General features: G+C 41.0%; 1 protein-coding gene across 1 annotated transcript; it reads left to right on the forward strand.

The window, feature by feature from the left end:
• The first annotated feature begins 99285 nt into the window (after nucleotides 1-99285).
• On the forward strand, nucleotides 99286-207349 carry fut8 (fucosyltransferase 8). Its single transcript, XM_003214611.4, has 10 exons — nucleotides 99286-99716; nucleotides 136485-136877; nucleotides 146661-146776; nucleotides 146888-147053; nucleotides 157269-157383; nucleotides 182780-183017; nucleotides 199881-200127; nucleotides 202375-202551; nucleotides 204445-204595; nucleotides 206325-207349. Exons 2-10 carry the CDS (start codon nucleotides 136675-136677, stop codon nucleotides 206640-206642), a joined length of 1731 nt encoding a protein of 576 aa, XP_003214659.1. The 5' UTR covers nucleotides 99286-99716; nucleotides 136485-136674; the 3' UTR covers nucleotides 206643-207349.
• Nucleotides 207350-288358: the final 81009 nt, after the last annotated feature.

Here is a 288358-nt window from a genome sequence, read left to right on the forward strand (position 1 = left end):
CCTGTATTAATGCCTGAACTGGGTTTAATTTTATCATTGTGATTATTGGGTAGGAACAATGAGGTCTTCCGATGTGCTTGAAGTGCTATTCTCCATCACTTCATCAGCTGTGCTATCTAGGTTGGCTGGTAGTTGCAGTCTAGGAAGCCCTAGAAAGCCACACAATTCCTGTTCCTTTTAGAGATTGGTTTGTAAGCATATAAGCTGAAGGTGTTATATGAATATCCCCTTGGGTTGGCCCTTACAAGATTTTGTAAAATAAAATTTCAAAACCAGACAGAATTATATATCTGGCAGCTACATTTTCCACTCACAACCTGTTTTCTAGTTAACAGGTTTGAAGAACAAGAGCAATCTGGCATTAAACATTTCTCTGAGTAAGCCCGAGTTGTTTGTCATTCAATTAAATTTTGTCTACTCTAGTCTGCTTTATTCTACTAAACAAGAAACTGATGCATTAGCCTAGAAAGGTACATTTTTTACATGTGCATGGTCTGGTTACTCAAAATGATCAGCTTGGCGGGGTGTGTGTGTGTGTGTGTGTAAGCAGATTTGTATATACTTGGTTGCCAGTATTTGATATGTCATGTGGATACTTCTACTTGCCAACATGGCTGTAGTGATATTCCTTTATTCTGTCTGCTATTTCACCAGTTGTGAGGACCCTTCCCTTGATTCATTTGTGTTTCTAACCTTATAACCACTCTAATGAAATACTTGTATTGCTCCAAGATGAGTCAGTGTGGGTATAATGGCTTGCACATTGGACTACAGCTCCATAGATCAGGAATCTCCGTTCAGCTATGGAAATTCACTGGGCGACCTTGGGCAAGTCACTTTCCTTCTAAACAAATTTTGCCAAGAAAACCCTGTGATTGGGTTGTCTTAAGTCAATTTTTTGAAGACACACAATAACAACAACAAAATCTTCCAAGAGGCATGTGTGTATATTACAAATGGTTTGTTGATGTGTGTGTTGAAGCATATGGTGACAAGGTTCAAGGGTTTAGTTATTGTTGTCATTTAACTATACATATAAATCAGTGGTTCCCAACCTGTGGATCCCCAGATGTTTTGGCCTTCAACTCCCAGAAATCCTAACAGCTGGTAAATTGGTTGGGATTTCTGGGAATTGTAGGCTAAAACACCTGGGGACGCACAGGTTGAGAACCACTAATATAAATCAATCATACATCACACTACTCTGCTCCTAATAAAAATTAAGCTGACTAAAAAGGACTACTAACACTGTTTTCTCACTATCAAACTTTTTTTTTTTACTCAAAATGACCTTAAGTAACTCAGCTAAACCCTAACTCACTGACTTAACTAAGTCACCTTTTCAAATCACATTCAAACTCACAACCAATCTCTGGTCACCTCTAACATTCCATGCTCTCATTCTTTCCAAATAGCCCATTTGACAGTTGTAGGCTGCCTTCAAGTTGTGTTGTCGAAGGCTTTCATAGCTGGAATCACTGGGTTGCTGTGAGTTTTTCGGGATGTATGGCCATGTTCCAGTAGCATTCTCTACTGATGTTTTACCTGCACCTGTGGAAAGCATCCTCAGAGGTTTGTTCAGATGTCTCTTGGAAATGAGGCAAGTGGAGTGTATATACAGTGTTCCCTCACTTATTGTGTGCCCCAGTCCCATTATATACAATAGCACAGTAAAATGGTGTTCCTTATATAAAATGGCAAACAATTCAAATTAGTGCTAGAGAGAGCCTGAGGATCTGTGAAATGGTGGGAGACTACAGCAGGGTATGCTTATATATCAGCGTTGTGCTCAGCAAAATGGCAAAATCAAAGATTGCTTCTTCAAATATTTTAATCCCTGGTTTTATTGAATGTGTGGATGCAGAACCTGTAGAAATGGAAGGCTGAGTTAAAGTTGATAATAATCATGTTTGTTTATTATATTGTTGTCATTATAATTTGCTAGCCACCTTGAGTGTGAGTCTCGGAAGAAGTGTAAAATTAATTGTAAAATAATATTGTAATCCAAAAAGTAGCTTTCCCAACTTTGGTAATGAATATTAGTCAGATGACAGAAGCTCAAATTATTGAGGCCCAGTTGGCAAGACAGTGTTACAGCTGGCCTTAGCTAGGGATGCTAAGAAAAAGAATAAATTCTATACAAGTGAGAAAATTGGCCAGACAAGACAATATTAAATAATAGATTAAACACCTTATTACTCTGACTTTCCAGTGCTTGTTTGTTTTGCAATATGAATGATGGTAGGAGAACGTCTATGTTTGGCACTGTTTGACACTCAGAAGGAACAGGGCAATGAATTTTCTACTAGTCCCCAGGAGGAGCAAGTATCACTTCCTCCCAGTGCCAAAACAAGAACTGTGCAAGCATGTGAACTTCTGCTGCTGTTGTAAAACACAATGTAGGTGCAGAAGGGGGAAAGAAGAGAGAGAGGGAAAGAAAGGGAGGGTCATGTTAACCAAGTACCAGAATGAGCAACCTATTCTCCGCCCCTGTGGCTTGACATAATGGGAATTGGCACAAGTGTTGACAGCTAATGTGATACCTTGGGAAAATTTCCATCACTTGATAGCTGGTTTTCTTTTTTTGAGTGAGTGCAAATACACCAGGCATACCAGAGAGCAGAGTGCTTAGAAATACAATACGTATTTACCTGATGAAAGCCTTTGGCTCAAAGGTTATTCTGCTACACCACTGTGGAATTATGAACCTTTGATCAATTCTTTCTTTATAGTCTGGGTGGGGGAAGGCAGTTTGTTGCTGAACCACAAGCAGAAGTGTGTTTAGTACCACATTCCACATCTAAGTTGCATCAGAACTGCCAAGAGATTTGAGAATTCCGTCTTGTTGTATACCAGATCTTCATGGGTTGGAGGGGGAAAGACTTGCCACCTCTTCACACGGGGCATCTTTGCTCTGTTTTGCCACTTTGCTTCATAGAAAGGAGGGTCCCCTGGTGGCACAGTGCGTTAAAGCGCTGAGCTGCTGAACTTGCGGCCCAAAAGGTGCCAGGTTCAAATCCCGGGAGCGGAATGAGCGCCCCCTGTTAGCCCCAGCTCCTGCCAACCTAGCAGTTCGAAAACATGCAAATGTGAGTAGATCAATAGGTACCGCTCCAGCGGGAAGGTAATGGCACTCCATGCAGTCATGCCGGCCACATGACCTTGGAGGTGTCTATGGACAATGCCGGCTCTTCAGCTTAGAAATGGAGATGAGCACCAACCCCCAGAGTCGGTCACGACTGGACTTATCGTCAGGGAAAAACCTTTACCTTTTTTTTATAGAAAGGACAAGGCCTGCTGTGTACCATCACACAAAGCACAGCAGGCCCTGCCCACTTCCCTCCCAAAGTCAGGGGGAAGCGCCAAAAGGCACTTCCTCCACAACTATGGGGATGAAAGTGTATTTTGTGTAGCTCCAATGGAGCTACCTGCACTTTCCCTTCCATTTCCCCATGTGTTGGCAGAAAGGGTAGCAGGGTTCTGCCACCTGACGGGGGAGGAAAAGGGTGCCAAAGCACCCACTCCCACCCCCTCCGTGTGATGAGGGGAGGAGGGAGGGCACACGGGGCACCACAAGCTGCCCCACATGCCTTCCTTTTCACGCAATGGCATGGTCCGAAAGGGCTGTGTGAAGAGGTCCTTGATGCTGTTCTTCCTTAGTGATGTGGCTCCCAGTTTTCACTTAATGTCAAATTCCACAAAGTATTTCCTTCAGCATGCCACTTTGTTGCTTGTAAGCAATGGGAGGAATCTCTCCTCATTGCCTCTGACTGCTTCTTACATAAGGCTTTGTTCTCAAGTTTCAGCAGCAGAGGACAAAATGTCCATGTGTTGCATCAGATACACTGAGCACATAGGTGTCTAGATCACAGCTTTAAAATATACACAAGCAGCGATCAAGGAAAGGTCAAGGGCCCTGCTTATCTGCATTTAAAAGGAAGCATTGCCACTATTCTTGCATTCTTTTATTCAACTGCAATGTACTTTCAGTTTTCTACTTAGCTATGGGAAAAAGGAGTAGAACTTGTTATGTGAGAAAAGCAAATACAGCTAACAGAAAGTAGCCATGACATGTGGTATTGAATCTTATAAATGCCCTGTGTGAATCTGTTCTGAATTTTGGCTTCAAATTTAAAGGAGATATACAAGGTGCTAGATCTATTTGAGGGGATAGAATGTAGCACTTTTGATGCCTCCTTTAAAGTTCAGACTAACACTTATATCAGATTCACAGCCCCACTTATAGCAGAGACCAGCTATCTATGATCAACACGGATTATTAATATGCTGACATACATTGTAAGCAAGCAGGAGATGGAGACTCGTAAAGTGGGGAAGGATGAAAAATCTCACAGCCAATAGTAGGCTTTATTGCTTGAAACCACCATTCTGCAGCATTTATACCATCGCTGAAATCGGCAACTTGCCGGGACTATCTCCCCTAGTGTCAAACATCTTTTGGGTGCATGACAGCGATGCCTCATTGCTCCATGGTCTTGAGGCCCTGTTTCCTGTGAGGGAGGTAACTCTGTCCTCGCTCAGTTCCACAGTGCTGATCCTGTGCCACACTGCCCCATAAATGCAGTTTTAGTAATTTAAAAACATGTTACAATTTAATTACTGGAAGAGGGGGACAATCCTACCCCTTGACATCAGTTCTGTTCTGGTATGCCAGGACAAAAGTGGCTGGGGATCATTTAGTACTCTGGCACAATCGGGATCTATTGATGGGGTTTTCCTATCAGTAACATGGAACAGGTTTGTTGTGGGGAGGTGGCAGACTGGCAATGGGTTGTGCACATTGTGTGCAATAGAAACTGTCACCATTTCGTGTTGGTGACACACTTTTCAGACATTCATCATTTTGCAATACAGTCATTCAGTTTTACTAGTGAACTGGAGGTTAAACCAGCCCCTTATATGGACACTTACATATAGTGTAATAACAAAAGGTATGGGAACACAAGATAGCTCATGAAAACCTTTCATTTATATTATTAAAATATATGATTTTATTTCTTATTTCACAGACTCAGAAGTTTCTCATTAAATTCATGCAGCACACTTACGCACTGCAGCCAACACATTAATGTGTAGCGGCACACAGTTTGGAAAGCTCTGACCTAGGTGAAGGTCTTGCTTCTGTATCAGTTTAACACCTTCATGTCATAAAGGACATTTTCACACAGCCCTTTCAGGCTATGCTGTTGTGCCACTAAAGGGAAGGCGTGCCTCCCTTCTCCCCTCAAAACACAGTGGGGATGGGATAGGGTGTGTTGGTACCCTTTCCCTCCTCCCATCAGATGGCAGAAAGGGTGGAAAAGTGCATTGCACCGCCACCCTATCTCCAATCACATGGCAAAAAAGAGAGGAAAGTGCTAGTAGCTCCATTGGAGCTACCCAAAATACACTTTCCTCCCCATAGTCATGGAGGAAATGCCTTTTGGCGCTTCCACCCCACACTGGGAGGAATGTGGGCAGGGTCTGCTGTGAAGCCCCATCCAAGCTGCACGTAAAAGTGGCAAAACGAGGCAAAAATGCCCCATGTGAAGAGGTCCAAAGTCCAGTAATGATACAAAAGCAAGTGCCAACGTCTTCCCGAATTTGAAGTGATGTTAAGAAAATGACCTGTTTTAATCATTTTGAAGTCATCATCATCATCATCATCATCATCATCATCATTTAATTACTTATTAATCGCCCTCCATCCACGATGCTCTAGGCGATTTACAAGATAAAATTGTAAAGGATAAAAATACATACATACAAATATTGATAAAATTAACATAGATTAAAAGCTCTAGTAAAGAGCCAGGTCTTGAGTGCTAGGGTAAAAGGCCCTAACTCACGCATGGCTCTCATGTAGGGCGGCAAGGCATTCCATAAGGCAGGGGCAGAAATAGAAAAAGCTCTGCGTCTGGTCCTTTCCAAGTGCACTTCTCTAGGACCCGGTACATAAAGTAAGTCTCGTTGGGATGGTTGTTGCGACCTCCGATGATGGGAGAAGGAGAGACGGTCCCTAAGGTACGATGGGCCCTGGCCGTAAAGAGTTTTAAAGGTCAGAACTAGCATCTTATATAGACCACAGTAATCAGTGGGAAGCCAATGCAGATGCTGCAGCACTGGTGTTATGTGGCATTTCATGGGTGTTCTTGTGAGTAGCCTGGCTGCCGCATTCTGAACAATACGGAGCTTTCGGGTCGTGGACACCGGAAGGCCAACATACAGGGTGTTGCAATAGTCCAGCCTAGACGTGACCGTGGCATGGATGACTTTTGCCAGCGCCTCATCAGATAGATAGGGTGCCAGTTGCCTCGCTTGTCGTAGGTGGAAAAAGGCCTGTTTGCTGGGAGCAGCGACTTGAGCTTCCATTGTCAGCTGCGCATCTAAAACGACACCCAGGCTCTTAACAATAGGCGAAGGAGATAGGGCAGCACCATTGAAGGTGGGTAGCAAGTGGGTCAGACCAGTCGAGCGGCCATGCCAGAGAATCTCAGTCTTCGCCGGGTTCACCTTCAGTCTACTAGCACGTAGCCAGTTCGACAGAGCCTCCAGACATAAGGTGAAATTGTCTGGTATTGACGTTGCTCCAGGCTCCAAGCGCAGAAGGAGTTGGGTGTCGTCCGCATATTGATAGCAGTCTAGGCCGAAACTCCGAACCAAACTAGCAAGGGGTCTAACGTAGATGTTGAAGAGAAGAGGGGAGAGAATTGCACCTTGGGGTACCCCACATAGGAGGGGTGATCTGTCGGAGACTTGATCCATATACTCCACGCATTGGCTCCGGTTTCGCAGAAATGAGTTGAACCAATTGAGGGCCTGACCGCGAACTCCGGACATGGCGAGACGGTGAATCATTAGATCGTAGTCAACGGTATCAAACGCTGTGGTAAGGTCAAGAAGTACCAGAAGCGCTGATCCGCCGCTATCAGACTGGCGACGAAGTTCATCTGTAATGGCAACCAGGACTGTCTCCGTCCCATGGCCAGGGCGGAAGCCTGACTGGAAAGGGTCCAGGCCGGCTGTATCATCCAGAAATTGTTGCTATTGTCCCAGTACAGCCCGCTCTATCATCTTACCCAAGAATGGGAGGTTGGAGACAGGACAATAGTTGGCAAGGGTCATGGGATCCAAGCTAGGCTTCTTTAGCAAGGGATGAACCCTTGCCTCTTTTAGGTTGTCCGGGAAGACCCCCTGTTCAAGAGAGCCATTGATTATATTACTCAATGGATTGAGACCTTCCAGGCAGCTCTTCACTAGCCAGGAGGGACACGGATCAAGGGAGCAGGTGGTTGGTTTTGCAACAGCTAGGATTCCAGCAACGTCTTCCTTGTCAAGCGGAGTAAATCAGTCAAAGATAGGCCCACTAAGCGGCCACAAAGTCTCAAGCTCACTTAAGGTATCAACTGTAGGGGGCAGTTCCTGCCGAAGCACGGTGATTTTATCAGTGAAAAACTTCTGGAATGCCTCTGCTGTAAGAGCCGTGGTTGCTGGGTTTTGGACTAAGGGAGCCGGACTGGTCAAAGCACGAACTATTTTGAATACTTGAGCTGGGCGCGATCTAGCAGAGGCTATTAAGGAGGAATTGTAAGATTTTTTAGCATCCTTGATGTCTGATTCGTAGGACCTGCGAAAAGCCTTGAAAGCGGACAGTGACACCTCGTCGGGTTTCCGTCGCCACAGATGTTCCAGCCACTTTCGTGCTTGCTTCATCGTCCGTAGCTCATTAGTGTACCAGGGGGAACGATTCCGGTGAGGGCGAAGGAGACGTCTGGGGGCAATATCATCCAAGGCAGCCAACAAATTGACATTCCAGGTGTTGACTAGCTCATTGAGAGTGATGCACACAGTTCCCAGGCCCTTAAGGGCATTCAAGAACCTAGCAGGTTCCATGAGTCTCCTAGACCGAGCAAAGATTGGTGTGGCAGGATGGGGAGGAGGAGATGGAATCTCAATCCGGGCCTTCAGGACAGTGTGATCAGACCAGGGAACATCTATTACCACGGATAGAGATGTTCGTACTCCGATATTAAAAATCAGGTCCAGAGTGTGGCCGGCCTGATGAGTAGGGCGAATCTTGAGTAGTGAGAGCCCCAGAGCTTCAAAGGTTGGTACTTAATGAGGGCAGGAAACTTATCCTTGACTCGGGATTGGCTTGATTACATTGTTACATCCCCAAATCTGATTGGCTACATTGGCTTTTGACATCATTATATTTATGATCACATAAACAAGAAAAACCACATCTCATAGAAAGCATCAAGGAAGATGAGCAATAAGTGGTGGCTCAGGAATAATTTCTGGCTTTATTTCCACAAGCAAATGTTCACTTATGAAAATGTAACATGGTGTTTCTAACTCCTACAGAGCAGTTGTGATGTTGATCTCTCCAAGCTCAATAGTGATGTGAAATCAGTTTACTTTCAGGCCTTATTTCCATATCAAAATTGTTCACTTGTGAAAATTTTTAAGCTGGCTTCTTATATTTCCCCCAAATAAGACCCAAGGAAGCTTAAAAAATAAGTGAAAACCAGTAGCTAAAACAATATGTGGTACAAAGATTTAAAAGGCATTACACAACCAATTAAAACATTACTGTAATTGAAAACAACAGCAAACACATTAATCAGCTATTGTGTATATATTACATACATATTTACATATTTTTGGACTTCATCTTTCATGAGTCCTAGTTAGTGTCACTAATTACTGGAATGTTGAAAATGTAGTTTAAAGAAAAATCTGCAGAAAGCTTTAATGGAATGGGAGATTTTTCTAAGTTTAACAGATATTATGAATTAATTAAAAAAAACCTGTTTCTCATGGACCATAGCTGGAAAAGGCCACTGACAGGTCTGGAAGCGAAGTCCTATTAGAAAATGTTAAGGGAGCTGAGGATGTTCAGTCTGGAGAAGAGAAAACTGAGAGAGGATACAGCTATTTTCCCACTTTGCATAGCACTGATATATAAGAAGGAGCAAACATGTTTTTATTGTTCCAGAAGATAGGACCTACCCAGTGGATTGAAATTATGAAAAGGAAGATTAATATTAGAGAAAAGAATTCTTGTTGGGTTGTTCCACAGCGGATGTGGTGAATTACTCTTCTCTGAAGATTTTTAAACAGAGGTTAGATGGGCATTCCTTGGGATGCTTTAGCAGTAGATTCTCACATGGCAGTGGGTTGGACTACATGCCTTTTGAATATCTCCCAATGCTTTATCCTATTTAATGAAATTGACACAGCTTCGTATTAGGGTGATAGGCATCCCTATGAGATATTTTGGGCTTTTTTGGCCTATTGCTGTTTGGTTTTCTTTAACATTTCAACCATATACATAATGAATTGAAACTACTTCTCAAGCAACAATCTAGCACAACATTTTCTTATGCATGCTCTATCAAAATGAATGAGTCATGTACAGTACAGCTTTTGAGCAATTCCACTTGTTTTGATGGGATCATTCCAAATAACATTTATCTGAATTTTCCTCCACATTTTCCATCCTTGTGAAGTGAAACCTTCAAATAATGATTAAACAAACAGATAAAAATGCAACTGCAGTCAAAGGAAAGGCTTATGGAAATAATAACCAAATAAACAATAAACAAATAAAGGTATACAGTTGCAGAAAAGATTGAATAAAATACCATTCTAATTAAAAATACCATTTGTTTTTTTTTTCCAGATCTCGAGCACTTAGGCCATGACTAATTTTTCCCTCTTGTGTTCTATCTTTATTTATGTTCATCCGTGTGATGTTGCACTGGATTAAGAAGGTACATTAAGATGACGTACTCATGGCCCAACAGTACAGATTCAGCATCATAAATGTTCCAGTAAAGTTCTTCTGTATCACTGTATCAGAAAGTCTACCATTCTTCCTACTTGAATTAATAACATTGGCCACATTGCTGCCTACTTGCAAAGGTCAAGTGCCTTATTAAGTCAGAGAGAAAATTTCAGAAAATGCCAATTTCAGTCCTCTGCTAGCTTGTTCTGTTGAGAATGAATGTATCATTCCACCCTGTACTTGAATTTTGGCAGACAGTAATTTTGTAACTCCTCAAAACCTGCTTCATATAGTCCTTTTCGCTCAGGATGCTTTGCAGAAAGAAATGCTCAAGGTTTGGAAAATGACTGTTATAGTTCCAAATCCCCTTAAAACAGTTATTGTTATAGTGGCAAGTTTTTGAAAATAGATAATTTCTAAATGTTTGCCAACATACTTGCATTTAGTTACTGAATACTACTAGCTGCTAGTTTGTGGTTCAAAACATACTTTCCTCCCATTTATCTCTTATTGCTTCCGAACCCACATGCAGCAAGAGACAGCTACAACTAGTATCAGCACTTGATATTCCTCCTCGACCTCTACCATATACCATTGGAGGTACCCAAAACACATTTTCCTCCCCGTGGTGGTGGAGGAAGCGCCTTTTCCAGGAATGTGACACTCGGCAGTCCCCATCCAGGCCTGGCCAAAAGTGTCAAAATGAGGCTGTTTTAGCCGCATGTGAAGAGGTCCCTAATCTAGGTCCACTCTGTCATATCTCTCAATATATGACTTTGCAAGGTCAGAAGACATTAGGGGTTCCACAAATAAGAGTGTGAAGAGTTAGGCTGAAGCATTAAGGATGGTAAAGCACATAGGTGATGATCACATCTTTACTACTTACTCCCAGAAGTAAAACTTATTTGTTGCAGTTGCTCCCCATTTGTCAATTTCAGATGCATGAACCCTTCTGATCACACTTTTCTATTCTCCCCAAGGTATTCATTTATAACCTACTGAAGTGGTTGGGTCCATCTTGTGATACCTGGAGATCATGTTTATAACCTGAGAAATCATTCATTATATTTGTCCAATTGTCCAGGAATAGTAGGCGTTCTTGGGTGGCTGAAAAGGGTCTTCTTGGAGATTTCTTTGGCTTAGGCACACATTTTGGAGTTGTTGAAAAAGTAAGAGGTTGAATAGCTTCCTGTGAAAATGGGGGAAAAACTTTGACATTTGCTTTTATAATGATGTAAATAATCAAAGTAGGAGGTGTGCAATTTAATTATGAGAAATTTTATATTGACACATTTCTCTCTGAAAATCCAACCATTGCTTCTGTAAAATGGACAATATGAAGCACCAAGGAGAGATACCGAAGTTGCATGAAGAGCAATGTCAATTGAGCATCACTGTCATCAGGATAAAAGCAAATCCTTAGAAATATGCAAGCATTCCTGTGTCTCAGCTTCATAAATTTCAAGTTGCTGCTGTTATTATTTGAAGGGCTTCAAATACTGCGAGTCTCCATTCCACTGTCCAGTGCTGAGGTGTGGAAGACATCATAGCACAACAGGGTCACACATCTTCCACTTTAAAGTAATCACCTGGTATTTGAGTTCTTACTGCCATTAATTGCAAGAACAGGGTAATATTGGATAAAGTGATAAAACTATCATTTTATGCATGCCTTACTTGCAGAAATTCAAATTTGACCAATTTGCTAGAGGAACAAGTCAGCCTTGTTACCACCTACTCATCTGCCTGAAAGGTGTCAGGGGGATAAATCAGCTTGCCACTGTAAGAAAGAAGGCTGGAAACTAATTACTACTGGTTCCTGGAATATCTTGTGTGAGAGACCTGGCCAGACAATGACACATTACTCATCTTAACCAGTCACATCCCAGCCTTTGAAGTATGGATACAAGATATAAGTCAAAGTTTTCTTTTAGAGTGCAACTTTTTTGAGATCAGGTATCATCACACTGTAGCTTAGGTTTTGTAGGAGATTAGTTTAAAGTTTACATCTTGGGAAATTCAATATCATTATTAAATTAAATATGGTATGAGTAGCTAGAAACTATGAATGACGTCTTAAAAACAAGCAAATTTATCATAGTATATGCTTTTAGCCTACTCTTCTGATTTGTTGAGAAGCAGGAAAGTTAGTGGGACAGGGTAATCATTAATAAATTAAAATCTAATCCAATTATGTTTGTTTTGGAGGAGGAATGTTTTAAATGATTAAGTTAATTTTAAGTTGATGTTTAAATGTATGTTACCTTTCTACACTAAAAGCCTTGCCAATTAAAAAAATTTAATCTCTGAAAAAGCAAATACTGTAGTAGTTTTAAAAGTAAGAATATCCAAGAGACTGGTGTTGTAGTAAAGAATCAACATAGTATAGCATTTTAAACAGTAGTGTGGCTTGTGTGTGTGTGTGTGTGTATGTGTGTGTGTGTGTGTGTGTGTGTGTGTGTGTGTGTGTATGTGTATATATATATATATATATATATATATATATATATATATATATATATGTAAATAAATAAAGCAATTAATTAAAAGGATAGCTCTAAAGCAGTCGTTCTCAACCTGGAGTCCCCAGATATATTTGGACTACAATTCCCAGAAATCCCAGCCAGTTTACCAGCTGTTAGGATTTCTGGGAGTTGAAAGCCAAAAACATCTGGGGACCCCAGGTTGAGAATCACTGCTCTAAAGAAATGTTAATACTGAAATTCCAAGTCAGGTCTACTGTGGTTAAAAATACATTTATTAGCATGGAATCCAACGGGCAGCTACACTGAGGGAATATTACTTATCCTTTGATGGAAGGGGAGTCAATTACATTAGAATTCATGCTATTTGGATGGTGGGGTAAAGGAATGGAAATCTGCCACATTAGCTTTTTGCAGCCCCAGCCTCTTCATAGTTCCCAGCTGCTTCAACAAGAACATCACGTCCAGATCCAGGGAAAGAATGGCATCTGCTTTGTGAAGACTTCATCTGGACTACTGTGTGTAGTTTTGGGCACAGCAGTTCAAGAAGGATGGAAGAAAGGGGAAGTGCTATTAAAGGCATGGAAGGGGTTAAAGTGGGCGGGGGGGGGGGGCTCCCATTGCAGTGCTTCAGAGCCCGAAGGAGGAGGCCCAGAGAGTGTGAAAGAATTCTCATTGTCCCTGGTCTGTCTCCAACCATAAATAGTCTAGTTAACCAAGGTGGTAAGCCCCCTGGGTTGAAAGTCTTGTTGCTTAATTCCAGGTCGGTGAATGGTAAAACTAAAGAGCAGATGAACAAGGGATGTAACAACTTAATGTTCCCCATCATCATCATGAGTACAAGAAACAAGGTATTTTATAAATCCCATAATGAGTAATGGAAATAATTACTCTTAGAAAAGTGCAAGTTCTGGTTTATTGTACCTGCCTCTTGTTTTGAATATGTATGAAAGTGTTGCTCCTTTTTGTTTCCCAGTTTCAAATGTAATACACATATCCCCTGATTTTAATTTGTTGGTTGCTATCATTGCCTTTGGCAGAAGGGTAGTGAGAATGTAACTGAAAAGTAGTGGGGTAATAAAATACCAGGGATACAATCTGTGTGATTTTTGTGTACCAAAGTATTTTGAGGTGTAAGGACTGGTGCTCAATTCAGAAGTTGTAACTTTACCTTTGGATGTGTGGCCCACAAAGAAGTTGACGCTCTTCTCAGTGCAATTCCTCATACCTGTGCAACCAAATGTAAGTCTAACTGATGCTGCAATTCTATGCATGCTTAGTTAGATACTATCTCAAAGGTGTTAAGTGAATCAGGTAAGCAAGATACATCACTGCTGCTTGAAAGAACCCTGAGAGGTGACAACAAACTAGGGTCGTATTCAATCCTTGCTGTATTATGGCACAATGCTAAAGAGCTCATATGCAATCATGTCTGTTTACTTATGAACGAATGTTAAGTCATCTGGAAAATGGAGGAAAGCAACCTAGGCAATTGCAGGTAAAAGACATTTCTCATTTAGATGTATCCATAATGTTCTTTTCCAACAAATTACTTGTCAGGCTCCCTTCAACATAATTAAGCTGAGCTAGTCAGATGAAGTTACTGTTATTTTTCAAAGAGGCCTTATTGGTTGCCAACTCCTTCCCTTAATTTTTCAGAACAGTTAATCATCACCGCCTGCACCGTATTTCACAAGGAGTTTAATCCTGCTTATCAAAACCCCTGAATGGCAGAAACAACAAGAAGAACATATTGACTGTAGGTTTTGATAACTAGTAGTGGTTTATTAATCTGAGCAGTAGAAATGCTTAAATGATAATTATTTTTAAAGAAGGTATTTAGTTCCATATCATAATGGTTAGGAAGGCTGGATGTCATATGTAGGCTGTATATACTCATACATAAGTCAACTCCATGTATAAATCAAGGGTAGGTTTGGGGTTCAAAATTATAGATGTTTCATGGATAAATCGAAGAACATTCTGTAGCGGGGAAAGTGCTGACAACACTTCAGGGGCCCCTGGTGGCACAATGGGCTAAACTCCTGTGCCAGCAGGATTGCTGACTGACAGGTCGGCGGTTTGAATCCAGGAAGAGCAGGTGAGCTCCCTCTGTCAGCTCCAGCTCCCCATGTGGGGACATGAGAGAAGCCTCCCATAAGGATGGTAAAACATCAAACATCTGGGCGTCCTCCGGGCAACATCCTTGCAGATGGCCAATTCTCTCACATCAGAAGTGACTTATAGTTTCTCAAGTCACTCCTGACAAGAAAAACGGGGGAGGGGGGGGGAGTTGACTGTCCACTGCTGACATTTTCCCACTCTCTTTGAGTCTTTGTTCTTTATTGTATATGAAAATGAAAATCTTTAATAAAAATAATCAACCACAAAACCTCTGACTCGTTCAAAAATTCCAAACCTTTGAGCTTTTCTGAAGCCACATTAATGGTGATCTTTCTTGATAGGCTTTGCCTTCAAGGAGTTGTAGGGTTTGTTCCTTTAGACCACATAGATTTAGTAGGACAGATATGTTGAACTACACTATGAAGGAATTCACTGGAAATTGTTAAGTATATAATCTCTCCAACTGCACTGCTTTTTTCTTTTAATAAAGAAGATGCCCACATGATCCTTGGTGTTATTCTGATTTCTTACAGAAGAGGCTAAAACAAGGGTCTTTGTTCTCACAGTGATTTAATTTCCCAGCGCTCTTTTGGCTTCCTACTACTGCAGCCTTACAATGCATTTCCCTGTCTCTGCCAAGCCATGTAGGTGGGTTGACTGTAATTACCCGTGCTGGAATTTGGCCAGAATACTAGTTTGAACATTTCTGATTTCACAAAATGTACACGGAGAGACAGAGGGGGTGAGCGGAGGGAGAGCTAGAACAAGTCAAAGTTGTCAAGGGCCCACTGTCACAGTTTTAGGCCCACTTTCACAGTTTATTCAAAAGACTCAACATTAACTCACATTCAGCCACATATTGCTATACTTATTTATTGGGATGAAAGATGGGGGAACTACTTTCTATAATTTCAGATATAATTTTCATCTCTGAAGAGTATCATTTTCCATTTTAGATTTTCTGTTATCATACTTAAGAGGTAGAAAATAGAGAGCAGTGTATACTCATACAATTCAGTTCAATGCAGTTAAACTGCATTACATGAGTCTACACCGGCTATATAATGTAGTTTCAAACTGCATCATATGGTAGTGTAGATGGGGTCTGAGAGGAGAAAAATTAAAATATAAGGTAACGATGGTTAGTGTGAGTTATTGTTTTCGTGCGTTCTTGAGCAAGGTAGCAGTTGAAGAGCTATTAAAACTTGAATCTCAGTGCTGAATGACTTCATATGGAAAGAAGCTTCTGTGTGGTTCAGATGGAATGCTGATATGAAATTATGCGTAATATTCTAGTGAAAAAGAATAAGGGGAAGAATATCATCATCATAGGCTATCACTCACATCCTGGTATGATTGATTTCCAAGTGTAGGGTCTTGGCGATGGGTTCGTAGGTTACTGTGGAGACCTCTTCTGGATCTACTTTTTTTTTTTTTTGCAGTGAGGACACCGGTTTCCAGATGGAAGGCAGTCCCGACAAGGGTTGGCTTGACACATATCTTCCTTTCACCCTCCATTTTCACCTCTTCAAATCCCACAGCACTGTTGGTAACAGCTGACTTCCAGTTAGAATGCTCTAGGGACAGGGCTTCAGAGTTCTCTGTGTCTATCTCACAGCTTTTAAGGTTAGCTTTAAGGCCATCTTGAAATCTCTTTTGCTGTCCACCAACATTTCATTTTCCATTCCTGAGTTGAGAGTAGAGTAACTACTTTGGGAGACAGTGATCGGGCATTCGGACAACATGGCAAGTCCAGAGAAGTTGATGGTGTTCATTCCTTCAATAATGGTGGTCTTTGCTTCTTCCAGAATGCTGACATTTGTCCTCTTGTCTTTCCAAGAGACTGGCAGGATTTTTCAGAGACAGCACTGATGGAATCATTTCAGAAGTTGAGAATGACATTTGTAAATGGTCCACATTTTGCAGACAAATAACAGAGTTGGGAGGACACTAGCTAATAAACAAGCATTTTGGTATCCTATGAATGTCCTGATCCTCAAACACTCTCTGCTTCATTAAAAAAATGCTGCACTCACAGAGCTCAGATGGTGTTGTATTTTGATGTCTATGTTTATGGCAGTTGTGGTGATTGCCAAGGTAGTGGAAATAGTCAAAATGTTCTAACATTACACCATTAAGCTGAATTTCTGGCATTGCAGAGGGATTGGTTGGTGCTGCTGAAAGAGCACTTTGGTTTTCTCAGTGTTCAGTGAGAGGCCAAGCTTTTTGTATGCTTCTGCAAAGGTCTTTAGAGTGGCTTGTAGGGCTTCTTCTGAATGAGCACATAATATTGGAGTTCTATAACCAACATCGTTGTGACCTTGGTTTTGGCTTTCAGTCTGCAGAGGTTAAATAATTTACCATCTGTCCAATAGGTGATTTCCACACCAATGGTAAGCTTTAACCAGGGCCGGCCGGAGATAATTTTCGATGTTAAGCGGGGGTGCTGAAAAGCGCCCCCGCCACCAGCCCCGCCTCCCGCGCCCTTGCCCCGCCTCCCGCCCAGCGTGCCCTCGCCCCGCCTCCCACGCTGCGTGGGAGGCGGGGCCAGGGCGAATAGTGCGGGAGGCGGGGCCAGAGTTGGCCCTGCCCCCCGCCCAGCGTTCCCTGGCCCCGCCTCCCACGCTGCGTGGGAGGCGGGGCGAGGGCACGCTGGGCGGGGGGCGGGGCCAGAGTTGGCCCCGCCTCCCGCGCTACTCCCGCTCGCCCGTCTGGTCTTTTCTAGCTGGCCAGACTGCAGCGGAGGTCCCTCCAGGCCGCGATTGCGGCCTGGAGGGACCTCCGCTGCAGTCTGGCCAGCTAGAAAAGACCAGACGGGCGAGGGCGAACTGGGCGGGAGGCGGGGCACCGTCGGGGCGGTGCCCCGCCTTCCGCCCAGCCTGACGGCGCCCCCCCGGACCTGCGCCCGAGGCGGCGGCCTCACGTGGCCTCCATAGTGGGGCCGGCCCTGGCTTTAACATGAGATGGGATAACCATCTCTCAGGAGTGGTTTAGCTATGGATTCCTGCACTGGAAGGTTTGTATAGATGTCTCTTGCAGTGCCTTCCAATTCAATGATTCTGTGATTCTAATGTTGCAAATCTATACCAGCACACTAATGTAGGAAGGAATCAGTCAATATGAAAAGGCACACATGCAAGGATTGACGAGTTTTTAGCATAATACTCCTTTGCAGAATTTTTCTTCTTCTTTTAAAGCTGCACACTGTAGCAGCCTGAAGCAGAAGAACAGCACATTCCTCTGTAAATTTAATCTTGAAGGTTAGTTACACTAGTCCCACATAAGCACCCAGAAGTGATCTCCCAAGTAATGGGTGTAAAGGTCTGAAGCCTGAATAAACTTTGGTGCATGTTGTGTGGCTGTTTACATCTGATGTTGATCTTCCTTTTTGTTTGTATGTAGATCAAAGCTACTTAGGGTTACACAGTGAGTAACTCTTGTTGATTTTTCCTAGGGTGCAGGTACATTGTAGAATTTATGCAGTTTATCATCACTTAAACTGCCAGGGCTGAATACTATAGAATTTTGGGAGTTGCAGTTTGATGAGGCAACAACACTTTGTGACAGAGGAGGTTAAAGACTTTGTAAAACTACAGCTCCCAGGCTCCCATAGCATTTAGCCCTGGCAATTAAAGTGGTGTCAAACTGTTAATTCTACAGTGGAGGTGCATCTTTAGTTTGATTTTTTAATACCCCCATTAACTACAAAGTTAAAGCTCTGCCACCAACATTCAGGTGCCATCAGCTGGAAGGTGTGTCATACCTTTCTAAGTGCTGTCATACCTTTCGTTGCTACACAATACTTCCTTGCATGCAATGTCACTATGTGTTCTGTTCTCTCCATTCTGCTCACTCTCCCCTATTATTTTTGGTTTTCTCCTTTCACTTATCTCCCCCTTGACATTTTCCTTACTTCCACACTTGAATCAGCGGATGTTCTTTTTTTGAATGATTGCAGACTGTAAGGACTCTTAGTTCCTTTCATAAAGAGAGTGAGGCTATAATGTGGTCATGAAATTGGATCATTATAGCTGCAATGGAAACACAGCTGTCTTCTTCTCTGCCTTATGTTGGTAAATCTTCATTTGCAATCCCTTGTGTGTTGTGTGAATGCATTTAGCTGTAATTTTTTGATTATGGGAAGCTGCTGATTCCAAGCAGGTCTTGACATGCAAAGGTACCAGAACTAATTTCTGAAGCAGAGAATATGGCTTTGTATCAAATAACTGATGTGCTGGTAATACAATTCTAATTTTATTCCTCAATCTGCAATAAATGGTCATCAGTTTTCCTAATATATGATCTCAAAATGACTTGCTGATATTATGTGGTATGAAAAATATATGAGCATTTACAAAATCAGTTGAAGAATAATGAGAAATACAATAAAAATGAGAAATTGATTGCTTTATTTCAGAATCTTTATCATTAATGATGAATGTAAATGGGTAACTACAGAAAAATTACCCTCTTTAACCTGACACACATACAGATGAAACAATTCTTTATGACTTTACATAAAAAACCATAAATACAGAAAACATGAATGATTTTTTTTGGGACTGAGTTAACTATGAAGCAGCAGGAAACAATGAGAAAGTTCTCCTATGGGTGATCCGGATAGATAGAGAGATAAGGATATCTTCCATTTAGAGGTGAATTTTCCTGGTAGAAAACCAAACTGAACACCGTGGGGCTTAAAATATGAGATGTGCTCTACAGCAGCTTGCCTTTCATGCCAAACACAGACTGCTATTCTATTATTTTCTTAAGATATCTAACCACATATATTCCAGTGAATGTGTACCTCTGTACCCTCTCCAGCAGCTAAAAAAAAATCGATTAATTTTGTCCAATTTAGTTGGACACACATGCTACCTATGAATGACTGTACTTAAGTATGCATTTCTCTGCTGCTGCTGCTGAAATAGATTTAAATGTAGGAGGGGACAGGACCAAATTCTTTTCCAATGTTCAAACACAATCTGACCAAAAACTTTGTGCTCCAGAAATGGACTAAAGGGAGACATTTCTGGGCAACATTTTTGATATATGAATGTCAAATCCTTAGCATTTCTGCTGTGTACGTACAGTAGAGTCTCGGTTATCCGAGATAATGGGTCAGGCCCAATCTCGGATAACCAAACTCCTCGGATTGCCGGGAGGCCCTATTATCCCTCCCGGCAATCCAGTTTAAGGAAGCGCCCATGAGTGCTGCTACCTAGCAACACTCATGGGCACTTCCCAAGCAGCAAGTGGTCGCCGAGGGACAGGCCTCCGTCCCTCAGCAACCACTCGGCCCAGGGAAGCACCTGTGAGTGCTTTTGCCTAGCAACACTCACAGGCACATCAAAGAGGCAAGTGATTACTGAGGGACGTCTCCCCGGATCTCCCTCGGCCAGACCCTCGCTGGAAAAAAATGTTTCCTCCAGCAAGGGCCTGGCCGAGGAAAACCCGCGGCATGCTCCTCGTCTCTCGGAGGGACAGGCCCTTGCTGGAGCAAGGGTCTGTCCCTCCGAGAAAGGCCCTGTGCGCCCCGGATCTCCCTTGGCCAGGTCCCTCCCTCTCCCTCTCCTCTCAAGCTCCCTTCACTCGGGAGAAGGAGAGGGAGAGGGAGGAGCGCCCTGGCGGTGCCTCGGATGATTCAGAGGCTCGATTAACTGGGGCTCAGTTAACCGAGACTCTACTGTATTTTTGATTTTACTAACTCTTAACCTGTATATTCAGAAAAAGCTTGCCAAGTCTGTTGATATATGGGTTTCTTCCTTTTCCACATGAACCCAACTGATATGGCTATTGATTGATTCTTAGGAATCTAACTGGAAAGCTATATAATTTTTTTTCAAAAGAAAAATGGTTAACTACTCCCCTTAATAAAAAGCCGTATTTAATTTTTTTGCAAAGCTCTTTTTTCAGCCATACAGTCTTCAACTTGTTTTTCCCAGTTTGATATTTTTGACTAGTTGTTTTTAGTGGTATAGTTTGAAACAAATTACAGGTTTTGGTATGTGCCTTTATAATTGCTCATCTTCTTAGTGTTGTCATCTTTAAGTGCAACCATTTTTGATGTTTCTGTTTCAGAAATACAACTGATTTGTATGCTACCGTGCAATTGGTTTGTAAGTTCAGTACCCTAAAGGCACCAGGTCCCATATGATCTTGGAAACTAAGTAGGTATGTCTTCAGGCTGTTCAAAAAAGTAGCTCCCTTCCTGTTACCAAGCACATCAACTATGACAGCAATTGGCATGCAGAATGGAATTGTGTGACTTTCAGAGGCAATTGGCTTAAGTGGCCTGACACCCTGCTTCTACTTTTTTTCCTGTGTGTTTAACCGCAGTTAGGCACAAAGAAATGTACTGGGCAATTCCAATTCCAATTCCTATTTTTTTAATGGCAGGAAAGGCTTCATCTACTAAATTTGTACTTGTCATGTTGCTGTCAACAACAGAGGAACAGCAGTCATTGATGTAAGTTGGCAGCCCCTTATTATCTGGGAATGCAATATTGCATTGTTGCATAGCTAGGAAAATTACTCCTAAGAAGAATAAATGTTATGACATGGTAGTGCTGTCCATAATGGAACAATAGTAGTATGATAGAGGATTCTATCTGATCTTGGAAGTTAAGCAGGGTTGTCATAAGTCAACGGGCAGCTTGAAGAAACACACACAGATGGTCGTTCAAGGAATTTTTTGTTGTTGTTTTGGTCAACATTGCACTGGGATATTTTCTACTAAAATATATGGCACATTTTGACAATTTTTAATCAATTGATGTTTATATAGTGGGACACTGATACACATTAATTTAGACTTTTTGACTTGTGTTTCGATGAAATTCTTCTAGTTTGCTCTCTAAGGGTTGTATACTATTTATTGGATCAGGGGAAAAATAACAAGAGAGGTGATAATGGCCATCCCTGCCTGGCAGAGCCGGTCCAACAATGAGGTGAATTAAGCGGTTGCTTGGGGCGCAAAACATACGGGGGCGCAGCCGAGACTGCTTTTTCTGTTGATTTGTTGTAAAACATGATGTTTTTGTGCTTAATTTGTAAAATCTTAATGTAATTTGATGTTTAATAGGCTTTTCCTTAATCCCTCCTATTATCCAACATTTTCACTTATCCAACGCTTTTATTTTTCAGTGATTGGTTTGGGGGGGGGGCGCCAAAATTCTGTTCACCTACACTTGAAAAATACCTAGGGCCGGCTCTGCTGCCTGGTGACTCTATATAAATTAAATGTTTGTGAACCTAAACCATAAAGTCTGATGACAACTTAAGACCCTTCATACAATATCTTAAAAGATGACATAATTTTCCTCGATATTCGTTTTATTCAGCAATCCAAACATATATGGCCATTCCTAAATCAAACTCTTTAAGGACAGTCAGTGAAGCACCACTGATTCTAGATATTCACTTCTGTAAAAGATTAAGTGTCCTATACATTGCAGCTGTTAAATGCCTCCGAGACATAAATCCTGATTGGTCTGGATATGAAGTTATGAAAGAATTTAGCCTCCGTGCTAGTATTGCTAAATCTTTTTTTTTTTTTTTGGTCCTGGTTTAACAATGTTATTGACCTAAATGCTGACACTTTGTAGAATCTATCTCCATGTTTAGGAATGGCAAAGTTCCTGCCAATTTCCAAGGCCTGACACTCCCCACTGGCCCCATTTAAAATGTTATTAACTAATTCTGTCAAATGTGCTGTTATTTCTCTTTCAAGTGCTGTAAACCTATCAAATCCTGGAGCCTTGCCACTTTTACACTTTTTAAATATAATTGATATTATCTTTATGATTGGAGTGTTAAAAAAATTCCTATGATGATTTTGCATTTCATTTTTTTTACTATGAGGTTAGAAATCAATCCAAATTAGTACTCTTAGGGCCCTTCCAGACAGGTCCCATATCCCAGGATCTAATCCCAGGTTTTCTGTTTATCTCAGATAATCTGGCAGTGCAGACTCATATAATCCAGTTTAAAGCAGAAAACCTGGGATCAGATCCTGGGACATAGGGCCTGTCTGATATATATGTCAATGTAATACTCCCTGAATACCTTATTTATACCACTTAATCATGTCATTGAGAACCAGTATAGTGTAGTGGTTTGAGCACTGAGCTAAGTATTTGAAAAACAGCTTTTGAAGACATGCTCAGCTGTGGAAACCTACTTGGTGACAATTGTACAAGCTGGCTAGGGTTTCTGCGAGTTGGAGGCAGAAACATTTGGAGGACTGCAGGTTGTGCAGACTTGGTTATAAAAGATTTGATGGAAACAGACCCAGTGCAGTTGTCCACATTGCTGTGAAGCTCCTGGAAACTGGTATTTGCAAGAAACTTGGAAGTATCTCCTGACTTTGCCTGAAGTGAGGCAAAGTCAGTTTAAAGACAGAAAACCCCAGATATTCACTCACACTCCTTATGCAACATGGAGACAGTCAGAGGAGGATTCAAGTACAAACAAGTCCTAAGTCTGGGTTGATGTGAGCTTTCCGGGCTGTATGGCCATGTTCCAGAAGCATTCTCTCCTGATGTTTTGCCCAAACCTTTGGCAGGTACCCCAAGTCCTAAGCTGACAGAAGCCTATGCTACAACTTCTTCAGGTTAGTCTCAAAGGTATTATTAGATCCCTCTACATAGAGGAAACACAGCTAGTTATTGGCCTTAAGAAAAAGGGTTTTTTAATATTACAACTCTGAGAATCCTACAAGTGGAAATTTCTCAGAATTGTAATCCAAAATTGTAATTTGTCCAAGCTTTGCCTGTAATGGATACCAAGAGAAAGTGGACAACAAGTAAGAACGCAGTATCCAGAGAAAGAAGAAACTACAACAATCCTGGTTGCAGTTGGCATAATGGGTCAACTCAGGGGTCTCACTTTCGGAGATCCTTGAATTCAGACTCAGGGCCATGTCCTTGGTTCTCTAACATGCCTGCATTTTGTTTTATTGCTACTCCTTCCAATTCTTGCCCCTTCTCTTCTGAGATAGTGTCAAACTGATGCTAGTAAGATGGACTGCAAATGCATACCCATCACCTAACCATCAAATAATCATTTTCACGTGTCACTGAGCATTGCAAATAATAAGACATTCTATACAATTTTCATGTCACTTTTATATTTATTCTTATGTGAATGAGGAACAGATAATTTGCCCCATCTTTTGAGGACTGGCCATAAAGTAGCATATAATTTCTTATTTAAAACAACATTGTCATAAAAACCTTCCCCAGAAACCTACAAACAGCATGATTAAAAATAATACAGAGCACAGCGCAGCATGCAGTGATATAAACTAACAGAATCTGATTAAATCAAATCGCATTAAGTGCTTGGACAAGAATTTTGTTGCTATTTTTTCACCTGGAGTCTAAATGCTTCTAAAGTAGTTGCCTGGTGAATTAATGAGGAAAAGTGATGAGGTCTCAATGGCTTCCTTGTCTCATTCAAAATTTAGATGTAGTTGAAACACCAATTCAGGGGAAGTAAAATTTGAGCTCTTACCCAGCCTCTTCCTAGCCAACTACTTCAGCTTGGACACAACTTGACTGTCATGAAAGGATAGCACATTGTTGACTAATTTATTCTCCTCATTCAGCCAAATCTAGTTTTTAGTCCCAAGTACAACAGACCCATTGAATGTATAGGACTTGTTAAGTCAACACTTTTAGAAGTGCTATTGATTTCAGAGATCTATCTATTTATTTATTTATTACATGCATTTATACCCCGCCCTTCTCCCCGAGGGGACTCAGAGCGGCTTACATTCTGCCACGAGGGCCAGCAACAAATATACTATAAAAACAAAACAATTAAAACATGATAAAAACATGATAAAAACATGATAAAAAGTATTCCTTGGGAATAGCAACTAAATTTAGATCATGAGAATCATGGACATAGTGATATTTTTACTCACAGAGAAAGGAGCTGCTTCAGTGTGATTAACTTTCAATATTGTGCCTTTTGACTAGAGGGCAGATTGGTGGCGAAACTGAGTAGAGAAACTGAGGGTAGCATATACCCATGCCTATAGCTTTGAGATCAAGTGTGGTTTGGTGGTTTGAGCGCTGGACTATTATTCTGTTCTGTTCAACATCTTTACTAGATGAAGGGTTAGAAGGCATGATCATCAAGTTTGCAGACAACACCAAATTGGGAGGGATAGCTATTACTCCAGAAGAGAGGAGCAAAATTCAATACAATCTTAACAGATTAGAGAGATGGGCCGAAACTAACAAAATGAAGTTCAACAGGGACAAATGCAAGATACTCCACTTAGGCAGAAAAAAATGGAATGCAAAGATACAGAATGGGGGACACCTGGCTTGACAGCAGTACATGTGAAAAAGATCTTGTAGTCCTTGTGGAAAACAAGTTAAACAGGAGCCAGCAATGTCATGCGGCAGCAAAAAAAGCCAATGGGATTTTGGCCTGCATAAATAGGGGCATAAATAGGAGCATCCAGGGAAGTCATGCTACCCCTCTATTCTGCCTTGGTTGGACCATACCTGGAATATTGTGTCCAATTCTGGGCACCACAATTTAAGAGAGATGTTGACAAGCTGGAATGTGTCCAGAGGAGGGCGACTAAAATGATCAAGGGTCTGGAGAACAAGTCCACTGAGGAATGGCTTAAAAAGCTGGGCATGTTTAGCCTGCAGAAGAGAAGTTTGAGAGGAGACATGATGACAGCCATGTTTAAATATGTGAGGGGAATTCGTAGGGAGGAGGGAGCAAGCTTGTTTTCTGCTGCTCTGGAGACTAGGATGCGGAAGAATGGCTTTAAACTACAGGAAAGGAGATTCCACCTGAACATTAGGAAGAACTTCCTTACTGTGAGAGCTGTTCAGCAGTGGAACTCTTTGCCCCAGACTGTGGTGGAAGTTCCTTCTTTGGAGGCTTTTAAACAGAGGCTGGATGGCCATCTGTCGGAGGTGCTTTGAATGAGATTTTTCTGCTTCTTGGCAAGGGGTTGGACTGAATGGCCCACGAAGTCTCTTCCAACTCTATGATTCTATAATTCTGGGAATTAGAATTCAAATACCCACTTAGCCATGGAAATCCACTAGGCCTTGGGCATGTTGCAATCTTTCAGCCTCAGAGGAAGACAAGCTGCAAGAAAACTCATTAGACTTAGGATCCTTGTAAGTTGGAAACAACTTGAAGGCGCTCAACAGTCTATACAGACAAAACACAACGACACTTAAGAAAACAGTTAGAAATCACAATAGCTGTATACAGAGATTAGAGCAACATTGGCAGAGAACTTGAAGCAAATCTGACTGAGCATGGGCTAGAGCATATTTGAAAGCCTACTCCGTGGCAATGGAGGCAGCAGAAAAATCATTCCTTTCTGCCACCATTGCATCTGTATGGAACTGTCCAGCTGAGCTGTTTCAGGTGGTAAGAGGGCTATTATATACTTGTCCTCAAGAAGAAATCCCTGACTACTCAACAGCCTGCTGTGAAGAATTTGCACAACACTTTGCAGATAAAGTTACTTAGATCTGTTCCGACTTTGATGCTGTTATTGATACAGTTCCAATGGATGTATCTCTGCCTCCTGCTTGTCAAGAGTTGATGGATACCTTTCAATTTGTGCAGCCTGAGGATGTGGACAGGGTCCTTGGAGTGGTGAGAGCTACCACATGTATTCTAGATCCTTGCCCTTCCTGGCTGATCAAACAGGCCAGTGAGGCGGGAGGTTAAAGAACCCCAGGAAATACCATATATGGGCAGAGATGGCGACGGCTAGCGACCCGGGTGCATAAACTCACAGAAACATGTGATTTCTGGGAAATCATGTGTTTCTGAAGAAATGAAAGCTAAAGATAAACAAACAGCGCATGCGTACGCAGGCGCTATGAATGATTGTGAACACGGCACAGAAAGAGTGCGGCCGGACCGCTGGTCAGCGCTGATTGGGTCCAAGTCAAGCAGCGTCACAACTCTAAGCCAATGAATTTGCTTGTGGGCGGGCATAACCCGAACCCTGTAGTGTGTATAAATATTTACTCAGCCCGCCGCTGGGGGTTCTCCCTGGGAAAAGCACTTATTTTGTGCGAGGGGGAACCCTAGTGGCCACTAGCCAAATAAAACTGCTTTCTTGGAATTACTCCAGTTGTCCGTCTCCAATCCCTCCACTGCGCTCAACAAGGACCGTAGCACAAAGGTTCCGCTACATTTTCTGGTGACCCCGACGTGATTTCCTATAAGACGGGCCAGGAGGTTGGAGACGGATCCCGTTGGCGGGACGGCCCCAACTCAGCGGTGGGGACCGGAGGCAACTACCGTGAGACGAGAAGGGGCCCCTGAATATTGCAAGACCGGCTGCGGTGCTTGCCTCTGATGCCAACGCCGACTGACGGTGGGAGCTGCAACACCAGCGAGGTTCCATAGAAACCAGCCAGGAGGGAAAAGGATCCAGGGAAAGCCCAGGGGCGAAGGTTGGTCCGACGTCTACAGAAATCTGGCAAGTATAGTGGTTGCATGAGACATTAAGGGAACACCGGCGCCGGGAGGGACACAAAAAAAGTTCCCAGGGAGGTAGAAAGGGGCTCTGTCTTGTGTTTCCTGACGCATGCCGTTGGGCGTCCAGGTGCCCAGGCCAAGGCAGTCCCCTCTATTAGGCAGGATGGGAGGGAAAAATTCAAAGAGCTCCACTCCCTTACAATGCATCTTAGATAATTTTGGCTCTTTTGCTAGCAGAGCCGTAGCAGGCAATCCAAGGGACCTGAGAGATTATAGACTGAGGAATTTGTGTCAGGGAGAATGGCCAGAGTTTGGGTTAGGTTGGCAAGTAGAAGGAACGTGGGATCTGAAACTGATCCGAACAGTGGAAGAATATTGTGCTGTGAATCATCCGAACCAGTGGGTCTATATTGCTACTTGGGAACGGGTAGTTAGAGAAGATCCAGGTTGGGTTCGACAGTGCAGGAATGGCAAATGTATGGTGGTGAAGAAGGAAGGGAAAAAGAAGGAAGTTTTCCAATCCAACGAGGAGGACTACCCAGATTTACAGTTGAGTGTACAGGCTAGACAACAGGAATTATTGCCGCCACCCTTGCCACCGCCCCCACCCCAGGGAACAGCCCCCGGTGCACCTACACTAGGAACGAGACCCCCACCCTACTCTCCAGAGTCAACCGAAGCAGCCAAGAAACACTATCCTAGCCTAGAAAAATATCAGGAGGAAACAAAGGAAAAGAAGAGGTCACAACGGATGCCCAGTGATGCTTCTCCGGCACAAACTCGGAGACATGGAGCTCCGGTGTGGCCTGGTGATTCACCGACCGGACCGGCCCTCCAGATGCCCTTGAGAACGGTGCCTGTGATAAACAACAGGAATGAGATAGTTCAAGCATACCAGGTAGTGCCTTTCAGTAGTAGTGACATTTTGAATTGGAAAAATAATACTCCACCTTATAGTGAAGAACCCCAAGCTATGGCTAGGCTATTGGAAGGGATTATGGCAACCCATAATCCCACCTGGCAAGATTGCAGACAATTGTTGAATATGTTGTTCACATCAGAAGAGAGAAGAGCAGTGTTGAATAATGGAGTAGCCATAGCCCAGGTTGGGGCCCCACAAGATGGTGATGCAGCCGAGTGGGGAGCACAGAGGTTTCCTGTGGAAATAGATCCCCAATGGGACACCGCAGAAGAAGGACATTTGCAGAGACTGAAAGGATTCCAGCGTATATTGGTAGAAGCGGTAGAGAGGGGCCCGCCGCGACCCGTCAACATTATAAAAATTCAGGGAGTGGTACAGGAAAAATCTGAGTCACCAACAGCCTTTTTGGAAAGGCTGGAGGCAGCATATAGAAAGTATAGCCCGTATAATTTGGAGGATGAAAACGGTAGGAGGGCGATTCAACAGTCTTTTATCAGTCAAGCGGCTCCTGACATCCGGAGAAAGATTCAAAAGCAACCAGGATTTCTAGGAAAGACTATGAATGAATTGTTGGCACTCGCAGATCAAGTTTATATGGCAAGGGACCAGGTAGAAGAAGAGAAGAAGGACAGGAAGAAGAAGCAGGAATACCAAGCATTAGTCACCATGATGGAACAGAGTGCAAGTGGACAGAGAGGAAGAGGAGGATATGCCAGAGGGGGACAAGGAGGAAGAAGAGGGCCCCCTCGGAGGTTAGGTCGAGACCAATGTGCTAAATGTAAGAAGTTTGGACACTGGAAAGGTGAATGCCCAGAAGGAAGAGAAGGAAGTCAGGAAGGACTGAGAGAAAGAGGAAGGCCTGAGAGAGGAAGAAACCCAGGAAGGGGAAGAGGACGTGGAAACTACGTACCTTTTCCTGCGAGAGAGGTGATAGCTGCAGCAGCTGTGATGGAAGAAGAATGGGAAGATATGGATGGAGGAGAGGAATGAGGAAGCCAGGCTCTTGTTTTGTTGGACCCCGGGGAGCCGATGGTCACACTTGAAATCGGGGACCAACAATTGGACTTTTTAGTGGACACAGGTGCCGAAAAATCAGTAGTAAATACAAAAATTAGTCCACCAACTCGGGAAACTACGAAAGTAATAGGGGTGTCTGGGAAGACCCAGAAGTGCCCCTTCCTCAAGGAACGCACCTGCAATCTGGCCGGACATCAGGTCAAGCATAAGATGTTATATCTTCCAGACTGCCCAGTCCCTTTGTTGGGAAGGGACATTTTATCAAAATTACAAGCACAACTCCAGTTCATGAAGAATGGACAAATGGAACTATCATTTCCCATGGAAGAGGAATGGAGACTGTTTCAAGTTAGGATTTTTACTGAAGAAATACAATGGCCATGGCATGAGACTCCTTTAGTGTGGGCAGAAGATAATCCTCCAGGATTAGCTAAATATGTTCCACCGGTAGTGGTGGAAGTGAAAAGAGGAATGGGACCCATATGTAAGCCACAGTATCCCGTCAGTCGAGAGGCGGTGCAGGGGATCAGAAAGCATCTAGAGCGACTTCTGCAGCATGGGATATTGGTACCATGCAGTTCCCCGTGGAACACGCCCCTGCTCCCAGTCAAAAAACCTGGAGGACAAGGAGAATATCGCCCAGTTCAAGATTTGCGGGCTGTAAATCAAGTCACCGTTCCCCTAACCCCAGTAGTGCCTAATCCTGATGAGTCTAGTACCAGCATTTGCCAAATGGTTTACTGTATTGGATTTAAAGGATGCATTCTTTTGCATTCGATTGGCCCCTGTATCCCAACCGATCTTTGCTTTCCAATGGGAATCTCAGCAGTCAGGGCAAAGGACCCAGTATGTTTGGACACGCCTTCCTCAGGGGTTCCGGGACAGCCCGACCATTTTGGTCAAGCCCTGGCCAAAGACTTACAGGATTTTGTAATACCTAAGGAAGAGGGAATTTGGCTTCAGTATGTAGATGACCTGCTTGTCGCTTGCCGGACACTAGAGGGCAGTAGAGAGCATACTTTGAGGCTACTCAAGGAATTAGAAATGAAGGGTTACAAAGTATCAAGGAAAAAGGCCCAGTTGTGCTGTCCCACGGTGAAATATTTGGGGTTCCATCTGACCGAAGGAAAGAAGATGTTAGGAGCTGAAAGAAAGGAAGTTGTTTGCGCCATCCCCACTCCCAGTACCCGGCGACAGGTGCGGGAATTTTTGGGATCAGCAGGATATTGCAGACAGTGGATCCCCAACTACGCCGTGTTGGCTAAGCCACTGTACCAGGCTACGAGAGGTGGAAGAGAAGATCCGTTTGAGTGGACAGAAGAATGTCAACAGGCGTTTAAGGCATTAAAAGAAGCATTGATGTCATCTCCAGCATTAGGACTGCCCGATTTGGAAAAACCATTCACTCTGTTCGCTGCAGAGCGGGAAGGAACAGCAGTTGGAGTATTGACCCAACCACTAGGTTCATGGCAAAGGCCGATTGCCTACTTGTCAAAGCAATTGGACACAGTGGCTCGTGGATTGCCACCTTGCATGAGGGCTGTGGCAGCATCAGTAGATTTAATCAAAGAAGCGAATAAATTGACCCTAGGACAGCCACTGACAGTTAAGGTGCCCCATAGCGTTAAGGCACTGTTAGACACTAAGGGACCGCGCTGGCTCACAAGTGAGAGGTTAATGAAATACGAGGGATTGTTGTGTGACAACCCACTGGTGACCCTGGAAACTTGCTCCACTCTGAATCCGGCCACCTTGCTCCCGACTCCAGGAGACACCAAGATCCATCAGTGTGCCCAGGTGATGGATGAGGTATTCTCCAGTCGACCGGATTTGAAGGATGTGCCACTGACTAAGGTGGACGACACTCTGTTCACAGATGGAAGCTCCTTTATGGAAAATAATCAAAGACACTCAGGTTATGCGGTTGTCCGGTGGGGGGGAGAGACGCTGGAAGCAGGGTCACTGCCCCCGGGGACTTCTGCCCAGAAGGCCGAATTGATTGCCCTGACCCGAGCGTTGGAATTGTCAAGCGGAAAGCGGGTTAACATCTACACAGACTCAAAATATGCCTTCACTACCCTCCACGCACACGGAGCACTGTACAAGGAGCGCGGGCTCCTCACGTCTGGAGGAAAGTGCGTGAAACATGCTGGAGAGATTGTGGATCTCCTGGAGGCGGTTTGGAAGCCAAGGCAGGTGGCTGTGATGCATTGTAAAGGGCACCAACGTGGAGACGATCCCGTAGTGCAAGGAAATAGGCAGGCTGATCTGGCAGCCAAAGAGGCAGCTAGGCTGCCCTATATTGAACATCAGGTAATGGCCCTACAGGTAGAATTAACTGAACATAACATTACATATACACCAGAGGAAGAAGAATGGGCCTTAAAGGAGAAGGGTCAGTGGTCAGGAGAACTCATAGTGATGCCAGACGCCCGTGTCTACATCCCTAAGGACTTGGCATGGCACTTAGTCCAACACATGCACCAAAACACACATTTAGGAAAAATGGCATTGGCAAATCTGCTAGGACGACAGTTGTATATCGATGGATCACATAGCCTAACGGCAGCAGCAGCCCGAAGATGCTGGACATGTATAAAAAATAACCCCAGAGAAGGACCCCTCAAGCCACCAGGAGTCCAACATGTGGGCGGGGTACCCTTTGAAGCTTTAGTCACTGACTTTACAGAAATGCCCCCATACAAAGGATACAAATATTTACTGGTGTTCGTGGACACATACACAGGATGGGTGGAGGCTTACCCTACAAGGACTGAGAAGGCTGTGGAGGTTTCAAGAGCTCTAATGAAAGATGTTATTCCTAGATTTGGCATACCCTTAGAAATTGGATCAGATAATGGCCCCGCATATATTCAACAGGCCGTGCAAGGATTATGTAGAATTTTGGGCATAAAATGGAAGTTACATTGTGCATATAGACCCCAATCTTCTGGAAAAGTGGAAAGAATGAATAGGACATTAAAGGCTCAGCTTGGGAAACTTTGCCAAGAGACAGGATTGCCGTGGACGGTGGTTTTGCCCATGGCATTATTAGGAATCAGATGTACACCACACAAACGGACAGGACTCTCCCCTTTTGAAAGACTCTATGGACGACCCCCTTTGAGCTTGAAGGGAGCCTTAGAGACAGGAGCTGAGCAACACCTCATAGGAGAGAAACAGACATTGGCCCAGGTTCAGGCTTTGGGCAGACAACTGCAGCAGTTAGAAAAATACATTTCTGAATTGAACCCACCATTCCCTACCACACCTCTACATTGTTTTTCACCAGGTGACGAGGTTCTGGTCAAGGATTGGAAGATTGAGCCATTGGGACCCAAGTGGCGAGGACCCTATGTTGTGCTCCTGTCTACCCCCACTGCAGTGAAGGTGAAGGAGATTAAGCCGTGGATACATTACACCCGTGTAAAACTAGCACCTGAGGAGTGGCGGACGGAGCGAGTTCCTGGTGAGGACCTGAGACTCAGGATCATCCGGCAACTCCCTAAGGGGTCAACAAGGCCATGAAGCTGATCCCTTCGGGTGCAACGGAGCGTCGGTGGTCAAGTATGTCGCAGCATGGCCCAACAAAGGCGCTCTCCGGGAGATGGTGGCTAGACATTTTGAGAGGAAAAAGTGGGAGACAAGTTATGAGGAGGGGAGGAAAGCGCACTGTGTTTGGTATATTATTTGTGCTGAGTTTTATTCTCTCTTTTGGAAAAAGAGCACATGGGAATTGGATAAAAGAACATGCCAATTATATGTTTGAGCAGCACGGGAAAGAGGTAGCATTAATATATGAACACCCCCTCACCATAGGAGATTTTTCATTTCTTCCCGATTTAATTGATGAACCACAGATTGTGTTGGAGGGATTGTCCAAGGCTCAGGAGGGTCCACCTACCGTGTTTTCTAGCATACCGCAATAAATAAATAAAACTCGGTTTCGACGGTTTAGATACCATACCTCCACCAGGGGTTTGTGCTTCTGTTGTGGAGGATCGGGAATATGGAATTCTGAGTGGAGACACTGGGGAACTAGGCAGGCGTTTTTTTCCCGATTAGGCAATTACTCCCATTGTCGAGACCGGTTCTATCTACATGGACGATTTAATACATCTTATGTCTCACGATTAAATCTAACCGCAACCGAGTGGGCTAGCATGTATCCAGATTATCCTACATTTAGTGTGAATGATTCTATTGAGGGCCTAAAATCTTATATGAACATACTGCAACAATTAACCCAACTGAGCCTAGGTAAAAGCCTCTGTCCGTTATGGCAAATTAGGGATCCAAATCTATGGTTTTTCTTTGATAAATGGGCCACAAATTATCACCCCGGCAACTACCAGTGTGTCGGTGTGGGGTATTTGACATTCCCAGTTCAGGTCTTACACAAAAGGCATCAGCGCCTGAAACGGGACATTGTGCAAACAGGCCCTCTAGGACCAGAATGCTCGGATGAGGTCATTATTAACAAGGCCCTGTCAGGTTCAGAAGCCTCCCGTGTAGGAGGAGGCCTGATCACAGGCTTGTTGACCCTGGGTGCTTACCCAGGGATTGTAGCTCAAGCAAATCGTAGAAGTGTTCTGGGCCTGACTTGCCGCCTTGAAAAGTCCATAAATGCCACTGGTAAAATTTTCCGGGAAATCCAGTCTGAAGTAGAAGAAATCAGCCAGATGGCCCTACAGCATAAGCTGGTCCTTGACTACCTACTGGCGGCCAGGGGGGGGTTATGCGCCATGGTTAGAGGGCGTTGTGTAGTGAAATTTCATAACTTGAATAGTACTATTGAAGATGACATCGAGTCATTGCAAAAGCTAATTTACAATAATGTCCAGGAGGTAGAAGGTTGGTCTCCCTTCTCCTGGGTGACTAGCTGGTTACCCTCAGTAGAATGGTTGAAAGACATATTGCTGGTAGGGATTTTAGGATTGTTCATTGTTCTCATAGTTATGTGCTGCACTCCAATAATGATGCAAATGTGTACTAGGTGTGTCACACAATCTTTACCTGGAGAAAAGATAGCCATACTCCAAGCCAAGCGGGATTGGATGGAACCATAATGCTTTGCTTCAGCTTTTGTACATGCGCTTCGCAAAAAGAAAATGGGGGAGTGAGGCGGGAGGTTAAAGAACCCCAGGAAATACCATATATGGGCAGAGATGGCGACGGCTAGCGACCCGGGTGCATAAACTCACAGAAACATGTGATTTCTGGGAAATCATGTGTTTCTGAAGAAATGAAAGCTAAAGATAAACAAACAGCGCATGCGTACGCAGGCGCTCTGAATGATTATGAACACGGCACAGAAAGAGTGCGGCCGGACCGCTGGTCAGCGCTGATTGGGTCCAAGTCAAGCAGCGTCACAACTCTAAGCCAATGAATTTGCTTGTGGGCGGGCATAACCCGAACCCTGTAGTGTGTATAAATATTTACTCAGCCCGCCGCTGGGGGTTCTCCCTGGGAAAAGCACTTATTTTGTGCGAGGGGGAACCCTAGTGGCCACTAGCCAAATAAAACTGCTTTCTTGGAATTACTCCAGTTGTCCGTCTCCAATCCCTCCACTGCGCTCAACAAGGACCGTAGCACAAAGGTTCCGCTACACCAGAAGGGAACTCGCAGAGTGGGTGAACCACCGTTAATGCCTCCTTAGAACAAGGCAAAGTTCTGGCTTGCCTAAACAAGGCAGTTGTGAGACTTGTATTTAAAAAGCCATCCCAAAACCCCTCCATAATGGACAACTATTGTGAGTGTCCAACCTTCCCTTTTGGAGCATGTTGTGGCCTTTAAACTCCAAGGAATTCTGGATGAAATGGATAATCTAGATCCAATTCAATATTTTTTCAGGCCTATGGAACAAAGACAGCTTTGTTCGCCTTGGTGAATGACCAAAGAAGACAGTTAGACAGGGGGAGTGTGTCCCTGTTGGTTCGCCTGGACCTCTCGGTGGCTTTTGGTACCATCGACCTTCTGGGCCATCTTGCTGGGATGGGACTTGTTCTGTTTTGTCCCCCAGTATTTAACATGGACATGTAACCTGAGATCATTCAGAGGTTTGGAGTGCGGTGCCACCTACCATGCAGATAACACCTAACTCTACTACTCATAATAATAATAATAATAATAATAATAATAATAATAATAATAATAATAATAATGTTGGGTGTTTGTAACTTGGGAAATACACACACACACACACACACACACAGATAAATCTTATTAAAATCCTCTGTAATAGTAAGCTTTTAATGTGTTTATTATTGCACACAGTACAGGAAATTTGAATAATTAAGAGTAAAGTTCTCCTCAAATGCTTTATTTCCTTTTCTCTTGGATTTTCACTCATATATCTTTCTTTCCTTTCTCTTTCCTTTTCCTTCTTTCTTTCTTTCTTTCTTTCTTTCTTTCTTTCTTTCCTCTTTTTGCTTGTCCTTTCATTATTTTCCTTCCTTTTTCTTCCGTTCTTTCTGTTTTCTTCCCTCCATCATACCCTTTCCCCCTTCCTTTCTCTTCCTTGCCTTCTTTTTTTCTCTTCTTCCTTCCTTCTTCCTTCCTTCCCCCATTCATTTTCTCTTTCTTTCTTGCCTCCCTTCCTTTCCCTAATACACATGCAGAGCCGGCCCTAGGTATTTTTCAAATGTAGGCAAACAGAATTTTGGTGCCCCCCCCCAAACCAATCACTGAAAAATAAAGCGTTGGATAAGCGAAAATGTTGGATAATAAGGAGGCATTAAGGAAAAGCCTATTAAACATCAAATTACATTAAGATTTTACAAATTAAGCACCAAAAACATCATGTTTTACAACAAATCAACAGAAAAAGCAGTCTCGACTGCGCCCCCGTATGTTTTGCGCCTGAAGCGACCGCTTAATTTGCCTCATTGTTGGACCGGCTCTGCACACATGTCACCTAGAAGTAGCCAATCCACCTCATTCCCTTTCTTTCTCAGTCACATGACAGAGGGCCACTTCACCTAGCAACAGCCAATTCATTTTGTTCCTTTTCTTTCCCTCAGCTGTGGGCTAGGATGGAATTGGTCCCCCCCCCCCCAGTTCAACCCTATCAATTCTTTTAAATTGTATAATGAAGGGTATGTCTGCCAAATTTAGTCCCAGCCCATCAAGCCACGTAGGAGCACTGGTGTTATCAACCAACCAACCAACCAATCAAGAAATATACATGCAAGGCCCAGTCCTACAAGATTTTGAACTTAGAGTAGTGGTTCTCAACCTGGGGTCCCCGGATGGTTTTGGCCTTCAACTCCCAGAAATCCTAACAGCTGGTAAACTGGTTGGGATTTCTGGGAGTTGTAGGCCAAAAACATCCGGGGACCCCAGGTTGAGAACCACTGTCTTAGAGGGTAGTGTAATTCCTCTGGGGAGAAACTGAGAAAGGGTGGCATGGACAAATTAGCAATGCGCAGATTGGGGGGAGACACATTCCAGCAGTTGTGTTCAGCCAAACGTGCTTGTTAGTTTCTTCAAGCACTTGGGGAACTGATTGGTGAGATAATGTCACGACCCAGGCTACAGAGCACCAATAACCATACGCAGAGGCCAGATTCTATCTAATATCTTTATTAAGGAAATATATAAAGTTAGTAAAAGCAAATGTAGAAGTTAGTCCAGAAGTAGACCTTTCAGGGAAGGTCAAAATTAGTCCAAAAAAGCAATGTCCAATAAGAAATATTATGGTCCAAAGTTGTAATCCAATAACCGAAACACTCACTTTGCCAGGCAAAGTGAGGGGAATTGACAAGGTCCTTTAGTCCATAACTTGAGCGAGGCTAGGAAATAACTTGATACTTGAAACAAGGCTTGAACGTGGAACAAGGTAACTAGGAACAAGAACAAGGTCCGTGGAATAACTTGATAAAATCCGTGGAACAAGGCAAGGATTGGTCCTGGGAAACAAGGCAAAGTCCGTAGGTAAACAAAGGCTGGGAAGCAAGGCGAAAGCTGGAAAGCAGGGCAAGGCTTGAGCAGGAGCGAGGCTTGAGTCGGAGCGCGCTGTCCAGACACAACTCGCTCCGTAGGCTGACGAATTGACTCCGCGAAGTTACTACGCGGTTAAAACACCTATATAGAGTCTAACTTTCCCACCGAAGCCGTTCTCTGGGAAACAGAAACGAAAGCTAAACTCTGAGACCAGATGTTAAACTCCTTAAAGATTCTCACGAGAAGCAGTCTTAATTGGCTACATTCTTAGCTGCAATTCTTGCACTCCTGCGCGAAGCTGATTCCAAACTTCTCTGTTGTTTACAAAACTCCCGGCGTAAGAACACGGGAGAAGTAGGCTCTGGGCTTGTTTGACATACTTCTGGGAGACAACTTTCTTGCAGGTGCAAGGTTCCCAGATCTGCCTGGGAAAGATCTGGCTGAGAGGAATCCAGTTCAGACTGGGAAGGTAAAAAACCCAAGTTTTCATCTTCATCAGGAATTACAGTGTCCTGAGCAGGACTACAAGGCCCATGGGTCATCACACTATCCCCCTCCTCAAGGCCCCTCCCAAACTGGGGCCCTCTCCCCGAGGCGCGAGGTCGTGGCTTGGCGGGATAGGTCTGATGAAAGCGACGGGTTAGATCAGGAGCATGGACTGTGGAGGCGTCTTCCCAAGAGCGTTCCTCAGGGCCAAAACCCACCCAGTCAATGAGATATTGTAGGCGGCGGCGGTGAAAGCGAGAATCCAAAATGTCCTCAACCTCGAACTCCTCCTCCCCATTCATCAAAACAGGAGGGGGGGCCGGTTGGTCTGTATCAGGACGCACACCATCCGCCGGAAGGAGCAGGGAACGGTGAAACACTGGGTGAATGCGCAATGAACGCGGAAGTTGGAGTTTGAAAGTCACGGGGTTTAATTGTGCCACCACTGGATAAGGGCCAATGAAACGGGCATCTAACTTCCGGCAAGGGCGGTGGGAGGGCAGGAAGCGAGTGGACAGAAAAACCCGATCTCCTACCTTGATTTCGGGGCCCGGCTGGCGATGTTTGTCAGCGTGGCGTTTATAGTCCTCCTTGGCTTGGTCCAGTTGCTGGAGCAAAAGTTGTTGCACCGCTGTGAGTTCCTGCAGCCAATCCTCTGCTGCGGGAACTTCTGAAGTTTCAATGACAGGGGGGAAGAAACGTGGATGGAAGCCGTAGTTTGCAAAGAACGGCGTTTCTTTTGTAGAAGCTTGAACTCCATTGTTGTAGGCAAACTCAGACAGTGGTAACAGAGAAGCCCAATTGTCCTGTTGGTAGTTTACATAACAGCGAAGATACTGCTCCAAAGTGGCATTGGTGCGCTCCGTTTGCCCATCTGTTTGGGGATGATGAGCTGAAGATAAGCGAGAGTCTATGCCCAATAGTTTTTGTAGTGCCTTCCAAAAACGAGAGGTGAATTGAGATCCACGGTCTGTGACTAAACTCTTGGGCAATCCATGTAGTCTGAAAACATGTTGAAGAAATAGATCCGCAGTTTCTTTGGCCGTGGGGAGGCCTTCGCAGGGAATGAAATGGGCTAACTTGGTGAAAAGGTCCACCACCACTAAGATCGTGGTGAATCCACAGGAAGGTGGTAGGTCAGTGATGAAATCCGCGGAAATTATTTCCCATGGGCGAGATGGGGTAGGAAGGGGGTGTAAAAGCCCTGAGCTTCGTATCTTGGGATCGCTGGCATACTGGGCAGGTGTTGACATATTTTTTCCACATCCTTGCGGATCTTGGGCCACCAAAAAATCCCCTTAGGATCAAATGCATAGTTTTTAAATAGTCCGAAGTGTCCTGCTGGTTTGCAGTCATGACACAGACGAAGCGCTTTTTCCCTGCCCGGGTCCGGGTGGGATATAAACATGATTTTCTATAGCAAAAGCAGCCCATCTTTAAGCGAAAAGGGAAAATGCAGACCTTGGCGAAGTTGGTCCTGCGCCCAGGCATCTGCTTGCTGACTAGCCCTGATTTCTTGAGCACAGATGGGTCCCTGGAGTAGAGGAAGTTGAACCAATGGGAATGGATTTTGGTGTTCCCCACCGTGAGCGTGGCAAAAGTTCTCGGGTTGTAATAGTTGGGATTCAAAGGTCTCCTTGCGTCCTGCAGCGTATTCCGGTTTACGTGACAGGGCGTCTGCTTGCTTGGTCTGGGCTGGGGTCACATAATGAATCTGGAAGTTGAAAACGTTCGAAGAATAAAGCCCAACGTTGCTGCCTCTGATTTAGCTTGCGGGCAGTTCTTAGATGTTTCTAGATTACGATGATCAGTGTGGACTTCAATGGGGAAATTTGGCCCCTTCTAGCCAATGTCTCCAAGTTTCAAAGGCTGCCTTTATGGCCAGTAGTTCTTTTTCCCAAATGGTGTAATTTCTCTCTGGTGTGGTTAGTTGACGAGAGTAAAAGGCACAGGGATGGAGGTGATCTCCCACCGGTTGTAAGAGTACTGCCCCAATTGCCACATCAGAGGCGTCCGCTTGCACAATAAAAGGGGTTCCAGGATTTGGGTGCTGTAGAATTGGCTGGGACGTGAATAGTTTCTTTAGTTGCTGGAACCCTTTCTCTGCTTGATCAGTCCAGCGGAAGGGCTGTTTTCCACGGATGCAGCTAGTGATGGGGTCAGACCAGCGGGCAAAATCTGGAATGAACTTGCGGTAATAGTTCGCGAACCCCAAGAAACGCTGTACCTCTTTCTTGTTAGTTGGCGCCCGCCATTCCAATACTGCTGAGACCTTGGCTGGATCCATAGAAAGCCCTAGAGGCGAGATGCGGTAACCAAGGAAATCTACCTCTTGTAGATCAAAGGCGCATTTTTCCAGCTTGGCATAAAGTCCATGATCCCGCAATCGTTGTAACACCATTTTGACGTGGTTCTCATGTTCTGATTGTGATCTAGAAAACACCAAAAAATCGTCCAGGTAGATTATCAAGAACCTGTCTAGATAGTCCTGAAAAATGTCATTGACAAAATGCTGGAACGTTGCGGGAGCTCCGCATAATCCGAAATTCATAACTCGGGACTCGAATAATCCGAATTTGGTCTGGAAGGCGGTCTTCCACTCGTCCCCTTCCCTGATGCGAACTAAGTTGTAAGCCCCCCGAAGATCCAGCTTGGTGTAAACCTTGGCTCCTCGAAGCCGATCCAGTAGATCCGAGATTAAGGGCAGGGGATAGCTGCTCCGCTTGGTGATATTGTTCAATGCTCTGTAGTCCACCACCAAGCGTAGTTCCCCTGTTTTCTTCTTCACAAACATCACTGGGGAGGCGGCTGGGGATTGAGAGGGTCTAATGAATCCCTTACGAAGGTTTGTCTCTATAAATTCCCTGAGAGCTTCTTGCTCTGGTTCAGTCAGGGAGTATAGATGCCCTCGCGGGATCGGGGCCCCCTCCACCAGGTCAATGGCACAGTCATAAGGTCTATGTGGGGGTAATTTCTCGGCTTCTTTTTCATTGAATACATCCCAATACTCGGAGTACTTCTTGGGCAGGGTGATGATGGGCTCGGTGTCTGTGGCATGGCAGACCTTGGCTACAAGGCAATGGTTTTGGCAGTACTGTGAAGCAAACTGTAGTTCTCTGTTGGACCAGGAGATGTTAGGGTCGTGGAGAGTCAGCCATGGAATTCCCAAGATCACAGGGAAATGGGGAACCTCGGTAACAAAGAAGGAAATCTCTTCCATATGTTCCCTTATCCACATCCTGGTGGGTTCCGACCACTGGCTAACGGGGCCCGTCTTGAGGGGGCGGCCGTCTATGGCTTGCACCACACGGGCATTCTTGAAATCATGATATTGTAATCCCAGAGAGTCGGCATACTCTCTATCAATGAAATTGTTGGTAGCTCCAGAGTCTATCATGGCGTGGATCATGACGGGTCCCCTTTTTGCTGACCATAATGTGACCACGAGAAGGAACAGGACCCCGGTTGGCGGCTCTTGAATGGATTTTTTGACCGGGTTGGCGAGCCTCTCTACACCCGGTCGTTGGCTTCCCCCGCCGGCTGTGTGCCAGTCGGCTCAGACGCCTTCGTCTCCGTGGAGGACGCCGCCGCAAGACGGGCGGCAGGCTTCCCTTTGGCTGGGCACTCTCTGGCGAAGTGGCCCCCATTCCCGCAGTACCAACAGAGGTTTAAGCGTTGACGACGGGCCTTCTCGGCGGCATCTAATCTGGGACGCACATTGCCCAACTGCATCGGCACCTCCTCGCTCCCTCTGGGGTATGGGGATGGTGGTGGGGGTCTCCACACTGGACGTGGCTGAACGCTGGCGGGAGCGGGGGGTTTTGCCCCGGCTCTACCGCCCTGGCCTCGAACCCACTGTTTCCTGTTGGCAATCATGACTTCAGCCCGTAAACATTGATCAATGAGTGCCTCGAGGGTCTGGGGAGGATCCACCTTGGAGATTTCTTCCAGCATTTCAATGTTGAGGACCCTCCCGGAATTGTCCTCTGAGGGCTACATCGTTCCAGCCGGTGTTGTGGGCCAGCACTCGGAACTCGGCTATATACTGGGACATAGGTCTGTCTCCTTGGAAAAGGCGACGGAGTTTGTGACCGGCTGCCTCCAAATTGTCCTCGATTCCCCAAGTCTCCTTGAGGTGGTCCAAGAAGTGTTGCGCTGATCTTAGGTGTGGAGAGGCTTGGTCGAACAGTGCCGTCGCCCAGTTGGCCGCTGGCCCGTCTAGAAGACTGTAAACCCACGCCACTTTGATGTCTTCTTGGGGAAACTCGGCAGCACGGGCCTCTAGATAAGCTTGACATTGGCGACGGAAAACATGAACCTTAGAAGCTTCTCCAGTAAACTTGGTTGGCAACGCCATGGCCGGAAGACGAATTCCGCGTTCCTTCAAACCCTTTATTTCTCCATCCTGTGCATTGAGCTTATCACGGATTCGGTCCACCTCATCCTTGTCGATGGTGTAGGTAATCGGCTGGCCGCTCGGCCCAGGTACGACTCCGGTAGACATTCTGGCCGAGGTTAATTGGTGCTTAGGGGTGGCGGAGTCAAACTGTCACGACCCAGGCTACAGAGCACCAATAACCATACGCAGAGGCCAGATTCTATCTAATATCTTTATTAAGGAAATATATAAAGTTAGTAAAAGCAAATGTAGAAGTTAGTCCAGAAGTAGACCTTTCAGGGAAGGTCAAAATTAGTCCAAAAAAGCAATGTCCAATAAGAAATATTATGGTCCAAAGTTGTAATCCAATAACCGAAACACTCACTTTGCCAGGCAAAGTGAGGGGAATTGACAAGGTCCTTTAGTCCATAACTTGAGCGAGGCTAGGAAATAACTTGATACTTGAAACAAGGCTTGAACGTGGAACAAGGTAACTAGGAACAAGAACAAGGTCCGTGGAATAACTTGATAAAATCCGTGGAACAAGGCAAGGATTGGTCCTGGGAAACAAGGCAAAGTCCGTAGGTAAACAAAGGCTGGGAAGCAAGGCGAAAGCTGGAAAGCAGGGCAAGGCTTGAGCAGGAGCGAGGCTTGAGTCGGAGCGCGCTGTCCAGACACAACTCGCTCCGTAGGCTGACGAATTGACTCCGCGAAGTTACTACGCGGTTAAAACACCTATATAGAGTCTAACTTTCCCACCGAAGCCGTTCTCTGGGAAACAGAAACGAAAGCTAAACTCTGAGACCAGATGTTAAACTCCTTAAAGATTCTCACGAGAAGCAGTCTTAATTGGCTACATTCTTAGCTGCAATTCTTGCACTCCTGCGCGAAGCTGATTCCAAACTTCTCTGTTGTTTACAAAACTCCCGGCGTAAGAACACGGGAGAAGTAGGCTCTGGGCTTGTTTGACATACTTCTGGGAGACAACTTTCTTGCAGGTGCAAGGTTCCCAGATCTGCCTGGGAAAGATCTGGCTGAGAGGAATCCAGTTCAGACTGGGAAGGTAAAAAACCCAAGTTTTCATCTTCATCAGGAATTACAGTGTCCTGAGCAGGACTACAAGGCCCATGGGTCATCACACTATCCCCCTCCTCAAGGCCCCTCCCAAACTGGGGCCCTCTCCCCGAGGCGCGAGGTCGTGGCTTGGCGGGATAGGTCTGATGAAAGCGACGGGTTAGATCAGGAGCATGGACTGTGGAGGCGTCTTCCCAAGAGCGTTCCTCAGGGCCAAAACCCACCCAGTCAATGAGATATTGTAGGCGGCGGCGGTGAAAGCGAGAATCCAAAATGTCCTCAACCTCGAACTCCTCCTCCCCATTCATCAAAACAGGAGGGGGGGCCGGTTGGTCTGTATCAGGACGCACACCATCCGCCGGAAGGAGCAGGGAACGGTGAAACACTGGGTGAATGCGCAATGAACGCGGAAGTTGGAGTTTGAAAGTCACGGGGTTTAATTGTGCCACCACTGGATAAGGGCCAATGAAACGGGCATCTAACTTCCGGCAAGGGCGGTGGGAGGGCAGGAAGCGAGTGGACAGAAAAACCCGATCTCCTACCTTGATTTCGGGGCCCGGCTGGCGATGTTTGTCAGCGTGGCGTTTATAGTCCTCCTTGGCTTGGTCCAGTTGCTGGAGCAAAAGTTGTTGCACCGCTGTGAGTTCCTGCAGCCAATCCTCTGCTGCGGGAACTTCTGAAGTTTCAATGACAGGGGGGAAGAAACGTGGATGGAAGCCGTAGTTTGCAAAGAACGGCGTTTCTTTTGTAGAAGCTTGAACTCCATTGTTGTAGGCAAACTCAGACAGTGGTAACAGAGAAGCCCAATTGTCCTGTTGGTAGTTTACATAACAGCGAAGATACTGCTCCAAAGTGGCATTGGTGCGCTCCGTTTGCCCATCTGTTTGGGGATGATGAGCTGAAGATAAGCGAGAGTCTATGCCCAATAGTTTTTGTAGTGCCTTCCAAAAACGAGAGGTGAATTGAGATCCACGGTCTGTGACTAAACTCTTGGGCAATCCATGTAGTCTGAAAACATGTTGAAGAAATAGATCCGCAGTTTCTTTGGCCGTGGGGAGGCCTTCGCAGGGAATGAAATGGGCTAACTTGGTGAAAAGGTCCACCACCACTAAGATCGTGGTGAATCCACAGGAAGGTGGTAGGTCAGTGATGAAATCCGCGGAAATTATTTCCCATGGGCGAGATGGGGTAGGAAGGGGGTGTAAAAGCCCTGAGGGCTTCTCCCTTCGTATCTTGGATCGCTGGCATACTGGGCAGGTGTTGACATATTTTTCCACATCCTTGCGGATCTTGGGCCACCAAAAATCCCTTAGGATCAAATGCATAGTTTTAAATAGTCCGAAGTGTCCTGCTGGTTTGCAGTCATGACACAGACGAAGCGCTTTTTCCCTGCCCGGTCCGGGTGGGATATAAACATGATTTCTATAGCAAAGCAGCCCATCTTTAAGCGAAAAGGGAAAATGCAGACCTTGGCGAAGTTGGTCCTGCGCCCAGGCATCTGCTTGCTGACTAGCCCTGATTTCTTGAGCACAGATGGGTCCTGGAGTAGAGGAAGTTGAACCAATGGGAATGGATTTGGTGTTCCCCACCGTGAGCGTGGCAAAGTTCTCGGGTTGTAATAGTTGGGATTCAAAGGTCTCCTTGCGTCCTGCAGCGTATTCCGGTTTACGTGACAGGGCGTCTGCTTGCTTGGTCTGGGCTGGGGTCACATAATGAATCTGGAAGTTGAAACGTTCGAAGAATAAAGCCCAACGTTGCTGCCTCTGATTTAGCTTGCGGGCAGTTCTTAGATGTTCTAGATTACGATGATCAGTGTGGACTTCAATGGGGAATTTGGCCCCTTCTAGCCAATGTCTCCAAGTTTCAAAGGCTGCCTTTATGGCCAGTAGTTCTTTTTCCCAAATGGTGTAATTTCTCTCTGGTGTGGTTAGTTGACGAGAGTAAAAGGCACAGGGATGGAGGTGATCTCCCACCGGTTGTAAGAGTACTGCCCCAATTGCCACATCAGAGGCGTCCGCTTGCACAATAAAAGGGGTTCCAGGATTTGGGTGCTGTAGAATTGGCTGGGACGTGAATAGTTTCTTTAGTTGCTGGAACCCTTTCTCTGCTTGATCAGTCCAGCGGAAGGGCTGTTTTCCACGGATGCAGCTAGTGATGGGGTCAGACCAGCGGGCAAAATCTGGAATGAACTTGCGGTAATAGTTCGCGAACCCCAAGAAACGCTGTACCTCTTTCTTGTTAGTTGGCGCCCGCCATTCCAATACTGCTGAGACCTTGGCTGGATCCATAGAAAGCCCTAGAGGCGAGATGCGGTAACCAAGGAAATCTACCTCTTGTAGATCAAAGGCGCATTTTTCCAGCTTGGCATAAAGTCCATGATCCCGCAATCGTTGTAACACCATTTTGACGTGGTTCTCATGTTCTGATTGTGATCTAGAAAACACCAAAAAATCGTCCAGGTAGATTATCAAGAACCTGTCTAGATAGTCCTGAAAAATGTCATTGACAAAATGCTGGAACGTTGCGGGAGCTCCGCATAATCCGAAATTCATAACTCGGGACTCGAATAATCCGAATTTGGTCTGGAAGGCGGTCTTCCACTCGTCCCCTTCCCTGATGCGAACTAAGTTGTAAGCCCCCTGAAGATCCAGCTTGGTGTAAACCTTGGCTCCTCGAAGCCGATCCAGTAGATCCGAGATTAAGGGCAGGGGATAGCTGCTCCGCTTGGTGATATTGTTCAATGCTCTGTAGTCCACCACCAAGCGTAGTTCCCCTGTTTTCTTCTTCACAAACATCACTGGGGAGGCGGCTGGGGATTGAGAGGGTCTAATGAATCCCTTACGAAGGTTTGTCTCTATAAATTCCCTGAGAGCTTCTTGCTCTGGTTCAGTCAGGGAGTATAGATGCCCTCGCGGGATCGGGGCCCCCTCCACCAGGTCAATGGCACAGTCATAAGGTCTATGTGGGGGTAATTTCTCGGCTTCTTTTTCATTGAATACATCCCAATACTCGGAGTACTTCTTGGGCAGGGTGATGATGGGCTCGGTGTCTGTGGCATGGCAGACCTTGGCTACAAGGCAATGGTTTTGGCAGTACTGTGAAGCAAACTGTAGTTCTCTGTTGGACCAGGAGATGTTAGGGTCGTGGAGAGTCAGCCATGGAATTCCCAAGATCACAGGGAAATGGGGAACCTCGGTAACAAAGAAGGAAATCTCTTCCATATGTTCCCTTATCCACATCCTGGTGGGTTCCGACCACTGGCTAACGGGGCCCGTCTTGAGGGGGCGGCCGTCTATGGCTTGCACCACACGGGCATTCTTGAAATCATGATATTGTAATCCCAGAGAGTCGGCATACTCTCTATCAATGAAATTGTTGGTAGCTCCAGAGTCTATCATGGCGTGGATCATGACGGGTCCCCTTTTTGCTGACCATAATGTGACCACGAGAAGGAACAGGACCCCGGTTGGCGGCTCTTGAATGGATTTTTTGACCGGGTTGGCGAGCCTCTCTACACCCGGTCGTTGGCTTCCCCCGCCGGCTGTGTGCCAGTCGGCTCAGACGCCTTCGTCTCCGTGGAGGACGCCGCCGCAAGACGGGCGGCAGGCTTCCCTTTGGCTGGGCACTCTCTGGCGAAGTGGCCCCCATTCCCGCAGTACCAACAGAGGTTTAAGCGTTGACGACGGGCCTTCTCGGCGGCATCTAATCTGGGACGCACATTGCCCAACTGCATCGGCACCTCCTCGCTCCCTCTGGGGTATGGGGATGGTGGTGGGGGTCTCCACACTGGACGTGGCTGAACGCTGGCGGGAGCGGGGGGTTTTGCCCCGGCTCTACCGCCCTGGCCTCGAACCCACTGTTTCCTGTTGGCAATCATGACTTCAGCCCGTAAACATTGATCAATGAGTGCCTCGAGGGTCTGGGGAGGATCCACCTTGGAGATTTCTTCCAGCATTTCAATGTTGAGACCCTCCCGGAATTGTCCTCTGAGGGCTACATCGTTCCAGCCGGTGTTGTGGGCCAGCACTCGGAACTCGGCTATATACTGGGACATAGGTCTGTCTCCTTGGAAAAGGCGACGGAGTTTGTGACCGGCTGCCTCCAAATTGTCCTCGATTCCCCAAGTCTCCTTGAGGTGGTCCAAGAAGTGTTGCGCTGATCTTAGGTGTGGAGAGGCTTGGTCGAACAGTGCCGTCGCCCAGTTGGCCGCTGGCCCGTCTAGAAGACTGTAAACCCACGCCACTTTGATGTCTTCTTGGGGAAACTCGGCAGCACGGGCCTCTAGATAAGCTTGACATTGGCGACGGAAAACATGAACCTTAGAAGCTTCTCCAGTAAACTTGGTTGGCAACGCCATGGCCGGAAGACGAATTCCGCGTTCCTTCAAACCCTTTATTTCTCCATCCTGTGCATTGAGCTTATCACGGATTCGGTCCACCTCATCCTTGTCGATGGTGTAGGTAATCGGCTGGCCGCTCGGCCCAGGTACGACTCCGGTAGACATTCTGGCCGAGGTTAATTGGTGCTTAGGGGTGGCGGAGTCAAACTGTCACGACCCAGGCTACAGAGCACCAATAACCATACGCAGAGGCCAGATTCTATCTAATATCTTTATTAAGGAAATATATAAAGTTAGTAAAAGCAAATGTAGAAGTTAGTCCAGAAGTAGACCTTTCAGGGAAGGTCAAAATTAGTCCAAAAAAGCAATGTCCAATAAGAAATATTATGGTCCAAAGTTGTAATCCAATAACCGAAACACTCACTTTGCCAGGCAAAGTGAGGGGAATTGACAAGGTCCTTTAGTCCATAACTTGAGCGAGGCTAGGAAATAACTTGATACTTGAAACAAGGCTTGAACGTGGAACAAGGTAACTAGGAACAAGAACAAGGTCCGTGGAATAACTTGATAAAATCCGTGGAACAAGGCAAGGATTGGTCCTGGGAAACAAGGCAAAGTCCGTAGGTAAACAAAGGCTGGGAAGCAAGGCGAAAGCTGGAAAGCAGGGCAAGGCTTGAGCAGGAGCGAGGCTTGAGTCGGAGCGCGCTGTCCAGACACAACTCGCTCCGTAGGCTGACGAATTGACTCCGCGAAGTTACTACGCGGTTAAAACACCTATATAGAGTCTAACTTTCCCACCGAAGCCGTTCTCTGGGAAACAGAAACGAAAGCTAAACTCTGAGACCAGATGTTAAACTCCTTAAAGATTCTCACGAGAAGCAGTCTTAATTGGCTACATTCTTAGCTGCAATTCTTGCACTCCTGCGCGAAGCTGATTCCAAACTTCTCTGTTGTTTACAAAACTCCCGGCGTAAGAACACGGGAGAAGTAGGCTCTGGGCTTGTTTGACATACTTCTGGGAGACAACTTTCTTGCAGGTGCAAGGTTCCCAGATCTGCCTGGGAAAGATCTGGCTGAGAGGAATCCAGTTCAGACTGGGAAGGTAAAAAACCCAAGTTTTCATCTTCATCAGGAATTACAGTGTCCTGAGCAGGACTACAAGGCCCATGGGTCATCACACTATCCCCCTCCTCAAGGCCCCTCCCAAACTGGGGCCCTCTCCCCGAGGCGCGAGGTCGTGGCTTGGCGGGATAGGTCTGATGAAAGCGACGGGTTAGATCAGGAGCATGGACTGTGGAGGCGTCTTCCCAAGAGCGTTCCTCAGGGCCAAAACCCACCCAGTCAATGAGATATTGTAGGCGGCGGCGGTGAAAGCGAGAATCCAAAATGTCCTCAACCTCGAACTCCTCCTCCCCATTCATCAAAACAGGAGGGGGGGCCGGTTGGTCTGTATCAGGACGCACACCATCCGCCGGAAGGAGCAGGGAACGGTGAAACACTGGGTGAATGCGCAATGAACGCGGAAGTTGGAGTTTGAAAGTCACGGGGTTTAATTGTGCCACCACTGGATAAGGGCCAATGAAACGGGCATCTAACTTCCGGCAAGGGCGGTGGGAGGGCAGGAAGCGAGTGGACAGAAAAACCCGATCTCCTACCTTGATTTCGGGGCCCGGCTGGCGATGTTTGTCAGCGTGGCGTTTATAGTCCTCCTTGGCTTGGTCCAGTTGCTGGAGCAAAAGTTGTTGCACCGCTGTGAGTTCCTGCAGCCAATCCTCTGCTGCGGGAACTTCTGAAGTTTCAATGACAGGGGGGAAGAAACGTGGATGGAAGCCGTAGTTTGCAAAGAACGGCGTTTCTTTTGTAGAAGCTTGAACTCCATTGTTGTAGGCAAACTCAGACAGTGGTAACAGAGAAGCCCAATTGTCCTGTTGGTAGTTTACATAACAGCGAAGATACTGCTCCAAAGTGGCATTGGTGCGCTCCGTTTGCCCATCTGTTTGGGGATGATGAGCTGAAGATAAGCGAGAGTCTATGCCCAATAGTTTTTGTAGTGCCTTCCAAAAACGAGAGGTGAATTGAGATCCACGGTCTGTGACTAAACTCTTGGGCAATCCATGTAGTCTGAAAACATGTTGAAGAAATAGATCCGCAGTTTCTTTGGCCGTGGGGAGGCCTTCGCAGGGAATGAAATGGGCTAACTTGGTGAAAAGGTCCACCACCACTAAGATCGTGGTGAATCCACAGGAAGGTGGTAGGTCAGTGATGAAATCCGCGGAAATTATTTCCCATGGGCGAGATGGGGTAGGAAGGGGGTGTAAAAGCCCTGAGGGCTTCTCCCTTCGTATCTTGGATCGCTGGCATACTGGGCAGGTGTTGACATATTTTTCCACATCCTTGCGGATCTTGGGCCACCAAAAATCCCTTAGGATCAAATGCATAGTTTTAAATAGTCCGAAGTGTCCTGCTGGTTTGCAGTCATGACACAGACGAAGCGCTTTTTCCCTGCCCGGTCCGGGTGGGATATAAACATGATTTCTATAGCAAAGCAGCCCATCTTTAAGCGAAAAGGGAAAATGCAGACCTTGGCGAAGTTGGTCCTGCGCCCAGGCATCTGCTTGCTGACTAGCCCTGATTTCTTGAGCACAGATGGGTCCTGGAGTAGAGGAAGTTGAACCAATGGGAATGGATTTGGTGTTCCCCACCGTGAGCGTGGCAAAGTTCTCGGGTTGTAATAGTTGGGATTCAAAGGTCTCCTTGCGTCCTGCAGCGTATTCCGGTTTACGTGACAGGGCGTCTGCTTGCTTGGTCTGGGCTGGGGTCACATAATGAATCTGGAAGTTGAAACGTTCGAAGAATAAAGCCCAACGTTGCTGCCTCTGATTTAGCTTGCGGGCAGTTCTTAGATGTTCTAGATTACGATGATCAGTGTGGACTTCAATGGGGAATTTGGCCCCTTCTAGCCAATGTCTCCAAGTTTCAAAGGCTGCCTTTATGGCCAGTAGTTCTTTTTCCCAAATGGTGTAATTTCTCTCTGGTGTGGTTAGTTGACGAGAGTAAAAGGCACAGGGATGGAGGTGATCTCCCACCGGTTGTAAGAGTACTGCCCCAATTGCCACATCAGAGGCGTCCGCTTGCACAATAAAAGGGGTTCCAGGATTTGGGTGCTGTAGAATTGGCTGGGACGTGAATAGTTTCTTTAGTTGCTGGAACCCTTTCTCTGCTTGATCAGTCCAGCGGAAGGGCTGTTTTCCACGGATGCAGCTAGTGATGGGGTCAGACCAGCGGGCAAAATCTGGAATGAACTTGCGGTAATAGTTCGCGAACCCCAAGAAACGCTGTACCTCTTTCTTGTTAGTTGGCGCCCGCCATTCCAATACTGCTGAGACCTTGGCTGGATCCATAGAAAGCCCTAGAGGCGAGATGCGGTAACCAAGGAAATCTACCTCTTGTAGATCAAAGGCGCATTTTTCCAGCTTGGCATAAAGTCCATGATCCCGCAATCGTTGTAACACCATTTTGACGTGGTTCTCATGTTCTGATTGTGATCTAGAAAACACCAAAAAATCGTCCAGGTAGATTATCAAGAACCTGTCTAGATAGTCCTGAAAAATGTCATTGACAAAATGCTGGAACGTTGCGGGAGCTCCGCATAATCCGAAATTCATAACTCGGGACTCGAATAATCCGAATTTGGTCTGGAAGGCGGTCTTCCACTCGTCCCCTTCCCTGATGCGAACTAAGTTGTAAGCCCCCTGAAGATCCAGCTTGGTGTAAACCTTGGCTCCTCGAAGCCGATCCAGTAGATCCGAGATTAAGGGCAGGGGATAGCTGCTCCGCTTGGTGATATTGTTCAATGCTCTGTAGTCCACCACCAAGCGTAGTTCCCCTGTTTTCTTCTTCACAAACATCACTGGGGAGGCGGCTGGGGATTGAGAGGGTCTAATGAATCCCTTACGAAGGTTTGTCTCTATAAATTCCCTGAGAGCTTCTTGCTCTGGTTCAGTCAGGGAGTATAGATGCCCTCGCGGGATCGGGGCCCCCTCCACCAGGTCAATGGCACAGTCATAAGGTCTATGTGGGGGTAATTTCTCGGCTTCTTTTTCATTGAATACATCCCAATACTCGGAGTACTTCTTGGGCAGGGTGATGATGGGCTCGGTGTCTGTGGCATGGCAGACCTTGGCTACAAGGCAATGGTTTTGGCAGTACTGTGAAGCAAACTGTAGTTCTCTGTTGGACCAGGAGATGTTAGGGTCGTGGAGAGTCAGCCATGGAATTCCCAAGATCACAGGGAAATGGGGAACCTCGGTAACAAAGAAGGAAATCTCTTCCATATGTTCCCTTATCCACATCCTGGTGGGTTCCGACCACTGGCTAACGGGGCCCGTCTTGAGGGGGCGGCCGTCTATGGCTTGCACCACACGGGCATTCTTGAAATCATGATATTGTAATCCCAGAGAGTCGGCATACTCTCTATCAATGAAATTGTTGGTAGCTCCAGAGTCTATCATGGCGTGGATCATGACGGGTCCCCTTTTTGCTGACCATAATGTGACCACGAGAAGGAACAGGACCCCGGTTGGCGGCTCTTGAATGGATTTTTTGACCGGGTTGGCGAGCCTCTCTACACCCGGTCGTTGGCTTCCCCCGCCGGCTGTGTGCCAGTCGGCTCAGACGCCTTCGTCTCCGTGGAGGACGCCGCCGCAAGACGGGCGGCAGGCTTCCCTTTGGCTGGGCACTCTCTGGCGAAGTGGCCCCCATTCCCGCAGTACCAACAGAGGTTTAAGCGTTGACGACGGGCCTTCTCGGCGGCATCTAATCTGGGACGCACATTGCCCAACTGCATCGGCACCTCCTCGCTCCCTCTGGGGTATGGGGATGGTGGTGGGGGTCTCCACACTGGACGTGGCTGAACGCTGGCGGGAGCGGGGGGTTTTGCCCCGGCTCTACCGCCCTGGCCTCGAACCCACTGTTTCCTGTTGGCAATCATGACTTCAGCCCGTAAACATTGATCAATGAGTGCCTCGAGGGTCTGGGGAGGATCCACCTTGGAGATTTCTTCCAGCATTTCAATGTTGAGACCCTCCCGGAATTGTCCTCTGAGGGCTACATCGTTCCAGCCGGTGTTGTGGGCCAGCACTCGGAACTCGGCTATATACTGGGACATAGGTCTGTCTCCTTGGAAAAGGCGACGGAGTTTGTGACCGGCTGCCTCCAAATTGTCCTCGATTCCCCAAGTCTCCTTGAGGTGGTCCAAGAAGTGTTGCGCTGATCTTAGGTGTGGAGAGGCTTGGTCGAACAGTGCCGTCGCCCAGTTGGCCGCTGGCCCGTCTAGAAGACTGTAAACCCACGCCACTTTGATGTCTTCTTGGGGAAACTCGGCAGCACGGGCCTCTAGATAAGCTTGACATTGGCGACGGAAAACATGAACCTTAGAAGCTTCTCCAGTAAACTTGGTTGGCAACGCCATGGCCGGAAGACGAATTCCGCGTTCCTTCAAACCCTTTATTTCTCCATCCTGTGCATTGAGCTTATCACGGATTCGGTCCACCTCATCCTTGTCGATGGTGTAGGTAATCGGCTGGCCGCTCGGCCCAGGTACGACTCCGGTAGACATTCTGGCCGAGGTTAATTGGTGCTTAGGGGTGGCGGAGTCAAACTGTCACGACCCAGGCTACAGAGCACCAATAACCATACGCAGAGGCCAGATTCTATCTAATATCTTTATTAAGGAAATATATAAAGTTAGTAAAAGCAAATGTAGAAGTTAGTCCAGAAGTAGACCTTTCAGGGAAGGTCAAAATTAGTCCAAAAAAGCAATGTCCAATAAGAAATATTATGGTCCAAAGTTGTAATCCAATAACCGAAACACTCACTTTGCCAGGCAAAGTGAGGGGAATTGACAAGGTCCTTTAGTCCATAACTTGAGCGAGGCTAGGAAATAACTTGATACTTGAAACAAGGCTTGAACGTGGAACAAGGTAACTAGGAACAAGAACAAGGTCCGTGGAATAACTTGATAAAATCCGTGGAACAAGGCAAGGATTGGTCCTGGGAAACAAGGCAAAGTCCGTAGGTAAACAAAGGCTGGGAAGCAAGGCGAAAGCTGGAAAGCAGGGCAAGGCTTGAGCAGGAGCGAGGCTTGAGTCGGAGCGCGCTGTCCAGACACAACTCGCTCCGTAGGCTGACGAATTGACTCCGCGAAGTTACTACGCGGTTAAAACACCTATATAGAGTCTAACTTTCCCACCGAAGCCGTTCTCTGGGAAACAGAAACGAAAGCTAAACTCTGAGACCAGATGTTAAACTCCTTAAAGATTCTCACGAGAAGCAGTCTTAATTGGCTACATTCTTAGCTGCAATTCTTGCACTCCTGCGCGAAGCTGATTCCAAACTTCTCTGTTGTTTACAAAACTCCCGGCGTAAGAACACGGGAGAAGTAGGCTCTGGGCTTGTTTGACATACTTCTGGGAGACAACTTTCTTGCAGGTGCAAGGTTCCCAGATCTGCCTGGGAAAGATCTGGCTGAGAGGAATCCAGTTCAGACTGGGAAGGTAAAAAACCCAAGTTTTCATCTTCATCAGGAATTACAGTGTCCTGAGCAGGACTACAAGGCCCATGGGTCATCACAGATAAGAAGAGTGGCTATCTTGGCATGTTCCAGCTGAAAATAAAGACAGGTTCATAATGTCAGACTTATTTTTACAACCTTGTGTAATAATGTCCTGAGAAAATGCAGAAAGTGGTATTTCATACCATCCTACCAAAGTCAAGGCCCAGAAGATCTTACAACTATTTCCCCTCTTTCTTTGTAATTGATTTTAAACTTTTCTCAGCCTTTTTATTTTATCTGCAATATTTATTGATTCTTGCACTTTCTGTGTAGCTAGGCAGAATTTTTCAGTGAATGATCACAACAGACCAAATTGAAAATGAGATCATTTAGTTGGGCAATTTCCCTTCAATTTGGTAACACTAGAAAACAAGCACAACAGTGCAGTAGTAGTCTGCTTTTATCTCATTAAAACATATCCACTTTTGGCTAATGGCCACAATTAATTAACCTTTCAGTAAGAACCTTTTGTCTTAGATACATTTCAGGATTCTGCCAAAAGAGCAAAATGTGTTCTAGTGCGCTCTTGTTGACTGTTGGACGTAGAAACAAATAATGGGGAAAAGAAGAGAAAAAAAAACTAAATGATGAAATTAAAACAGAGCAAAAGCAATTTCTATTGGATTTGAACAAATGGTTGAAAACTCATTATCTTTTTTTTGCAAGCAAGAATATTTCAGATTTCAACTGATTTCAAAACAGCAAAATGAGTAATGAACTTAAAACACTCCTTCATTTGTGCAGTTACAGTAGCGACTCCAAGAATTATTAGAGTCTATGAAGAACAATTTAGTATTTCCATATTAAAGTACTTTCAATACAGAGAAGTCTAGCTGCCACACCAATTTTCCAAGCCTTTTGCTACACATTTGCTCATTTCTGTATTGAGTTCTCTAATCTTTGAGTTGTTTACTAAATCATTCAAAATCTATGACTGTAAAATACTTTTATTTGCACTAACAGAAATGGCATTCTTCTGCAGCAATTTAATATTGCCCAATGATGGAAAGTTTTCCCCCTCGTGGAGCAGAACTGATAAATTTATTTTTTCATATGAATGTAGTACTGATCAAACGTTGAAGGCAGTTGTTCTAGGCAACGAAATCCTCAATAATGTAGGTCTCTCTGCTGTCTTGCTTGATTCATTCTGACACAAATGACTGTATTGTCAACAATCTCCTCCTTTTTCTAGAGGTTCACCATTATATGTAAAGCAACAATCATTCAACTGAGCAAATCAGTTTTTTTCATCAACCCCACTTCCTTCTCCTTAATGTTTTTATCCTTGTGTTGTGTATTGCTCTTACAACACAATTTTACCAAATCTCAGGGCGCTGGCTGTAGTGTTAGAAAGCTATTATATTTCTTCAGGTCCATTGACAACTTTCAGTTCAAATGACATTGGCAGAAAAGAAAGTTTAATTTCTATATATGAATAGATTTCGCTTTAATGCCCGAGTCTCACTTTCCACTTATTATTGGTTAAGCCAAGACTCTCTGGCTCAACACAAAGATGCTTCTATGGGCGTCACATTTCTGCAATATGGGTTTTTTGACAAGGTAGATGCAAGGGGACAGAGACTGAGATGGTAGAGTCATGCATTGCCACTTCCAATACTGTAAGGAGTAGAGAACAAACAATATCAGTATGTGACCAAGATGGCCAACTTATTACTTTGGAAGAATATAGGCAATCCCTGAGTTACTAACATCCGAGTTACAAATGACTCATAGTAAGACATCAGGAAGTGAGAGAAATCTAAGAAGGGAAATTCACTCCTGAGTTATCATGGGGAAAGGGTGTCTTCAATGAAGCTTTATCACCAGTCCCACCAGCAAGCTAAATTTTTCAAAATCCAACTATCACAGGGACAGAAAGTGAGGGGTGTTAATCCTTTCCTAAGCTAGCCAAAGCTAAACAATATATAGTTTTGGCTAGAGTTACACTTAAAAATGTACCTGTTCCAACTTACGAGGGCTATCCATAAAGTAGGTTACATTTTGGATTTTAAAAAGGACAAAGTATAGGAGAAATCATTTACCATATGCAGCTGAAAGACACATCTCAATAATACAATCTCAGGTAATCCTCATTGAAATCTAGGCACGTCTCATATAGATAAATGAGTTTGAAAAGGTCTGCCCCAGTAAATTTGCCGCCTCTCTCCTCCGTTTCCAATAATGGGGGTGTGGCTGGCAGTGCTGCGTTTTGGCTACGCTGCAGGAAGGGAGAAGGGGGAAGGGCTGAGGACACAAGTGGAGAATTTACTGGAGCAGTACTTTTCAAACTCATTTATCTATATGAGATGTGCCTACATTTCAATGGGGATTACATGAGATTATAGTATTGGGATGTGTCTTTCAGCTGCATATGGTAAATGATTTCTCCTATACTTTGTCCTTTTTAAATTCCAAAACGTAACCTACTTTGTGGATAGCCCTCGTACAAATGTAACTTAATAACAAACCCACAGAACCTATCTTGTTCATAACTTTGGGACTTCCTGTAATAAATTAGGAGAGAGAGAGAGAGAAGCAGTTGTTTTTTCTTGAAACGACTAGGAAAAGCAAGATTATCCTCCCCCTCTTCCTCCAGTTTGCATCAAGTGAAGTAAGTTGAGGACAAAGAAAGAAAGTGTGAAGAGGAAAGAAACACTTTTAAAGCAACTGAAAAATGGGATGGCAGAGGATTAATCAGGATTATCCATGCCAAACATACAGTTGTCAGGGTTACAGCAATAGTACAGCCTCCATGCTGACTGTCAGCAGACTGATTCTTCAATTTACCAGTGAGCCTCTTCCTAAATTTTGAAGTGGCATGTGATTCATTCCTCTTCATCTTTAACAAGCTTCAGCAGTCAGATTAATGCAAGAAAACTGACAATATTCAGCAGAGGTTGGTATAGATTGCGGAAACAGCCAGTATTGGATTGTTGTCTATGTAGTCTTGCACCTGGGACTTTATTGGATCAAAGTGGGAAACTTACATTGAAGCAGGGCTGTCCCCTTTTCACATGATGCCATACACCAAAGCATACTTCTCTTGGGTCTCTTTTTAGAGGGATAAAGCAGAGTAGAAATAATAATAATAATAATAATAATAATAATAATAATAATAGAAAAAGGCCATCCTACTGGGATCTGCGCGCATCATCCGAAAATACATCACACAGTCCTAGACACTTGGGAAGTGTTCGACTTGTGATTTTGTGATACAAAATCCAGCATATCTATCTTGTTTGCTGTGTCATAATAAAATAATAATAATAATAATAATAATAATAATAATAATAATAATAATAATAATCCAATCTACTACTAATAAATGCTGCTGCCTCACCAAACTCCCAAAACAAGATGCCATATTGAGGAGGATGTCATAATGAAGATAGAGCAAGCTTGTTTTCTGCGGCTCTAGATGACTAGAATATGGATTGATTCAAACCTTGATGGTAAGAGCTGTTCAACAGTAGAAAGTGCTATTTGGTAGAATCTCCTCTGGAGGTTTTCAAGCAGAGGCTGAATAGCCATCTGTAGGGAGTGCCTTGATTTGGTATTCCTGCATAGCAGGGAGTTGGACTAGATGGCTCTTGTGGCCTCTTCCAGCTCTATGATTCTATGAGGCTATCATAGCATTGAACTATGGCAGTTAAAGTGGTGTTAGATTGCATTAATTTTATAGTGTACAGGATCCCCTTGAATATATAAGTAGGGTTGCCCAGGCCCTGGAATTTCAGGGCCCAAAGTGAAGACCTAGGAATATGCTATGTAGCTGCCATTTGGCTGTTGGTGTGTGGTGTGATTCAAATAATGAACACATTTTCCCCTCAACTGTTTTTCACATTTTCGCAAACACTGCATGTAAGGGCACATGGGAGATGTAATCCAACTAGAGTAAATTTTCAAGATGTGCTTTGAAAAGCAAATAGTCTACAGTAGTCACTTCAGAACAGCCTGCAGCCACATACAGCCAAGAACCACATAGATATATGTAATTTCAAGGCAATGTTCCCACCCTGAGATTTTCCCTTCTGGGAACCAGGCAAGAAACCTAGTGCCTGTAGATCTGGAAACCTTATAAATAAGCATTTTCAGCTGTCATTGATAAGTGTAGATAAGCTTTCCTTAAAGTAGTATAAACAATAAACATGGACTACATGCAGGAGTGTAGCTATGTGGTAGCCGAAATGAGGGCAATATTCCCCCACTAAAATTTCTGCCCCTTAATTAGAAATAGAGGCCAAGTGTTCAAAGAACAGGGACAGGCAAAGTGTCCAAAGCAATATAAACATAAGAAATATAAGAGTTCTAGGTGTGGATGATTTTTGGTGTTTCACTCTCTGCAATGGTAGAAATTTGGGGACTGAAGAAAAAATTCATTGAGGTGTTATCGACCGTGTTTTAGGGGATTGGGGCCCTTAAGGAGAGACCCGATCCGGTCCTGAGAGAACAGACCTTGGCGGAGCCAAAAGGAAAATACGAGCCGCAATACAACCTGAAGCCAAAATGAAGAAGGTCCGCCAAAGTTGAAGGAAAATCCGCCAAGGAGTCTTTATTGAGCAATTCAGCTGAAGAGGACTCTAGTAGTGATCATTCGACTTACTAGAAGTACCATACAATCAAAATAAAGCCATATTTATACAAAATTTCAGTCTGACAGCCCCTTGAATTTCCCGCCCTGCTTCCCCGCCCATCTGATCGTTGATAGGCTAGAAGGTTGAACGAGGCGGGCTTTCGTTTCCCGCCTCGCTCCGTTGGCCCAATAGGAAGCTGCCTTACGTCTCCACTCGGGCCAACCAGGAGAGAGAAGGCGGGAGTTAGCGAAACAATGAGGTGACGGGGACAGGAACCAGAGGATTAAGTCCTGCTACACTGATTTCTAAAGGGTGCTATTAATGGCAGCAATCAAGGATGTCCGGGTTTCTGTCACGTATACAGATTTTAGATATGCCTTGGGGTGTCAGAGATGGAAGCAAAGATGGGTGGTGATGAGCCATATTGACAGGCTCTGCAGGGCGCCTTCCTGAGGTGTCCTGGATATTTCTTTGGGTGAGCTATGACAATGTTTGCCTTGGGGCGAATCACCTTTAGGTCAACAACTCCGAATTTGGTGACTCAAGCCCTATATTGTCCATGCAATTTGAATTTCATTGGATTTAGCGGTGGCAGATTATCCTTTTGTTTTTGGGAAAGGAAGCCTGGGTCAAAGGAAATGGGATAGGTTCTGGGGTTCATGTTGAGTTCAAAATATTTCCTATTTGATTTCATGATTTGACAATTATATGAAATAAAATGAAAAATAAAATAAAGTTGGAATATAACCTAGACTGGGAAAAATACATATTTTCCGGGGATTCCAAAGAGTACAAATACATATAGGCAGATAGATAGATTTCATGGAAATAAGGGAGAATTCATAAAAGTGAGTTACATTTCATAAAGGGGAATCATGAATGATATAAACAATTGAAAATATTTGATAAGAACAAAGTTCATAACATCTGGAGAACCCAGCGTGGAAATTCATAAAAGTGGAGTTTTAGCAGCATGATTTTACAATTCATGAAGTTAGCCCAACAATTTGAAATTCATATAATAGTAATTCAGGAGGGTGTCCAAGTTCGTAGGATATAAAAATACACGGGTACATTGGGAGAAGAGTTCATCTGTGGTGGAAGAAATTCATAGAAATAGCAAGGGGAAGAGGTACATGTGAGTTGCAGTCTTTGGAAGTATAGGATTTCATAAGTTCAGGGGTAGGTTTGGGAAAAGTGTTCTTCTCATTCATAAAATTATGAAGGTGTGAATGAAACGTGGAGGGCGCCCGTCCAGGCACCCTCCTAGCAGCTGTAGAGAGGGTGAAGGTCCTTGGAGAACTATGTCTCCCCAGCAGGGAGAGCGATCCATCATCCACAGTTCACAGAAAGGACCGGTGATCTCTTAAAACCATCCCGCGGGTCGCGGGGAGAGGAAAGTCCGGGATAAGGCTGGAAAAGAGCAGTCTGGCTTGAAAAGAGCAGTCGGTTCCGTTTGACAGTCAGCTGATGAGGTGCCGAGAACTGGACCGATTTTGGTTCCGCTGGTGGTCCTTGGGTCAGGAGCCTTAGGAAGTGTTAGAACTAAAAGAAGAGCGTGCTAGGGGTAATTTTGATAGAGATATGAGCCAATTTGTATCATCCGCCATATTAACCTATGGCGGAGGAGTCTCAGCCAGAGTTTAAAGGGCGGACAGGGTTAGTGAGAGGGAGGGGGAGGATTGCATGTAAAAAGGAGTCAAGGAAAGATACAAAATAACCAGATAGAGAGTGTTACTGTTATAAAGTGAATGCTACTTTTATTGGGGGGATTTGTTACATAGTTCAGGGAAGGGGAGAGTAAAGAGAAAAAAAAGAGCTTTTAATAATAGTCTGCTGCGGTCCCGCTCTGTTCCTTTTGCGATGGATCTGCGGAACTCTCTGCTGCAGGTTCAAATTAATTTGAATGTTGGTGCCTCGGATATCAGAGGGATAGAATTTTTACGTGGGGCCATAACCTCATTGCCCTTCAGGTGGTGATCAGCATGGGATGGAGACTTCCTTTTGTCCCACCACTTTGAAATACACATTCATGCATGTGAGCACACACATATTCTTTCTCCCCAATCTCAATATGTAAGGACAACATGTTAATGCTTTGATCTCTTTGAGAATGGGGATTATGCTTGTGGTGGATAATGCAATCCTGGCTTCCAAAGCCTTTTCCTATTTGTCAAGCTGGAAGGGTCTGATTTACCTGAACAACATCATCATTATTGTTATTAGATAAAGGTAAAGGTTTTCACCTGACATTAAGTCTAGTCATGTCTGACTCTGGGGGTTGATGCTCATTTCCATTTCTAAGACGAAAAGCTGCCTCCAAGGTCATGTGGCCAGCATGACTACATGGATTGCTGTTACCTTCTCGCCAGAGCAGTACCTATTAATCTACTCACATTTACATGTTTTCGAACTGCTAGGTTGGCAGAAGCTGGGGCTAACAGCAACAGCTCACCCTGCTCCCTGGATTCGAACCACCATCCTTTCCGTTAGCAAGTTCAGCAGCTCAGCGGTTTAATCCATTGCACCACTGGAAGCTCCCTTATTATTAGTAGTAGTATTTATATCTCGCTTCTTCTCTCCCAAAGGAAACTCAAAGCAGCTAATACGAAAAATCATACAATATGTAAATTAAACCTAAAGCATATAAACATTAAAATAGAATTAAATACAGGACTTATTAAAATATGTTGTTAAAAATACGTAACGTTCTAATTGCTGTTGCTATTAGAACTATAACCTTACCCTCTTGCCACTTCTTTCAATGTAGTCATTTTTAAAAAATCTTCCAGCAAACCAACTGGTTACATCAGGACTCATATGTGAGGCTAAAGCCCTATGATCCTGCTGAAGATTAGCATTGCCCTTGGCTGCTGATATAATTTCCTTTCTTTTCCTTTCTGTTCCACCTTTGGCTTAGTATATTTTTAATAAACCCCACCAAACTGCAGAGCAGTAAATGTTGTCCTTCTCCTTCTGTCGATTACGGTACGTTGTCTTTTCACTAGTACATGCTGGAAGGAGCAATGCCTGAAAGGGGCCCATGAGAGCTTTGCAATCATTTCAGACACACCCAAGAAGTCTCTGCACTGAGTTGGTTTACTCTCTGATTGTACCACACCCCAGTTGCCTGGAAATGTCATTCTTGGAACAAGAAGCTGATTAGCTTCATATTCATGAGCTCTAATCAAAGCTGATGACTCACCCCGGGTAATAATATACAATATACATAAACCTTGTTCTCAAACATAGAGGAAAATTGGAGATAAAAATAAAAAGGTGGGAGCTTGTAATGGCTTAACATGGAAAGATTCAAATGTATTTTTTTGACTTAGCAAGATTAAAAAACAGAATGGAAGACATCAGTGAATTAAGTTACTTTCAGTATGAAGAGAATTTGCAAAATGTGCACGTGCTTATTACATTAGCTCATTTAGGACTGAATAGAAAGAGGTTAACTGGAATATTGACAAGACATTTGATCTAAGAAAAGCTGAATCATACACATAATATTGACAACAATCCAAGGTTTTCATTCATTACTGTTCTGCTACTTGGCATCTATAGCAATACCCGCCATGGACCAAATGAAGACCTTAGATAACATGGATTACTTATAAACCTATAATAAAAGAATGTTTGTGTGCCCATGACAGCCGTAACAATGGAACATTGTGCTAGATGGCTCAAAATGCCACAGTGTCTCTCTGGTTGTCACCCAAGCAGTAGTGTCCGGTTGGAAATCTAAAAGTGGCCATTCCAAACAGGAGGCTTCCTAGAAGCAAATAAAGAAGAAAAAGAAAAAAGGGGGAAAGGTGTGCGTGTGTGGGTGGGTGCGGATTGGCAATCACTCATTGGGATCTCTCAGAATGTTTTTGGCACCCATCTACACTGACCATTCAATGCATTTCGAATCTAGATTCAAACTGGGGCAGCCAGTCTGCAAACACCCACAAAAGCATGTTCTGGGGTTTGTGAAATCACCATCCGGATTCAAACTGGTTCCAGGATTTTCTATCTGCACAGCGAAACCACTTTCTTCAATAGCAGTTTAAAACTGAATTAGGTGGTTGTTGTAGATGTACCCTTGGTTGTCACCCAAGTTGTACTCATTTGTTTCAAGTTAAAATTCTGAATGGAAGACTACCTGGAAGCTAAAAGAAAGGGGCTTTTCATTATTCCATTGGGAAACATTTTTCAGGGCTAAAATACAAGGAAAGGCTTCTCAGGCACAACTGCTAAGATTCCTGAAGTAGGAAAGAAGGCATGAAAATAAGAAATAGATAAATTACCACAGCTTTAAAAACATGAGAAGGCTCTCTGAGGTACTGCTAGTAAGATTCTTGGATAATTTTTAAAAAACTTAGAAACGGGGAACAGGAAAAAGTGACCTAATGGACCCTTTGAGAATGTTGGTATGGACTTGGAAGAACTTCAGCTAGTAACTTTGAATAAGTTAACAGAATGAAAATAAATAGTAGGTTCCAGCAGCCCAGTCCTACTTCCAAAGCACACACAAAATGTAAGAGAAATGGGCCAAAAGCTAATTTCAACTCCAAAATAGTGCCAACACATTGAATCAATGTAAGAGTCTTATCACATAAGGCAGGTAAATGTCCATGGCATCAGGATAATAGCACTTTTGGTTGGAGCTTATCACATGACATTGTTTTTCTTGTGTTGTTCTCCCTCGAGAGAGAACACAGAAAATCTATTAATGTCTTCCTTTCCCACTTCTGTTGTGTTATTATATCCTAAGCAAAGGTTCTATTACACTTTTTTGCTGATTTTGGGTGGTGAATGAGTGTGCTTTGGATGGGGAAATGTCGGGGGAAGAAGGGGTGGACATTTCAATATGGTTTTCTTTTAACTGGCAAAGTAAGTGCAAGAAACTTTTAAACTTAAATCCATTGCTAGCCTTCCCTAAACTAGAGCTTGTCGAAGAAGCCAAAACTTTGCTCACTGACTCCCAGGCTGCCTCCTTTTCCATCTCCATTCTCGCTACGTTGCTATTTATTTATTTATTCACTGTGTCAGAAGTGAATTGAGAATACAGTTATAATGTATAAGAAAACCACAAACAAAGTTTAAAAACTTGGCATTATACTAGAAGCTGGCCACTGGAGTGCCTCTGGTGTCAGTGTAAGAAGGTCCTCCATTGTGCATGTAGCAGCACTCAGACTGCCTTGTAGTAGGTGGTCTGTGGTTTGCTCTTCTCCACACTCACATGTCGTGGGATCCACTTTGTGGCCCCATTTCTTCTGGTTGGCTCTGCATTTCATGGTGCCAGAGCAGTCTGTTCAGCGCCTTCCAAGTCACCCAGTCTTCTGTGTGCCCGGGGGGAGTCTCTCATCCAGTATCAGCCACTGATTGAGATTCTGGGTTTTAGCCTGCCACTTTTGGACTCTCACTTGCTGAACTGTTCCTGCGAGTATCTCTGTAGATCTTAGGAAGCTATTTCTTGATTTAAGGCATTGGTTTGCTGGCTGATATCCAAACAGAGAATGGGCCGGAGATATCAATGCCTTGGTCCTTTCATTACAGGCTGCTACTTCCCGATGGATGTCAGATGGTGCAATACTGGCTAAACAGTATAATTTCTCCAGTGGTGTGGGGCGTAGACATCCTGTGATAATGTGGCATGTCTCATTAAGAGCCACATCCACTGTTTTAACGTAATGGGATGTATAACACACTGGGTATGAATATTCAGCAGTAGAGTAGCAAAGCACAAGGGCTTTATAGCTACGTTGCTCTAATCCTGTGGTGTGCTAATGCCCTCTTTTTGTTGATTTTGGACTGTCAATAGGTGCTGTGTGGGTGTTACCTAGATACCCTTTGCCTACCAGTGATCAGGGAGAAGGAATAGCAGGTTCAATTTGATTTCACTTCAAAGTGTTTTTCTTTATATGGAAAAAGTCCTGCCCTCCATCCTGCCTCCTTTTCCAGCAGTGTGGCCCAGTTTCAGTCTCTCCGAGTCTTTCTTTCATTTTCTTTCACTTTCATCTACCAGTGATTAAAGAAGTCTATCCTGAATCAGAAAGTGCCCCCTCCCCTCCCTCAGACACACACAAGTAAAAAAGGTATTTTAAATCTGATGCTAGATGATATATCTCTTAGGCATATAAAACCCAGGGTGAATGTGAGAGCTCATTAATATTCCAATAATATTCCTCCCTATTTGTCCTGAAATGTGGGTCATGTATCAAATTCTTCTACTAAAATATCACTCGCTGTAGTAATGAGTAGGAACATTACAATCATTTTGCTAAGTAGGGTTTAGATGGGTGTATTAGATTGTGTCCTTTATTTAGTATTTATTTATTTATTAAAAATATCAGTATCTTGCCATATATCCCCTGTATCTCTCTCAGAGTGGTATATAATAAGTCCGTTAAAATGTTTGAAACCATTTCACCAGCAGAAAATAATAGAATGATACAGTTGGAAGAGACCACAAGGGCCATCCAGTTCAACCTCCCTTTTTAAAAATCATGTCAGAAGTGACTTGAGAACGTACTGCAAGTTGCTTCTGGTGTGAGGGAATTGGCCGTCTACAAAGACGCTGCCCAGGGGACGCCCGGATGTGTCACCATCTTGCTGGGAGACTTCTCTCATGTCCCCGCAAGCTTGAGCTGACAGACAGGAACTCACCCTGTCTCGCGGATTAGAACCGGCAACCTTCAGGTCAGCAGTCCAGCCAGCACAAGGATTTAAACCATTGCGCTTCTAGTCCAACCCCCTGCCATGCAGGAATACACAGATAAATCATTCTAAAGGATTTAAACTTTTTATTTTGTTTTAAATCAGTGACTCCACATCCTTATCTCTGGAGTAGCAGAAAATAGGCTTGCTCCTTCTTCAATATAATATCATTTCAAATATTTAAATATGACTATCATGTCTCCTTTCAACCATTTCTTCTCTAAGTTAAATATACCCAGCTCCCTAATCCACTCCATATTGGGCATGGTTTTCAGACCTTTTAGACACTTTCCAAAAAACATTGAATTATAAAATTATTCAAAATAATAGTTAATCCATACACGTTGAATAAAGTTATTAAACCCCATCCCCAAAGATTTTATGAGAAACCATATGTTAACTTTGTGCCCAAATGAAACCAGTCAGTGTCAGTCAGCCCTCTACAGGGAGGGCATTCCAGCACCTTCAGTTAGTTCTATTGAGAAAGAGGCGAACGGGCAGCTCTAACATGAAGAATCTTTATTTTCCATGCGATCTGTGGAGACATTGAATGAAATACTGACAACCTTGCAGATCAAGATTTTTAGAAACAAGTTTTACATACATGACAAGGTGTTTAATTTCATCTGTCATCACTCTGTTGCCTGGTAATGCGCTCATGTACAAGAGCTGCTTTTCAAATTCAAATTGAATAGTGTTCAGTGTATACTATTAACAGCATAACCTTTAAATATGTGGATGAGGGTTGTGGTGGATCTGAGCAATAACAGACATGTTGTCTTAACATTTTTGCAAGGTAAACTGATGGAATGTAGATAAAATGGTCAAACATGTAGATCTTCTGGAGTCAGGTGATTCAGACATGGAGGAATCAGATGTCCAGGAATATTCATCTCATGATGACAGTTGTCTCTCTGAGTCTGGGGAGCTGGAGGCTAATGTGGTGGCGGCAGGGAACAGGTCCTCAGCAGTAGGTGGCAGATACTGAGGACACTGAAGGCATGCCACCACAATGGTTTGAATGATGAAGAGATGGAGAGAGATTGTTTTAATCCCAGCCAGAGCCGGCCCTAGGTATTTTTTAAGTGTAGGCGAACAGAATTTTGGCGCCCCCCCCAAACCAATCACTGAAAAATAAAAGCGTTGGATAAGCGAAAATGTTGGATAATAAGGAAGTATAAAGGAAAAGCCTATAAAACATCAAATTACATTATGATTTTAAAAATTAAGCACCAAAACATCATGTTTTACAACAAATCAATAGAAAAAGCAGTTCAATACATGGTAATGTTATGTAGGGATTACTATATTTGCAAATTTAGCACTAAACATTGAACAGGGATATAGGGCAGTGTGGACTTAGATAACCCAGATAGCCCTCATTATTAAAAAAAAAAACCTCTAAAATCAGGACAATAAATAAAGAACAACACTCTGAAAACAGAAGAAATCCAGACAGTAAACAATCAGGGACAGCTAACTCCTCCCAAAAAAAGATTCTCCCAGGCAAGAAGAAGCCAGGCCTTGAAGCCACAGGGCCATTAAATGCTAATCAAGGTGATTAATTACAACATTCACACCTGCTTCAAAAAAAAGTTCTTTCTCCCACCCTGGACCTTCTACAGATATATAAACCCCACATACCTACCGTGTTTCCCCGAAAATAAGACCTCCCCAAAGAATAAGACCTAGCAGGGGTTTGGGGGGATTGCCAAATATAAGGCCTCCCCTGAAAGTAAGACCTAGCAACTAAGGCTGCAGCAGAGTTCCATTGGGAAGCATGGCTGCAGGGCTAAAGCAGCACTCCTCATACACACCGGAGGGAGGGAGGGAGGGAGGGAGGGAGGGAGGGAGGGAGGGAGGGAGAGAAAGTGCTTGCTGGCCTTGCCTTGCCTGTCCCCCAGCCTCCGTGGCTGCTGCTGCGCTGCCGTTTCTTCCTCCGGAGACAAGGCCATGCTTCCTGGCCATGCTCGCTTCGCCCCCAAGGCTTCTGATTGGCTCCTGGAGCCAGGGCAAGGGAAGGAGGGAGGGAAGGAAGAGGGCTTTCCACTCGTCCTGCTCTTTCAGTTTCTTAAAGGTACAGGACGCATTGCGATTCTCCTCTCATCCTTATTCCTATCCTATGCCCTGAAACATTATTTTATACTATTATTCTATTGCCATATTATTATCATCATATTCTGTTACTATTATTATATCCCATTATTATATTATCCTATTAATATATTTTATATCATTATATTATATTTTTCTATTATTATTATTATTATTATTATATCATTATATTATTATTCTATTATTATTCTATTATATTTTCATATTATTATATTATTATTCTGTTATTATTATATTCCATTTTATATTATCCTATTAATATATTTTATATCATTATATTCTATACTATTATTCAATTATATTATCATATTATTATTTTATCATTATTAGCATATTCTTTTATTAATATATTCCATTTTATATTATCCTATTAATATATTTTATATCATTCTATTCCATTCTATTATTCTATTATATTATCCTATTATTATTATATTATTATGCTATTCTGTTATTATATCCCATTATTATATTATCCTATTAATACCATATTATTATCATATTCTATTATTATTATATCCTATTATTATATTATCTAATTAATATATTGTATATCATTATATTATTATTATATTATCATATTATTATTATAGTATATTATATTATTCATCATTCATGACTACATTGAAACTAGAATAGAGAGAAATCAGCGTGGAAACCTTGTGAAACCTAAACTGCAAGAGGTACCATAGATTGTTGCACATGTAAATAATGGTAGTAACAAGAAATTCTTGATAGGATTCACAGTTTGTCTGGTTATGCTGGTTTGTGATGACAACTACTTTACAGTATATAATAAATGTTCATTTTGTTGTTCAACAATAAATGTGAGCTCTTCTTCATGGAAAAATAAGACATCCCCTGAAAATAAGACCTAGTGCATCTTTGGGAGCAAAAATTAATATAAGACCCTGTCTTATTTTCGGGGAAACAGGGTAGCTTCCAAGTTCCTACAGACCTTAGAATCTCTGAAGGCCCCAAAGGTGGGCTTGCGTGGTGCAAAGGTGGGTCTGCGCTGGCCGGAAGGCCCAGCGCGGCCGCTGGAAGGCCCGAAAGAGAAGGAGGTGGAGAGTGGTGCCCTCCTCCCAGGACGATGGTGCCCCCGGGACGATGGCGCCACAGGCAAATGCCTATTTCGCCTTATGGTTGGACCGCCTCTGATCCCAGCTGCTAATAAATACAAGGTGCTGATGAATTAAGCACCTGGTGTTTTGGTGAAACATATCCATAAATCTCGCAGCAACTCCCCAGTATCTCTGTTGCTCACAGCTGTCTTATCTGGGTACTCTTAAGCATTCATATTTTCTTAACCTTGGACTGGCCTGATTTATTGTCTGCCAATCAGCTACTAGATTGGCAGACAACTACCTGCTTGTTTCATGATTATTAGTAGTCCCAATGGGATATACATATACTCACTATTCAACATTTTATTCCATGCCTTTACTCTAGTTGGGGCTACCAACAGACCCTAGGCTTTGGACTTCCAAAAAGCATTTGACTAAATCTTCCACCAGACTTTCGTGAGCAAATCTAGCAGTCATGAACTAAGAGGAAAGTCCTATTATTGGTTAAAAATTTGTTTAAAGAATAGGAAGTAGGAAAGTATGAGTTGTTTATCAAAATGGGGAGATATGGACAGTGGGATCCCTCACACATTTATATTGGCACAATACAATTCAGTTTTTCATAAATGACTTGGATTTAAGAATGAAAAGTGAGATGGCCAAGTTTGCTGGTGGCACTGAATTACTGAGCTTTAAAAAAAGATATGTGAAGAGCCCCAAAAAAATCTCCATACTGGGAAATTGACATTAAATTAGCAAATATATAATTCAATTTAATGTTATTATTGTTTTCATGTTGATGTATTTTATTTTATGTATTATGTATATTATATATGGCATATTTGTGTGCTATTTTGTAAGCTGCCCGAATCCCTATGGGAGATGGTGGCTGGGTATAAATAAAGTTTATTATTATTATATTATTATTATTATTATTATTATTATTATTATTATTATTATTATTAATAATAATAATAATGTAAATTGACACTTATTGGGACAAATTCCCAATTTCACATACAGATTAATAGTGAATTTCAGTGACTGACCAAGAAAAGGATCTTGGGACTAATGTAGATAGTGTGATTAAAATATGTGCTCTTGTAAAAAACAAATAAACAAAGTAAATTCTATTTTGGACTGACTCAGGAAATGAGTCAAAAAGAAAACTGCCCTTTACTTTAAGGTGACCCTATGAATAAGACCTCTAAGATGACATGTTATCAACAGCCTGGCTCAGCTCTTATAGAAACCCACAGCATGACTTCATCTGTACAGAATAATGTATTGTTCCATTCACTTATAACAATATATTGTAGAGTTTGAAGACATCCAGAAAAGGACAAAAATGATAGGTGGATTGTAGAAATACCCTCTGAGAAAAGCTTGAGGCTCTTTAACATAGAAAAGGAAGTACTAAAGAGATATACAATACAGGTGTATAAAATTATGCATGGTGTAGAGAAAGTAGATAGGGAGATGCTTGTAACAGTATAACTCAGGGTCATTTACTGAAGCTGAACAGTGGGAGATTTAGGACAGCTAAAAAGAAGTACTTTTTCACGCAGCGGACAGCTCAGCTGTGAAATTAACTATTACAAGGTGTAATGATGGCCATCAAATTGGATGGCTTTAAAAGAGAATGAGATAAAGGCATGGAGCATAGGACCATCAATGGCTACTAGTGACAATGGCTAAATATCATGTCTTATATCAGAGACAGCAAGATATGCAGTTGCTTTGCAAGAGAATGTGTGATGAATGGTGCATTTGTCCTCAAGTCCTCCTAGTGGGCTTCTAAGAGTCAACAAGTTGAACACTAACTATGGAAACAATATTCACCAATTTTTTATTTTTTGGCCAAAAAGATTTGTTTCCTGACACTAAAGAACCAAGTTGGGACAAATTACATAACGGAATTTTTTTGAAGTTTTTTCAGGAAATTATTCTGCATATAATAATAATAATCTATTTTATACTAACATATATGCTCATTTGTACAAACAACACTGTTTTTACATGGCCAAGTATGTTTTTGGGTAAAAGATGCTATTTTTGATGGAAATGCTAGAAATCTTGCACATAATACAATCTTTTTATGCAAGATTGCTGATTGCTGCTTTCTGTGCAAGGTTTTTGTATACAATTTTTTGTATGTGATTGCTGTAGTTTGTGTGAAACAGTAATCTTGCACAAACACACACTTGACTGGGGTGTTTCTGTCTAATATCTCATAATTGTAATGCAAAAAAAAGATGTTTGTGTGTGTATATTGTAGGCTTGTGCATTTTGGCTGAACCTTGAGGTGTTTCTACTATCTGAATTCTGGGGGGGGGGGGCGCGGTTCCATTTTCACAAGCCTCCTGAAAATGGGTGGGTGCCGGAATGGGCAGTTTTGGCCCACAGCTGGAAAATGCAACTAGATCCACACACTCCTCGCCTCCTCCTCCCAGGGTCGTGATCCTCAGGTGAGGATTGTGACCCTGGGGGGAGGAGGAGGCGGGGGTGTGCATGCACATGCATCCCTCCAAAGGATGCATGCGTGCGTGCCCCGCCTCCTCCTCCCAGGGTCGCGATCCTTAGGTGAGGATCGTGACCCTAGGGGGGGGGAGGAGGCAGGGGGGTGAGTGCGCGCATGCATCCCTTCAAGGGATGCATGCGCCTGCACCCCCTGCCTCCTCCTCCTCCCCCCAGGGTCGCATCCTGATCCTCACCTGATGCAGGCAGCTGCCGACCATTGCCACTTTGGTGCTTTCTCCCCAACTTCTCTCCTTCTCCCCACACATGCGTGGTACCCAAGAAGCCTGGTAACCTCCAGGCTGGGAAGGGGGGAGGGAGGCCTGCTGGCACAGGCAATCCCTCCTCCAGCCATGAGTGCACGAGCAGGCACCTCCCTCCCCCCTCCTTCCCGCTGGAGCTTACCAGGCTGCTGTGGGTGCCCACACACGTGGGGAGGAGGAGAGGAAAGGGGGAGGAAGCACCAAAGTGGCAACAGCAGCTGCAGCAATGAAGATCGCAACCCTGGAAGGAGGAGGGGGTGCACGCACATGCATGCGCACCTCCGCCGCCTTCTAGACTACGACGCTTTCCACATCTGCATAGTTCGTCTACCGGTTGAACCGCCCTTGAGTAGGCATCTTACATACTCTGCATGAAGTTTGAAGGCTCCAGATCATGTTGAACCAACTCTTTTAACCCATGCTGTGAATATGATGGCCAGTGTCTATTTGTGTGTGTGTGTGTGTGTGTGTGTGTGTGTGTGTGTAAGAGAAAGAGACAATGATCCAACTGAAGTATGCAAAATTATTGCCAACCATTGTTGTTGTTATTTATGTTTGTGTCATTGCTGACTTACGAAGACTCTAAGGCGGTGGTTCTCAACCTGTGGGTCCCCAGGTGTTTTGGCCTACAACTTCCAAAAATCCCAGCCAGTTTACCAGCTGTTACGATTTCTGAGAGTTGAAGGCCGAAACATCTGGAGACCCACAGGTTGAGAACCACTGCCCTAAGGTAACCCTATCACAGGACTTTCTGGGGCTAAGAGTTTGTAGCTTGCCTAGAGTCACCTAGTTGGTTTTTATGGCCTGGCAGGGATTTGAATCCTGTTCTCCAGAGTCATTGTCCAACACTCAAGCCACTGCACCACACTGTCTGTCTCTACTATCTTATAAGCTAGATAAATCCTGTATACAAGCTATGTGTTGTATGTTACAAAAGGGAAAGGAAATCAAATGTTCAGAGGGTGAACCATTGAATAGGGTGCTGTAGATATTTCATGATTGATATGCCATTTGTTGAGGATGTTTTGGATGGCTTCTCAGGATCTGTTTCTAGACATGTGTGTTGTATCATAGGTACCTGGACCCCATGGTGCTATTGTTTCCATGGTTCTTCGTAACACAGTGGAACACATTACACCTGAAATAGTGTATATAAATTTTGGTCAATTCCAAAACCTCTATCTTTGTTACTTGCCATTTATGTGGGAGAATATGTGCACCTATCCCTCCTTCATTACCATCACTTTCCTCATATATGCACAGGGGCCCTCTACTTAATTGGGAGGCTTTTCCAGACGGAGCAAGATTTCTGTTTTTCTCAGGTTTCTTTATTTTGTTTTCAAACTAAAGGCTACTTGAGATACAGAACACTTTGTTAACTGCTCAAAGAATCCTAGGAAGATGGGCAGTCTATCCAACAGTTGTTGGAAGGAAACAATCCTTCTTCATTAAAATCAACAGCTGTTGCTTGCCTCCTTTCCATATAGGAACTTTGCCTCCTCTTTCCTAGGTTTTTCCTAGTGAATATTATTATACTCAGTCTCCCCTTGCCTTGAAACCGTAAGTCCTCTTTTCAATCAGGACCTGCTGTATATCCCATTGACTGGGAATTAGAAGACTATTAAAATATTGTTGTTTACTGTTCACTTTAGAAAAGAAGCCACACTATGCTTCAGCACAAAAATTTGTTGCAGGAACCCATGCAGGGTATTAAGCCAGAGCACAGCTCTAAGCCTCCTGAACTCAGTTGCCTTTGCATTTGTTCTTTATCCTTTGCCTCACACCCCTTTCAGCAAGACACAGCAACACACTGCTCCTGTTCAAAGTTTATCCTTTGCCTTTATTTGTGGCATACCTTAAGTGAAGTTGCTCCACTTGAACTCATATAAAGGGCAGTATGGATCTATTTTTTTATTACAAAGGGATACAAAATAAAAGCAGTCAAGAGCATGCAACAGATGTGTGTACAGATGGTGGAAAGCTAACTTGTTTTTCTTTGCATAAATTAAAAAAATGTGTATTTCTGAAAAAAGCAGACTGAACCATGTGTTTATGTTGGGAAAAGGATGCTCTTTGAATCTTCAGTAGTACAGTCGCTTACTGGAAATACTTTGGCCTTCCTGATGTTTTGGACTTAAGCTTTGCCTAGCATGACCAATGTAAGGGATTACTGGACTTGAAATGATCTGAAAGATGAAAAGTTGCCCATAGCTGGTTTACCTCCATTACAGCTGGATTTTTATTGTATTATATTATGTAGTCCATTCAATAGTAAGAACTGCTGGCATCCATAATTAACTATGGCTCCTGCTGTACATCTAAGATAGTACCAAATAACTGCAGGTTTAATGTTGTTGAAATTTTCAGCTCCCTGATTTTTAAAAAATGAATGTTTCTTGCCCTCAGAGATAAGTCCAAACAATTATAAGGACATTCATACGATCTCAAAATCTACCACAGCTTGCAGAAACAGGACAATGCAAACAAAATGATGCACCGTGAGAAATGTAGACAAAAGTTTTAAAGTAAGGAAAAGTTGTAGATTGTTGCATAACTTGGAGAGTTTGCTTTAGTTTACCTTGGTACAGAGTATACACTGTTAGGATTTTGTTTGCACTTTTTTCTTTTGTGGGAGCTTTGGTAACCTGTTAACTCCCTATAAAAATACTAGAATCTTTCTTAAACAAATTTACTATAATTTGGTGCCTTGTGATTTAGGTTCATATTAAGATAAAGGTTTTCCCCTGATTTTAAATCTAGTCATGTCTGACTGTGTGGGTTGGTACTCATTTCCATTTCTAATCTGAAGAGCTGGCATTGTTCGTAGACACTTCCAAGGTGATGTGCCTGGCATGACTGCATGGAGCACCATTACTTTTCCTGCCAGAGCGGTACTTATTAATCTACTCACATTTGCATGTTTTTGAACTACTAGGTTGGCAGAAGCTGGGGCTAACAGCAGGAGCTCACCCCCACTACCCGGATTTGAATAGCTGACCTTTCAGTCAGCAAGCTCAGCAGCTCAGCTGTTTAAACTCCTGCACCACTGGGGGGGGGGTTCCATAGGTTTGTATTAGCAGTAATTATAATATAGAAATTTAGTGTTTCTTTCTCTTAGTGATATCAGTAGAGATTTCAGAGTGCAATACAATTATTTAAACACAACCTGATCATATCTTCTAAGCATATCTTGTTATTACAAAAGAGAGCATACTGAATCCATTTACCTGACAAGACTTCTCTATTGAGTTGTCTTGCAGGCAAAGAGCCTCAATATCAAAGAAGCTACCTGATTCCAGAATCAGATTATATTATAAAGTTTCTAAAATGTTACCTTATTATTGATGTCTCGTATAATATTTATTGTCCATGAATATTTATTTATTGTCCATGAACTGATAAGCAAGACTTTAAGGACATGTTTGACCTTGAGTAGAAAAATAATGGTTTTACAATCCAGCAGTCTTCAAATAACACTTTGACCCCAAATGTTTGCAGATCTTCATCCCTCAAATAATCCTTTGACCTTGGGTATTCAACAAATATTACTCATACTAACTTACCCAAGGGTTTTTGACACCACTTACACAGTGTTCAGTAGCAACTTTCTATGTTTTCTGCTTTGATTTGTTCAGTTCTCATGATTTCCAGTTATCTCCTGTACAACATATTCCTGAACTTTGCTGCATCAATGTAAGTACTGTACCTTAAGTACAGTAGAGTCTCACTTATACAACACTCGCTTATCCAACATTCTGGATTATCCAAGGCATTTTTATAGTCAATGTTTTCAATATATCATGATATTTTGGTGCTAAATTCGTAAATTACTCTAGTCTGTCAAGATCGTTTTGAATCGGTAATCTATTCACCGATTAGATTAAAATGTCTTCTCTATGGACCTCATCACACTTACTAAAATATGCATCCTAGGATGCTTCGAGCCTTCTTTGGGGATGGAGCCCCATACCAGCCATCACACGATGTCGTGTGACTTCCGGCGGAGCCCCCACCCCTGTGTTGTGCTGGCTCTAATGAAACCAGCATGCTTCTGCCCTGTTTGGGTGATGTTTCCTCATCGGGGAGAGGCTCCCGTGTGATATGGTCATAAAAATTTCTATCCCCTCAAATGTGATTCTCTGGTCAGTTTCCAGCAGAACTCAACAAACCATAGCATCATGCTGAAAGACCTAGAATTCTTAGAAAGGTGTTCTTTTCAGGTAAACCGATAGCAATTTATTTATTTATTTATTTATTTATTTGTTTATTATTTTTCACTTTTAAGGAAATCCTATGCCCCTAAGCTCAGGAAATGACTGTAATTCTGAAGTTTGAATGAACCCTAGGCATCTACGATTCTAGGTATGAGATATAATCACTCAAGGCACATGGACAGTTTCTGAAGTCCACTGTTGCTGCTTGTTTTGTATCTTAGTACATCAGGGCAGTGGTGACTAGTGGCTGCCATGTCAGTGGGTGGTGAATCACCTCTAGGTTTCAACCCTGGCTTCGAAGGAGGTCTCTAAAATGTGGAACCCTATTTCTATACAGGTTCAACACCATTTACAGGCAGTCTCCAAGTTATAAACATCCAACTTACAAATGACTCATAGTTAAGAATGGGAGTGAGACAACAGGAAGTGAGAAAAATCTACCCCTAGGAAGAGAAATTCACTCCTGAAAGAGTTATCATGGAGAAAAGGTGTGACCACTGAAGCTTTCTCACCCATTCTTGTTTCTATAACAGGCCAAATTTTTCAAAATCCAATTATTACAGGCATAGAAAGTGAGGTGAAATTTTCTGAACTGGGGCACAGACAGCAAAACAAACAACACAGGGGAATTAACCCTTCCCTATGCTATCCAAATCATACATAATATAGATAGATAGATAGATAGATAGATAGATAGATAGATAGATAGATAGATAGATAGATAGATGGTGTTACACTTTAAAAATGTACCTGTTCTGACTTATATACAAATTCAGTTTAACAACAAATCTACAGAACCTATCTTGTCTGTAACTTGGGGATTATCTGTACTCTGCCCTGGAAACTAGGATGCAGAACAACATCTTCAACTACAGGAAAGGAGATTCTACCTGAACATTAGGAAGAACTTCCTAACTGGGAAAGCTGTTCAGCAGTGAACTCTCTGCCCTGGAGTATGGTGGAGACTCCTTCTTTGGAGGCTTTTAAACAGAGGCTGGATGGCCATCTGTCGGGGGTGCTTTGAATGCAATTTTCCGCATTCTTGGCAGGGGGTTGGACTGGATGGCCCACAAGGTCTCTTCCAACCCTGATTCTATGATTCTCTTAAATTTAGCAAAATTGACATGGAAACCATCAGTTATTGCTGTACTGGTGATTATAGTGACTCAAAGCATGGAGAGAATACAGCTTAGATACTTCACAAAAGTGAAGCTTTTCTCTTATTTTGGGTTTCACTGATGAGATTCCTGCCAGCAAGGTTTGTCCCTTCTGTTTTAGCCTAACCTGAAACACAGCAAATTGATTACAGGAAGCCAAGGATGAGGAGGTACATTAAGGACAACTTTCACAGGAGAGAGATAGAATTACAAAGGCTAGCCTTGTCATGAATATGCAGGCTTTTATAAAAGGTACAAACGAATCTTAGCTATAATAGATACTACTGATTTCTCTTGGCATCTGTCCTATGCATTAGCACTTGACTGTTTCCTTGTTGTGTAGGCATAACATTCAAAGCGAGTCCTGTAGAACAATCTGAAATAGGATAGCTGAGTAATGCTAACAAACAAGATCAGGTTCTCTCTTGTAATAAAAAGGAATTTAACCAAATCAGGAAATATGGCTGCTATTATAGATGCCTGCCTAAATTGTAGACTAAATAAGATTTATATGATCTTTAAGCTGAATTACATTACATTACATTATGTTTTTTAAAAATAATGTTTACTATGAACATGTACATTCTACTTTAGAATATAGTACTGGCTTTCATAAGAATTAACACCATCTGGAGTAATATCTACATAGCACTGAGGTAAGAACTCTGTGAACAAACTCCCATCAGTTCAATTCCACATGGCCAGAAATAAGAGATGGGAGTTAGAGTACAATATCGTATGGAAGGCCATAGATTGGGGATTGATTTAAATCACCCCCACAGGAATATACTGTATGCAACTACTTAATACCCTAAAGGCACCAAATCATGTCTGATCTTGAAAACTAGGCAGGGTCAGCCTTGGTTAGCATGTGAATGGGAAACCACCAGTGAATACCGGGTGCTGAAGGCTGTATTTCAGAAGAAAAAAATGGGCAAGACCATCTCTTAGGACTTCATCACATGCAATCCTCCCCTATTTCCACACACTTCTAAGACATTTCAGGGATGACGTGCTACAGATCCCTTTACATGACATAGAACTACTTCCAGTTGTCATCCAATGCACTTTGTCTCTGAAATGTAAAAGTGTAGAGAAAGGGTGAGGGGGACAGGAGACAGTGAGGAACTGTCCTCTGAGTTCCCGATGTGCCTGGAAACGAGCGAAAGTGATTAAAAACATGTGGAATAGGATCTGTCAGATTTGCCCGTGTTGAATTATTTCAGTGACATGGAGGATTGAGAATTCCTATGAATGGTCTCTTATGCTCCACTTTTACAAAATTCTTCTGCATGAGTCTGGAAGGGTATTTTTTTAATTAATGTAATCCTAAGGAATAACACTATTGTAAAACATCACCACTTTGCTTTCACTATATTTTCTCCTTCATGGTAATCCAGGGTTTTGAAATTATGCTATTGCTAGATTTTTAACCTTTTGTTCCCTTTTTACCCACTTTAGGAGGTTCTAGTGCATATGAAAGTTATAATACTGATATATTATAATACTGGAGGGAAGGAAAACATGGAAGAGATCATGGCAATGTGGTTTATAATAACACTGGTATAATGGAGGGCAGGAAAGACAGAGTGTTAAAAAAAAGAAGAATACGGAGTGGGTGGGGACTTATTCACTCATGTGATGGTTCAGAACGTGGGACAGAATGGAAGAAGGCCAGAGAACATAGAGCGTCTGATGGGATTTGTAAAACAAAAAATATCTTTTAAAATGGAAGGGGATGATATGCTTTGGTAAGAAGACGATTCCCACTGCTTTCTGCAATGTGTCTGATAAAATCCTAAGTATTTATTGGCTAAAAAAAACCTTAAGAAATTCATGGGACAACTGTTAGGTACACACACCCTCTAATCCTCTACTTCCTATATAATCTGTTTAAAGTCCATTCTTTTAATACTCAGTATTTTCAATTATAAAGTTATAAGGCAACATGCAATGCTACCAAAATTACATAAACAATCATAGTTATGTAGTGCTGCAAAATATAAAAGCAGATACAAAATAAAAGCAGATACAAAATGTTCGATAAAAATAAAGGTAAAAAACTGCAAAGATAGTAGAGGTGATTCCCCCCCCCCCCCCCCCCCCCACACACACACATATACGGACATGGGGCCTTTAAACCTAGAAAAAAGGGAATTAAAGGTAGATGTTATAGAGGTGTATATAACTATGCATGGAATGGAAAGCAGGGTAGCATTTTTCTTTCGCTCTCATAATACTAAAATCAGTGTTCATGAACCTCAATGGTGTGAGATTCAAGATAGATAAAATGAATTTGCTATCACAAGTTACAGCTGTCAGGTTCAAAGAGATTTAGACAATTTCACGAAGGCCATTGATGGCGAATAGTCATAATGGCTATCTATTACCTCCAGTGCCTGAGGCAGTGTGCTTCTGTATACCAGTTTGTTGGAGGAATCAACAGGAGACCACCTGAGAGATTTATAGAATTGATCTACTGCCCTTCAAAAACATTTGAAAAATTAAAACTTTCCCCAAAGATATAATAAAACCATTTCACTAGTCAAATATATCTGTGCTGTGCACATGTTGGTATGGTTGAGCAACTGGAAACTTCCAAAGAAACAGCTGTGAAAGAGAGATTTAGAATGTATGAAAAAATGTTTATTCCTCTGTTTTGCCATGAAGTATTTCCATGATGTTTTGCAGGGCTATTAAAAGAAAAAGGTATATACATTTTTATAATTCTGTTCTGTCTCTTTTCTACACAGGACATATAGATAGAGCTAAAGAACCAAAACGAACAGCTATATCTTGCATTTGGGCAATGGGATTCGGTCATATGTACACAGGATTCCTTGCATGGAAAATCTGACTACCCAAGGAATACTTTGTGGCCCATTTTCCAATGCTTCTGAAAGAGATGAACACAGCACATGTTCACTTTATGCTAGAATGGCATGTGTACAAAATCTGACTATTTCTATTTTTGTCATTTCTTTCCACTCTTTTTTATTTTCCAAAGGCAACACTAGTAAATTACCAAACAAAATAAATTAAATCCATGATTTTTCTAAATGTGCATAGCAACAGCTTGTTTATTTCCACAGATGAATGGAGATTGGTAGATGAATTCTAAAAAGACAAATTGGAAAAACTGGAAAATGTATCAGAAAAATAAATGCTTGCTATAGAGATGATACTGTGCACTGAACAAACACATGAGTACAGAGCTTTTCAATAATTAAGCTACAAGTGGTATAATATTTATACTATGGATCTTCAATTATATTTCAATTAATGGTAGAATATACTGATTTCAGTAAGTGCAAAATAATTGGGTAGCAGCAGCACAGACCAGAGGACCTGGAGTACATCAGTGCATTATCTGAAATAAACAGTGTACAGCCACCCCATATGTCTGTGAGTTTTTGTTTGCTTGCTTTGTTTATGTCCATATTGGCATTCACCTTTCAGGGTTATTCAAATTAAATGAAGTGAAAAATGCCCACTCCAACTCACATTTTTGTCAAAACTGCTCAACTTTGGTTCATTGATCATCCCAAGAATCATTCCCTGTATTTGTGAGCTGTAAAAAGAACTTCACAGCAGTGCCTTCAGGACAAGATGTTATGAATCTCCTTTGATCTGCAGGTAGGCCTGAAATGAATTCAATATTAAAAATCTATCTTGGTAGGCTGTCTGAGGATACTTGGAGGTTAGACATCCTCATGCGCAAACAAAAGCTGGATACTAATTTGGAGATCAGTATGTGGCCTTCAAGATTTGCATCTGAGCAGAACTGGAATATGGAACATGTTTTCCCCCCAGGAGGTCAGGTTACTATATTTGGCTTCTCCACTTTACTAGCATTAATGAGTATTAAACTGAAACAACAAGAAAAATCCAGCCATTCAATATATTGCTGAAACTCATACTGGGGAATGTGTCTGGGTTAAGTTGCTTCATGTGTCAAGGGACTGAATTGTGTTATACCATCAGAGTGCCTGCGTACTTATAAGTTCTTAGACCATGGGATCTTTCTGCCTACCCATGTTGGTTTTTGCATCCTTATGTGCAAGACATGTTACAAAAGAGAGCTTCCCACACCATGGAGGTCTTCTTGAGCAACAAGCTTTTGTAACCTGTCTTGCACATAAAGATGCAGACAATCCATTCAGACTGATTGGTCAAATAATCTGTCATCTAATAATCCAGTTTATATTACATGGATTTTATCAAATGTAATCCTAATGCTGGAGAGTGGACCCTGGTCAAGTGGTCCCTGGTCAAAGTGGTCCCTGGTCAAGTAGGCCCTGGCCAAAAAAAGGTTGGGAACCTCTGCTCTACAGTGTAAATGCAGCCTTAAATAATGCTATAACTCATTTATTTCAATAGGTTCTCACTTAATGTCATGAGATTTTGTTGAATTATTTTATATTGGCTCTAGCCAGTCAGGAAGTGGAACGTGTTTTTAGTGTACAAATAAATTCAAGGATGCAGTCACATAAATTGTGACAATAACCAGTTCAATTGATTTATAGCAACAGCAGTTGTAGCCACTGCCATAGTGAAACTGGTAATTTTATGGAACCTTTACATATTTTATTCCACCCCGCAATATGAGTACGTTTTCATATGTACTTTCAAATTATACTATGAAAGGACTTTATTTTCCATCATAATGGCTCCTTGGCATGGCATAATAAGTAGACTGTGTGCTGGGGAAACTAGTAAGGAAGGGTGAAGTGTTATGGATTCCCCTCAAGCCATAGCATTTTGCCAAAGAACCTCCACTATAATTGTAGAGAGAACATTTTGTGGATTCCTGTAGTTGAGATTATAGGTCTGTGTTTCCAGCTCTTAAAAGTTTGCCAAATAGTTTGGTTTTAAATATATACACAGTGTTTTGGACAGAATTAGCACTTTTATTCTGGAAAATTTCATTCAAAAGCACTACAGCTTTTAAAGAAATTAGAAGAAAAACTATGTATTTTCCTTTTATTTAAAACAGAAATGGCTTTGGTGCTTATGGTCCAGTGAGGTAAAATTGTTAGCTCACTGAACCATAAGCAAGCATGCTGTCAGAGAAGCACAGAGAATAGAAGTTGTTGAAAAACCCAAAAGAACTAAGAACAACATAATTTCTTGGTCAAAACCTCAATCAAAACAGGAATCGTTTTGGTTCCCCAGGCTGTCACTGGACCCTTCTAAGGAAGAAAAGCAATATTGCTTTTCCTATTTATGAGGGTCCAGTGGCAGCCTGGGGAAACCAACCCAGTGTGGAGCCTGAAAAAGTGTCACCACCCAGGAAAATGAACAACAATTTAATGAGTTATCCCATGAAACGGTTGCACACAGAAGGTTCCTGTCATGGTTGGGTCAACGTTTGAGCAAAGACACACTTCAGACACTAGTGGCCCACACTCAACACTGGGGTGAAGTTGTGGGGAGAGCAGCAGGCAGGTGTCTGAGTTTCCCACAATGTCTTGGAGTATCACTATGTTGTGGAAAACTAAATAGTATCTTACAGATCAAGATGCAAATGCTGAACATAGGCTGGTTCTACTTAATACAGGAACTTGTCCATCTTTATTAGTGCAGACAGCCATGCTGGCCTATGACAGAAAAAAAAGAAATAAACTCTACAGCTGAGCAATATCTTTATTATGACCAGGGCCGGCCCCACTATTGAGGCACCTGACGCCGCCGCCTCGGGCGCAGGCCCGGGGGGGCGCCGTCAGGCTGGGCGGGAGGCGGGGCACCGCCCTGACGGTGCCCCGCCTCCCGCCCAGTGCGCCCTGGCCCGTCTGGCCTTTTCTAGCTGGCCAGACTGCAGCGGAGGTCCCTCCCGCAATCGCGGCCTGGAGGGACCTCCGCTGAACTCTGGCCTGCTAGAAAAGGCCAGACGGGCGAGCGGGGGTAGCGTGGGAGGCGGGGCCAGCTCTGGCCCCACCCCCCCGCCCAGCGTGCCCTGGCCCCGCCTCCCACGTTGCGTGGGAGGCAGGGCCAAGGCACGCTGGGCGGGGGGGGAGCGGCGTCAGAGCTGGCCCCGCCTCCCACGCTACCCCCGCTCGCCCGTCTGGCCATTTCTAGCAGGCCAGAGTTCAGCGGAGGTCCCTCCAGGCCGCGATTGCGGCCTGGAGGGACCTCCGCTGCAGTCTGGCCTGTTAGAAAAGGCCAGACGGGCAACCGGGAGTAGCGTGGGAGGCGGGGCCAACTCTGGCGCCGCCCCCCTCACTATTCGCCCTGGCCCCGCCTCCCACGCAGCGTGGGTGGCGGGGCCAGGGCACGCTGGGCGGGGCCAGGGCACCGGTGGCGGGGGCGCTTTTCAGCACCCCCGCTTCACATCAAAAAATATCTCTGGCCGGCCCTGATTATGACCAATGATCTTTCAGTGTCATTACTCTTTGTTAAAAGACATATAGCCAGACCTTCAACAAATCCTACAGTTGCTCACAGATTACATTTCAACACTTAAAATAATGAAACAAATGCATAAAGCAAACAATCAAAAATTAAAAAAAGAGAAAAAACAAAACAACATGAGTTTTTTTATTAAAATAATAATAATAATAATAATAATAATAATAATAATAATAATAATAAACTTTATTTATACCCCGCCACCATCTCCCCAATGGGGACTCGGGGCGGCTTACATGGGGCCATGCCCAGAACAATACAATATAACAAAATATAATAGAACAACAAATCATAGCACATTAAACAACACAATAAAAGAAAATATACACTACATTAAACAAGATCAAAAGAACAATAAAACCAAGGGCGGGCCACATGAACACTAGATTAAAACTCGAGGTAAGAAAGGAAGTAGGAGTAAAAACCACAGAGGACAGGGTCATAAAGTGGCGGTGCAATCTGGAGGACAAATATTGAAAGAGAGTAGCAAAAGGGATATATGTAGTGATTACTCTCCAAAGGCACAACGGAAGAGCCATGTTTTCAGGTCTTTCTTAAAGGCTGCTAATGTGGGGGCTTGCCTAATCTCACCGGGCAGTGAGTTCCACAATCGGGGGGCCACAGCAGAGAAGGCCCTCTCCCTTGTTCCCACAAGGCGGGCCTGAGATATTGGCAGTGGAGACAGGAGAGCCTCCCCTGACGATCGAAGGGATTGGGCAGGTTTATGATAGGAGATACGGTCACGAAGGTAGGTGGGTCCCAAACCGTTTAGGGCTTTATAGGTGATGGTCTGCACCTTGAATTGGGACCGGAAAATAAATGGCAGCCAATGGAGCTCCTTGAAAAAGGGAGTGGATCTCTCCCTGTAACTCGCCCCAGTTATTAGTCTGGCCGCCGAACGCTGGACCAATTGTAATTTCTGGGCCGTCTTCAAGGGAAGCCCCACGTAGAGCGCATTGTAGTAGTCCAGTCTAGAGGTAACTAAGGCATGGACCACTGTGGTCAAGTCAGACTTCACGAGGTATGGTCGCAGTTGGCGCACGAGTTTTAGTTGTGCGAAAGCCCTCCCGGCCACCGCCGACACCTGTGCCTCAAGCGTCAACACTGAGTCCAGGAGGACCCCCAAACTGCGGACCTGTGATTTCAGGGGGAGTGCAACCCCGTCCAGCACAGGTTGCCACCCGATACCTCGATCAGACGAGCGACTGACCAGGAAGGCCTCTGTCTTGTCAGGATTGATCCTCAGCTTGTTCCTCCTCATCCAGTCCGCCACAGCGGCCAGGCACTGGTTCAGCATCCGAGGGGCTTCCTTGGATTCAGATGGAAACGGTTCTCAGTACACTTAAAGAGTTACAGAAAACAATAAAAAGGGCTTGGTTTAGTATTCCAAAAAACAATAAAACAGTGTAGGGTGCTCCATGGAGCCCTAAGGATGATTTCAGGCTTTTGGGAGGTTTATTTGAAGAAACTTGTCCTGAAAATTTTTGGTTTTGCTACTATCATACATTGAATCCAAATTAGAAGTGATGGTAACATGACCCATATATTTCACTTCTATTTGACTCAGGCACATGGAAAAATAGACAATATGCAGTAGTGTGATGTCATGTGGAGAAGAAACAGAGAGGAGAGAGTGTTAATCCTTCACTATTCCCCACTCCAGCTACTGTTTTTCTTTTGGCAGGATTTTCTTCTAGGGATATACAACAAACATACTCACATTTCAAAACTCAGTATAAATGACAGATCAGCTCCATTTTGTATTTTGTACTAACATGTACCTATTGTTTAGAGTCAGAGTGGAACTTCATTTGGTTTTGTTTGCAGTTTTGGGCATTTAAAATCATAGGAAAAATCAATACACACACACACACACACACACACACACATCACATATTTATTGTTTAACATATCTTGATGAGCTTTCTTGGCATAGTAGCTCATTCTAAGGAAAGTTGCCTGCTGAATATTGTACAAAAGAAAGGGTTTTGTTAAACAAATAATCTTTAAGTTCCTTTTTCTTCCTTCCTTCCTCTGTCTTGGACACCACCTACCTTTTTTGTGGGTAAATTGTGTGAACATGACATGTAATGTAAAAGTACTGAGTGCACTGCAAAATTTGAGAAATGTATGATGACTGAAAAATAGTGTTCTGGGCTATGGCACCAGAATGAAGACCTGAATATTATATCTTTGTTGTTTGTCTGACTTTGCTCTCTCTATACCAGTGGTTCTCAACCTGGGGTCCTCAAGATGTTTTTGGCCTTCAACTCCCAGAAATCCCAACAGCTGCTAACCTGGCTGGGATTTCTGGGAGTTGTAGGCCAAAAACATCTGGGGACCCCAGGTTGAGAACTACTGCTCTATATTTTTTCTGGAAAAATGGGCTTTGTTGAGCTCCTGTTTCAAACTTGATGGAGTGAGTGATTTAAATCTGAAATAAATTTGAAATACACACATGACACAGAAATAAAATAAAATCAGTTTCACAAGGTGCTAGGCACTCCTACTCCCTTTTTCATACAACTACAAATAACAAAGATTGTTTTTGTGTCAGGAGCAACTGGAGTTGCTTCTGGAGTGAGAGAATTGGCCGTCTGCAAGGACGTTGCCCAGGGGACGCTCGGATGTTTTGATGTTTTACCATCCTTGTGGGAGGCTTCTCTCATGTCCCCGCATGGAGCTGGAGCTGATAGAGGGAGCTCATCCACACTCTCCCCAGGTGGGATTCGAACCTGGCAGCTTTCAGGTCAGCAACCCAACCTGCAAGTCACTTAGTCCACTACGCCATCTGGGGGCTCCTATAACAAAGATTAAAGGCAACTTTCCACAAAGGCGGCTGGATAGCATCTTCCACTGCACCCGAGGGTACCTGACTGGGCCAGGTTAGTCAATCTGGACATACATAAATCTGTCTCCCAATTCTTGCCTCCTCTCTCTACCAATCAAAGTGAAAACTGTCCAGTCTCTCTTAGATAATAGCACTTAAAATTTTTTTGAGAGCCTTTGAGAGGACATGGAAATTACGTCTTTTCAATTGGTGATAAAGAGCCAGAAAATTTGGAGGAAGTGCAGCAGAAGGTAGAAAAAACGTATTGTACACTGGCTAGGGCAATTTCATTACTAAGATAAATTCAATTTATTTAGGAAGAATAATGCACTATAGTCCAAGTCTGCTCAAGCAAAGCAATAGAAAAATGGGTTAGGAAATGCAGGTCCAGTCTCAGATGGGTTCTTTCCAATGGCCTAAACCAATACTCAAATTAGACAACAAGAAGATGTAGGTATAGGTGTGCCATGCCAGGAATAGGAGAGAATTTAGTTTCAGTTCCTTAAAAAAAAAAACAACAACCAAATTTGTAAATGCCTTTATTTTTGTGATGGAAAGAAATTGAGATTTTTAAAAAATCACATGTGTCAGAAATGGTTTTATGAGGGTTGTCTACACCAGCAAAGTAATTTAGCTGCAACTGAGAGTATTATGCCCCACAGTTGCCTTGAATTACATCCCACCCCCTTTAATGCCATACCTACTTGTAATAAATTGTATGGACATTATATTTATGGACACACATTCCCATTACACAAATTCAGATTGGGTTTCTCCTCTGGGCCAACACCCGTTTCTCAGTGAAACCCAGCCATGAATAGAAGAAATGATGAAGGTCCAGATGGGCCCCTTTGCTGTTGAAAGGTAAAATAGACTGTACCATTCCCCTCAGGGCTGCAGAAACACAAACCCTGCCTTCCCTATCAAATATATTTTAGCAAAGCCATGCTTGTGAAGTCACTTGCTCTGATCAGAAGTGAGACATCCAGTCATATGATCATTGGTACTCCATAGGATGGAACCATGGCAGTTAAAGTGGAATTCTAGTGCTCCGTTTGTGTAGTTTTAGACACTGAAGTGAGAGAACGGTGGCATATACATCGATAATCATGTAAGAGGGTCAATTCAGTATTAATGTAAGCTGTCCCCCCCCCCCCTTTGAGATAACATCCTTTAACATCTATATCAGGCATGACCAAACTTCGGTCCTCCAGGTATTTTAAATTTCAACCCCCCCATCCCAATGATAGGAGTTGAAGTCCAAACCATCTGGAGGGCCAAAGTTTGCCCATGCCTGATCTATACCATGAGATGCTGCAACATCGCCTTCTGCATGTTGGGAACAGCAGCAATTATTACATTTTGTCAATAAAGTTGTACATTTGTTTATTTCATTTTTGAAAAATTCATCAATATTCACAAGCTACATATTTAGGATGGACACTTTTAAAAATGGAATGAGAAAGCAAAACTGACTAATTTCCCAATTCCCACTAATATATTTAGCTTCTGATGTTTTTTATGGTCCCTGGAAAATCATATTTTAGCGAAAATTTGGAGAAGTCACAGAGTGTAGTGTGTAAATCAAATTATAGATATTTATATATGGTTTCCCTCATAACTGAAGCATTGCCTGGGGCCCTAACTGAAGAACAGCCATCCTGGGTACTGGTGTGGGTTTTGTAAAGTATACTCTTAAACAATTATATTTCAATTGCCAGAAGCACTTGTTACCAAGCATATTAAGCTTACGGTTTAAAGCAATAAGCCTAGGGAGTATAATATAACCATCTGACATAATACAGCATGTTTGGGCATGTTTTATTTTATACATACACACACATGTTCTTTTTATTTTTGCCCTCAAATTACTTTGGGCTGAGGCCATATGTCTGGTGAACACGAAGCAGAAACTATCAAGATACCTTCCCATGTCAGGCCCCTTCATAGTTTGAAATTTCTCTCTTTCTTTTTTCCCAAGGACATTTAAGAACATAAAATTCATTTCTTTTAAGTTGATGGAGAAGAACCATGTGGGAAAGTAAATCAGTGTTTTAGGTTGGAAACTGGATCCTTCTAAACTTAGGAGGAATGTCATCTTGATGGGCTCTTTTTTGTCCTGGTCAATGTTAAAATATTTTGGTTAACATTTTTCCATAATATTATCAAGAAAAATTCAAAGCACCTCTTTTATAACCACACACATGGTTTTGTTTGGGAGAGATTTTACTATCACATGACAAATTTGAATGTGGCTTAGGGTAGGAAAATACACCAGAAACAATTATGTTAGTATATTTTGTTTTCCTCCAATAATATTTCACACCAGGTGGTTTGCCACCATGATATTGGCATCTGTACCTGCACTTTTCTCTGTGTTGAATTTGCCTGGCTTATGACAAAATAGGTCAGCAAGAAGGCCTCTTCAGTCATATCACTGAGCCAATAGCCATATTAGAAGGAAGTTAGAAAATATGTTTCTGTTGGCTGCCACTGCCAGCAATATGAGTGGAATACTGATTAAAATTATTATACATAAGTAAATAAAAAGAGTTCTCTTCTCTAGTGGGAATCCTGCAGTTAGCAAACAATGCCATATGAATAGAAAATTACACTGAGAATATGTGTGAAGTCTTTTGATTTTTTTGCCGTATCAGGAGTGACTTGAGAAACTATAAATTGCTTCTGGTGTGAGAGAATCTGCAAGAATGTTGTCCAGGGGATGCCTAGATGCTTTTTTAAAATGTTTTTACCATCCTTGTGGGAGGCTTCTCTCATGTTCCCGCATTGAGCTGGAGCTGATAGAGGGAGCTCATCAGTGCTCTCCCCGGGTTGGATTCAATATTTAGTCCTGATATTAGAGTTTTTTTAATGCTAGGAGCCAGGTTTTGTTCATTTTCATGGTTTACAGCAACCCAATAATTATATTAACAATAGTAATTATAAAACTAATATTCATATTCATAATAATAATAGCAATAATAATGACTCTGTGGTGGGAGGTGTCCAGAGAAAGAGGACAACTGAAATAATCATTCCTCTGAGAAGCATCTTAAAGTGCTGGGTCTGTTTACCTGCAGAAGAGAAGCTTGAAAGGAGACATGAGAACCATGTAGAAATACCCCCCTCTGCTCTCCCTTCTGAGAGCAGTCCCTTACAGCAATAATAGTACAGCCCTTTTTTTCTCTCTCACCGTTCACACTCTCTCTTCTGAGGGGGAAAGGGGGCGAGGTTGCCAGCCACAAGTCCTGCCCACCACAGCAACATTTTGAGAAAGTGGGGTAAGGCTTCAGGCGCAGCTGCGAGGTCCTCTTTGTCATGCAGTTTTCAGTTGGGGGGGGGGGAGGTGCCTCTGTGCATGCGTGGTAAGCGATTGTGGGTTTTTGGCGGTTTTGTTATTTGGGCTTTATTTTTCTATGTTTATTTGATTGAAAAACATAGATTGGCTGACTGTCTTTTGTGGCCAAATTTGGTGTGATTTGGTCCAGTGGTTTTGTTGTTTACTCCATGGGAAAAAGGCACATTACATTTTTATATATATAGATAGTGCAAAGGTGTTGTTGGTACTTGAGGTATCCTGTTGAAAAATGTCTAGAATTGCCTTACTCTATATGAACTAATTCTTTATGAACTAAAATGATAAAATTACACTCTTTCTCAGACTGACTCCTATTCTGGAATACTGGGATATAATCAAAGAGCATTTTCTTCCCTGAAGTCCTGGTTTTGACGCAGGACACATTATTAGCCTGCTCTTCTTTGGATTTTGTTGTTCCAACTCGAAATGCAACATCTCCTTGCTCCCTCTTCTCTCTTCTCACTTTATTCTATTTGTTATTATCTGCCTTGAAGTTGCTTTTAGCTTATTTGTGACTCTATCACAGGGTTTTCTTAGCAACATTTGTTGAAGGGAGGTTGCCTTTGCCTCCCTCCAAGGCTGAGAGAGTGTGACTTATCCAAGATCACCCAGTGGGTTGCCATGGCTGAGTGGGGATTCCCTCTTACCCCCAGATGCTCTACCTCCAACCCCACTAAAATGTGAATTTAGTACTCTGTAATATCCCCAATGAAAACCTAAATCTTGAAAATTCCTTCAGGATTTGCTTATTTGAGTTAAAATCTCCATATATTGGGTGGTATTAGTTTTTTGGACAAAAAGAAAAGTAAAACCTTCACACAGGATAGAAACAACTGGATCTCAAGTGAAGTTATTTTTCTATTGATAATGAAGTTGAAATTGGATTACTTATGTTTTATTGCCCTTTGTCCCTGGTCCACATATGGCCAAAAAGGAGAGTGGCTTCCACTGAAATCCCTCATTGACATCTTAACTGATCACAGAGTAACACCTGAAACAACATGTAAACATGTGACTCTCTAACAGTGTCATCTTGGTATATTCTTCAGACAGGAGAAGTCAAATGGCTCCGGAGTTTTTTTGCCTGTCATAGATGTGGGCAAAACGTCAGGAGAGAATGCTTCTGGAACATGCCCATACAGCCCAGAAAATTCACAGCAACCCAGTGTCATCTTTCTTCTCCAGTATGATTTTAAACATCTTTGGTGAAAGAACCAGTGAAGTTTCTAAAGCTTGTATTATATATTTTATGTTTGGGGTTGGCTTAATAAAGCAATTTTTTGCCTTGTGGATTTTGTTGTGTTTTTGCTGCCAAAATCCCCACCCCTGAATCTGCTTCACGAATTAAGGATGACTCATAATGCAATCCTGAAACCTTTCATAAAATGGACAATAAGCTTAAAGAATTCACTGCCAAAAGGTGTGCTGATGTCAGAACTTACAAAAATTACTAGTCATGCTATTTGGGGAAATAGTTCTAGGAAGCTAATCCACAAAGAAATTTGCAAGTGGTAGCTGATGGCAACTAGTTTAGATGGCTTTAAGAATAGCTATTAGTCATAATAGGTAAATGGAACCTTCTTGTTCAGGATCAATATATCCATTAACTCATGATGCTAAAGCTTAACGAGAGAAAAATCATCACATTTATTTTTACTGGGGCTTTGGCCTTAAGATGGCAGGACAGTCCAGTAATTCACGCTCATTGAAACGGACACACAGACTTGTGCGCATTCTACTTATTTTCATGAGCAGGCCAAGATTGGATAGCCTATATACATATATTTTTCCTTTTGATGCCTACAGTGACGAAATTTCAGTCTCTTTGATGTCTTATAAATGTTGCTTCACTTCCCATACCAAATAATTGCATCAAGACACTCTTTTTCATAGCACAAAGCTAGAACCTTTATTTGAATAGCAACATTTGTGAATTGGATTTGATGTATTTTTATTCATTGTAATTTGCCTCGGGTGGCAACTGTTCTGGATAACTACTACCCCCACCTCTTTGATTTTGACTGGGGTAACTCAGCTTTGAATGATATCAATCCATACTGAAATTTTCAAGAAGCTGCCACTGGAACAGATGAAGGCAGAGGTTAAAATGCTGGATGGTCAGGGGAGGCAACTGAAATCAGCAGCATGGATACCTGAAAAGAAAATAGGAACATCACCTGTTCAGACAGGTGTAGGATAAATTTTCAGTTAAGTCTGTGAGAGCAGATCCAAGAGGCTCTTATGCTGGACTTTGCTTTATTTGATGCCTCGTTAGAAAAATGCTGAGGAACACACATTTTCACAATTCAGATTATGTTTATTGCACTCTATTGGTTCAATAGCATTTTTCTAAAATAGGAATTGCACAGGAATTGACTGCCTGTCACTACTTGCTGCTTTAAAAAGGCCTTTTCTGGACTGAAAAAGATCAAACACATAGCAAAATTACCCAATTTCCACCCCAAAAAGCCTTGGGAACATTTTAGAAAGCATGTTTAACAATTGCAGGAGGATACAGTGTGATAGGTTGCAGTCCTACAAAAGGGACTAGTGCTGCCCTTTATCATTCCAGTTTCCCATCCGGAGGTAGAAGAGTGTGGAAGAAACATATACAGACAAACAGTTGTCCATGTTCTGGTTCCATCTTAACTAGATGAAGCTATGAGACGGTACAGAACATGCTTGAGCTCTATTTCTTTGAGCTATGGGTGTTCTAAGAGTGCAAACATTTAGTCCAAGTTTTTATTTCCTTTGAATGAGGTCACTGGATTGTATTTGAATTTATAGTTCATATTTGCATTTATTTACAAATAGAGCATACGTGAATATTTCACAACTTAATACCCAAGGGCAACATTCTCAGGCATTTGCTAAAAGGCCAAAGTTCTGCTAAGGTCACATTGGTAACTTTTATTTTTTTATTTCCTCCCCCCCCTCTTTTTTTTTTTTTTTTATAAATAGCACCATTCTAACTACAGGTCTGTGTCAAATTTGCCATTCATTAGTAAAACCTTAGAATGGGTGGTGGCCAAACAACTCCAAAGATTCCTGGATGAAGTTGATTATCTAGATCCATTTCAATTGGGCTTCAGGCCGGGGTATGGGACAGAGACTGCTTTGGTTGCCTTGGTGAATGATCTATGTGGAGATCTAGACGGGATGACCTTGCTAGTTCTCCTGGACCTCTCAGCAGTGTTCGATACCATAGACCATGGTATCCTTCTGGAGCAACTTGCAGGGGTAGGACTGGGAGGCACTGTTCTACAGTGGTTCTGGTCCTTTCTCGTGGGCAGTACCCAAAAGGTGGTTCTGGGGGAGTCCTGATCAGCCCAATGGGCCCTGGACTGTGGGGTCTTGCAGGGCTCATCTTTATCTCCAATGTTGTTAAACATGTACATGAAATTGCTGGGAGAGATCACCCAGTTTTGAAGTTCGGTGTCATCTGTATGCGAATGATGCTCAACGCTACTACTCCTTTTCACCTGATGCCAATGGACTGGATGAAGATAAACAAATGGAAACTCAATCCAGGTATGACGGAAGTACTACTGGTCCCATGTGAGAGGGATCCAACAATACAGTGGCAACTTGAGCAGGACAGGGTTATACTCCCTCTGGGGGTTGATCCTGAACACCATCTTAAATCTGGAAGTCCAGGTGGCGGTGGTGACTGGGACTGCCTTTGTACAGTTAAAATTTGTGCGCCAACTGCAACCATTCCTGGAGAAATCAGACCTGGCCACCATGGTACATGCACTGGTTACATCCTGTTTGGACTACTGTAATGCACTCTATGTGGGTCTGCCCTTGAAAAGTGTTTGGAAACTCCAATTCGTACAGAGGAAGGCAGCCAGGCTTCTACTAGGAGCTGATCTCAGAGAACATACAAACCTTCTACTGAGACAGCTCCACTGGCTGCCAATTTGTTTCCGGCCCCAATTCAAAGTGGTTTTATTCTATAAAGCCCTACACAGCTTCAGTCCAGGCTACGTGAGACACCATGACCTCTTGTACAAACCTGGCAGACAGCTACGGTCCAGTGGGGAGACCTTGGCATTGACCCTGTCACCTTCTGGCGCGCATTTTAAGAGGACCCTGGGGGGGGGGTAATATTCAGGGGCAGCCCTTATGCTATGGAACACACTGCCTGAAGGTTTAAGATTGGCCCCTTCTTTAATGGCATTCTGGAAGGGTGTGAAGACGTTCCTTTTCGAGAAAGTGTTTTATTAAGCCAAACAAGTAATAGTGGAATCTTTGGATTTTTATCTTGTTTATAATGTTCACATGGCTTTAATTGTGTTTGCTGTTTCAAATATTTGTGTTTTAATGGGTTGTTTTAACTTCTGCATTGTATGTTTTTATTCTGTTGCAATCTTGGGTCTGTGATCAGAAAGGTGGGATAGACATTTTTCAAATAAATAATAAATTAGCAGGACAAATGCAGATTTGTCTGTAATCTCTGCTTGAGGCTGTGACTTTTAAACACTCCATGATTTACCTGGGCTACTGACACGAGAATCAGCCAGAAATGCTACACCTCAGATATTGTTTGCAGTTGGAATCACTCAGAAGTGCTATTCTTGACATGGTTTGCAATATGTATATTTTTGCTGGCAGTGATGCTGTAAACCTTAATTCTGGATCCTTAAGTTGTACCTTCTACTTAGCCTAAGCTGCTCTACTTTGCATTTAGGAAACTAAGCCTAAAGAATATACTAACAACTGTCATTGTTTTCTTTGTTAGAGAGATGGTCTTGGGAACTGTAACCAGATGTCTTTACTGCCAAGGAAAACCTTCTGTTTCTCACCATCTAACATGTTGCCTACCAAGTTGAAACCTACAGACTATAAGTGAGTTGGGAAGACTTGTATTGTGTAGTTTAGGGTACGTGCAGTTAGGATAAGTGCTGTGTAACTTGAGCTTAGACTATAAAAAGTGCTCTCTGACAATAAAATGGTTCTGCCCTACTTTTTTGCTGTGCAGCAGAAGATGTGTTTTTTCCCCCTTCTTTCTGACAGATTTTCTCAGCTTCATATCTCTTCGAAGAGATCCAACAAATAAATCCCAGCCCCCGCCCCAATAAAGTATTCCACCAATCGCCTTCTGCTTCTTTTTTTTTTTTTGCCTCACGACAATGCAGATCTGTGCATATCAGAGTGGATTTAACCCTGCCCCTCAGTCTCCAGGGCAAGTGGAGTTGAAGTCCCTGATACCAGCCTTGACAGCAGCCTGCTGAGCATGGTGTGAGGGTTGTGGGATCAGGGCAAGGTGCCCATTTCACCCAGCATGAAGAAAACCTGCTCAATCACACTGTGTAAGCAAAGTGTATAGGCCACCCCACAGTCTTGAGAATAAACAGCAGTGATGGTCCATGTAGGAATCTTTTGAGGAACAGGTTGTCAGCAATAATCCTAGTAATTTGGCAAAATATAGCATCCATGGGTGCTATCACATGTCAACGACTGGTACTTCATCTGAAAGTGGGTAGAGAGAACACCATCTGATGAGAAACCCACCCCTCCTTTCTTTCTATTTTGCTGACCACATCTTCCATTCGCTGTGTCCCAAACCTAACTGGAACACCAGCATTATTCTATGCTGCCACCTCCTTCCTCCATCACTTACTTTTCAGTTGTCTTCCATCAAAGCCAGTGGCTTCTCCCCACACTGACACTGCTGATACCAATTCTATTTTGCCTGTAATCCCTTTGCCTGTAATGAAACTTTCCTTTTATCTCCAAAATTTCTAACACTGCAGAGAGTGAGTCACTGGAAACCATTCAGACCCAGAAATTGTATGTGTTGTGTTCTTATTTTTGAGAAGTTTGTTCTCCCCTTTTGAGTGATTTAGCTGTAGTCTAAACATTCAACTGACATTTTAAGTTACTGAAATGCTAGAAATTTCAAAAAGAAGGAAAAAAATTGGGGGCAATTTTTATAGGGGGGGGGGGGGCGCAATATCTCCATTTTGCTCTATTGTACTTGCACCATAACTGAGAGTTCAAACTGGGAGGGCTGCCAAGTCCCCTAACAAGTCTATTGCTAGTCCTGTTAACATTTCAACATATGCTGCCTCTTCTAAAATTCTAAGTAAACCACCATTGCTATCATATGACTGCAGGGGCCAACTTAAATCTTTGTATGATTCTTTCAGCCCTATTTACAAAACCACAGGTTTGTCTTTTTTGTGTCTGGTATATACACAGGTCTAATGTGGCATTTCCCTTATCTAGTGTGAAGGAAAATGAAAATACGTTAAGTTGTTTGTTTCCACCACCTATGCTTTCTTAGGTTATCTTCATTCTTAGAGAGGCCTATCATCTGAATGTTATAGGCTACCAAAAATCCTGTTGGATTTGAGGTATTGCTTCAGGATACCCTGATACTATGGTATATTGATAGCTCTTGTTCATAGAACTTTGTAGAAATCCTTAATATACATTTCAGTGACCAAATATTCATCTGTGTTTGAAAATACAGAACTAATGCACATTTTTTATATTTTTTCTGGAGTTGACAGTTTTCTATGATTTTAAAAAAGTATGATATTATTTATCACAAAAGCAATGGGACTCCCATTTCACAAGAAGGCCACTCGGGAGAATCAGACAGAGAGACATTTCCTCTCTACATGTTTTTCGAGTTGTAGGCATGCAATTTCCCCATCCATCCTGCTCTGGAAAAGGTGTTTTACATTTTAAAAAACAATCATTATAAATAAGTGAATATGAAAGACTGCAATGATTAATAATAATAATTTTATTTTTATACCCCGCCCCATCTCCCCGAAGGGACTCGGGGCGGCTTACATGGGGCCAAGCCCAGACATCAGACAATATAAAAACATAGCAATAAAACAAGTCAATCAACAATAAAACAAATCATAAAACAAATGAGGTCACATACAATAAATATACTGATAAAATACTGGGTTGGCTCCAAAAAGAACTGGGCCAAAAGTGCAAATAGTGTCAGTACTATCAGGGAAAAGTAGATACCAGAGCTATCGTTCCCATTAAAATGCTGATTTTGCAACTGTTTCTGAGTTGATCAATACGATCTAGATTTTCCTGAAGTTTACAAATTTGTTACAAAAATATTGCCTTGATGTAATAACTTAGGGAAAAATGGGATCTTTTGTGGATTCGATTAACATATTTGTTATCTCTATGAATATCTATGGTTTTCAGTGCAACTCTATGGTCAACTTCTAGTTGGAGAATGTTGATATTTCTAGAGAGGTGCTCTCTCTGGTAAAGAAAATAGGAAATTTTAACTTATATTATCATTTCAGGGGATCCTATGTCCTTAACTCCAGCAAATGTGGAGGACTGACCATACTTCATAACTTAACGGATTTTAACATTACCTTATATGGTCTTATATGGTTCTTTGTTGTTGCTATTTGCCATCAAGCTATTTTTAATGTATACCAGACCTCGAGCCTCACCATCAATAGCCTTGCTGTCAAAGCTAATGTGGTCTCCTTTTCCTGTTGTTACGCACTTAATCAAGCAGTATCATCTTTCTAAGATTATGTTATTTCATTATGTGTCCAAACTACAATAGCCTGAGGTTTAGTTGTTTATGATAGTTAGTTTAGCCATTAGTGAAAATTCAGGCTTGATTTTCTTCTAGATTGTTTCATTTGTCTTTTTGGCAGTTCAGGGTATCTATAATTTTTTCCTCCAGCACATTTCAAATGAGTTGATTTTTCCCTGGCCAATTTTTTATACTCTCCAGCCTTCCAGGTTATACACTGAGATTAGAAATAGCAAAGTGTGGGTGAGCCTAAATTTGGTTTCATTGATACATCTTCACATCTGAGAATTCTGTTTCTTCCTAGCTGCACTTCCAAAGACCCATCTACACTACCATATAATGCAGTTTCAAACTGGCAGTATAGATGGGTCCCCAAGCTTAAGTCTTCTTATTTCTTGACTATAGCTTCCATTTTGGTTAATGATTGAACCACGATATGCACATATATATTATTAAGTTTTTTAAATTTTAGGTATATATGGTTTTTCTAGCACTTCTTTTTGTTCTGTAATCTGCCTTAAATCCCTTTTAGTATAAAGATGAGACATAAATTGACTATTTTGATGTCTTTACCATCCACTTTATAGTGAGAGAAATATTTTGCAGTTTTTATTTTAGTGTTTCTTAATAACTCTGGTTTTGTCTTCTCCTGCTAAAAGTTCCATAAATAGTCATTCTGAGGCTATACTATTTTCTGATAGCAATATGGTGCTATCTACATATCTTAAACTGCTGTTGTTCTTTCTTCCAGTTTCCACCACTGTCTATTCCCATTTTTGTATATGTTCTATGTAAAAATTAAACATACAGGGTATTAAAGTGCACCCTTTTCTGACACAATTGTCATCTGAAAACCATAGTTTTTCCTATTTTTTCTTGATAATGGCCTGTTGTCCAGATTATAGGTTAGGTATCAGGACAAACGTGGCTCTCTCATTTCTTTTAGTGTTTTCATGCTTTACAGAAAGGCTTTGTTAAAGTCTATAAAACACAGGCTACATTTTTTTGGTGTGCTCCATTAGCCACTATATGTTTGCAGTATGATCTCTGGTGCTTCTTCTTCTTCTGAATCCAGATTGGATATTTGACATGCATAAACTAGAACATTTATGTAGTGTTGTATGTATGTTCTATGACAACTATTAGGCATTTTTTCTACTGGTAATTTTATATTCTTTCTAATATTTCTGATTTCAATTTCCCAATCTAGAGGCCAAAGTCTCCCCTTATATTTGTCGTGGACAATGACACCATACCTGTGTTAGTCACCAAATTGATATACTTGTCAAGTTACTGTGATTGCTGAATGAATCTTAAGAAACACTATTAAATACCATTACTATGCTGGCAACTTCTGCATTTCTATTATAGTTAATATCCCCCCTTGTGTACCATTGTTTGCCTATTTGGAACTGCTTTTATTGCTGCAGCATGATGACATGGGCTGCAGGCTATGAAAACTGGCGCCCAATGAGTCTTTTAAAAGTTTTGGCTCTGTTTTAAAATCATAATGACAGTGTTAATGACCTCCTTCTTATACCCTGGAATTCAAATGGCAATTATTTTTAATTTTTGTTTGTAAAGCTTTTGAAGCTTTTGGAACATGACCATACAGCCCGAAAGACTCACAGCAACCCAATTGGTCATTAGGTTGAAAAACAGCAGCAGTTCTCTTTTAATACGAGTGTAAACCTTTTATATTTAGCATATATTTAGGACCTAAACACGAGAGGTGCACAATTCGGCCAAAAGGCATGCCGTCTCGGGGGTCCATTTTCGGTTCACCACTCATTCTGTTTACCATGAAGTTACCCAAATTGGGAGGAGTATTGCTATTTTTCATTTGGCAAAGGTTCGGCCCATTGGCTACAATGGAAAACTTTAAAGGCTCAATCCTCAAGTCATTTTAAGGTCTCTCTGCATGAAACCTAACTCAGTTTTAGATCTCATGCTGTAATCCACCTTGAGCCGTGAGGAGAGGCAAATAAGAAATAAAATCCTTATTATTATTCAACTAATTGAAGAAGTGCAGAACTCTATTTTAACTACCTACTTTACCGGTTTGCCAGATTCTAGGCTGCCTAATAAAGCCAGGGTCTATTCACATTACACAATTATAGCGTGACGATTCCACTTTAAGTGCCATCGTTCCACCCTATGGAATCCTGTTGTGGACAGGCACAACAACCTCTCTGGCTGAGAATCCAAAATCCTCCCTCCCTAAACTGCCAATTCTAGCATTCCATGGGTTGGAACCATGACAATTAACGTGGAATCAGAGCGCTATAAGTGTGCAGTGTGTACACCAGGCAAGGGCAAACTTGGGCCGTCCGGGTGTTTTGGACTTCAACTCCCACAATTCCTAACAGCCTACCGGCTATAAGGAATTGTGGGAGTTGAAGTCCAAAACACCCAGACGGCCCAAGTTTGCCCATGCTGGGACAAACCCCAGACATTGCTCAGGGCTTCTTCACTATGGCCGGTAGTAGCACAGGACCAACGCTGAGGCTGGGAGAAAGAAAAAGGCCTACCAATAGCCCCATCCGATATGGCTGCTCCGTATCCTGCATCCTCCTCCTCCTCCCGTCCCTCCCTCCTTCGCAACCACATCCGACTCCGAACCCAACGTCGACAAGACAGGACCGAAGGCGAGGGGGGGGGAGGGAGCCGGCGCATGCGCCGTTGCCCGCTCTTTATCGCCGTTGCCCGCTCGGGTCTGTGAAGCTAACGTTCCGCCCGCCTGGAGATTTCACGCGGCGTCTCTCTCATTGGTTGCCCTCCTAAAAAAAAAAAGCCAGCCAAGAGCGCGCTTTAGGCCACGCCCTCCTTAATGGGTTTCCTTTGGACTTCCACTCTTGAGGGCCAATAACACCTCTCCTCTCTCTCTGGCGCCCGCCCGCCCACCGCCGTTCCTTGAAGGTTCCTCAGCTCCCCCTTCCTTTGCAACGGCGCGCGAGCGGGCGCGTGCGGGAGCGTGCGTGTGCGCGCGCGCTCCGTTTCTAACTCCCCCTCCCTTCTCTCCCTCGTTCCTTTCCTCGCTCTTCCCTCCCTCCCTCCCTCTCTCTGTGTTCTGTCTGTCAGGAGGGTCGCTTTCTCTCTCCAGTCTCGTCAGAGGCTGAGCTCCCGCTAAACGGCGAGCGGGGTTCCTGTTTCCGTGTCTTTCCATCGCTTTCCCCCTCCTCCTTCCCTTCCCTTCCTTTTCCCCCATCTCTTCCTCCCTCAGACAGAGAGAGAGAGAGAGACGAAGAAAGGCAGAGGTGACCAACCGACGAGAGCACAGCCCGCTGGCGGGCAACGAAGGCTCGGGTAAGACGATGCGTCTGAATGTGGAGAGAGAGAGAGAGAGAGGGTCCTGTGAAGAGGGGACTTGAGAGGATGATGCGCTTTGCCCTCTTCCTCCTCGCTTCATCCTTCGCCAGCGGCCTGTGAGGAAGCCAGAGGACCGTCCTCCCTTCCTTCCTGCTTCCCTTCCTCCCTCAGAAGAGAACTGCGGGCTGTGTCATCCTGGTTCGGGCCTGGAAGCACCGTTGCTATGTCGAGCCGGGGAATGGGAGGAGGGCCGGGGGAGAGGGAGGAAGGAACGAAGGAGGGCAGGGAAGCTACAGCAGCAGGGAGGCTGATGCAGGGAGGACACAAGGCAGTCATGGGCCCCGGCACAGAACAGCCCGCGATGCCGGTCTGGAGAGACTGTTGGCATTGCCATTGCCATCTGGGGGAGGAAGGAAGGGAGGGGGTCAGCTCTGCAGGAAGCGTGCGTCAAGAAAGAGCTGTGGGAGTGACTTTCGCACTTCCCCTCCCCCCCTTCCCCCTCCCCCTTCTTCCCTCCCCCGCCCCAGATTTAAACTTTTGCCGCTTAAGACAGGAAGTGAACCGGATGGCGAGTTCGATGGGTACCTGTTTTGCAAGGATGCCACCCTGGGCGGTCATGACGCGGTGGCATGCCTTTCGATGGAGAGCAGTGAGTGGCTCATTTGGTCTCCCCCCGGCTTGGCTTGGTCTGAGATTCCTTGCTGGCAGGAATCTCACGAGTGAAACCCAAAATAAGAGAAAGACTTCACCTTGGTGAAGTGTCTAAGCTGTATTCTCTCCATGCTTTGAGTCGCTATCATCACCAGTACAGCAATAACTGATGGTTCCCATGTCAGTTGTGGCTAAATTTAACGGAGAATCATAGAATCCTAGAGTTGGAAAAGACCTCATGGACTATCCAGTCCAACCCTCTGCCAAGAAGCAGGAAAATCGCATTCAAAGCACCCCGACAGATGGCCAGCTAGCCTCTGTTTAAAAGCCTCCACCACACTCCCGGACAAAGAGTTCCACTGCTGAATAGGTCTCACAGTTAGGAAGTCCTTCCTCATGTTCAGGTGGAATTTCTTTTCCTGTAGTTTGAAGCCATTATTCTGCGTCCTAGTCTTCAGGGCAGCAGAAAACAAGCTTGCTCCCTTCTCCTTATGACTGCCCCTCACATATTTATACATGGCTATCATATCTCCTCTCAGCCTTCTCTTCTGCATACATGTATTGTCAAATTGCTCCATTAGGGTGCATCTACGCTGTAGAATTATTTGGCTCGACACCACTTTAATAGCTCGATGCTATTGAATCAGGAGGGTTTCACAGATTTATTTATTTATTTTTATTTATTTATTTACCGTTGGTTGGAGAGCGTGGTGCATTTGGTCACTCACCTAGGGCTTGGTTTGGCTCTTGGGGTGCATATGTGCTGTCAAGCTAATGCAGTTTGACACTACTTTAACTGACAGGACTCAATGCTGTGGAATCCTGGAATTCGTACAATAGGGTCGTAATTCACAAGCATTCTTTGGTAGAGAAGGTTTAAAGCAGTGGTTCCCAACCTTTTTTTGACCAGGGACCACTCTCCAATATTAGTACCAAAAAGGTTACGAATCAGTTTTTGGTCAACTTTATACTCGATTTGTTTATTTGGGGTGCTGATTCAGAAAATTCCATTGGAATAGACCACATCAGTTTAGTTTCTGATACAGAACATATGCCATTCAGTAGTAGTCATCTGCTCGCCGACAGAAAACCATATTTAATAATTTAGAGCTGATGTGGTCTATCCAGTGCAATTTTCTGAATCAGCACCCCAAGTAACCCCAGGAACAGGCCTAAAAACAAAGATACCAAGGCATCCTCACTTCCAGGTGCCACATTGAATGGCTCCACTCAGGGGTAGGGAGGAGGAGGAGAAGCAGCAGTCAGGAGGCTTGTTGCACCTTTCATGGGCAGAGTTTCGCGAGACCAGTTGCTCTCGTTGCAATGGTGTAGTAACAGTGAGGAAGCGGACCATATTTTAGTTCTTGGGGACCACTGGTAGTGGTCCACAGATCACAGGTTGGGAACCACTGGTTTAAAGGCTTTGTAAAACTACAGCTCTCATGATTCCATAGCCTTGAGCCATGGCAGTCAAAGTCTTGTCAGACTATAGTGTCGATGTACTCTTGTTAATATATAGAATTTGTCTACTTGCTAACTAAGGTCTCATAGACACTGTAGAATTAAGGCAGATTGACACTGCTTTAATTGTCATGGTTCAATGCTATGGAATCGCGAGGGCTATAGTTTTAGAAGGCCTTGAATCTTCTTTGCCAAGAGTGTTGGTGTCTCACTAGTTACAACTGCCTGGATTCTCTTCATCTTCCAAATTATTTGGAAGATATGTCAGTATAGACAGGTAGAGGATATAGACAGCCAAACTTCTGCTTTTTCTATTTTGGTTGCCTATGAATATACAAGCAGAGTTCATGGATAGACAGTTGTCTGCATTTTCTGTCCTGGTAACTTGTAGATGAAACATCACTTCTGAAGTGGCTATAATTTTGTACAGTTTTCACAATTTGTTTTAAGTCTGCAAATATTTACATGTATCCTGAACTTGACTATTCACAGTTTAACTTCTGGGAGTGGCACTTTAGCAGCATTATTGACAGTAATGAAACAGAAGGTATGTTTGCTTATCAGATTCTAGGCTTTAAAAATACTTCTGTGGCTCAAAATTTCTTAGGTGATATAAGACTTGACCTTGGAATGTGATAGATAATTTGTGCTGTTGCTTACCAAGGCCTTTCAGTGTTAAAGCCAATATTACATACAAGTTTCTAGAAAAATATTTCATATTTCAAGCTTTTAGAAATCTTAATAAGCACTTTAAAAACACTTTGTAGAATTACGGAAAAGTAGTAAAAGATGTACTTTAGATTTTGTCATAATTTCCTCAAATCACCATGTAGGAAAAGATTTATTTATTTATTTATTTATTTAATACATTTATACCCCGCCCTTCTCATCCCGAAGGGGACTCAGAGCGGCTTACAAATTAAATTTACATACAGTATTATATTATTAGCATAGCACAATACTGGCAATAAATTACTATATTGTACTATATCAATATATTGTAATATTATTATTAATATTACATGTAATATATAATATGTAATTAACATTATTATATTGTATTATTAGTATTATATTGTATTACAAAATAATATTATTAATATTACATGCATATACAATATATTATAATATATATATATGCCATTCAGTAGTTGTCATCTGCTCGCCGACAGAAAATTAAAGTTTCCCTTTAAAATCAGTTAAGTAGGAATCTGCATGTCATTTCCTATTGTTGCTGGCAAGAGATTTCCTACAGTGGTTTTACAGGGGGAAAAAACTTGGTACAGTCTGGTATAGGATAAAGCTTAGCTTTGAATTATGATTTTTCATTTATTATGCATATTTAAGTGCATTAACTTTGAACTTTCTTGAATTATGTAGATGTGAACTTGCATAAAAACAAATGCATACTGGTAGAACAAAAGGAAAACCTGCTTTCAGTATAATGTTATATATATATCTGCTAAGAAATTAGTTTAATAGTAAATCTGTGTAAGATTGCAGCCCTAGATTGTATTTTATGAGTACTGTACTTCATTGTCAGACTTAATTGCACAGATATATTTTCTATATGCTTTTTACTTTAATAAATTTATTTTTGAAATGGCCAAGCGGCTAAGAAAGGCACATGACTACTCAAAACAGAGTTTATTTCAGAATTGAAGTGTCTGTAGGATACTAACAGTGGATAAAAGGAAAAACTTAGTGAAGGGTTCTTATCTGTTTCATACTTTTTATTTTCATAGACTGTTGCTTCAAAGAGGGGACAGGAAATAAAGCATGGATGTGTGAGTGGCTAAAATTAGCCAAATAAGTTTTGTATTTGTAAAAACAGCTTGATTGAAGTAAAAAGCATGGAGTATTTATTAACCTTATCCAATTTCAGTTGGTTATGATGGTTTTCAGGCTACAGATTAGCAGTTTTGTTTATGTACAATAGAACTGAGTAGATGTTTTTTCAGTTTGAAAGCAGTGTTTACGCTTACAACAAACATAAAATGGCTATCAGTACTTTGTTAGATTTGACTGTTTTTAGATATGATTGGCACTAATAACATCTTTAAACTCTATGTTGTCATTTCTGGTGACTAGCTTCATATCATCTGAAGGTTCAAAAGATTATTTAAATCTGTAACTTATTTAGCTGTGTGTTTGTAATGGAAAAAGTAATTACAGTGTTAAGTTGGTCTAGAGGGGGAGCTAGTGCCAAAGCAAAACAAAGGTTTAATAGAATCTTTCAAACCTTACAGGGCTGTATCCAGTTTTTTTGATCAGATTTTGCATCTTGATTTATAAAATAGTTCAGTTTGCAGTACATGGACTTATTATGTCAGTTATAAACACACTTATTAGGGAACAATTCCTGTTGAACACTGTGGGACTTACTTAAGAGTAGACATGCATGGTATTGTACTATTATTTTCACTGATTTTTGTGTAAGGAACACAGAGTCTAATGAATCTGCTTAAAATATTTGAATTAAAAATTAATTTTATATACTGACTTCAAACTACTGCTTTTTTTGTTTTATATTTCTTCAATTTTGGTTTTTGTGTGGGGTTTCCTTTCAGTTTTTCCTGTCCGCTTTTCCTGAAATTATTATTATTTTTTGTAGTGGCTTGTCTCTATCAGTGATTGATTTTATTTGCAGTCTTGCTGTACAATCATCTTGGATACTTCCATGTAATTGTTTTTTGTTTCTTCATGTTACAATTTACTACATGTAGTGTGAGTGCATGGGCCTTAAAATTACCTGTTGACTTATGGCGATTACATTAATTTCATAGGAGTTTTCTTAGGCAAGGAATACTCAGATGTGGGTTTCTTAATTCCTTCATCTGAAATGTACAGCCAGAGCCGGCCCTAGGTATTTTTCAAGTGTAGGCGAACAGAATTTTGGTGCCCCCCCCCTCCCAAAACAATCACTGAAAAATAAAAGCATTGGATAAGCGAAAATGTTGGATAATAAGGAGGGATTAAGGAAAAGCCTATTAAACATCAAATTACATTAAGATTTTACAAATTAAGCACCAAAATATCATGTTTTACAACAAATCAACAGAAAAAGAAGTCTCGACTGCGCCCCCGTATGTTTGGCGCCCGAAGCGACCACTTAATTCGCCTCATTGTTGGACCGGCTCTGTGTACAGCATTGAGTATTCATTGGCTGTCTCCCATCCAATTACTAACCAGGATCTGTTCCATTTAAAGTATTTAGGATCTTTTAATAGAAAGATTTATGAACAAGATTACAGTTCCATACATTGTACTGAACTACAATCCCCCCCCCCCCCCCCACACACACAGGCATTACAAGTAAAGGTGATATTGGCAATACGATAATCTTCTACCATTAGAGGAAAATATTTAGGTTAGGCCCCCATCCACACTGAAAGAGATCTCATATTTCAACAGATTGTTGTTCCTAAAAATGAATATTTTGGGATGAAATTAGTTTTTTCATGAACAAAGGGAATGTTTCAACAAATAACTTTGCCTTTTCAAACAACTGTTTTTCAATCTAAAAACAATAAAAGTTTGGCAAACCTAGTTCCCATACTACAAAGATTGAAGTCCTGTGTGTTCTTACCTGGGAATAAGCCCGTTTGAATTTATTACAGCTTACTTTAGAACACACTTACACATACCGTGTTTCCCCGAAAATAAGACAGTGTCTTATATTAATTTTTGCTCCCAAAGATGCTCTAGGTCTTATTTTCAGGGGATGTCTTATTTTTCCATGAAGAATTCACATTTATTGTCGAACAAAAAAATTGAACATTTTTTTTATATATAGTACAGTGTCATGGGACCGATTCCAAGAGCTGAGTTTGCAAGCTCTTGAATCGGAGCCATAACAATTTACACTCCTCTACAGCTTCAACGGGACACCTGGTAACGGAGCATGGGAAACTCAAGAGGGAAAACCAAAACAATTTTAATGAGGAGTTTGTTTTGTAGCGATGATGTTAACACGTGGTGTGAGTCTGTGGTGATGGTTTTTACGTGTGGTGTGACGTTGAAATGAAGGTAATAAAGAAGATTGCATGTAAACATTATGTCATTCTCGACTTTGCCTAAGTCGAGTGTTCTTCAATAAAGATCCTGTTTGATAGCAGATACCTTTGGTCTGTGTTCATGCCGGTCGTTTGAAGTAAGCGCGACAGTACAGTAGTTGTCATCACAAACCAACATGACCAGACTAACTGTGAACCCTATCAAGAATTTCTTGTTACTAGCATTATTTCCATATACAACACTCTATGGTACATACATTTACCGATCCTGCATGCTATGGCTTTTTTGTTTGGTGGGTGCCGGGCATGCTTCCAAACAAAACCTTTGCTAGGTCTTACTTTCAGGGGAGGCCTTATATTTAGCATTTCAGCAAAACTTCTACTAGGTCTTATTTTCTGGGGATGTCTTATTTTAGGGGAAACAGGGTAGGATTATTCTGCACTATAGCAGTGTCCCAGTTACATTTCACGTATTAGATAATTGCTCTGAACTCTATTCTCTGAAAAAACTTTAGAACAAGGATGAGTAGTGGGTTTGTGGATTACAACGATGTCCTTAAGATTTTCTTCTTTTCTATTGTGCCTATTAGTAGAGTATATGTTGTTATTCCATATCCTTGTCTCAGAATAATGATTCTTCATTTCAGCTGTCCTTCTTCTGACTGGCTTGCAGTCTAGGATTTCACTGTATTTCATTAACCAAGTGAGTTCATAGAGAACTATATTCTGAAGGAACGTGTTAGGCAATGTAGCAGTAGGTGCTAAGGCTCTGTTCAGGCAATAGTTAAGGCAACTATTACAGAAGATTGTGTGTTTTGTGTGTTGATGTTTTGCCTACTTTTCTCATCTTCTTTCTCTTTCCTTTTGTGTTTCCTGCCTCATCTATCAGGATCTAACATTCTGAAATTCAGTGGCTTTTATGATGTATTTTGCTATGTTTCTATAATATAGTTCTCTATAATATTTTCCCAGGGTAGTCTTAAGCAGTTTTGGCTCCTTCGTGCTCTAGGATCCCTGTTCTAAAGTGAAGAGGATGACTTCTTATCAAATACATATGCAGAATAGTAGCTCCCTTGACACACCATGGCTTCATAGCTGTGTGTATGCTTCCATGTGAATTGGAATCTTGTGTAGTCAGAGTCCAGCATTTCAGGCCCCTTCTATACTGCCATATAATCCAGATTATCAAATCAGATAATCTGGATTGTTATATGGCAGTGTAGAAAGGTCCTTATAAGAAGATGTCCATGCTGAATATGTAGCTGTTGGTGGCAGATTCAGGATAGAGAAGGGCACATAATATTGGGGTATGTCCTGTTGCAGAGCTTTTTGTACACGTAGAGACCTTTTATGTGATTTATACAATTAGAAGCAGCATTTTGGAAATAACTGTTGACAGTTTCCAGCTATACTGACCAAGGGGTTTCAGATGTCTTTGTGTAGGCATGTTTGTCATATTGAAGATGACACCAATTTAGGAGAATAGCTAATATCCCAGAATCAGGATTCAAAATGATGTAGAATAATAGAATTTAAGATTCTATGATTCATTAACAGATTCGAGAGCTGGGCCAAAGCTAACACAGCGAATTTCTGCAGAGATATTATATTTAGACAGGGGGGAAAGTCAGATGCACACATCTTGTGGGTGGTATCCGGCTTTGCAATAGTACATTTGAAAAGATTCTAGGAATCTTAAACCACAAGCAAAACATGAGTCAACAGTGCGATGTGGCAAGGGAAAAAAGCTAATGCATTTCTAGGCTGCATCAGCAGATGTATAGTGAGTAGGTCAAGGGAAGGTAGTACCATTCAGTTCTGCCACAGTCAGACCTATTCTGGAATACTGAGTCAATGGAAAAGGTAGAGGATGGCAGTGGGTGAGTCTCTGGAAAGCCCAATGATGCATAGTTTAGGCAGCTGGATATGGATATGGATATGGAGCCTCCGGTGGCCTAGGGGATAAAAGCCTTGCAACTTGAAGGTTGGGTTGCTAACCTGAAGGCTGCCAGGTTCGAATCCCACCCGGGGAGAGCGCGGACGAGCTCCCTCTATCAGCTCCAGCTCCATGCGGGGACATGAGAGAAGCCTCCCACAAGGATGGTAAAACATCAAAAACATCCGGGCGTCCCCTGGGCAACGTCCTTGCAGCCAGCCAATTCTCTCATTCCAGAAGCAACTCAGGTTGCTCCTGACATGAAAAAAAAGGCAGCTGGATAACTTTAGCTTAGACAGGAGAAGAATTCCTAGCCACTGGACCAGCTGGCTAGGACTTCTGAGAGTTGGAGTCCCAAATACCTGGAGGGCCCCAGGTTTGACGCCTCTGGCCTAGATGCTGTATCAAATAACTGGTCACTAGGATCAGTATTGTATACTCTGACTGGTAGTAATCTTTCACAGCTCTACTTAGAAATAAAAAGGATTGAACAAAGGATATTCTGCATCCAGAACATGTGGTGTATCACTGACCATGTTATTCCTGATGCGGAGAAGGTAACTAAGGAGATGATATAATGAAGGCCACCATCAAAGAGGGTTTTAAATGGAAATTAGACAACATAATGGAGGATAAGGCTGTAAGTGGTTACTGATCATGTTTATATGCTGTATCCAATCTGTGAGATACTGGGGATGGTAAGTAGGAGCATACTCCATTAAAGCCCATAGGTATCTTCTTGGCTGCTGGTGCAAATAAAATGCTAGTTTAATTTGACCTTTTATACAAACTAGCATAATAACACTTTCTGTTTTTTTTGTCAGTTCCTAAGATATGTAGGCATTATTAAATTTGAATATTTAATACATGAGTGAATATATTGTATTGGAGAATTTACTTTTTAGCTATGGTTTATTTTATTACCTGAGAATCTCAATAACAACATTATTTAAAAGACTAGAAATATATTAAATCATTTTTCTTGAAATCTGACAATTTAAAGCCAAGTTTTGATATGAAAGCATGCAAGTTTCTAGTTTTCAAGGAATAAATAATATTTTAAATAATATTCCTCTAATTAGCAAGGGCAGAGGTATGTAGAGGAAATTATTTTTAAATGTTTGGTATTGCCTTCAAATCTGTGAAGTGGGGAGAGACTCTGCTGTGCATAACTGGAATCACCTGTGTGGCTTTATTGTTTGCATGGGGACAGGGAGAGTGACATGTACAGAGATATGCATTAAACTTCAAATGTGAAAAATATCAAAAAAGGCTGTTGAATACTAGGAAGAAAATAGTACAATACTTCCCTATCGCAAATAATAAAGAATTATTTAAAAATTTGAAGCCAAGCATGGTAAAAAGCAGAGAAAATGAGCCATTCCTGAAAAGGTAACTCCATGTCATAGGAGGTAAACACCTTTCTATGTCAGTATTGGATGCCACAGCCAGCTAATGCATATGGCCATCCAACCATATAAAAGAATGTGGGGAACCTTACGATTTATTGTACGCTCTTAAATGCAGTTATGCATGTGAGTGAAAGAAACAAATGACATCATGAATGTAGTTACCCAGAAAAATCTATATTTGAGTAGTAGAAAACTTTAGAGTGTCTTATGCTAGTCATCTTGATTCACATAAAATTGACCTTTAGTTTAAATTATCATACATATTGGATGAATACTTCTTTCTCAGAAGGTTTTCGTATCAACAAGCATATAATATTTTAGCAGAGTTGGAATGCTGTAACTATGTACAGCAAGAAGAGAGTGTTTTTAGAGCTACATCCCTCTGGAAAAAATATTGAGATACGGTAAAATAATTTCTCTGAATTTTCACCCCATATTGGTAGGGTATATAAGGTAATTTCAATTCATTAAGGAAGATAGGTGTGGTAGAGAAAATCAGGTTGTTTTAAGGGCCCATCCAGACAGTACCTTTATCCTAGGAGCTCCTGGGTCAAAATGGAGGGTGGCCAAATCCATTAAAAGTGGATTAATTTGAGATAAAGCAGAAAAACCCTGCTTTATCCTGAATTAATTAGATAGGCCATTAGACCCGAACCTTTGCGACAGGCCCGGGTCTGATGGGTTAGGAACCCTGTATGGACAGGCCCACGGGGAGTCCTGGGACTTCCCTGGGGCCTGTCCATGCACCCATTTGGCATCTTCTGGGCTCCTGGAACCCAGAGATGCGAGATGGCACCCACCTCCTTCTGAAAACCCTCCAGAAAAGCTTTTTAAAAGAAAATACCTGGCTGCCATTAGGCCTTGCAGCACACTTGCAGGAACTTTTTTGTGAAATAACATGATTGGATTGTTGTGTGTTTTCTGGGCTGTATGGCCATGTTCCAGAAGCATTCTCTCCTGATGTTTCACCCACATCTATGGCAGGCATCGTCAGAGGTTGTGAGGTATATTGGAAAAACTAAGCAAGGAAGGTTTCTATATTTGTGGAAGGTCCAGGGTGGGAGAAGGAACTCTTGTCTGTTGGAGGCCAGTGTGAATGTTGTAATTAATCACCTTGATTAGCATTAAAGGCCTTGCCAGATTCATTTCCTGGCTTCTTCCTGCCTGGCGGAACCTTTTGTTCAGAGGTGTCTACTGTATACCATGCAGCTGTGGACAAGTGTACATAGGGATCACCAAATGCAGCGCCCAAACATGAATCAAGGAACATGAAAGTCACTACAGACTGATTCAACCAGAGAAGTCAAGCCATAGCAGAGCACTTGATGAATCAATCTGGACACAATATATTATTTGAGAACACAGAAATGCTGGACCACTCCAACAACTACCATGTCAAATTACACAGAGAAGTCATTGAAATCTACAAGCATGTGGACAATTTCAACAGAAAGGAGGAAACCATGAAAATGAACAAAATAGGGCTACCAATATTTAAAAAACCTCTAAAATCAGAATACAGTAGTAACAGAGGAATTCCAGACATGAATCAATCAGGGGCAGCTAACACCTCTGAACAAATTTTTTTGGCGGGGTTGGAAGAAATTTTGCATTGCATCAGACTTTTTTCTGTTGTTGTTTTACTATAGCTATTAGAATTTAAAATGAATTTAAAATTCTATGCATTGACAAAACATAAATACGAATAATCAGAAATTAATATAAAACTCAACAAATTATTAGCAAAAATGTACTTATTAATAGAAGACTGAATGAATGAATCTTATCATTATGATTATTATTATTGCTATTATTACTACTAAATTAATTTCATTTGTATGGCTGCCTTTTCTCAAGTGGGGCCCAAGAGTAAATTTAAAAAGCATGAACAATTTAAATTACCACATAAAACTGAAATTAGTTAATACATATAAAAAATTTGAAAAAGATAAATAAAACATTCTAATAAAAAGCTGCCCTGCTCATACATTGATAATCTCATTAAACAAAAAGGTATTTTCATGTCAGTGAAAGCAAATCAGGGAGGAGATACCAAAAGTTAGGAAAAGGCCTGTTCTTGGGTCCTCACCAAGCAAACCTGTGATGATGCAAGGATCAAAATAAAGCCCGCTTATGTAGATCTTAGAACTTTCAGGTTCATATGGGGAGATAGTCATTTCATTGTTGTTTCACTCGTTCAGTCGTTTTCGACTCTTCATGACCACATGGACCAGTCCACGCCAGAGCTCCCTGTCGGCCATTGCCGCCCCCAGTTCCTTCAAGGTCGAGCCATTCACTTCAAGGATACCGTCCATCCATCTTGTCCTTGGTCGTCGTCTCTTCCTTTTTCCTTCCATTTTCCCCAGCATCATGATCTTCTCCAAGCTTTCCTGTCTTATGATGTGGCCAAAATACTTTAACTTTGCCTCTAATATCCTTCCCTCCAGTGAGCAGTTGGGCATTATTTCCTGGAGGATAGTCATTTAGGTTGACTGAAAATATCATTCTTTTTTCCAGTATGGAAACTGCAGTAGTTACGCTTGCTCAGATCATCCCAGAATCTGTCAAAAATCTTTTAAAAAATTGACAGAAGAAAATACTCAGGTTTTCCTCATCTGAGATTCATAGCTCTTTATCTTTTTATTCTCTGTATATAAGCCCTTCTCACCTGAGCATGAGAAGCATTCTGTAATGAATGTCAGAAATGTTCAGAGACAGATGTTCTGTCAACATGGGGAGAGAATATATGCGCACCACACATTCTTCAGTAACAGAAGCTTGGATTGCATCTCTTCTGAAGAGGGCAAAATCTTTTTTTGGGAAACCAGACATACTATTATTCTGCTGCAAGTTCTACAACATAGGAAAGAATAGGAACTATTGATAGACAGATCATAAAGCCATTAGATCCACATGGCCTGGTGAAGTGCAAATTAGCATTGATCTCTTATGTAGGATTAGGCAAATTCATATCTGCTATTGATACTTTTCTTTAAATGTAGATGCAAAGAACTGAATGCTAGCTTTTTCAGAGAGATACATAGCAACAGCAGCAGCAGCAACAACAATTTACAGTAGAGTCTCACTTATCCAACACTCGCTTATCCAGCGTTCTGGATTATCCAAAGCATTTTTGTAGTCAATGATTTCAAAACATGGTGATATTTTGGTGCTAAATTCGTAAATACAGTAATTACTACATAGCATTACTGCGCATTGAACTACTTTTTCTGTGAAATTTGTATAACATGATGTTTTGGTGCTTAATTTGTAAAATCATAACCTAATTTGATGTTTAATAGGCTTTTCCTTAATCCCTCCTTATTATCCAACATATTCACTTATCCAACGTTCTGCCGGCCCGTTTATGTTGGATAAGTGAAACTCTACTGTATTTTTATTTATTACCCACTTCTTTTGGTTTGAGGCAGGGCACAACAAAGTTAAATACATCTATAACATCACGTATTTGAACATAGTTACAGTGCAACCATTATATATATATATAATCTATCTATCTATATCTATATCTATCTCTATCTCTATCTATCTATCTATCATTTTTATTGACAGTTTACAAGCAATTTTGTTCCACTTATATCTTTTCTCTGATATTGTTTTGTACATTACATTAAAAGTAGGTGAATATGTATCTTAGAGGAAGTAGTAAAATGTGTTGGAGAGTGCTCAAGATAGGGGAGAGCTTAAAAAAGAAAAGAAAGAAAGAAAAAAAGAAAAAGAAAAAAGGATATATATATAGCTGCTGTGGTGAGATAGAATAAAATCTTCTCTGCATTCTGGTCTAACTGTAGATTGTTGATTCCCAGTAGATAGCATTATAGTTTGAACTCTAGTTGTTTTTGTAGGATTTTCCCTGTTTTTTAAATGTATCTTGTACCAGAATTTCTTCACTTTTTTGCATTCCCACCACATATGCATTGAATGTGCCAATACTTCTTCCACATTTCCAGCATTTTCCATCTGTCTTGCCTTTGTTATATTTGGAGATTTTGTTTGGGGTCTAGTACCATCTATAAAAGATTTTATACCAGTTATCTCTAATCTCGGCTGCGTACGCATATTTTAGCTTTCTAGTCCAAATTTCCTCCCACTGTCTCATGCTGATTGTACGCCTGTTTCCCTGGCCCATTTTATAACTTCTTTTACTTGTTCTTCCTCCGTTGAACAAGTGAGTAATTGTTTATATATTGTTCTTTATAGTTTATTGTCGACCTTCAATATCGTGTCCCAGAATGTTTCCTCTGTTTGGAATCCTTTCTTCTTGTCTTCTTTAAATTCTTTGTTGATTTGCCAATATCTTAACTAATTTATAGTAGGGTCTAATTTTTTTATCTGTTTTTGCGATTTTAATTTTACCTCTTGGTTTCTGATTATTAAGAGTTGTTTATAAGTTATCCATTTATCACTGGGGAGTTCTCTTCTATGATTCTCCTCGCTTGGTGAAAACCACATGGGGCTGTTAGTGTATAATATGTCTTTATATTTGTCCCATATTTTGATTAGTGAGGCCCTTATCACATGGTTTCTAATTTTTTTCTATTGTGAGGATGTGAGGGCGATCTGGCTGCGACATCTGTCACCCCATTGATCGCCAGGGTTGATTCGGCTGATCTGGCTGGCTAGGTGGGTGTCCCCTTCCTCCCTCACCGCTCCATGTGCGTCCCTCCCGAAGCTGCGCGCTCGGTGGAAGAGGACGATGTCCCAGGTATAGAAGGAGTGTACCGAGGTCTCCAGTTTTCGGTCCCGGGTATACGACAGCTGCACTCCCCTGCTAGAACCTCCAAACAAACCCAGTCCTTAATCCATGTTAGCGCGGCGGCCTCATAATAAAGTTGTAAATCCAGCAGGCTCAAGCCCCCTCGTCTTTTATCATCTTTTAGGTTTTGGTGTTTTATTCTTGCTTTTTTGTTATTCCATATGAATTTTCTTATATCTTTCTCCCATTGTTAATTGTAACTTTAGATCTTATTATTGGGATTGTCTGGAATAGATATAGAACTTCTGCTAAAACTTGCATTTTTACTACGGCTATTCTGCCTAAAAGGGAGAGGTTTAACCTTCCCCACCGTTTCATCTTTTCCTTAATTTTGGACAATTTTTAATCATACTTATTTTTAATAGTTGTGCGTTCCTTGTTGTTAGCTCTATTCCCAGATACTTTACTTTTCTTACAATGTTAATACCTGTCTTCTTCATTAGTTCTTCTTTCTTTTCCTTTGGTATGTTTTTTGTTAACATTTTGGTTTTTTCCTTGTTTATTTTAAATCCCGCCACCTCTCCAAAAGACTCTAGTTCCGGATCTTCAATTATTTTAAAACATACACATATTAAAATACCTGAGACAAAAGTTTAAATACAATAAATATAAAATGTGATTTTAAAGTCATAGTTAAGACTGACTGGGTAGGACTACCAAAAGAGATAGCTATTAAGCTGTGTCTTAAATTCAGGTAGTTCATTTTGCTGTTGTAGCTCTTCTGGCAGGTCATTCTACAATTTTGGGGTAGCCAATGACAAGATCTTCTGGATGATGGCTGCCAGTCGGGTTCTGGCTGGCTGGAGTAGACCCTCCCCCCAAGAGGACCTCAGAATTCAGGTCAGATTGTACAGGAAAAGGCAATCCTGTAAGTAACCTGGATCCAAACCATGTAGGATTTGAAAGGTCAAAACCAACTCTTTGTACTTTGCTCAGAAACTAATTGGCAACCAGTAGGGTGACTTTAGTATAGTGGTGATATGCTCACTCACAGATGTTCTTGTAATAAGTCTGGCTGCCATGTTTTGAAATAATTGACATTTCTGAACTTGGTACAGAGGTAGCCCAATGTAAAATGCATTGCAGAAGTCAACATTGATGTTACCAGTGCATGCACTACCATTTTTAGGTCCTTTAGCTGACGTATTAACTGAAACCGGTAGTAAGCACTCCTGTCCGCCTGGGCTAACATTTGGAGAGACAGATTCAGGAACACTCCCAAGCTGCAAATTCAATATTTCAGAGGAAGTGTAACTCCATCCCGAATTGGTTGATACAACTCTATCCCTAGGTAAGGCCCTTGATTGCAAGCACCTCTGTCTTTCCTAGATTCATTCACAGGAGACAGACTATCTTTAGCTGAAGCTGTTTTTGAAGACAAACAAGCAGAGCTTCATAGGTCTCTTGGTATAGAACATTGCAAAGGATATCCTAGCAATTCAGAAGAAGGTTATTCTGAATTGTGTAATTTAGAATATGATATTGGAACTTTGGGCTTATACTGACTGAAATGTTGGTAGAGAAAAGCATTCCAGCACAAATGAATGTTTGCAGCTCCTGAAAAAATATTGACCATGAATTAAAGTTCAGATAAGATTTGCTGGATCTTGAAACAAAACACTCCAGAATAGCTTCTTTTCCATTGCTACAAAAGATAATTAAAATTTGTTTGGAATCTCGTTCAGTGTTTTCAGGAAGTGCTATATCATAAAACCAGTTTGCTTGAGAAACCTATTGGTACATTTCTCTTGTGTAGATCACAAGAATAGATCACGGCTGAATAGTTTCCTGTGAAGTCATCAATATAAATAAAAATGTAATGTAGGTTTGTGAGGGACCTCATATCTCCCAAACTACTTTACCGATTGATTTGCAATTTAGACACAATGTAGCATTTGAACTGGTGAAAGTTTTACGATATTCACATGCCTACTACTACATACCCGATACACCTGAAACAGGTAAAACCATGCTTAGGTTCACAAACAGCGCAATCTGCTGGACAAACAAGCACTGTACTACAAACAACTGTTTAAGGAAGGAGAAGGGCATGCGGAGATGGCCAGGGCTGAGGCAAAACTGGAAGTGGCAGGGAAAAGGGAAGGGAGGAGGGCGGCAGAGGAAAACAAGGGCCTTTTGCTCCATCTCAGAGATGGACCACAATGGGAATCGCCTCCCTGCAGGGAGTCCTAAGGCCTGGGGATTACTGACAGGAAAGGGAAGGGAGGCATTTAGGAAGAGCCTCCTTCCGCTTCGGGAGGAGGGCGTCGCCTCCAAGGCAAGATGGAGACAGAAATGCCCTCCAGGAAGGCCAGAGGCCTGAGTGACTGAGACGGAAGGGAAGGTAAGGGAGACGTTTAGGAAGACCTCCTCACGCTTAGGGAGGGGGGCATCTTTGGGGTCCCACCCAATCACCAACAAGAACTACAATAGCAGTAGGAGGGAGGAGGGATCACTGGGGTCTCTCTCTGGGAGGGATCTTTGCTCTCTCCTAGCAGGAATATATCACGGGGGCGTGGCCCACGAGGAAGCCACATCCCCGTCATTCTCCCCAAGGGGAGGGCAGAGAAAGAAAGATATCTATATCTATCTATATTTGCACTCAGAGGCAATCTAGAATTCTGTGACCCTCCTTAAACCTAGGGAGGGTGGCATCTTTGGGGTCCCGCCCAACCACTGACAAGAACTACAACAGCAATAATAGGAGGGGGCACTGGAGTTGCTCCCTGGGAAGAGCCTATGGCTTTTCCCAGCAGGAAAATAACATGAGGGCATGGCTTCCTGTCATTCTTCCCAAGGGGAGGGCATACACCAGCAGCAAACCTGCTCTTTCTCAATCCTTTCTTTCCCATTTAACCAGTCTAGGCCACAACAACGCATGGCCAGGTACAGCTAATGTGTTCATAAGGTAGTTATGATGTAGTTTGTGACACCTCAAAGTCACAGAGTACTGTTGCCTATGCTGAAGATGTGAATGTAGTCAAGACTTTATTATGTCATTCCAGACTCACCTTCACAAAAGAATTGTCTATTCGGCTGTGTGTTGTTACTTATACAGAGGCTTCATATTTGTCATTGCAGAAAGGAACACCCAAATAAAAACTATGAAAAAACAACTTGTTTTTCTTCTGTGGACCTCTCTGGGGGAGATACTGATACTTGTGAAGAACATAAATTGGCAAGTCACTACATGTCCTTACAATTTCTTCTCAAGGGATATAAGGCTCTATGTAGTACAAAGTGGTCTTGGACAGCTCCTGTCTCCTAGGTGCCTGTCCACTAGTCAAGAATGATTTTCTTTTTAAAAAATCAAGTTGGTTTTTCTTTACTTTTTGCTATTACTTACTATTGTGTACTGTATATTGTATTAATATTATATGTAAATCATGTATATTGAATCAACTTAGACTTGCACTTTTGGCATCTTATTTGGCTCCTCTGTGAATTAAAAGTGTACTTCGAACATGTTTGGAAACTGAAGAAGAAAGAATCCAAAATGTATTGCTTTTGATATAAGTTGTAGTCCTGAAATAGCCTTAAAAAGGAGAATTGTCCCCCCCCCCCCCCCCGGTAGCTTATATGAACACAATTCTCCGTTTTGATGCTGATTTTTTTCTGGTGATGGAGGTCCTGGGAACCTTTACATCCCACACAGGCCACACAGTTCCCATCAGTGTAGGACTAAGGGTGCTCATCTATTTTGGGTCTGGGAGTTAATCTGTTTGTCCCCTCCGATCCTGTGCCAGGTTATTTATGCCCAAGTAGAGGGATATAACTTCCTTTTTCTGTGTGAGTATAGCACGCTCTATACTACAGGGCTGTCACCTGTGACAAGGAAAAGATAAATGGTATGGCTGTAATACAGTTTAAGGAACAGAGCACCAAAGGTTTCATGATTACTCAGCAGTTGTTGCTTGAAGGGAATTTGTGGGTAGATCCTGACTTCTGGTTAATGTGTATGGAAGGAAAATAGTTTTGACAGCGCTGCTTTGTAATGAAATTCTTTCTTGGTTTATGATAAAACTATATAAACTTCAAACATATCTTTTCCCATGTACATAGGTCAGGTGCTATTCAAAATTTCAAATAGAGTGCATTTGTTGTAAGAGATAGAGCTTGCTAAATAAACTTGGATCCTGAAGCATAGATTGTTTTGGCTTGTAAATTTGACCCATTAAAAGTATTTCTAAAAATTTCATGTTGGTTCTGATATTTCTGTTAACATGTCTAGATGCATAAAATATAAGATATTTGGAATTAGTAAATGAAATGTCTAAACCAGGGGTCCCCAAAGTACGGCCCGCGGGCCACATGCGGCCCACCGGAGCCATTTATCCGGCCCCCGGAGGCAGTGGCTCCCTCCTCCTCCACCAAGCAAGGTGCATGTAGCGTGAAGGAGAAGGGGGAAAAGGCGCACGCCTTTCTTGTCTCCCTCCCCCCACGGGCACCTTTCCTGCCACTGCCGCTGAGGAAGGGCCGCAAGGGGCGAAGAAAAGGCGTGCGCCTTTTCTCCCTCGTCCCAAGGGCAGCTTTCCTATTGTCGCCGCTGAGGAAGGCAGCGGGAAAGGTGCGCGCGGGGTGAGGGAGGAGAGAAAGGCGCACGCCTTTTCCTCGCCCCGCGTGCACCTTTCCCGCTGCTGCTGTCGAAGAAGGGCCACGCGGGGCAAGGAAAAGGCGTGCGCCTTTCTTCCCTCACCCCACGCACAGCTTTCCCGTCATCACTGCCGAGGAAGGCAGTGGGAAAGGTGCATGCAGGGTGAGGGAGGAGAGAAAGGTGCATGCCTTTTCCTTGCCCCCCGCACACTTTTCCCGCTGCAGCTGCTGATAAAGGTGCACACGAGGCAAGGAAAAGGCGTGCGCCTGTCCTCCATCGCCCAGCCAGCAGCTTTCCCATTGCCGCCAAGGAAGGCGAGCATGGGGCGAGGGAGGATGGAAAGGTGCGTGCCTTTCCTGCCTCCTCGCTCGCCTTGCACGCTTCTTTCCCGCCTCCTCCCTCACCTGGTGTGTGCCTTCCTCAGCGATGGAGGAGGGGAAACAATAATGGAGGCATGCCTATGGTAAAAGGAAGAGGCCTCCCGTCTTATCTTGCCAAACAGACTCCCTCCTCTGCAGCCCTGTCTGGATTTATTTTTCTTGAAGATTAACAATCTCTTCCAACCCTGATTATTACAGTATTGTTTTTCTTGTTGTTTTTGTTGTTGGTCAGGAGTGCTTTATGTTTTGGTTCACAAAGGCAGAAGAGGGTTGGACTATATGGCCCAAGGGGTATCTTCCAACCATTTTTATTATGGTGGTATTATTATTATTATTATTATTATTATTATTATTATTGGGTGTCTATCTGTCAGGGGTGCTTTGATTATGTTTTGGTGCACAAAAGCAGAAGGGGGTTGGAGTAGATGGCCCAAGGGGTCTCTTCCAACCCTATTTATTATTTTGATGATGATGATGATGATGATGATTAACATTGAGGCTGTATTTGTCCCCCCCCCTTTTTTTTTTTACTTCAAATTAAGATATGTGCAGTGTACATAGGAATTTGTTCATAGTTTTTTAAAAAACTATAATCCGGCCCACCAACGGTCTGAGGGACTGTGAATTGGCCCCCTGTTTAAAAAGTTTGGGGACCCCTGGTCTAAACTATATTGGCTGTTGGAAATGAGAATTTTGGCTGAACCTGCCTATATGGCTTTCCATTAGTTTTGAAATATCTCCCTTGGAGATTGAGATCTGAATGAAATGGGGTACATACATTGAGATCATCTCTGTGTTAACAATAATATCATAGCCTCCTAAAATTTGTAACCGCTTTTGCCTAAGGAAAAAAAAATGATTGTATCTAATTTTCATAATTTATTACTTCAAATCTTGTTCATTTCTTTTTATTTTCAATGCAAGCTAGTTTATACCAAAACTTTTCAATCCACTCTATTTTAACAGCATTTAATATCACATTTGATCTAGGGTAGCATAACCCTTTGCTAGTTGAACTGGCAGTTCAGTATTATCTGAAATTTCAAAACAACTTTCTATAAATGGGAATACCAGTAAAACTATTTTAAGGAGAATTGCAGTGTGCACAAACAATTTTAAACAAATCAATCAAGATGTTGATTAAAATAATATTTACATTTCATACTATAGGAAGCCCATATTAGGACATTTTTGTCTGTATAATTTGCTCTGGATTATTTCCTGTCACCATTTTATGCTAAGGAGCATGTGTTTGATTGTTTCTTTTATCTGTCTTTAAATGTAAAGCTGACATATTTTTTCTTCCTAAAGGACTCTTTGACATTTTAATCAGTAATTTGTTTGGCATGAAGAATGGGCTAGTATAAAATATTGGTTTGCCTTTGTCTTGAACGTCAAATGAAATTGGGTTGAGGTGGATCATGACTAGATCTTCTAATGTTTCCATGTTTGTATAAAGATGACTGGTGCAGCTACCTCTGTTCTGAATTGGATTGAGCAGCACTGTTGCATTGGGAAGTTATCTCCTTTTGACTGTTTCTTCCACATAAATTGTTTGCTCTTTTATACTGCTATTAGACCCACTGAGAAGACCAACAAGTCTTTCTAGTTCCATGTGCCATCTCTTTTAACGACTTTAGAGACAGAGTGAAGACTTCTTAAAATGTCTTAACTGAATCACTAAATGTAAGAACAAAATAATTGTTCCCGGAACCGACCTGTGTTAGATACCTGAAACAAGTGTAGTAATATGAACCTATGTGGTTATAAACATAGCATGATAAAGGGTGAAATATCAAAGAAAATGCCTGTAGAATAATCTTGTTGCATTGATCATACATATGGAAAAAGGTGGTGGTAGGGAGAAGTTTCAGCTGAAAGATTCTTCAGACTGCACTGAACATCAGTTCACTAACTGTTCCGTACGACAGTCATAAAGCAATGCAAAGATTTATGAGATGACTCCTGCACTTGTCACTATAGCTGACCTGACAATTAAGGCTGTATTGAGGAATGGGAGAATCCATGTGCTCTATTGCTGATGAAGACTTTTGTACCTTAACTTTTTATATATGCTACAGCATTACTATGTTTAAAAGGAGCCCCCCCGGTGGTACAATGGGTTAAATAAAACCTTGTGCTGGCAGGACTGCTGACTGAAAGGTCAGCAGTTCAAATCCGGGGAGCGGGGTGAGCTCCCTTCTGTCATCTCCAGCTTTTCATTCGGGGACATGAGAGAAGCCTCCCACAGAATGATAAAATATACGGGCATTTCCTGGGCAATGTCCTTGCAGACGACCAATTCTCTCACACCAGAAGCAACTTAGAGTTTCTCAAGTCGCTCCTGACATGAAAAAAACTATGTTTAAAATAAAGTGAGGATATTACAGTCATGTACTGTAGCATCTTATGAACTACTTTAGAGATTTCTTATAGGTGAAAACTGCTTCCATTTATGTTGCCTCCTTGTTTTGAGACTCCTAACACATGGGGCTCTGCTTACATTCATAGTGATTGCATTATAATATAGTACCCATTTGAAGGTTTGATGTACTCATAAATAATTGTAAACATAAATCAGATTACTTTAAATTAGGATTCTCTGCTTGAACTCTGCAAGGATCAACGAAGGGGAGGTAGTAACCAGACATGCTGAAGAACCATGCATGTACACATGCATACACAGAAGCTATCAAGATTATTTGATTCAGACTTCCTTTTTAATTAAGGATTTTTTCAAGTACCCTTTGAACATTGGGATAGATCTACAGAAAAGGGGGGAAAGGTATTTTATTCATTTAGCATGTCATGCTTTAAACTAAGTTCATGAAATCCAATATTGTATGAAAAAATAAGGAGAGACATTCTGGATCAGATCAAATATGTATCTTCTCCAGAATTTGGTTTTCACAGTGGACAACCAATTACTTTTGAGAAGCTCATAAGCAGAACACGAAGGCAATATCCTCTCCCATTGTTTAGCCCAGCAACTAAAGGTGTAGGATATAGCCCTTAGTATCTGTTCCTTTTTTAAAGCTATATAGTTGGCCATCATGACATCTTGAAGAAGGGAAATACAATAATCAAGACTTTTGTTTTTCTTCTGGGATCACCAATTTAATTGGATTATACTAATTTACAATATTCTGGTACAGTGTGGAAACTTCTCCCTGTCCACTTCTTCCAGTGTATGCATACTTTTATAACATTATAAAGTGTGACTACCCGAAGTATATGTAGGCTGACCAAAGAAAAGCAATGTTCAGGAATTTCACCACAAAGACAAAAATTATGAAAAACCAACCACGTCACAAAAAGAAAACCACAAACCTCTCCCTTTTTCTTAGCTTTCATATTATTTTATAGAAATGAACCATTTCTAGTTAAATAGCCTATGGTCAAAACAAGCCAATGGAAGAAGGTGAAAAACTTATTGTGAGTGGTCCTGGAACGTAACCGCTGCGATAAGTGAGGGAAAACTGTAACTGTTCATTAGGGATTCTTGAAAATACAGCTTTTTAGAATATTTTAGAATGTTTGATAAAGAACTGTATAAATATACATCTACTTTCATTTCTTTCTGATATATTTTCTTATATAGTCAGCCCCCCACTTTCATGGAAATTAGGGGCTTATGCCCCCCCCCCCCGAGGTGGGAAACTGAATATCTCTAGGCTCTCACAAAATCTAACTTGTAACACTGTTAGCCAAATTTAACACACAAAAATTACTATATTAATTTATTATGTATAAAACTTTAAAAAAATATTTACTGTTTCAGTCTATGCATGTCATTCACAGTAGGCCTTCAAAAATCATCAAAAATCCCATTTAATTATTGATAGGAAACTCATGAGTAATCAAATCTCTAAATGTTAAACCCATGAAAGTCAAGGTTCAACTGTATTTTTCCTTCCAACCTGTGTAAATCTTTAAAATGGCATAAATTTGACTCTCATCCAATTGCTACATTGACTTTCATATGGGATGCATGTTAATCAGAGTATATCTTAATATAAGATTTATCTTTGTCACTTTAATGGAATGAAGAAATGCCTTAAAGTTTTACAAACTGTAGCTGAATACATTTAATAATTTGAGTGAAAAATCTGAGTAATTAATACAACAAAATCTAATTGTACTGTGATACTTATTTGCTCCCTTGACCTTGGAAGGCTGGACTACTACCTCCTAGCAATATGGAGGTCCTGCACTGAGCAGGAGGTTGGACTTGATTGCCCTGAAGGCACCTTCTGATTTTATAGTACTATGATCCTTGCAAAATAGCAGTTCAGATGATTTTATATTTCAGATTAGGAAGAGAAATACAATTTTTTTCTCTATGTTTCATCAACGTCTGGTCTTGAATGACTTGTGCAGAGTGAGACTCTGAACGTAGAGGTACTTGCTGCATACTAGATATGCAGTGCTAGGTTATTGAGCTAGGAAAAATCTCTTATGCTCATATTTCATTTTGGCTAAACCACATAGCCAAAAATGAGGTGCTTATTAGATTCAATAACTTCATTCACAAGGCCTCATTCACGAAGGCAGTGGTTCTCAACCTGTGGGTCCCCAGGTGTTTTGGCCTACAAGTCCCAGAAATCCCAGCCAATTTATCAGCTGTTAGGATTTCTGGGAGTTGAAAGCCAAAACATCTGGAGACCCACAGGTTGAGAACCACTACATTAAGGGGAGATTTTTAAGGGCTCATGAGTGAGGCCAATTGGGAACAACATGAGATAGGTATAGGGACTTGGCTTCTCTTGTTTCTCGGCATTTTTGCTGCCTGTCTTGAATAGAAATAACTGACCATGAGGGGAAGCCAAGCCCCTTCATCCCTTCATTTTTTAAAGGCTGCTAACAGACTCATCTCTTGAGAGTCATGCACCTCCATATGTAAATTCCCCTCCCTCTTCTTTTTCACATTTGCTTTTATCCATTTTCTATGCAGGAATGCCCTTGAAAGAAAGGGAAAAAAATCAAACATTTATATATGTTCGACATGGGGAGGATGAAATTCAGAATGTTTAAGAAACACTAGGGAACAAATTGCCAACACACTTTGGAAATGATAGGATATTGCTGGCAGAAAACAGCAAATAATTGGAATGGTTACTTCTGAAAATGCAGGAAGAAAGGAGGTTAGGTAGGAAGATTACAGCTGAAGATTAAGGAAAAAAAATGGCTTAGTTTTCAAGTGGATAATGAAGACCTCAGAGTAAAGTGGGCCTTTAGTATCTGCTGGGATTTCATTCCAGTACCTGGAATCCATGGATTCTGAAATGCCATTAAATACAATGATGTAGTAAAATGGTGTCAATATCAAGGTTTCGTTTTAGAATTAAAAACATATTTTCAAGCCATGAATCTGTGAATGCAGAATTCGTGGATATGTAGAACTGGCCATAATTTAAGATTTTTTATGCTTTGGCTAGGTCATTAATGAAAATAGAAACAGTAGTCAAGATTAAGACTTGGGAATGCATGTAAAAAGGAATGAAATACAATATTGAGATGTACATATATTTTAAAATAAAAGTGAGAATCACCCATACAATAATATTTCAAAATTTTATGTATAGATATTAGGGGTGTGAGAAACGCCCCAAAACTGTACCATTTTAGGTTCTATTTTCAGCTGCCCCCCATTCAATTTTCTGGGAAATTCCTGAAATGGGGGGAGGGGTTGCTGTTTTTGTTCTGGTATGATTCTGTCCATTGGCAGCACTGGAGAAACTTTAGAGGCTCGTTTCTCCATCATTTTTAGGCCTATCAGAACAAAACTTTCCTCACTTGTAGGCCACATTTATGACTGCAAGCCTGCCAAGTTTTAGAACATTTCACCAATCCACTGATCTTCAGGAATTTAATTTTTTTTTTACCATAACATTGTTTTTTTTTTTAAAAAAAAAAACCACAAGAGGGGATTCTGGGAATTGAAGTCCCAATCAGTGTGCACCACAAGAGGCGCCATACAAAGTGCTGCTGGGAAAGTGAGTTCCCGGTGGGGCCTCTCTGGAGGAGAGGTCTAGAAAAGCCTTTCCTGCCTTTTCTCTTTCTTTCTGGCCTTATTTGCCTTAAGCAGGCACTCCACCAAAGGGGGGGCTTTGGGAAGGTATGGAGGAGGCTGCCAGGGAAGGAAGAAGAGGAGCATCTGTCGCCACCAGGTGCCCGCTCTTGCCTGATTTGTGAGACTGCCCACACTCCATGGCCTCTGCCTCAGGTAAAGTGCTTTTCAGCCCCATTATCCAAAAGGTCCTGCTGCTCATGATCTGTTCTGGTTAAGGCTTTGGTTAGGTCCTACCGGATCCTGCCAGATCGTTGAAATTTCCCGAATTCCGAATCGCCAAACAGAATTTTGCACACCCCTAATGGGTATGAATATTAGACAAGGAAAACTGACTGAAAAAAAGCCAACCCTAGTTAGAAATGCGGTGCTAGGGCAGATTTTTATGGATACAATGGATGACTAAAAACATAATTAAATAGTACTAACAAAATCAAGTATGAACTCTTCCTAGAAGTCATAATTAAGTTGAAGCTATCATACTTTCATCACATCATCATAGAATCAGATTTGTTGGAAAAGACACAATGAGAAAAGTGAAAGGAAAAAAGGAAGGCATGCAATGTAGTCCGGAAATAAAGGTTTACAAAATCCCCGAGTTTACAAAACCTGAGCATGGATTGTTAATAACATGATGTCTTAGAGATCTCTCATGAGGTTTCCTTAGAATAAGTTGACTTGTTAACATATAACAAGAAGACAGCATGGGGTGAGGAATGAGGGTTAATAGTTTTCACCAGACTGTGTTCCATGCATGACATTCCAGATTTTTCAATGAAGCTTTCACTTGTGCCAATGGAAGCTTTTAAAAAAGAATGCTGAAATGGGTGCAAAGCTATGGAATATATGTTCTGTTGTCCTTAACCATGCATCACATAGATTGCTCACATTGCGTTGCCCTACTATCACAGAGTCGCCAATCTGTAGAGACTATATTGATTGTTGCAAGACTGGCGACTAATGTCTGAATTTGGGTCTCATACTAAAATTGATTGAGTCACTACTTCTCTCTCTAGTTTGTCATCTAATGTACTCAGAAGCATGAAAAATAAATGCTTAATTAAAGATTTATTAAAATGGTAATACAAAACTTGTGAAATATCAAATTTCTACAAAGTCTCTTCCCATTTATTTTTACTTAGGAAAGGATATGGGTTTTGATACACGCAGAGATTCTAATTAAGCCTCATCACATTTTAAAACAGTTAAATTCACAGCTGGTCCAAAGAGAAGCAGTTATTTTTGTCTTCCCAATTTTCTACAAAAAACCTTCTGTTTTCAAAGAGCAAACAAGATACTTTTTAACTGTATTTATCTTTAGTTTCAAATTAACACTCATTTTAACATTCTAAAAATATTAATGACTAATATAGGAAGTACATAATCTGAAGATCTTGTACAGTACATATCTTACTGTGATCTGCTTGGTTAAAACCTTTCTGACCCCCGCCCCGTGGAGGGGAGGGGTGTTAATAGTAATAACCATCTCTTCATATTCTTTGCTTAAGAAAATCCTATGAAATTTATGGAGTTGCCATGAATCAACAGATGACTTGAAGGCATACATGTATACTCACATAGTCTGTTTTATGCTTCTTTCCCCCTTTTTCTGACAGCTATATGTTAAGATTTTCTTTTCCCTAAACTTAGTATAAGGAAGAAGGCTTATCATAACATTCCATATATGCCTGGGCTTGTAGAAAATTTGCGACAACTATAGGAAATGCTTTGGGCTTCAGTGGAAAGAGAATTGTGCTCTTTTCCAAACTTCTTTTAAAAGTATTTTCGTCTTGGACTACTTTCTGAAAACCCCCTTCACAATTTTGGTATGTGTGTGACTTGAATTAATTCTTGTTTACAATTACTAGCTGGCTGTTAGGAACTACCACTGAAACAAAAATTACCTTATTTTCAATTTCCTTCTCATTTTAATAGTGACATCTTGAATTATACGTGTACCCATTTTCAAATTTCTGTAGGGGGAAATGTCCAAGTAATGTTGAATGAGTCAGTTTTGGACGTTTTGGACACACCCTAGGCATGGATGATGTATTCAGTGGTTTCTTAAATTGATGTTGTTTATACAGATGAATGTAGAAAATCACTCTTTTAAGTTGTGAACCATTTGAGGAAGGGAGTATTAATATTTTGAAAAGTTGCTATTCTGAGATAGAGTAGAATATCAAAAAAGAAACAACATGTTTCAAATGTACAAACATAAAAGCATGTAGTATTTTAATTTAATAATGAATAGTGTTTCCTCTGCAGCTGAACTGCATTGCAGCACAACTAAATAGTGCTATTTTTCTTCTACCTTAGTCCAGCTGGCATAAGTTAGGAAAAACCACATTGCTTGCTCTGCTATATGTATTAGTTCTTAGTTTTTCTCCCATTATTCAGTAACAAAAGCATGTACCTCCTGTCCTTTCTCAATGCTGAAAGCAACTTGTGAGCCTCACAGAATTTTGGATGAACAGTAAATATGAAAGATTAAACCCAAATTCTAGTCATCATTTTTTGCAGGACTCCTGGAGTCAATTGTGTTATTCCTTGGGAATGCTATTTCTCTTTGAGTCAAAATTGTACTGATTAGAATGATAGCAAGGCTAGAATATCTTGCTATGTCTCCTTCAAGAAGAGCGGACATTCCCAGTCTTCCAGATTAATAGTGCCTGTGAGGAGTGTGATGGTATTATGATCATTACCTCGCTGTCTAGAAAATGATTTTTTATCTGCACTCCTTTCCTTTTCTTTTACTTGCCCTCAGTCTAACATGGAATAGCCAGGGTGTGGCCTTTTAAGGGTAGGCAGGGAAGAAGGATAGTAAGATGTTCACTACTGTCCGTTCTTTGACCTTCTGTGGGAACTTTTTGTGTCCTTTTCCCTTTTCCTGCCACTTGTTTGGCACTGTAGCACAGTGGTTCGCTGCTTGTGATCTTTCCTACCACCTCTTTTCATGGAGAAGCAAATAACTTCCATCAGAGTACAATCAGGCCTTCACTGGGGTTAGGGGCATAGGGCCCCTATGGGAGTAAACAATCATGAATTTAAAATGCTATTTTTTCTGAGAAAGCGTCTCTCTAGGAATGTCTAGGTCTTCCAGCATGACTCTATGGTTGAATTCCACTGCAAGATGACCACATAATTGCACTGGAGAACCTAGAAATCCCTATAGAGGCTTTCTCTCGAGAAATTTCTAGGTTCTCCAGTGTGCCAGGGGACCATAGAATCACACTGAAAGATGTAGGGATTCCCAGAAAGAACATTTTAATCAAATCTGTGAATAATCAAATCTGCAAAAATAAAACCCACAAATGTGATGACTAATTCATTCTATACCCCACTGATCAGGGAAGAGAGTGGAGTTTCACTGTCAAATATAGGCAGCAGAGGTGATTCCATTAAAAGGAGTGGATGTGTAAATAGCTGGTAAAAGGTACATCACAGGTTCATCTTGTGGTAACAGGGAAAGATGTTCTTGGCAGCTGCTCCCAGGCTCTGGAATGCTTTTCCTAGAGAAGGTAGACTGTTGCCTTCCATTGTGCATTTCTTTTGGCAGGTGAATAGGTTCTTTTTAAAGTTTTTATGCTTTGAATAATGTGAGCTTTTTTCCAGTTTTTGTAACCTGTCTTTTTCTTATTACAGAGAAAACAGCAGGTTATAAATAAATTTATTTATAAATAAAATAAATAATTAGAACCATAGCAGTAGGAAAGGATATGAAAGAACATGTTAAATTCCAGTCACTCCCTTAAAAAATATAATAGAAATAAAAAGTACTGAAGTAGTCACTGCCTTAGTGGGTCAATGCAAAAGTATCACGAGGAATTGATGCTCGTTTTGTTTTCACAAACTGACTAAACCATTTGAACAAAGTGCATTGTGGGTCAAATATAAGGCTATTTTTGCAACTCCCTCAATACAGGCAGTTCCCAAGTTACAAACAACATAGGTTCTGTAGCTTTGTTCTTAAGTTGAATTTGTTTGTAAGTCAGAACAAGTATATTTTTAAGTGTAACACCAACCAAAAATATATATTCTTTAGCTTTGGATAACACAGGGAAAGGGTTAACACCTTTGTGCAGTTTGTTTCACTGTCTGTACCCCTGTTCAAAAGATTTTGCCTCACTTTCTGTCCCTGTGAGAATTGGATTTTAAAAAATCTGGCTTGTGGAAATCAAGATTGATGATAAAGCTTCAGTGCAGACACCTTTTCCCCATGATAACTCTTTCAGGTATGAATTTCCCTTCCAAGGGGTAAATCTCTCTCACTTCCTGTTGTCTCACCCCTGTTCTTAACTATGAGTCATTTGTAAGTCAAATGTTTGTAACTCGGGGATTGCCTGTGTTGCCCTTTTTCTAATAAAAAAAAGGTGAATCACACCTTCTGGAAGCTTCAGACAGTGGTAATTATCCTTTTAAATAGGCTATAACTCCAATACTTTTTGCTGTTGAACTCCCCCCCCCTCCCCAGAAGCTTATCAAAGTCAGAACTGGATTTCCAATCATTTTTAAGTTGTTGGGGTTTTTTGGGTGGTGGTGGTGGTATTTTTTACACTCTGTGCATCACCTGGAGAGTTCCAGTGGGAGAGAATTAGAAACTGGATTCCTTTAACATGCCTGTTTCTGGTTTGAAAGAAACTCCTTTTGAAGTTCAACATCCAGCAAGGAATACAGTATAAATAGAAGCAGAACGTGCAAATGAAACACTTAGAGATTATTTCTCTGCTGTAGTCTCAGAATCTCGGGAAGTTGATGCCCAGGGGAGGAGGCATTGCAGTTATCAGGCTTGCTGGCTAATATTCTTTCTCAGTTTAAATCAAGTCCATGTCTGTGTTGAAACATTCCCTAAGCAATTCCCATCAACTTCAACTAACATGGTCTAGTGGTGAAGATTAATCGGACTACTCCCGTGAATCCAAACTATTGGATTTGGGGGACATGATTTTAGGGATTCAAAGTACAACCTTAAATCTGATACAGTGCACTTCCCAAAATATTTCAATAAGATATAGAAGATCTATGGGGCAGCTGTATGGCTGACAAGCATCCCCCACCCCAAAATTCCTCCGTGTAAATGAACCACCTGAATGTTAGTGTAAAGGTTGGAAGGACCACCAGCATGTTGCTTTGTTGAAACAGATTAGAACAGTGGTTCTCAACCTGTGTGTTTCTAGGTATTTTGGCCAGAAAGCCCATACAGTTTACTAGCTGTTAGGATTTCTGGAAGTTGAAGGCCAAAACATCTGGGGACCCATAGGTTTAGAACCATTGGTTTAGAAGATGAGCTGTCACAGGAAGGATTGGGCCTGGTTTCTCTGAATGCTAGCAAATTATTCCAGGCAGATCTATTTGAGTTTTTAGAAAAGGCCTGTCAAACATTACAACTTTCTGAAATATGGCAGAAGTCTCTCCATCCTCCATGTTTGTTCTCTGGGTGTGTGAGAGAATTCTACTCTAAGCACGTCTAAATAATATATATTTTGTTTGCAAGAGGGAAACAGAGGTGTAATCTATTTGACCTCCTTTATTAAGAAGTTTCAGATTTTTGGAGCAGTCATTGAGATAGTCCTGTCTTGAATTTCTTTCAAAGGTGTCTTAGAAAGCAATGGGACAGAAAAAAGGGGCATCTTCCAAACATCTTAATGTTTCTTTCTCAAGCAGGATATTACAATCACTCAAGCCTGATGTTAAATTGTACAGGGCCTAAAGGATTAGAATCAGCATTTAGAGTTGCAACCCCCCCCCCCCCCCCAAATATATATATTGGCCAGTGAACTTGTGGTAACAAGGGAATATATCACTGGGTGCAGTCAATAGTCTGGTCTCAGCATGTAGATCAGCTTAAGTTCCTTAATACTTCTCACATTCACCCCTGCATAGAATGTGCTATAATAATCCTAACAGGTGCTTAAAAGGCATATTCTACTGCAACTAGAACTGGTATCTCTAGGATGGATACAGTTGAAACCCTAGTTTTAACTGTAAAAACATTTTTTCTGGCTGGCACTGAAACCAAGGTATACTGTTTCAGAGTTGAACTCAAGAGCACACCTAAGATATGAACCTGAGCCTTTAGGATAATTGTTCCTGATCTGCCTTTTGACTAACCAGTAGCACTTTTTCTTTATTGGGATTAATCTTCAATTTGTGTATCCTCATCCAGTTGATTATCTACATAAGGTAAAGGTAAAGGTAAAGGTTTTCCCCTGACGATAAGTCCAGTCGTGACCGACTGGGCGTTGGTGCTCATCTCGATTTCTAAGCCAAAGAGCCGGCGTTGTCTGTAGACACCTCCAAGGTCATGTGGCCGGCATGACTGCATGGAGCGCCGTTACCTTCCCGCCGGAGCGGTACCTATTGATCTCACATTTGCATGTTTTCGAACTGCTAGGTTGGCAGGAGCTGGGGCTAACAGCGGGCGCTCATTCCGCTCCCGGGATTGGAACCTGGGACCTTTTGGTCCGCAGGTTCAGCAGCTCAGCACTTTAACGCACTGTGCCACCAGGGGCCCCTCTACATAAGATACTGACTTTAAAAAGAGCACATATATGTTGAATATTTGCCAGGAATACTGACAATCAAGGTTATAAATTTGAAGAAGCTTTCCTAGTAGTTTAATTTGTATTTTAAAGAATTTGGGGGACATGATTTTAGGGATTCAAAGTATAACCTTAAATCTGATACAGTGCACTTCCCAAAACATTTCAATAAGATATAGAAGATCTATGGGGCAGCTGTATGGCTGATAAGATAAGCATCCCCCACCCCAAAATTCCTCCATGTAAATGAACCACCTGAATGTTAGTGTTGAGCTTGGTGATTGTGGATAGTGAAGGGGGATAAAAAACTAATGTGGCAAACCAACCAATGGAGGCTGCTTCATATGTTCGAATAAATTAGTGTGTGCTATTATTTAAATGATTACATCTTACTCTAGGATAGAATGGCACATGGGAGGCACCTAACTAAATATGTGGTATCGTAGTGGCCTCAAGTGGCCAACCAGAAATACTGCAAATTGAATATGATTAGAAGAAGATGGTATTGATGTGTGCTGTTGCCTTTTTCTGGGGGGTGGGTGGTGGTAGTGTTCTGCTGTGTCTAAAGTAAGGGCATTTTTGTCAGTTCTACTGAATGTTTTAAAAATGCATCATTTTAGCCATAATTTTAAATGGCTTGGTCATGCTGCTTAATCTTGCTGTCCAATCATCCAGAACTATGTAATACAGCTTATATAGGATGGTTTTTTAAATTACAGTTCCAGACTAAGAGTCATTTGAAGTTATTCATTGTTTCAAGTTTTAAAGCCACAAATAATTTTGCAATAGGATATAATGTGTTACATGGGTTTGAAAGAATCATAGATGTTTTCTTTTGAGAAAGGATATTGAATCTTTCTCATGATAATTGCATAATTGTACCTGTTAATGAGTTAGCAAATTTAGAAAGAGGTAAGAGCTTGAATGAAAAGCTTCTGACAGAAGCATGAAACTTATCAATACATGTTTGGATCCTTGAATTGTATGAAAGGCTTCACCTTGATGGCCATTTTAATTGCAGGAAATTTTATTTTAGCTGCTCAACAATTGAGCTAGTCTGATATGTTTTAAAATAATTGGTATGGCAGCTCACAGTTGTTCCTAAAACAAAAAGTAAGCACAGTTTTTTTCAGTTCAACATTATTATTGAACACAAAGCAAATGACAACACAATCTGGCTTTGCTACTTGGATGTGGAAATGTGTTGTACACTAGGAAACATTATTCTGATTATGTGAAGCAGCCATGCCAAATTCAGATTTTTGCATTCTACCTCTTGTGTATCATCACATGCCATTATGATCCAGAGGACCCTTTGTTCTTCAGGCATGACTTCCAATGAAGTTTAATGACTGTAGAATTAAGAAAGCATTGTTATGCAGGTGGAGTTATGCAACTGGATTCTTGGATTAAACACTTTAGTTCTAGAGGGCATATTTTGTGAATAGTGCCAAGACCAAAGGGAAAATTACAGTGACCTCTTATTCTGGTCTGTAATAATGTAGTTGGAAGCTGGTACTCTCTTTTTAATTGGACCTATGAAAGACAGTTTTTATTTGGCAGAGGAATGCCTAACGAAGCTTTAAAAAGGGAAAATCTGATTAGCTTTAACAGCAGTTGATATGACTCCTTATATCGACTTTAACTGTGTTAAGAAAACTTGTCAAAGGTATTACTGTAAAAAGAAAGAGTGGTTGATCCTTTGGCCCACATTTCAATTGCATAAACATAGTTCAGTTATTAGTAGTGTTAACATCCTACTTCCATATTAGAATTATCCTAATAAAAAGTAGCAATTATATTTAAAATTCTTTGGGAATTAGCCTAGTACTAAAGATTATCTGAACATTTTAGCTTGCTTTTTGACATTTATTTCTTCACAATATGCTCATGTTATTTGGAGGGAATGTGAATCATAGGGATAAATGTAGTACCTGAAAGAACCATTCAAGAGATACAGGAAAGTGTATATGAAATACATAGCACTGCTTAATGCTTCATTTTCTAGGCAAGAGTATTGAAGCATTTTCAAATCCTCAGCTGGTTATAATTTGATAGGTGCGTCATACTTACTCTGATTTAGTCTTCCATATTGTCATTATTCCTTGTTAGCAATGAAGTATAATAATTCTGTACTGTATAGAAACCATTTAATCTCTACAATAATGAGTGAACTTATCCTTCACAAAATAAGGTGAAAGATGACAGAATTATTAGGATCTCAGCATTGAAAGTGTTAGACTTCTGTGAATCATTCATCTTTATTTACAACATTTGCATGCTACTCCATAGCTTTATAGGTAAAAGGTAAATGTTTTCCCCTGACGTTAAGTCCAGTCATGTCTGACTCTGGGGGTTGGTGCTCATCTCCATTTCTAAGCCGAAGAGCCAGCGGTGTCTGTAGACACCTCCAAGGTCATGTGGCCGGCATGACTGCATGGAGCACCTTTACTTTCCCACCGGAGCGGTACCTATTGCTCTACTCACATTTGCATGTTTTCAAACTGCTTGGTTGGCAGAAGCTGGAGCTAACAGCGGGCTCCCGGGATTTGAACCTGTGACCTTTCGGTCTACAAGTTCAGCAGCTCAGTGCTTTAACACACTTCACCACCGGGGTTAATAACACAGACCTATATATTCCAGAACTATTTATAACACATACCAATTTTGAAGGTTTCCAGTGAGCAAACATAACTTATAAGAAAAAGTAGAGCATAAGTCAAACATAAGACCACAAGGATAACAAAATATGATAAAACTGATAGCATACCAAAATTAAACACATAGATTTTAAAATTGAGAAGTCTAGGCTCCACAAATGTCTTACGTAAAGATTAACAGTAAGCTCTTGACCAGCCATAGAAAATGATTCAGAAATTGTAACAAGTCAGCCTTTCTGGGAAAGAAGACTGTTCCATAATTAGGATGCTACTACTGAAAAGGCTCTTTCTCAGGTTGCCAGCCACTTCAGTTTGTTCTGCCAGGGCACATGGAATAGGTCAAAGGGTTTCAGGTTCCAAGCCATTTAGGGCTTTTTGAACATCAAAATGAGCATTTGGGCCGAAAATTGGGAGTGTAAGCTTCCAATTTTAAAATAGGTTGGATGTCAATAATGTAGATGGATGAATCACAACAGGTTCATAGTACTTCTGTCAATATGAGCAGCCACTGTAGAACAAGAATACCCCTTCAGTATTGGGGGGGGGGGGGGCATTTGTAGGAACACATGTCTTTTTAAAGCATGCTTATCTACAAAATGTTCTTAACTCTGCAACATATGAATTGGATTCTATGCGCTGGTGCTAAAGGACTCATTTCCCAAAACAGGGAGGATAAAATATTAAAAGTATTAATCATTTGTTGTCCAGTGATCCGAAGATTGCATTGTTTAAGCTGTAGATCAATATGCATTTTATAGAAGCAAAAGTCATGGAAGTGTACTTTTGGGAAATGGTTAGCTAATATCAATGTATGTACATAGCCCATGTTCATATCATATCCCCCCCCCCATTTTTTGTTGTTGCAATCATGCTTTAAAATACCAATTAGGGTAAAAAGTTACTGGTGGCTCAGTGCCATACATTGCAGTAATTCGCAAAAATGTATCATGTGCCCAGTCCTTGCTCTCCCTATTATTAGGGAAGTTACCAGAGCATGAGCTGCTGTGGCCAGAGAACCCACTGCCTTCCAGAACCGAGGAATATTCCCAAACTGCTTTTGCTTTGTAATAAGTTGTAAGACCTTTCTATCAGTGAAAAAAACAGAATCTACAAGTATGATTGTGTTTAGGCCCATGTCTTAATATTTGTATTTTCAAGACACACATTAAAGGCAGTAACACTTTAAGAGATGCAGATTAAGTTTGAAAAGGAGAAGAAAATAATAGTTTTCTACTGTTACTTATTACATTTAGATGTATGATGCATTTGAAGAAAAAATAGACTGCATAATGTTTTAGGTTGATTGAAGTATAAAGGGGTGTGAATGTTTTACATTTCCATAATTTGGGTTTTATTGTCACTTCTGTGTGCACTGGTAATGTAGACTCTTAAGTTAATTGTGAGTTGCTGTACTATTGTGATGTTGTGTGTTGCTGAAGCATTTCAATGTTTAACTATAGTAGAGCCCTGGTTAACCGAGCCCCAGTTAACCGAGTCTCTGTATTATACGAGGGGCCACTGGGGGTGCCCCTCCCCCTCCCTCTCTCAAGCGAAAGGAGCCCTCGCCCCTTGGAAGGAGTCCATGGGCTCCGCTGCCTAGCAGCGCTCGTGGGCTGCTTCTCAAGGGGTGAGGGCTCGGCCCAGGGAAGTAGGCCACGAGCGCTGCTACAGCAGCGATCGTGGGCTGCTTCCTCCTGCCTCTCCTCTCACGAGAAGGTTCTTCCTGCCTCTCCTCTTGCGAGAGGAGAGGAAGAGGCAGGGTGCTTCCCTCTCCCTCTCCTCTCGTGAGAAGGAGCTCCTTCTCGCGAGAGGAGAGGGAGAGGGAAGCACCCTGCCTCTTCCTCTCCTCTTGCAAGAGGAGAGGCAGGAAGAAGACGAGAGGGAGAGGCAGGAGGAAGCGGCCTGCAATCGTGGCCTGCTTCTCTGGGCCCAATGCCTGCCGAAGGGAGAAGTTTCCTCCCTTTGGCAGGCGCTTGGGCCTTTAGAGAAGCGCGAAGCATGTTGCTAATCAGCGGCACACCTTGCGCTTCTCTGGGTCCAAGCGCCTGCTGGAGGGAGAAGTTTCCTCCCTTCGCTAGGCGCCTGGTCCTACAGATCGTGTTATCCGATTAATCTGGATATCCGAGTGTCGGTCCGCCCGTTTAAATCAGATAACCGGGGTTCTACTGTATCTTGCAATTAAATACTAAACGATGTAAGTTGTAATTCAATACATTCTACTGTTTGTCAGTTACAGAATTTGACTTGACTTTGTTCTTTCCCACAGACGAAAGACCTCTGACACTAGAAGTTGGATTATTCATCTCAGATAAGTTCTTCTGTAGGACAAATGCTGTGAAAACACAATGTGGTGAATCAACAACACAGAAACCCTGGACCTTGTGAAACAAGAACGAGGAATTACAATGTTGGCTTTGTGAACTAAAACTGCTTAGTAGTGGGCAGAACATCTGAAAATGCGGCCATGGACTGGCTCCTGGCGTTGGATTATGCTCATTCTGTTTGCTTGGGGGACCTTGCTATTTTACATAGGTGGACACTTAGTACGAGACAATGAACATCCAGATCATTCTAGTCGTGAATTGTCAAAAATATTAGCAAAACTTGAACGGTTAAAACAGCAAAATGAAGATTTAAGACGAATGGCAGAGTCACTCAGGTAGACTTTTAAAAATGTTATTGTTATCATCATTGTGCTCCTTCAAGTAATCTGCAATTTTTTACAATCCTAAGGGTTTTTCTTGGCAAGATTATTACTCTTGTGAAGTTTCATTTCCTCTGTTTGAATATACAGGATAAAACTGAATTAATAATGAAATAATCCGTTGGTGAATAGTATGAACTGCATACATGTGGCTTGTATCCATTATGGAACAGACCTCCTTTTTCAGAGGCATGTATTTCATGTTGGAGATATAATGATATTTTCACTGTCTGATATGTCGGTAGTTTTAATGTTGAAGACTTGGAAACTGCTGACAAACATTTTAATATCAAACTCAATCTAAATTTATATACTGTATCTGTAATTGTTAGGTAAGACAGTATGTGATCTTTATTTTCTTATCAGCATAATTTAAAAATGTAGTGTTTGCTTCCTGAATGGAAGGAGAGCATGAAGAAATAATCAACTAATTTTCTTTTTGGCTACTTAAGTATCTGGATTACATAGTCTTCTTCTTATTGTATGTCTTCAATCATTTATTCCTCTCTAAAAAGTTAAATTGGATTTTAAGTGAAGACAGAAGCATAGCCAATCCTAATACCAAGGGACGAGGTAGAAATGCAAATGAGAGAGAAAAGAACAAGGTGAATTTAGTCATGGGCCAGAATGCTATTGAGGTTTTATGGTAGTGTAATTGAGAACTGAAGAGGTACCGAACTCTTCAGTATAACTTTAAATATGAGGTTTACTCTGTACTTCATTTTGTAGACATGCCCTTGGGATAGCTCTATTCTGGCTCAGTCCAGACTCTAATTATGCACATTCATAGAAATGTATACTCCACCACCTTTATATAGGATCCCAAAAGCTTTATACAGGATATCTCATGCTGATATGTGAAACGAGGGGAGTAGCTATGGATAACTTTCACTTTGCATTCCTAATTATCCCAACATATTAATAAATGGAATGGGCGTGATTAGATTTAAATAGTACCAGTTGGTAAAATTCTAATCAGGCTGTAGAGAGCTTGACGTGATCAATTCAGAATGGATTGCCAGAAAGAGGAAATGCTAAATTAGGCTATTTATTTGTAAATGTACAAATATCAAGGATTCTAAAAATATACATGACAGTAGTGGAGTGCAAAAGAACATAGATTATACTATCCTCCTATGCATGCAGTTGAGGCTGATGCAGCTTCACACAACTGTTGTTAAATTTTGTTGACTGACAGCCTTATAACCCTCTGGTCAAACTCTGGAACCTCTATATAGTTTTAGAGGTCAGGATTTAGTTTCAACAGCAGAATCCTAATCATGAAGTGGGGTATTTATACTCCTTTTTATTCTGGCCTGACTATTGTTACTAAGAGACTGGACGTTCTGATATTTCTCTGATGTTGGGGAAAATGCCCATTCAGCTGGGCTTCTTCCACATGATATAGAATCAAGTCAGCAGGATTAGTTGAATGTGAAATATAGTAAATGCTACCTTTGATGATCAGGAAAGTTATTCATTACTTCAAACATGCATAGATGAAAATGTGGCTGTGTTAGTGATTCAGTGTATCAGATATGGGTGTCCAAGGAGAGTAAAGGGTATTACCATAGTTGCTTTTAGTTAACCTTGCCCCCCAGATTCCTTGTTTTCAGGAAATAGTCTCAAGTTAATAAGTTTTATTCTGTGCTGTAAAAATTAAAAATTACCTATGAAAATATAATCTATAATATATGAATGTTACAAGATAATTCTTCTATTTATTTTGCGATTCCCAATTTCCTGGTGTGCTTATAAGAAAATGCAGTGAGTAAAGATTATGAAGATGACTATATAATGCAACCCTGCTATAGAGCTGGAAGCTCTATAGAGCTGCTATAGAGCTGAAAATAGTGTTTTGTTGAACTTTTTGCCAATGCAGGAGCAGCAGGAGCAGTGTAGCTTATTAAAAGGAAGTTAGTTTTAAAATTATTTGATTTGTGTACCATCCTTCTAAGGGAAGCTGCAAACCAACTTTAGTTTTTAAAAATATATTATAAGTAGTATGCTGCCCTGAGATTTGTGATATAGGCATAAAGTTTTGAGGAATGAACAATGGGGTTTTGTATAGTCTTTTAATTATTTTAACAGTTTTAATGGTTTTATGTGATTTTAACTGATTTGTTTTAACAATTCTAGATTTTATTCTGTTTTAATATTTATATGTTGTAGGTTTTAAACTGCATTGTTTCTAATGTTGTGAGTTTTGGGTCTAGATTAAGAGAGGAAAGTGGAGGAATAATAGTAGTAGTAGTAATAATAGCAGCAGCACCAGCATAGAATCATAGAATCGTAGAGTTGGAAGAGACCTCATGGGCCAACCCCCTGCAAGAAGCAGGAAAATCTTTACTTGAGATTTTCTTTTCGTGACCAAGCTCTTAATTCAAAACATTCTTATCTCAAAGTAAATTTTCCCATTTAAGTGCATTTTGGCCTCCCACTCCCAATTTTTTTGTTAGAAGATTTTAAATAAGAAAATGTACTTTATAAATAACAAATAATGTTTATGCACATACACATGGAACAATAAAAATGAAAGATCAACTTTAAAATGGTAGGTTGTGGCAAAGAAGCACAAAGCACATAGTAAAGAGACAGAAGCATTATTTGCTTCATACTGTACTCATTCCAGCCGCCCTCCCTCTCTTGCTCTCTCTCCCTTTCTCTCTTCATGAAGCCAAACATGCCAGGAATAAAAGCTACACAAACTCAATTAACCCAAAGTTCCTCAAATCGAACAAGAGCAAAGTGGACAGTAATCTCCCAAAGCAGCAATCTCCCAAAGCGGACAAGGGCACGAGTCACGGAGGCTGCTCCCTTGAAGCTCTAAAGTGCTGAGCTCTCGTGCTAGCACACCCTCTGACGCTAGCTCTTAACTCAAAATGCTGCTTTTATGTAAAAGTGAAACCTAAGTAAGAGGTTTCACTGTACAGGATAGAGTGCAAATATTTTGATAATAATAAATAACAATACATTGGATATAATTAAAAGCCTCCTCCCCATTAGAAAAACTGCATTAACACAGTTCTCCATTACAGATAAACTTCAAGGACCATTCAGCTAAATGTTAGCCATGTGTGGAGATGGCTAGGGAAAGGGCTTGTGTGTGTACTTTCCTTTGTCTTCTCACTTTACCCCCCCCCCCCCCCCCAAATGTGCTTGTTTGAATGCCTGAAGTGAATAGGGCTATGTCATAAACTTCAGGAAATGCTTCGTTTTATCCGTGCCACAGCCTGTTGTGTTTTCCAGGAAAGCTAAATTTGAAGATTTTCAATGTAGGTTTGTTATTAAATTGAGGCAGTGGCCAGTGACAAAATTCAGTGGTTAAATGTGAGATTGGGTGGCTAAACACTGATGTGATGACCCCGTTGCAGCTGCTAATTTGTTTTGGTACATGGGAGAATATCACCCCCTACATTCTGCACATCACAATGTGCAAACCTCACTTTGGACAGTATATGTTTCAATATAAAATAAAATTCCAATATCCCAAAGATACAATCACTTCTATATTTGTAAGAAATGCCTGAATAAGAGTGCTTCTGTGATTCTTGTCCCTACACTTTTTAAGACACCTCCATGGCATGATGAGGCACTGAAATAGGATTTTGTGGACACAGCTACATTTTATTTCAGTTACTAATACTGTATTTTAAATTTGTGTGCTTTGATTTCCTTCAGGTGACTAAAGGCAACTAACAAGTAGTAACTTCATATTTAAGCAACAACAAAATGAAACAGTAAAAAAAGTTTTACCTGCATATGCTAACAATGCACGTATTTACTCAGGTATAATGTGCCATCTAATATAATGCACACTTCTACTTTGAAAGTGCATATTACAAAAGAATTGCCCTCAAATGTAATGTTCCCAACAGCACAGGCACAGCACATCAGGTAGGCAGGCAGCATGAATGATGTTGCACTTCAGCAGGGTTTTACCTTGCTCACAGCACCCCCCAAGAAACCAAGTTTGAAAGTCAAAGCAGTTTATTAAGAAAACATATATAAAAAAGGGCAAAATACTTCGGCGTGAACAAAGGGTAAAATCCAAAAGTTAATATAGAAGGCAAAAGTCACAAGCAAAAAGTCAGTTCAAACTGATCACGGGAAACAATCCAAAGGCAGAATAAATCCAAAACAGGGCTTAAAACTGGAATATGAATCTTTATAACATGAACATGAATCCCAAAATATTCCATGGAACAAGATACCAGAGTATGAACTTGAATCTTGGCTTGAACGAAGAACGAGGCTAGAAGACTTCACAGGGAAAGCAATGTTGCTAGATCTAAAATCTCCCCATAGCTTCCTTTGCTTTAAGGACTACAAAACATGGACATATTCTTTTGACCTTGAGGGGCCTGTTTTCGTCTATCTCTCTCTCTTACAAAGTCTGTCTGATTTTCGGCACCTGAATCCTTCCCTTCTCAGAGCCAATCTTTACTGTGTATCCAAGTCAACTTCTCCCCCAGATGATCTAATGTTATCAGAGCTGCTGGATTCCAAAACATCTGTAGTTTCAGATGGAAACACAACCTGTTGCTCATACACCCCCTCGTTTTCTCCCGTCTCAGCTGTATTTGTCTCCAGTGTTTTTCCAAGCTCTGAACTGCATCTGAGCTGTCAAACTCTGCACATGATCCCAGAGACCCTGAAACCCCAAGCCCCTCAGCTCCATCAGGTTGAATCACAATAAATGAAGCCATTTGGAAAGCCACAGTCTTCTGTTAGGCTAAGGCTGCACACAATACCCAATTGGCCTCATTCACAATGCCTTCAATTTTGATTTGGGGGGATTATGAATCAGGCCAATGGGAAATTGTAAAGGATTGACCTGGGGGGGAGCGACCCCAAGGGCTGCCCAGGAGGTAGAATTTGCAGCTAAGTGGCAGGAATGATTGGGCCATCATCTGGGCACTCCTCATCCTTATCCGGGTGCCATTGAGACCTGAGGCTACCACCACCACCACCACCGGGAACAGCCTCTTTGTGCACTATCCCCCTCCACCCCCCCTCGGTCCAGCTTCTTCCAGGCCTTTTGGTGCAGCTTTGTCTATGTGCACCACTCTAGCATGTCATCGAATCTAATGGGCACCTCTATTTCAGCAATGTAATTTAGCAAAAAAAAAAAAAAAGGTTAGGATTAGACTTGAGTAGATATGGTAATTTGTCAGTAACTGAAAATGGTAATGCAAATATGCTTCAAACATGTACAGAAAAATTATAATTACTGTCTTTTAGAAACCAGGTACACGTTTACTGGTATGAATGCCACTTTTTACACATCTGCATTTCATGGTCTTGGAACTATGAATCTGAAAAGTAGATACACATTCTCTAATACACATGTGTTTTGATACCAGATTTGATTTTGATATTAGATCAGAGAGCTCATAACTGATAAATTGACAGAACAGTCATATTGATAAGTATGTACCGTATATACTTGAAGATCAGCTGAGTTTTTCAGCCCTTTTTATGAGTTGAAAAAACCTCCCCTGGCTTATAATCGGGTCAAGGTCAAGGCCGGCAAAGGAGCCTGTAAGCTATTGCTTGCAATATGTGATCTATTTCTCTGTTCTCCCTTATCAGTGTGTTTTCTTTTGCAAAGCCTCCCTCGCTCTTAATCAAGGGAATGTTTTGAAAAAAGAAAGATGCCCTTGCAAGTCAGGAAGAAAAAAATATATTCATTAATCTTATGAGAGCATTTTCCCCTGAAATATTTGTTAAACTTTCCTACAGATATATAGGCATTAACCCCGTGCAAGCTTTTGCAATCTCTATATACCTTTATATTTGTATCTATCTATATACATTAATTTTATATATGAATTTTCCCCTCATATGTTTGCAGGTCTTTGCAAATCCTTTCTACATATGGATCCATGTACCTGTGTATCTGTAGCCATACATATACATTATTTTTATATATGAATTTTCCCCTCATATGTTTGCAGGTCTTTGCAAATCCTTTCTACATATAGATCCATGTACCTGTGTCTTACTTACTTACTTAGGCAATCCCTCGTAGTTTGAGGATGATGGTCCTCCATCTATGGGGTCTTGGGGGTGGGTCCGTAGATGGCTGTAGAGACCTATTCTTGATCTGCATGTTCTCCCGCAGTGAGGACATCGGTTTCCAGGTGGAAAGCAGTCTCGGTCAGGGTTGGCTTGACGGGCCTTCCTCTTGGCATGTTTCTCCCTTAAGCCCTCCATTAGTGCCTCTTTGAACTCCGCAGCACTGCTGGTCACAGCTGACCTCCAATTAGAGCACTCAAGGGCCAGGGCTTCCCAGTTCTCAGTGTCTATGCCACAGTTTTTAAGGTTGGCTTTAAGCCCATCTTTAAATCTCTTTTCCTGCTCACCAACATAACGTTTCCCGTTCTTGAGTTCGGAATAGAGCAACTGCTTTGGGAGATGGTGATTGAGACGGACAACGTGGCCAGTCCAGCGGAGTTGATGGCGTAGGAGCATCGTTTCAATGCTGGTGGTCTTTGCTTCTTCCAGCACACTGGCATTTGTCCGCCTGTCTTCCCAAGAGATTTGCAGGATTTTTCTGAGGCAGCACTGATGGAAATGTTCCAGGAGTTGAGTGTGACGTCTGTAGACTGTCCACGTTTCGCAGGTGTAGAGCAGGGTTGGGAGGACAATGGCTTTATAAACAAGTGCCTTGGTATCTCTATGGATATCCCGATCATCAAACACTCTCTGCTTCATTCTGAAAAATGCTGCACTCACAGAGCTCAGGCGGTGTTGTATTTCAGTGTCGATGTTGACTTTTGTGGAGAGGTGGCTGCCAAGGTAGCAGAAATGGTCAACATTTTCTAGTGTTACACTATTAAGCTGTATTCCTGGCATTGCAGAGGGATTGGCTGGTGCCTGTTGGAAGAGCACTTTGGTTTTCTCGATGTTCAGTGAGAGGCCGAGCTTCTCGTATGCTTCTGCGAAGGTGTTTAGAGTGGCTTGTAGGTCTTCTTCTGAATGCGCACAGACTATGTTGTCGTCAGTGTACCTGTGTATCTGTAGCCATACATATAATGTATATGTATTTTTATATATGAATTTATCCTCATATGTTTGCAAGTTTCTGCAAATTCTATATAGATATAATTATCTATATAAAGAGAGATGTCTGGATAGATATGAATATATTCTTACCTACCTATATAGGGCTTGCAAATATTATAGGGGGGAAATGAACACGTAAATATATATAGACATGTCTCTCTCTCTCTCTCTCTCTCTCTCTCTCTCTATATATATATATATATATATATATATATGGTTTTCAAATGTTGTAGGGGAAATGCACACATACATAGAGAGAGAGGGGGGATTTGCAAATGTTTCAGGGGGAGATACATATGTGAAATTAGTATATATAATTATAGATCTATATCTAGCTCTGCATTGTTTATATAAGCATTGGATGTTTGCCTGTTACTATGTTGGAAGCCGGCCTGAGTCCCCATGGGGAGATAGGGTGGGATCCAAATGAACGTTTTTTTAATTATTCAAAAACATTTAACCTACTGATGCCTGGATTGATGACATTTTATTGGTATCTATTTTTATTTTGAAATTTACCCGTAGCTGCTGCATTTCCCACCCTTGGCTTACACTCGAGTCAATAAGTTATCCCAGTTTTTTGTGGTAAAATTAGGTGCCTCGGCTTATATTTGGGTCGGCTTATACTCGAGTATATACGATAATTCACAATAGTAGAATATAGCATCTCAAACGTTCCATCATATTTATATACAACAATTGTATGTTTCCCATTATGGAAGACTTAATCGGTTCAATGAATACTTGAATTGGTTATCAGGGTATCCTTTTGCACTTGCTGCAAAGACAAAGTCACTATATGTGAGAGTATTATGGGATATGGTTAGAGTGTCTGCCTAGTTTAGAGGGTGAGCTTTTGCTCATTATAAAACATCACTGCTTCCAAACACCACAGGTTCCCTGGGGCAATTTGCAAACTGCAGGAATTTTGTACTTGATAGTTGGCATGTAGATGGACAATTTGTGTTACACTTAAAGTGCCGGTTTGAGTCCCTTTCTGGGGAGATAAAGCTGGGGTATAAATAAATAACTAAATAAATAAATAAAGTGTCTCAATCAAAAATTAGGTATTGGGCCTTCTGTGATGATGGTTGGAAAGCAAAATTAACCCAGAGCAACAACCCCTTTCTAACATGAACAGTGTTTCACATTATACCCCCCAGGCACAGAGATAATTTGTTGTTGTTGTTGTTGTTGTTGTTGTTGTTGTTGTTGCTGTCGTTATCGTTATTATTACTCTAATTACATTAAAGCAAATATGTTTTCATATCCCAACCATTTGATCCTGCAAGATTCTTTTCTAGATGATTGGTATATTTTCTTGAATACAACTTATGTCTAACCAATCTAACATCAATCTTTGACTATTTGTGGAGTTGCAAATTAAAATACAAAACTTTGATGTTAGGCTCTAACAACATTACTCATCTGGCTAACCACCAATGTCTATACAAAATGATAAAAGACCACATTCTCATGATCCTTGTCTTATGATTTTATCATCAGAAGATTTGTACACAACCACCTTCATTTTGCAAACTCCAATTCTACGTATAGTATTGTTTGGAATACTATGTTTGGAAACTGCTTTGGGTCCCTCACCAGGGGTGAGAAAAGCGGTATATAAGTGAAGTAAATAAATTTTAAATAGCACTTTTACTTTAGCTTTACACTTTATTAATGAAAAATAATGTACACAACCTTCATTTTAGTGCTAAAAAATAGACACCCTAAAATCAAATATAAATATCTAAAATCCTTAATACTTCTGTTGCCAAACATTTTGGATAAGGGATAAGAGAACTGTACTAGCTATTCTAAAAACAAATAAGTCAGCCACGTTGGGCTTCAGTTAAGACTTAGTCTCTTTGCATGTGTAGTTTTGTAGATCTTTTCTGAATTAAAGCAGTTTATTGTGGCTGACACAAACAGCATATATAAAGGTAATAAAACAGTGATGTTATAAGATTTCAAATAGGTCTCCAAAACTTATAACACAAAGAGATATAGAGTGCAGCAACAACATATTGTTGAGAAATGTAACTCAATAAAGAAACATTACTATTTTTGTGAATTATTTTTTTATATCGTTACATGTAAGACAGTGAGAAATTATAAGGCCATGAATAGCAGTCATAGGAATAGTAGCTTTCTGTTTTTGGAAAAATTAGGAACCATATACTTCCTGCTGCTTGCATTATTCATCTATCCTTTTGAGGAGATACAGTACTGCTTTCCCTTGCACACCAGTTTTTGGTGGAACTTTTTGGAAGGGAACAGTGTTTGCCCAGTGCATGGTGTTCCTCATGCATATATAATCAGAGATTACAACAGTTTCGTCTCATGCTAGTTTCTTATGCTTGCATGTCAAGATGTAGACTTCAGTTCATAGCTGTTTCTGTCTTGTTCTTGCTACATTAGATTTCATTCTTAAATATTTATGCTTTCAGAGGAAATTGGGCATAAAATACTATACAACTTTCAGGGACAAAAGTTCTTGTGTCTATGATGATATGTTATTGTATTGTAATGTATTGCTATAGTATTTATTATTATTTTATTGATCTTGGCACAATCTGGATATTGGCTTTCCCAACTCTTAGAAATCAGAACTACGACTACTGTATATGCAAGCTTACTTGTTGTACTCTTTTGGTTTTGTAATAGGATACCAGAAGGTCCTGTTGATCAGGGTCCTGCTGTAGGAAGAGTACATGCTTTAGAAGAACAGCTAATAAAGGCCAAAGAACAGATGGAAAATTATAAGCAACAAACAGGAGATGGTTTGTATATGATTTTTCTTCTTCTATCTTAGAATGGAACACAAATGTGTGTCTTTTGTAATGAGATAAATGTCAACAGTCCTTTCTGTCCTTTCCCCTCCATTTTGTTAGTGGGCTTAGGAAAAGAACATGAAATATTGAGAAGGCGGATTGAAAATGGAGCCAAGGAACTTTGGTTTTTTCTCCAGAGTGAACTGAAGAAATTAAAAAGTCTGGAAGGAAGTGAACTCCAAAGGCACACTGATGAACTTCTATCTGACTTGGGTGATCATGAAAGGTACTAACAACTATTATAGCTGAATGTTTGTTGTACTAAAGCTTGTAAACCGTATGAAAGTGATGATAACAACATGCTTAATTTTGCTTTTGATGTAGTCTTTGGGTAATAAATGAAATATTGAATTAGTTTATTTTACTATCAAAATATAAATACATAGTTATGAGATATGCCTACCTCCCTCTGTTCTGCTGTAGAATGTATGACACTTTTGCTTGTATATATTTTTTTATAAATGTAAAATAGTAAGGTGCATGTAGAAATCTGTTTTCTTCTGTAAATCTCATTCAGTCTCACACCAAGGGTTTCAGAGGTAACATGTGTACAGTGCAGTAACACTGTCTCATATTTTGTTCATAATCAAAAAAGTTTGGTCATTGAAGTGCTGCACGTAAAAGACATAATGGCTTCATCTATACATATAAAAGTGCATTTTTGTTTCATGATAGTGTTCCCCACTGAATATGAGTAAATGAACCCAAATAATTTAAGATGTTGTTTTCACTTTTCAGCAGTCTCTTCATTTCCTGGATTCTATTGTGCAAATGGCTTTGTAGAGACATATTCATTAAAGCACAGCAGATAATATTGGCCTTAATGTGACATTTCATAACTTTCAACCACCTTTAAAATGAAACAAAAGGCAATTTGAAACAGCTTGAAAGCACCTAATTTGGCATTATTGAGTGTTTTTTTTCAGCAATTTATTTTTCCTGGCAGATGGTTGGTAAGTACTATTGGGGCCCCAAAGGTCACACGTTTTCTACTCCAGCTTCCCCACTGCTGGAGAGATCTGCATTATGATCAAAGATTTACCAAGCAATTGCAAACTATTATTTCTGTCTGTTTCTTAATTTTACAAGGTATGATGTGCTCCATTAAGATCATTTACCCTGAGGGAGGTGAATGTCCCCCAGGGGACATTCAGATGGTTATTGTTGATATTGTTGGAGTTAAAGCCAAACAGTAAAAAGCTCGGGTTGAATATTTTCAGATTCAAATTTTCACTAATCTGTCATTTTAGAAAAATTAACTGTTTTTAAAATTAATTTTATAGTTTTCTCTAAGATAATAAAACGGAGACCTCATCTTCAGAGTCCATTTTGTATTTCTGAAATGGTAGATTGTTAAAGTATCTCCTAAATATTACACAATTATTTTTAATTATTTTATGCTAATAATTTTTAAATGATCACCAAATATATTTGAGGTACATTATCAAAATATTTTAAAATAGAATTTTTGGTTGCTAATGCGATTTTTGACTTGTTAAAGCTTGCTCAAATGAAAATTGCTTCTAAGATGGAAATCACTCCCCTCCACCATTGCCTTTGAAAATGTACTCCAGAAAGTCCTCCAGTCATCTAGAGTAGATTTTAAAGGTGTACAGATTGCTGGACGAGGGAAAGATAAACTGTTTCTCCTGTTTTCATTATTGTAAATGCCTTCCATCCACCAGAACAGTTCCAATCTGTGCAATGATTTGATAAAAACACAACTCCCCTGGAAGAAATAATTCAAAAACCTTTTGATAGTGTTCTTTTTTTCTTGCAGATTTCTTCTGTTTGGAAAATTCACATTAATACAATGTTTGGTTTTGCAAATCAAGGTGTAGAACTAAATAGAACTGAATTGTGAAACAGAGATTAAGGCTGCAGTCAACTACATTTAAGAAAGACTGAATATAATGAAACATATTGTTCATGTGCTAAGTAATTGTTTTATCAGAGTTTGAAGCTACAGTTTCATATGACATTCTGACTAATCAGTGACTTGTCTCATTTAATCTGAACTATTATTTATAATTTTTGCCTCTTATACTGCAAAACCCCACATACCGGTTTTTACTTGAGTGTAATTTGTCATTGAATCTAATGCGCACCACAATTTTCAAAACCCTGAAACCAAAAAAAGTATTTGCTGGAGAATGTAATACGCAGTAGAAAAAGTGCATTCTTTGTAATTTGGCCAAAATATCCCAGGATTGCAAAGCATTGAGTCATGGTAATTAAATTAGAGCTGACGTCACTCAAATAGAATCTTCAGGTGCAGCTCCAGTTTCATGGATAAGCTAGATATTTATGTTGGCACTAAATCTTTTTTTTTTCCAAATTTGGGGCCAATCAGCAATCTTTGTCTTTAAAAATGCTGCTTATTGGTTGGTTATTTATTAAATTTAGAGTGAACAAATGTTAAAGATTGTAGTGGCTACCACTCTTTTTTCTCTTTCTTCAAATCCTAAGCAATATCTTCATCAACATGACAGGCCGTATTTCACTGCCAATAATTTAGGAAATTCTTAGGGTAAGTTTATTATTGCTACTGTATTTTCCCCAAAATAAGACAGTGTCTTATATTAATTTTTGCTCTGAAAGACACACTAGGTCTTATTTTCAGGGGATGTCTTATTTTGCTCCCTCCTTCTCCACCGAGGAATCACGCTGAGGCTGTTAGGAATTGTGGGGCCCAAATTGGTCCATGCCTGTTTTAGCTGCTAGGCCTTCCTCCGGCCGTGCCCATTTTTACCTCAGAGTAGGGCCTTGGCCTCAGCACTGGAAAGAAACCATGCGAAGGGCCCCAAAGGCACGCACATCCCTGGCGAGGCCTAGGCCGGCGCTGCTGGCAGTGGTGCCCACTTCCTGAGGTGAGCGAGAGGGCATGCCCTTGCCTCCTCCACCTTTGCGTGGTTTCTTTCCGATGTTGAGGCCAAGGCCCTACTCTGAGGTAAAATGGGCATGACCGGAGGGAGACCTAGCAGCTAAAACAGTCATGGACCAACTTGGGTCCTCCAGGTGTTTTGGACTTCTACTCCCACAATTCCTAACAGCCTCAGCTCGCCTTCCTTGGTGGCGGCGGCTCCCTTCTCCTAGGTCTTACTTTCAGGGGATGCCTTACATTTGGCAAGTCAAAAAAAACTCCACTAGGTCTTATTTTCAGGGGATGTCTTATTTTCGGGGAAACACAGTAAAAAGTGACTAATATATTCCTAAGGTCTGTGCAGGGATTGAAGCTTGGCATTTTAAAATTGTGAATTAGCATATGTATAACTATTACAATAATGTTTTTCCCCCCAGGAATGAAAGTTCTCTCTTAATTCTAAGGAATTAGTTCCTTAGAGAGTTGTCAGATTTATTTTTGTGTTTCTTTCTGATCTTTGATAGTGTTCATTTCCCCTTCATTCTAAAGGGGATGGCAGAAGGCTTGTTGTATTATTTTGTACAGATAATTCTGATTAGATTTTTACATCTTGGAACATGTCAGAAATACAAGTCATACATATACTTTGAGTCACAAACTCCTGGACTCACTTGGTTTTTTCTTGTGTCATTACTTGAATTTTTCCTGGTTTTCCTTTGAAGGTGCTCATGGATGATACTGATAGCAACTGTATTTGGAATTGCACTTTTAAATGTTCACGAAATAATGGAAATTATAGAGTATAGGAGAAGGGAATGTGTTTCTCTCCAGATATTGATAGATTCCAACTCGGTGGTCCACACTCTGGTTACATCCCATTTGGACTACTGCAACGCCCTCTACGTGGGGTTGCCTTTGAAGACGGCCCGGTAGCTTCAATTAGTACAACGTGCAGCAGCCAGATTAATAAATCAGGCGACTTACAGGGAGCGTACCACCCCCTTGTTAAACCAGCTCCACTGGCTGCCGATATGCTACCAAGCCCAATTCAAAGTGCTGGTTTTGACCTATAAAGCCCTAAACGGTTCCAGCGCAATCTACTTGTCCGAACGTATCTCCTCCTATGAGCCAGCAAGATCTCTGAGATCATCTGGAGAGGCCCTGCTCTCAGTCCCACCTGCCTCGGAGGTGCGGCTGGTGGGAACGAGGGACAGGGCCTTCTCGGTGGTGGCTCCCCGGCTGTGGAACACCCTCCCAAGAGAGATGCGTCAAATCCCAACTCTGTTGAGCTTCAGAAAAGCCCTAAAAACATGGCTGTATGCCCGGGCTTTTAATCAATAAATGGCGAAGATGACATGGACTGAACTATGGACAAAGCATGAGGATGAATGGATCTGATTTTATGTTTGAAACATATATTTTAATTTACAATGTATTTTAATAGTTTTAAATGTTTTATGTGCTGTTTTTTATTGATTTGTATGGGCATCTAATGGTTGCCACTGTTGTAAGCCGCCCTGAGTCCCTTCGGGTGAGAAGGGCGGGATATAAATGTGATAAATAAATAAATAAATAAATAAATAACTCCTGTCTATCTCAGCCCTCTTGGTAAGGGACCAGATGAAAAGAGTTGCAGCCACAGGGCCACAAGGATCTATGAAACTACCTGGGAATGCCCCAAGGACTCTCGGTTTACCAGCATCCATGGGGATTGGTAAATGCTGGATAAATTTAGTTTCTGGCCTACCTAATACTGTACCATACCATACCATATATTCTGTATTGACTTGATCTTAATATTGCTCCATGCAGTCATACCAGCCACATGACCTTGGAGCAACGCAGGCTTTTTGGCTTAGAAATGGAGATGAGCACCAACCCTACAGAGTTGGACACGACTAGACTTAAAGCCAGGGTAAAATCTTTACCTTTACCTAATGTTGAAATACTGTAATGAAAAGCAAATAAAGACAAACACAAACTTAATGTAACACAGTTTTACTGTATTATAAATACAACTTTGTGATTACAGTATTATTATTTCAATTTTTGACTGGTTGCTTTGAGTTCTAGTAGCTTGAGTTCCGGTTAACCAAGAGTCTACTGTACTAATGCACTTTCTCTCTAGCTTGTTATGTTTATAAAATCTGTAGCTGTGCTCATGGATACTGAATGAATATACAGTAGAGTCTCACTTATCCAACATAAACGGGCCGGCAGAATGTTGGATAAGTGAATATGTTGGATAATAAGGAGGCATTAAGGAAAAGCCTATTAAACATCAAATTAGGTTATGATTTTACAAATTAAGCACCAAAACATCATGTTATACAACAAATTTGACAGAAAAAGTAGTTCAATACGCAGTAATGTTACGTAGTAATTACTGTATTTACGAATTTAGCACCAAAATATCATGATGTATTGAAAACATTGACTACAAAAATGCATTGGATAATCCAGAACGTTGGATAAGCAAGTGTTGGTTAAGTGAGATTCTACTGTACATGTCTTTATATATAATTATGGATACATTGTCTATAAAACTTCAGGTAAAGGAAACTATATAGACTTCTCGCTGTCCTAAACTAAATTAATTACTTTATATGTACCAAGCTAAGGAGGGTGGCTTCTCTAGGAGTATATTTCATCATAGTATGAAGATTTCTGAAGCTATAAAAGCCAAAAGAGTCTTATGACACTGAAGTTGATTTATTTTTTTGCCAACCTTGGCTCTAACTAGATTAATTTGTTTGCCAGAATGTTCAATAACTGTATATTTCCTTATTTGACAACTGGAACATATTAAATTTGCCTCATATCTAGACCTGGCATCAAAGTTAATAACATGTGAATTATTTATATCCCTGTTCATTTCTGTAAAACTGATATCTTAGGTACCATTGGCAAAATAATATTTTACAAGCTGTTTTGTGGATGTTATTGGCTTCAGAAGCAGGTTAAATTTCTTGGCTGATGGAAATTCTTGCTACTAATATTGATAACCATAATATTAAATATAGAATCCAAGTGATTTTATGGAAAGGATAAAATTATTTATTTCATTTCAGTGTAAATTAAAAATATATAGAATTGGAACTTTAACTGTGATACAAATATTTAGATATTAATATAATTGTCCTATATTTTGCAAATGAAAGGTGCAATCCATCACCCCATGGACTCAACTAGACATGGGACACAGTGAAGTCAGCTGCCTTTTTACTCAGAATATTTGTCTATTTATCCAGGTATTGTTTTGACAGCAGTTGTCCAGAGTGTCATGCAGAAATCATTATTATCACTTGCTGCTTGACCATTTAAACCAGTGGTTCCCATCCTGTGGACTGCAGCCCACTGGTGAGCCCGAGACCTAAAATAAGGTCCACAGCTCTAGATTATTAAATATGGTTTTCTGTGGGTGAGCAGATGGTGATTATTGATTGGCATATTTCTGTATCAGAAACTAGAGCTGATGTGGTCTATCCAATACAGTTTTCTGAATCAGCCCCCCCCTCCCCAAATAATCAAACCAAATCTAAAGTTGACCAAAAACTGATTCGTAACCCTTTTGGTACTAATGTTGGAGAGTGGTCCCTGGTCAAAAAAAGGTTGGGAACTACAGATTTAAACTGAAACTACTAGGGACTGAACATGACAGCTATAATTCTTTTCCTGCATCATGGTAATGGAGGAAGGATATCAAACAGTGTTCTCTTGAGCCAACTTCCTGCCTCTCTTACCAAGATCCATTGAGGTGCACCTACTCATGGAATTTCTTCTATCAATAAAATAGTGAGAGAGCTCCCCTGTCTATAGCACCTTCCCTGTGTACTCAAAAAATCTTCTGCAGCAGGCTGGGAAATCCCCTACAGAGATTTCCAAACTTCACCAAGGTGATGTTAGGAAACAGAAGAAAAGTATGTCCCTCATGCAGTGCCAGAATGGCATCAGGAGATATAGCTAATGGCTACACCCCATGGACATGAATAATACCTGAAGATCACAGCAGATAAATGTACTGTCTTTCACTTGCTAAGAAAACCGTTCTTTATTCAATAATGAAAGAGGGTCAATTTTTCATCATAGTTTTATATAAGCTCTGTTATTTTCCCAAAGTGCATGTCTAAACTGATTTAATTAAATGATAGGCAAATAAGAAGAACAAACATCAAATTAAACTAAATAAACTAAAAAGACAGATGTGCTAACTCTTCAATTCCACAAACTGATGATTAAGACCCATAATCCAAAAAATGAATATTTTTGGTAATTAAGTTTTACTTTCATAATAATCACATTTAAAGTCACTTCACATGTCCTTCTTAACCCGTGTTTTCTTGCTGGATGAACAACTGGCAAATGCATATTTTTACGATTGTTAATAAAGAAGGGATCATCACATTTTCTACCATCATTTTCATTTTGATTTTTTTTGTAAACTATAGCTTATAAAATAGCTAATTATTAATAATACATTAGACTCTCAGTCAAACGGAACTTAAGCAACTGGAACTCTCAAGCAACCAGCCAGAAAATTGAAGAAATGTATACTTTACATAAAAATGTTTTTATAATACTGTAAAACTGTGTTATGTTAAGTTTGTATTTATTTGCTTTTAATTATTGTATTTCAATGTTAATATCAATATAGAGTTTTTTATATGGTATAGTATGGTGTTTAGTATTAGTCCCCACAGGCCTTCTGTCCTCTCACTTTCTGTTGTTGCCAGCTACAACAGCAACAGGGCCACATACCTGCTGCTCGGTAGTTCCTTTTTTTGATTCTGTGCCCAAGAAGTGCCAGTCACATGATACAGAATCAGGAAGGGAGGTTGCTGAAGAGCAGGTATGTTGTCCTGTCTCCAGTATAGCTTACAGCAACCAGTCCCTGTCCAGCAGTGCAGAATTAGCTTTGGCACAGCTGGGCAGTAGGAAAACTCTCTCGCCGCCTAGGCAGCTCAGGGTGTCCTTGTTGAACAATCTTATTTGTCTGTGTAAAACCAGCCTCAGTTTGTGTGAGGTGATATGCTATTCATTGTTAAGGTATTTTTTTTAAGATTAGAGAAAGTTTATTTCAGACATCTAACATTGCTCTTGTAGATGATAGAACAGATTTATCTGAAAAATGATTTCTATGCTTGTACCACAAATGCTCCCATGTAGGCATGGAAACAATATGTGAAAAAATGGTCAAAAATCTGTTTTTCAAGTTTTGAGGAAAATATGACAAGATGAATACAGGACTGACAAGGATCCTTGCAGTTCAGTTCTTGTACACAAAATTTGCACATGATTGTTTTGCGTGGAAAGTAGTGTTTTCTATGTCGGAAAAAGCCGCTCTGAGTCCCCCTGGGGAGATAGGGCGGCCTATAAATAAAATGTTCTTCTACTTATATTATTATTTTATTATAAATAGTCTTTTCTGTCTGGAAAATATGTCAGTGAAGGAATATGAATTTCTGCACGGAAATTGTGCAGTGTTGTTATTACTGTTTTATTTATAATTTCCTTTCATTATTGATTCTCCAAATCCAAAAAAATCTAATAAAATATGGAATGGAAGAAGAGAAGAGAATGGGAACCTAGCTCTTTTAAGCCAGCTAAACAATATAATATCTCTGTGTTCTTTATTGTGGTTTTGGTGCATCACACACTGGTTCTGCCACTGCAAAGAGCAGCTTGTGGAACCTGCCCCTTCCCTATAGATGCCCATTGCTGGTGCCATTTTCACAGTTCTTAATCATCATCTCCTTAATAGCAGATATCTGAAGAACCTCTAGATGCAGCTTTCTTCTTCTTTCATTCCTGCTTGTTTTTTCTCTCATAGTCCTTTGGCTCATGGGAACTCTTCAAGAACTATGTCATTTGCCACCAGAAAGTCTCCCGCTCTGATGACTAGAATAAGTGCCTCCTTTGCCTTCTTGAGGATCATAACCCTCAAATGTTTTTAACCACACAAGCATGTAGAAATAGAATAGCCAGGATCAAACTATTTCTACTTGAGCAAGCAGTCGAACCCATCCTTATTGAGCCTATGTTGTTGTCACTAGTCTACAAATCTTTCTGATTGCCCCCCCCCCCATTTTTCTTGAATAGAGGCATCCTAAGTAATAGAGGCATATAAAAAGGTCGCAGAAGTCCCTGCTTAGCAAGTGAAGAGACATTCTTTGCAAGCAGCCAAAACAGGAGTGTCCATGACAGTACCACACATAGTTGTGTCTACAACAAGGACCTTCCTCACCCTCTATATGGGGATTCCAATCCCTTGAAACCACTCCAACACAATTACTTTTCAGAGAATTGGGACTCTGTCTTGTTTCCTCATCCTCTGCAATTCTTCCTTTAAAATGACCTATACATTTCATTACACTAAGTTACAACAAGAAAATCCTTCTCACTATTCCAGTTTTGTTACCCTGCTCACACTGAAAAGAATAATATCCTGCTCCAATTTGTTACTCTCTCATTGAAAAGAATACCCTGCTCATTACACCAATCTGTCATGAATAATTTTCAAACAAAGGTTCTTAAAAGCATATCCTAATCACACTGAAAAGAATATCCCACTTCTAACATTTTTGGTGTCAGAAGTGGGCTATTCTTTTCAGTGGGCTTTTCTTTTCTTTTAAGAACCTTTGTTTAAAAAGAATTCATGACAGTTGTATAACATGATTAGCTAAGTTTACTCAAACAAAGTAGCTTTTTCTATGGACAGCTGTTAATGTTTGGCCATGAGGTTAACAAGGACTCCAAAACCCATTTGCCTCATGGCAGAGGCCCAGCTAATTTCATTAGTCAAGTCTAGAACTGGTTAGACTTGATTGCCTTCGTATGCAAAAGCTGACTCATTTCTCATTCAACAAGAAAGAATTAGCTTAAACTAACTGATCATTTAAGTGACCACAAAGTTTGCCAAGAAAATATATCTTCTTAAATGGCATATTTATTTATTTAAAATTCCTGATCAAATTATGCTGAGAATGTAAAGATAAAATATGGCAATGTTGAAAACCTTTTGCAAATTCCTCTTCTTACTATTCATCATCTAATCAGAATCTAGTCCACATCTCTGTCTGGTGTCAGTGAACTGAAAGGGATTCAGATATGTTGAAACAGCAAGTAGGCTATGTAAGAAACCTATTTTAAGATATTTGCATCTCGGTGTTTGATGGCAGTGACTCACTTTAGTAAAAATTAATATGGCAGTCTGTCTATTCCAAGGGATTTGCTTCCTATAGATACTGTTTTTGTTAGGGGGGGGGAGGAACTCTACATAAATGTGTGTGTTTGTATAAAGTGGGGATGGGAAAACAGTAGACTAGATTCTCCTCTTCAAATGTCTTAATTATTGGAAGATTACAGCTTGTATGTGGATTAAGGATTGGTGAATGTGTTGTGTATGGGTGGAGTTCCCACACACAGAGGTGGGTAGCTCTGGTACTAAAGTAGAAAAATATTATTTCAATTTTAATATATGTTCGATGCTTTGGAAGATTTAGTTTTCATTTTGTCGTTGTTTTTTATTATTTAAGTTAGCCCCAAAAGTTTTAATGTTACTTTTGTTTATACAAACAGGTCAATAATGACAGATCTGTACTACCTCAGTCAAACAGACGGAGCTGGTGATTGGCGAGAAAAGGAAGCTAAAGATTTGACAGATCTGGTACAGAGGAGAATAATTTATCTTCAGGTAAGAATTCTGTAGAAAAGCCAGTTATATAGAAGGAAATTATTAAAGTAGTATCTAAGCTAATAAGGGACAAATGTGAAAAACAAGAAGCTGGCTTCAGAAAAATCCAAATATTTATTATTATTGCTATTATAGTGAATAAGATAACAAAAATGCAAAAACGTTTCACATAATAAGTTATATCTAGTGTGGCTATGAGTATGGTAATCTGCTTATATGTTATTAGGTGATACAAAATTAAACATTATATAAAAACATTTATTAAGCATATTTGGCTTTCCAGAGATTTAGCTATAACAGTTTATTCAAGAAAACAAAAATCCAAACATCGTTACAAACAAAAACCATATGCAAGAAAACATATTTGAAACAGTATCGGCACTGAGAAAGTACATCGTAACAAGGAGTTTTCTTAATGTATTAATAAGGTCAACAAGTAAAGTCAATGAAGATACAATCATTTTACATAATTAATAACAAATAATGATAGGTGTAATAATAAAGAAGCTCCTGATTTAGTTTAAAACTTTTTCCGTCTAAAGTATACTGCACTTATAGTTCTAATACAATTGTTCTAATTACCTGAGTATGTTTAGCTCCCCCCCGGTCCCTTCCCCTTTCCTTGTGCCACCTTCATCTGGACCAACTTATCTTATTCTCCAGAATTTTATTGTATCTGTTGCAGGTTTGTTCCCCTGTCCTCCAGTAAATACAAATTCTATAAATTTCCCCCATATTTTCCATAAACCTGTTTACTTCCATATTCTCTTTTTAACCTTAATGTCACAAGTCAGTTTGTCGTTAATTGCTATGTTCCACACTTCTCTGTACCATTCTTCTAACTGGATTTCACTTTTATCTTTCAATTTTTTGCAACTATCCATCTCGCTGTCGTTAATAAATTGGAGGTCAATTCCTTCACTTTTTGTGAGGATATCATCTTATCATATAGTGATAATAATGCTGCTTCTGGTGTACTCTTTATCTCTATTTTTATTATTGCGCTTATTTCCTTAAATACTATTTCCCAGAATTTTTGTATAAATTTATAAATTTATAAATTTATAAATTTGTATAAAATCCATAAACCACATATGGATATATGAGCCTAATTTTGGCATCCTCTCCAGCATTGATTTGGATATTTCTCATCTATCTGATTTAATCTAACATGTTAAATACAATCTTCATATTATGTTATAGTAATTTTCTTTAATTCTTACATAGTTTTAAAGTTCGCATACTCCATATTCTTTTTTGTTCTTGAATATTCAAAGTTCTTACCAAGTCTAGTTCTCATATTTCCCTGAGATGGCTTTCAGTCTGCTCATCTTCCAGTAATCTATATCTATATCCATAATAAAAGTGAAAACCCATATGTGTGTATGTGGCACGGGTGTCTGCTCACACAGACAGCCTCTGCCCTCCACAAACAGGCTATATTTCCCAGTGCTAAGGAGCCACCAAGTCACTCCCATCCACTGACACTGCGGTCACAGCGAGCTCCATGAACATGTAGTCCAAACCCTGCCAATGTCCTCCCCAAACACTACGGCCCACCACCCAAGGAATGCTTTCATTTGAGGACCATTTCCTCCTAGATTTTGCATTTTCCTCCACCACAGGCAAGCATCCCAGGGTTCTCCATTTGTGTGAAATTTGCATGACCCCACCCTACTGCCCTTCCCTTTCAAATCTGTCTGCATAACAAACACAGCAGAATTGAGCAGGAACTAAATTTACTGGAGGAGTTTGGGGGATTGACTCCACATAGTGAAAGTTGTAGCTCACCCTGCATCAAGTCAGAGCACCGTGAGTCCCACTGGGAAATTTAGAGGAGTTGTAGTTCACCTACACCCAGAACGCACTATGAACCCAAACAATGATGGCTCTGGGCCAAATTTGCCATGCATATCTGATATACCTAGATTTGAATACTGGTGGATTTGGAGGGGAATTGGCCTGGACATTTGGGAGTAGTAGGTACTGGGATTTATAGTTCACCTGCCATGAATGGGCGCTCCGAACCCCTCCGATGATGGACCAGGATCAAACTTGGCACACAGAGCCCCCATAACCAAAAGAACACCTTGGACAAGTTTGGGGGAAAGGGAGTTATAGTTCACCTGCATCCAGAGAAACCGACAATGGACCAGGACCAAACTTTGCACAGAGAATCCTCATGACCAATTGAACATACTGCAGGGGTTTGTGGGAATGGGTCTTGATTTTGGGAGTTGTAGTACACATGCATCCAAAGAGCACTGAACCCAACCCACGAATGATCTGGACCAAACTTGGCACACAGACTCAACATAGCCTGCTGTGGATACTGACAGATGTTTCGGGACAATTGCCCCGGGAATCTGGGAGTTGTAGTAGTTCACCCCCATCCAAAGAGCACTGCAGCCAGTTGATGACCAGCCAATGACAGATCTGGACCACACTTGATACACAGACCCAAAATGGCCAACTTTGAATACTGGCAGGGTTTGGGGAGGATTGACCCATGATTCTGAGAATTGTAGTTCACCCACTCCAAACTGAGAATACATAACATTCAAAGACAAATAATACCCTTTTCAAATAACCCAGGCACCACCAGGGCCCCAAGCTAGTAGTTTATAAATATCACTTATTGTACCTTTTATTGTTTTGTTTTCTACCTTAGTCTCTTTTTGGATAATCATCCTTTCAAATTTTGTATATTCTCTAACAATAATTTTATCTCTAGTTTGATTCAATAGTTTTCTTTATCACCATAGTAGTTTTTATTAAAGTTAACCAGAGGGTTTTTTTTAGTTGATGCTTGTTCTTTAGTCTGAAAACTGTTGCGTGATTTCTCTCACACTTTTAAGGAAATGTGCATGGGATGTACTGTAGGATTGAATCATATATGCAAGACAACCAGTCTCTGGAGAATGCAGGTCCGTAGGGTTTGAATTTACTTTTATCTTCAAATGTAAACAAAATATTGTCCACATTATTCAATAAAGTATCTGGGTGTGAAGAAGAGTAGGATATTGGGAGAGCCAAACAGTCAGGATGCTGTGGATATGGGGTTGAGGGGGAAAGAATATGAAAAGAGAGGTCGATTGTTTTTAATTGTAAAATAAGGAAACAAGATAAGAGATTAAGGAGCTGGGGAAGAATGTGATCAACATAGATAGGAAAGGTGGCAAATAGAGATAATGATGAGATCAGGAAGGAGGAATAGATATAGAATACAGATGGGGTCAGATAGGAAAAGTGGCGGACTAGTTAGGAGCTGTGGAATAGGGGCTGGTGATAAAATGCCTTTGGGGAAATTCAGGAAGAGTTCTTACACTAATATTAAAACAAGATTTGTTACATTGAAATAAGTGTAGAGCCACCATACAGGCTTGATGTTTAAACCTTCTGTTATTAAATCGATGTATGTTATGTTTTGATTTTACATATCTGGCCAGAGGTCATTCATTTAAATAGTTTATATGATAAATTAGTTGTGCAAATACACATCCATATCCAAATTAGAACCCATAGACGTATCCATAGTCCCTTAAAATGCTAAACACAGGGAGTGGTTTAAAGGTTTTAGGAGCAAGGTGAATGACGGGAGCCACTATTGAGCAACCTTGAGCGACAATGTATATGTGTATTATGGTTATATGCAGTGGGTATCTAATTAATATGGTTTAATAGGGCAAAGAAAAGTATTGCTCAATACTTAACATAATACTGACTCCACACTCATTTTGCATTATGGAGCATCCTAGGAAAATAATATTGGATTTACTTCTTTAGCAGGGGTCCTCAAACTTTTTACATGAAGGGCTGGTTCACAGTTCCTCATAGAATCATAGAATCGTAGAGTTGGAAGAGACCTCACAGGCCATCCAATCCAACCCCCTGCAAGAAGCAGGAAAATCTCATTCAAAGCACCCCCGACAGATGGCCATCCAGCCTCCCCTTAAAAGCCTTCAAAGAAGGAGCCTCCACCACAGTCTGGGGCAGAGAGTTCCACTGCCGAACAGCTCTCACAGTGAGAAAGTTCTTCCTGATGTTCAGGTGGAATCTCCTTTCCTCCTTTCAGACTGTTGGGGGGCTGGATTATGATAAAATAGTCCAAAATTAGGATTGTTGTTGTTGTGTGCCTTCAAGTCATTTCAGACTTAGATCAACCCTAAGTCTAAAGTTTAGCACAGGGGCCAGGTAAATGTTCTTGGAGAGTCGCATCCCGCCCACGGGCCTTAGTTTGGGACCCCTGTTATTTAGATAAAGGTATTTAGATAAAGATAAAGATATTTATAAAGGCCCTGCATTTTGAAATTTGGCATGATTGCAGTGTTCATAGCATCCAAAGAAAAGGGGCAGGCAAGGAGCCATCAGACTTCGTGGTTTGAGGGTTGGACACTGACTCTGGAGAACAGAGTTCAAATATTCCTTCAACTGTGAAAATCCACGGGGTAACTTTTGGCAACTTTCACATTGAGCCTCAGAAAATCCTTTGATAGGTTCATTTTAGGATCACCATAAGTTGGAAACAGCTTGAAGAACGAAAAACAAAATTAATACATCAAGACTTCTGATACTGCTAGATATGTATACATTCAAAAATACGATGGGATGACATAATCACACTTTTTCAATACCTCAAGAGTTGTCACAGAGAGAAGAGAGCAGCCATGTTCTTTCCTGCCCCAGATGTTGGAACCAGAATTAATGGTCTAAAACAGTGGTTCTCAACCTGTGAGTCCCAGGTGTTTTGGTCTACAACTCCCAGAAACCCCAGCCAGTTTATAAGCTGTTAGGATTTCTGGGAGTTGATGGCCAAAATATCTGGGGACCCACAGGTTGAGAACCACTTGTCTAAAGTTATAGGAGAGTAGATTTTGGTGCTGGACAGCTTCAGCTGGAAATCCTGCACTGAACAGAGGGTTGGACTCGGAAGTCTATGAAACCCCTTCTGACTCTATGAATAACAACAAACAGAATGCATAGTTTTCATACCAGAGACAACTAACAAATCAAAGAGCTGCTTAGCAAACCTGTAGCCTATTGCACAACTCTTTGAAAGTGTATTAATGGCATAATTTACATCATTCTGAGTGCCATTATACTCTGATCTATTCCCACAACACTGTACTTAACTCTAGATATGAACAGCCCTTGTTGTCTTGCAATGCTTTGAATTTGAAGACTGAAGGAAATTTTCATTTGGGATTGCAAAATTCTTATTTGAGAATAAATGCTCTCATCCCACCCCCCAAACACACACACACATACAGTTATGCCTAGATGCCTAGACACAATGCAGGCTCTAAGTAGACTGAAATTATCATTTTCTCCAGTTAACATATGCAGCAATGCTAGGCCTGGCACTGCAATGACCTCTTACAGGTTGCATGGTTGCCATCATTAATCTCACACTGCCCACTATTGCCCACTTCTTAATAGCTGTTCTGGAGCACTATTGCAGCTTTTGCCAGAAAAATATACACAAATATCTGTTCTATTTTGATCATTAGTTAATTTTTGTGAGCCACTTTGCATCTCAGACACAGAGATAAAGGTGGCATACAAACAAACAATTATTCATTGGCTAATGTCAGGTTGCTGTTCAAATAAATATCCTTAGTGTCAATTGGTTCATTAATCATGCAATTACATTATTTTGTTCTCATGTGCCCTTCCCTGGAAAAACACCTAATTCCCTAGATCTTACCAGTTTTAGGTGTAAAAATGCCCTGCTGTTTGGTACCATAGGATTGTATATTGTATCTTCCCCCTCAATTGGTCAGGCACATAAATCTTGTCCCCTTTTAACCACATCCCCCTGTTGGTAGATCAGTTTGTTTTCCTGGAACCAGGTGTCCAAGTCATTTCTTTGATCTCAGTCTTTAGCCTCCGGGTCTTTCGCTGGAGCATGTGTTTCTTTTTGTTGGGTTTGTTTCTTGGTAATCACGCCCAACTGTAATTGTTGTGAAGTAAACAATGTGTCTACTCCTTTTTCTGTATGTTGTGTTGTGGAAGCTTTGACAAATTATCTGTACTTCTTTTTCTTACCCGGGAAGTATTTTCATATGAAATTGAATTTAGAGAAAAATGTCAGCCACCTCAACTGTTTTGGGCATTTTGAGTATTTCTAAATTTTGACAGTCAGTATAAACTTCACATTTGTGGGGTACCCATTCCAAGAAATGCCAAAAAGTTTCTGAAACAAATTTTATATTGTCTGCCTCTTTCTTCCAGATTGGCCAGTTATATTTGGTTTTATTAAAGGTTCTGGACAGATAGGGACATGATTGCAAGTCTCCATTTTCATCTTTTTGGAGTACTATTCCTCAAGTGGTTGCATCCCTGGGCTTCGTTTTTCTTGTTTTTTAGCAGATTAGTTGTCAGGGCCACCTGAGCAAAATGTGGTGTTGCAACCCCCAAAACTTTGGAGCTGCCTCCTGTTTTGCAGTGCATCCCATCCTGCAACTGCTTGGTTTTTATAGAGGTTCATATTATGCCCTGGGCTGATATCCTATAAACCAGATGGTCCAGTTTTTATTTATAAAAAGACACTTCTACGGTTTGACATACAACTTGTTAGCCAATAATGGTTCTCACCAACTGTACATGAGATTCATAGTCTTTTAACTAAAGGAGGATGTTATCCAGTATTTCAGTAGGTCTTGATGCACGTACTCTGTTGTTAACATTTTATTTATGAGGTTTTGAAAAATTGCTTGTGATCCTGCTAACCAAAATTGCATTATTAGATAATATTTACCATAAGCACAATTAAAAGCTGTTTTATATCAATCCCCTTTCTACATTTTTACTCTATAGTAAGCTTGTCTCAGGTCCAGCTTGGTGAAAATCTTCCCTGTGCTTAGCTGAGCCAGCAAGTTCTTGATCAGTGGAAAGGGATGTGTCTGGATCTCCCATAGCCTAAGTGGATGGGATAATGAAACTGCAAGCTAGATTTTTATCAATGAATTCTTTTAATGCTGATATTTCCATTGGGGTCAAGCTTTTGTTTGGGCAATTGTGCCCCTGGCTCAGTTTTTATGGCACAGTCAGTGTCCTAGCGAGGAGGCAATTTGTTACACTTCAAAAACCTCTTTTAAATCCATGTATTCTACTAGGATAGATATGGGGTTTTCCACTTCTTCTCCTCCCAACATCTCCTTGTCCTTTCCCTTTTTCTCTTTTGCCTCTCTGGAGACCTGGCAGCTCTCCAAAATGTGACTTTGACACAAGGGGACTGAAAACTTTTAATTCTCCCTCAACTTAACCCTAGGATATTGGAATTTAAGCCGGTCCAAACCTAACACAAGTGGATAGAGGGAGGTAGGTTCAATCACAAAGTGTTTTGCTTCCCAGTATTCTCCCATCCCCCAAAACAGGAAATCGCTCTAGTGGTTACAGAGTCCTCCTTTCATCTTGTTCCCTTCCATCAGTACAAAAGTTATCAGAGTATGAAGTTTCTCTGAAGTTAATTTCAGTCCTGTAGCTACAACGGTGCTTATGGTGGATCTAGTTCTAGTATATCCTGGAGCTAACACCACTTTTACCAAAAAGGGGGGAAAACATTCCCACTGACCACTGTTCTGGGTCGCCGCTTTCCGCCTGCAGGGATGCCGGCGCACTCTAATCCAGGCAACTCTCATTTCCCGACAGGTCTTCGCTGTCGGATGCCTCGTCTGTTTGGGATGCCTGGTGTGGTACTCTCTCTCTCGGTGAGACTTCGCAGCTAGGGCTGTTGCCTTCGTTTTCCTCTCTTTTTCTTTGTCTGTCTTCTGCCTGTACTCCACCTGCCTGCTGTTTGAGACTTTTCTGATGCTCCCTCGGAAAGCTGCTGCTAAATGACCTTCTCCTCCGCAACACAGACAAAGCCCATCTTCCAATGTTGCTCTTTTTCCGCATCGGGTTGATGCTGTTTCCTCTCCAGGATTGTTTATTGCTTTTCATTCTTGCTGAGTTGGCTGGCAAGCCTTGCTTCTGGAGTACTCTCTTTCTTTCACCATTTCTCCCTGTCAGTGAGGACTACCCAGCCTATCAGGGTATTAGTGTGAGGACTGAGCTATGGACCACCATTACAAAATTTATAGAGCTCTTGCATTTTGAAATTTAACATGATTGCAGTATTCATTGGCTAAGGTCAGGTTGCTGTTTAAATAAGCACCCTTGCCTTCTTCCTTTGCCCTTTCCTGGGAAAACACATAATTTCTTAGATCTTACCAGTTTCAGTTGTAAAATTTTTTTATTACTTCTACAGTCATCTAATTCTTATAAACAGTTATCTGAACAAATGGCCTGCCCCTAAAGCTTTGTATATCACTCTATATTTCATAAACACAACATTTGTATGCCCCATGTTGATATTTATGGTATGTCTTGTAAAGGAGTCATGACATTAAGATACTGTCATGATTAATTAAGATAAAGATGACTTTGAGAACTAAACCTTTAAGGGAGGTAGCCTTAAACTAAAATAAGAACAAATTGATAACATATCTGCAAACTAGTATTTTTGAAAATACCTTGTTTTACAACATACATACAAAATATGAAGCACTTTCTCTTCTTTATTATTTTAAATTAAGACTCATCCATGGAAACCTGTTGGGTGATCTTGGTCAAGTAATACTTTCAGCCTCAGTGGAAGGCAAAGACAAATCTCCTCTGAATAAATCTTAACCACCCCTCCCATGAAAGGTTTAGCTTAGGGTCATAAATGACTTGAAGATACAGAACTATAATTCCTAAGACAGATGTGTGGCGTCTAAATGCAGTCTTGATAGAACCATAAATACAATAGGAACCTCTTTCTCCACCTTTGCTGAGTTCACTCTATATTCAGTAGAAAATGTTCATATAATTCTATGTCTCTCCCTCCTTTCTAATAGTTCTTACAATCCTTTATTTAAAATATTCAGAATGAGAAGATGCAAAAAATTATGAAATTCTATTTTATGAATATGGATTAGAAAAAAAACCTTTAGAGCCTTTTTGTTTGTCTTAGCTGTTTCTCATCTCTCTCTTCCTTCTCTTTCTGTATTGATGATCTTTCTCTCTTTCTACCTTCATGATTTTCACCTTAGATCCAGCTTACATGGGTGAGAAACTTCTTTGGTGCTGCCCACTCTTGCTCTCATCTGCTTTTCTCATCTTCAAATCAACCCTTTTTTCTTTTTCAGTGGGCATTCTTTTCTTCATGGTTCACATTCCCCTGTTTCTTCTCATAACAATCCTTCACACCACTTGCTCAACCCCAGGGTTTTCTTTCTTTGAAATGTTTGAAGAATTTGTAGGCCCTGCGGAAGAAAAAAATACATGGCACTGGCAAGAATCCGTAAAATCTGTAAAAATGAATCTGCTTAGATAAGGTATGGCATCTTATAAGATAAGGTGGTACTTTGAGTTACAAATAGAATTTAATTAAATAAATAGTGTATTTCAAAAGCATAATAGCCTGAGATGCATGTCCCAGATGTCATACTAATACCAACATCTATTTACAAACATGTAGTTTTCACAGTCTTAGGGCTATATTGGAGACATATTTACTTCTCCTCCCTTCATACATTATGAAGTTTTCTCCTGAACTTAAACTGTAAGGTAATGTCAAAAATCTGAGTAAAGAGACTGGATGTTATAATAATCAGAAAGTACATACATGCTGCGTAATGAGAAAGTATAATTTGTCTTTCTAAATTGTTTCCCCCTTTTAACTATTCATTTTAATTCTATTCTTCGAACCATCGGATACTACCTCCTCCATGTAATGTAGTTTTGTAATAGTTTACATAATAAACTATTACATAATAGTAATAATTCTAAATCTTCTAGTAATAGCATAGTATATGCAACATTTTAGAGAAACTTCCCAACTTACCCCAGGTTAATACTATACAACACATTGTACTATCAAAACTCTTAATGCAGAATAGTTATCCAGTTGTATAATATTGTCTTGACATTGTTTTTCATTCTATGAATAATTTTTAATCACTAAACAATATTTCAGGCCAATCTTTAAATAGTCTACCTATATATTCTGCAAAAAGATTCCACTTATTTTGAAAACATTGTATCGATTTATCTTTAAGAAGACAAGTCAGTTTGTCCAATTCAGCTAGGCTAAAAAGTTTGGTCAGCAATTAAATCACAGATGGAATAACACTTTCTTTCCAATGTTTGGTGTATACCATTTGGCCTGCTGCTATTTCATTTTGAAAGAAAACTGTATTTTTCTTTACTGATGACATCATTTGCCAGGCCCAACAAAAATATCTCTGGTAAAAACTGAATATTCTGTTTCAAAATTCTTTGTATTGTTTCTTTAACTGCTATCCAATATGAATGTGCATTAAACCAAGTCTACCACATGTGAAAATGTCCTTTCTTTTTCCTCACATTTCCAACAATTAATGTCCATATTTTAATTAATTTTTATTTTTATTCATCTTGGCTAGTTTAGCTGGATTGACATAGCCAAATGTGAGACATTTTATAAATGTTTTCTTTCAGTTCATTTGCCTTTGTGAATTTTAGGCCTTGTTCTACATTCCCTCCCATACATTAGAATTTATTTCCAACATGTTTTATTGATTAGCCCATCAGCCGTTGAATTTATTTCATGACCCACATCTCTTGACCAGTTTAGCTAACTAACAAGGGATATCTCCCAAGGATACAGAGTAGAAAGTTTGTCCTTTTTCTTTGTTATTGTTTCTGTGCGTGTATGTGTTTTGTTTCACCCTTGCTTTTTAATTATTTTTAAGAATCGCTTAGTTGTATTTAGTAGCAATGGACACTATGTAGAAATGCAGTTTTTGGCAGTTTTATATGTCATTTGTCTGTTTTATTTTGTCTTTTTCTTGAATGAAAAAATTGCAATAAATAAATTATGTTTTGCTTATATTTGTATTTTCATTATTAATATTATTCATGCATTGATCTGCAATGTACACAGTATGCCCACTTAAGTGATCCCAGCTTGGTCACTATTTCTCACCAAAACTACCTCACAGGCTCGCTGTCAGAGTAAAAATGAGGAGGATCATTTATGCTATCTTGACTTTCTTTAAGAAAAGTCAGGGTATAAATGTGATAAATAAATGTGCTGTAATGCATTTGGTAGTGTGGAATTGTATTATCTTTCTGAAATAACAGTCATTTGTTGCTCTCTTAAACCCTTACCAGGTTTTATTGTAAATCGGGGGGAAAGTGTCTGGGTCCATTATACACTTTCACTTCTGTTATTCTTAATAGGAATCTTAACCTTTAGCTTTGTAAATCTTAATTATTTAGCATTGTGGTAGTTGAGACCCAACTACCATATTACTGTATGTCAGTGTTGCCTGTGGAGCAAGCTAAAGTATCAGTATAGTCTTTATGTAGGATACAGAACAATACAGTTCTGTTTCTAAGTATAACATCAAGCCAAATCAGATGTCTATGTGGGACCAATTATGTATAGATTCCCATTTTAGATTAACAATAATTAAAATACCATTGTTTTGGGAATCAGCTTAGTATTTAGTAGTAAAAAATGAACTTATTGTTTAGAAAGAAACATTGGATATAGAAAGTTGGAAAAAGAATAAAAGGCATTGGATCGGCATGATACTCCTCTTCCATTTTTAAATTCATGTGTATTGATTTTGAGGTGAAAAGTTGGCAGACAATTTTATTAATTTAAAAGGTAGAACAGCCAACTGAAGACTGAAGCATACTCCATGCAGGTTTTGCCATAAAAGGGAACATTGGTACTGTAGTTTTTAATCTGTTAGTAAATTATCAAGCTTTGCAGAGGACCTGAGTACATTTGTGGGCGAATGAAAATACATAATATTTGTTATAGGTTTGTAAACAGAATATTTAAATCACCCTTGAAGTCCTTATGTAAATATCAGAATAGGAAAGTAGAGTTCATATAAAGAAAAAGTTTATCTCACAAGTACTCAAAACACAGAATAAATACAAGGAAAAATCAAGCCATTTACTCTCTCTTCTTTTGCCAGTAAGAAGGAGTACACTTGCCATGTTTTGTGAACTAAAGAATTTGAAAAACTGGGAATCACATTATGTGTCTACATTTAGGTAATTCATTGTGAATGGTCAAGTGTAAGTGGCTGAACCCCATCTCGATGTCAGTGTTCTTGAATACAATATCTTTCCGAATGCATGGGTCTTAATTAGGCTGTTGACTAGAGATGTGTATGAAAAATTTTCCTTCGTTTTCTTCGTGTTATAGTTTTGTGTTGACCGTTCATCTACACGAAACGATAGACAACATTTTCATACGAAACAACAGGGGACACGATATTGAAAGCAGCACAATCATTGTACTGGCTTTTATTTTCAGCCACATGGGCTCCATGCCTACAATTCACTTCCTCATGCATCAGAGAAGGAGGCGGGGAGGAGGTGATCCTTGACTAATCAGAGGCCAAAGAATCACTGAAATGGGCTGGGCAGGGAGGGCAGGGAGTGGATATAAGGGGAGGACTGTAGCCAAAAGAGCCATTGCTGGTGCTGCTGGATGCTAGGGCTGGTTGGGTTACACAGCTGCTAAGTTGTTGCTATGTTGTTTGGGCTGCTCTTGGCTCATTTAAAAAAAATTCCTTTCCTTGTTGGGTTTCCTTTCCCTTCTCCGTTTATCTCACTGGTTCAGTTGCCTGCCTGCTGCCTCTGCCTTGGTCCTCCATTTCCTTTGGTGTTTTATTTTACATTTTTGAAAGCAAATACATTTTTGGAGGTTTGTAATCCCCAACCCTTGAGTGCACTGTGCTCTGCTTCGCCTTACATGGGCACAGTGATTTCTGCCTGGCTGCCGCAGAGAGCTTGCTCTTCCCTTATTTTAAAAATTCTATAACTTAATAATAATAAATAAATAAACAATATCAGGAAAGCGGCTAGGATTTTTAAAGTGGGTTTGGTTGGGGAGTGTGTGTGTGTGTGTGTGGGGGGGGGGGTTCTTTATTCTTAGTTTTATACCCCCTTCTTTCTCTCTCCCCCCTCCCTCCTATTGGTTATGTATTTGTTTAAAAATAAATAAATTTGAAGGGAAATACTTCTTGTTGGGCTTCTTTGTCCTTTTATCTCATTAAAATCGGTGGAAGGAGCAAATGTTTTAAAAGTTGGTGGTCTAAAAGGGATTGATATCCACTCTGTGTGTGGCGATTTTCACCCCTCTATCCCTAAAGCTGAGTGGGGGGCAAGTCTCTGAAGTCCTCCCATTGCTGTCAATTACACAAAAATGTTCGTTTCTTTGTTAGCGTAAACAAATAGGAAAATGAGACAAAACAAAAATATGAATGGAAAATTATCAACCTACATCACACTAGATAATTGAACCATGGTGGCACATAAGTCCTCTGTATTATCAGGTTGAACCCATTAAAAATATCCATATAGGAACTGAACTGATATCTTGAGCTATTTATGTTTAAGATTGCAACTATTCACTTGGTATACACTGATTTTTGTCTTGAAACATACTTTTAAAGTTTTTTTTTTACTTGGAGCAGAAGATGGCTTGGTTTTTGAATAAAAACATAACTATTTCACTAACTAGTACAGACAGTCCCCAAGTTACGAACAAGATTTGGTTCTGCAGGGTTGTTCTTAAGTTGAGGTCAGAACAGGTACATTTTCAAAATGTAATTCCACACACACACATGCACACGCACACACCTCTTTGAATAGAAGCCCCCAGTGGCATCCTGCTTGTGCCAGCAGGATGTCTGACCAAAAGGTCGGCGGTTGAAATCCGGGGAGCGAGGTGAGCTCTCATCTGTCCGTTCCAACTTCCCATGCGGGGACATGAGAGAATCCTCCCACAGGATGGTAAAACATCTGGGCATCCCCTTGTAGATAGCCAGTTCTCTCACACCAGAAACAACTTGCAGTTTCTCAAGTCGCTCCTGACATACACAAAAATATATATTTGGATAGTTTAGGAAAGGGCTAACAACTTTGTGGTGATTGTTTTGCTGTTTGTGCTCCTCTTCAGAAAATTCCACCTCACTTTCTGTACCTGTGATAATTGGATTTTGAACATTTTGGCTTGTTGTGGAAACAAGGATTGATGGAGACAATTTTTCCCCAAGCTTCCTTTCCAAGGGGTAGATTTCTCTCACTTCCTGTTGTCTCACCCTTGTTCCTAACTATGAATAATTTGTAAGTCTGATATTTGTAACTTGGGGACAGTCTGTATATCATCCAAAACAATACCAGTGGATGCTATTTTGCTTTTATGATATCAACAAAGATGAAATATTTTGATTCCCTTAGCCCTCTCCCTTAACCTTATTGTTGTATGCCTTAAATAGTTTTTGACAGATAGTGAACCTAAGCTGACTCTATCAGTTGACTTTCATGGAAAGAATTGGTTCAGAGTGGGGTTCGCCTTTGCCTTCACCTTCCTCTGAGGCTGAGAGACTTGCCCAAGGCATCCAATTGATTTCCACAGCTGAGTGGGATTTGAACCATGGTCTCTAGAATTGTAGTCCACTCTGGCTTTATACAGTTTAATGCTGTAATATTAGAAAATGTTGACCATGTCCGCTACCTTTGCAGCTACCTCTTCACAAAAGTCAACATTGACGCTAAAATACAACACCATTTGAGCTCTGCAAGTACAGCATTTTCTCAAATGAAGCAGAGAGTGTTTGAGGATCAGGACATTCTTAGGAATACCAAGATGCTTGTTTATAAAGCCATTGTTCTCCCAACCCTGTTATACACCTGCAAAACGTGGACCGTCTACAGATGTCATACTCACCTTCTGGAACAATTCCATCAGGGTTGCCTCCAAAAAAATCCTGCAAATATCTTGAGAAGACAGGTGGACAAATGTCAGCATGCTGGAAGAAGCAAAGATCACCAGCACTGAAGCAATAATCCTTCACCATCAACTTCACTGGACTGACCACATTGTCAGAATGCCGATCACCATCTCCCAAAGCAGTTACTATACTCTCAACTCAAGAATGGAAAGCGGAATGTTGGTGGACAGGAAAAGAAATTTAAAGATGGGCGTAAAGCCAACCTTAAAAACTGTAGCATAGATACGGAGAACTAGGAAGCCCTGGCCCTTGAGCATTCTAACTGGAGCTCAGCTGTGACCAACAGTGCTGTGGAATTCAAAGAGGCACCAATGGAAGGCGAAAGGGAGAAATGTGTCAAGAGGAAGATACATCAAGCCAACCCTTACCAGGTCCGCCTCCCACCTGGAAACTGATGTCCTTACTGCAAAAGAACATGAGGGTCAAGAAGAATAGGTAACTACAGTCATCTATGGACCCACCGCCAAGACCCTTCATTTGGAAGGCAATCTTACTCAGACATGAGTGATCACCAATGACTCTGTCTTTCTCCCACAAAATACTCTTATGAAAATCAGGGTTTCTGTAAACACTCTGGGAAGTTTATAAATAAAATGTTATGTGGATTTTCTGGAAAATTTTGAACCTGGAAAAATATTCAGGGTCCTCAACATGCTAGAATCAGATTTGAGAATGTTTCGTTCTCTCATTTAAAGATCCTAATTATTCAAGTTAGAATTCAGATTCTAAATGTTAAAGATTAAGAACTTTCTGATGCAACTGGCTTTTTGACAGTAGATGTTGGATGATTAAATGGTAATGAACTAAAGTTGTCAACAAGATGCCGTAGTTGCAGATTTCCTACATTGATAGAGAGTTAGTATAGTGTCCTTAGAGCTTCCTTCTAATTCCCTGCTAACTCTGTGGAATTTGCAATGATTTTTAGTAAATAAAATAATGTAATATTAATTTCCATTATTTATAATGGGTATTCAGTTTTTTCCCCTTAGTCACATACCTAAGCTCAAACACTTTCACTGTTGTTGGTAAAAATATTTCAAAGTACACGTCTTTGGATTAACTTCAGATTCAGTGCTTTATTTAAAAATTACTTTATTGGAGTATTTGTAAATATTTCAATACATGACAGTTTGGTAGGGTGAACTTCTCTTGGATTGTTAAATACAAGAAAATAGTAAATAATGTAGTAAAACAATTCTAGTATGCCAAATGAGTGGTACATCCCCCCCCCCCCTAAATATAGTTCTCTGATTGAAGTTCATGGATCCCTTCAACTGGCATGAATTGACTTGTATTATATCAATTTATTAAGTTAGTTAATAGTTTTATGAAGTATAGTAGTACATTTTGAGTAGTGGAAATTTTTCTAAGTGTAATTATAGCTGAAGACATCACTGTAAATTAGTGGGTAAGATATCTTAGAACCACAGCGTTGATGGCTAAAATCAGCCTGATGTTCCACAGGTCCACAAAGACCTCCCCCTCCATGAGACTTGTGGGATATGGCATCTTGAATTTCTGAAGATAGACCAACTTAAGTGGTGATCCAATTATTTGGGCCCTGGGCTTTGAGAAGGTAATAATCTATTAAAGTGGTGTCACTCTGATGTCCCTAATAACAAGCAAACTAGCTTATGAACTTTATTGGGTGTATCCTGTAGCATAGTGGTGGTTACTGATGATAAAGACATAGTTTTCAAAGGTCCCTGGAAGTTTATGTTGATTTTGAACAGCAAGGTTCTTGGTGTATATGTGGGATGTTTCCTGGAACAGTGAACTCAGACAACTTTAACCGAGCATTCAATTTGTTTCTCTCAAGGAAAAGCAACAAATGCCTATCCTACAATCATGATGTGTAACATGATTTTCGCAACTGAGTCAGAAGATCCAATAAAATTTCCCCCTCTCTGGTAGCAAATATACAAGAGTAATACATTGAATATCAATTTTCCTTTCATAACAGTTAAATTTGGCTTCTTCAGGGAGTTGTCTAGTACACTGGCTGTAGGCCATCTTAGGCAGAAAATTAGTTGTGCAGTGTGACTTAGTTCTACAGCAGATCTGCAAAACCTGTAGCCCATCAGGTATTTTAGACTTCAGCTCCCAGAATTCCTGACCATTGCACAAACTGGCTAGGGAGGGGCTCTGGGAATTGGAGTCCCAAAAACCTGGAGGGCCATGGGTTGTGCATGTCTGGTCTACAGTATATTCCAGCACTACTTGTAATGACATTGTATTCAATAAGATAGGCCATGAAAGACTAGGACTATAATAGTGTAAACTATTTTATTCTGTTTCTTTTCCTTGCTTGTGCAAATATAGTATAGTATAGTATAGTATAGTGTGTGTGTGTGTGTGTGTGTATATATATATATATATATATTATATAGTGTGTGTGTGTGTATATATATAGAGAGAGAGAGAGAGAGAGTGAGAGAGAGAGAGAGAATAGTATATATAGTATATTGTTAAGAATAAAATACTTTGAATAAGCACAGGATGGTATTATGTTCATAAATTAATAATTATGTTAATCATAATAATAATACCTTTATTTATATCCCGCCACCAACTCCCAAAAGAGACTCAGGGTGGCTTACAGAACAGCACATAATAGTGCCATAAAAACATCAAATACATCAACATTTGTAACAATAAATTACATTTAAATTACAATTAACTTAAATTAATTACAATTACATTAGTGTAATCCATCCAGATTCATGTTTAAACTTAAATTCTGGTGGCCAACATCTAGTCTTTTCTCCTTCTAAGATGATCTGAAGCACTTAAGCAGAAGTTTAACAGAAACATTATTTTTATTTACAAGCTTTTCTGGCCTGTAGTTTTATCTTCCTTGTATTAAAGGGAAAATTGTATTTTGAATATTTTGTGGAAGACTGAGAAATAACATGTTGCTAATATTCAGAAAATCAAAATAACAAGACAGCCAGAATCCTTGTTCGGGCATAGAAACCCATTGGGTGGTCTCTCAAGCTCAGGGACAGGCAAAGGCAACCCCCCCTTTTTTTTTGGAACAAATCTTGCCAAGAGAACTCTGTGATAAGTTCACCTTAAGGTTGCCATAAGTTAGAAAGTACTTGAAGTCACTCAGCAACAACAAAAATAACAATTGCTATAGGATAGGGTGTGAGGTTTTTACGGGGGGGGGGGGGGGGTGCACAGTCTGAACTGCAACTTCAAGCAATCCTACTCATCATAGATTATGGTTAATAATGTTGAGAGTAGCAGTTTCATCAACATCTAAATAGTCATACTGTGTTCGTCCCAGTTCCAGACAATATAGATGGTTTATAGAAAATAGTCTTCAATATTCTTCAATAGATGTCTCAACTGGAAGCAACATGTATTCATGGAACTGAGCTGTCCAGATCCAGATCATAAAAACTTGATGATACTGATTCAGAAACATAAGGATGCTGGTAGAATTCTTCTGAGCCAAACATAATACTCTGAGGGCTAATTCAAACCCACCTCATATTAAATAATCCCGTTCCTATAACAGACTTTGTAAAAATTTCATAACTGGCACCAGTTTCCTTCTGGCAGCTGAGGTAGAAGTTCCCATAAAATATCCTACTCTCTCATAGGTGACGTGTTTTGAAAAAGAAAAAAAACCCCAATTATTTAGACTCTATGAACTTCTTGATATATGTCTGCAGATACTGTTTTCTAAAATTACTTGCCAGTCATTATCCTATAGTGCTTATTTCAAGAATTATGGCATTTAGGACTCTCAGAATCACTCATTCACCCCCTATTAACCCTCCCCGACTAACCTAAACCCTTCCTTCCCCATACCTTCCTTTAGCAAAACTAGAAGATGTAAATCTTTTAAAAATATTCTTTAATAAAAATGATTTAAAAAAAAGAATTATGGCATTTACACACACATTTTAAGGATAATTTACGGGCATTTTAAGTGTAACTGTGCCAATAGTATCACCATCAGACTGTATTAGTGAAGATTTTGAAGTTATGAAGTAATTTTACACATTGACGTCACAGACTTCACATTGTATTTCCTGGCTAGTTGTACTTTTTATTTATCTGTATTAATAAAGGTGTCTGTGTCAATGTCTCCTTTTGTGTATGCTTCTGCCAAAGCTCCAAAACCGTGAAAGCGGGATAAGTGAAATTCATCCTGTGGATTATATACTGCAAGATTATTTGTTCTAATCATTGGTTTAGTTTATTTAAATCTGTCTCTAGTTTACAATACCATCTTCATTCATGTAATGAGAAGCTTTGCTAACCAGCAGAGAGCACGCTGCAGTCAGATTTGGCATATTGTTTCAGCAGAGACTCTCAGTACAGCTCCAGAGGTATGGCAGAACAACCAACATGCTGACTGTGAGTGGTGCTTCTCCTTGCAGGATCCCTTCACTTCTTGAGACATTCAGGAGAGCTAAGAAGGTGCTGCTTACCTGTTAAGAGAGGTTAGAGGGTAGAATGAAACACTGAATGAGAAAGAGAGTTTAATAAGAAGGGGGGGGGGGGAGAGTCCAGGAAAAAAGAGCACTGGGGTGGGATGGGAGATAAATGTCAATTTAGTGAATGAGAAAAAGAGAGAGAGCAACTGGCTTGGTAAGGAAAGATAAAGAATAAATTGTTTAGTAAAGAAAGAGAGAAAGAGAGGACTCTAGGAGACAGAAAAAGCACTATAGGGGAAAGGAAGAACACCTAGGTAGGTGAGAGGGAAACAGGAATGGGATTTTTGTGTGTGTTTAAGGAGCAACTTGAGAAACTGCAAGTTGCTTCTGGTGTGAGAGAATTAGCCGTCTGCAAGGATGTTGCCAAGTGGACTCCTGGATATTTGATGTTTTACTATCCTGTGGGAGGCTTTTCTCATGTCTCCGCATAGAGAGCTAGAGCTGTCAGGTGGAAGTTCACCCTGCTCCCCGGATTCAAACCACCGACCTTTTGGACAGCAGTCCTGCCGGTACAATGGTTTAATCTGTTGTGCCACCGGGGGTTCCAGCAATGGGATGAAAGCTATGACATTTTTAGCTACTGTGATTCAGGGTTCTTCTGCTAGTTAAGTGTATTTTCACGCAGCTGTTCACCTGAGAAGGCCTGTGTAAAACTACTAAAATATATGAAAAAGTAGATCAATTAATCACTATTAAAAAGGAGCATTATACCCAAAATCTATGGTTATTTAAATTAATGGTAAAACAATACAATGCTAAAAGGTTAAAAGGTAAAGGAAAATGATGCTGAAATGATATCAAACTCTCTGAGAAGAGAGTCATATAAATAGGATGCTGCAACTGAAAACACTTCATCTCCAGTCATTACCTTATTTCACTTGGATATTTAAGGCTGATCTTAATGGCTTAGTGGATTCATGATGAAGATAGGCAGTTCTGTAACTATCTGAATGAACCCTTTACATCTCTATTGGTACTTTCATTTGTGCTTAAAATGGATTGGTAGCTAGCTAATATCTTTCTTTGAAAACCAGGTATTTTCCATGCTTTTTGATTCAGTAAATAATTTTGCATCAACTGTAGGTTTTGGATAATCTTCAAAGGCAGCCTACATAGAGTGCATTGCTGTGATATGAGTGAAATGCTCACAGTATATGGATAACTATTGCTAGACTGTCTTTGACTAGAAGCAATTACAGCATATCTACTGAAATTTTGATCTAGATTGAAGTCAGTGTCAATATAAAGTGGCCTTCAAGCTTCCAAGGGATAAGGCTGCATCTGAGAGAACTTCCAAACTATAAAACTACTCCTTTCCAGAGCTCTGCATTTCTATAAAAAGCTGATTGTACACAGTCTCCTAGACTTGGTAAGGCACCACCCACACCAGTAGAATTTTAGTTTATTTTAAAAAAAATCTTATTGTAAATAGTGCTATGTAAAATTATACAAACATTCAGAACATTTTCCATTGGTAACACATGTTTACATTCTTTGTCCTTTTTCTCCCTCCCTCCCCTCCCCAGGAACAGTTTACAAATTTTTGATATTTATTACAATTGTTCGATCATGAGGGTAATCTTGTTTAATTCCTTATATTTGTCTTTCCCTTTATTCTGTAAATTAAGTCTTTCCATTTTCCCTCCCATGTCTTTCTGATTTGGCCTTTTCTATAGTAATTTTTCCTATCACTAATGTAGTCTTGGAGAAGGTAGTCTGCTAAATATTTATACCATGTTTTAATGTCCCATTTCTTTTGATCCTTCCAGCCTAAGGTGACTGAGGCTTTAGTTGCATCTAACATATAATTTATTAATCATTCTCATTTTTTTAGTTCCCCCTTTACCTTCAATTTTCTGGAGGAAAAATTGTCTCTTGTTCCAATCTATTTTTATTCCTAATAGCTCCTCCATGTCTTTCTTAATTGTTTTGTGGAACTTTTGTATTTTTTCGCAATCCCACCACATGTGGGTGTATGTTCTGGTTTTCCCGCAGTTGTGCCACCATTGTTTTGGAGAGGTTCTGGTTATATGGGCTAGTTGCACAGGCGTTCTATACCATTTTGTCTGGATTTTGCGTTGCATTTCCTTTATCTTTAAATGTTTTATTTTACTAATTGAATTTATCCAATTGTCTATTTCTCTCTCATTACAACTTAGTTCCTCCTTCTAGATTTCTGTCAAGGTATTTTTTATATTGTATAGTTTTCCTGTGATTATTTTGTAAATGTATCCCATTATTCCTTTATCTTTATCTACTTTCCATTTTTATTATTTTGTTAAGTTTTGTCTCTGGGATTTCCTTACTCTTCCATTCTGTTAACTTTTTAGATAACCCTCTTCATAATAACTAATTTCCGTGACTGCACTTATCTTTTAGCTCCTCTCATTGCTTTACTGTTCCGTCGGGTTTCACTATGTCCTGGATCTTTGTTATGCCATGTTATTCCAATTTCTTTAACATGTTCCAGTATAACTGGGGATTTATATTCTCTATGGATCCTATTGGGAACGTATCTATTTTATTTATTGGAAGTTTATCTTGCCATTTTTCCCAGCATGTCATTGTTGAGGTCAAAGGAACTCTTTTTAAGTTTTTTAATTCTCTTTTTCCCATTTTCCCCATTAAACACATTTCATATTCCCACCCATTCATTAATTTCTCTAATCTGACCCACCTTTTGGGTTAACCAATGTCCAGTTCGAGTAGCCTGGCCAATTGGCAAGCTTTGATATAGTTTTGGAGGCAAGGTGCTCCCCAGTCTCCATTATCCTGTGGACTGAAGAATATTGAATTAGAAAATCTATTTTTGCTAGAGCCAATTATGTTGGAATCACAGATGCCTTAAAGGGCTAGACTTAAAAGTGACTTCAAAACAGAATTTATTAAAACAAAAGAAAAGCAGTGATACTAAAATGCAGTTTCACTGATCAAAACTCAAAAAACCAAACCAGAACTGGTTCAAAAGGTAAACAGAAATATAATCCAGATTAACTGGATGCAAAGAGCAACAAGTCCAACAAAGCGCTCTGAGGTAAAACAAAAAGGCACAGTACACAAATGGTTAACAAAAGGAGTCGCAGGAAGAGAAGCATCAGCCGAAGTTCAGGGTCGGAGCGGGAGAAATCCAAAACAGCGTCACTCCAGTGTCCACAGAAGCAGCATCTTTAGCCAAACCGGTCCATGTCCAGAGAGAGAGAAGTCCAAACTGCAGATCCGAATCCAACGCTGAAAATGAAACAGGCAACAGCAAGTCTACAAGAATATTTACCAATACACAGCACCCTGCAAACGAACACACATCAACACCTTGCCTTCTGCAAAGACCCCTCACCCCTGAACCCACTTTTATCTACACATCATCATCAGAAGATGAACGGACCACTGCCCCATCACTATCCCCTGCAGCTGCTCCCAGCTCTTCACGTGAATTCCCTTTACTTGCCCTCCAATTCCTCCATCTCCTGTCAAGACTTAGATCCCCCCAAGACTCAGTTGGATCCCCCGATTGCCAATCTTCACCCCCAGAGAACCCCATAAAGGTATCACTAGTTGTTGGCGCCTCACAAATAGCTTGCACTGCTCTTATCTTAGTCCAATCCATGGTGGCTCCTTCTTCTCCTTCACTCATTGACCCATCGTGCCCAGAGAATCATCTGTAGGTGTTGTAAATATGTCCCGGATCCTCTTTCTCTGCTTCTCATCATCAGATTCCTGCTCCCGAGTAATCCTTTTCCCCCTTCTGGCACCCATACTACTGTTTATAACGTTACTCACAGGCTCTACTACAACAAATTATCCGTGTTTTTATTAAATTATCCCATTTTTAAATTATTTTAGGTGGGATACTAAATGGGAGTGTTTGGAATAGATGCAAGAATTTAGCTACAGTCAGACCCAAACAGGTACAATCAGACCCAAACAGAATTGAAACCAGAAGTAGAGATAAATAAGACAATAGAGACTACAATCAATTCACCTTACTCACCGTCTAAGGACTGGGTATAAACCACAATCTATACAATCTTCATAGACACTTGGAAGAATTGGATTACAGTATAATCATAAAGAAAATTGCATAAAATATTATTTAAATAATGAATCACAAATGATGTAGATAATTAGATCAACTAGCTCTATCTCAAATTATTAAGTCTGCCAATGATGTTAGTAATATAAGAATACCCTCCTTTTAGATGGGGGTAACCATGATATTAAAGCCAGTGTATCTGGTGAGGAAAGGCTTCATATGAGGCCAATTGGACTCTATATTTTGAACATCTGAAAGATTATTGCTATTTAAGGGCAGAACGCTAATTGATATAATTTATCTCATTTATATTTATTTTGATGGGGGTCTAATCGGAGATTAGGGAGGGGTACAGGGAAGCTCATCCTACGGAGTTATTTGGATGAAGGCGAGTAGATTTCACTCAGCCATTCTTCCCCTGGTACGGGGGGGGGGGGGATCAGAATCCAGAGGGGGAAGAGGGGTACAGATGGTGTGGGGGTACAGGACAAACGGGAGAGTGGGGAGGGAACAGTTAAGAATAGAGAAGGAAGATCGATTAACAAAATCATGAGGACACAGCTAAAAGAACAAATCAAGTATGATGGATGAGCTAAATATTATGACAGTAAAAACAAATGGTCTTTCAACACCGGTTAAAAGACACAAACTATCCAAAATGTTAAAGGAAAATCAAGTACATATTGAAAAATCAGAAATTTTACATAAAAACCTAAATTGGAAGGAGCTGAAAGAAGTTCAGTCTATCCTAGGGGTGAAATTGGGGGAAAAGAAGTTAAAATATCTAGGCATTTACATCCCTAAAAACCTAAATAATATAATTCAGACAAATTATAACCAGTTATGGAAAAAAGTAAGTAAACAAATTAACAAATGGAAAAAACGGAACTGGGACATTACAACTAGGTTAAAAGCATGCAAAATGATGATACTACCTAAATAGTAGAATTTTAGTTTATCAGCTTCCCTCTAATCCATTTTTGATCATGACATCCTGAATTTGATTTTAAAGAGTGGGAGCAGGAGGGAAGGGGAGAGAGGGATGGAATTTGCTATCTCTGAATGACTTCACTTGGTGCCTGTAGATTGCAAGATGGTAATTATCCCAAACTCAAGTAGTGGGTTTCATAGTGAGATACAGTGCTAATTTTTCACAAGTTGTGAATTAGGGGGTATTTTGAAAATTGGTGGAGTATCTTCGGAAAAGTTCAAGGAAATGTTAATTGCATCAGGAGTAGTGCCATATCCTGCCCACACACTTTCAATAGACAAATTTAAACTCAGGGCTATTGCTGACAGCATTGAACACAGAGTTTCTTATGACCTTATCAGACGGGTTGCCAGAGGCTGCATCAGCAACATGGGAAGCTTCCTGTGTTGCATAGGAAACAATGGGGGGAAGTTGGCCGACGATGCTTTCCCCTGTGGGATGAGGTGAGAGGGAAGGCAGGCAATGTGGGGCGCAGGTTGACAGATTCTCTCCCCCCCCCCCCCCGCCAGATTTGACTCATGGCTAATCCCAGCTTTAATGTGATGAGGTCCTTAGTCAACATCAGGATTCTATTTTATTTCCTTGGGAATTGTTTTCTCTAGACTAAAGTCTGCAGAATCTTCAGTTAGCATTGTTCCTCATAATGCTGAATGAGAGATTCTGGGAGTGTCCTTTCCAACTCTGATTAAGTTATATCAAAAACTGAAACAGTATATAGTATATTAATCAGGTGTTCCTTAAAGTACATTTTTTCCGTTTCTAAGAACAAAACTATGGGCCTGGGAGTTGGAAGAAGTTCTGATATGTTCCCTGAAGCATGAGAAATTTGTACATAGTCAGTTGATATGAAGGCCATGCCACTTTCAGAGCTATATTGGTATTTTGAGATGAAATGTTATCATTTTGGCAAGTTTAGAATTTTTTTTCAAATGAAAGTTTTCCAGCATTAGGCTGGAGAAAAATGTGCAATAACTCTTCTTAGATGCCTTCATTTGAATATGAATGATCAAAATTTCTGTATAATTCATGATCATTCTCATTTTTTCTGAGGGGAAAACATTTATTTTGTGTCTCTCTTTATTCTTCATAGAACCCCAAGGATTGTAGCAAAGCTAAGAAGCTCGTTTGTAACATCAACAAAGGCTGTGGTTATGGTTGCCAACTTCATCATGTAGTCTACTGTTTCATGATTGCATATGGCACACAAAGGACGCTAATTTTGGAGTCTCAGAACTGGCGCTATGCTACTGGAGGATGGGAAACAGTTTTTAGGCCAGTGAGTGAGACCTGCACTGACAGATCAGGAAGTACTACTGGGCACTGGTCAGGTAAGTTTTGGTGAATTACTCAGCTGTTTTCCCTTTTTGCACAGTAGAAATGTGAAAAATAAGCATGTTGACCTGTGTTAAAATTCCAAAAAACACTTGTGGTACACAAAATGTATATCCATTGTGGACAGAATGGATCAGATATTTTTTACTATGAAACAAAGAAATAGAAAAAAATATAATAGGAATAGTGTCATGAAATGCATATTTCTTCCCCAGATTGCTCCACTTGTAATAAGATGGGTAACAATGAGTTCTTCATGCTGATGTGAAATATATGAATATTAAAAGAAAACTGAGAAAATCAGCCTCTAGTAGTAGTTCTTAATTTGCTGCAGTTCCACAAATCTGCAACATTTTTACAAACGTTCTGAAGCCAAATTAGTTTATGTAAAAAAATGCACTCAGACAAGGTAACTGCATAAATTATATGTGCAAATGAGGCACATTTGGTCTGATGGCTACCAGTCAACTCCTTGATGTGCATTTTCTTAGAAAAACTGGCATTTTTTAAACTTTTACTCTACTTGTTTTTGCTGACATTACAGTGCTTCTCTGAAAGAATATTTTTGCTTTTTTCTAGCCAGGATTGCTGATTGTTACCTTTTTGCTTTATGCCACTTTTAAAAGGCTGCCTTCAATAGCTGTCAAAAGTCATTGGATGAGGAGAGAAAGGGTTATCTAAATTATTGGGATAATAAAAACTCTTTATGTTGAGTGTTATAATATTCGACTGAAGATCTGTGTAATGTGGTAGTTGAATTCTGATTCATCAGAAAAACTTGGGTAGCTTACAAATTAACAGAATGAAAATGTTCCTCTTTAATTTATTGATTTCTTTTCTTTTTAATTTATAACCTGCTTCTTTCTTAGTAATAAGATACAAGGCTTCTAACTGTGTATTAGTTCATATCAGATACATGTTTCTGAAGATTGGCTCAATTTTTAGGAATTTACTGTGTGTCTTATTATCCACAATATTTAGCATAGTCCTCAATCATCATTCTCTATCAAACTAAATACAGTATGTACTTTGGACATGTTGGCTAAGATCCAAAAGGTAATCTTCCTGAATGTAGTTTATAGCACTGAAAAACAATGGTAGAGATTTACACAAAAGCATAGTGAATAGTTCTTAAAAACCAGCATTCCTCTGGTGGAAAACATGCAGTAAAAGTTTTGTAAGACTTTGTAAAAGCCTTACTCCCCTTACAATAAATAATATTTTATTATTATAGAAATAAATCTTGCTGAAGAACATTCAAAGAATAGTAGATCTAATTAGTGGTCTCCACTTCTAGGATTTTTTTTGGTTGAGGAGTAACTCAGGGTTATAAAGGGAATAGCCAAAAGTTCGAATGAAGATCAGTTGCATTGCATATCTCATCATTAATATAAAACTTCTAGAATTTCTGTCCTTGGCAGAAAAGACAGAGAATGTTTTCAAAAAAACATTTTGTTCTTATCCATCAACATTATGAAAAATTAGAATTTTTCCAATTTACTTAAATAAGTTACTAGTTTATAGAGTTTCAGTTTGGGTTCAAGCCATCTGAGGCATTTTAGAAGTGAGTGCAGCTCAGATTCTCTGAACCAATACTGTCTGAACCAATTTTCAGGTTTGGTTTGGCTCCCAGTGTTAGACTACAGGATCTTCCAAATGAGAGGCATCATCACATGTGAAGGTAGTTGGTGCATGTTCTATCTGTGTAATGTTAGTTTTAAATATATTTTAAAGGCAGCTTTCCTGGATTAATAGTCCAAGAGCATGTCCCCCGTGTTAGTGATGGGGTACTGTATATTTATTTTATTTGTTTAGCCATATTTATATCCTGCACTTTTGTCCATAAAGGGACCAAAGTCTGGTTCGCCAGATATAGTCTTTCCTGGATAGGGGTAATTTGGGCATATAGTAATCCATGGACAGACAACTTCTCAATTAGATTATTGCAATGCATTGTACATGGGGCTGCCTTTCAAGACAATTTGAAAACTATAGTTAATGCAAAATTAAGCGGCTTAAGAAATTGAGCTAGTTTCTGGTCTGAATTTAGGGAACTGGTAATGACATGTAAAGCCCTGAAGTGGGTAGGACCTTGAAACCTGAAGCTACATATCTCTTTATATTTATCTGCCTGTGGTTTGAGGTTTACTGGAGGGGCTCTTCTCTGTTTCCCATGAGTCAGAGAACATAGAACAGGGCATTCTCTGCTTTGGTACCTCAGTTGCAAAACACCTTCCATTACAGGTCCAACATTGGTGTCAACATTGCTCCTATTTAGATTTCAAATAACAACATGGTTGTTGGGGTTGTTGTATGTTTTCCAGGCTGTATGGCCATGTTCCAGAAGTATTCTCTCCTGACGTTTCGCTCACATCTATGGCAGGCATCCTCAGAGGTTGTGAGGTAGATGTTGGAAAACATACAACATCCCTGTGATCCTGGCCATGAAAGCCTTCGACAACACATTGATCATGGTTGTTCATGAAAGCTTTTGGGGCCTGATTGATTATAGGAGTACCTTCTTATACATGTATTTTTATTCATTTTAAACTACATATCTTAAATGTTTTAATATGTCTTTTAACCTGTTGACTCTTTGCAATATTTAGCTTTTTAGAATGATTTTAATTATTTATACTGTTCTTAATTAGTTAGATTCATTTTACTGTACATTTCCAGAAAAGGTGCAGTATATAGATATTTTAATAAATAAATAAAATTTCAGCAGATGTTGGTTGTTATGCAAGCAACATTTCACTTGATTACTCTCTTTTCAGCTAAAACTTGGAGTATGTTGAACTGAACTCAATATAAAATTGATATTGTACACAAAATATGCTGTGTGTGTACACTGGAATTATTTCTCCCTTTTAAAGGATCTGTTTTATTATATAGCATCTATCACTTTGTTTATTATTCAATAGAAGTGACATTAAGGTGACTTTTATGTGTTTTACCTTTTTTTAGATTGGTTTCATCTGTTCATAGTATAATGTAGTTATAATTAATGAGTCAAGAGAACAGAGTGTTTCTAGGGCACCCTGTGGATAACCAGAACATTGTCAACTGATACAGTAACCTTGTAAGAGATGTGTTCAAACATAATATCACAGTCTATCATTTTTTCCTTCATTAAGCTTCGTGTTTCATCAGGTTTTTCCATCATTGAGATGCAGTTAGGATTATCAGAGGTATCGAATTTGGCATAAGATTGGCCTCACTAGCATTTTTATACCAGTTGACTGTTTTAATGACAGATATCCACTCATATTTCACCAGTATAGTGCAACTTCTTCCATAGTATGTAATTTCTGTAGCTGCATATCTTCTCATTTAGGGGATTTTGCTCTTAATTCTACACAGTACCTTTTTCACTTTTTATTTCATTATAAATATAAAGTGCAGGCTCAACTTTTAAAAAAAATCATGACTGGCAACATCCCTTTATCCACTTCCACCCCCCTTTCTGACTTGAAGAGTTTCAATGAAGAATAATTCATTTAAGTATTACGTTGCATCTACTTCTAAAATAATCATCATCATCATCATCATCTATTTGGGAAGGAAAAAATCATGTTTTATTTGAAAAATGATAGAATATATCTGCTTTCTGAAATTGCTATATTTGTATTCAAAAATATTTACTTCTTCCTGTTTTCCCAAAGTAATAAATCTTTCCAATTGTAGTTATATAACATAAGGGAGTGTTTATTCTATTAATTTTCCACTTGCATTTAGTGTGTAAACACAATGCTCATTTTAGGAGTTATGTAAAGCAAAATATTTCTGAACTTGTAATTTCTGGACTTTCAATACATGTACAGCATTACTGTTTTTCATGCATGCTCTTTCATTGTAATAACTAGCAGTGAATGACATTAAAAAACAGTTACTAAATTGTTCCTATCGAGCAGAGTGAAATTAATGTTGTACATTTATCTTCATATGAATGAACTGAACTGTCCCTGTTGGAAAACTTTAATTAATTTTGATTAGTAATTATTGCAATATGTTCAAAGCCTGTGATGGCTGAAATAATTTATATAGTTACCTAGTGTGAAAATAATTAAGAGATTTATCTGTGAACTAAGAGGATTTTTATTTTTAAACACCATTGTTGCTGTTTTTTCTATTTATGCATTATTCTATTTGTGTGTATTTCAGAGACTAATTAAATCACTTCTAATATTAAGGGGAAATTGCATGAATTCTAATTAGCTATTTGACAGTAATCCTTCGGTATTTAATAAATTAGCTATTTTCCCATTGTACACCTCTGGCAAATAATTCATGTAAAGTTCATGTGAATTTCACATGATATGTCCAATATGAAGAGTGAGAGATGGGGAAGGAAGCTACAAGTACCATGAATCACAGTGGGAAGAATCTGTTGATCATGCCTTTAAAAAAGACAGTTGTGTTTTAAACAGAATCTACCAGCATTTGAATAAGTGAACCAGTGTGTGAATATTGACTAGAAATATTAAAGTATTTGTCTTCCAGTACTGATTTTTACAAACCAGCAGAAGGGCAACCTATAAATTGAATAGATTAATAAATAACAATACATTATTGCTTGTTTAGTTTTTATTATATGTACAACATAGAACTACTGGCTTGCTGTTTTCTAATCTAAAATTTAACCAGTGGGCTCACACTACACATATTCTTCATGAAACAAGGTACAATATCTTTGACACTCCATTGCCTCTTCTCTTTCCATTCACTCGTCATTCTTTCATCACAATTCAGTTAAACTAAGTATCATATATTCTAAGGACAGATGCAAAAAAAAAAAAAGCGAATGGATTTTAGGGATAAGACTGAAACTGGAATATTATGCCAACACTCCTATTTGAAAAGTGAACATGAAACTTAAGGTTGCTAACTCTTCATTTCAGTAAAGTATGTAAAGATTGTTCAACACAAAGAAGGGGCACGAAATGGTAAATAAAGATGTACAGTATTACCCCATATCTGTGGGATCGATATCCACCGTTTCATTTGTCTATGTCTGACAAAATATGGCCTCTAAACATTTTCTAGGTCCTCTAGTGTGATTTTGTGTTATTTGTACACCAGAAGTTCTTCATTTCAATAGAATTTGCTATTTGCAGTTGTGCATATTCATCTGAAGTCTAATAATGTACATGTTTTTTGATGTATATGATCTAGATCTATTTGGTGTCCTCTAGATGTTTTGAAGCATGGTTTCCATAATCTCTGAATATTGGCCAATATGACACTATAGGAATTGTAGGCCAATACTACTTTGGTAATGATATTGTCTACCTTTGACCTAGACAGTTTGCATAATCCATTTCAGTGTCTCCAAAATTCTAGAATGTTGACTATCTTGAGATTTTCATAAAAACAATGATCTCATTTTAGTGAGATGTGTCCATTAGCATGGATTTGAAGAAACTGTGACCAGAACTCTCCCTTTTTATTAGTCCTTATATTAGAAACAAAATGACTGTCAAATTGTTACTATTGTTGTTAAGTCTTTCATTCATACAGTCACAATAAGTCATAGCTGACTTGAACGTAACAGACACTAAGCTTACCCCTCAAGATTATGGCTGCTGTTCGTTATCTTGAAGCCTTTTTGTCTAAATACTGTACAGGTAGTCCCTGAGTTACAAACATCTGACTTAAAAATGATTCATAGTTAAGAATGGGGGTGAGACAACAGGAAGTGAGATGAATCTACACTTAGAAAGGGAAATACTCTCCTAAAAGAGTTATCATGGGGATTTATTTATTTCGTGTCAAAAGCATTGCATAACAAATACATTTAAAATTGATGAAGAAAAAAAACAGAGGAAATCACAAACAACTAAATAGTTTTAGACCAGAAACGGGCAACAGCAACCGCATTGTCCGTAGCTTTAAACAACTCCTCCTCCGTGCATGAGGCAGGACATTGTGGGCAAGCATACATATGCGGAGTTGTTTGTTCTGCTCCACAGTCACACAAGGTGGAGGATTCCTCCAGGTAGTGCCACCTTGCCAAGTTGTCTTTAGATCTGCCCACTCCACTTCTGATTCTGTTCAGGGACTTCCAAGTTGCCCATTCTTGGTTTGTCCCTGGAGGAAGACCCTCATAGGGGGCCATCCAGTTAGAATTGCCAGGTTTAGCTGCCCAGAGGGACACCCTTGCTGCTGCTGGAGGAACGTCAAGAGGAGTGGTGGTTCTCATGAAGCCCTTCCTTGATTTGAGTCTGGTGGGAGGAGGCTGATAGTCATGCAGTGGGTGGCTTTCACAATGTTCAACCTTATTTCTCTCACCGTTAGCAGCAACTTCCCGTCGCACATCAGGAGGGGCAATGCCAGCTAACTTGTAGAGTTTATCAACAGGTGTAGGTTTAAGGCATCCTGTGATTATTCTGCATGTTTCGTTTAGTGCTATGTCCACTTGCTTTGCATGGGCAGGCTTTTGCCAGACAGGACAGGACAGGCGTACTCAGCAGTTGAGAAAGACAAGGCCAGGGCTGATGTTCTTATTACTTGTGGGTCTGCACCCCATGAGCTGCCAGTCAGTTTCCGCAGGATGTTGTTGCGTGCAGCTACTTTGTGCTTGGTGTTCGTGCAGTGTTTCCTATATGTTAGTGTTCGATCTAAGGTGACACCAAGATATTTAGGATGGAAACAGTGTTCGAGCTCTTGGCCTTCCCAAGTAACTTTCAGTTTCCTGTTGGCTTCACGGTTACGTAGGTGGAAAGCACACACTTGTGTCTGGCAGGGTTGGGCTTCAGGTGGTTCTCTTTGTAGTGACTGGAGAGGTCTTTCAAGGCATTAGTGAGTTTCAACTGTTTCAAAATCTTTTGCTTGTGTTGTAAGGCCAAGGTCATCAGCATATATAAAGCTCTTTGTGAGTGGTGGTAGTGGCTGATCGTTCGTGAAGATGTTAAATAAGGTCGGTGCAAGAACGCTGCCTTGGGGTAAACCATTCTTTTGCCTCCTCCATCTGCGGTTTTCCAGGAGGGTCTAGACAGTTTTTGTAAAGTCAAAGTCCCAGGTGATATGGTAGACTTTATGCAGCATTTTTATATGTTGCACCGTGTCATAGGCTGCCGTAAGGTCCACAAAAACTGTTCCCGTAATGCAGCCTTTCTCATAGCCTTCCTCGATATGCTCAGTCAGATGAAGAATTTGACCTGTACAGTTTTTCCCTGGTCTGAAACCTGCTTGTGCAATAAGCTTGGGTTCGATAACAGGTCCTAGTCGATTTAATAGCATCCTCTCATAGACTTTATATAGATGACATAAGAGGGAGTTTGGTCGGTAGTTCCTGGCATTGGAGGCATCTTTACCAGGTTTTAAAATGGCAATGATCTTAGTTTTCCTCCATGCTCTGGGAATCTGTTTGTGTGCCAAGCATTGATGGTAGAATTTCAAAAGCCAGTTTTCAGCTTTGGGGCCCAAGTGTTTGATTTGATCCATCATCAGGTCATCTAGGCCAGGTGCTTTACCGGTCTTACATTGCTTGATGGCTTCTCTGAGTTCTTTCAGGTTTAGAGGAGAAGACAACTGGTGGGTTTCAAGTTCTGGCACCCTGTTGATTCTCATCTTTACTCTGCTGCAGTTAGTTTTCCCATTCTGAATTAGCTGGTGAGCTATCTGGTCTGGTGTCACGTTTGCGTGTCCATGGTTGACCAGAGGGTCACTATCCAGGCGTCTCAGCAGTTGCCAGGCTTTTCGGCTACTCTTGGACATGTCAAGGTTCTCAAGCAGCTCTATCCAACGGTCTTTCTTAGCATTAGCTAAGGCTGTAGATAGTTTTTGGCCTGCTGCTATAGTCCCATCACTGTATGGATTCTCTTGAAAAAGTCTGAGATATTCCTGTAGCTGATTTAGCGATTCTTCGTTTAGGCCTGGTAGGTAGCTTGTGCGACAGCCTCTAGGGATTGAGAGCCTTGAGGATCTTTTCACAGCTTCTACAAACAGGTCATAATTTTCTGTAGAAGGTTCTATATCAGAAATAGCAGCTTCCAAGGTCTCTGTAAACTTTGTCCAGTTAGCTTTATTGAAGTTATATCTTCTGCGGAATGGGACACTTTTTGGTCTTACAGCTGCATATGCTACGCAGCATATTGGTCTGTGTTGTGTGTTCGGTATCGGGTTTAATCATGGGGATAAGGTTTCTCAACTGAAGCTTTATCACCAATCATTTTTTCCACAACAAGCCATTTTTTTTCCAAAATACAGTTATCACAGGTACAGAAAGTGAAGTGGAATCTTCTGAATAGGAGCACAGACAGCAAAACAAACCCCGCAGGGGTGAGTGAGATAGATGGCTGGCTGGCTGGAATTAAACTTTAAAATGTACCTGTTCTGACTTACAAATAATTTCAACTTACATACAAAACTTGTGAGAAGGTCCAGCATTATCCATTCTGTCAGTTTGTGACAAACAAGACTCTGATAGCTGTTTGTAATACTCCCAGTAACTCCTTTATTTCAGTCACACCGACAACTCAAATCCAAGGGAGCTCCCTGTTCTTCTCACACTCTCCCCCTTATCTCCCTTGGTTCACTCCCTCCTCCCTCCTTCCAATTACTCCACATTTGTCTTGGTGCTTTCATTGATTCAGTGTTCTTGGATCTTGCTGGTGTTTTAAAGGAACAGCTTCTTTCTAACTCCAGGGCAGGACCCTCTACTGTCTCCCCCTTGCAAACCTACAGAACCAATCTTGTTTGCAACTTGGGGACTGCCTGTACTTTATTGTTTTATGTATTGTCAAAGGCTTTCATGGCCGGAATCACAGGGTTGTTGTATGTTTTCCGGGCTGTATGGCCATGTTCCAGAAGTATTCTCTCCTGACGTTTTGCCCACATCTATGGCAGGCATCCTCAGAGGTTGTGAGATGACCTCACAACCTCTGAGGGTGCCTGCCATGGATGTGGGCGAAACGTCAGGTGAGAATACTTCTGGAACATGGCCATACAGCCCGGAAAACATACAATAACCCTTTATTGTTTTAATTACAAAAATTGAGATACCTTTTCTTATTTTTTGGAAATCACAAAAATATGTTTAGCTTTGATTTAAGTATTTTATGTTGTTAAAACAATAGTGTACTTTTAAGTTTGATATGAACATAAATATTGTGCATCCATTTTCCTGAAGAGTTTGACGTCTCTGTAAGAAAATATAGGGAGAGGAATGGCTATTACTATACAACAGTGATTCCCGAAGTGGACGCTACCGCCCCTCAGTGGGCACTTGAGCAATCCAGGGGGGCGGTGATGGCACCTATTAGGACATGGGGGCGGGGCCTTTTCCCAAGTGCCAGAGACAGGGCTGAGCACCTGAGGCACCTGTTAGGACACAGGGGGCGGAGCTAGAGGAGTGGACGTGGCTTCTTCCCAAGAGCCCGAGACAGGGCTGGGAATCTATACCTCCCCTGAGGCTCTTGTTGGGACACAGAGGGTGGAGCTAGGGAATGAGGCGGGGCCTCCTTCCAAGAGTCCAAGACAGGGCTGAGCCTCTATACATCTCCTGAGAGGCCTTTTAGAACTAAAAGGCAGGAGTGGGGTGGGGGCGGGGCCTCTTCCCAAGAGCTCGAGACAGGGCTGAGCCTCTGTATACCTCCCCTGAGGCGCTTGTTAGAACACAGGGGCGGGGTATAGAGGTTCAGCTCCGTCAGGCACTTGGGAAGAGTCCCCGCCCCCTCCTCTAGCCCCGCCTCCTGTGTCCTGGAAGGTGCTTCAGGACAGGGATAGAAGCTCAACCCTGCCTCAGAGCTCGTAACTCCGCCCATCCCAGTCCTGGCCACCCATTTGTGGCCCCGCCCACCTCCCCTCGCAGCCCTTCATCTTGGACTAGGGGAGAGGCTCAGCCCCACCCTCTTGAGTAGGAGCCACACCCACCCCTCTAAGCCATGCCCCCTTTCCAGAGGGTGCTGAGTCATATTTTTTCTGGAAAGGGGGTGGCAGGCTAAAGGGGGTGGCAGGCTGGAAAGGGGGTGGCAGTTTGGGAACCACTGCTATACAATATGACTTCTTTATCTACAGATTTGACAACCATGGTTTCACCTACACATAGTCCAATATTTGTGGGCCTCTCGAGACCTTCTAATGCAGTTCTGTGCTACGCTTCTGACCCAAGTATGGTCAAAATAGAAGATTCACTATTATCCACAGTTTTAAATATCAACAGGTGCTCTTCAAACACATTAATCACAGATACAGAGGTTATACTATACTGTATTTTTCATTCTAAAAGTCAAAGAAAAAATATTATTGTAAGCGATTTTCAAAGGTTGCTTAAAATTACCATTCATTTATGAGGAACACTCATAAATTGAACATTTGTTATTTGCAATATCAAGTAATATCAGGTTTTCAGGCTCCATTGTCTTGTAGCTGAAGCTGTATCATCCAATATGAAAGGAATGGTTTCCTGAAAAGGTGATGTTGCACAAAACAGACAAACAATTACAGTTTATGTAGCTTCACAGAGTAAATCAGCACTTGATGTGACTTGGCATCTGTCATATTTGTGCAGATTGGAGTAATTTTGTGTAAATAAAAGATGTTAAATAGCTGTATCACTCTGAATGCTAAAATTATTTCAAGGTAACCTTTGGAGAAAACTGAGTAAGTTTGTTGTGTGCAAGGCAAATTACTTGAGGAGAAAAATGCTTCCTGGAGTTATGCTGTCATGTGAAAGATAATGTAGATAAATTTCTTCAGGCAGGAACTCTGTTCTGTGATGGATGCAATTTTGGCCGCAGCTCAAGCAAATTTTCTTCTATTCTTAAACTGGAGATTGTCTTGTAGCACTCATAGTGGTCAGAGAGAAAAAAATGGTCTTCAGGGTGAGGTGGAAGAATTGGTGAGTTGGACATTGAAGCCATGCTGTAAGTGATATCCTGACCTCTGCTTTGAACATTAAGCTTCCAGTGTAATCTCTGTGATCCTACTCTCTTTCTCTGGAAAAGTGTACTGCCCCTCACTTAAAACCTTAGTGATCCTATTACTTTATTTCTGCAGAATAAGTGCTACCTCACTTCATTTTTCTATCCCTCTGCAGCCACTAGTTAAATTATTTTAAATGTTTTTCATAAGCAAAGGACATTTCTCTTTGCTGCAGGAATATGAAAACTAATCCACAAATGTTGATAGCTCCTTTAGCAGATGTAGAAAACGGGCGGATAAAGTGCAAACTGCACGTGATGCCCTAGTATACCCAATCCCTGCCCTTAAAAACATTATTTTTAATACAAAAGTTCCATGAACGTTTCTCTCCCTGCCCCCAAAGAGATTCTAGTGTCCGTTTTTGTTTAAAGGTAAATCAGCTGAGAGGCAGGCATAATTAAATCTAGGGGACAGGAGGGTGTTTTGAATCAATATATTAATTATTTAGTAAATTCATTAAATTTCCATCCTGTTTTCTTCAAAAATGTTTAAGGAAACTAAATGTAGAAAAATCATAAATCAAAGCCTCTAATTTAAAATGCCTTATAATCTTTAATATTTAAATTTTCTATTGAGGGGAGAAAGTATTTCTGTGAAGGGGTTAGCCAGTGGCCTACATTTTCCAACCCGGACCTGAATAGTCCCTATAACAGGTGATGGTGGTGACTGGGTGGAAAGAACATACTTTGTATGGACAGGAAGCAGTCAGTGAAATCCTACTATATCCCAGTCTCTTCCACTGGAGCCAGTCATTTGTGCTACTTTGCTTCATCATATGTAGACTTCCTGTGGTCCAGGGAAGAAACAAAGCAAGGTTAAAATTTGGGCCATTTTCTGGTAATGGGATATGAATAGTGTCAAATTACAGGTTGGGTATTTTTGTAACCGTTTGGATGGTTTTTAGAAACAAGTGGGAAGGAGTTGTGGTCTTGCGCTTGTTTTGTGTGTGTGTGTGTGTGTGTGTGTGTGTGTGTGTGTGTGTGTGTGTTAGGAGCGACTTGAAAACTGCAAGTTGCTTCTGGTGTGACTTGCTTATTGTTAATATCCCATTACCAAAAATGACTCTCAACCAAAAAATAGCCCAGAGAAGTGGTTTGAATGATCCCCAAGAATACATTTTCACATTGTTGAACCATTCAGTTACCATAGTGTACCTATAGGATTTTGTCTGAAGACTTGAAATGGTGGTTCCTCGCCTCAACTCGCCTTGCTGTGGACAGGTGCTTCTGTAGTTTGAAAACAGTTGGTGATTGCTGTAGTGAAGTCAACTTGTTGCATTCCTGACACACTCCTGCAACTACTGGATGCATATGCAGAAATATATGGGGGTGTATTTGGGACTTCAGTTTAAGGCAGACTCTCACTTATGTTAACCCAACTTAAGGGTTTGTATTTTAGCTACACAACCAAGCAAGTGGTGATGCCTCACAGTGTTAGTCTGCACCTTGGGGCACTGCAGCTTGCCTTCCATTTTCTTCTTGTGTGGACAGCTAAATAATGGTTCTGTGCCAGTTCAAAAACGTGCATAAGCTGTAACCAAAAAAAATTGCAACCATTTTAAACATACTTCTTTTCTTGATGCTATTTGTTCTCTCTGTCTTATAACTCAATTCAAACTGAGTGAATAGATTTTGAGATTTTTGGCTTCCACTTGAATTATTTCCAGTGGATATTGTGATAGTGAGAAATATGATGTAGTCGACATTGTTTCAGTGGGATTATGCAAATCAGAACTAAACTCATTAGACCAGTCAGCCTGTTTATATTAAATCAATTATATTGATAGTGTTTAATAACAAAAAGAATACATTTAAAATCCATTCCTGCATTTCCAACAAATGATAAATTATTTCTAGCATCTACTGTTTCAGAATTACTTTTTCTCTTCATGATAATGTGATATAATGAATATGTTTTATTTCTAAAAGGCCAGTATTTTTCATTATCATCTTAAGAAAGAATAAATGATTGCAGAAGTGTGCTATTTTTCATATAATTGTTTAGGGTGTCTGCTAAGCATAGAAATGTAATGATGGTTGTGTGGCAGTAAATCACCCTTTCAACAGATAACTTTTATACTGGCATTTGGGAAGATGTGATAATTTTGTCTAGGATGAAAACTCTCCATTCCATTTTAATTGTTTTCTTCTTCTTCTAATATTTCTAAACTGCTCTTTACCCAGAATTGAGAGAAATTGAACTGTTTAGGCTCAGTATATTTTTGCTGGAAAGGTAGTGTCATGTTCTCAGTAATATCTGTGTTAACCTGCTTTGTGTTTACTTACAAGATACCTGTGTACACACAAAGTTGTCATGGAATTGCTACCTCTACAAGCTCTCCAATCAACAGTATTGAACTACCCAATCACTGAATTTTATTAGACTTGTTAAAGAACTCTGTGTTTGCTCTTTTCATATATTAGACAATTTACATTACTACTACCCTGTTTCCCCGAAAATAAGACAGGGTCTTATATTAATTTTTGCTCCCAAAGATGCACTAGGTCTTATTTTCAGGGGATGTCTTATTTTTCCATGAAGAAGAGCTCACATTTATAACAACAAAATGAACATTTATTATATACTGTAAATTAGTTGTCATCACAAACCAGCATAACCAGACAAACTATGAATCCTATCAAGAATTTCTTGTTACTACCATTATTTACATGTACAACAATCTATGGTACCTCTTGCAGTTTAGGTTTCACAAGGTTTCCACGCTGATTTCTCTCTATTCTAGTTTCAGTGTAGTCATGAATGATGAATAATATAATATACTATAATAATAATATGATAATATAATAATAATATAATATATACAATATATTAATGAGATAATATAATAATAGGATATAAAAATAACAGAATATGATAATAATATGGTATTAATAGGATTATATAAAATGGAATATAATAATAACAGAATAATAATATAATAATATGAAAATATAATAGAATAATAATAATAATAATAATAGAAAAATATAATATAATGATATAAAATATATTAATAGGATAATATAATAATGGGATATAATAATAGTAACAGATATGATGATAATAATATGGTAATAGAATAATAGTATAAAATAATAAGTTTCATGGCATAGGATAGGAATAAGGATGAGAGGAGAATCCCTATGCGTCCTGTACCTTTAAGAAACAGAAAGAGTAGGGCGAGTGGAAAGCCCTCTTCCTTCCCTCCCACCCTCCCTTGCCCTGGCTCCAGGAGCCAATCAGAAGCCTTGGGGGCGAAGGGAGCATGGCCAGGACGGAGACGGAAGGAAGAAACGGCAGCGCAGCAGCAGCCACGGAGGCTGGGGGACAGGCAAGGCAAGGCCAGCAAGCACTTTCTCTCCCTCCCTCCCTCCGGTGTGTATGTATGAGTGCTGCTTCTGCCCTGCAGCCATGTTTCCCAATGGAACTCTGCTGCAGCCTTTGTTGCTAGGTCTTACTTTCAGGGGAGGCCTTATATTTGGCAATCCCCCCCAAACCCCTGCTAGGTCTTATTCTTTGGGGAGGTCTTATTTTAGGGGAAACATGGTACTACTACTACTACTACTACTACTACAAATTAGCAACATACTCAGTTTTACTCTACCTGCATCAACTGTTCCCCACAGTACAAACCCCTCTATCCCAACAGGACCTTCCTCCTTTTGTTTCCAAGGATTGCCATTTTTTCACGTGTGCATCAGGGTTACTTGGGTTAGGCAGTGTTGTCTAACACAAGACTGAGGGTGGTGCACTTAAATCTCTTTCTTGATGCCTGAAATAGAAACAACACCTGGAAGAAAATAATAAGCCAGTTAATATTTTCCATTGAAATTCATTGATTTCTCACAAACATTTACATTTATTTAGTTGTGTACTAAAATAAACAAAGATAATTGCATCTGTTTTTGTTCATTCAAAGATGTGCTGCTGAAATTAATAAATAGGTACAAATTCACATGTATGTGTGTTTTCTTAGCTTATGCACTTAACTATAGTATTTTAAATTCCTTTATCATTTAAAAAGTAGAAGCCTGAAATCTTTACGGTATCTTTGGGCTGCATGTGATTAGACTACTGCAATGCACTCTAAGTGGGGCTGCCTTTGAAGACAGTTCAGAAGCTTCAATTAGTCCAACGGGAGGCAGCCAGGGTGTTAACCAGAGTGGCGTACAGGGAGCACACTACTCCTCTGTTACGTCAGCTCCACTGGCTGCCGATTAGCTACTGAGCACGATTCAAAGTGCTGGCTTTAGCCTATAAAGCTCTAAACGGTTCCGGCCCAGCTTACTTGCCCAAATGTGTCTCTCGTCCCCGTCAGGTACGGCTGGTGGGGACGAGAGACAGGGCCTTCTCAGTGGTGGCTCCTTGGCTGTGGAACTCCCTCCCTAGTGACATCTGGCAGGCTCCATCCCTTTTGAGTTTTAGAAAGAAAGTGAAGACCTGGCTATGCGAGCAAGCATTCAAAGAATAAGTTTCGTTGCCTTCGACTCGGTCTGGACTAAGGTTTATGTACAATGTTTTGTGGATGAATGGCTCAAGTATTTTGTATTATTTTAAATCTGTATTTAATTGCTTATGTTTTATTATTTTGTATTGTTGTGTATTGGCATTGAATTCTGCCAGTTTTGTAAGCCGCCCTGAGTCCCTTCGGGTGAGAAGAGCAGGATAGAAATAATGGAAATAAATAAATAAATGTGACTTACTTTAAATTTACAGTTCCACAGTTTTGACATGATCTGAAATCTGTAGCATAGCCAAATGTTAGTACATAGTGAATTAAAATGAGTTTTTGTCTGTTGTGAAGATAACAAAATATGTCCTTTATAAGTGTTCACACATCCTTAACTTTAGGGGAAGAATTTTTTGTGTCTCATACATGCCAATAGACTTTTTTTTTTAAAGCACAAATTCCAAATCAATTGCTTGTCTTTTCTACCAGGGGTAATCTGTCTATTTGAACTTAACATCTACAGTCCAAGGATGGCTAGAAATTAATGATGAACTATTCAGATAGTTTCAAGTAATATTGAATATTGCTTGCCTTGTTAAATGTATCTGATATTGCTGCTGAATCTTTTCTGGGTACTTGGCATTTGCAATATATTAACAAAAATGGGAGTCAAGGCATTTGAAAAATCATTGTTACGGAGTGTCCATTTTCTCATTCACATGCTTTGTGAAGCCTTTTTGTTACATGCAATTCTTGCATTTGGAATTAAATGAAAGTGATTTTTAAAACAGGAATAAATACAGAAGTATAAACACACACACACACACACACACACAAACACAAACCCTACTACCCTGGTGTTAATTTATGTTGCTTTCAGTCTGAATTGATTTTCTTTGTATCACATTGTATATGTCCATTTGTCTCCAGTGAGGGTCCAATGGTTATGAGACAATACTACCATAAGGTGATCATCTTTCAGTCTCAGTCAAAAGATCAGAGGCCAGTATTAAAGTTCAATAATAAATATGCCCAACCAATTTGGGATTGTAAGTTACTTCAATAATGTTTTGAGAAGTTTCTTATAAATCGAGTGTTCTGTCACCTTCTTATTTAATGTATATGGATTGTTATTGTATATTGTCATAAATCATGTGCCTTGTTCAAATAGTTGAGGGATTTGTAACATTGCTTTTCTTTGGCAATTCCTCCAAGTTTCAGAATGTTTGAACAAATATGCCTGCCTTGCTGGATTGACTCATATAATATTTTTTACCAAAAAAAGGGGGTTTTCTGCCATCCGATTTTTTTTGGAATTGCCTTTAAAGTATGGCTGCACTTATGGCAATTTTGTAAGAGTTCTATTTCTGTAATCCTGTTTCTAGGGATTTATCAAACATGTTTTTAAAATGTACAAATGACCTCCTGTTTAGATGCACAGGTGCACTCTCCTTTAATTTTAATTTGATTAATTTTTTTATAGGAGAGACAAATGATAAAGATGTTCAAGTAATAGAACTACCAATAGTTGACAGTCTGCATCCACGACCTCCGTATTTGCCACTGGCTATCCCAGAGGATCTGGCCGATCGCCTAATTCGTGTTCATGGAGATCCTGCAGTGTGGTGGGTCTCACAGTTTGTCAAATACTTGATTCGTCCACAACCTTGGTTAGAAAAGGAAATTGAGGAAGCTACAAGAAAACTTGGTTTTAAACATCCTGTTATTGGGTAAGAACTTTTGTTATGCTACTGAAGATACTATCTATGTTTTGTTCTACTAATTGAATATAATTTACTTTTGAGTAAACCAAAGAACATCCTGAAGGGTGATCTATTATTATTATTATTATTATTATTTTTAAAAAGACCACCAAATACTGGTGGAAGACCATAACTCAAAGAATGCTTCAATACTGTGATTTTTGTTTGTAAGGTAAAAGTAAAGATTTTTCCCTATCATTAAGTCTAGTCATGTCTGACTCTGGAGGTTGGTGCTCATCTCCATTTCTAAACCAAAGAGCTGGCATTGTCCGTAGACACCTCCAAGGTCACGTGGCCGGCATGATTGCATGGAGTGCCATTACCTTCCCGCCGGAGCAGTACCTATTGATCTTACATTTGCATGTTTTCGAACTGCTAGGTTGGCAGAAACTGAGGCTAACAGCGGGAGCTCACCCTACTCCCTGGATTTTAACCGCCGACCTTTTGGTCAGCAAGTTCAGCAGCTCAGCAGTTTACCCCACTGCGCCATCGGGGGCTGGGAATATATGAAGACTTTCCCTAGTTTCCCCTTAGTACTAATATGAGGGCTATCCAGAAAGTAGATTACATTTTGGAATTAAAAATGAACAAAGTATAGGAGAAAACATTTACCATATGCAGTTGAAAGCCAGACCCAAACACCACTTCTCAACATAGTCCCCATTGAAATCTAGGCACTTCTCATAGTGATAAAAGAGTTTGGAAAGTCCTTCCCCACCAAACTTTGCCACTTGGCTTGCATCCTCAACCAGGCGGGCGTCCCTTCTCGCAGCTGCATATGTGCATGCATTCAACTTTCCCCCACGCTCGTCCTGGATTGCTCTTCTAAGGTTTTGCAAGAAGCACACCTTTCCTGTCTCAAAATACGGTTGCCATAACCTTCATTGCAAGCATTTGCAAAACAGAACTCTCCCAAACAACCATCAGAGCTATGTGCCAAACAATATTAAAAGAGCAGGATGTTACTAATCACTCCAGTTGCAAGGACCAATGAAATAAAATATTTGTTACAGACCATTAGAAAACCTTTAATGTCAGAACCATATAATTCTCCTGGAATTGGGTGGGCAATTGCACTATTTGCCTAGTGATGCTAAAAAAAGACCATGTCTGACATCAGCCCCTTTTAGAGAACATAATCATTAAAATACCCTAAGCCCAAAACACCTATAATTTTGAAGGTCATAATCAATACTTTAAATTGAAGGAATGTATGAATTAAAAATCCAATTACATTTGTAATGTTTTAGTGAGCAAACATACTTTTAATATTTTAAAATCATACTAAAGGAATAGCCTTACCTTAAAACTTATTTGTAATCAGGTATGTAAGGGTGTGTGCTTTTTCTTTCCCACTGCCATTGTACAACTTGGCAACCACATTTGAAAGTGGTAAGTATGTAAAGAAAGGTCAGGTTGACCCTGTTCAACTATAGCAGTTTAAAGAAATATGCAAGATCATGATGCCATATTTCTGCTGTTGTATGACTAGAATATATTAGCACTTAGCTCCCAAAATGTCTAATCATTATGTTAAGCTTTGAAGGACAGAACGATAACAACAACAATAATAATATAATAATAATATTAATAATAATAATAATAACAACAACAATAATAATTTATTTCTAACCCATCCTCTCTCCCCAAAGGGACTCAGGACGGCTACCAAATACAAAGGCAAATATTCAATGCCATATAAAAACTGCATATAAAATAGACACTATGGGAGGATAAACAATAAGGCCTCATAAAGTACAATGGCAATAAGTACTGTTTAAATATAAAATCTGGGAATATAAAATATAAATGTAAAAGTGGCTCTGTGAATGTGTAAACCCTTGACAGAACCCGGTAGGGAAGGAGAGGGATTTCATTACTCATCAACCTCTCCATAAGCTATGGAGCATAGATAAGTTTTTAGGTGTTTTTTGAAGGAGGGGAGGGAGTGGGCAGTTCTAACTTTGACAGGGAGGGAGTTCCAAAGGGAAGCAGCGACCACTGAGAAAGCCCTCTCTCGTGTCCACCATTACTTGGGACAGTAATGGTTTTCTGACATAGAACAGTAGTGGTTTTCTGACATACCCAATAATTCTAGAGATAATTTTCTAAATAAATTTGTCTATTAATGCAAATTTGTTTAAAGGTTCATTCTATTAAAAGCACAAAAAACCCCAAGAGAAATACAAAACTTTTTTTAAAAAAAAATTTCAGCATACATGTTCGTAGAACAGACAAGGTGGGAACAGAAGCTGCATTCCATCCTATTGAAGAATACATGATACATGTGGAAGAACGCTTCCAACTTCTCGCCCGCAGAATGCATATTGATAAAAAACGAGTTTACTTGGCTACAGATGATCCTTCGTTATTGCAAGAGGCAAAATCCAAGTAAGACAATATTGTATGATAATGACTCTAATAAATGTATGCATGTGTTTGTTTTATTTAAATTTCGTTAATTGACTATATGCAAGAATTCTATTATGAATATTCCTGTTTTATATATTTGATAAGTCTCTTCCCTTTCAATGAAGGTGTGTTATGTCAATCTAGTGTCCTATTGGGTATTTGAGTCCTGATGATTGTGTTCATATTTCCGAACATTAAATTACAAGAGAAAGAGATGCAGTGTTGCAAGACAGACCCCTTAAAGCACCAGACCAGTCTTTAATAAAAGTAGTTTATTAGTTCACAACAAAAGAACCCAAAAACAAACTCAAAAAGGCTCAAAACACTTAATCTTCAGTGTGAAGCACAGTATTTTCCACAGTTAAAGCAAAAACCCATACCCTAGAAAATAACCCAGATTTAACCGGAGTATAATCCGGATCAAACTCCAAACTGTGCAAAACAACAGAAAAAGCACTCCAATTCACAGCAGGACACCAGCAGGCAGGAAGAGACGAACAGCGGGGCGCCGAAGGCGTCTGGCGGAGTCAGTCAAACACAATATCATCCAAAGGGGAAACAAACCCTGCATGTTGTGATGGAGTCTTTGAGTAGTGATACTATTAGGAATACTAGAAGGGGAAGAAAGACTACTCGTGAGCAAGACTCCAATGAGGACAGAGATAAAGGAAGCGGATCCGGGAAATACTTATGGAGCCTACTAACAACGACTCATTTGAGGGCTTTGAGGGGGATGATGGGGTTGAGAATCAGGAGGATGGGATGACAAGTTCAGAGGATGAGGCAATGGACTGGACTAAGGTGCGGGAGTTCCAGGACATCTGTAGAGAACCCACAAGTAGCGGCACGTTTGAGGGTTGGCACAGTAGAGATCCGGCTGAATCTTGGGGAGTTATGGTTTTGGAAAATAGAGAGAGATGATACATAGTGATTTATAGAGATGAAAAGGTCCCACATATAGAGGATGGAAGATCTGCTAGATTTACACTTAAAATAATAGTTTTTACATTTCTTCCGTTTTGTCCTATGTAGTACCTGTTATTAAAAGAGATACTAATTCAAGAAATACCTGTTGTCAAAAGTAGTTTCCTGGTATCATGAAAGTACTTTTTTGCTTTGACATAAGTATGATCTTTCTCTATTAGCTCTCTGTTCCAACTCTTTAAAAACCCAGCTTGTGTCCCAGTGACAGTTTATGGTCAGAATAACTTGATGTGGCGATCAGCTGAAATAGGTCATCATTATTTTAATAAACAGTTTTGTATTTGCAGTGATGGAAAAAATGAATTTGCTATGATGTGGCTTAATATGGTAATGTGTATAAATAATTTATTAAAAAGGATAAGCAGCTTATCCTAGTAGTTTTCAAATTAGAAATTTAGTAGAAATATTAAGGAGACGGAATGTTATTCATATTTTCTCATTCTTAGTATCTTCTCATTAGATATACTAGGCAATTTAAAGAATTTGACTAGTTGTAATGCATTAAAATGAACTTTAAAAATTCAGCCAGAATTATTTTATCCATATTTGAGGGACCAGAAAAAGATCCAGGTTCAGAGATATTCCATATCTTGTAGCAGAACTTTAAAATCAGTTCCGTGATCACTAAGTTCAGTGAAACATAGGTAATATTTTAAGAAAGATATATGAAATGTCTCAGTAGATAAAAACTTTAAATTGGTTACTAACATCTCTGGAAGTGAAGCATATGATATAGTCATTGTCATTCTTGAGTTTCTATTTCAAATAAGTGAAGTTAAAACTACCAAAAATGTCATAAAGGCCATGTGCCCAACAATGAGGGTGGGGCGGTATGGAATCAGTTTAATTTTACAAATTAATGTTTGATATGATGCTGCATTTTTCCAGGTATTCAGATTATGAATTTATAAGTGACAATTCTATATCATGGTCAGCGGGTCTTCATAATCGATACACTGAAAACTCTCTGCGGGGTGTGATTCTGGATATTCATTTCTTGTCTCAGGCAGACTTCCTTGTCTGCACATTCTCTTCACAGGTAAGCTATTAATGCACTGTAATGAAGTTCTGTGTATCATTTATCCAATGGCACCGAGTTGAAGGTTCCACAGACAATATCTTTGTTCCCATTATCTTTTTATAAGTAGTAGAAGTAATAATATATAACATTTAATTGCTAGTATTTTATATTATTCTGAAAATTCATGTTTTCTTTTTTAAAGTCTGAAATTGTTTAAAAAGAACAGACTACAGCAGTGTATAATGCTGCTTATTCTGTCTAAAATAATAACATTATGTACATGGTAAAAGGACAATAGAAATGGGGTAAGTAAGTAAGTAAGTAAATTTAGAAATAGATGAATAAATATTTGCAAATATTTGTGTCATTCATAAATATTTATTGATAATTTATTGTATTTGTCTAAAAGCCATTACAAATCCTATAATATCTTACAAAATCAAGTAAAAGAATATATGTACATTCATGAACATATCAATCCGATTCATGTATCCCCTGCAGTCTATATCAATTTTTCAAATAACTAGAACAAATATTTTAACAGTTTTAACAAACAATGCAGTGTTGCGTGTAACATATGAATCACATTCTGAAAATAGCCAGCATAAATATTTCTGTGTTACATTTAAAGTTTAAAACTATAAAATATAAAATATACAGCCCTATTGACTGTAATGCATATAAACTTATTAAAAAGATACCTGCTTTCATTCTTCATAGTAAAATTTTTGCAATCACTGTTGACAGAGAACTATAACTTAAAACTATAGCAGCCAAATAATACTTATTTTCTATATTTACATTGGAATAATAATATCCCTCACAAGCATTAGTAATAGTTTGTGTTTTTGTTGGGAGAAGATGGATAGGGAATATGTAAATCTGAGTTTTTGACAAATGACACTGTGTTTTGTGTTTATTAAAATAGATGCATGTTTGTTCACTCTAGATTAGAATTTATTTTATTTACTTACCATTTGTCTACCTTTTTATTAAAGCATTTATCACTATTCTTTACCTCATTCCCAAGGATAAGGATGAAATAAAATGATGATTGGTCTAATTTTTCTTTCAGTGTCTCTTGGCAGTTGCATGCTATTCATTTTTATTCCCCTCTTTGGTACGGCAACTCTGTTTGGGTCTTGATATCTTCTTATTCATATTCCATTTAATCGATTTAGTGGCAACTCTGAAAACCAAGAAGGTTTTACACATTGCTCTGAAGGTCAAGAGATGATTAGTCATTCTAATCTTCTTCGGTTATCCAAAGCCTTGGGCCTGATGCCAAGACTTTTTTTTTATCTTCAGCTCCAAGATGACTTGTACTTAAGTCTGACAGCTTTGGTGCTGCTGAAGAATATAGCTGCAGAGGGAAATCATAGTCACAGGGAGCAGAGGTTTTCTAGGAACCTTAGGCTAATTCTGAAGAAGAGAACCTAAAGAGGAATACTAAAATCTGAGCTAGATCTGGCAAAGTACCAATGAAGTAAGAACCTTTAAGTTACCAGTAGGATCTGATGTTCCTATACAGTAAAGATGGACAGTGATTTTTATAAAGGTAGGGATCATTTAATATTTAATAACATTATATAGGAGAATCAGGCTTTTATCTCTTTTTTCCCCAGTATTGTGTTGAAAAGGATTCACTTCTTTCAGGAAGTCTTACATTAACCTAATATAGTGTGTACTAATCTACAAACAGTAGGCTATGTTTTGCTCATCGTTTCTTATTCTTTGGTTTTTTTAGGTTTGTCGAGTTGCCTATGAAATCATGCAGACGTTACATCCAGATGCATCTGCTTTTTTCCACTCCTTAGATGATATCTATTATTTTGGGGGACAGAATGCCCATAATCAGATTGCCATTTATGCTCACCATCCCCGAACTGCTGATGAAATTCCTATGGAACCTGGAGATATAATTGGTGTTGCTGGAAACCATTGGGATGGTTACTCAAAAGGCGTCAATAGAAAATTGGGGAAAACAGGCTTATATCCCTCCTACAAAGTAAAAGAGAAAATTGAGACAGTCAAGTATCCCACATATCCAGAAGCTGACAAATAGAGACAACCTGGATAACTCACACCAACACTCACTTTAAAGCTCTTTCAACCAACCATACTAACTGTTGGCTTTGGTGGGATGTGAATTTGCATTTTAACATCTTGTTAAAATGAATGCCTTTATCGTTCAGACTGGATATAAAGCTTGGAACAGTTGGATGGGCCATTGTTTGGACTTCCTTTGTTATATGCACTCGCACACATGCACATTGATATACATTCAACAGAGAATCTGTTGTTTTATACAATTGTCTCTTAAAGGATATATCCTTTCCATTAGTCATATATGAGCATTGGGCTCAATCCTCTGACTATAAAAAGACTTTTAATACTGCTGCATTGTGTAATTTGAGTGACATAAGCATATTTTGTATGTGCAGAATCTAAAACATGGTGCCTCTCTTTGAAAGATCAGTGACCTTTTGGAAGAGCCATGCCAGTCCTGCTGATAGGCAAGAGTCTTACTTGCCTTGAACTGTTTTTCTGACCACTGAACATGCTTCAACCAACAGATTCAAAAATCAGCCTAGACCTTTCTTTACAAAGGTTTTGTTAGCAAATTCAATTTAGTTCATCTCATCATTAATAAAGAGTACATCCAACAATAAAATAATCGTCTGATAGGAACTTTTGTAAAACAATGCCATGATTCCTTAGTACTGTTTCTGGACATTGTCTTTGATAACAAAAATAAATTTAAAAAATGAAGAGCTGGAGTTCTACAAGTAATTTGATTTTTAAATTAGGAAGAATTGTGAAAGGGGCATCTCTTTCCAGGCCGTCTGTCTCTTCACTTGGAAAATTCTCTGTGATGATGTATATAGGAATCCCAATGTTTCCAAGCAACAAGCTGACTGTCAATCAGCCTACAATTCCTTGTTAGAGCAGGAAATGGGCAAGGGGCATAGCAGGCTTGGTGTAAGTAACATATCAAGAAACTGCAGCTGTTGCAGAAAAGACTGTTATATTTCTCTTATGGGATTCCTCCCCATTTTTCTTTACAGAACAGTACAAGTTTGCTATGGAAGAAGCTGCTGTAGGTACAAGTGTTTTTTCTGGATTTTATTTTGTACTTTATTAAGGCATTGTTTAAAATGTCCCTGAGCATAACATGATACCATAGGACCAATACAGCATAATTTATCTCCTTGATCGGACATATTTAATCTCTTAATAAGTGCACTGGTACTGTTCATTTATTTTTTAAAATTGTGTTACAAAATCTCCCCCTTCCTGAACTCACTTACACTCTTCTTTACAATCAGCTGGTGGAGTTTACTGCAGTTAATGAAGTGTGTAACATAAGCATGCAAGCCATTAATAAGGAATGGTTGGAATTATGGGACACTTTCAGTCATTATAATGAGCATTTATGTTTGCCAAATATATATTCCAATGGTTAATATATTTTGTTAACAAATAAATGGTATGTGCATAGTTGGAAAAGTGATATAGCCCCCATAGATCAGTACCAACATTTGACAGTGCTGCTTCCCTCTACACTGTCATGTACAACTTCTTCCATTTCCCTTGTATCCAACATCTTTTATACTTTGACTCCAAGACTGAGCTACTCAAACTGTAATTTGTCCACTTCTGGTTCTGATTGGTGCAGATGGCTATTGTTATTTTTCATGTAGTAATCACCATCATAATGGGGAAATGCAGACTATGTATTAAGACAGAGAACTGTTTCGTTTCCATAGCAGCTATCACGGATGGCTAAAGGAAAGGAAAAACTTTATCTTTGTGTACAAACGACATTGCTACTGGGAAAGGAAATTTTCAAAGCCAATTTTCATATTGCATTTTCTTATGAAAACACGAACGTTTTGCCCAGTTTTTAATCTTCATCAACAAGTATCCAAATCAATGTTCTCCAATCATATCAAACTCACTGCACTTTGTTTCATGAATCTGTTTTAATTCTTAGCATAGTGTGCCCTACATTAGCACATTTTCAGTCTGGCAGGCCAAAATATCAGCTGTTTCTCTGTATAAAAATAAGCAGTACAGTCCATTCACTGGACTGAGAATATATGTGTGTGTGTGTGTCCATAGGTTTTTAACTATAGCAAGAAATCTTGGTCACTCACTGATAACGCTGGTCTCTTTTCATCCAACCTGTCGTAACAGGTCTTATATAAGGATGACATGAAGACAAAACTTTAGCAGTAGAAAGTGCTATCAGTTTTAAAGAAATAAAAGAGGATATGATCAAGGTTTGGACTTACCATCCTGTTGCAATCATAATTTGATCTTGAATGTGATTTAACTATATGTTCTCTGTCACAGTTGCAAAAGAACAAAACAAGGTCTCTTTCAGGGGCACAGTTCTTCCACAGACATCTAGTGTGTAGTAGTGTTAGTGGGAAAATCACTATTACGGATCTCACCACAATTAAAAACTTACAGGCCTTCAGTGAGACACTTTTCCCCCTTTAGACCGGCATCTGAAATATTAGAATAATAATGAGTGAATTTCCCTCGGCTCAGCTGAGTTTGGCTGGCAGTTATGAATAAATGTGAAGCATATTAAGATGTTCTTATTTTGTAATACATATGCTGCTACTGTACTCTACCAGCCTCCCCGCCCCATACTTTTTGTTTATGGTGGCTTGGGAGGAAATTCTTTCCTCTCCCACCATTCTCCTGGTTTCAGAAGGAATTAGTTTCACTCCCCTTTCTCTTCTGTGTTGCCATTGTTTCTTCCACCACATGGAATACTGCTAAAGCACATAGGAAGAGTTCTGAAGACACTTGACATGAATCCTAAAATAAGGTGCCCGAGGGAAACTTCAGTATCCTTGGTTTCCTGGAATTGGATACATTACTGTATTGGTGTACTATTAAATCCTAAGGATTAGAAGAAGAGTACGTAGTGAGATTTACTGCTATTCCCTCCTGCAGTTGCTACCACTGCAGTAGTCACCAGGTAAGTGCTACTGCGCGAATGCCTGGTACAATTTATTTTCTTTCAGTTAAGTATTAAAATCTACTCTCTGTGATAAACTGTAATAAACTGTTCTGTTTAAATTTGTTTGCAAAGTTCAGTATAAACTTGGGAAATGCAACTGTTGTAGTAGAAAAACCAACTTTTTCCACATAAAAGATAGTTTCCCCTTGACGTTAAGTCTAGTCATGTCCAACTCTGGGGGTTGGTGCTCATGTCCATTTCTAAGCTGAAAAGCTGACGTCTGTAAACGCCTCCAAGGTCATGTAGCTGGCATGACTGTGTGGAGCGCCGTTACCTTCCCGCCAGAGTGGTACCTATTGATCTAGTCACGTTTGCATATTTTCGAACTGCTAGGTTGGCAGAAGCTGGGGCTAACAGCAGGAGCTCACCTCGCTCCCCAGATTCGAACCGCCAACCTTTCGTCTTAAAATTCAGCAGCTCAGTAGTTTAATCCACTGCGCCACCGGGGGCTCCATATAGACAAGTGAAAATCCAATGTCACGTCATAGTTCTAATGAATGCTATGCTGCTCCGATGGTATAGGCATATGGAGAAGGGAATTAACACTGCTGGGGAGGTTGTGTGTGGGATTTTGGGGGAAATTATGTATTTTAAAATGTATTTTAAATTGTATTTATTATATTTTAACTGTATTTTAACTGCTATTTATATTTTTTGTATTCACATTGTTTTAAATTGATTAAAGTGTGTCGTTGTTAGTCACCTTGGGGAAAAAGGCAGGGTAAAAATAAAATTAGTAGTAGTAGTAGTAATAATAATAATAATAATAATAATAATAATAATAATAATAATAATAATGTAAAGCAAAGTGAAGAACCTGCTTTGATTGAAGACAAAAATCAGAAACTCCTCAAAGTACAGCATACAAAAAACTAGTACAAGAAAACTGCACTACAAACTAGAACTGACAGCTGGCACAACAAAACATTGCATGGAAAGTTCCTTGACAAAATTGAAGGAAAAGCTAATAAGGAGAAGACCTGGCTATGGCTCACAAATGGGACACTGAAGAAGGAGACAGAAGGCCTGATCCTTGCAGCCCAGGAACAAGCCATCAGAACAAATGCAATTTATTTATTTATTTATTTATTTATTTGCGACATTTATATACTGCCCTTCTCACCCTGAAGGGGACTCAGGGCGGTTTACAAGTATATATACATACAATATATTATATTATACAACTATATTGCAATATTATTAGTAATATTGCATGTAATATAAATATACAATTATAATAGTGAATTATAATTATTATTACATTGTATTACATCATAATATTATTATTAATATTACATGTATATACAATGTATTATAATATTAGTATAGTATAATATTATTATATATCATTATATCATTAAATTGATACAGGAGACATGGTGGAAAGATGTCTTCCTGGCCCCGCCTTCTTCATTCTGCTCCAGATATAAAATGGAGGCCAAGATCGAAAAACCAGCTGATGACAAAGTTCTGGAACACAACACACCAGACATCACAGTTGTGGAAAAGAAAAAGGTTTGGATCATTGATGTTGCTATCCCAGGTGACAGTCGCATTGATGAAAAAAAAACAGGAAAAACTCAGCCGCTATCAGGACCTCAAGATTGAACTTCAAAGACTCTGGCAGAAACCAGTGCAGGTGGTCCCGGTGATGATCGGCACTTTGGGTGCCATGCCAAAAGATATCAGCCGGCATTTGGAAACAATAGACATTGACAAAATTACGATCAACAGCAAAAGGCCACCCTACTGGGATCTGCGCGCATCATCCGAAAATACATCACACAGTCCTAGAAACTTGGGAAGTGTTTGACTTGTGATTTTGTGATACAAAATTCAGCATATCTATCTTGTTTGCTGTGTCATACAATGTTGTTGTGTCCATAATCATCATCATCATCATCATCAGTCATCCTTATTAGGAGGCAGCCCACAAGCATAAAAAGTGTATGTCTAATCACTATTTTACAACTCCCTTCATCCCTGACTTTATTATAGTGACAAGTTTTACAATCCAGAACACCTAGCAACTGCTTATAATTGTGTGCCTTCGTTTCCAGTTTATGGTGCCCCCCATGGGGATCCTTTCACAGGGTTTTATTTATGCAGAAGTGGTTTTACTTTCTCTTCCTCTGAGGCTGAGAAGGTTGAGACTTACCCAAGGTCACCTAGTGGATTTCCATGATCCAGTGGGGATTTGAACCCTGTTCTCCTAACCCATAGTCTGACACTCAAAGTGACAGTATAGGATACTGCCTCTCCTAGCAAGCATTGGGGCTAAATACTTGGGATGAAATATATGTGTCCGCTGAGTTGCTGAACTTGCAGACTGGAAGGTTGCAGGTTCAAATCCAGGGAGCAGAATGAGCACCCGCTGTTAGCCCCAGCTTCTGCCAACCTAGCAGTTTGAAAACATGCAAATGTGAGTAGATCAATAGGTACCGCTCCAGGGGAAGATAACGGCGCTCCATGCAATCATGCTGCCCACATGACCTTGGAAGTGTCTACGGACAACGGTGGCTCTTCGGCTTAGAAATTGAGGTGCGCACCAATCCCCAAAGTCAGACACAACTGGACTTAATGTCAGGGGAAACCTTTACCTAATTTTTCCATGCTCTCTCAAAGAGAGTATCATATAATATGCTCTTGTTATGCTCTGCATGTTTATCTGTTAACTTATTTGTGGTCTTGGTTTTCAGTCTAATTTTTTTTTATTGATTAGGGAAAAGCCATTGCTTAAGGTAGTCAAAAGCTACATGGATTTGCATGGATTTGTTTATTGATTTGATTTGATTTCTCTCCCATCTTTCTCACCAAATGGGATTCAAAGCAGCTTACAGTATACTCTACAACAATAAGGCTAAAACAATATGTGGTAAAAAAAAAAAATTGAAATGTACTAAGCAATCAGTGTAATTAAAATACAAATTTTGAATTCCTGAAAACACAAAAGCACTTGTTAAATATATATTTTTAAATATCACATCTATCACGCACCTTTTTTCCAATTATAGGCTTAAATAAAGCCTGTTCAAGAAAAAGGGGTTTTGCCCTACTTCTGTAGTCTAGGAGCAGTGAGTGAGAAAGCTTTCTTCCATGCCCTCACTAGACGATTCTGGGAAGGTTTTGGGACTGAGAAAAATCCCTCCTTTGATGATTATGTGCTTGACATACCTGAACGAATTTTTTATATTGCAATGCCGGGTAGAAACTTGGCAAGTCATTTTTAAGATGAGTGATTGTAATGACACGGTGAGGCCATCCATAACTGTGCAGTGGTAGAATGATTCTCTTGGTCTCAAAGCATAATTCCATACTGTACAGTTAGAGATGGCCTAAGCATGCCACTGTATTCAGTCATCTTAAAAGTAACTTTTCAGGCTTTGTCAGAGACTTCAAAAATACTTCATAATAGACTGAAAAGTTCTCACCACTTGGTCATCTTGCATGCTAGAACTATCCAAGAGAGCATGATGAAGGTGCAAATGTTATTTTACTTCTCCCCCAAACAAACTCAAAGCAGCTTACAAAAGTATTCTATGAAATTGATTTTTTCTACCATATTAATATCAAATTAATCCAACTCTCCTTCACTGTACACTGTAACTTAGCCCTTGCATGGATTAGACATGACTTGAAGTTGCTCATAGTTACATGATCCGTTAAAACAGAGTCAATTAAAGAAACTTGACCAGATGAAAAATTCTATCCAGTGGAGAAGTTACACCATTCAACCTCCTACTTTAAGATTATAATAAAAAGTTGTCAATATACATAAGATACTAAGGCCTGGCTATATTTTAGTGTTAACTAGAATTGGTTCCCTATATCAGTAGAATTTTTAGAAAAAGTGTTGAGATTAGAGCGCCTATGAGTCTGTGGGTTAGGCACATTGGCTATGTAAAAGGATGTTTTCCCTGAAGGTGTGAAATTACAGATATATCACTTGAAGAGATTAATCCTCTTTTATGATGGACATGCTGGTCATGATTCACCAAGCAAACACAATCCATATTAGCTACTTGATGCCTTCCTTTGTTGCTGCTTATGAAAATAAGATGATGTTGAGCACCATGCAGTCTTCAGTATGGGAGCTACTTCCCTTGTTATACTTTTATATTACACCTCAAAAGTAATTGTGGAACAGAGAACTAGAGGCCTGCTGTGTAGTTCATCATGAAGCATTGTTGTGACTGCGCCTTCGGGGATTATGGTTGATGGTGATGAGATTCGAAGAGGAAGAAAAAACCCTCGTGATGAGGGTTCACTGGAGGAGTTGCGCAGGAAGCGACTTAGAGAGCTATATGGGGGATCTTCTGAGGAAGATTCAGATGGGGAGTTTGGGGAAATGGATGCTGAGGAACAGGTGGTGGCTGGGGAAGTGGGCACTGAATGGGCACAGCCACCGGAGATGTCTGGGGATTTGGGGCCTATGGATACTACTGAACCTGGGGTTTCTGCAGGAGCTGATCCCACTTGGGATGCTTGGAGAAGGGAGGATGGTTCTTTAAGTGTTCATGGGGCTAAGTGTGGGCAGGATGATTGGGTACTCCGGATCCACGAGCTCTAGCTGTGTGGAGTTCGGACTCTGAGTAGATTTGGGACACCTGGTGTTTGGGTGTGAGTGTTTGGTCACCCAGGAGGAAGGGGAATAAAATGGGAATGTTTGGCCACTGCACTTTGCGTGTGGCAAGGTGTTGCTGAGGCACCATTGGGATCTCTGTGTTTCTGTGAAGACTGGACTTGGACTGTGATTCGGATGTAAGTTATCTGGGACTGCTCTGCAGCAGAGGGATGGAACTGTGTGGGTTTCCCTGGACTGCATTCTGATTACTATTTCTAGCTGCTGATACCATTTGGCTTGGCTCTCGCTGTGTCTTATCGTGGACCTGGTTTGGATGACTGCACCCTCTTCGGACTTTGGATTGAATTTGACCTGGCTTCTGACGACTACTCCCGGCTTCTGACTACTGGTTTGCCTTTCGGAATTTGCTGCTGCCTCCTGACCTGACCATGGATTCTCCTGACGACAGCTATTCATCATCCCTTTGAAGCTTTCAGCTTTATCTGCACCGTGGAAGCAGTTTACTGCTCTTCTAGTTTGTTTGTTTTCAAGCCAGTTTGCTGTTTTTCTTTTGGGAACTGTCCCTTTAAATCCGCAGCGCCGGCAGTCTGTTTTCAGAAACGGTTTGAAGCCAAAAGAGGCTTTTGCACTTTCAGTTATACTCTGCAGCTTCTGGAAGGTTTCAAGCCTTCGTTTATTTTGCATATTTTCTTGCAGTCAACTCTATTTGTTCTCCAAAGCTGAATTGAAGCGTCTTTTAGTTTTTATTGAATGCCAGCATGGGAAAATAGCGTGACTTGTTTTTGAGTTATTTTTGTCCAAACTACTCTTGAAACACTGATAAGTGAAGTGTTTCAAGGATACTTTCTGTGTTTATGTTATTTTTGGCTTATCTTCGGAATAAACTCTGTTTTGTTTGTTAACTGGCGTCTGACTCTTGACAAGCATGGCCAAAGGAGGGATAGATGAGGCTGTCCAAAGCGCTCTCTTGCTCACACTGGTGTTATGAATGCACTAGTATCTTAGATGTTAACATAGACATGTCGACAGGGAGCTATTTATTTATTGTGTCAGAAGCAAATCGAGGGTACAAGTTGTAATGTGACCTAGCAGCCCCGAAAGACAGTTGCATCTGTCAAGTAGGGAAAATTTAGGGACGCTTTATGCGGGAGGCTAATTTAACTAATCTACAACACCATAAAACTGCTTACGAGGAAAAGAAGAGGAAGAACAGCCACCAATGGATGGTGAAGCAACAGCTCCCCCTGTGGCCGGAATCGTGAAGCTGGAAAAGATGTTAAAAAATGCCTCTGTGTCTGTCTAAAAACTGAATGTTGTTTGTCTGTTGGCATTGAATGTTTGCCATATATGTGTTCATTGTAATTCGCCCTGAGTCCCCTTCGGGGTGAGAAGGGCGGAATATAAATACTGTAAATAAATAAAAAAATAAATAAGCCCCATCGGAAGAAATCCACTCCTAGATTATTTTATCCCAGATTATCTGGCTGTGTGGACATATAATCCAGTTCAAAGCAGATAATCTGGGATGAGATCCTGGTATCGAGTGTTGAAGATCTACACTGCCTTATATCCCAGGATCTGATTCCAGATTATCTGGTTTAAACTGGATTATATTAGCACCCACTGCATATAATCTGGGATAAGGGAGGAAGGAAGGAGGAGGAGGGGGGAAAGGAGAAGACGTTTCCCTTGGCTTCCTTTTCTCTCTCCCTCTTTTGCACAAAAGTTCTCCAAAGCTTTGCAAACCTCCTCCGAAAGAAGGAGGCAGAAGAAGAGTAGGAGGAGGAGGGGAAGGATAAGGGGGATAATATATGTCACGACTGCATATAATCTGAACTTTGTCTTTGCAAAAGGGACATGGTGCTATAGCACATATGGTTTCCTGGGACACTGTACACCAATTTAACAAAGTTTCAGCACAAAAACAAAGTTTCAGCCACAAAAACAAAGTTTCTGTAGTAGAACAATGACTTTCAAAGTAAAGACAACCCAATGAAACTGGAAATAAGACTTTCAAACCAGGAATAGATTTCTGCAATTATTAAAAATGGTTTTATTATAAAAGCTATGAAAATTTGCTAAAACTCAGAGGATAAGGGAAACGTTCTGAATTTTTGTGAGCTAGCAGTGTTAATGGTGTTCTACCACTGTACCAAGTTTGAAGAGGATAGCTAAAAAATGAGGGGGGCGAGAGTCCTGTAAAGTCCCCCCCCCACGCTGTTTTTGGCCACTGCGCATGAGCGTCCGCCATTAACAAATTATTTTCGAATATTCCGAATATTCTTAAGTTTTGAAACCTTTTTGGCCCAAATTTCAGAAGTAGTTTCAGAAATGAAGCGCCAACGCCCCCTACTTTTGAAGCGAGTTTAGAAACATTTTTTTTCATGGATCGCTCACGCCTAGCAGCTACTATAGCTGAGGTTTCCTAAAGACTGCCTGACATCTGTCCAAACCTATTTGGAAGGAAGTTACACTGAACATGGGTGGAACTTCTGAATACCATTGTACTTAATATTTTAAGATATTGATTGGTAATAAATGGGAGGAGCATTTTGGCTTCCCACTGACTGTGCCCCATGCCTGATTCTCTACACCTCAGGCTTGATAGATATAGTGTGGACCCTTGGTATTTGATGGGATTTGGTTCCAGGGCCCTCCATGGGTCCTGAAATTCATGAAGGCTCAAGTCTCATGATATACAATGGCAAAGTAAAATGATGTCCTTTAAAATGGCAAAATCAAGGTTTGCTTTCTGGAATTTCTGAAATGATGGGGGATATTTTCAAGCTGTGCATGGTTAAATCCATGAATGCAGACTCCATGGATACAGAGGGGTGACAGTATATGCATTTGCATTTTATTTTGATAGTATTATGTGTATGATCCTGTATCTTCCAATATCTGCCCACAGATTTTTCTTTTAGAATAATGTAGTGGAGGGATGTATGTATATAATAGGAGACCTTATCAGTAACCTTTGCTTGATATTTTAATTACTTTATTTTGTAATATGTTCATTTATTTACCATTGCTGTCATGGTTTCCTGCTGATTTCATATGAGATACTTCATATGTTGATAGAATACAGAGTGGTGGGTTTTCATACGCAGAGAAGGCATTGTAAGAGATAATAGATACAAGTGACTTAAAAAAATCCCATGAACTTATTTGATAATTTATCATGAACAGGGCACTTGCAGAAACACCTTAGATCTCAGTGTTTCTCAAATATTAGCATGGCTGATGGAAATGCTTTCCCTCCTTTTTCTTCCAGATAGTTATGGCTGAATAACTTCAGTCTAGTAATAATATCACATCTTGAGATGGAAACAGGACAGAATATGCTCAATTTTCTTCATTTTTATTGCTCTTAATAATACATACTTTTGTAAAAATTTAACATACAATACATTATGGAATATACCGGTAAACGTTTATTCCAAAGAATGGTTGTGTCAACACAATTTGATAAAAAATGAAAATAACCAGGATGCAAATAACCTACTGTTGGAATACATTTTTAAAAGGTCATATAATATAATGTGACGAGCATTTCACAAATTTAAATCTGTGTCTGTTTCAAAAATTTGAGTAGATTGCTATCTCAGAATCCCCTCAGGAAAGTGAACTTTTCAAAATAAAATGGTTTTAATTAAACAATACATGGATTGTCCTCGAAATTATGATAAAGGAGAGTTGTGTGAAATCACTCTGTCTTCAGGAAAGATTCTGTGTATGTGCCTTCAAGTTGCCTGTCAACTTATAGTAACGCCAGATATTTCTTAGGGTTTTCTTAGACAAGAAACACCAGGTATGGTTTTGTCAGTTCCTTCCTCTGGAATATAGCCTACAGCACCTGGTATTTGTTGGGTTTTTTTTTTAATTGTGTCAGAAGCGACTTGAGAACATACTGCAAGTTAAATATATGTTAAATATGTTAAATTTATAAATTTATGTTAAATAAATAAATAAATAAATAAATAAGTAGCTTCTGGTGTGAAAGAATTGGCCATCTACAGAGTCGTTGCCCAGGGGACACCCGGATGTGTTACTGGGAAGCTTCTCTCATGTCCCCCCAAGCTAGAGCTGACAGGTGGAAGCTCACCCCATATTGAGGATTCAAACAGGCAACCTTCAGGTCAGCAACCCAACCTTCAGGTTAGCAGTTCAGCCAGCACAAGGGTTTAACCCATTGCACCACTGCGGCTCCTGGTATTTGTTGGTGGGCTCCCATCCAAGTACTAACTTGGGATGACTCAGTTTAGCTTCATGTAAAGCATTTAGGATTATTTGGTTTAGCTTTTAGTTGTTAGCTTTAGTTGGTTATTTTAAATACTACAAATTAATTCTAGTGGAATAGCTAAAGCAAAAATCATGCACGTTAGGTTTACAGTATCAGACGTAAGGCCACTCAGAATCTCATTGGTGCCCTATGACTGTATAGATAATAGTGGTAGAAGGGAAAGGTCTCAGGCACAGCAACTGGGAAAGAACTAAGGTACTGTCTACTCAGATCTTGTAGACCTTTTTGCCTTTCTTTGCTGCTGATGCACAACATCAGAAAAAGGTGCCACCACTAGTACACCAACAGGAGACTTTTCACACTACACAATGATAACACTATGATGTCACTTGAACTGCTATGGTTCCATCCTATGGAATTGTGGAATTTGGAGCTTGTTCCCCCCCCCCCCCCTAAATGTCCTTTCTAAACTGCAGTTCCCAGGATTTCATAAGATGAAACCATGGCAGTTAAAGTTGATATGCCAACTTTTCTATAACTGGCTTTACCCAACTTTACCATGGCTTTACCATAAACATCAACTTGTCAAATATATGACATTTAAAAGATGAAGCATGATTCTTTTTATTTCAGTGTGTTCAAATGCAACACGAATAATACAACAAACAAGATAAATTATACATTACATTGGAATCACGGAGTACAAAGCAAAGTCAATATTTGCAAACAGAAAGAAAAAAATAAACTCTGACTGCGAGCATTATAAATATGCACTCCAAAAACATGGAGCCTAGAATAAAATACATGTTATCAGAAACCTCAGTTCAGAGGAGATTTTCAAAGGACAAGTTGTGTTAGGACATTAACACAAGTCAGACAAACCAGCATTGCAGCTGGATCAGTTGCATAACACCATATGCCTCCTGTTATTGGTCTGCTTATGCTCCATGATTCTCCCATCCCTACCTACTGACAGATAAAATCCTCAGTAGCTCCCAGTCCTATCACATTGTATTACCTACCTTGGTGCAATGGATCCCTTCCACCTCTCTGCTGGGATGCCAGCAATAAAATAATGTCAGAGGTTGGAATTCTCTTCTCACCCCTTCATCCTCACCAATCTGCTAGTCCCTGTTTTCAGTTTATTTTATATTTTCCTTTATTGATTTTTGAAGTTGGGTTGCAAAATTGCAATAAATATTTTAAAAAATAAGGAATAGTGGTAGCACAGGAAGGCTGGGTTATGAGAATATGCAGAAGCATGATCAAGGGACCATGTATTGGTGAATTGATGCAATCAAAGAGATGTATGAGATCAAAGGTGCTCAACCCAGTATTTATCTGCTATCAATGACTGTACCAGAATAACAGGTTTGACTAATAAAGTTCTTAAACTGTTGCAATAACAATAATAATAATAATAATAATAATAATAATAATAATAATAACAACAACAACATCCCCCCCCCCGCAGGTGCCACCTTGACGTGGTGGGGGGGCTTAACCATTCCGAGGATGCTGAGGGCTGTACTGGTGGTAGTGTAACTACCGGCAGGTCCAACCAAGCCAGAGAGGCCTCAGCTGAGGAATGGAACCAAGTGCACCTAACCCATTAGCATTATGGAGAATCAAACCAAAACGAAGTCTATCCTGGCTCGGTCATCGCCCAGGATAAAAAGGACCGCGGTGGATGCTGCTGATTCTGGACATCCATCGACAAGTGAGCTACGGAATCATCAAAACCCAAATGGACAGTCACAGAAGCGGCAGAAATATACAATGCCAGAAAACCGCACAGTCATGAAATGCTATTACAACTCTGAACCTGAAAAGCGCGGCTACCAAAAAAGGATGCATCAGCTATGGAAACAAGAGTAACCTGACACACAGATAACAGAACCCCGACTGGCTGACCAACGAAGATTCATAATCAGAAACAAAGTGTTCAGTGAAGTTGAACTTGAAGAAATCCAGAAAATCTGCAAAGCAAATTACCATCAGACCACAGCACAGACAGCAGCAGAGACTCCAGCAACACTTGGAATGGTGGAACAGATTGAACCAGAAGAAAGTGTGGAGCCTTTGCAAGAATTTGAAGAACCAGCACTTGAAACACCTGTTGAACCACCAGGAACCTTGACAGCAAGACGACAAGAGCTCAAGGATAAGATCATGGCTCATGCTGCAGCAAATGCAATAAGACAGCGGCTCCCAACTCTAAAAACAGTGCCCAAGAGACACCTAGTGCCTCTCATGAAAGATATGAATGCAGTACTCTCCACTGTCCAGATAACATCAATTGAACAAACAAACCAGTATGCCTACAGTGCAGCAGTGATAGTAACAGAAGAGCTTGGGCTCCTACAACCAAGGCAGCCCCAAAGAAAATCGACTGGAAAACCAAAGTGGAAGGTCAGGCTAGAGTTGAAAATCAAGAAACTCAGATCAGATGCAAGTAACCTGAAAAATATGAAAGAGAGGAAACTGAAGAATGACAAAATCAAGCAATACCTGATCAGAAAGTACTGGCTGAACACCAGAAAAATTGAAGAAGCTTTGGAAATCGTGAAAGAACAAATTACAGCAACAGCCAGAAAAATTGAAAGATATGAAGCCAGAATCATCCAGTACAGACAAAATCAACTGTTTCAATCAGACCAAAGACGGTTCTACCAGAGCCTGAACCAAACAACAGACACAGTAACCATAAAGCCAGTTAAAACTGCAACAACGAAGTTCTGGAAAGAACTTTGGGAAAATAATAAGAACTACAACAAAAACGCTGGGTGGATAAAGGAGTTTGAAGGAAAATTCTCACAGAACGAAATGGAACAGATGGAAATAACAAGTGAAATGATCAGCAAACGAGTGCAAAAAGCCAAGAACTGGACATTGCCTGGTAGTGATCAACTTCATGGATTTTGGCTCAAACATCTGATTAGTTTACATGGAAAAATGGCCCAACAATTCAATGAGACGCTGCAGAAAGGAAGTATCAGTGAATGGCTAACAACTGGAAGAACATACCTGATACAAAAGGATCCAGCAAAAGGAGCAGCACCAGGAAACTACAGGCCAATAACGTGTCTGCCCACTATGTTTAAACTACTGACTGGTATCATAGCTGACAGAATTCAAGACTATCTTGAAGAAAAAAACATCTTGCCAGATGAACAGAAAGGCAACAAACGGAAAAGCAGGGGCACAAAAGACCAGTTATTGATTGACAAAATGATTCTGGAGAACTGTAAAAGCCGAAAAGCTAATCTTCACATGACATGGATTGACTACAAAAAGGCCTTTGACTCACTCCCACACAGCTGGATCATCAAGTGCCTGGACGCCATCGGGATTAGTAAAAATGTTGGTACCTTCATTGAAAACATGATGGAGCACTGGAAAACTGAACTGTTTGTTGGAAATGAAAGCTATGGACTTGTCAACATCAGGAGAGGAATTTTCCAGGGAGACTCATTGTCCCCTCTGCTTTTCATTATTGCCATGATCCCTCTGTCAACAATCTTATAAAAAACAAATCTCGGCTATCAAACATCTAAGAATTCTCACAAAATTTCGCATCTGATGTACATGGATGACCTGAAGCTGTATGGGAAAACGGGAACTGAAATCCAGTCTCTAACTAACACTGTCCGAATTTTTAGCACTGATATCAGCATGGAGTTTGGCTTGGACAAATGTTCGACAGTGGCATTGAAGAAGGGAAAAATCATTGAAAGTGAGGGCATAAATATGCCTAATGGCCAAACGATAAAGTGTCACCAGCCAGAGGCCTATAAATATCTGGGCATATTACAGCTGGACAACATCAAGCATGAACATGTGAAGACTGTGGTCAGCAAAGAATACACACAAAGGGTCAGAAAAATTCTCAAAAGCAAGCTCAATGGAGGCAACACCATCAAAGCCATAAACACCTGGGCCATACCTGTCATAAGATATACTACTGGCATTATAAACTGGACACAGGCGGAACTGGACAATTTGGACAGAAAAACAAGAAAACTCATGACCATTCATCATTCACTGCACCCCCGCAGTGATGTTGACCGGCTATATCTGCCTAGAAGATCAGGGGGCAGAGGACTCTTACAAGTAAAACAAGCAGTCAAAGAAGAAGAACATGCCCTGGCAGAATATGTAAAGCAAAGTGAAGAACCTGTATTGATTGAAGTCAAAAATCAGAAACTCCTCAAAGCACAGCAGACAAAGAATCAGTATAAGAAAACCACACTGCAAACTAGAGCTGACAGCTGGCACAACAAAACATTGCATGGAAAGTTCCTTGACAAAATTGAAGGAAAAGCTGATAAGGAGAAGACCTGGCTCTGGCTCACAAATGGGACCCTGAAGAAGGAGACAGAAGGCCTGATCCTTGCAGCCCAGGAGCAAGCCATCAGGACAAATGCAATTAAGGCCAAAATCGAAAAATCAGCTGATGTCCCAAAATGCAGACTGTGCAAAGAAACTGATGAAACCATTGATCATCTCCTCAGCTGCTGTAAGAAAATTGCACAGACAGACTACAAACAGAGGCACAACTATGTGGCCCAAATGATTCATTGGAACTTATGCCTCAAGTACCAGCTCCCAGCAGCAAAGAACTGGTGGGATCACAAACCTGCAAAAGTATTGGAAAATGAGCACGCAAAGATACTGTGGGACTTCCGAATCCAGACTAACAAAGTTCTGGAACACAACACACCAGACATCACAGTTGTGGAAAAGAAAAAGGTTTGGATCATTGATGTCGCCATCCCAGGTGACAGTCGCATTGACGAAAAACAACAGGAAAAACTCAGCCGCTATCAGGACCTCAAGATTGAACTTCAAAGACTCTGGCAGAAACCAGTGCAGGTGGTCCCAGTGGTGATGGGCACACTGGGTGCCGTGCCAAAAGATCTCAGCCGGCATTTGGAAACAATAGACATTGACAAAATTCCGATCTGTCAACTGCAAAAGGCCACCCTACTGGGATCTGCACGCATCATCCGAAAATACATCACACAGTCCTAGACACTTGAGAAGTGTTCACCTTGTAATTTTGTGATATGAAATCCAGCATATCTATCTTGTTTGCTGTGTCATAATAAAATAATAATAATAATAATAATAATAATAATAATAATAATAATAATAATAATAATAACAACAACAACAACAACAAGGAAGCAAGGTCTTCTCAAAAAGCTGAATGTTTCTCAGCTTTCTCCCCATCCCTCTCTTCTTGGGTGATAAAGAGCTGTAACAAAAAGAAAATGTCGGGGCAGAGTTGGGTAGATGGTAAATCCACTCAGCTTTCCAGATATTCTTTCCACTGATACTAGTCTTAATACTTAAGCCTAATTATTATCTGACCCGGATCCCACCTTCTAGATGGTTTGCTAGCATCTGCAAGAGAATGTTCCAAACAGTCACTGTGAGTTCTAAACAAAATTAGGTAGAATGTAAACACAAAATAGGGCATGTATATGTTAATGATAATAAGATCATAACAAGTAGTTAACTGGATGGAACCATTGCTAACTGGAAAGGATATCAGAAGCAAAATTTCTGAGCTAATAATTCATACTCTATGCTTTTTTCTCCAATAACTTCCTGTTTGTAATTGCTAAGACACTGTGTCATGACAAGTAAAAGTAGGGACACATGGCCAAGCAACATCAGTGTGCATTTAGGTTTCCAATGGAGCCCTTGGTGACGCAATGGGTTAAATCCTTGTGCCAGCAGGTCTGCTGGCTGAAAGGTCAGTGGTTTGAATCTGGGGAGTGGGTTGAGCTCCCATCTGTCAGTTCTAGCTCCCCATGCAGGGACATGAGAGAAGCCTCCCACAGGATGGTAAAACATCAAACATCTGGGTGTCACCTGGGCAACATCGTTGCAGACAGCCTATTCTCTCACACCAGAGGTGACTTGCAGTTTCTCAAGTCGCTCCTGACATGAAAAAAAAGTTTGCAATAGGTACTAATAAGGCAGGAAAGGCTGTAGGTGTTTTGCCTGAGTTTGAAGGGAAGAGCAAAAGACTGTTTACATTTTGAACTCTGATTGCAGCAGTTGAGCTAAGCTGAAGACATGGTGGGAGCGGGGATAGAGAGAAATCGAGAATCCCATACTCTGTTTTCCCGAAAATAAGACATCCCCGAAAAATAAGACCTAGTAGAAGTTTTGCTGAATTGCTAAATATAAGGCCTCCCCCGAAAGTAAGACCTAGCAAAGTTTTTGTTTGGAAGCATGCCCAGCGCCTGCCAAACAGAACACCAGAGCATGCAGGATTGGTAAATGTCCATACCAGTTGTACATGGAAATAATGGTAGTAACAAGACATTCTTGATAGGATTCACAGTTTGTCTGGTTATGCTGGTTTGTGATGACAACTACTGTACAGTATATAATAAATGTTCTTTTTTTGTTCAACAATAAATGTGAATTCTTCTTCATGGAAAAATAAGACCTAGCACATCTTTGGGAGCAAAAATTAATATAAGACACTGTCTTATTTTCGGGGAAACACGGTAGTACCTTAGAAACTAAAAACACCCAGATATAAACTTTAAAAAAAAGTCTTGGTCATTTAAATGAGAGAAGATGAAGTACATACCTTCATCTACTCATATATAAGTCTAGAAATATTAGTCAAAAAACCAACTCAAAAAGCCTTATACATAGGTCAGTGTGAGTATCGTATCTTAACTTTTATTCAAAGGAGAGCCATTTCCTTTCCTGAGTAGAGTTGCAAAAGGCAAGAGCCTAGTCTGTCCCAAGAGAATGCTAAAGAAAAAACGACCTGCTCTACACTCTCCATTGTGGCACTGCTTCTGCTTCTGGCATTTTTGAATGCCGGGGGTGGGGTGGTGGGTGGCAGTGATGGTGGTAGTGAAGCCGGGGTGGCTGGCCTCCTGATGGCATTAGTCATTTCCTCAGAATGACCCTTAACTTACACACAGGTCATATCAAAATGCATAATTTTGGCCCCACAATCTGTCCTTGGCTTATACATGAGGCCGACATACATGAATATAAACAGTGTATCATTTTCCTACATAAAACAATGAGGTTTATATGTGTTTAGCAAGACTCCAGCACAGGGCTAGGAATATTCAAAGTTTCTAATTTTAATAGCTTGGAGCACAATCCTAAGCTTGATTACTTGGGCGTCAGTTCATCTGGGTCAGTTTTGTATTAACTGTGTTTAGGAATACATTCCTAAGCATTCTTTGCTGCACTTTCAGTTGAATCCTGTGCTAATTTATTTTTATTTTTGTAAGCAAAAGGTTATTTTATTGATCATAACTCATCCTGTAAATGTTTTACAGGGCTCTTTAGAAGGGCTGGTATGACATAATATGATAGATCAGTGCCAGCTCTCTGAAAAAACTTCCACCTGTCTTCTTGAACACGTTCAACACATTGGTGAACCTAAATTCAGGTACTATATTACTAATTCTACAGACAGTTCTGTGTCTATCATTTTAAGAACTATACATAAAATGTGGACTTTTCTTGATAGTTTGTGACTGTGAAGAACTGAAAATGAGTTGTTGGGGGAACAGGCGAATTTTGGCATCTACTTAAACAAAGATGCTAGATAAGATGCTCTGGAACTCCCTCCCCAGGGAGATTAGGCTAGCACCCTCCTTGTCGACCTTCCAAAAAGAATTAAAGACCATCGTGCCTTTGAATAGACAGTCGTTTAGATAACCAACCCAAATGGGATTAACTCTCTATCCTGCACTTTATTACGGTCCTCATTTTCTGTCATATGATTATGCACTTTAGTTATCAACCTATTCTGTACTACTGTACAGTCCACCCACCCATGAAGAAAACAGAAATTGTGTTTGTTTGGTTGCTGGTTGTCCTGTTTTGTCTTTCAAGAACAGCCTTAAGACACTGTGGTAAGTAAATAAAAACTGCTTTACTTCAGAAAAAGTATAGCACACTCAGTGGGATAATGCAAAAGAACTCCAGGAAGTCTTACTTCAGACAAAGAAACAGCAATAAATCCAGATGCAGACTCAGAGCAGGCACACAGAGAGTGAAGGCATTAGTGTCAGTTTGTTACCAGCAAGAGCTGGCTGCACCTGGTTCTGTTTTATAGCCCTGGGTCCTCTCACAGCTGGTAGTTACTCAGCTGCATTTCTGGTAGCTAATCTATCTGAACGACATCTCTACTCTGTTTCCCTTTGCCTCTCCTGGAATGATGGCACTTGCAAAGTCTCCTCCTCAGATCCCAACTCACCCTCAGATTCATGAACACTTTCCTGCTCCTCTTCCTCTTCTGAAGAAGAGGAATCCCTAACACTGGTTGATGTCATTATTTATTGTTACAATATGCTGTTTTTACACTGAATTGTTTTGTAATTTTCATTTTAATCTGTGTTGTTGGGCTTCGCCCCATGTGAGCCACCCCGAGTCTTCTAGGGAAATGATGGCGGGATATAAAAATAAAGATGATGATGATAATGATGATGATGATTATTATTATTATTTTATCCCATAGCAGGGTGATTTTAAGCAACCTGTTTGGCTCCTGAATTTGTTTCTAAGGCCAGTTTAGAATGCTGGTGACCACTTTTAATGCTCCAAATCTGGCAAAATATGGCCCTTCTGACTCCAAATCCCAGCTTAGTAAACCGTGGCAAATTTTATGAACCCAAACCAATGACATCTTGGGTGCCATACCATGTTCATTCTGGCTTTAATGGTTTGAGACTGATATATGAAAATACAATTTTCTTCTTCTACCAAGGTTCTCTGGGAAATCTTCCTCCAACTCCCATTGCCTTCAGAGTTGTGGAGGTAGTACTGTTGGGTAGAACCTTCCTGGCCTTAGAACTCAGACTGCAGGATTCCTTGCTGTGTATAATTTGCCTGGCTCCTTCTCTCATGCTTAATAAATACTATTCTTTTAAGACATGGCTTCAAGTGACAGTTACATTATTCTAATAAGATTGTTGGGCTGTGATTGACTTCTTTTTCTGTTTCCCTGTCATGTAAAATCTCATGCTAACTGTTATTTGCAAATCAATACAAATATAAACAGTATAATGAAGTTTTAATCATACGAAGAGCAGCCATATCACACATTGGATATCTTATGGTTGGGGAAAATGGGAGAAAGCAGGGAAATCGTCTTCTTTGTGTATATCTGTTTTCTTTACATGGGATTCCATCATTAAAGAAGATGGAAAATTTACTTACCCCCATCACATAGGATCACCTCCTCCTGCCTCTAGCTCAACCATCCATAAGGAGGCACAAGGTATTGTTCTTAATGCAGACACCACTTCTCTGGACTCTTTTACTTTCCCTCTCAAGCCCTTGGCTCTCAAGGAGATGAAAGGCACAATTCTAAAGGCAGGCACAACTTCTCCGGGCTCCTTTTCTTTTCCTCTCAAGCCTTTTTACTCTTAAGGAGACACAAGGCACGTCTCTTAAGGCAAAGACAATTTCTTTCTAGGGGCTCTTTTCCTTTCCCTCCCAAACTCCTTACTCTCAGTTGTGGACATCTGAAACCTACTAGGCACTAGAATTTAATGCAGTTGGTTTCAAAAGGGGGAAAACAAGGTTAAAAAGCCAGCAATAGCACAATTTCAAAAGCCAAGGTTACTATGAAGGAGAAATGACAGGAAACAGTGGTGATAACATGAAATTGTGGTGTTCCAAATGATTAAATTAATTTTTAGAAAATGACCAAACTAGGAGCATGAACCAGGATTTTTGAGAGAGAAATGGAGGATCAATGCTCGGTAGGAGACCACCCATGGGAATGCTCATTACTCCATGCCACTGAAGTGATTCAACATAGACAAATTTGGCAGATCTCATCCCACGTGTTTTCCTCCACTTTCTTAGGGAGCTCAGAAGACATGTTCTACCTTGTTCCTGTACACTTCAGAGACAGTTCACAGACAAAGCAGTATGGGAAAGAGGTGGAAGTCTCCTTGTGTCATTTGATAGGATCCTTGTTGCTTCATCTATGAACTGTTTGAGAAGTGTGTGGAAATTGGGGGATTCTATGTGTAATGAAGTATTTGGTGTATGTGCGCAAGGACTTCATCACATTAACCTCCCCCCTCTCCATTTTACATGGGAGCATTGGGACAAGACACCCACATCAGATAGGGGAAAGGGCAACTATGTGCGTTTCCTATGGGGAAAGGCACCAAAAATGCGGGTAGCTCCATCAGAGCTAACCAAAAGTCACTTATCTTTCCATCGTTGGCAAGGAAGCACCTTGCGATACTTCCTCACAACTTCAGGCATGAATGGGGTGGGGGCAAGTCAGCATCATGTGATGGTGCTTGGCAGGCTCCGTCCCCAAAGTGTAGCAAGGGGCCAAAAGCCTCATGTATGACAAGGTGGTAAGTCATCCTGCCCAGCTAAATGCACAGTTAGGGTTTTTGTTTTTTTTTTACAAACTATTTTCTATCATCAACCTTAATTTTTATTGGTGGTTCCAATTAAAATAGACTCATTGAACAAATATATGAATGGTAAGTCAACCTATATGCAAATTCTATGGATTCAACTGGTCTACTATAGTTGGGGAGCAGCAATTGGATTTAAGCCAAATATTCTTGCTTGAGAGATTTATTCTTCTTAATTTACTCAATGGCTTTCCTTTCAAAGAAATTCAGTCTCCATTTTCCCAGTTTAGGTTGAACTGCATTATATGGTCAATCTAGATCCGTATGATGCAGTTTAGACTGCACAGAACTGCATTAAATGGGTCTACACTGGAGTTCAAACTGCATTATATGGCAGTGTAGATCCAGCCTCAGCTTCAAAATGCTTCTACACCAGTCCTTCCAGTTAAACAGGTTGTAATTCTCATCAGGATGGACTAACAGATAGCACAGGTAGACAGGTATCAGAAATCTGCCTTCTTTTCAATGATGGTTTTGTTTTGGCAGCAATGAGATGGAGAAGAGTTACTGAAGTTTTAAAAATTATTTTAAGCAGCTTTAAATTCAGTTTTAGAAGAAGATGAAATAGAAATACATTAAACACACACACACACACATTCAGATTTAGCATTTTTCCAAATCTTGTCTGGAGGTTAAAAAAATAGATGCCCAAATGGACATAAAGTGTATATCTGGGGCTGTTATATATTTATAAATGTATTTTTGAGAAATAAATACAAACTTAAAATTTTAATACAAACTTTAAATACCAGTTTTTCAACATGGGTTTATCAAAAACACATCATGCCATACTAATCTTATTCCTCTCTCTCTCTTTTGGGGAAGAGTTGCAAGCTTGGCAGATTGGGGCATGCTGTGGATGTAGTATATTGTGATTTCAGTGAGGCCTTTGACAAGATCCATCATGATATTTTTGCAGGCAAGCTGGTGGCCTGAGGGTTAGATAGTACTACTGTTAGGTGGATTCCTAATTGGTTGACTGACAAAACTGAGAGAGCACAAACCAATACTTGTTCTTATCCTGAAGAGAAGTGGCTGGCGGGGTGCCTTAGATGTTCAACAGCTGTATAAATGATTTAGATGGTAGAATCGAAGGCATGCTTATCAAATTTGCAGATGACATCAAATTGGGAGGGAGAAGCAAATAGAGGGCAGGATCAGCATTCAAAGTGGCCATGACAGATTGCAGAGCTGGGCCAAAACTAATAAAAATAATTTCAACAGGGATACAAACAAGTTGCTACATATAGACAGGAAAAATGAAATACAGAAATATAGGATGGGAGACACCTGACTTAAAAGTGAAAATGACCTGGAGGCCTTAGTAGACTACAAGTTAAAGACTACAAGTGTGATATGGCAGTTTAAAAAAAAAGGCCAATGCAATGTGAGGCTGCATCAGCAGGAGCCACATCTAGGTAAATAGTAGTGGCACTTTATTCTACTTTTGCCAAATCTCACTTTGAATGCTTAGGCCCCTTTCACACTACCCTTATATCCCAGGATCTGATCCCAGATTATCTGTTTATCTCAAGTTATCTGGCAGTGGGGACTTGTACAATCCAGTTTAAAGCAGATAATCTGGGATCAGATCCTGAGATATAGGGCAGCGTAGAAGGGGCCTGAGTCCACTTCTGCTTACCACAGTTCTAGTAGGTTATGTACAAGATAAATAAGAAGGGCAACAGAGATTATCTGGATCAAGTTTTATGAGGAACCTGACAACAATGAGAAGGCTGGGTATGTCCAGATTATTTGAATCATACATAAAAATGAACAAATGAAATGATTTTATGGCTAGAATCACTGGGTTGTTGTGAGTTTTCCAGGCTGTATGGCCATGTTCCAGAAGCATTCTCTTCTGACATTTCGCCCACATCTATGGTAGGCATCCTTAGAGGTTGTGAGGTCTGTGGAAACTAGGCAAGTGGGGTTTATATATCTGTGGAATGTTCAGGATGGGAGAAAGAACTCCTTGAGGCAAGTGTGAATGTTGCAATTGGTCAGCATGATTAGCATTAAATAGCCTTGCAGCTTCAAAGCCTGGCTGCTTCCTGCCTGGTGGAATCCTTTGTTGTGAGGTGTTAACTGGCCTTGATTGTTTCATGTTGGAATTCCCCTGTTTTCGAAGTGTTGTTCTTTATTTACTGTCCTGATTTTAGAGTTCTTTAATACAGGTAGCCAGATTTTGTTCATTTTCATCGTTTTCTCCTTTCTGTTGAAATTGTCCACGTGCTTTTGGATTTCAATGGCCTCTCTATGTAGTCTGTCATTGTGGTTGTTGTCTGCGTCAGACAAGAATTCTTTCTCCCACCCTGGACTTTCCACAGATATATAAACCACACTTGCCCAGGTTCCAACAGACCTCACAACCTCTGAGGATGCCTGCTATATATGTGGGCAAAACGTCAGGAGAGAATGCTTCTGAAACATGGCCATAAGGCCCAGAAAACACACAGCAACCAAATGAAAGAATTTCAAAAAGGCAAAATCCAAGAGGAGCAAGAGGATGATACTGTCCCATGCTTCTTCATAGCCTAGTGTTTCATCTGGACAATGCTATGACAGATAAAAGTTGATTTTGGCTTTGAAGAAAATGGCCAAATTTGTAAGTATCTGAGACATCATGCAGATTCCATCTTTGTGTGCACATCCTTGGTTAATATTCTTTTAAAAACAAGTTGTTTGCAAAGTGTTAAATAAAATCTGTTGTGGGCCATGCTGTTTTTATTTATTTATTTATTTATTTACTTTATTTTATTCTGCCTTTCTTCTGATATAGGGACTCAAGGTGGCTAACAATAAATATAAAACAATGATATTAAAGTGATGCAAATTAACTAAAATATAAATATAAAAATTAAAAAACAAATAAGCTATTTATGTCATTAAAATCATTAAACGTTAAAATATTAAAATGCATTAAAACTCCACAGAGACATTACCTTGCTACCTTTGTTGCAATCCTATATCCCTAATAGCTATAAAGCATACAGCTATGGCTTGCTGGATATTTTCTCTCTGGACATATTGAGCCTAAATACTTCCAATGTATGAAAGTTCAGTGGAGTGAAAGGAGAGCCTCACTGACATAAACACAACAACAATTACCAATACCTGATGCATCCTTACTGTTTCCTAATAGACCCAGCCAGTTCGTTTATCCCAAAGTCAATGGAAAATTGCTAAAGATGTGTTAGGCGAAATAGCAAAAGGTTTTATGCCATTTCCATTATGGTGCATTTGAGAATACCAGTTCTAATGGATGTGCTTTGCAAAGTGCTTATGTCAGATTGTCTTTGAACTTGCCTAATGCACCAGAAATATCTCATGTGTATCCAACTTTTTCTAGTACAGCACTGTAGTTTCCTTTTTGCTTTTATATGTGAGTGTTTTTAATCATGGGCATGCTTTTTGAACATTCCAGCATTTAGGGCTCAAAAAATTGTAGCTTGCATGAGCATTGAGTGGCAAAACATTCTTAAGGTAATAGTTCTACCCTTTCCATTCTTTTGATATTCTGTCTCCTCAGAGTGATAGTTTTGACTGGAACACATTATTTTTAATAGTGCTATTCTCCTTTCACTTCACCCCCTCTGTTATTTGCTTTTGTAGACATATTTTTTTATTCAGCATCTGACTCTGTTTCAGTGGTGTGAAGAAGAGATGGGAGAGATGGAGTGAACCTTCATGTGTATCTTTTTCATTATCTTTTAAAACTAAGTCATTGAGGGCAGCATATTGTCTCATGCCCACCAAACTGCCCCGAGTCACTTAAAAATTATTAAATACTGTCCTGAAGCAAAACAAACAAACAAAAAAAAACAACAACAAAACCCCTCTAAAAACAATGAGGTGGAAAGTTCACACTGATCACTCTTTTGTGGATTGATTCACAATACATATTACATCCACAGTACAAAAGCTACTTGAAAAAAATGTAGAAACACTGTAAGTCAATATGACCATATTTGTACTACGCTTGTGCCAAGATACACCTGAATATGTTCCAAAATAAAACCATGTTAAACAAAGATGCTTCTCCTGGCCAAATCTCATGACTAGCACTTATGCTGAATTCAATCAATGGCAGCACTGGATGTGTCAATTTTACTGATTATACTCCTGGGACACAACTGACAATCACCCCAGGCAAGTTCTATCTTTCCCAGTATGTGGCCCTGCATTTGGCAAACACTACATTAAAACCAGGAAATCACACTGATAGGAAACGTCACCTTTGAGGCAAGGAGGATCACCTTAAAGCTTCTGCAATGTCTTTCTTTACTGGGCATTTGTCCGAGATATTAACTACCTTTTCTTAGTCCAAGCATTGGATAATGTTTCTCAGAAAGTTCAGATAGACACTCTTTGTTTATAAGTCCATTTGTTTAAGAAAATATCCTGAAGGTTTTTTTTAAAGTTGTTTTTAAAAAGAATCCAGTTTCAAAGGATTCCAGATTTTTGGGAATGGGATGTACATATACAAAACACCTCCCGCCTCCTCCTTGAAATCACTGTCTAAGTGTGTCTTTTCTCCTTTTAGCTAAAATCACTCTTATAGGCAGTGGTTCTCAACCTGCGGGCTGGGCCATGAGAACGAAAATCCAATCTATGAACCTCCTTTTTATTTATTTATTAAATTTTCATTAATTTTTATTTCTTCTCCTTTCCACAGAGCTGACTATTGTATTGGATAGACCACATCAGCTCTACATTAAATATGGTTTTCTTTGGGCAAGCAGATGGCAACTACTGGATGGCATATGTTCTGTATTGGAAACTAGAGCTGATGTAATCTATCCAATGCAATTTTCTGAATCAGCACCTCAAATAACCAAACTGAATCTAAAGTTGGCCAAAATCTATTTCATAACCCTTTTGGTACTAATGTTGGAGAGTGGTCCCTGGTCAAAGTGGTCTTTAGTCAAAGTGGTACCTGGTCAAAGTGGATCTCCAGTCAAAGTGGTCCCTGGTCAAGTGGGCCCTGGTCATGTGGGCCCTGGTCATGTGGGCCCTGGTCATGTGGGCCCTAGTCAAAAAAAGGTTGGAAACTACTGCTTACAGGGTCCCAGCATCTGGGTTTTTGGGCAAATAATCTTTCACTCTTTCTCAGAGTCCTTGTTCTGGCAGAAAGAAACTTGTATGGTTTGTCCTCCTTGTTCTTGTACTATTTTTCCCAGTCCTACAGGACCATGGAGAGGTCACTTTTGACAGCCTGTAAATGTCTTTCCCCCAGGAGTACTTTTCCTGTACATTGCAACTCCTCAAAACTACCCCTCTTCCTCTAGTGTGTAAAAGTATTATACCATACTCACTTTCCCCTCCTCTTAGCATCTCCTACAAGTTTGCACTGCTTAATTCCAAACACTGACTGCCTTGCAAGTTGGCTCGCTTTGAGTTGGCATTTAAACAGAAAGTTTTTAAGCAACAGGCCAAGAGGACCTGCTTTGGACTAGAAATCATTTTTAATTTATTTTAATAGTATTCTAGTTGATGTGTCTAGATTTAATGCCATTTTCATATTTAGCTTTTGTATGTTTTTAATTGTAATGTGAGGTGCTTTAGGTTTCAACTCTCTGAGAAAAGTGGGTTAAAATAACTATCATTAACATTTCCCTGTCCTAAAGCAACAGTGTTCTGACACATACTATTTGTTATTTCTGAAGCTCTACCACAACATTTGCTATTCCCCAATGCAACTATTGTATATCTCTTCATTTTTATATGTTCAGTTAAAAACCCTCTTTTCGAGAGTTTGCATGAACACGGATTGTTGATTCCCATTTACTTAAGGCAGGTTATTAGCCAATTTCACGAAATTCCGAATAGGCATGTGTATTTAGAACATGAGATAGTTAATTCTTTTGATCTAAAGCCATACCTGATAACAACATAAGTGAGCAATCTCATTTTTGATGGTTATTCTTCTTACATTTACAGATTTGACACCTGTTTGATTTCCCCAAAATATTATTTTGAGATAGATGGCCATATTTTAACCACCCTGAGTCCCCTTGGGGAGCTAGGGTGGGTTATAAATAAAGTATTTTTTTTCAATGCAAGAGACATAGATTACAAGGAGACCAAAACCTGTGCATTTACTTCTTGCTTTTAAAACTTATGTTTTAAAAAAGCAACTGTGCACTGTGTTGCTGTGAGTCTTTCGGATTGTATGGCTATGTTCCAGAAGTTTTCTCTCTTGATGTTTTGCCAACACCTGTGGCAGGCATCCTCAGAGGTTTTGTTCTTACAGCCTCTGAGGATGCCTGCCACAGATGTGGGTGAAACATCAGGAAAGAAAACTTCTGGAACATGGCCATACAGCCCGAAACACTCATAGCAACCCAGTGATTCTGGCCATGAAAGCCTTCGACAATACAACTGTGCACTACTCAAAGATGTACAAGGCTTTCTTTGAAGCTTTGTGCTATCCATAGTTTCAAGAGTGCCAAGATGCTAAAAAAAATGTGATATCATTCTAAAGGAAAGAGATGAAACTACTGAGTTTGAGGAGGACAACTGGCAGGAACCTATATAAAGATCTTTGCAAACACTATGAGTAGTTCAAGGCTTTAAAAAGTTTTAAAATTAAGAGGAAAAGAAAAAATGATTAGCACACCATGACTAAGATAGATGCCTATGTTTGAAATTCTGGAGTAATATATTTTCAGTCCCTGATTTTTGAGTTTTATCCCTTGCAAGTCCAATGAATGGTCAAAAAATAACCTTTTGGTCTAGGCATAGTTGTCAGCACAGAATAACTTCATGTGAGCTATGGCTTATATGGACATTGTAGGACTCAAATTTATTTCTGTGTGAATTCATCACTAGTAACTGTCTGAATCAATCATAGGAACTTCAAATTTGAGAGTACTGCTGTACTCTGACTGAATGCATGAGTGGAAAAAGACAGCAACACCTTTATTTCTATCCTTTAAAAACCCCTTATAGAAATAACATTGTCTGGTGTGTTACAATCAAAATGGCAGTTGTGTTTTAGATCTACCCAATTTGACTATGGGCTGTTTATGAAACTGTAACTCTTCTATAGAGATGAATTGATGTTTATGCCAATGAATAATGCAAGGTTTAGAGTAGCTAGCTTACTTTTAAAAATTCAGTGTGTATATTTGTGACTTTTATGTAGAAGGTTTCTACTTTTCCCTACTTTCTATTTAAATTGGACCATATAGCTATCACTACCACCACCATTACCAAGCCCCCAGTGGCGCAATGGGTTATACCCTTGTGCCGGCAGGATTGCTGACCTGAAGATTGGGTTGCTGACCTGAAGGTTGCCGGCTCGAATCCGGGGAGCTCCCCATGTGGGGACATGAGAGAAGCCTCCGACAGGATGGTAAAACATCAAAAATCCGGGCATCCCCTGGGCAATATCCTTGCAAACAGCCAATTCCTACACATCAGAAATGACTTGAAGTTTCTCAAGTCGCTCCTGACACGAACACCCTCCCCATTAAAAAAATTAAAGGACCCACATTTGTTAAAGACAGCTTTAAAAACCCCAGTAAGCTTAAACATAACAGCAAAAAATGTATACATTTCCAGGGCATTTGATACCTTTCCATAAAGGAGTGAGAGTATTGAAAAAAGAATGTTCACAGAGACGGAGTGAAGTGACTTCTTGAGGAAGGATATTGCAAAGACTGGCTGTGCTACTCTTGCAACTCATTTTTGGCATGGTGAACAGGAGATTTCAACATTTAGGCAGGCCCAGATGGGAGAACATGGTCTTTGCAGTATTCTTCAGGTATCCAAATTCCAGGTCATGTAAATGTAAAAGGTAATAATGAACCTTCAACTTTGTCCTGGAAATGGACTAGAAGCTAATGCGGGTTCTCCTGAAAAGGGTGATACATGTTTCCAATAATTCAAATCAGTCAACAACACGATTACAGACTCTATTATTTTCCAGCTATTCAAAGACTGCCAAAGACAGAGACCATATTGCAGTGATTATATAATTTTGTTTGAAGTGTTCCAGACATTTTGACTGACATCTCTTAATATACCAGGCAATGTAGTTTTGAAATAAAAGACTTCAAACAATCAGTAGCCAACATCACTGATTGTCCATTGCTGCCTCCTATATATTTTATTTATTTATTTGTTTGTTTATTTATTTATTTTATATCCTGCCCTTCTCACCTCAACGGGGACTCAGGGCAGCTCACAATAAAGGCACAATTCAATGTCTTGAATGCATATCAACACAAAGCAACATGTACTTTAAAATCACATCATTAAACATATAAATTAAAACAATTACTTAAAATCACACAATCCGAAAATGTATGCCAGGAGCCATTCCAATTGTCATCTGTAATTGTTCATTACTGCACTGAGATATCAATTGTTGTACTGGGGATCATAGTGCAAATGCTTGGTCCCACAACCAGAATTTAACTTTCTTCCTGAAGGTTGGGAGGGAGGGGCTGATCTAATTTCCTTGGGGAGGGAGTTCCATAGCCAAGGGGTCACCACCCTGAAGGCCCTGTCTCTCCTCTCCATCAGTCGCGTACGCGAAGGGGGTGGGATCGAGAGCAGGGTCACCCCGGATGATCTTAATCAAGATAGTTCACAGGAGAAGATATGTTTGGACAGGTAATCTGGGCTGGGTTGGTTTAGGGCTTTATAGGCTAAAACCAGTACTTTGAATTGTGCTCGGTAGAAGACTGGCAGCCAGGGGAACTGGTGCAGCAGGGGAGTTGTGTGCTCCCTGTACCCTGCTCCAGTTAGAAACCTGGACTACTTGAAGGTAGACTACATGCCAGACTAATCTGATCTCTTTTTTCGATAGAGTTACGAGTTGGGTCGATACAGGGAATGCTGTGGATGTAGCGTACCTGGATTTCAGTAAGGCCTTCAGTAAGGCCTTCGACAAAGTCCCCCACGACCTTCTGGCAAACAAACTAGTAAAATGTGGGCTAGACAAAACTACGGTTAGGTGGATCTGTAATTGGCTAAGCGAACGAACCCAAAGGGTGCTCACCAATGCGTCGTCTTCATCATGGAAAGAAGTGACAAGTGGAGTGCCGCAGGGCTCCGTCCTGGGCCCGGTTCTGTTCAACATCTTTATTAACGACTTAGACGAAGGGTTAGAAAGCACGATCATCAAGTTTGCAGACGACACAAAACTGGGAGGGATAGCTAACACTCCAGAAGACAGGAGCAGAATTCAAAACGATCTTGACAGACTAGAGAGATGGGCCAAAACTAACAAAATGAAGTTCAACAGGGACAAATGCAAGATACTTCACTTCGGCAGAAAAAATGGAAATCAAAGATACAGAATGGAGGACGCCTGGCTTGACAGCAGTGTGTGCGAAAAAGACCTTGGAGTCCTCGTGGACAACAAGTTAAACATGAGCCAACAATGTGATGCGGCTGCTAAAAAAGCCAATGGGATTCTGGCCTGCATCAATAGGGGAATAGCGTCTAGATCCAGGGAAGTTATGCTCCCCCTCTATTCTGCCTTGGTCAGACCACACCTGGAATACTGTGTCCAATTTTGGGCACCACAGTTGAAGGGAGATGTTGACAAGCTGGAAAGCGTCCAGAGGAGGGCGACTAAAATGATTAAGGGTCTGGAGAACAAGCCCTATGAGGAGCGGCTTAAAGAGCTGGGCATGTTTAGCCTGCAGAAGAGAAGGCTGAGAGGAGACATGATAGCCATGTACAAATATGTGAAGGGAAGTCATAGGGAAGAGGGAGCAAGCTTGTTTTCTGCTGCCCTGCAGACTAGGACACGGAACAATGGCTTCAAAATACAGGAAAGGAGATTCCACCTGAACATCAGGAAGAACTTCCTCACTGTGAGAGCTGTTCGACAGTGGAACTCTCTCCCCGGGGCTGTGGTGGAGGCTCCTTCCTTGGAGGCTTTTAAGCAGAGGCTGGATGGCCATCTGTCGGGGGTGCTTTGAATGCTATTTCCTGCTTCTTAGCAGGGGGCTGGACTAGATGGCCCATGTGGTCTCTTCCAACTCTACTATTCTATGATTCTATGATTCTATGATTCTATGAAGCTTTGAGCAGTCTTCAAAGGCAACCCCACATAGAGCGTGTTGCAGTAGTCTATTCGAGATGTAAAAAGAGCATGGACCACCATGGTCAAATCTGACTTCTCAAGGTACGAGCACAATTAGCACACATGTTTTGATTGTGCAGATGCTCCTCTGGCCACTGCCAAAACCTGGGGTTCCAGGCTCAGCGATGAATCCAGGAGATCTCCCAAGCTTGCGAACCTGCATCTTCAGGAGAAGTGTAACCCCATCTAACACAGGCTGTAACCCTATACCTTGTTCAGCCTTGTGACTGACCAGGGGTGCCTCTGTCTTGTCTGGATTAAATTTTAGTTTGTTTGCCCTCATCCAGACCATCACAGCAGTCAAGTACTGGTTCAGGACCTGTGGCAAAGGAGTGATAGAGTTGGACATCATCTGCCTACAGATGACATCGAACTCCAAAACTCCAGATGATCTCTCCCAGTGGCTTCATGTAGATGTTAAATAACATGGGGGACAATATTGATCCAAGCAGGACCCCACAGGGCAACGGCTGTGGGGCCGAGCAGGTGTCCTCTAACAACACCTTCCTACAGCCTCTTGCTCCTCCTAGATGTTGCTATCTATTTAGCTGCTCTTTCCAAGCATGCCAAATGTAAGAAGATGAAGTAGCATCATCCATTTGCATTCCATCAGGATAACAGCCTTGCTTACAATGGCTGGAAAGGGGGGTTTGCTATTTTGGCCCAAACAACTATTGATGACAATCCAAGATACAAACCAATGCTGGTGCTGAGTTCATATTCCATACTTCCATAGTCCAATTGTTTTAAATTTCAACCCAGCTGTGAAGTCTGGCAGCCTCCTTCAAACTGCTTTTCATGAACCTCTCTTATTGTGAAACTGCTGTTCTTAGGGAAAGTGATGAGAAAAACAGCAGGCTCTTTCAACAGAATTCCACGGCAACCTGAGTCACTGAGTGGAGGGATTTAAAATGTTACCTTGTACCCCAAAGCTATGGTGCATAAGGAGAACAATGCTGGGTCAGACCAAATCCTTGTCTAGTCTTAACAGTCTATTCACATAATGTTAAATCAATTGCCAATGGGAAGACCAGCAGAAGGAGATGAGTGCTTATCAAGATGACATATGTACCTTCATTTCATATTTACCAGAATTGTTATACAGAGGCACGCTGCTTGAGATCCCGAAATGATATATACTTTTCTAGATTAGTGCCCATTGATGACCCTCTCCTGCATGAATTTATCTAATCCTTTCGTAAAGCCCTTCAGCACAGGAGTAATCATTATATCTTGTTGCAGTGAGTTCTGTCTTAATTATATGTTGCTGTGAGATACCCAAAGGGCTGTATTTTCCCATATAAGCTCTAAGATATTAAGGAAAGATGCTTATGTCAATCCTATCACACCCACAGGCACATTTAGTAGAAACTGGAGAGGGCCTTTGCATGTTCACTCCATACAACAGACACCAGTACACACAATATCTTTATTGGTTATGGCTGTAAATAGGGTTGGCTCTAGCACATGGTCCTTGATCTAGGCACCAACCAACTTGCCTGCTGATTGATGAGCCACTTATTTTGGCCCACTGCTGGAAGTCTTGGATGACAGAAAAAGTACCATATGGGCATAAGTCTCCATCATAGTCCTCTCCTGCAACTAGCCTGATCAGGTTCACCTCCAACTCTCTTAGTTCCATAAGAGAGACACCCCTCTTACATTGCCAACACCCAAGCAGCACAGATTATTGTATTCTGGATCTAAGACCCATACCAACCATCCTCCCAAGTTTTGACAATATAGAAACAACACTTTGACAAACATCTGAGTTACAACACAAGAACTATCACCACAAAAAGTGAGTAGTGAGATGATTGCTAGAAGGCAACAGCCAAGTGTGCACTTGGGCAGGAGTTTATATGCCCTTCTCCCAACATAGTGAAGCATTCCTCTGGCCACTTGCCAACATGCTAGACAATAAACTCATTGACTGATGGTTTCTGCCTTTTTCCGTGGCCATTCTACCAGGGAAAATGGCAGCCCACATAGACCTGCTGTGCTTCAAACTGCAGCTTTCCTGCATGGTAGGTTGTGAGGCTTCACTTCTTTGTCTGCTCCTAAACTCTGGAACTCCAAGGCCAGGATGCCCCCTTCCCTGCTATCCTTTTGTTGTTAAGTGATGGCTTTTCTCATCCAGAAAATGTTTGGGAACTGATTGTTTTATCTAATGGGTTTCTGTTTTAATGCTGTGCTGATCTTAATCTATGCTTTTAAAATAATGTTATATATGGTTTTACTTCTACAGATAGTTTAATACTATATCAATGTTAAAATGTGAGGTTAACTACATATAGTTTTGCTTGTATTTCCATTTATTCTGCAAGCCCCCTTGAGTTCCCCTCATTGAGGGAAAAGGTAAAGGTAAAGATTTTTCCCTGACGTTAAGTCTAGTCATATCTGACTCTGGGGGTTGGTGTTCATCTCCATTTCTAAGTCGAAGAGCTGGCATTGTCCGTAGACGCCTCCAAGGTCATGTGGCTGGCATGACTGCACTGGAGCAGTGCCTATTGATCCACTCACATTTGCATGTTTGCAAACTGCTAGGTTGGCAGAAGCTGGAGCTAATAGCAGGAGCTCACCTTGCTCCCTGGATTCGAACCTCTGAACTTTTGGTCAGCAAGTTCAGTAGCTCAGCAGTTTAATTTGCTGCACCACCGGGGGCTCCTTGAGAGAAAAAGTGGAATACAAATAAAGTGACTGACTGATTGATTGATTGTGTAAAGTATTTCATTTCATCTCCTATGAGAGAATTGAAGGCAAAGCTGTTGCTGCATATACAGTACTAGCAATGGTTTTATCACCCTGTTGGGTCACTGTCACAGGGAGTAGTGGTGAAAAGAGTAACAAAATGTGGTCCAAATGAGCTACACCCTCCCCCTTTGAAATGCACAGATAGTTTTGATCCAAGAATATTTTTAGCAAGAGTAAACACTATCTGTGTTCATAAAGTATAACTATATCACATCTCAGTTTTATAGAAGTTGGACTACAATCTGATACGATCCTAATCTTTGGAATCTTCTAGTTCTAAGAAGTTTTAATTGATTTAGTAGCTGCAAATCTATGTGCACTCTCCAGGAAGTTCCACTCAACTCAATGTCTGAATAGACCTGCAATTGAACATGAGGTGAAATGGTTAACTATGGATTAAAGCCTTGATTCAGTCTCTACTAGGCAAAGCCTAGCTCACCAAGTGCTGTTGGACTGACTCTCACATCAACTCTCACCAGCAAAACCAATTCTAGGGACTGCTGGGAGTTGGAATCCAGCAACATCTGGAGGCAACTTCTAAATGACCACTTTGCAACCTCATTTTCAAGATTAAGCCTTTAGTGTCAGAGGAGAAAGTTGAATAGATTACTATTGCAATTTGTTTTGTGTTTGTGCAAATGAAACAATCATGGGAACTCTTAGGGCATACTGGGCATATTGGGATTTTTACAGTTTCAAAGTATCCAAAGTTGCTTTTTCAAGGATAGTGTGGGATTTTTTTATGCAGACCATCTGATGATGAGAGGGACAGAAAGGTCTTGCCCTGAGTTTTGTGGCTCTGGCACTTTGCAAGAAACTTCTTTTTTGCTTTCCTGCTGCTACTCCATACATTCACGTAAAGGGATACTTTGCTGGTATTTGCATTTCCTAAAGGGTTTCAAAAGAACTTCTTCCAAGCTTGCATTTTATTATTGATGCATAAATTATCCCTCCGGCTTGATTAAACTGCCTAAAAAGTGATGATATGGAACCTGAAAGTTCTGCTGGGAATAGTCTCTGCCATTTGTGATCTCCTTGAAGACTGTAAGGTGAAGGGTGAAGCTGACCAATTGGCTCCCTTTTTGTGCTGTTAATGCTTTTAAACTCCTTGGGTGAAGACTCCAGACCTTACTTTCCTGGATGGATATGCCCTGCTGAACATAATGGAACTTACTGTTTCAAAAGAATCTGGCTTAGGGCAGCACTGTCAGTTTGTTTTTTCTTTTATGCTGTCAGTGGAGATCTCTTATGCTGTAGCAAGTGACTAATGTATTCTAGCTCACACTATTATGCAGTAGTAGCAATAACAATAAAACAACAACAACAATAACAGTAATACATTATATTTCTTGCCCACCACTCCTCAAGACTTGTGATGGGATACAACATAGTTAAATACATAGATAAAAACATAAAACCATTAAAACATTTATATTAAAACACATAGACATAAGATTAAAACATATTGAAATAATTTATATCAGTAAAATGCCAGTTTAAATTCATAGTTTAAAATTGACTGGGCAGGCCTGCCGGAAGAGATAGGACTTTAAATCTCTTTTAAATTCAGACAGTTCGTATAGTTATCAAATATCTTCTGCCAGGTCATCCCACAGTTCTGGCACAGCTGATGAAAATGTCCTTTGGCTGACAGTTGCCAATCGAGTTCAGATCAGAATGTGGGAAAGTAACATTTTGGACTGCAGCTTCCAGAATGCCCTGTGTTTCTTCTCCATCTGCCCATCCATCAGATCTAATAGAAGGGGTTCTGGTTTTAGTTGAAGTTTTAGTTTCAAAATCTCCTTCATCAGGAAATAGTCTTCCAGATGTTTTAACTATAACTCCCATCATCCCCACCTGGCATTGCTCATGGTAAGGGATTGTGCAAACAGTAATCTAAAATGCTTGCCAAACATTCCTACCCCTTTTGTAGAGTCAGGTTACAAAATAACCCAATCCTATTAATATTTACTAACAAGAATGCTATTGATAAACTGGAACATGTGCAGAGACAGATGATCAAAATGGCAAAGAGTCTGCAAACCAAGCTCTGTAAAGAACAGCTTGTGGAGATATCTAGCTTAGAGAAAACGAAGAGATTATATACTAGCCATCTTTATATATCTGAAGGGATGCCATGCATTTTTTTTCCTGCATTGCAGGGGGCTAGACTGGATGGCACTTGTGGTTTCTTCCAATGATTCTGTGATTCTAGAAGATGAAAAAGCTTCAAGTTAAACATTAATGAGAATCTCTTAACTGCAAAAAAAAAAAAAAGATATTCAACGGTGGAATAGACTGGCTCAGAGATGATGCTCTCTACTTCTTTGGAGATGCTCAAACATGTTAGATGGCCATCTCTTGGGAACACTTTAACTGAGCACTCCTGCAAATGTAGGAGGTTGGACTAGGTGATCTTGTGGTCCTTTCTATGATTCTATAGCTCTAAGTAAATCCCATTGTGTTCATTGGGGTGTTAAGTGATTTCAGCATCTGCAAGAACTGCGGGTTTGGTGGCCAGGTGTGTTGAGCTTTCCAGAAGGCCGAATGAGACACAGACGGGTTGAAAGCATGATCAGAGAGTTGTTGTAATACTGAGTAGCCAGATTTTGTTCATTTTCATGGTTTCTTCCTTTCTGTTGAAGTTGTCCACATGCTTGTGGATTTCAATGGCTTCTCTGTGTAGTCTGACATGATAGTTGTTGGAATGGTCCAGCATTTTTGTGTTCTCAAATAATATCCTGTGTCCAGGCTGGTTCATCAAATGCTCTGCTATGGCTGATTTCTCTGGTTGAATTAGTCTGCAGTGCCTTTCATGTTCTTTGACTCTTGTTTGGGTGCTGCATTTGGTGGTCCCTATGTATACAAGTATACAAAACTCCAAAATCAAAACAGTAGATGGGACCCAACACTCTGAACAAAGGATGCCCCTAGGCAAGAGACAAAACATTTCCAATGCTAATTAGGGTGATTAACTGAAACATTAATGCTGGCTCCCAGTGACAAAGGACTCTTGCCACACCCTGTACTCTACACAGATATATATTCTTTCCTTTCCTTACTTAGTTTATCCATACCTCACAACCTCTGAGGATGCCTGCCATAGATGTGGGCGAAACGTCAGGAGAGAATACTTCTGGAACATGGCCACACAGCCCAAAAGACATACAACAACCCTGTGATCCCGGCCATGAAAGCCTTCGACAACACATGATCAGAGAGTTTATTCTTAATGGCCAGAAAGGATGTCAGCAGAGATAGCTCTCAAAAGAAGTGATATGCTGCAACAGGGAATACAGAACATTTTTATTCATTTTGACAGTATTCAAGGAACCTGAACCAGCTCCTGATTGGTCGAGAAATTGTCCAACTAGGATCCACATCCTGAATAACTCAGGATTCCATCCAACATTATCACTAGTTGGCTCTTTGTGGTGGTGGGAAATGCAATACATTGTCACTGGAGCATTTGAAGTGTCAATCTGTTTATTGATCTGCTTCCAAGAGGGCTGCAGTCAGAAAGGAATGCAGTGTGGCATTGGGAAATGAGTCCATGAGGAGCTTAATGGTTTGGTGTTAATCCAAAGTACACAATGGGTGCTTGAGGATGATGACCATTTTAACGGGTGAGGCTGACTTGGGGCATGGGCGGTGGATATTTCCCACAGATAGCCCCAATGCTATCAATGGAAGCAGCAAATGAACCCAGGAATTCTGACAAAAATTCACTGAGTGCATCCCCCCACGCCTCCCAGGCATTGTAAGGGGATTATGGAAATGAAAGGAAGGAGTCTGGGTGTATTTGGACAGCATACCAGAGGCACTTCATAACAAAGGTTACTATCAGGCAAGGATGCACATGCTTGCTATGTCCCTGGGGGAGCCATATCCCATATCTTATATACTTTTATACATTTCATAATTTGGAGGACCGATTTTTCGATTTCAGGGGTCTACTCTCAGGTGAAGGTGTATAGAATAGAATAGCAGCCTTGATCTCCTTACTGATGTTTATACCAGTTCACTCAGGAGGATATTCAGTGATCTAAGCATGTCATTTTTAGCTACATCCAAGCATCTGGGAAGAAGTGGACCTTATATGATAAACACCTGATGGGTTTTCTCTCTTATCTTCTCCCCATTTTTTGCTCTGCAACAGAGTAAGACACAAGAAACAATAATTGCAACAAGAGGAAGCAGCATGGGGCTGACGTCCAGCAGGATTGTATTTCTGACTTTCCAAGTATCCTCTCTGTGCCTATGAGAAATGATAAGCTTACCTGCTGAGAGAACCAAAAGAATAGCATAGCAAGCAAATATATTAGATATAACGGCTTGTGAGGAGGGAAAAATCATACTTAAAGCAATTTTGCCACATATCTTTCAGAATTCTTGTCTTCATTTTTGAGGTTTATTGTATTTCAAGTAGGAAAATAATATATTTTACTGAATTGGCTAGTGAGATCCAGGCCACTGTGGGTTAAGCCTGGTGAGAAAAGGAAGCTCATATTCCAGAATAGATCTCACCAAGTTAAAGCAGAAGTCACCAAGGTATTTTATTTAATTTCAGCTGAAAGTGATGCCAGCTCATGATAATTCGCCAAAAGAATAAGCTGAGATACATTATACAGCAAAACAAGCATTTTATACACGTCAGATTCAAAGTTACCACCATCCCCAGCTGGACCCAGCTTGGCTGTGATTGGATGGCATCAATGAAGACTCCCTGCGAAGGTAGGAGCCCGGCACATCACAGCCAATGGGAGAGTACCACCTGCTTCCAATGTAAATTTTCCTCTGTCCAAGGATGAAAGAGGGGTTGGCAGGTCTCTGAAGAATGGGTGAGGCGATGGCTGATGATGGGATTAAGTATCCCTGATGTGTGGGAAAAATAACCCTGATGGGTCTGTTGAAACTCTTATTGTCCTTTTGCATGTACAGTCTCTAATTGAGCCCAGTGTCCTGAACACCAAGCTTCCAAACAAGTCCAGCAGAAAATATTGTTCATATAAATGTCCATGGCTGGGCATAACAAAGGGGAAGATAGCCTTTCCAAGAAAGTGGCAAGGTATCCCTTGCCTGGAAACTCCATGCCGGGTCAGCCTAGAAATGTAAATTTTCCTCAGCTCTGCCTTAGACAAAGACCTTGGAGTTCCTTTGTTTGAGAGGAAACAATTAACAGTTGTTAATTCTTAGCTCAGGCGTGGCTCAAGCTTTGCAAAGGTCAAATACCTTTTGTGACATGGTTTCCCTTGGGATTTACTGCTATAAATATATGGAATATAAGATATAGAATGTTAAATCCTTGGTCAAATGTACACAGATTTAACATGGGAAGGGGTTCTTGTTGTGGTCGTTGGTCCCTTTGCAAATTGGCCAAGACATGACTCTTATTATATCAATCTAGCCTGGTGTCCTTGGAAAAACTATAAGTTATTTTATTGGGGGGGGGTCACCTTTGACTACAAAGTGGGTGAGCTCCCTCTGTGAGCTCCAGCTCCCCAAGCCTCCCACAGGATGGTGAAACATCAAACATCCGAGCGTCCCCTGGGCAACTTCCTTGCAGACAGCAAATTCTCTCACACCAGAAGTAACTTGCAGAAAAGAATAATAATCTGAGTATAATAAATATTATCACATTTGCTTGAATCAAAGTGATTTATGGACTCCAATGGTAAAGCAAAGAGTTTGCCATTTGTTTAGACCTGAATATGTGTGTGTAAAATGTCATATAAATGGATGGTATATTTGTGATATCTTCCAATTGAAAATAGGAATTGCATATCTGCTGTATATTAAAGTTCAGTGTTAACTTGGCCTAGTTGGAGCTTCTGCAGCAAATGAGAGCAGTCTTAGATACATCTAAATTGTAGAAGTAATGCAATTTGACACTTCTTTTACTGCCATGGCTTAATGTTATGGAATCCTAGGAGTTATAGTTGGTGAGGCACCAGAACTATTTGGTAGAGGAGGCTAAAGACCTTGTAAACCTACAACTGCCTTGATTTTTTTCCATGTCAGGAGTGACTTGAGAAACAGCAAGTTGTTTCTGGTGTGAGAGAATTGGCCATCGGCAAGGATGTTGCCCAGGGAATGCCCAGATACTTCTGATGTTTTTACCATCCTTGTGGGAGGCTTCTCTTGTGTCCCTGCATGGAGCTAGAGCTGACAGAGGAAACTTATCCGAGCTCTCCCCGGGTTGGATTTGAATTGGCAACCTTCAGGTCAGCCACCCAACCTTCAAGTCATCACTCCTACTGGCACAAGGGTTTCACCCAGTGCACCACCAGGGGCTCCTAACTCCCTTGATTGAGCCATGGCAATTAAAGTAGTGTCAAATAGCATTAATTCTGCAGTGTAGATGTACCTTTAACATCGAGACTTCTCATTCAAGGGCAGAGGCTGAATTAAAGACAAATGAGAACATTCTTCCTATTCTTTTTTTTATTGAACTCTGGACAATTCTGAGATAATTTATATTAAACTGCAGAGTGATTTTTAAAATAATAATAATAATAATAATAATACTTTATTTTTCTAACCCACCAGCATCTCCTGGCAGGGACTCGGGGCAGCTACACGGGTCAGAAGCCCGAAATAAAAAAACAAAAAAATCAGTTAAAACACATTAAAATACAAAGACAGTAAAAACCAGCAGTTATTCAAATAGTAACCTTAACCAAAACAATACAGTGAATCATAAAAACTCAATTAACATATAAATCGGTTAAAAATAAGAACAGTTAAAATAAAGTAGGATAAAATGGACCATCAAGTTGGTGGAGGGGATGGCATGACGGGGCTACCTAAACTAAAGTGCAATGACATAGTTCTAAAGTGCTTTGGGTTGAAGGACAAAGTGTAAACATTCCAGGACCTAAGGGGAGGGAGACGGCCGACCAATTTGTTGTGAGAAAAGGGGACCTGTGCGAACAAAGGTGTTATTGATCTGACTTTTAGACAAGGGGACTCAGTTATTCAAAGGCACAGTGAAAAAGCCAAGTTTTAAGCTGCTTTTTAAAGGAAGCAAGTGTGGGGTGCCTGCCTGATCTTCCCCGGGAGGGAGTTCCAGGTCCGGGGGACAACTACTGAAAAGGCCCGCTCCCTCGTCCCCACCAACCGAGCCAGCGATGGTGGCGGGAGTGAGAGAAGGGCCTATCCAGATGAACAAAGAGATCGTGTAGGTTCATAGGAGGAGATACGGTCACGAAAGTAGGCGGGTCCCGAACTGTTTAGGGTTTTATAGGTAAGAACCTGCACCTTGCATTGGGACTGGAAAATAACTGGCAGCCAATGGAGTTCCTTAAACAGGGGAGTAGACCTCTCCCTGTAATTTGCTCCCGTTAGCAACCTGGCTGCCGAACGTTGAACTAGTTGTAATTTTCAGGCCTTCTTCAAGGGCAACCCCATGTAGAGTGCGCTGCAATAGTCCAGTCTAGAGGTGACTAAGGCGTGGACCACCATGGCCAAGTCAGACTTCATAAGGTATGGTCGCAGCTGGCGCACAAGTTTTAGTTGTGCAAAGGCCCTCCTGGCCACCGGCAACACGTGAGCATCAAGTGTCAGCACCGAATCCAGGAGGACCCCCCAAACTGCGGACCTGCACCTTCAGGGGGAGTATGACCCCGTCAAGCACAGGTTGCCACCCTATGCCCCGATCGGCCTTACGACTGACCTCGAGGACCTCTGTCTTGGCAGGATTAAGCTTCAGCTTGTTCGCCCTCATGCAGACCATTACAGCGACCAGACACTGGTTCAGTATCCAAGGGGCTTCCTTGGAGTTAGGTGGAAAGGAGTAGTAGAGTTGAGTGTCATCTGTGTAGAGATGGCACCTAACTCCAAAACTCCGGATGACCTCACCCAGCGGTTTCATGTATATGTTAAAAAGCATGGGGGATAAAATAGAACCTTGCGGGACCCCACAGGTCAAAGGCCAGGGATCCGAGCAGGTGTCCCCGAGCTTCATGAACTGGGAACGGCCCTCCAGGAAGGACTGTAGCCACTGGATCGCAGTGCCACAAAGGCCCATCCCAGAAAGCCGTCCCAGAAGGATACCATGGTCGATGGTATTGAAAGCTGCTGAGATGTCCAGGAGAACCAGAAGGGACACACTCCCCCTATCTAGCTCTCTGTGGAGGCCATCCACCAAGGCGAGCAGAGCCGTCTCGGTACTGTGACCAGGCCTGAAACCAGACTGTGAATGGTCTAGAAAATTGATATCTTCCAAGAATCCCTGGATCTGAGAAGCAACCACCCGCTCCAACACCTTGCCCAAAAAAGGGAGGTTGGAGATCGGCCTGTAGTTATTAAGAATGGAGGAGTCCAGGGATGTCTTTTTAAAAAATGGGCCTAATTATTGCCTTTTTTAGGCTAAATCCCTTGCTCCAGCGAAGAGTTTATTATTCTCATAAACCAATTTACCAAATCTCGCTTGGTCGATTTAATTAACCAAGAAGGGCAAGGGTCAAGAATACAGGTGGTCGCTCTCTTTGCTCCAAGGACCTTGTCCACGTCATCAGGTTGCACAAGCTGAAATGAATCCATTAAGATCAGACAGACAGATGTCTCAGGCACCTCACTTGGCATTGCATTAACACCGGCGTCCAACTCAGAGCGTATCTGAGTGACTTTGTCTGCAAAAAAGTGTGCGAAATCGCTGCACTGGGTTGTCAGAGGTCTCCTCCCCCTGCAATGGGTGGAGGATCTCCGCAACAACCCGAAACAACTCCATTGGTCTATTTGCTGCAGACGCTATGCTGGCAGTCAAGAAAGCCTTTCTGGCTGCCTGCAAAACCGCGTAGTAGGCCTTAATGGCAGCTCTAGTCCGTGTTCGGTTGGCTACCCTGCAAGTTTTTCACCAGCAGCACTCTAGACCCCTTTTCATCCGCTTCATCACAGCCAGCTCCTCTGTGAACCAGGGAGCCCTAGTGTTATGGTTGAGCCTTATGGCTCCGATACTGGGAGATGTGGTCGTAAGACTCCTCGGGAGTCAGATACTCTCGAGGAGCGAGAAAGGAAGCGGCTGCGGGATATCTTTGCAGAACCATCTGACGAGGATTCCTTTGAGGGTTTTACTGAGAGAATGGAGGAAGAGATGGTTGGCTCAGAGGAGGATGACATGGAATGGACTCGTGTGAGGGAGGATTTGGGTGCCACTGGCAATGATAGTATGGAAGGCGATTGGGGACCTTCAGGATTAGACCCGTGGACAAGCTGGAGGGATGGGACGGGATCCACAGCTGGGGATGCTGTGGGGCGTAGTCAAAGGTGTTTCAGTTCTGATGAGGAAAGTGATGAGGAAACGCCTGGAACTAGGGTAACAGCTTATAGTGATGAGGAGCTGTAAACTGGCATAAAATGGGGTTTGGAAGCAATGGCTAATTGCGTTGGGCAAGGTAATCTGGACGAACGCTTGGGCTCTGTGTGGGAAATTCCTGAAGACGGGTGTGATTCGTTTGCTGATGTGATGACCCATGGGCCTTGTAGTCCTGCTCAGGACATTGTAATTCCTGATGAGGAGGAAAACTTGGGTTTTTTACCTTCCCAGTCAGAACTGGATTCCTCTCAGCCAGATCTTTCCCAGGCAGATCTGGGAACCTTGCACCTGCAAGAAAGTTGTCTCCCAGAAGTATGTCAAACAACCCCAGAGCCTACTTCTCCCGTGTTCTTGCGCCGGGAGTTTTGTAAACAACAGAGAAGTTTGGAATCAGCTTCGCGCAGGAGTGCGAGGATTGCAGCTAAGAATGTGGCCAATTAAGACTGCTTCTCGTGAGAATCTTTGGGGAGTCTCACATCTGGTCTCAGACTTTAGCTTTCGGTTCTGATTCCCAGAGAACTGCTTCGGCGGGAAAGTTAGACTCTATTTAGGTGTTTTACCCGCGTAGTAACTTCGCGGAGTCAATTCGTCAGCCTACGGAGCGAGTTGTGTCTGGACAGCGCGCTCCGATTCAAGCCTCGCTCCTGCTCAAGCCTTGCCTTGCTTTCCAGCCTTCGTCTTGCTTCCCAGCCTTGTTTACCTACGGACTTTGCCTTGTTGCCCAGGACCAATCCTTGCCTTGTATCACGGATTTTACCAAGTTATTCCACGGATCTTGTTCTTGTTCCTTGTTACCTTGTTCCACGTTTTAAGCCTTGCTTCAAGTATCGAGTTATTTCCTAGCCTTGCTCAAGTTTATGGACTAAAGGACCTTGTCATCTCCCCTCACTTTGCCTGGCAAAGTGAGTGTTTCGGTTACTGGATTACAACTTCGGACCTTAATATTTCATATTGGACAACGTTTTTTTGGACTATTTCATATACTTGCTTTTATTAACCTTATATATTCCTTCAATAAAGATATTAGTTAGATTCTGGCCTCTGTGTTTGGTTATTGGTGCCTTTGCAACCTGGGTCGTGACAGTTTGACTCCGCCACCCATAAGCACCAATTAACCAAGGCCAGAATGTCTACCGGAACCGTGCCGGGTGGGCAGCCGCTTACCTACACCATCGACAAGGATGAGGTGGATCGCATCCGCGACAGACTCAACGCCCAGGATGGAGAAATAAAGGGCTTGCGGGAGCGCGGAATCCGCCTCCCGGCCATGGCGTTGCCTACCAAGTTTACTGGAGAAGCTTCTAAGGTTCATGTTTTCCGTCGCCAATGTCAAGCTTATCTAGAGGCCCGTGATGCCGAGTTTCCCCAAGAAGACATCAAAGTGGCGTGGGTTTACAGTCTTCTAGACGGGCCAGCGGCCAATTGGGCGACGGCACTGTTCGACCAAGCCTCTCCACACCTAAGATCAGCGCAACACTTCTTGGACCACCTCAAGGAGACTTGGGGAATCGAGGACAATTTGGAGGCAGCCGGGCACAAACTCCGTCGCCTTTTCCAAGGAGACAGACCTATGTCTCAGTATATAGCCGAGTTCCGAGTGCTGGCCCACAACACCGGCTGGAACGATGTAGCCCTCAGAGGACAATTCCGGGAGGGTCTCAACATTGAAATGCTGGAAGAAATCTCCAAGGTGGATCCTCCCCAGACCCTTGAGGCACTCATTGATCAATGTTTACGGGCTGAAGTCATGATTGCCAACAGGAAACAGTGGGTTCGAGGCCAGGGCAGTAGAGCCGGGGCAAACCCCCCCGCTCCCACCAGCGTTCAGCCACGTCCAGTGTGGAGACCCCCACCGCCAACCCCATACCCCAGAGGAGGCGAGGAGGTGCCGATGCAGTTGGGCAATGTGCGTCCCAGACTGGATGCCGCCGAGAAGGCCCGTCGTCAACGCTTGAACCTCTGTTGGTACTGCGGGAATGGGGGCCACTTCGCCAGAGAGTGCCCAGCCAAAGGGAAGCCTGCCGCCCGTCTTGCGGCGGCGTCCTCCACGGAGACGAAGGCGTCTGAGCCGACTGGCACACAGCCGGCGGGGGAAGCCAACGACCGGGTGTAGAGAGGCTCGCCAACCCGGTCAAAAAATCTATTCAAGAGCCGCCAACCGGGGTCCTGTTCCTTCTCGTGGTCACATTATGGTCAGCAAAAAGGGGACCCGTCATGATCCACGCCATGATAGACTCTGGAGCTACCAACAATTTCATTGATAGAGAGTATGCCGACTCTCTGGGATTACAATATCATGATTTCAAGAATGCCCGTGTGGTGCAAGCCATAGACGGCCGCCCCCTCAAGACGGGCCCCGTAAGTCAGTGGTCGGAACCCACCAGGATGTGGATAAGGGAACATATGGAAGAGATTTCCTTCTTTGTTACCGAGGTTCCCCATTTCCCTGTGATTTTGGGAATCCCATGGCTGACTCTCCACGACCCTAACATCTCCTGGTCCAACAGAGAACTGCAGTTTGCTTCACCGTATTGCCAAAACCATTGCCTCGTAGCCAAGGTCTGCCATGCCACAGACACCGAGCCCATCATCACCTTGCCAAAGAAGTACTCCGAGTATTGGGATGTATTCAATGAGAAAGAAGCCGAAAAATTACCCCCACATAGACCTTATGACTGTGCCATTGACTTGGTGGAGGGGGCCCCGATCCCGCGAGGGCATCTCTACTCCCTGACCGAACCAGAGCAAGAAGCTCTCAGGGAATTCATAGAGACAAACCTTCGCAAGGGATTCATCAGACCCTCTCAATCCCCAGCCGCCTCCCCAGTGATGTTTGTGAAGAAGAAGTCAGGGGAACTACGCTTGGTGGTGGACTACAGAGCATTGAACAATATCACCAAGCGGAACAGCTATCCCCTGCCCTTAATCTCGGATCTACTGGATCGGCTTCGAGGAGCCAAGGTTTACACCAAGCTGGATCTTCGGGGGGCTTACAACTTAGTTCGCATCAGGGAAGGGGACGAGTGGAAGACCGCCTTCCAGACCAAATTCGGATTATTCGAGTCCCGAGTTATGAATTTCGGTTTATGCGGAGCTCCCGCAACGTTCCAGCATTTTGTCAATGACATTTTTCAGGACTATCTAGACAGGTTCTTGATAATCTACCTGGACGATTTTTTGGTGTTTTCTAGATCACAATCAGAACATGAGAACCACGTCAAAATGGTGTTACAACGACTGCGGGATCATGGACTTTATGCCAAGCTGGAAAAATGCGCCTTTGATCTACAAGAGGTAGATTTCCTTGGTTACCGCATCTCGCCTCTAGGGCTTTCCATGGATCCAGCCAAGGTTTCAGCAGTATTGGAATGGCGGGCGCCAACTAACAAGAAAGAGGTGCAGCGTTTCTTGGGGTTCGCGAACTATTACCGCAAGTTCATTCCAGATTTTGCCCGCTGGTCCGACCCCATCACTAGCTGCATCCGTGGAAAGCAGCCTTTCCGCTGGACTGATCAAGCAGAGAAAGGGTTCCAGCAACTAAAGAAACTATTCACCTCCCAGCCAATTCTACAGCACCCAAATCCTGGAACCCCTTTTGTTGTGCAAGCGGACGCCTCTGATGTGGCAATTGGGGCTGTACTCTTACAACCGGTGGGAGATCACCTCCATCCCTGTGCCTTTTACTCTCGTCAACTAACCACACCAGAGAGGAATTACACCATTTGGGAAAAAGAACTACTGGCCATAAAGGCAGCCTTTGAAACTTGGAGACATTGGCTAGAAGGGGCCAAATTTCCCATTGAAGTCCATACTGATCATCGTAATCTAGAACATCTAAGAACTGCCCGCAAACTGAATCAGAGGCAGCAACGTTGGGCTTTATTCTTCGAACGTTTCAACTTCCAGATTCATTACGTGACCCCAGCCCAGACCAAGCAAGCAGACGCCCTGTCACGTAAACCGGAATACGCTGCAGGACGTAAGGAGACCTTTGAATCCCAACTATTACAACCCGAGAACTTTGCCACGCTCACAGTGGGGAACACCAAATCCATTTCCATTGGTTCAACTTCCTCTACTCCAGGACCCATCTGTGCTCAAGAAATCAGGGCTAGTCAGCAAGCAGATGCCTGGGCGCAGGACCAACTTCGCCAAGGTCTGCATTTTCCCTTTTCGCTTAAAGATGGGCTGCTTTGCTATAGAAATCATGTTTATATCCCACCCGGACCGGGCAGGGAAAAAGCGCTTCGTCTGTGTCATGACTGCAAACCAGCAGGACACTTCGGACTATTTAAAACCATGCATCTGATCCTAAGGGATTTTTGGTGGCCCAAGATCCGCAAGGATGTGGAAAAATATGTCAACACCTGCCCAGTATGTCAGCGCTCCAAGATAAGAAGGGAGAAGCCCTCAGGGCTTTTACACCCCCTTCCTACCCCATTTCGCCCATGGGAAATAATTTCTGCGGATTTCATCACTGACCTACCACCTTCCTGTGGATTCACCACGATCTTAGTGGTGGTGGACCTTTTCACCAAGTTAGCCCATTTCATTCCCTGCGAAGGCCTCCCCACGGCCAAAGAGACTGCGGATCTATTCCTTCAACATGTTTTCAGACTACATGGATTGCCCAAGAGTTTAGTCACAGACCGTGGATCTCAATTCACCTCTCGTTTTTGGAAGGCACTACAAAAACTATTGGGCATAGACTCTCGCTTATCTTCAGCTCATCATCCCCAAACAGATGGGCAAACGGAGCGCACCAATGCCACTTTAGAGCAGTATCTTCGCTGCTATGTAAATTACCAACAGGACAATTGGGCTTCTCTGTTACCACTGTCAGAGTTTGCCTACAACAATGGAGTTCAAGCTTCTACAAAAGAAACGCCGTTCTTTGCAAACTACGGCTTCCATCCACGTTTCTTTCCCCCTGTCATTGAAACTTCAGAAGTTCCCGCAGCAGAGGATTGGCTGCAGGAACTCACAGCGGTGCAACAACTTTTGCTCCAGCAACTGGACCAAGCCAAGGAGGACTATAAACGCCACGCTGACAAACACCGCCAGCCGGGCCCTGAAATCAAGGTAGGAGAACGGGTTTTTCTGTCCACTCGCTTTCTGCCCTCCCACCGCCCTTGCCGGAAGTTAGATGCCCGTTTCATTGGCCCCTATCCAGTGGTGGCGCAATTAAACCCCGTGACTTTCAAACTCCAACTTCCGCGTTCAATGCGCATTCACCCAGTGTTTCACCGTTCCCTGCTCCTTCCGGCGGATGGTGTGCGTCCTGATACAGACCAACCGGCCCCCCCCTCCTGTTTTGATGAATGGGGAGGAGGAGTTCGAGGTTGAGGACATTTTGGATTCTCGCTTTCATCGCCGCCGCCTACAATATCTCATTGACTGGGTGGGTTTTGGCCCTGAGGAACGCTCTTGGGAAGACGCCTCCACAGTCCATGCTCCTGATCTAACCCGCCGCTTTCATCAGACCTATCCCGCCAAGCCGCGACCTCGCGCCTCGGGGAGAGGGCCCCAGTTTGGGAGGGGCCTTGAGGAGGGGGATAGTGTGATGACCCATGGGCCTTGTAGTCCTGCTCAGGACATTGTAATTCCTGATGAGGAGGAAAACTTGGGTTTTTTACCTTCCCAGTCAGAACTGGATTCCTCTCAGCCAGATCTTTCCCAGGCAGATCTGGGAACCTTGCACCTGCAAGAAAGTTGTCTCCCAGAAGTATGTCAAACAACCCCAGAGCCTACTTCTCCCGTGTTCTTGCGCCGGGAGTTTTGTAAACAACAGAGAAGTTTGGAATCAGCTTCGCGCAGGAGTGCGAGGATTGCAGCTAAGAATGTGGCCAATTAAGACTGCTTCTCGTGAGAATCTTTGGGGAGTCTCACATCTGGTCTCAGACTTTAGCTTTCGGTTCTGATTCCCAGAGAACTGCTTCGGCGGGAAAGTTAGACTCTATTTAGGTGTTTTACCCGCGTAGTAACTTCGCGGAGTCAATTCGTCAGCCTACGGAGCGAGTTGTGTCTGGACAGCGCGCTCCGATTCAAGCCTCGCTCCTGCTCAAGCCTTGCCTTGCTTTCCAGCCTTCGTCTTGCTTCCCAGCCTTGTTTACCTACGGACTTTGCCTTGTTGCCCAGGACCAATCCTTGCCTTGTATCACGGATTTTACCAAGTTATTCCACGGATCTTGTTCTTGTTCCTTGTTACCTTGTTCCACGTTTTAAGCCTTGCTTCAAGTATCGAGTTATTTCCTAGCCTTGCTCAAGTTTATGGACTAAAGGACCTTGTCATCTCCCCTCACTTTGCCTGGCAAAGTGAGTGTTTCGGTTACTGGATTACAACTTCGGACCTTAATATTTCATATTGGACAACGTTTTTTTGGACTATTTCATATACTTGCTTTTATTAACCTTATATATTCCTTCAATAAAGATATTAGTTAGATTCTGGCCTCTGTGTTTGGTTATTGGTGCCTTTGCAACCTGGGTCGTGACAGCTGACTACGTAAGTTACCAAGGACACTGGGCATAGACGGCGGGAGGAACTGTGTGGGCTTTTGTTGTGCAACCTGTGCTTAATCTTAATAGCTTGGACCTCCGTCGTCTTCTTGACGGACGCCATCTGTTTATTCTGGACTGACTGACTGACTGACTGACTGACTACGGCCTCGGACTCTCCTTCCTGTGATTATCGTTGGACCTGGTGAACTACAAACGTCTGTACCTGCCTTACGACCTTCGGACCGGATTGGAACTTCGCTGACCGCTTCTGCCCTTGAATGCTGCGTTTGTATCTGGAAATTGCTTGCTGTGTGGAGGAGTAACCTCTTAGTTACTCAAACATAGCTTTTGGCAGCAGAGAAGCATCTGCTGCCAGTTTTTTGTATTCCTTTGAACTTTTTGTTCACCAGCTTTTGTTTGTTTTAGTCCCAGGCTGAAGTAAGCTTTTTTGGTTTAACCCGGATTAAACTCCGGTTTAATCCGGTTTATCTTTTGAACGTTTTCCTTGTGTCTTTTTACTTTTAAGGCCAATGTTTGCCTAGCCCTTGTCTTTTACGGGCATTTTTGGTTCTGTAACTCCAATAAACTTTGTTATATCTTATCTTGTGGCGTTCTGTCCTTGACAGATTGCCCAACGCCCATAAAAAAAGTTTTTTCTTAGTAGTTAATTGCGTCAAGAAGACGATGGAGGAGCTCAAGGCTCGCTTTGATCAGTTGCAGGCTGCTTTTTACGCTGCACAAGCAGCACAGCCAGCCAAAGGACATGTTATGACTCCCGAACGTTTCGACGGGTCTCGGAACAAACTGCCTACCTTTTTGGCACAAATTGAACTCTATTTTTCCCAGATTAGTGTACAAGCTTTTCCTACGGACACTAGCAAGGTGGCATTTATTTTGAGTTTATTGACTGGTCCCGCAGGACAATGGGCCACTAATTTGATTTTGGGAAATGACCCAGTCAAGGACAATTTAAGTGATTTCAAAAAATTATTAACTGACACTTTTGGGGATCCCCTCCGTATGGAGAATGCTAGCTGGGCTCTTTATCGGTTGAAACAGGGAAAGGGGACTGTTTTGGATTATTTAAATAAGTTTAACTCGTATCGACATCAGTTAGACTGGGGGGAGAATGCATTTATGCTTTTGTTTATTGCGGGTTTAAATGACTACCTCCAGGATGAATTGGCACGTTTAGAGCCGGCAGAAAGTTGGGATGCCTTAATAGCTAAAGTGTTGCATTTGGACGCCCGGTTCGAATCCCGTAAACAGTCTAAAGCTATGTCTGCGCCACCTGTGTTTGAGCCTAAGGCACTTGTGACAAAGGGGGACGAACCTATGGAACTCGGGGTGTTTAAAAAACTATCGCAGAAAAAAACCGTAGGAGACAACTGGGGTTGTGTTTGTATTGTGGGAATGCTGGGCATTTTGCCAGAACTTGTAATGTTAAACCTTCCCAGCTTTCGGGAAAAGGCCAGCCCTAGTGCGACGTGAGTCCAACGCATTAGGGCTTTTAAAGCAGTCAACTGAGGGGAAGAAACATGTCTTTGTACCCATTTCTTTATCTGTTGGGGGAAAAGAACTTGCTTCTACTTTGGCACTGCTGGACTCAGGGGCTACGGTCTCATATGTGGATGTTGGGTTTGCAAGGAAGCATGGACTTCCTGTAGTGCGTAAAGCATGCGATGTATGGGTGGAAGGGGCGGATGGGAGATTATTGGAGACTGGGGTGGTTAATCATGAGACATCAGAGATAACGTGGGAGGTACAAGGAGTAACGGGAAAGTTTGTTTGGGATATTACACGATTACCAAGGTATGACGTGATCCTGGGAATTGATTGGTTAACCTTAGTAAATCCTCAAGTGGACTGGGTAACGCGTACTATAGCTTTTAAGAGGCAGGAATGTTTTGCTCTAAACCCTTCTCAGGTTGATATGGAGGGAGTGCCTGGTGAATATGGGGAATTTCAAGACGTATTTTGTAAGAAAGAAGCAGATAAGTTACCGCCTCATAGACCATACGATTGTGCCATTAGACTAGTGGACGGTGCAAAATTGCCAGCAGGAAGGTTGTACGCCTTAACAGTACCAGAAAGGCAAGCCTTGAGAGAATTCCTTGACGAAAACCTAGCTAAGGGGTTTATTCGCCCATCTAGCTCTCCAACTGCTGCACCTGTGTTCTTTGTAGCTAAAAAGACAGGAGAACTCAGGTTGGTTTGTGATTACCGGGTTCTTAACAAGCACACCATTAGAGATAGGTACCCGCTACCTCTGATTTCGGAATTACTATCGAGGGTGCAAGGGGCTAAGATCTTTACCAAGCTTGACCTGCGGGGGGCGTATAACTTGATTAGAATACGGGAAGGTGATGAATGGAAGACGGCATTTAACACGTGTTTCGGATGCCACGAGTTCCGTGTAATGCCTTTCGGACTTTGCAATGCGCCTGCAGTCTTCCAAAGGTTCATAAACGATGTATTTAGAGACTTAATTGATCAATTTGTGGTGGTTTATTTGGACGATATATTAATTTTCTCTAAGGATGAAAAAGAACACCGACAGCATGTTAAGCAGGTACTACACCGCCTACAGGCTAATGGGCTTTTCGCTAAGGCTTCTAAATGTGTTTTTCATGTACCTGAAGTTGAGTTCCTGGGACATGTAGTTTCCGGAAAGGAACTCAAAATGGATCTGCATAAAGTTGACGCAGTCAACTCATGGCAAGAACTTAAGACTAAGAAAGATGTGCAGCGGTTCTTAGGCTTCGCTAACTACTACCGGGAGTTTATCCCAAACTTGGCCAAACTCACGGTACCTTTAACGCAACTCTTGCGTAAGAAACAACCGTTTGTGTGGGGACGGGAGGCTCACGATGCGTTCTTACAGTTAAAGTCTAGCTTCCAGGCAGACAATATACTAATACATCCGGATGTGGACAAGCCGTTCATAGTAGAAGCAGACGCTTCTAGCTATGCATTGGGGGCTGTATTATCTCAAAGGGATTCATTAGGGACTTTGCGTCCCTGTGGATTTTACTCTCGGCAACTAACACCGTTTGAACAAAATTATACCATATGGGAGAAGGAATTACTGGCTATCAAGGTGGCGTTTGAGGTGTGGCGGCACTGGTTAGAGGGCGCACGGCATCAAATTGTGGTCAGATCTGACCACAAGAATTTGGAACATTTGCAAACGGCCAAGAAATTAAATCAACGCCAGATTCGATGGGCTTTGTTTTTCTCAAGGTTTAATATTAAGGTTCAGTTTGTGGAAGGGAAGGCAAATTTGCGGGCAGATGCATTGTCTCGCAAACCCGAGTTTAAGAGCAGTGAACAGGTAGTGTGCCAGACAATTTTGCCTACGGCCTCTTTATGTGTAGTGGAAAATGAGATGGGATTACATGCTCAAATCCTAGAGGCTCAGAAGGAAGATAACTGGACTCAAGAGCAACTCATACTATTGTCAGTAGGGAATCGTACAATGTTGCCTCATTTACAAGATCAGGATGGCGTACTGGTACGCAATGGACAGGTTTATGTACCAGTGGGGGCACTCAGGTTGGAGGTCATTAGAGCACATCATGACGAACCCATGGCTGGGCATTTTGGCAGATTTAAGACCGTACAGCTCATTACCAGAAACTACTGGTGGCCAAAGATGCGACAAGACATTCTTCGCTTCTGTGATAGCTGCGCTGTTTGCCAGCAGAGTAAGACGCCTGTTGGGCGCCCTAGAGGTTTACTATCTTCCTTGCCTGTCCCTGAGAGACCATGGCAAATTATTTCCATGGATTTCATTTCTGATTTGCCTAAGTCTGGGGGTTATACATGTATTTGGGTGGTGGTGGATTTATTTTCTAAAATGGCTCATTTTATACCATGTTCGACAATCCCAGCGGCTCCTACATTGGCGTTATTGTTTACCAAACACATTTACCGTTTACATGGCGCTCCTGAGGTGATTATTTCTGACAGAGCTCCACAATTTGTGTCGCGTTTTTGGAGACACTTCCATGAGTGTTTAGGAACTAAATTGAATGTCTCCTCAGCTTTTCATCCGCAGACGGATGGTCAATCTGAAAGAGTTAATGGGTTGTTGGAGCAATATTTACGTTGTTTCTGTTTAGACCAACCAACTGCTTGGGTAAAATGGCTATCGGTGGCTGAGTTCGCCTATAACAACGCGGTGCATACGTCTAGTCAGCATACCCCATTTGAGCTGACTTACGATTTCCATCCACGGGGAGGTGTGGCGCCGTCAACCAATGTGGTTTCCTCTGACCCGGTGTACCGTTCTTCTGAAATGGCTGCTTTGCATGATGTTGCTCGTCGTTTACTATTAGAAGCTAAGGCAGCGCAAAAGACTCAAGCTGACCGTCATAGACAAGCAGGGGAAGAGTTGGAAGAGGGGGATTTGGTATGGTTGTCCTCTAAGTACATTAAACAGGCTGGGGGAAAGTTTGCGCCACGGTATTTGGGACCTTTTCCTATTGTTAAAAAGATTTCTTCGGTAGCATTTCGTTTGCGTTTGCCCTCTACTTTTAAGATCCATCCTGTTTTTCACCGTTCTCTGTTAAAATTAGATACCTCTGGACGTCGTGGTGCTGTAGCTGAAGACATCACTGCCGTCTCTCCGCCTTTGGAGGAGGAGGCCTTTGTGAGGGGGGATAGTGTTATGGTTGAGCCTTATGGCTCCGATACTGGGAGACGTGGTCGTAAGACTCCTCGGGAGTCAGATACTCTCGAGGAGCGAGAAAGGAAGCGGCTGCGGGATATCTTTGCAGAACCATCTGACGAGGATTCCTTTGAGGGTTTTACTGAGAGAATGGAGGAAGAGATGGTTGGCTCAGAGGAGGATGACATGGAATGGACTCGTGTGAGGGAGGATTTGGGTGCCACTGGCAATGATAGTATGGAAGGCGATTGGGGACCTTCAGGATTAGACCCGTGGACAAGCTGGAGGGATGGGACGGGATCCACAGCTGGGGATGCTGTGGGGCGTAGTCAAGGGTGTTTCAGTTCTGATGAGGAAAGTGATGAGGAAACGCCTGGAACTAGGGTAACAGCTTATAGTGATGAGGAGCTGTAAACTGGCATAAAATGGGGTTTGGAAGCAATGGCTAATTGCGTTGGGCAAGGTAATCTGGATGAACGCTTGGGCTCTGTGTGAGAAATTCCTGAAGACGGGTGTGATTCGTTTGCTGACTACGTAAGTTACCAAGGACACTGGGCAAAGACGGCGGGAGGAACTGTGTGGGCTTTTGTTGTGCAACCTGTGCTTAATCTTAATAGCTTGGACCTCCGTCGTCTTCTTGACGGACGCCATCTGTTTATTCTGGACTGACTGACTGACTGACTGACTGACTGACTACGGCCTCGGACTCTCCTTCCTGTGATTATCGTTGGACCTGGTGAACTACAAACGTCTGTACCTGCCTTACGACCTTCGGACCGGATTGGAACTTCGCTGACCGCTTCTGCCCTTGAATGCTGCGTTTGTATCTGGAAATTGCTTGCTGTGTGGAGGAGTAACCTCTTAGTTACTCAAACATAGCTTTTGGCAGCAGAGAAGCATCTGCTGCCAGTTTTTTGTATTCCTTTGAACTTTTTGTTCACCAGCTTTTGTTTGTTTTAGTCCCAGGCTGAAGTAAGCTTTTTTGGTTTAACCCGGATTAAACTCCGGTTTAATCCGGTTTATCTTTTGAACGTTTTCCTTGTGTCTTTTTACTTTTAAGGCCAATGTTTGCCTAGCCCTTGTCTTTTACGGGCATTTTTGGTTCTGTAACTCCAATAAACTTTGTTATATCTTATCTTGTGGCGTTCTGTCCTTGACACCTAGTGCGTCGGTGGATAGAGAGGGGCCATTCAGGGGCGAACGTGTCTATCGCCCTGGTCATCTCGCTGTTATAGCAATCGACCAAGGCATCGACACGATCATCAGTCTCTATGACAGGAAGATCTCCAAGAGACCTCAGGAAACCATCTGGATCCATAAGCCTCCTGGGGCGGACCATCTTAATCGGTCCACCACCCCTGCGGAGGTTAGCGGTTGCGGTTAGTCTTAAAGTGACCAGATGGAATATTTTGCTCTTCCACCACAATCACACCACCGTCCGCAATAAAAACTAGGTCCAGTGTGTGTCCTGCCTGATGGGTGGGTCCAGTTATAACTTGGGACAGCCCCATGGTTGTCACGGTAGCCATGAAATCCTGTGCTGCACTTGTTATAGAGGCCTCTGCATTGATGTTGAAATCCCCCAGCATCACTAGGCGCTGGGAGACCAGCACCACACCAGAGACCACTTCTGCAAGCTCAGGCAGAGAGACTGCTGTGTTGCAGGGGGGACGGTACACCAGCAGAATCCCCAAACTGTCCCGGACTCCCACTTTCAGGAGGACACACTCAAAACCCGAACACTGCAGAACGGCACACCTGGCCACGGCGATGGACTTCCGAAAGACCACTGCAACCCAGCCTCCCCGCCCCCTGGGCCTGGCCTGCTGATGCACCCTGAAACCAGGAGGACACGGTGAGATTTACCCCACCCAGCTCGTCCAACCAGGTCTCGGTAATGTAGGCCAGGTCCGCCCTCTCATCTAGGATTAGATCCTGGATGATAGAGGTCTTACCGTTGACGGACTTGGCATTCAGTAGCAGAACCTTAAGCCCAGGGGGGTCTGTCATGAGGACTACCACACCTAGCCTTCTTCAGGGTCACAAAGGTTCTATTGTGCTTCTCCCTGGGATAATGGCGACCGTTCTTCCTCCTCCCCCACACAACCTCAATATTTTCCCCCCAGAAACTGCCCCCCCCAAGGGAGCCAGGCAAGGCAGAACTACCAACTAGGGAACCTAGTCAGCTCTCCATAGAAAGAGAACCATATGGAGACCTGTCTTGTGTTGAGGCTAGGGGTATTTCTTGTGAAAACAGTATGAGGGACTCATCCCGGATGCTGGGTTGACTACTAGGTGGACTATAAAGCGGTAGAATTTGTGAGCAGGGTTGGGAAAATGGATGGGCAAAAACTTGTGGTACTAAGGAGCAAGAATCTACATTATGGGGGGGGGGGCTGTCTGAGGAGTTTGGGATAGAATTGTCACTAGTGGATGATAAATCTAGAGGATGTGATTTTAGACTGGTAATAAGGGGGCTCTAGAAGCTAGTAACTCCCTGATGGTGAAAATGTCTTCAAATGTGATCAGAAGACGTGTAGAGCGGTCATGTGACTGGAAGTCTCTATGCAGCCAATTTAGGGACTCAATATTGATTTCTAAAAAGCTCCTAGATAATATTTGGGCCAGAGACTTCTGGACCGCTTTCCTAGAGCCCCATTTGCCCCTATTTTGAAACGAGTCCGTGATTTCAAATGCTAGTTGGTTCGAAGTTAACAGGTGATGATTTGTGAAAGGTGGTGAACACATTGCAGACTCACATGATTCTTTATAAGGTCCTTCTGTAAGCCCTGAGCCATATTCCCAAACCCGGGCTTCACTTGATCCCCAACGTCCTGGACCAACTCTTCACCTCTTCTATATTCCCTAGTTAAAGCCAACTAACTGATCATTAACATTCATTGGTGCATTTTCCTTACTCCAATTATTAGGATTCACAAACTTGCACAACTACACTCAAGTTGGGCCACTTATACAAACAATGCTAAGCATTTTAAAAAAAACCCTGAGAAATCATTTGGAAGCTTTGGGAGTAGACTACAGCCTCTTGCAGTGAAGCGGTACCTCCAAACAGCCGCTCTCACTGCCTGGTTCATCAAGCTGCTGCTTTGTTCATTTTTTGGCAGGTGGTCTCTGAGCTACATGTGTTCAGTGCAATCCGGCCTTGGCGCTTCAGAGATTACAACAAGGTAAAGTCTGCTGTTTTTAATTATGAGCATATTGGGGGGTGTGAGAGGAGGATTCCTCATCCCCTTCAATCTTTGTGCCACTCCAACATTGCCACATAATGCAATTAACCTATTTTTAAGTGTGCTGGATTTTTTTAGAAACAAATTAAATTTTGAGATAGGCTGGAAACGTAGAATGAAGTACATTCCTAGTGGAGTTTTCTTTGATGTCTACTTGGATTTTAGAACAATAGCATGATTATCGTTGTCATTAAGTGCATCTTACCTCCTGGGAATCCCAAAATATTTCATGAAATATGTTGTTGAAGGCTTTCATGGTTGGAATCACTGGGTTGCTGTGAGTTTTCCGGGCTATATGGCCATGTTCCAGAAGCATTCTCTTCTGAGGTTTCACCCATATCTATGGCAGGCATCCCTAGAGGTTGTGAGGTCTGTTGCAGGAGTCTACCGTATACCATGCAGCTGTGGACAAGTCTACATAGGGACCACCAAACTCAGCATTGCCCAAACACGCTTCAAGGAACATGAAAGGTACTGCAGATTAACTCAACCAGAGAAGTCAGCCATAGCAGAGCACTCGGTGAACCAACCTGGACATAGCATATTATATGAGAAGATATAAATGCTAGACCACTCTAACAGCCACCATGCCAGACTACACAGAGAAGCCATTGAAATCCACAAGTATGTGGACAATTTCAATAGAAAGGAGGAAACCATGAAAATGAACAAAATCTGGCTACCAGTATTAAAAAAAAACCCCTCTAAAATCAGGACAGCGAATAAAGAACAACACTCTGAAAACAGGAGAATTCCAGACATGAAACAATCAGGGCCAGCTAACACCTTCCAACAAAGGATTCCACCCAAGCAGGAAGCAGCCAGGGTTTGAAACCGCAAGGCTATTCAGTGCCAATCAAGCTGGCTAATTGTAACATTTACATTTGCCTCAAACAGACAAGAGTTCTTTCTCCTACCCTGGACATTCCACAGATATATAAACCCCACTTGCCTAGTTTCCAACAGACCTCACAACCTCTGAGGATGCCTGCCCTAGATGTGGGCGAAACATCAGGAGAGAATGCTCCTGAAACATGGCCATACAGCCCAGAAAATTCACAGCAACCCTATTTCATGAAATAATAGAAGCCACTTCAATTAATTGTCCCAACCAGCATAGACATAGAATATCCCAGACCGCATATTTGGTAGGTATACTGGCTGGGAGACTCTGAGAGTTGTAGTCCAAAAAATGTCACTTTCTTGTGCTCTGACCATGGGGTGATTTGACAGCATCACCTCATTTCATGTGTTACTCATATGAAGAGTTGAAATATGTTGTTAAAAAGGGGCTGCATAGTTGAGCCTTTAGTTCCATCTCAGTATTGTATGATTCTTTCTACCCCTGCCCTTGGCTGTCTGCACATTAATTTTGGCTGATGCAACAAACTCTTTGCACATATGCCTCTATGTGTGAAGTCTTCCCTGAGTTCAGGATTGATCAGGCTTCCAGAATCTGAGATCGGAAGGGTTGCAGAATTAGTGATAATTCTATAGCCCCATTCACTTTCCTTTGTGACTGCACACAAGAAATATATAAAGGAAGTTTTAAAGAAGTGCGGAAACTAAAGAAACTGGAAGACCTCATTGGGCAAGTGGCTTTATAATAATGACAGTGATGGAAGAAAGAAAACTAGAAGTCAGAAGCAAAAAGGCTGAATTTCATATTTCCACTGGCTATGTAGAGGAGTGAAGGACTGGCATGGGACTTCACAGCAAATCCCATATGTGACATGTCTACTAAGTTGTTCATCTAAGTACATTAGTGTAAATCAGTATATTGTTCCGGTCCTTGTCTACTAAGTAGCTTAGCAATAGATATTTAGTTCTAATGAAATGTCTGCTGCTTTATGGGCATCATTTTGAAATTTGGAAAATGTGAATCATAATGTTGAAGTCTTGGTTCTGGAGGTTTCTTTAGAGTCATCATTTCCCAACACCATGATAAAGTGTGCTGGTTACATTGTTTTAAAAGTCCCCAGACAGAGGCATTGACTTAATTAACCTTGTGTAAGATTTTGATCTATTCCAGCATAGTGCTCCAATAGAAGAAAATCGCCAAGTTGGTAGCTTTCCCAATATCTGATAAATACATTTCTAATATGTTTGAATTTCTTAACTCTTTGGGTCAATAGCCAGTGATTGACATATTCAGAAATAAGGATTTTTTTTAAAAAAACCCTCAAACATATTTCTTATGATGTTAACAGTCACTGCAACATCTTTCACCATTACTGCTTTGTTGTTTTGCAGCTGTGGCAGCACACACACTGTTAGCTTAACATTTGAATTCTGGACGTGGATTTTTGTATTTCCCATTTTGGCTTTTTGAAAGTGGGCATTATGCTATTTTACAGCCAGACTTTATAGTTGTAGCAATTTACCTCTTGGAGCAGTATGAAACTGTTCATTTGGGCCTGACTCTCAAAATGCACCTGGTACCAGCTGTTTGCCAAAATGTGGATCAAAGAGAAAGAGATGGATGCTGAAAAAAGTAGAAGTGTGGGTTAATAGACCAAGACATCCATTGAGCACAGCACGCTAAGCCAAGTTTGAGGGCTCTTTTCTAACATCCCTATGACTTCAAATAATCCCAAAATATAATGGAATTATAGCAAAGCATCTTCTTTTTTTTCCATTTTCAGCAAGAGAGGTGACTTTGATGCCTGTATTAAATATTATATGAAATGTTTGTTGTTAGTCCCACATACTTCTGATTCTAAAACATACAGCTGAAATGTTTGCAGAAAACAAGAAAACATTTTGATTTTTAGATCATCAACATGTGAGGAAAGATGCATTAGCCCTTTCAAATTTGATGTGCTATTTCACTCAGTAAATGATTTGTTCCAAAAATTGAACAAATATATGGGATTGCTCAGGGCCAGCCCTAGGTAATTTTCAAGTGTAAGTGAACAGAATTTTGGCGCCGCCCCCCCCCCCCCAAACCAATCACTGAAAAATAAAAGCACTGGATAAGCGAAAATGTTGGATAATAAGGAGGGATTAAGGAAAAGCCTATTAAACATCAAATTACATTATGACTTTACAAATTAAGCACCAAAACATCATGTTTTACAACAAATCAACAGAAAAAGCAGCTCAATACATAGTAATGTTATGTAGGAATTACTATATTTGCGAATTTAGCACCAAACATTGATCTGGGGTATAGGGCAGTGTGGACTCCGGTAACCCAGTTCAAAGCAGATACTGTGGGTTATTTTGCTTTGATATTCTGGGTTATATGGTGAAGAGAAGCCCAATTTGTGAAACTCCACTCAGGCAGAGGGAGTATCCTTTTTGAATCCCACCGCTGCCTCCAATTGAGGAGATGTGTGCGCGTGTGAGAAGGAGGGATGGAGGATGTGTGAATGTATGACAGGGAGGATTTAGGGGATAAGGAAGGATAACAGAACTAATGGGTTTAAATGAGTAAAGATGGTAACTTATATAGAAAAGTACGGTAACTGCCACCAATGTGAGGTAATGGTCTTCCTTCAGGCTTACAGAGAGGCAAGGAGACTTATCTTTATGAACAATAAAATTCAAGTTTATTTTGTACATAAGCGTGTGGTTTCAATCAGTAAATGTTCCAGATCTTAAGTTACAATGTAGTCTTGCTTTAATGGATATATCTTAAATAACTTCTTTTCGAACAGTAAATAAAACACCCGGTCAACTTATATCACCAGCCTTTCCCCTGAGTGAACAATAAGCTGCCATCCTTAGCTGATTCCCACAGCTCCTAATCTTTCCAAAAACCTAACAGCAACTGATCCTCTCAAAACCCTATCAGCAACTGAACTTTGAAAAAGGGAATATGCTCCAACTGTCAACTTAGCCACGCCCCCTTTCTTCTCCCAAGGGAAGCTGCGTTACCATGGCAACCTACCAAACGCTGCTTCCAGCTGGTTTCCATGTTAGGCTTTTCCTTGCTAATATATAACTCTTATTTTTTTTCTTTAACCAACAAACAAATAAAATCATATCAATAATCTCTGTATAACACATAACCTCTTTACATATGGCTGTGTGGAAGAGCCCTGAGGGTCCTTCCACACAGCCATATAACCCAGAATATCAAGGCAGATAATCCACAATAGCTGCTTTGAACTGGATTATATAGAAGTGTGGACTCAGGTAACCCAAATCAAGGCAGATATTGTGGGTTATTCTGCTTTGCTCTTCTGGGTTATATGGCTGTGTGGAAGAGCCCTGAGGGTCCTTAAGAATCCATAGCAATTAAAAGGCCACCAAAAGGGAATCTGGCCCCCGGTATTTAAAAAACTCTAAAATCAGTAAATAAATAAACAACACTCTGAAAACAGGGGAAATCCAGACAGGAAACAATCAGGGCCAGCTAACACCTCCCAACCAAGGATGCCCCCAGGGAGGAAGCAGCCAGGCTTTAAATCTGCAAGGCCATTAAATGCTAATCAAGCTGGCCAATTGCAACATTCACACTAGCCTCAAACAGATGAGAGCTCTTTCTCCCATGCTTGACTTTCCAAAGATATATAATCCCCACTTACCTAGCTTCCAACAGACCTTAAAACCTCTGAGGATGCCTGCCATAGGTGTGAGCTAACTGTCAGGAGAGAAAGCTTCTGGAACATGGCCAGGCAGCCCGGAGACCTGGCCTCAAGGGCGAAGGCCAGGCCTCAGCTGCAGAGGCAGGCTGCGGCTGCGGAGGCAGGCCAGGCCACGGAGGCAGGCCAGGCCCAGGCGCAGCCTTCCTCTCCTTCTGCTGCTTTTCCCCCTCTGCCTCCACCTATTCCGCCTCCTCCTCCTCTCGGCAGCAGTAACTTCCGTGACCCCGCCACCACTCCCCCCTTAGGGCTCCAAGTATTGCAAGGCCGTGGGGTGCTTCCACTGCCTCCTCCCACCAGTGGTGGATGCCATCCTCCGCAGCTCCCGCCGCCTGCCATTGGGGCCTCTCCTGGCCCAGGAGGAGGGGGAGGAGGTCAGAGGGTGCAAAGAGGGTGGGGGAGCCAGGGAGGGGGAGGGAAGCAGGCTGTGCCCTTCCAGATTTATGATGCCTTCAGGAACCATGTAGTTTGCCTAACGGTTGAACCGCCCTGGGATTGCTCCATCATTATTTATTTATTTATTTATTTACATCATTTATATCCCACCCTTCTCACCCTGAAGGGGACTCAGGGCGGATCACATTACACATATTAGGCAAACATTCAATGCCTTTTTAACACAGGACAAAGACGAACAACATAGCTCCGAGCGGGCCTCGAACTTATGACCTCCTGGTCAGTGACTCATTGTTCTCCCATCTGCGCCACAGCCCCGGGCTGTGGCCACGCGGTAAGATGTTTTAACATGCTTTCCAAAAACTGGTAGTGGACTGATTCAGATGTCAGACTGACTGAGAAGCAATCTCAGATCTTTGCTTTAAATGTTTAGAGATGATGATGGATTGTGGAATAATGGCTGAACTCAGGGGACCAATTCACAAATTAATTTATTCATTTATTTGTGCTAGTTTTATCGCTACCAAAATAGCTTGAAATCTGAGGGCTGTACATGCCCTTCACGAGATTGCAGAGGACCATTTATCCTTCTAGGCTCCTCTCCCCATTTTAGGGTCTTTAAAATTTTATACTTTCCATCCCAATTTGGCAAAGACAGTTCCAATTATTTTTCTGTCATATCACTTTTCAGCTTCTTTTGAAATGTCCTAATCTCTCACTCCATCCCATAGGGTAAAGGTAACAGTTAAGGTTTTCCCCTGACATTAAGTCTAGTCGTGTCTGACTCTGGGGGTTGGTGCCCATCTCCATTTCTAAGCCGAAAAGGTCAAGTGGCCAGCATGACTGCATGGAGCGTCCACCCCCTACTTTCCCCTTTTGTTCTTAACTTATTTCGGTGGCTACAAACTGAGTTCAAAGTGTACTAGTAGTGTTCACACACTTAACAGTGGTGAAGGGGGAACAGGGTCAAAATCTTGCCCTTTCCAGTAGACTTAGGACAAAACAAACTACAGCAGCTTCTTCTAGCTACTCTGTTCTCTCTCAATGTTGCAACTTTTGCAATATTGTCACTATGCTATTGTTCAGCCAGTACATATGTCCTGGTTTTTAATCTGTGTAGGAAGTTTATATAAAATGCTCCCCTACTCTCTCACAGTTCTGGGCTCAAGAGATACCTTCTTTGAATAAGGGAGTAAACAAGAGGCAACTTTTGGTTTCCTACGTAAATACAAAGTCCTCTCCTGGACTAAAAAAACGTGAGGAGTGGACTATGGGGAAAATGCCCCTTACACTTTATAGAGGGAACTTGAGGGAGCCAGGGGACTCCATGTGGCTGTTATGTGATTTTAGCTTCCTTAAATTGCAGGGTTTGGAAGCCCAGCATGCTAAGCACTGCAGCCAGAAAGGCGAAAGAAGCTGAACCGGGTTTGAAGGCAAGGCAGGGGTTTTTATTCTTCCTGGCCAGAAAAGAAATCAGCAGAGCAAGTGCTCAAAATACTGACATAAAGCATTGGAAAATACTGAGCATTTTAATTTACTTTGATAGCTACTCAAAATATCCGTGCCAATCTCTGATTGGCTGAAAAGTAGCCTAGCTAGGATCCAGGCTCCTGTTGGCTGGGGATTCCCAATTATGTCATTTCTGGTTGGTGTTCTCCAGTGGCAGGAAAAATAAACAGCGGTCATTTGTGGGTTCAAAGTTTCAGTCCATTCACTTTTCTGCCCTCAAGAGTGGTGTGAATCCCAGGAATGTATTGTGACACCATGTAAATAAGTCCTTGATTGACTTTAATTGTCCACTTAGAAATGACCATGTGGCTGGCTATACAGGATATATTTCACTGCAAATTATTCCTACATATCTTTAGTTCATGGGTTAATGCATTTTTATGTATAGTTGTTCTGAGAGAGAGAAACAAGACCCACAAAAGGTACTAAGCTCCTCCTTAGTGGCATTCAGTAACACTACAGACATTCTCTATTTTTAAGACTTACATTTATGATCTACCTCATCTCCACAGAGGAGCCTCCAGTGGCCTAGGGGATAAAAGCCTTGTGACTTGAAGGTTGGGTTGCTGACCTGAAAGCTGCCCAGTTCGAATCCCACCCGGGGAGAGTGTGGATGAGCTCCCTCTATTAGCTTCAGCTCCATGCGGGGACATGAGAGAAGCCTCCCACAAGGATGGTAAAACATCAAAACATCCAGGTGTCCCCTGGGCAACATCCATGCAGATAGCCAATTCTCTCCAGAAGCAACTCCGGTTGCTCCTGACACAGAAAAAAAAAAATCTCCACAGAGCACAAATCAGCACATCTTTTTTTTGTTTATTCAACAACCTTGTGAATTATGTTAAGATGACATAGAGATTGGCCTCTACATAGGATCGCAGGGTGAGATTTCCAGGTAAAATCCTGAGAGAAAGGGATGGATTCTTGGTGAGGCCTTGAAAATAACATTAAGCAACTAAAGTTGCTAACAGCTTGACATTTAAATGTGCACAAACATATATTTTTCTTATTTGGAAATTAAGACAAAAATCTAAGTGGGCTGTTCCCAAGTCAAGGTACAGTGAGAAGATTATTTTTCTCACCTACATGTGGGAAACAGATAAGGAACATTTATTAGAATAGTAAAAGAAAAATAACATACACAATGCGTCAAACTAAGATTGACATTTGAAAGTTGGAATCAATTAAAATTTGTAAATAGCAATAAGCTTTGTGGCCAGCTAAAGAAGCACAGAGCTTTAAAAAGCAGCCGAAGGAAGGAAGGAAGGAAGGAAGGAAGGAAGGAAGGGAGGGAGGGAGGGAGGGAGGGAGGGAGGGAGGGAGGAAGATAGGAAGGAAGGAGAGAGAGAGAGAGAGAGAGAGAGAGAATGACTGGCAGACTGGGGATTTTCACATAGCCTTCACTGCCTTCCTGGAACTGACCCTAAGAAAAGGTGAAATCCAGGATCAGGCCTTAGATTTGAATATCCTCGTCCTGAGACCTTGTCCAACATCTTAATTTGCAGACGCTCTTATTTTCTTCTCTTTGCCTTATGATTTTGCTTGAAACCCTGCTATTCTTTTGGGAAATCACAGAGACACATATCACACATAGCTAAGTCATCTCAACACCTTGGTTTACTTGAATGGGTCGATTACATTCAGCCCTCAGTATCCACAGATTCTCCCATCCATGTCTCAAAAGCATGTCTCTTTAAATCCCCCAAAGCAAACCTTGACTTTGACAAGCATCCACATATTTTGGTATCCATGGGGAGTTCTGGAACCAAAACTTGTTGGATAACAAGGACACACTGTACATGAATATGACGCAACTCACATTCACCAGTGTAGAATTATCCACGTGAAAACACACACACACACGTGTGTGTGTGATATTCTTTTTGGAAAAGTTCTTAAAACTATCTTATGGTAATTAAATACAGTGACATTGTTTCTCAAAGCAGATCTATCAGGTGGAAATAAATATCTTTTTTTCTTTTCTGGCATACTGCGCACATTTGACATTAAATTTTTTAGACACTCGAAACATGCAAGCCCTTTGAGATATACTTAGAGATGTATTTTATATGAAAGATGCTACCTACCTGCCTACACACACGTTACACTGTCTGAATCAAAAGTCTATTGAAGACCCAAGAATTAAATAGCAAAGATCATGTCAGGTCATTGTTGCATCAAATGCAAGAACAAACCTCCCACTTAAGGAAAGCTATGAGAGGTTTGCACGAAATGGCTTAGGAATCTTATGGCAGCATAACGGTGTGTTCCCTTTGCAGCATAAATTTAATCTGCTTATATTATTTTTATTAATATATATTGTTTCCTGACTGAAATGCTGCATTTCTAAAAATTGGTTTTTGAATAACTTTCTAGATCGGGGTGGACAAAGAAAGTATAGAGGCTAGACCAAGCCCTTATGTAGTATCCTCCTGGCAACAGGGGAAAGGGGTTTTTTTTGTTTTTTGGGGTTTTTTGTTTTGATAGGCCTTTGAGAACTTATTTTTTATTGGTAAAACACTTTCAATAATGTGCTGTATTGTCTATATGCAGCTTTTTAACAGATGTTTTTTAAAATAGTTTTTTAGCTAGGCTGAAGAAATGGCTTACAATCCCCCAGATGAATGACAATACAATGATGACTCAAATATCTTGCTTGTTCTGAGTGTCTATTACACTCTGACAAATGGAGGGTCTTTCTTTGGTGTTAACAATGAGGAAGGCACCAGTCCCAGCCAGCAAGAATAGTCAGCACCTAATTGGATCTGAATTACACACAGTGTGAAAAACTTACCTATGAATTCTTTACTTTCTTTTACATGCAAATAAGTGTAAGACCCTAATCTCGATCCTGGAACATTGTGACTGGAATAGGAACATTTACACCTTCTTTCACCATATTGAATTTCAAAATTCCTGCCTCTCCTACTTCCCATGAGAGATTTTTTTAAAAGACCAAGAAAAATGCCATTGGTACCTTATGGTGTTTATGTTGCATTGCCCCAAGGGCTCAGAGACCAGCTATATTAGCTTCTTAGTCATTTGAGGATGCCTCTGACTCTAATGCTGTGTTGTCGAAGGCTTTCATGGCTGGGATCACAGGGTTTTTGTATGTCTTTCAGGCTGTGTGGCCATGTTCCGGAAGTATTCTCTCCTGACGTTTCGCCCACATCTATGGCAGGCATCCTCACAACCTCTGAGAATGCCTGCCATAGATGTGGGCGAAACGTCAGGAGAGAATACTTCTGGAACATGGCCACACAGCCCGAAAGACATACAACAACCCTGTGACTCTAATATTGTTTGTGAGAGGTCCATCCTCATGTCTTTTAATTCCTGGCATTGAATGGGGGGAAATGCCAAAATTAACAACACAGTCATATTTATTTTGAAACCAAACTTTTCATCAGTGTCATCAACAGTGACAACAGCCGCTATCACTGTGGCCTCTGGAGCATTCAGTCTAAGAGGCTTCTGTTGTCTTGCAACTTCTCCCAAAGTGATATGCCACACACAGCCATCCCTGTATTTGCCAACTGACAGCTTCTCGCTGCAGGGAATCTTAGGTTCTATGGCACATTTGCCTTAGGTGTGCGGTAACAACAATTATGCCTATTCAGCTATTTGGGTGGCCTGACATGCTAAGGAAAGCTACCCAAGTGGCACAAACAAAAATGGGATCTGACAAGGTGATGAGAGCAGAATGCTCTGAGATGGCTGCCTTTTGCTTTGCCAGAATGATTGCTCAGCCACTGTGAGCCAGGAAATCAATCTATCAGGCAGTGGGCTTCTGTCCCCAATTTCCCAGAGGTAATACGAACAATGTGGCTTGGGGATACTCACATTGTCTGGCCATCTGGGTTACAAGGATGGGCATAACACTGAACACGGAACCACAGATGGTAAACTGACACAGTTGCACTACCGAAAAGAAGTGTGATATTAAGGTGCTGAACCTGGTATGTATCCATTATCATCCACACTGTGGGTTGGTGTGATTTACTCCAATAAATCTTCACTTTGTTCCCCATATGCACAACTACTTTTAGTAGTTCTTAATCTAACTGCAGGTATAAAGGTTGTATAAAGTTTGTTGAAACTTCATTACTAATTTGTCTGTACCAATGACTATTTTTCAAGAGAGCAAAAATGTCTAGCCAGTTCCATAGGAGAACTTATACATATCCCAGGCATGATATTACAGTGAGATTAAAGTGCTCAGATTCTACTTGAATTACCATAGATACTCTCTATCAAATATTGGGTTTTGTAATTTGATATATACAGATTATCCTTTATCCGGACTTCCAGAATTAGAAATACTCCAAAATTGTTCACATGAGTGGCTAAGATGGTGACATCTTTGCTTTCTGATGGTTCAATGTATACAAATTTTGTTACATACACAAATTAAAATATTGTATAAACTTACCTTTAGACTAGATGTATAAAGTATAGATGAAATGTTAGATGTTTCAACTGGGATGCATTTCAAAGATATCTCATTATAGACATATATGCAAATACAGGTATTCAAAAACCCCTAACACTTCTGGTCCCAAGCATTTTTGGATAAGAGATACCTCAAAGAAAGCCAATCACTTCTGATCTTGGAGGCTAATCAGGGTCAGTTCTCATTAGTACAGGCAGTCCCCAAGTTATGAACAGTTTGCTGTTTGTGCCCCTGTTCAGAAGATTTCACCTCACTTTCTGTCCCTGTGATAAATGGATTTAGAAAAATTTAGTTATTGTGGAAATAAGGATTGGTGATGAAGCTTCAGTGGAGACACCTTTTTCCAATGACAACTATTTCAGGAGTGATTTTCCCTTCCTAGGGGTAGATTTCTCTCACTTTCTGCTGTCTCGCCTCCATTCTTAACTATGAATAATTCGTAAGTCAGATGTTGTGGGGCCGGGCTGTGGCGCAGCTGTTGAGCAGCTGCCTTAAATCACTCTGACCATGAGGTCATGAGTTCGAGGCCAGCCCGTGGCGGGGTGAGCACCCGTCAATTAAAAAAAAAAATAGCCCCTGCTCGTTGCTGACCTAGCAACCCGAAAGATAGTTGCATCTATCAAGTAGGAGATAAGGTACCACTTATAAAGTGGGGAGGCAAGATTAACTAATTTACGACCTAGAATGAGGAAGTGCCGTCAGAGTGGATGATGAAGCAGCTGCTCCCCCCTGTGGCCAGAATCGAACATCCCCTCAGAAGAACGTTAACTTGCCTCTGCGTGTGTCTCTCAGTCTCTGTTTATGGGCATTGAATGTTTGCCCTATGTGTGTTATAATGTGATCCGCCCTGAGTCCCCTTCGGGGTGAGAAGGGCGGAATATAAATACTGTAAATAAATAAATAAATAAATTGTAACTCGGGGACTACCTGTACTTGGATAGGAAACCACCAACAGATACCAAGAGGGAAAAACTGGCAAAGCCACATCTGGAGATTCCTTGCTTAAGAAAACCTCTACCTAAGGTCTACCTAAGCTGATAAGTGACTAGAATATACATATAAACACACAAATACTAGATTATCTGGAAGAGAATCTGAAAGATCCTAAACTGCAAATCTCCAGATTTCATAGGACATTGCAGTTATAGTTAAGGTGAAATTATAGCTAAATTCTAGGTGAGGAATGCCAAGCATATCTGGAGGGATACTTGATTCCCATTGTTGCTATATACACAATCATCAAGGAATTTAGCTATATTAAAGTCCTTAGGACTTACATCTGGGGAAACGTATAAGATTATTCTGTTAGCTACTACAGTATTTTATAACCAGCACATTCTTTCTTTTTTCCTTGTAACAATTTAACCTCTCCCCCGCTCCCCCAATGGCCTCCTTCCTCTTACTGGGCTGGTTTAAGTCAATGCCATCTTCTGTTCTTGTTCTGATAAAAGCACATCATATGGCTAAACTAGTCTCTGCTGACACTTTGTAACTGCTAATTAGGCATGCCCCATACTTGGGATGCAGAGCTCTTAGCAGAGCTGATAAAATGTACAATTAATATTTTATTAATTAATGGCTACTGATTTTTTTATCAAGTATGCCCTTGAGGAAGCAACAAGTTATAATAGTTCTTTCATGCACTGTCGTTTTTCTTTGGGGGTTGAAGAGAGGGTACAAGGGGAACCTTCTGTTAATCAGGCTTACGTTTTGTTCCTCCTGATTGTGATAATGCACTAGAAGAATGATTTATTTTTCTCCTAAAAGAATTGGTAGCCATCAAAATTGCCATCAGGTCTCAGAACTTTACAGTACCTAAGTTTTCAACCGTCGATACTATAAAGAACAAAAAAAGGCAGAAGTTAGTAAGGAATGCACCAGAGGTGCCAACATCAAAAGTAAGAAAGACTGTATGAATGAAATAATGTATTCGAGATATACATGATACACAGAATCATATTTGAAAACATATAAGCCATTCTTAAATGGAATTTCAAAATCTTCCAAAACCATCCACATAATTGTCTTAGATAAGTGGTTCCCAACCTTTGGGCCTCCAGGTGTTTTGGACTTCAGCTCCCACAATTCCTAACAGCTGATAAGCTGGCTGGGATTTCTGGGAGTTGAAGTCAAAAACACCTTGAGGTCGAAAGGTTGGGAACCACTGTCTTAGATAGTGACACCTTTGCTTTTTAATAGTTTTTTTTTGTATTGTGCACAAAATTATTTAAACAATATTGTAGAAAATGGCTTTCAGGCTATGTGTATAATGTTATGTTTAGACATGGGTCCCATCTTCAAGTTATCACATTATGTATAACTAATATTCTGAAATTTTAAAAAAAATCTGAAATCCAAAATACTTCTAGTCCCAAACATTTTGAGTAAGAGATGCTCAACCTGTCTTTATAAATACAGAATAGTCTGCACGCATATAACAGTGCCTTCCCATCTTTTAAAATAGAAAGGTCTTACTGCTGAGGTCGTACATTGAATAAGTCTTCCATGTTTCGTCTCCAGTTGCTTCCCCATCAAACAAATTCAGATTTTCTTCATAATTTTAACTGTAAAATGTATTCCAACATCATATGGATCTAAGTCTAATATTTCTTTTCCTTAGAACATATATGTAGTGATTTTAGGCTAGGACTGTGGATAAGAAGGTCTGTGCCCAATGAGCTTCCACGAAATCAGATCAGCCAGGACAAAGAACAAAGCACTCTGGGTTGAAGGCAGACTACAGAGGATTATTACAGCTTGGCCCAAATGGATGCAAGTACCAAGTCACCACTCAAAATGTACAAACATATATTTCCATTTCTCAGAAGACAAAGGTGCAAGACCTGGAAAACAAAATATGGTAATCCTGAGTGACCAGAGGCTTGGCTACCTTTTCAGAAGGCTAATGTGTTCATATTTGTTTTAGCCTTCTCTTCCATGAGAACTATAGCTAGTGACATTTAAACAGGTAAACAGTCTAAACACAGCCCTGTTAATAAAGGGATTATCTGTCTCACATGTATGCACAAAGAAAACTGTCTTATCACATCTGGGAAATTGCTGGAGGGAATTCTCTAATAGTTCAGCCACCTTCATTCTCATAAACTTATGTAAATAGGGGACACTGGGGGAAATGATATCTTCACTGTATATTTGATACAGTTTTATACATTTAAGAATTAATAGAGTATACAATTAATATAAATTACACAGAAATACTATTTAATACATTTATTAAAGGGTACAGATATGATATAGTTCGGGGTACAGTTGTTGCTGGGTCTTCCTGGAGCCTCTGGTGGCTTTGAAATAGCAAAACTTCAAAAGAGCAGAAAATGTTTAAAAAATAAAAATAAAATCATATATCCTGTTTGTAGTATCTCTGAATGTCTAGATTAATTTGGGGAGGTGATTGCCATGGCTCGACAACATACGCACTGCATGTGATAAAGTATTCCTGACTTTGATTACATTTAAAGAGTTTTCAATACCCCTGTGTATCTTAGAAAGTATTTCAGGAGTTACGTGCCATGTATACATAATTTTGTAAACATTTTTTTCCAAGTGGCTATCCCAAGCTCTGCAAAGACTGAAAATGTCCATGAGGAACAGAAGATCACAATGAATCGACTCCAACATGAGCTTATTTAATATGGTGATGTCTATAATGTTGGTTCAGCTGTTTTCTAAGGATTGTCTTATAAATCAGTATATAAGATAGTGTGGTACATTAATTCAAATCTCGCTAGGCTTGTTCAGTAGTATTAACTGGTTTAGTCCAGACTTGGCATGAGTGGCATAATGTATCTCAAAGAGCTATTGTCAGGTCAATTAGAAGTAAATGTTATCTACTCTAGCGTGTTATCTGTTACCTATAATTCTCTTTGCTGGCTTTCACTGTGCCTTTGTATTTTGTTGATTGTTTGTTGGAAATAATTTCCTCTTGCAAGAAGAAGGATTGGCTGAAAAACAGTTTCTAAATACTGTTGGATAGGGTACAAGCAACCAAAATGAATCCATCAGAGAATGCAAGATTGGGTACGATGCACAAATAAATGAACACTTACTAGAAAGAACTCAATCTTTATAAAAAATAAAAATTTCTAAACATTTTTTGAGTTCTTGATGATATCAAGGCTGACACTTCCTTCAATGTAGTGCTGCTCTAGTTTGCTCCTTTCATTTAACCTTTAGTTGCCTGGAAAAATCTACCCACCGAGGGTTCTTAACCTATCGTCCTTTACTAGTGCTGGCTAGAGTTAGTTTTGCATTTTTAGATGCAGCTAGTTCAGCACATCTGTGAGAATTTCCTAACTAGATTGCAAACAGGACACAGCCTAATACTGTTGAATGTGTTGGTATAGTCAACTTTTATAATGTTTTGTACCATTGTTTTTCTCTCCCTCGCTCCCTTCTTCTTGGGTCAGTTTGTCAAATCTCAAAACATCACTGGAATCTTAAAGAGTAGTTATGTTTTTGAGAATGTTCCATAGAGATGGCATACTGAAAAGGCTCTGGGGAAAAGGCATTTCTTTGGGCAGATGCTCATGTTTTCACCAGTTCTAGTAGCAGCAGAAATCCTTGAAAACTGCCCAGGTATTATGTGTGCTGTATGATGTGATGCGAGCTCTAGTGGTAGCAATCATTGGTGCTGTTGTTGCATCTTTCTTCTTAGCTTCACACCACTGGGAGAGGTAATCTAGAGTTTTGGAGTGTGGTGCCATTTATATGCATATAACATCCAGCTCTTTTATTCCTTTCCACCTAATTCCAAGGAAGCGGTACTAAACCGGTGCCTGGTAACTGTAAGAGACTAGATGAGGACAAAGAAATTGAAGCTTAATCCAGACAAGACAGATGTGCTCCTGGTCAGTCAAAAGACAGATCTGAGTCAGCCTTTGTTAGACAGAAGTCACACTCCCCTTGAAAATGCAGGTTCACAGTTGGGGGATATTCCTGGATTTGGATCTGAACAGGGAGGCCCAGATAACAGCAGTGACTAGTAGTGCTTTTGCACAGTAAAAGCTAGTGTGCCAACTGTGCCCATTCCTGGAGAACTTGGACCTGGTCACAGTAGTACATACCTTGGTTACATCCTGGTTGGACTACTGTAATGCGCACTACATGGGGCTGCCTTTGAAAAGTGTGCAGAAACTTCAGTTGGTCCAAAGAGCAGCAGCCAGACTCCTAAGTGGGGCTGGCTACAGGTAGCGGACAACCACCCTGTTACAGCAGCTCCACTGGTTGCCAACATGTTTCCAGGGACAATTCAAAGTGATGGTTTTGACCTACAAAGCACTGTACGGCTCTGGTCCAGGTTATCTGAAGGACTGTATCTCTTTCTATGAACCTCTGCGATTAACTAGGGAGGGCCTTACCTCTATCCTACCAAAAGTGCATTTAGTGGGAACATGGGAGAGGGCCGTTTTGGTGGCTGCTCCCAGACTGTGGAACTCCCTCCCAAGAGAGACCAGGCTGGCCCCATCCTGCTGGCCTTCCACAAGCAGGTCTAGACTTTTTTCTGCAGGCAGGCATTTAGAGAAGGATAGGGGGCACAATGCTGGGGATGCTGGGATTGGGGGTGTATTTTAATTGTATTTATTGGATTATAACTGTATTTTTAACCTAAGACACATAGTACAGTTTAATTGTTTTTTGATTTTTGCATTTGCTTTGTTTTAAAGCCGCCTTGAGTCCTCTCAGGGATAAAGGTGGGTTATAAATAAAGTAAATAATAATGATGACGACGACGATGTTGATGTATGGCAACACTAAGGTGACCCTATTACAAGGCTTTCTGAGGGTGAGTATGTGTTACTGGTCCAGGATCATGCAATGGGCTTTCATGGCCAAGCAAGGTTTGAACCCTGGTCTCCAGAGTCCAACATTCAAACCACTACACCACACTGGCTCTCTGGATACATTTCTCCCATCCCAAAATGCTTTGATATGCTTTCTTTTTTGATGCAGGGTTGCCATATAAATTCATTAACTTGGTTTTTCTGAGGTTCAGACATGGGATGCTCTTGACCCAGCAAGCCGTTTTGATTATTAGTACAATAAGTAATCTCACCTGGTCTGAATTTACACAGCAAATAGATGATACTGTTGTGTTATCTAAGCAATCAGATCTAGCTTCATGCTTACATGCTGACATAATTGAGGGCGAGTAATAGCAGCTGATAGTGAGGGCAATGTAAATAATATCAAAACATTTTTGCCAAGAAAGATAAAGGTCACTACAGAAACAAGTTATACTGTGTTTTGGTATTGCCAAAAAGTTTGTTGTTTCATTTGTTAAAGAAAAAGACTTTAAAGAGTTTTCTGTCAACTTTACAAATGTATGCTCTTTGTTTTGAGAAAGTAAAACTTTGGGAGAAAAAGATAATAATTACAGCTCAGAGCCGCTTCTACTTAACTGATACATTTTCAGCCTTGAATGTATTTGAAATTGGAACAATTGGGAAGATAGCCAGCAGCCTTCTTTAACGGAAACTACATTACTAAAGACCTTTTGTGAAAACCTTGGAAGAAGACAATTAAGTACAGAGTAAATTACTAAATCCTTTGGTAGATAAGGTAACCTTTATTAAGCTAAACTATCTTTGCTCACATCTGCTAGCTGGTGTTGAATCTGTTCCTGGAGAGGGCAGCTGTAAAAGTCTCATTGATTTTTGCGCAGGTAGCTTTGAAACCTTAAAGGTCAAATCACACTTGAATCAAGGTTCTCTGGGGCTATTCACTAGATCCTTTAGCATTTGTTTCCACTTATTGAGATGTCTAGTCCTCCTATGTTTAGGCCTTTGTCTGAGTTTTTAATATAAATATTGTATATCATCCTTTTCTGAAATGCTTTGGAGTAGAAGTGCTTTGGATTTTGTTTTTCTTCTTGCAGATTTTGTAATTTGCTTATTTACTTATTTGCTTATACATCCATAAGGAGATGTCTTAGAGATGGAACCCAATTCTAAACATGAAACTCATGTATATTTCATGTACAGCTTAGCTTACATACATAACCTAAAAGTATTTTTATAATACAATATTTTATACACTATTTAAATAATTTTGTTTATGAAACCAATTCTGTGTACATTGAACCATCAGAAAGAACAGGAACCACTATCTCATCCACTCATGTGGGCAATTTTGGATTTCAGAATTTTGGATTAGGGATGCTCAGCCTCTATATGTATGGGCAGGTGGATAGATATTGATGACCACAGTCCAAATTAAGGTTAAAATAGTCAACATTCTTTTTCATTAAGTGCCTGGTTTTTTTTAATCTACTAATTCCCATAATTTAAATTCTGAGTAAACTGAAAGGAGTACATAGAAATGTAAACATCCATATATTCCAATATTTTACAGATAAAAAGCACAATATGTATAGCCAAGCTACATGTGGTAAAAGGCTAAGCAACAAGAGAACAAAAGTAATTGAGGAAGAACAGACAAAGCTACTTTTAGGAAAAACTGAAAAAAGGAACAATCCAAATCAATAGATGCTTTGTGTGTACTCAAATACACACAATATGATTAATGATTAAAATAAATATAAAATTATACAGTACATTATTCTAAAATCAAAATACCATTATTATAATGTTCAGAATTAAAGACCTCTCTCAGATCCACTATGTGAACCCTGTATTTATGTCCACCCCTGCTGTCCAAAGCCCATTATTGATCAGGTCAAAATCCAACTTTTTTTATAACACTCATGTGATCTCCTTGAGCCAATGATACTTTCTCAGCTAATCCATTTCATGAGGTTATTCTTAGAATTTAAAATGGGATGAAGTATGGGAAATAATGTGCAATACATTTAGCTTTAGGCAAAAAAATGGAACATAATTTTAATGATTTTATTCTATTGTCATATGTTGTGGATTTGGTATTTGATATTTATATATGTGAGGCATTGGATTTTGCCAGAAGTGAGAAAAGCAGTATATAAGTGCAATAAAATAAGAAATAAATAATTCATTCAGTGAAATATTGTATAGTTGGAAAAAACATGATTGCCATGAAGAAACACATACATCACCATGACCTTTTAGAATACCTGAGATTACTACTTTGTACTCGTATATCTAGGAGTAAGCCCTACTGAACTTATTGGGACTTAACTGCTGAGTATATGTGTGCGAGACTGCATTGGTAATGTATATAGAACAATGCTCTGTAAAGGGGAAAAACTTCTCTTAAAGTAAACCAGTAATATTTCTTTCAGGAGATTACTGCACAAGGCTCTTAAAATGGGACCTGTTTTGCCTGGAACATGGCAGGATAACCTTGCTGCAAGTGCTTTCAGTAAGTTGAAAGCACTTTTAGTTTACTGCACCTGCTCGGCAGAATTCCTCCCAATCTTTGCATCACCCCTCTTTGTCCATATCGTCTTTTGTAAAAAGACATTTTTCCTGGAAGAATGACACAAATAAGAGAACTCCATATGACTTTGCATTTGTGCAGTTAATTACTTCCACATTTTCAAGTTCACAAGCACTGTTTCTACAAACATTTAAAATATTCATTAAAAGATAAAGATGCATTTTGCAATTACAAGCCTTTCTGTAAATTGTGTAATCTTCAAGGGGGAGGTGTACTTTTGCTTGGCGAACCTTTTTCATAGAATCATAGAGTTGGAAGAGACCACATGGGCCATCTAGTCCAACCCCCTGCCATGAAGGGAAAGCGCGTTCAAAGTACCCCTGACAGATGGCCATCTAGCCTGTTTAAAAGCTTCCAAAGAAGGAGCCTCCACTACACTCTGAGGTAGAGAGTTCCATTGCTGAACAGCTCTTATAGTTCTTCCTGAACCTTGGTTAGGGCTGCACAAGCATGAACAAACTGGATTTTTTTTTTTGCAAAACAGACAAAGTCTTGCAAACAGAAAGGAAATGTTTGATTAAAAAAAGAAATACCTATCAGCCTGGAATTACCAATGTTTGTACAGTTTAGATTGAGGTGTCTTTCAGGGAGGGGAGTGAGGCAGGTTGTAGGATGCTAAGTGCTGCCAGTTTTTTTTACACATCCACTGCTACTTGCTGGGGTGTAAGCTTTCTAATAATAAAAATTCCTTTGTTTTTGCACTAGGAAGCGGTGGATGAAGGTGAGAGGAAGGTTCCTGACTCTTCTTTTCTGCTTGTGTTTGTTGTCATTGGCCAAACAGCTTCCTGGAAGAAGTCATTTGCTCAGAATGAGGTAACTAGGATCTATTGGGCTGCCTCCTCCTCATAGCAAACATGGATGGTTTCCTTGTTTTATTAAAGTTTTATTATTATTATAGTGTTCTGACCTTCAAACAAGTGACTTCCTTAGTGGGGCTCTGTAAGGAAACTGTTTGGTCAGGAAGACATCAGCAGTCAAATCACTTTGGAAGAGAAGGAAAATTAAAATTGGTACTGATTCGAATTTGGGTTGTGGACAGCAATACAATTTTAGTAATGTATATTACAGGTAGGTATGATGCGAACGGGGTTAATCTTGGGTATCCCCCAGGGCTGAATGATCGCAATTCCAGCTGGGTTACTTTGGTGGTATAGGCAAGCTCAGAGAGGAGAAGACTGATGCAATTTCTATATTCTTTTCACCTATTCTGCTTTGAGTCTCTTGGCAAACAAGAAGCAGGATATAAAACTACCATCACTGCTACTATTGCTACTATCATTACTAACAAGAGTAAGAATATTTTTCCTTCTCTTCCCTCACTGGCACTCATAGAGCTGCTGGTGTCACTCCCTCCTCCTTCAGACTCAAGCATCTTTCCTGAGAGAATGATGTACTGAATAGCCTGCTTTACTACCAATATGGGAACCAAATCAATTCACAACATATATTAAAATATAATAATAATTATGTTGTCGACCGCGTTTTAGGGGATCGGGCCCTTAAGGAGAGACCCGATCCGGTCCTGAGGGAACGGACCTTGGCGAAGCCAAAAGGAGAATATAAGCCGCAATACAACCTGAAGCCTGAAATGAAGAAGGTCCGCCAAGGGTGAAGGAAAATCCGCCAAGGAGTCTTTATTGAGCGATTCAGCTGAATGGACACTAGTAGCGATCATTCAATCTACTAGCGTAACATATGTTTCAAATAAAGCCATATTTATACAATGTTTCGGTCTGACAGCCCTTTGAATTTCCCGCCCCGCTCCCCCGCCCATCTGATCGCGGATAGGCTGGGAGGTTGAACGAGGCGGGCTTTCGTTTCCCGCCTTGCTCTGCTGGCCCAATGGGGAGCCGCTTTTTGTCCCCACTCGGGCCAATCAGAGAGGAGGAGGCGGGAGCTATTAAAACAATGAAGTGACCGGACAGGAAATATCAGATTAATCCTGGCCCGGCCGATTTCTAAAGGAATTAATGGCACCCATCAAGGATGTCCGGGGTCCTGTCACGTTCACAGATTTTAGATATGTCTTTGGGGTGTCAGACGGGAAGTAAAGAAGGGTGGTGATGAGCCGTCATTGACGGGCTCCACAGGGGTGCCTTCCTGAGGCGTCCTGGCCTGGGATATGACAATGTTTGCCTTGGGGGCGAGTCACCTTTAGGAATTTGGTGACTCAAGCCCTATATTGTCCATGCGATCGGAATGAGATTGGATTAAACTGTGGCAGATTATCCTTTTGTTTTTGGGAAGGGAGGTCTGGATCATTAGGGTTCACGTTGGGGTCATAATATTTCCCATTTGATTTCATGATTTGACAATTATATGGGATAGAATGAAAATTAAAATAAAGTTGGAACATAAACCCAGCTGGGAAAAACACATATTTTCCGGGGATCCCAAAGAGTATAAATACATATAGGCAGATAGGTAGATTTCAAGGAGGAAAGGGAGAATCCATAGAGGGGGGGGGGTTACATTGCACAAAGGGGAACCATGGATGATATAAACAATTGAAAACATTTGATAAGAATGAGGTTTACAACATCTGGGGAACCCAATATGGAAAGTCATAGGAGTGGAGTTCAAGCAGCATGATTTCACAATTCATGAAGTTAGCCCAACGATTAGAAATTCATACAACAGTGGGTCATGAGGGTGTCCAGGTACATAGAATATGCAAATTCATGGATACATGAGGAAAAAAAGTTCATCTGTGATGGGAGGAATTCGTAGAGATGGCATGGGGAAGAGGCACATGTGGGTTGCAGTCTTTGGAAGTATAGGATTTCATAAGTCCAGGGGTAGGTCTGGGGAAGAGTGTTCTTCTCCTTCATAAAATCATGAAAGTATGAATGAAACGTGGAGGGCACCCGTCCGGGCACCCCCTGGCAGCTGCAGAGAGGGTGAGGGTACTTGGAGGTCCATGTCTCCCCCGCGAGAGAGCGATCCCCCCATCCCCAGTTCACAGAAAGGGGCTAGGGATCTCTTAAAACCATTCCGCGAGTCGCGGGGAGAGGAAAGTCCGGGATAAGGCTGGAAGGAAGCGGTCGGTCCCGTTTGACAATCAGCTGTTGAGGTGCCGAAAACTGGACCGATTCCGGTTCCGCTGGTTGTCTTCGAGTCAGGAGCCTTAGAAAGGGTTAGGACTAAAAGAGGAGCGTTCTAGGGGTAATTTTGATAGAGATATGAGCCGATTTGTATCGTCCGCCATATTAATCTATGGCGGAGAAACCTCAGCCGGAGTTAAAGGGACGGGAGAGAGAGAGAAATTGCATGCAAAGGAAGGAGTCAGAGAAAGATACAAAATAACCAGATAGAGAGTGTTACTGTTAAAATAAATGCTACTTTTATTGGGGGATTTTGTTACATAGTTCAGGGAAGGGGAAAGTGAAATAAAAAAGATCTCTTAATAATAGTCTGCTGCGGTCCCGCTCCGTTCCTTTGGTGAGTGACCTGCGGAACTCTCCGCTGCGTTTTTAAATTAATTTAAAAGCCGGGGTTTCGGTTATCATAACCCCACTCGG

This window comes from Anolis carolinensis, chromosome 1 (assembly GCF_035594765.1).
Source record: "Anolis carolinensis isolate JA03-04 chromosome 1, rAnoCar3.1.pri, whole genome shotgun sequence".
NCBI classification, from domain to species: Eukaryota; Metazoa; Chordata; class Lepidosauria; order Squamata; family Dactyloidae; genus Anolis; species Anolis carolinensis.

What these genes read in the sequence shown, in the direction of transcription:
- fut8 (XM_003214611.4), top strand. Translation starts at nt 136,675, where the DNA reads ATGCGGCCATGGACTGGCTCCTGGCGTTGGATTATGCTCATTCTGTTT. An exon ending in CGAATGGCAGAGTCACTCAG is followed by an intron (nt 136,878 to 146,660) that starts GTAGACTTTTAA and finishes GTTTTGTAATAG; the next exon opens with GATACCAGAAGGTCCTGTTG. An exon ending in GGAGAATAATTTATCTTCAG is followed by an intron (nt 157,384 to 182,779) that starts GTAAGAATTCTG and finishes TATTCTTCATAG; the next exon opens with AACCCCAAGGATTGTAGCAA.